Source organism: Hemitrygon akajei, chromosome 2, assembly GCF_048418815.1.
Source record: "Hemitrygon akajei chromosome 2, sHemAka1.3, whole genome shotgun sequence".
In the NCBI taxonomy this organism is placed as follows: Eukaryota; Metazoa; Chordata; class Chondrichthyes; order Myliobatiformes; family Dasyatidae; genus Hemitrygon; species Hemitrygon akajei.
The window spans coordinates 166,635,074-166,899,547 of NC_133125.1; the positions used below are offsets into that span (position 1 = coordinate 166,635,074).

The window sequence follows — 264,474 nt, forward strand, 5'->3', positions numbered from 1 at the left end:
TGTTCCAATTGTGCTCTTTCTTGCAAAAATTGGATATAATTTATATTTTTCATGTGAATGCTATTTATGTGTGCTGTGTGCCTGCAAATATGTTTCATTCCAAAACAACACACAGAGCAGGCCGGGCAGCACCTCTGGAAAAGAAGCGACATTTGACATTTCGGGCCGAGACTTTTCATCAGAAAGGAAAGAGACAAACAAGAGCAAGAAGGTGGGGCCATGGAGGAAGAAGTACAAAGTGGTGGGAGAGAGGTGAGACTGGGAGAGGGGGAAGAGGTGGGAAGTTGGTTGGAGAAAGAGATAAAAGACTGGAGAAGAGGGAATCTGCTAGGAGACGATGGAAGACCATGGAAGAAAGGGAAGAGGAGGTGATGGGCAGGAAGGAAGGGAATATGTGAGATGGAAACAAGAACGGGAATGGTGAAGGTGCGGGGGCAATTACCAGATGTTCAAGAAATCGACTTTCATGCCATAAGGTTGGAGGTTACCCAAATGGAATATGAGATAATGCTCCTTCAACCTGAGTGTGGCCACATAGTGGCAGCAGAGGCTGCCACGGACTGACATGTCGGAATGGGAATGGGATGTAGAATTGCAACAGGTGGCCAGCAAGCGATCTCACTTTTTTTCTGGTAGATGCTTGGCAAAGCGGTCTCCCAATCTACATTGGGTCTCACCGACAGGCCACACCGGGAGAACCAGACACAGTAGATGACCCCAACCGACTCACAGGTGCAGTGTTGCCTCACCTGGAAGGACAGTTTGGGTCCTGAATGGTAGAGAGGGAGGAGGTGTAGGGGCAGGTGTGGCACTTGTTTTTGTCGCGAGGATAATTACCAGGAAGGAGATCAGTGGGGGGTGGGTCAAATGGACAAGCGAGTCATGAAGGAAGTGATCCGTGCGGAAAGCAGAAAGTGGGGAAGAGGGAAAGATGTGCTTGGTAGTAGGATCCTGTTGAATTTGCGGAGGTTATGGAGAATTACGTGTTGGATGTGGAGGCTACTGGGGTGGTCGGTGGTCGGTACGTTGTCATTCCACCCGTGAAGCCATGGACCGATGCACAGGACAATAAACTCGACTTTGACCACGGTTCCCTCTGAGCTGCAGAAGTGCGTGATTGTTCAGTATCGGAAATGCTCCCACGCACATAGTCTTTGTTACAAAGCAGCTGGCATTGGACGCGGCTAGAAAAAGTTTACAAAAAGTGAAGAGATTTACTTTGTTGGACTGTATTGCGATATGCCCTTCAATAAATAAATAAACAAAATTATCTAATTGTTCAATTTTCATTCTAAATATTCATAGTATGCATATTATAAAAAAAGACATTTAAACTGCCACATAGTTTCAGGCTGCGTAGAAATTTCCTTCTCAGAGCAAAGGTTGGTTCACGCAGCTGTGAAAAAGTGTTAGAGGGGATGTTGACTTTGAGTTTCTCTTTATCTACTTATCAAGATGATGCCAGGACGTGAGGATTTGAGTTATAGGGAAAGGTTGCATAGGTTAGAAACATAGAAAACCTACAGCACAATACAGGTCCTTCGGCCCACAAAGTTGTGCCAAAATGTCCCCAATTTAGAAATTACTTGGGTTACCCATAGCCCTCTATTTTTCTAAGCTCCATGTACCTATCCAAAAGTCTCTTAAAAGACCCTATGGTATCCGCCTCCACCACCGTTGCTAGTAGCCCATTCCACGCACTCACCATTCTTTGTGTAAAAAACTTACCCCTAACATCTCCTCTGTACCTACTCCCCAGCACTTTAAACCTGTGTCCTCTTGTGGCAACTACTTCAACCCTGTGAAAAAAGCCTCTGACAATCCACACGACCATCTTATACACCTCTATCAGGTCACCTCTCATCCTCCTTCGTTCCAAGGAGAAAACCTATTCTCATAAGACATGCTCCGTAATCCAGAACTTCATTCCCTGGAGTCCAGGACAACGAGGGGAGATTTGATAGAAATATTTTAAATTATGAGAGATTGAGATAAGGTGAAAGCAAGTAGGCTTTTCCCACAGGTTGGGAGAGATTAGAACTCTATGTCATGAGTTAAAGTTGAAAGGTGAAATCATTAAGGCTAACCTGAGCAGGAACTTCTTCACTTGAAGCATGGTTTGAGTGAGTAACAAACTGCGAGCGGAAGTAGTGGATGGGGATTCGACTGGGCCTGTTTCTCGATCGTACGCGGGTCCAATAAAAGGAAATCACCTTGGAGATTAAATGTTGGTACTGGTAAACCCACGCAATACTGATGTACTTGCTACTTTCAGCAACCCAAGTAGTCTGGTGTCCTAGAGCACCACAGCACAGAAGCAGGCCGTTCAGCCCATCTTATCAGTGCGAACTGTTACTCTGCCCAGACCTACTGACCTTCATCTGGATCTCAGCCCTTCCATCTGTGTAACTAAAATCTCTTAAATGTTGAAATCACGTCTACCACTTCCCCTGGCAGCTCGTCCCACATTCTCACGACGCTCTGAGTGAAGAAGTTCCCCCTCAGTGTCCCCTCAAATATTTTGCTTTTCACTCTTAACCTATGGCTTTTAGTTGTAGACTAATTTTTTTCCTTTACACTATATATAACAATCAATCACAGCACGGAAACAGGCCATTCCCGCCCTCCTAGTCCGTGCCGAACTCTTAATCTCACCTAGTCGCACCTAGCCGCACTCAGCCCATAACCCTCCACTCCTTTCCTGTCCATATACCTATCCAATTTTACCTTAAATGACACAACTGAACTGGCCTCTACTACTTCTACAGGAAGCTCATTCCACACAGCTATCACTCTCTGAGTAAAGAAATACTCCCTCGTGTTTCCCTTAAACTTTTGCCCCCTAACTCTCAAATCATGTCCTCTCGTTTGAATCTCCCCTACTCTCAATGGAAACAGCCTATGTACTGGAATGGCATTAAACAGTCTTGAATCTTGAAGACAGACACACAATGTTTCAGAAAGAGCTTCTTTCCCTCCACCTTCAGATTCCTGAGTGGACCATGAACCTGTGAACCTCACTTTTTTGTTCTCTTTTTGCATTATTTATTTAATTTGCTTTACATTTCTTATTTTAACTTATAGTGGCACTTTAACTTATGGGCAAGTGAACTGGCAGTATAGGAGTTGAATTCTGACTAAACTGCTGGGATATTTGAATTTAAATATCATTTCGCTTGAAGCTGGCATCCCCTGTGGTCACTATGAAGCTGCTGAATTGTGCACAAATACCTCGCTCGCTAATATTCTCAGTGAAAGTAAATATCTCTTCCTCGTTTAATCCGGCCTAATCGTGACTTCAAATGCACGGCTCCCTAATCGCCTGGTGCAGAATATAAGACAAATAACTCCATGGATACGGATTCTGTTTATTGTATTGATACGTGGAGGAATATCGTGAAAGAATGAATCTTGCGCTGCATATCTGGACGTTGATACCTCTCTTAAGTTATCCTTTTCTTTTCTTTCAATACTTTACTGTAGTATAGTTCGTCCAAATTATTGCATACAAACACACACAGAAATATCGGAGCAGGAGTAGTTTACTTGGCGTCTCATTTCGATGTCATCAAAGCTCATTTGCCCTGGGCCTCAGTTCGCTTCTGAAGCAGTGTCCCATTCTGCTCAATTGCGTCCAATGTTAGAGCTCTCTAAATACGTCCAATGTTAGAGCTCCCCGATCATCCCAGGTAGCCAAGACCAGAAGCTCATTATCCACGCATGTCAATTCCTCAGTTTTGAACGACCACTCCATCCCGACACCCCTCTACCCCTAACAATCTTGTAACTAATTCCCATCTTTCGAGAATCGACAGCAAGCGGTTATTTACACTCAATATTTACACTTTAATGCTCACTTAGGATATGAAATGTGGCAATCCATTTACACTTTCACTTAAGCACCAAGAATACAGGTCTAGCTCTTCTAGCCGTTCTTGGGAGGTCAACCCCTGTTCCTGGGAATTACACTCGTTATGTCTCCGATGCTAACAGATCTTCGAACAAAGTAAGAGGACTAAAACTACACAATCACCTCAGATACGATTCTCACCAGAACCCTGTATAAACTTGAAGCAATACTCTGTTTTGAAATCTAACCTTATTGCAGTGGAGGTAAATACACTATTTATAATTTATACACTCAGTGACTACTTTATTAGGGACAGGAATGTACACTGGGTGTATGTTCTTAGTCTTCTGCTGCTGTAGTCCATAGAGTTCAAGGTTCAACGATTATGCGTTCAGAGATGTTTTCTGCACACCAGTACTGAGTTATTGTCGCTTTCCTGTCAGCTTGAACCATTCTGGCCATTCCCATCTGAACGCTCTCATTACCAATCCAATCACAAACGAGAGAAAATCTGGAAAACCAAGCAATACACACAACATGCTGGAGAAAGTAGTTCTTCCATCTCTCCCCCTCCACCACTTTCTTACTCTGACTCCTCAACTTACTTCCAGTCCTGATGAAGGGTCTCGGCCCGAAACGTCGACTGTATTCATTTCCATAGATGCTGTCTGGTTGATGAGTTCCTCCAGCACTTAGTGTATGTTGCCCTCATTAACAAGATATTTCCACACACAGAATTGCAGGTCACTGGATTTGTTCTGTAAACTGTTGCGCGTGAAAAACCCAGACTTTTCTGAGACTGTTAAGTCAACCCGTCTGGCGCCAACAATCATTCGACGGTCAAAGTCACTGAGATCAAATTTATTCCATAGTTTGATGGTTGGTCTGAACAACTGAACCTCTTGATGACATCTGCACAGAGTTGCTGTCGCACGATTAGATATTTGCTTTGACGAGCAGATGTACATAATAAAGTGGATACTTATATTTATAAGTTAGTGACAATTGCCAGAAAAGTAGACGTATTTCAATCACCACCTTCCATTGAGACTGTCGAGGGAGAGACAGTCAATCATCTCTGCACGTATAACACAACGTATAATGGCATTGGGGCGTTTATTTGGTACAAAGCTGCAATGACTGGTATTGAAGATGACAAAGTAACAAACACATCCACAAGATACTTGGGTAGAATATTGAAAGTGGATAGAGCTTCTTTTTTGTCGGACCGGAACGCTTCTATCGTGATGACAAACGTTAGACGTGATGACTCAGAGACGTATATCTGCCAGGTGGAAATAGTGCTCGAGGAGAAAGTCAGAGGACCAGGAACAATACTAACAGTTAAATGTAAGTCCGTGTGAAAATGTGAATAGACCATAAGACCCTAAGTAGACCATCAGGCACAGGAACAAAATTAAGCCACTCGGCCCATCGCATCTGCTTCTCATTTCATTATGGCTTTCTATTATCCCTCTCAACTCCATTCCTCTACCTTCTCTTCATAACTTGTGACGTCCTGGCTAAGCAAGAACCTGCCTAGGCCTTTGAATATTTGATAGATTACAAATATATCCACCCTCTCAATCGCCCAATTGCAGGTACAGGCTCAGAGCCATCAAACGTTCGTCACAAGTTAACTGTTTTCATTCCTTCTCAAAATCCATCACATATTTTCTTAAATAAGGGGCGCCAAACTGCTTACAATACTCCTAAAGTGCAGTTTGGCCAATGCTTATAAAGCCTCAGCAGTACAACCTCGTTTTTTTATATTCTAGTCCTTTTGAAATGAATGCCAACATTGCACTTGCCTTCCTTATCATTGATTCAACTTGCAAGATAACTTTTATGGAAATCCCAATACCTTTTGCATCTCTGATTTTTCACTTTTATCCATGTTTAGAAAAAAGTCTACGCCTTTATTCCTTCTATCAAAGTGCTTGACCGCATCCCTACATGATATTCCGTCGGCAATATCTTTGTTCATTCTCCAAATCTGTTCAAGTCCTTCTGTAGACTCCCTGCTCCCTCAGCATTACCTTCCCCTCCACCTGTGTGTGCATCGTCTTCAAACTTGGCCGGAAAACCATTATTTATGTCATACAAATAATTGAACTATAACGTGTAAAGAGGCGGCCCCAAGACCATCTACAATAGGCCACCATTGTTCTGATTCTTTCCCTACTACCAGATGGTTAGATGACTACTCATGCTAGAATCTTTCTTGCACTGGCCTGCGCTGTTATATTGTCAAGTTAGCCTCATGTGTGGCCTTGTCAATGCCGAAATCTGTTAATTCCTCAAACAATTCCAATGGATTGGTCAACAACTTAACTACCTTCGTACATTTCAGCTTCTCAAGCACCTTCTCCTTAGTAATAAGAGCTACACTCACTTCTGCCCCCCTGACACTCTTGAATTTCTAGCATACTGCTACTGTCTCCCGTAGTTATGAATGCTGCAAAATATTTATTAAGATCGTCCGTCATTCCTTTGTTCCCCATTCTTTCTTCTCCAGACTCAATTTCCAACGGTCCAATATTCACTCTTTCCTCTCGTTTACACTTTATATATCTGAAAAAAATAACTTTTGGCATCCTCTTTGATATTGTTAGCTAGCTTACCTTCATAATCCCCTTGAGATTTTTTATAGTTGGATTTAAAAACATCATTTTTTTTATAGCAGAAGCAGGCAGTATCTATGGAAAATGCACAGTCGACGTTTCGGGCCGAAACCCTTCGGCAAGACTGGAAAAAATAGCCATTTTAATTCCACTCCCCATTCCCATTCGGATGCGTTCATCCATGGCCTCCTGCACTGTCGTGATAAGGCCACACTTAGGTTGGAGGAACACCACCTTATATTCCCTTTGAGTAGCATCCAACCTGATGGCATGAACATCTATTTCTCAAACTTCTGGTAAAGCCTCCTCACCCCCCTTTTCCATTTCCCATCCTCCTTCTCCGTTTCTCATGTCCATCCTTGTCATGTCATGTCCTTGCCCCGCCCATCACCTTCCTCTGTACTCCGCCTCCGCCCCGCCCACTTTTTTCTTTCTTCCATGACTTTCACCAATCAATTTCTTAGCTGTTTGCTTCATTCCTCCCCCCGCCTTTCAAATTTACTCCTCAGCTTTTTTTTAAATCGAATCCTGAAGACAGGTTTCGGCCCGAAACGTCCGACTGTGTGTTTTATTTTTCCATAGGTGCTGCCTGGCCTGCTGAGTTCCTCCTTCATTTTGTCTATGTTGCTCGGAGTTTCAGCATCTGCAGATTTTCTCTTGTTTATTATAGCAGAAGCGTTTATTTTTAAAAGTTTCTCAATCTTCTAACTTGCTACTAGAAATTTTCTGTATTATGTACTTTCTCTTTTGCTATGGCTTCCCTTGTAACCAAAGTAGTTGTCCCATTCTCCATTTAGAATACTTCATCTTTGGAATGTATATATCCTGTGCTTTTCGGATTGCTCCCAGAAACTCCAGCCATCGTTTGTTCAGCTGTCATCCTTGCTAGTGTTCCTTTCCAATCCTCTTTGGCCAGCTCCTTTATCAAGCGTGTGTAATTCCCTTTATCTACTGTAACCCTGACTCACCTGACTTTATCTTCTCCCTCTCGAACTGCATGGTGAATTTTAACCCTTCAGCTCTTACTCATAAGGCTTCCTTTACTTTAATCTCTAATCAACTCTCGTTCATTACGGTATATCCAATCCAGAATTGCCTTTACCTTCGTGCGCTCAACCACAAGCTGCTATAAAAAAGCCATCTCGTAGGCATTCTACAAATTCTCTCTCATAGGGTCCAGTATCAACTTGATATTCCTAAGCTACCTGCATTTTGAAATCCCTCTTGACTTTCGAAGCATTGACCTTATTACATGCCTGTTCTATTTCCCGTTGAAATGCATATCCCACATCTGGCTATTGTTCAGGGACCTGTATATAACTGCTATCGAGGTGCTTTTACCTTTGCAGTTTCTTAACTCTACCCACAAGAATTCTACATCTTCCTCGATCCTATCTCATCTCTTTCTAAGGATTTGATTTCATTTATTACTAACAGAGCCATTCAACCCCTTTGTCTACCTACTTGTCCTTTTGATACAATTTGTATCTTTGGATGTTAAGCTCCCAACTATGATCTCGTTCAGTCATGGCTCAGAAATGCCCAATACCTACCAATCTCTAACCGTGCTACAAGATCATCGACCTTATTTCGCATACTGTGTGCATTCAAATATGACACTTTCAGTCCTGCGTTCATCACCATTTTCAATGATGCCCCCATATTAGACCACCTCACCTGCAGGTCCTCCTATCATATACGCAGTGTCCATACTCACAGTGTCACTACATATTGCATCCTGCCAACTTACCTTCACCTTAGAATAATTGAATAAGTGTGAGATAGATACATGTGTAGATGTACAACTAGATGGATCGGTACGTATGTATGTAGGTCGGTAGGTGGATAAACAGTCAGATAGACAGCTAGATAGAATGTTAAACATATTCACAGATGGGTAGGTAAATAGATAGATAGACAGATAGATAGATAGATAGATAGATAGATAGATAGATAGATAGATAGATAGATAGATAGATAGATAGATAGATAGATAGATAGATAGATAGATAGATAGATACAGACGCATAGACCGACAGACTGAGAAACTGACTGACAGACAAATAGAGGAATGGGTTAGAAAGATATACACAGAGACAGAGGGAATGAAGTATGCAAAAGCGAGAGAAAATAAAGACAGGCAGACAGACGGAGATGGAAATAGGAAAACTGGCATATAATATTTCCTTAGAATTATAAGACAATAGAATTGTTTAGAATGTTTGATACGGAGTAACAGGCTACTTAAGTTTATGCTGGAAGAATAACTAACTCTCTAGGTCACTCCTCCTGCTCTAGGTTGGTAGCCCTGCATGATACAGCTCTTCAAGCACACAGCCGCATTATTTTAAATGCAACTAGGGTTTCAGATTATGCCACACGTCTAGAAAGCAGGTTCCATGCCCCTACCAAATGTCTTATTTCCTCCTTAAAACTTCATATTGGAAGGCCGCTGCACAAATTGAACGGATCAAATTAATCTATGTGAATGTATTGTTATGAGTGCTGAACAGACCTGATGGAAATGGGGTGCAGAGTTAACCATCCCCCCACGGTACGACGGAATCAGAATACAACAGAAGGTTTGCTGGCTGCAGCTGCTCAATCTCTCTCTCTCTCTCTCTCTCTCTCTCTCTCTCTCTCTCTCTCTCTCTCTCTCTCTCTCTCTCTCTCTCTCTCTCTCTCTCTCTCTCTCTCTCTCTCTCTCTCTCTCTCTCTCTCTCTCTCTCTCTCTCCAACAAATTACAATACAACAACCGCAACTACCTCAGCACACATGAACTGAACTCAACTCAACTCTATATTCTCTTATGACAATTCATTTACCCCTAGATATTGATAGAGCTTGTTTATTATTGTTGATTATTATTCTACACTTTCAGGTTTATTGTTGCTAACCCGTTTTATATCTATATCTGCATTTTTGGTACTGTATTGTGTAGTTTACTAATAAACACCTTTAGTTTTCGGTACCACCAGACTCCAACGAATTCTTCCATTTCTGCTGGCCTTAAACCCAATTACAGGGTATGTAACAGTATGTTACAAATTATCGTGAATTTGAGAAAGGATTTGTGACAGGTTACCATGGATTAACTCAGTGAATCTAATGCAAGACGCAAGTATATATTTGGACAATAAACCAGCCAGGATGTGAAATAATCAATACAGCAAGTGCTCTCCAATTGTTACACAGGCGTTGGATGGAAATCCACCCTTTGTTTCTGTATTCAATATTGTAATATGTTGATTGTAATATGCAGATAAAATGAAGAAAAACCTAGCATTGATTCTTTAAAGTTCAAATTTCAAAGTAAAATTATTATCGAAGTATACATGTATGTTCACCATATGATACCCCGACGTTCATTTTCTTGCGGGTATTCACATCATATAAAAATAAACGCAATGGAATGAATGAAAAACTGCACACAACAAAGCCGAACACACAACCTATGTGCAAAAAACAAAACAAAGAAACAAATGAATGAATACATTTATAAATTAATGTAACTATTGAGAACATGAGTTGTAGAGTCCTTGAAAGTGAGTGCATAGGCTGTGGAATCAGTTTAGGTCGAGATGAGTAAACTTAACAAGTCTGGTTCTAGAGCCTGATGGTTGAAGGTTATAACTGTTTCTGAACCTGGCGGTGTGGGACCCAAGGATCCTGTGCCTCCTTCCTGATGGCAGCAGTGACAAGAGAGCATGACTTGGATAGCGGACGTCCTTGATGGTAGATGCTGCTTTACTGCGACAGCGTCCTTGTAGATGTGCTCAATGGTGGCGACGTTTTAATTGTGATGAACTTCATTCTGAACATTGAGGCAGAAGTCATCATCCTTTCATGCTTAAAAACAGACGATGGGAGGCTTTTGTAAACCCAAGAGATTCTGCGAAATGCTGAAATCCGAGTCGCACATGCAAAATGCTGGAGGAACTCGGCAGGTGAGGCAGCATCAATGGAAAAGAATTAGCATTCGACTTTTAGTGTGGAGACTTCATCAGGATGAAGATCTTTAGATGAAGGGTCTCCGTCCGAAATGTCGACTGTTTATTCCCCTCCATTGATGTTGCCTGACTAGCTGAGATCCTCCAGCATTTTGTATGTTGAAATAGATGATGTTTAAATTGGGGAAAAGCAACAATGATAATTGTTGAAGTATGTCTGATAAAATAATACAAATATCCTGCTTTGTAGATCAATACTGAAGTGAAATCTTCAGCAACGTCAATTATTAGGTTATATGTGCCCGTATAGGGAATAATGGGGAGTAATCCAACCCACAAGATTAATTGAAAATAAATCGAAGCCAGGAAAGTAATTGTGAAATCTATTGCTTCGTTTTCAACAGATGTGACCCCGCTAGAAAGCAGCAGGATTCGGCGATCGCAGTTGATTGTAATTGGAGTGAAGCTTGCAGCGTTTATCGTGACCAACATTTTAACCATTGTCCTTATGCACATTTAGGGAACTTAAGACCATATAAGAGAAGAATGCGCTATCAGGAAAACATTCAACTTAAAACTATAGAAATTCTTTGTGGCGTCAATTATCCAGCCATTCGATAAAGAGATGATATAAACGAAATTTTGTAAAAGTGTAAAAGTTAAGACAACTAGAAGTGCAGTGTAATATCATATGTAGGGTGTTCCAAATTTTGTTCTTTATTGAATAGAAAACTTGCACAGCTTTAGTAAAATGCTGTATAGTTAACAAATTTATAGAATTGATATTAAGTATGAGTGTTTTAAAGGTAATGGTTGAATGTTGTGTTACTAATTAATTAGGATGTTTCCTGATTTAATGAATTTCAGAAGTCTGGTTTCCTTGTTTTTGAATTATTCCCGGAAATGATAAATGCTGCATTGAAGTATTGGAACCAACATCATCCAGTTCTCGGGCAAGTCATGATTCGCTGGTCGCTGGCAAACATTGAAACACACTAAGCATCGGTAATCATTTATTGGTTTACACACTTCATACCTGATGAAAGCGCAGTTTGCAAATTTTATAAACGTTTATGCACCAGTCTGCAGTTCAAGTACGGTAACATATATTCCTCATATACCCCTATTTGTTGCAGATTCTAGTTACATCTTACAGCAAATATTTTTATGAAACAGGTGTTGATTATTCGCTTAAAATGGCAGGGTGGAAAAGGAGCTTGTTTTGCTGTTCACACACAACGTCCCACAGACCTCAACCGGTCAGTTAAAATCTAGTAAATATTCCATCAATGCTGCCGATCAGTTCCAAATGCATTTTGTGTATGTCCTTCAAGAGTGTTTCTGTTTTGCTGTTGTTATTGCCACTGCTGGTGTTGTACTTCTATACATTGTAGGAATGCTATGCTGGAGCCGGAAGATGTTGAAGTACTTGAGGTCTGTCCCCTGCACACTATTGGGTGTCTTGTTAACACAAACGACGAATATCACTGTATGTTTTGATATACATGTGATAAAATATATGAATCTGAATCTCACGACACAGATTTCACGACATTTACCGGTGATAATAAACCTGATTCTGATCTGATTCGGATTCATTGTATATGATATCTTGCCAGTTTTTTGTCAGTTGCATGTCCCCTGTCCAAATTGGAAAGCATCAAGTTGGATAAGTCTCCGGGACCGGAAGACATGTACCACGGGCTCCTGTGGGAGGCGAGAAAGGAGATTGCTGAGCCTCTGGCAATGATCTTTGCATCATCAATAGGGACGGGAGAGGTTGCAGAGGATTTGAGGGTTGTAGATGTGTTCCCTTATTCAAAAAAGGAAGTAGAGATAACCCAGGAAATTATAGACCACTGAGTCTTACTTCAGTGCTTGGTAAGTTGATGGAAAAGATTGTGAGAGGCAGGATTTATGAACATTTGGAGAGGTATAATATGAATAAAAGTAGTCAGCATAGCTTTGTCAAAGGCAGGTCGTGCCTTAGAAGCCTGACTGAATTTTTTGAGGCTGTAACTAAACACATTCATGAAGGTAGAGCCTAGATGTAGTATTTATGGATTTCAGCAAGTCATTTGATAAGGTACCCCATGCAAGGCTTAATGGGAGAGTAAGGAAGCATGGGATACAAGGGGAAACAGAATTATGAAGGACCCCATGCACCCCTCATACAATCTCTTCTCCCTCCTGCCGTCTTTGAAAAGGCTCCGAAGCATTCGGGGGTCTCAAGACCAGACTATGTAATAGTTTCTTCCCCCAAGCTATCAGACTCCTCAATACACGAAGCCTGGACTGACACCTTTCCCTACTGTCCTGTTTATTATTTACTGTGATGTCTGCACTGTTTTGTGCACTTTATGCAGTCCAGTGTAGGTCTGTAGTCTAGTGTAGCTTTCTCTGTTTTATTTTTTATTACGTAGTTCAGTCTAGTTTTTTGTACTGTGTCATGTAAACCATGGTCCTGTAAAACGTTGTCTCATTTTTACTATGCACTGTACCAGCAGTTATGATCGAAATGACAATAAAAGTAGACTTGACTTGACTTGACTTGACATTGCTTTGTGGATCCTGAACTGGCTTGCTCACAGAAGGCAAACAGTGGTTGTAGACGGGTCATATTCTGATTGGAGATCGGTGACCAGTGGAGTGTCTCAGTCATCTGTACTGGGATCCCTTTTCGTGATTTTTATAAATGACCTGAATTGGGAAGTGGAGGGATGGGTTAGTACATTTGCTGATGACACAAAGGTTGCCAATGTTCTGGATAGTGTGGAGGGCTTTCAGATGTTACAGCGAGATACCGATAGGTTGCAAAACTGAGATGAGAAGTGGAAGATGGAGTTAAACCCAGATAAGTTGAGGGTGGTACATTTTGGTAGGTCAAATATGATGGCAAAATATAGTATTAATGGTAAGGCTCTTGGCAGTGTGGAGGATTAGAGGGATCTTGGGGTCTGAGCTGCTGCGCAGATTGACTCTGTTGTTAAGATGGTATACGCTGCTTTGGCCTTCCTCAATCGTAAGATTGAGTTTGAGAGCCGAGAGGTAGTGTTACAGCTGTATAGGACCCTGGTCAGGCCCCACTTGGAGTACTGTGCTCATTTCTGGTCACCTCACTACAGGAAGGGTGTAGAAACTATAGAAAGTTTGCAGAGAAGATTTACAAGGATGTTGCCTGGATTGGGGGGCATGTCTTATGAGAATAGTTTGAGTGAAATCGGCCTTTTCTCCTTGGAACAACGGCGGCTGAGATGTTTCCTGATAGAGATGTATACGTTGAGGAGAGGCATTGACCTTGTGGATAGTCAGAGGCTTTTCCCAGGGGCTGACATGGCTAACGTGAGAGGGCACAGTTTTAAGGTACTTGGTAGTAGGTACAGAGGAGCTGCCAGGGGAAAGTTTTTTACGGAGCGAGTGGTGAGTGCATGGATAGGGCTGCCGGCGGCAGCGATGGAGGCGGATACGATAGGGTCTTTTAAAAGACTGCTGGATAGGAACATAGAGGTTAGAAAAATTGAGGGCTATGGGTAACCTTAAGTAAGCATTTCTAAGTAAGTACTTGTTCGGCACAGCTTTGTGGGCCGAAGGACCTGTATTGTGCTGTAGGTTTTCTATGATTCTATGTTTCCATTTGTTGCTGGCTTGACGCTCAACACAGTGCGCATGGGAAGATTTGTCTCGAAATCCGGTGCTGATGTCACTACACCACAGGCCAGAAAAAGCAGCCTCTATAGTGGGAAATAAACAGTCCACGTTTCGGCCCGAAACCCTTCAACAGTATAGGAAGAGATAGGTGCAGAAAGTAGAAGAAGAAGGCAGGGGAGCGCCGCTGAAACAGTCTGGCAGTGATCGGTGAATTCAGCTGCGGGTAGAATTTGTGGGTAGGGAATGATGTAAGAAGCGGGGAGGGTTGAAATGTGGAAGAGTTAAAGGTCTGAAGCTGTAGAGAAGAGTGAACCATGGAATGAAAGGAAGGAGGGGATCCAGAGAGAGGTGATGACGATTTTCGGAAGTAAACACGTTCTATCAAGTACTTATTAATCATTCGACAGCATATTCATTTTTTTCCACTCGACTAAATCTTTGGTCCACTGACCCTGGTTAAGAGATAAACTGCGATCCAGAATTAAGATAAAGCTGAGAATTCGGCCGTTTGGTACATAGTGTCGTTTGTTGAAAGCATACTGTTGACACTAATTCCACAATGAAGTGTATAATCTACTGTGTTACACCATGTCAAATGTTCTTCAGATATTTCCTAATTATTCTGAGCGTCTCTAGCTCTACCCCTCTTACAGACCGCCCCATCCTCCCGCTTAACTTCCCACTAAGATATCGATTAGTTTCTATTTATTAAACCTAGTTTCATTCTTAATGTTTACACCAACAGTCTCTAGTGAGTTCCTATTTAAGAAACCCCACCAGGTAGAAAAAAAAAGTTGATGCTTACTTAACCAGCCATAATTCTGTCAACTAGGCAAGTAGTATTTTAACATGGGTAACATGGATAGCTCTGCTCAAAAACATAGAGCAGTATAGCACAGGAAAATGACCTTCACCCATAATATTGTATTGAACGAACTGAACTGGTAACCAAGCAAATTATAACATATAGCTCATAACAAACTTCTCTTGGACTGATGTGTTCCTGTGGCTGGGTGATCCACCGGCCTGGACATTGTGGGGGTCCAAGCATTTAAAGGACATTTCAGGTCTCTAGAGTGTGCTGGAATCTGAGCATTTCTGGCCCCTGGGTGATCATGCAACAGAGGCAGGCATGGCCCATGGCTTTATGTGGAAACCACAACTAATGTCATTGGTGTTAAGAACTGCAGGCAGTATACTGATGCAATGGCCCAGTAACCACAGAAGTTTTCACATATAAAAAAAATCAGTTTCAGTCTTAATGTTTACAACAACAGTCTCTAGTGAGTTCCTATTTAAGAATCCACACCAGGTAGAAAAAATATTGACCCTTACGTAACTAGCCATAATTCTGTCAGCTAGACAAGTAGGATTTTAACATGGGCAACAGTAATTAGACCAGCGGCGTGCTAACTTTGTGGAGAGCATTAGGTGTTCGTTAGGACTCTTTTGCTTTTAATCCAAGTTCGCGAAGCTACAGCGTCACTTCAAATGCCGCCACGGATTGCATGACTTTTCAGAGGGAAGTGAAGCTAAAACTGAGGAACTTTTGATCAGAACGAAATAAATTATCTTGAGCTGAACCTGGTTCCTCTCCTTTCAACCCTGCTCCTCTATCTGGCTACTAGAAAATTAGACAAGTACAGACCTCTCAGGGAGCTTTATAGTCATTAAATAAAGAGAAAACACACTCAAAATGTTGGAGGAACTCAGCAGGCCAGGCAGTATCTATGGAAAGGAGTACAGTCGACGTTTCGGGCCGAAACCCTTCATTAGGACTGGAGAAAAAATATGAGAAGTCAAAATGAGAAAGTGGTTCTTCCTTCCCTCTACTCACTTTCCTTCTCTAACTCCTCATCTTTTTTTTTTCCAGCCCTGATGAAGGGCCTTGGCCTTCAACGTCAACCGTACTCTTTTCCATAAATGCTACCTGGCCTGCCAAGTTTCTTCAGCGTTTTGTGTGTGTTGTTTGGATTCCCAGCACCAGTTTATTCATTGAAAAGGGTTGCGTTTGATGAAGTTTGTTCAGATGTGGAAAAAAATTAAAATAAATACTTTAGTGCAAAGAAACCTTATTTAACCCATCTGGTCCATTCCGGCGTTTGTGCGTCACAATTAGCGCCTCCTACTCCGCTGAATTTGCCATATTAGCATTCACGTTTAGCACATTGGCCTTTTTTTAAGAGATACAAAGTGGATCACATGCCGCACCGCCCCAACAACCCAACTATGCTTAACTATAGCCTAATCACAGGGGATTAACGGTACGTTTTTGAACTGTGAGAGGAAACCGGAGCACGCTTAGGAATCCTTCGGGATAACGAGAAGGAACTACATACATTCTTACAGAAATGCCGAATTGAATTCCGAACTCCGACGGCCCGAGCTGCAATAGCGTCGAACTAACAGCTACGCTACCGTGGTTTCTATGCTAGCTGACCCAACCACACTACGTGCTCACTGAATCATATCATATTGTTTTTTTCCTTCTGGCAAGAAAAGTCCTGCTCAATTCTGCACGCATTTGGTAGGTGAATATTTATGACCTCTATTTTGAGCTCTTCAATAGCTATATTATTTTGCTTACGCATACTTAGTATTAATCTCTCTTGTCATCATGTACAGACTCTTAACATCCTCTCCTCTGCAGCAAAGCCCCACCGTCTGCTCACTCTAGTTCGACAATTCTTAAAATAAGACGAGCCCTCTCCCACATGACCACAGTGAATACGTAAATTCGAACACAGAGTTTGAACGCCACACAGCACATAAATAGAACCTTCGGACACTGAATCCGCACAAACCATCAAACACCATTTGCGCTAATCATTTTAAAAAACATTCTAACATTCTAATAAGCCTCCTTCACGTACCCGCACATTAGGTGTAATTTAGAGCAGCCAATTAACCTATCAACTTACCAGGCCCTTTGTGATGGAGAAGGAAAGCGGAGCAACCGGGGAAAACTGGTATGGCCACACGGAAATGAAATGTTGAAGGGGGACATGAGGGGAAACCTTTTTCACCCAGAGGGTCGTAAGACCGTGGAACAAGCTGCCGGCACAAGTGGTGCATGCGAGCTCGGTTTCAATGTTTGAGAGAAGTGTGGATAGGTACATGGACGGAAAAGGTGTGGTAGGCTATGGTCCAACTGCAGGCCGATGTGACGAGGCAGTTGAAATACTTTGTGGTGTACGTATGGCTCTATAGAAAAACTCAGAGAGCACTAGATGTGAGAATTGAACCCGGTTTATTGTGATGTTGCAGCTCATCTAACTGCAGCCGTGTACTACTATTTTAAAGGAGGATGCCCCCTGTGATACTTGAACATGAGCCTACAATGTCTAATGCCGGAAATTTGTCCCTGATGCAGGCAATTAATAGCTACGCCTCCACTAGCTGATTTTTTTTTGTTGTTTAGAGTTGCAAGAGTTAACAGAGGTCATTACATACGTACAAATCTCTCAGTTACTTCAAACAAACGGGTTATCTTTCAATTTGACCAATCCAATGATTGAGTCTGTAGTCCACGACGCATTTCATTTCGCTAAATTTGAACTTATTAGCATTAACTTCCCACCGCAGCTTGCTGCTATGCTAATTGTCACGTAGTAACGAAGTGGATATCTAAGTTGCTATCGGTAGATTAAGAGCACTCTTAACTAATCGCAATAAGGATGGGAGGAAGAAGCATCAGAAGACTTGAAGTTGCAGACGACCTGAAGTAAATGCGAAGTAGATACGAAGACGACAAGTAATATTGTTCCACATTCCATACCAAAGGCAGGAATGTCATTTTCAAACCCTCCCCTTGGTTTCAACAAGAAACTGCTGCTGTGCTATGCTTATGATTGGACTTCTACCTTCTACGTCTAGAAGTAATTTTACCCTTCTATCCCAAAGAGGGTGCAGCGAAGATTGCTAAAGTATGTCTCCTGAAGTAAGTAGGGGGGGGGGGGAGGGGGGGAGTGCACTGCTTGATTTAACTGCAATATGATCAATATCGCTAAACTACCTTTGTAGCTGCAAGTCTTGTTGACTCATAGTGAAAACATTGTAGAGAAGTGGAAGCCAGTTCCTTTTATCGTTAAGAAGGAGGAATTGTGAACTAAACAATTGTAGTCTGAAAGTGGACAGACGTGCATGAATCAGTTAGAACTAAAGTTATAATGATGGGACAAATCTCTACAGGGTCAGCCAGCATGCAATTCCTCATCCAAGGACTTGACGGACTAGCCTGATTATACTGTTTCCATTTGGAAGTAACAAGAAGGATCGATAGCCAATGTATTTGACGTTTTCTACGTGGTTTTAATCAAGGTTCTTGGGGAAGTCCCGAAAGAAGTTTGCTGATGAAGGAAGAAAAGCCACATCTAAGGGAGCTTTGGAAATTTGGGCTGGATTGTTAGGAAGCAAAGAGTACGAGTTGTCGGGTGTATTTGTGACTGGTCGCCTGTTGTCAGTGAGTTGCCATAGGAATCAACACCCGTTTTCTTTTGTAGTGGTTTAGATCCTAGCGTAGAGAACTGGTCACTTTGTAGACCGTTTTCCTACAAACTTGGATGCTTAGTAGAAGAATAAAGTAAAGTCTCTGGATCCAGGAGGAAATTGATGGTTTCAGAAGGAAATGGCAAATGGAATAAACACCAGAGAGGTAGATTGGCGCCGTGTGACAAGGGAATACATAACTCAGTTATATGTAACCACAACTCGTTAAGTGTACCAGAACAGGCCAAGCAATGGTTTAAAAGGAATACAGGGTCGTTTTCTTGATAAGATGAGGTATGGCATACAAAGGCGAAGTATTTAGGCCAAAACTGTCTTCAATATAATTCATGCACTCAAATTGCTGGAGGAACTCAGCAGACCAGGCAGCATCTATGGAAAAGGGCAGAGTCAATGTTTCAGTTTGAGACGCTATATCAGGACTGGAGAAGCGTCTCGGTCCAAAACCTCGACTGCCTGGTTTGCTTGGATTTCCAGCATCTGCAGATTTTCGCCTCTTTGTGATTCGATACAATGTAGACTGGTCGGCTGTCCTGAATGAAGATTGCTGATGAAGGAAGTAAAACCTCATCTAAGGGAGAGATTGAACTACAGGAGCACTCACTTCAACACAGCACGGGAAAAGATATGATAAAACTGAGAATAATGAGAAGCGCTTAATAACTTTTCTGCCCAATTGGAAATAGACAGCTATGAGGAAACATTGCCCCCCTCTCCTATTAACAGAAGATACTTAAAGGCTATTTACATTAGCCATATAAATTACAAGGACATTAAATGGAGTAAATGCAAAGGGATCAAGGAAGGTATCAGAGCCGTAGAGTTAGACTAATTGATAAAATCTCTTATGGAGAGGTAATTACTCTCCTCAAACTGGTGGTACAGTGAAAGCCCTTCCCACTATTGAGCACATCAACAAGGAGCACTTCAGAAGAAAGAAGCATTTGTCATTAAGGGGCCCCATCATCCAGGTAATGCTCTCTTATCCCTGTTGCAATCAGAAAGGATGTACCGGAGCCTTAGGTCCAACAGCACATAAAGCTCCTAAGGAACAGCTATTACCCTTCAAACATCAGGCTCCTAAACCAACGTGAACAACTTCAATGATCTGAATCTGAACTGATTGCAGAACCTCTGCCACTCACCAGCCTGCCAGAGAAAAGATCTCCTCGTCTGTACAAGTTGGCGCAGTTACATGAGTGGCGTGGGGCTATTCTGATATTATGTTGGTGAAGTGAAGTGAGGTGTAAGTTTATTTTCTTTGTTAATTCAAATCCAAACAATCTAAAATTTGGCGAATGAAAATAAAAATTAGCATTTAGAAAGTACTGTTATCTTATATACTTGTTTGAGTATCATCAAGGGTCCAGTGCTTTCCTCTTAGTGTGACCACATCCTGGCAGCATTGTGGTTAACTAGTAATTTCTTCTGCAGTGATGTATTGAACTCAATGTGCAATTAGGGATGAACAATAAATGATTCTGTCCAAAGATCTGAATTTCCCATTCACCTATACTTCCCTGGGCTATTTTATGGAATTCGCACACTTCCAGAAGATTTCTAAAAATACTATATCTTTTTGACCAGCCTCAAGTGTATCTATATTATTGGGTTAGCTTTGTTTTTTTTTTTTCTCTCTGCCTTCAATCCACTGCGTTTAACTCACGAGTCCAGATGTCAGTGGCTAGGTGGCAGATTTGTATATGCACCTTATGTACTGCATATTGTGGATGGTACATGGACCTACTTGGGGCTGATTTATTGTGTCCCCCCTATTGTGTCAGCCCCAAGAGGGGGGACTTGGCGGAATAAGTTCGGATTTTACGGTAACGACGAGATTTTTCATGAAATAGGGAATCAATAAATTGTAATTTTGTCGTTACAGATTTAATGGGACGGAGGGACTTTTAACAACTATCATTAGCATCATTATGTGCTGTGTCCAATGACGTGGGTGATCATGGTCTATGGCCATAATTGTTGTTAGCAAATTCTACAGAGGAGGTTTGCCACTGCCTTCTTCTGTGCAGTGTCTTTTCAAGACGAGGGACCCCAACCATTATCAATACTTTTCAGGGCTTGTGGCATAAACTAGCTGCTCATACGACCACCCACCGCTTATAAAATTCTATGTAATAAGATAAAGTGCTTTAATGTGAGTGGAGTTACGTAGAAGATTGGTAATCTTCACCAACAAAATCATATTATCGAATAAACTACATTAACGTGTGGCCAAGTGATGATCTTCCGTCTTGATTTACAGGTGGCTGCAAACCATGCTGTGGAATACGATAGTTTTGTCAGTGCTGTTGTTCAACGGTAAGTAATGCAGTCACCGAGACTCTTCCAACATTCCAAACATATATCGGTTAGTAGGTTAGATGGTCATTGTAAATCGACTTGTGACTAGGCCAGAGTTGAATAGGTAAGCTGCTGAGCGTCGCGGCTAGTTGGGCCAGAACGGCCTGTTCCGCCATGAATCTCCAAGTAAACAAGCGAATATCAAAATAGGAATATGTATACAAGATTATACACACACACACACACACACACACACACACACACACACACACACACACACACACACACACACGTATCGAACAGTGACGTTACATGTTAAAAAATGATACCTATTTTAACAGTGGCATCAAGCCTCTGCACATTCTCTTTAGTAATATTTACATGCTCAAGCTTTTCAGTCCGCTGTAAGTCCCCAGGCAACTGTGGGAGGCCAGGAGGGAGATTGCTGAACCCCTGGCAATGATCTGTGCATCATCAATGGGGACGGGAGAGGTTTCGGAGGATTGAAGGGTTACAGATGTTGTTCCCTTATTCAACAAAGGGAGAAAAGATAGCCGAGGAAATTATATACCAGCGAGTCTTACTTCAGCGGTTGGTAGGTTGATGGAAAAGATCCTGAGAGACAGGATTTATGAACATTTGGAGAAGCATAATATGATTAAGAATAGTCAGCATGGCTTTGTCAAAGCCAGTTGGTGCCTTACGAGCCTGATTGAATATTTGAGGATGTGACTAAACACATTGATGATGGTAGAGCCATAGATATAGAGAATATGGATTTGAGCAAAGCATTTGATAGAATACACCATGCAAGGATTATTAAAAAAAGTAAGGAAGCATGGGATCCAAGGGGATATTGCTTTGTGTATTCAGAATTGGCTTGCTCACAGAAGGCAAACAGTGGTTGTAGACGAGTCATATTTAGCATGAAGGTCGGTGACCAGTGGGGTGCCTCAGGGATCTGTTCTGGGACCCCTTCTTTTCGTGATTTTTATGAATGACCTAGATGGGGAAGTGTGGGGATGGGTTAGTAAATTTGTTGATTACACAAAGGTTGGGGATGTTGTTGATAGTGTGGAGGGCTTTCAGAAGTTACAGCGGGACATCGATAAGTTGCAAAACTGGGCTGAAAAGTGGCAGTTCGAGCTCAGCCCAGATAAGTTGAGATGGTTGATTTTGGTAGGTCAAATACGATGGCAGAATATTAATGATAACACTCTAGCGGTGTGAAGGACCAGCTTTACACTGTGGTTAAGAAGGCATACGGTGAATTTGCCCTCATCAACCGTGGGATTGAGTTTAAGAGCCGAGCGATAATGTTACCGCTATATAGAACCCTGGTCAGGCCCCACTTGGAGTACTGTGCTCATTTCTGGTCACTTCACTGCAGGAAAGACGTGAAAACCATAGAAAGGATACAGAGGAGAGTTTCAAGGATGTTGACTGGATCGGGGAGCATGCCTTACAAGAATAGGTTGAGTGAACTTGGCCTTTTCTCCTTGGAAAGATGAAAGATGAAATGTGACCTGATAGAGGTGTAGAAGATGTTGAGAAGCATTTATCGTGTGGCTAGTCAGAGGCTTTTTCCCAGGGCTGAAGTGGCTAACACGAAAGGGCACAGTTTTAAGCTGCTTGGAAATAGGTGCAGAGGAGTTGTCAGGAGTATGTTTTGTACGCAGAGAGTGGTGAGTGCGTGGAATGGGCAGCCGGCGACGGTGGTGGAGGCGGATACTATATGGTCCTTTAAGACACTCCTGGACAGCTAAATGGAACTTAGAAAAGTAGAGGGCTATGAGTAACCTTAAGTAAAAAATTCTGAGTAAGTACTTGTTCGGCACAGCTTTGTAGGCCGAAGGGCCTGTATTGTGCTGTAGGTTTTCTACCTTTCTATGTTACTAAAAAAAGGATATGCACATACTCCTTCTCCCGAGTCAGTTCAGAAGCGACTGGCTAGTAATAAATTCAGTAACTTGATTTCGGAATTTAACTCTTTCTACTAAAACGGTCGGATGCGATGGGGCGGGGTTGTGGGGTGGGCAGAGACAATGCAAGGATACGGGACTTAGAATTAACTTCACCAACCTTCAGATAATTCATGTTGCTGGGATATAAGATGGTGTTTGGATTGGCCAATCTGCCCCTTCTTTTACTTGCAGGTTTGTTTCGAAAGTTACCAATAAGAAATAAATATGTTCACAGCAAAGCACATCAGATTCACGCGGCTATAGATTCTCCCTGATGTACAGACAGCAAGCATGGTGTGATTTGACTAAGAAACACAGAAGCTAAATAGGTGTAGCTTCCTTAGCACCAAATAGTAACAGGGTAATAGTGAAATTACAAACTTTTAGTCCGTTTTTGTTTCGCACCGTATGTTAACAAGCCAGCATTGTCCTTTACATGTTGGAACATGTGCTTGCGAGGATATGCCATGAAAAATCGCCCGGTGTTGCTTTACATTAGACAGATCAAAGGAATATGTTGACTTGAGAAATCGAATCCCGAGGCTGCGAATCCAGGAGTCCACAGGAGACTGCAGTCCTGGGGTTAAGGCATGTGAGTGGTTGGAAGAAGGGAGGGAGGAATGTGGCTTGTATTGCTGCTGTCGCTTTATCGCTTGTCATATTCTATTTGTTCTGTTTTGTGTTGTTCGCCTCAGCATGGTGCACATGCCTTTGGTGCTGTAATGTGTAGCGACACTTATGGGCTATCCCCAGTACGTCCTGGTATGTGTTAGCTGTTAACTCGAATGACGTAGTTCTCTGTATGTTTCAATGTACGTATGATGATTATACCTAAATCACAAACAGGACGTATCAACTGGCCGCTTTACAATAACCACCCCAAGGAAAGTTTTGTTACTGTTGATTCCTGGAGAACAAGTTGAAATCCAGTGTAAAAGCCTTAAGATGTTCTATGCACGGTTCAGTAGTAGTCTAGACAATTCGGTGAAAAGTTACGAAGATGGGGGTTTAGCTAATTGTGTTATTGCAACCGCTACTGCCCAATTAAAGAAAATCTTGTAATTAATCCTAAATAAATTAAGCATCTTGGAGTTTTTATATCGCGTAGTATGTCCTTCCCACAGGTCAGATAGATGCACCAGTTGAAAGAGTAACGCCTATGCTGGGAGAGTCCAGTACCAGAGGGCATGGTTTGAGAATAAGGGGTAGGTCATTTAGGACAGAGTTAAGGAAAAACTTCTTCTCCCAGAGAGTTGTGGGGGTCTGGAATGCACTGCCTCGGAAGGTAGTGGAGGTCAATTCTCTGGATGCTTTCAAGAAGGAGCTAGATAGGTATCTTATGGATAGGGGAATCAAGGGATATGGGGACAAGGCAGGAACCGGGTATTGATAGTAATTGATCAGCCATGATCTCAAAATGGCGGTGCAGGCTCGAAGGGCCGAATGGTCTACTTCTGCACCTATTGTCTATTGTCTATTGTCTATTGTCTATTTCTTTTGTACTGTCACAGTAACCCGGCTTGGAAAACGCAGTCTTTTATCCCCATTCGTACTTAGCTAGGTGCAGTGTATTATGGCGTTGAAATTGTGACTATTAGCGACAGGCGAGGTACCGGACGATTGGAGGGTACCTTTGTTGTTCCGCTGCCTAAGTAAGGCTTTAACAATGAATCAAGAAATAAAGTAGGGCTTTGAGCCTGACATCAGTAATAAACGTTATTGGAAAGTATTCTAGAGGAACGGATATTTGTGTTTGGATAGAGAGAGGGACTGATTAGTGATGGTCAGCATGGCGTTGTCTGTGGTAAGTCGTGCATAACCAAACTTATAGTTTTTCCCGAGGACGTAACCAGAAAAGTTAATGAAGGCAAGACAAGTCGACGATGCCGACATGGACTTCCGCAAGGCACTTGGAAAGATTCTACATGGGAGTTTGGAAAGGCTCAGGCGCTTGGAGTTGGTAAATTGAATTAGACCTTGTCTTTCTGGGAGAAGCCAGAGAGTGGTAGTAAATGATTGCTTCTCTGACTGGAGGCCTGTCACTAGGGGAGTCACAGGGATCGGTATTTGGTCCACTGTTGTTTGTCATCTATATCAATGATCTGGATGATAATGTGGTTAACTGGATCAGCAAGTTTACGGGTGACACCAAGATTGGGGGTGTCGTGGACAGCTCAGAAGACTTTCAATGCTTGCAATAGGATTCGAACCATCTGGAAGTATGGGCTTAAAAATGGCAGATGGAATTTAATGGAGACAAGTGTGAGGCGTTGTACTTCGGTAGGGTCAACCTGTGCAAGTCTTAAACTGTGAAAGCGTTCGGTAGAACAAAGGGATCAGGGAATACGGGTCTATAAAGTCATGACATTGGCATCACAGAAAGATAGGGTCGTAAAGAAAGCTTTTGTCACGTTTGCCTTCATAAATCAAAGTACATGAGATGGGATGTTATATTGAAATTGTACTAGATGTTGATGAGGCCTAATTAGGAGTATTGTGTGCACTTAGGAGAGGTGTAAATAAGATAGAAAGAGTACAGGGAAAAATTCATAGGATATTGCCGGGACTGGAGGACCTGAATTATAAGGAAAGATTGAATAGGTTAGGAATTTATTTTTCGGAACCTAGAAGATTGGAGGGATTAGATAGCTCTGTACAAGATAATGAGGGATATGGATAGGGTAAATGCAAGTAGGCGTTTTCCACTGAGGGTGAGTGGGACTACAATAAGAGGTCGTTGGTTAAGGGTTAAGTGGTACACGAGGGGAAACTTCTTCACGCAGATGTCGTGAGAGTCTGAAACGTGTTGCCAATGTAGGTGGTGCATGCGAGCTTGATTTCAACGTTTAAGAGCACTTTGGATAGGTACGTGGATAGTAGAGGTATTGATGGCAATGGTCCGGATGCAGGTCGATGGGACTAGGCGGTTTAAATGGTTCTGCACGGACTAGATAGGCCGAAGGGCGTGCTTTCTGTTGTAATATTCTATGATCCCATGACACTATGACTCTGTATTTAGTTTTAGGAACGGCCAGCATCCCAGTAACAATCAGCCAGACGCCACAGCGTATTACCGTTGCCGAAGGAGAGACGGTGGAACTAAATTGTACTTACATCCAAAATACAACCCACATAGGCGCAAATGTGACTGGCATATTGAGTTGGTACAAAGACGTGGAAGACCGTTCCGTTTGCTGCACATGCAGAGGGTATAAAGGTCGCGTTCAGCAAGACAATTTTCCGGATTTTCAAAGTTCGTCCATCACGATCACCCATCTCAGAATGAACGATACAGGAATGTATTACTGCCAACTGATTGTTTCCCTGGTTGGAGCATATCTTGGAAACGGGTCAGAAGTCACAGTCGTACAGTCTACAGTAAGACTGTCATACAGTAAGTTTACGCGATGTTACCTTCGGGTTCCACGGTCTACCAACCATCATCAGAATTCGCCCGGTTGGATTCATGGCGTGGTAGAAACCACAACCACAAAATAAATGCTCCTAATATATTTTCAACCATCCTCGCTTTGGGTCCCACTTCCGTAAGTTGTAACACCAATATTACTCTGGCAGGCACTATTGTTAATTCCTGGACAGCAAATTGAAATTCAGAGTGAAAGATAATTATCCTGAAACTCTTTCTTGCATAGTTCAGTAATAGTCCAGGCACCTCACCTCGGCGAAAAGAAAATACGAAGAGGTTTTAGATAATTGTCTTATTTCAACCGCTGATGCTCTCTTGGCGCTTCTGCCTTGAACTACTTTTGAAATAACGTTCAATTAACGTTAAATGTCCTATCAATTAACTTTATATTCATGTTCTCCAAGGTTATGACCTTTCTGCTAAAGGAAATATACTCAGTGGATCTTTTACACCTGTACACCTGCTACTTAATGCAAATATCTAATCAGTCAATCAAGTGGCAGCAACTCACTGGTTCACTTAACCGTGGGGAGGAAATGTGATACAAGTGATTTTGACTGTAAAATTACTGTTACTGCCAGACGGGGTTGTTTGATATCTCAGAAAATATGGATTAGCTGAAAATTTTCCTCACGATAGCTACTAGAGTTTACAGAGAATGTCGAAGAAATTAAAATAAAAAGGTGAGCGGCACTTCTCTGGATCTAAGCGCGTTGTTAATGAGAGGGAAGATAGGAGAATGGCCAGAATGGTTCCAGCCGACAGGAAAACAACAGTAACTCAAATAATCAGGCGTTTACAATATTTCCAAAGGGCAGTTCTGAACGTACAGCACCTAGAAAAGTGGTCGCTGAGTGTATATTTTCAGTCACCCTCCCTGCTGGACCCATATCTGCAGGTTACAACAGCAAAATTGTTCGACCGGGCACTTTTTAGGTGTGGTTAGTGCTGTTGCCTCGAGTATTTTTTGAAGAAGCCTGCTGTTACAGACACAATTATCGTCAATAAATGCCATTTCTATTTCTTTTACCCTCACGTTCACGATGAACACAGTCAAACAGCTTTGACATTGAAATTGACATTATGTCGGGATTCAGGAACTGATGCTATCCAAGGAACTATCAGGCAATCACCTCAGTGGGTTACTGTAGGCGGGGATGGGTGGGTGGGCGATGCAGCTGACATGCGCTTTCAGTTGGACTACAAGACCTTCAGGAAGGGTGTCGGGGTGTGGGGGGAAAAACAATGATAACTGTCAGCCTGTAAAACGAAGTGGAAAGCCATTCCTTTTGCAACACATGCAGCGGTTATAATGGTTGCGTTTTGTAAAATAGTCCATTAGTTATTATAAGGGCATCTGTCGAAAATATTATTGCCAATTTTTTTTATATTCTGGACGTAAGCGGAAATGGAACTGCAACCTTGCCGTCAGGTACAATGTTGTACACACCAGCATCAGAAGTTGTCCTATCAGATTCAGACCGGTCTGAATTTCGACCACTACTGTCCACGTATCACTTCGCAGCTTTACAATTCAACCTCCTTTTCCCCAACTCACCTGCCTTCCCCCTCACTTGGTCTGACCTATTATCTCTCAGCTTGTACTCCTTCCCCTCCCCATCGTATTCTAGCTTCCTCCCTTCCTTTCCAGTCCTGATGAAGGGTCTCCACCTGAAACATCTACTCTTTATTCATCTCCATTGATGCTGCCTGCCCTTCAGAATTTTGTGTGTGTGAGACACTGTCCCTTGTCCAACTATACTTTGTCTCTGTTCCATCACCGCAGATAACCACGCATGAAATGTCCAACGAGGTATTTTGTAGCAAGACACATAAAATGCTGGTGGAACGTCTGTCCTGACGAAGGGTCTCGTCCCGAAACGTCGACAGTGCTTCTTCCTATAGACGCTGCCTGGCCTGCTGTGTTCCACCAGCATTTTGTGTGTGTTGTTGTTTGAATTTCCAGCATCTGCAGGTTTCCAGGTATTTTGTAGATAGGGTTCATAATTCAGCCTCCAAAGTGTTAATTTAATAGAGTGTTGACACCGACACAATTAACATGAAAAAAGTCCCAGTAATTGCCTTTATACTCCTGTTTTCCCAAATTATAAACCTTTCCACTAATTGTAATAAGGTCTTCCTTCAGTCCTTATGTCGCTCCTGACAACAGTATGCACCTAAATAAACTGTAAAACCGAGTTACCAGCTGAGCTTGTTTTATCTGTGGATATAAGTGCATAAATTATTATCCCTTATGATTTAAACCTGAATTAAAACCAAATGGCATTGAATTCATTCAGAAAGGAGGATAATGATTATGGTAGAATGAAAGGGTTAACGTATAAGGAGCGTTCGACGGCTCTGGCCTGTACGCCCAGGGGTTTAGAAGAACGGTGGGGGGAGAGGAGGGTCTCACTGAAACCTATCGAATATTGAAGTGACTAGATAGACTGGATGTGGAAAAGATAGTTTTGGCCTCTAGGACCAAAGGGTACAGCCTCAGGATAGAAGAATATCCCATATGTCCCATTAGGACAGAGATGCAAGTTCTTGCTTCTCCCTTCCTTTTTCTCCTGGCTATGTCTTCTGTATCTTGCAGTCCACTTGGAGGGTCTTGATCGAAACACTGATGAAATGGGTGTAATCGGGCGACTCGGGATTGTTGATCAGAAAGGGCTAGTTTCTGTGCTGTCCAAAAGTACATTCATTACCACAAACTATGGACCATTTTCCCATGGAAACAGGTTCGTCTCATTCGCTCCGTCTGATCACTATTAGTTTCATACACCTAAATAAACAATAAAGTCGACGTAACAGCTATGCTTGTTTAATCTGTAGATATGAGCGCATAAATTGAACTAGAGCAGAGTTATTATTTATAAATAGGACTGAATCTAATCCGACGGCCAGGCAATGTTTATGACAAATGAGATTATATAGAGTTACTGCTTGCTGTTTACTCCACTTCTATGGAAGGTCATTGCAGGAACCCGGCGCGGGAAACGCAGCTATTAATCTACGTTCATGTTTAACTCATTTGAGAACATTATAGTGCAATATTCTGATAATTTAAGACGAAGACAGCCACCTAACACTAGGATTCAAATTGCGGTTGTTTTTAATTTCAGGAAACGTCGGAGTCCCAATAAAAGTCAGGCAGTGGCCTCTGTGGGTCACCGTTACTGAAGGAGAGACGGCTAAATTGAATTGTACCTTCATTCAGAATACAGTCCATTCTGGACGCAAATTAATCGGAGCCATCAGTTGGTACAAAGACGTAGACAGCCGACCCGTTTGCAACAAGTGCAGTGAGTATAGTGGTCGCGTTCTGCAAAGCAGTTCATTTGGCATTCCAAGCGAAACTATCGAAATAATCGACCTCAAAGTCACAGATACAGGAAGATATTACTGCCAAGTGGATATATTATTGGAAGGAAAACATTTTGGAAATGGGACGGAAGTCACAGTCATAGGTAAGTTTGCAATAATTTGTCTTCATTTCCATAGTTCTACCCATCAACATCGCTCTCCCACAAGATGCAAAAAGCTGCATTAATTTAAAAATAATCGACAGATATTTGGAATATAATTACTATTTAAAGGTGATTACTACTGTCCACAAAATGAGCTAGATATTCATTTGGACGAGACTATAGTGCTACTGATAATGACAAATTGAATAGAGACTGGCATCACCACGTTTTTAAAATTATTTATTAATTTACAGGATGGGGCATCGCCACCTAAATTAACATTAATTGCTCATCCCCAGTTGATCTTGAGAAGGTGGTGATGAGCTGCCTTCTTAAACTGCTGCAGTCCATGCGGTGTGGGTACACCCACAGTCCTCTTAGGGAGGGAATTCCACGATTTTGACCCAGTGGCAATGAAGGAATGGCGATATATTTCCAAGTCAGGATGGTGAGTGACTTGAGGGGAATTTCCAAGTGCTGGTGTTCCCAAGTATCTGTTGTTCTTGGTCTTCTAGAAGGTAGTAGTCGTTGATCTGGAAGGTGCTGTCGTAGGAACTTTGGTGTGTTGTTGCAATGCATTGGACAATTTGTCAGTGGGGAATGTTTTACCCGACCTTTCTAACTAGGCAACAGACGGAATCACACAACACACGACACGACTTTACTCTCAATAAAGGTAAAGGCTATAATGTTGATAGAGACGAAATATTCTGATCCCGTAAGTTTTTCCGATTGTCTTTAGGTTAGAATGAGAAAGGCACAAATATGTTGGTTCATAAAATAAGATAGTGAACAATATTCTGCTTGATCTAGGAGCTTGATAACACCTTAAGCCATTATTAAGATCTGATCGTCATTTCAAACATCGGAAGCTATTTATTCTGGTTATTGGAGCATGTGCCTGCAGAAATTGCAGTAATCCTTACCAAAGGCATGGTTTCTTTCTGAAGCTATAATCTCCTGTTAGGAATTTAAAACAGAGTCGCAAGAACAAACATAAGGAGATAATCGTAAAGATACCGTGCAAAAAATAACATGTGTCTCTCGGAGCATTAAAACCGGCATGACAGCCGTTTATTGTGGGCGAGTTTTTCAGGGCAATTGAGACAGGGTAAATGGCAGAATATGGCATCTGTGGAAGTTACGTCCAGGTAGTTAAATGCATCTGGATGAAATGACTATAGTCAGCTGTTGCGTACTACAATATACGTCTCCCTTCATTAGAGGTTTCTATGATACTCTAACTACCCGTCTAGCACCGACAATCATTCCACCGTCATATTTTCCTCCACTCTGATATTTGGTCTGACAACAAGTAAACCTCTTGATCATGCCTCCATGTATATGCACCGAATTGCTTTCACACGATTGGCTGATGAGAATCTTGTATTGACGACCAGTGTCCACCGAGTGTATGTTTAGCGGTGCACATTAGGTTGAATTTGCTCTTTTTGTGTCTCCCTGTTGAGCACACAACCAAATTCCGCGAATAGACAATTGTGAAAATAGCGAATAAAACGTTTCTATAAAGCGGTTAGCGCTCGCTGAAAATATTTTTAATGACTCGACGCGGATAAAATATTTTTGGAATGCAATGTGACAAGCGCTTCTTTAGTTAGTATGCAACATCACGCATCCACCTGCGGTCAATCTGACTGCAAAATAAAGCAATATGCCGGTGATCAGAGATAAGGCTGATTTACCTTTCTAAGATAGACATGTCATCTTTAGTTTCAAACAATCAAATTAACAGTCCTGAATTAAATGGGGAATAATAATGGTTCGAAATGTTTAGTGAGAGTCTGTCGTAAAAGCAGAGTACTGGACAAAGAGCTCAAAAGCAAGAGCAGAGAGAAATGTAGGGAACAGGCAGACAGACATCTACAGAGTGCAAGAGAGATAGGGTTAGACAGAAGCAGAGAGGAAGAGAGGGAGCGAGATAGAGAGAGAGAGAGAAGGAAAGAAAATGGATAGATAAGACAGGGGTCGGGCACTGTATCTTACGTCATTAGCTGTCAAATGCGCCGTAGGACGATAAATGACCATAAGATTAAATAATCAGTACACCAAGAAATCAATCACCACTTTCGATAGGGAGTGTCTTAATTGTATTCAATATTCAGTCGATAAACTCACTAGAAACTTAAAACAGGACATTTCAAAATTTTGTCTTAACACATAGAATGAACATTTGTCAAATCGGAAGTTATAACCATTCAGTATTGCTGCACAAAACACTGATGCTTTTGGAAAATAATAAAAAACGTGAACATGAAAGTGCCATTAATCAGGGGATAGAAACATGTTGCAAAACCTGGGTAGACTTACACCAACCCAAATATGGCAAAGTCACATGTTCCAATGTAACATAGAAGAAAGCCACTTGGCTTATATGTTCTATGATGGCCCACAGACTATACCATTTCTCACTAAATCTTCCTGAAACCGACTTTTCTACGTTCCCATAAATTATGCCTCACACTATGGGTAATATGCAGTTGTGAGCTAACTTACAAAGGCGCGTCTTCGGGATGAAAGATGAAATTGGCACAGCTGGGAAGAAACCCATGCTGTAACAGGGATCTTGGTCTGTACGAAAAATGGGATGGAGGTGGATAATAAATTTGTATGGTGAAATGGAGGATAGACGGGAAGGGCCGAATGGTCTGTTTATGCCGGCGGCCCGGGATAGCAGCTGTGCTAGATACGCTGCTTCCCACGCTGTTGGTTTTTTTTTTCGTTTATGTGGAAAGATGTAGGCCTCAGAAACGTAATTGGTGATTTTGATTGCTTTGTTACCACCAGGCATGAACGCAACAAAAAGCGGCGGGAGGAGCTTGCGTTGGCAGCTACTTGAAATTGGAGTGAAACTTGTAATATTTCTAGCGATCAACATTTTAACAGTTCTCTTCATCCGTTCCCAGAGGTCTCGTGGAATTGTCAACAGGAACGAATTAATCTAACAAAGAATATCCAAATGGAATAGTAGACTGCTTTGGTGTTGTGTTTTTTTGGTAATGAGTGAGAATACTGTATATCTAATTATTAAATGCAGAAATACGCCGTGCATTTTATTGCCTTTCAGAATATTGCTCTGTAACACGGCACTTGGGTATTTTTCAGAATAATATGTTATATCGAACGATTGCATCAAGAAATCATGTCAATCTATAGTAATCCCATATGCTGCTTTAGGCTCATATCACTCCACGCATTTCCTATCGACTGCCGAAACTACGTTTAAATATCGTAATTATATCTGCCTCTATCGTCTCCTCCGGAAGGTCATGCCAGATATTAACCACATATGACATGCTTATATGATATCTTACTGGAAGTTTTATTTTAGTAAATATGATTAGCCAGTTTATTCTGACTGACCACGATGGTTAATGGCAGTCGTACTGAATAAAAACCAAAACCTTCCATCTTGCAGGAAGACAACGACTTGTTGTGCAGCAACAGGAAAGAAAATAAGCACAAAAATAATAAACTGAAGAAATAAAAAGAAACAATCGACAGCTATTTGTTGGTTTCTAGACTTGGTAATTAATAAAACTCTAATCTAACGTGTAATTTTCAATTATTGTGTGTGTATCACTGACAAGAGACGTCGGGCAATTTTTGATTCAATAAAATGCTAATATCCACCGAAATTACAATACATATACATTCAGTGGCCTCTTTATAAGGTGCCTCCTGTATGTGTACAACCATGATTACTGTAGCACATCCACTTCAAAGCTCGACTGTCCCCTTCCTGTTAGCTTCGACCAGCCAAGCCATTCTCCTTTCACCCCTCTCATTACCAAGGCGATAACGCCCACAGAACTGCCGCTCACTGGATGCACCATCCTCTAAACTCTAGAGACTATTTGTCTATCTATCTATCTATTTATTTTTCTGCCTATCTGTCCACTATTTATTTATCTATCTCTTATTCATTCATTCATTTATTAATTATTGAGGGATACAGCGTGGAACTGTCCCACTGAGCCGCACCACTTAGCGACCCACCTATTTAACCCTAGACTAATCACAGGACAGTTTACAACGACTAATTAACCTACTAGTCTGTATGTCTTTCAACGGCGGGAGGAAACCGGAACACTCAGAGGAAACTCATGCATTAAAGGGGAGGAACGAACATACTCCTGACCGACTACGTTGGCATTGCACTCCGAACACAGACGCCTGCAAGCTGTAATAGCGTCTCGCTGACCGCTACGCTACCTTGGTGTCCTTGGCTGGTAAGGTATTTACAGCAATAAGCAGGTCTACATGTGTACCCTAATAAAGTGTCACTGGATGCAGTTTCACTGTGTACTTTTTCTAAATTAACATGTATTATATCTGGGAACCAGAGTGCCAGAGTAGATAGTGGAACGGAGGTAAAAATAAATGATGTTAGTAGTTCATGCTAAGTCACAAATAGCAAGGTTGTGTGTGGTGGTAATAATCTTCTGAGGTGTGTATATTTCAATGCGAGGAATATTGGGGGAAAGCCAGAAGAGCTGAGGGCCTGGATTGACACATGGAATTATGACATCATAGCCATTACTGAAACTTGGCTACAGGAGGGGCAGGACTAGCAGCTCAATGTTCCAGGGTTCCGATGTTTCAGACATGATAGAGGCAGAGGGATGAAGGGTGTGGTGGGGGGGGGGGGGTTGCTAGTCAGGGAAAATATTACAGCAGTGCGTCGGCAGGACAGATTAGAGGGCTTGTCTACTGAGGCCTTATAGGTGGAGATGCGAAACAGAAAAGATATGACCACATTAATAGGGTTGTACTATAGACCACCCAATAGTCAGCGAGAAATGGAGGAGCCAATCTGCAGAGAGATAACAGACAACTTCAGGAGACAGAAAGTTGTGATTGCAGGGGATTTTAATTTTCCACATATTGATTGGGAATCCCATACTGTTAAAGGTCTAGATGGGTTAGAGTTTGTAAAATGTGTTCAGGAAATTTTTCTATATCAATATATAGATGTACTGATTAGGGAGGATGCAATATTTGATCTCCTATTTGCAAATGAGTTAGGGCAGATGACGGAAGTGTGTGTAGGGGAACACTTTGGTTCCAGTCATCATAACGTCATTAGTTTCAACTTGATCATGGATAAAGATAGATCTGGTCCTCGGGTTGAAGTTCTAAACTGGAAAAAGACCAAATTTGAAGAAACGAGAAAGGATCTATAAAGCGTAGATTGGGACAGGTTGTTTTCTGGCAAGGGTGTGATTGGTAAGTAGGAGGCCTTCAAAGGAGAGATTTTGAGAGTGCAAAGTTTGTATGTTCCTGTCAGGGTTAAAAGCAAAATGAATAAGAATAAGGAACCTTGGTTCTCGAGGGATATTGGAACTCTGATAAAGAAGAGAGAGATGTATAACATGTATAGGCAACATGGAGGAAATAAGATGCTTGAGAAGTATAAAACGAGTAAGAAAATACTTAAGAAAGAAATCAGGAGGACTAAAAGAAAACATGAGGTCGCTTTGGCAGTCAGGGTGAAGGATAATCCTAAGAGCTTCTACAGGTATGTTAAGAGCAAAAGGATAGTAAGGGATAAAATTGGTCCTCTTGAAGATCAGAGTGGTCGGCTATGTATGGGACCAAAAGAAATGGGAGAGATCTTAAATGGTTTTTTTGCATCTGTATTTACTAAGGAAACTGGAATGGAGACTACAGAAACAAAGCAAACAAGTAGGGAGGTCATGGAACTTATACAGATTAAAGAGGAGGAGGTGCTTGCTGTCTTGAGGCAAATCAGAGCAGATAAATCCCCAGGACCTGACAGGGTATTCCCTCGGACCTTGAGGGAGACTAGTGTTGAAATTGCAGGGGCCCTGGCAGAAATATTTAAAATGTCGATATCCGCGGGTCAGGTACCAGAGGATTGGAGGATAGCTCATGTAGATCCGTTGTTCAAAAAAGGCTCAAAGAGTAAGCCGGGAAATTATAGGCCGGTAAGTTTGACATCGGTAGTAGGTAATTTATTGGAAGGAATACTAAGAGATAGGATCTACAAGTATTTGGATAGACAGAGAATTAATACAAAAAGTCATCATGGCATTGTGCGTGGTAGGTCATGTTTAACCAATGTATTAGAGTTTTTCGAGGAAGTTACCAAGAAAGTGGATGAAGGGAAAGCAGTGGATGTTGTATACATGGACTTCAGTAAGGCCTTTGACAAGGTCCTGCATGGGAGGTTAGTTAGGAAGATTCAGTCGCTAGGTATACAGGGAGAGGTAGTAAATTGGATTAGACATTGGCTCAATGGAAGAAGTCAGAGAGTGGTAGTGGAGGATTGCTATTCTGAGTGGAGGCCTGTGACTAATGTTGTGAACAGAGATCAGTGCTGGTTCCATTGTTATTTGTTATCTATATCAATGATCTGGAAAATAATGTGGCAAATTGGATCAGCAAATTTTCTGATGATACAAAGATTGAAGATGTAGTGGACAGTGAGGAAGGTTTTCAAAGCTTGCAGAGGGATTTGGACCAGTTGGAGTAATGGGCTGAAAAATGGCAGATGGAGTTTAATGCGGGCAAGTGTGAGGTATTGCACTTCGGAAGGTCAAACCAAGGTAGAACATACAAGGTAAGTGGTAGAACACTGAGGATTGCAGTAGAACAGAGGGATCTGGGAGTACACATACATAATTCCCTAAAAGTGGCCTCACAAGTAGATAGGGTCGTAAAGAGAGCTTTTGGTCCATTGGCCTTTATAAATCAAGGTATTGAGTAGAAAAGTTGGAATGTAATGGTGAGGTTGTATAAGACATTGGTGAGAGCGAATTTGGAGTATTATGTGCAGTTTTGGTCACTTAATTACAGGAAGGATATTAATAAGGTTGAAAGAGTGCAGAGAAGATTTACAAGGATGTTGCCAGGACTTGAGAAACTGAGTTACAGAGAAAGGTTGAATAGGTTAGGACTTTATTCCCTGGAGCGTAGGAGAATGACGGGTGATTTGATAGAGGTGTATAACATTATGATGGGTATAGATAGAGTGAATGCAAGCAGGCTTTTTCCACTGAGGCTAGGGGAGAAAAAAAAACCTGAGGTCATGTGGTAAGGGTGAAGGGGGAAAATTTTAAAGGGAACATGGGGGGTGCTTATTCACACAGAGAGTGGTGGGAGTGTGGAATGAGCTGCCAGATGAAGTGGTAAATGAGGGCTCACTTTTGACATTTAAGAAAAACTTGGACAGCTATATGGATGAGAGGGGTTAGGAGGGATATAGACCAGGTGCAGGTCAATGGGACTAGGCAGAAAAATGGTTCGGCACAACCAAGAAGGGCCAAAAGGCCTGTTTCTGTGCTGTAATGTTCTATGTTTCTATGGTTCTATTAATGGAGTCAAACGCGATTGAGCCAAGTGACGGCACAGCAATTCATTTCTGCACGGATGTGTCACGCTGTGCCGCCTCTAGGTGGTGCCAGATCTCACCAACAGTCCACAACAGAAATAGAGCAATACAAAATCTAGAATACACTTAAATCAGCCACAAGTTCTGCAGTTAAAAAAAGGCAAATTAGATAAAATGCTGGAAACACTTAACACATCAGGAGCATTTGGAGACAAGGAAACAAAGTTGGGTTTCTAGATCTTTTTCAGAACTTAATTCATACATTTTCGGCACATTCAATTTGATGCAGTCACTGGTGCTTCTTGAGTGAGATACATCTGGTCATTAGTCCTGGTGTTTCATTGCATTTCTAGATCATCCCCCATTCTGTGCTGTAGTGAGCTATGTTCTAATCTGGCAGAAAAGGATTTAGTCAAACAAATCCCACAATGTGTCCTTAGCCTGAAAGGGTACTCCTCTCCAAGTGCTCATCAAATAGTTTGAAAATATGATGCCATCCACTCTCACTACGTTCCCAGGAAACGTGCCTCAGAATTGCAGTTGAAAAAATTCTCCCTCACGGTAATCCATAAATATTATTCTTTCATATCAATGTCTGGCAGTATTTTTCGCTTTGTGAAAGACTTATTTCCTTCATATGACATCGAGTTATCTCTTACGTTTCCACATCTCATTGAAGAATTTTATTAAAGTACATACCAGCTAACCTCTTCTTACAGAAGCATAGAAATATAGAACACAAAAAACCTACAACACAATGCAGGCCCTTCGAGCTACAATCCTGTGCCGAACATTTACTGACTTTAGAAAAAACCCTACGGTTCCCCATAGCTCTCATGATTTTTAGTTTGTAAGCGTTGACATCACACTTGAACTCGGTTACTATACTGCATCCAAACTTGCTAATTCCGTGTCGTGGTATCATGCTAAGCCTCGGCGCAGCAGGGTTCTCAAGAGGTAAACGGGCAACCAGATATTGAGAAATAATTTATTACAAGCTTAAATCTGACACACCCGACCATGGCACTTGACATTGAGAGAGCACACCGCGCGCTCGTCCCGAGGCCTTCTGAAGACAGGGAAGATAACCCACGGTCAATAGTGATTAGATTCATTCGGTACAAAACCAAAGCAGAGATTCTGCGCAAGGCCTGGGAAAAGAAGAGGGTATTTTCGAACAGGAAATTGATATATTTTGATCAAGATTACCCCCCAGTGATCCTGCAGGAACATAAGGAATATTCTGACGCGAAGCGAGTATTAAAGCAAAGAAAGATTAGCTTCCGGACTCCGTACCCTGCTAAATTGCGAGTGTTTTATGAAGACGGGACGCAACTGTATCAGACAGTGGAAGAGGCGACTGCAGACATGAAGGCCAGAGGGTTGCCCGTCAGTGTGATCAAACCGAGGGAAAGCCTGGCTGAGCAGCTATCCCACTCTGCTTGGGAAACAGTGAGAGAATCGAGAAAGCACGGGACAGGAGGAGGGCGAGAGGAGAATATCAGGAAGAGACTGTAAGTTTTCAGAAGACAGCCCTCACCTCCTCCAGAAGAGCTATAAGGTCTGGCTAATTTCAAAAGTGTTGATAAGCTAAACAGAAGCAAAAATAGACGGTGCTATACTTATCTCAAGAAATACATATTACAATGTAGATTTTATATTACTCAATTATTTTATTTTTTTATTCATTCATTCATTCACTCCTATTTCCCCACTTAAGTGAGAATACATACATGGGAGGAATGCACAGGAAATCTTTTCTGTGTAATGGACATAGATTTTTTCACTTACTTTTATGGGTACTGCAGTGGGGGTCTTCAGCTCACAGGTAGGAGAAGCTATCCCCCACGGCTAGACGTTTCCTCTAGCTCAACCCACGGTCATCTACTAGAGACCTCACCCTTGGCATCACACCTTCCTTACCTTTCTTTTTATTCGCGTTTCTTGGTTCTTATTTGTTCCGGGAGTAGATCGATTAAGTTTTATTCTGCTAATTTCAATGAGATACTGACAGATAAATACACTTGGCTAAGGACAAAGTAAAACTAATTTCTTTTAATATCAATGGGCTGTTAAATCCAATCAAACGCACTAGCATTCCATCAAAAATGAAGACAGAGCAAGCCCATGTACTATATTTACAGGAAACTCACTTAAGTGTTAATGAACATGGAAAACTAAACAGAATGGGCTTCAGAATTCTTATCTCAGGCAAGCTATATTTTGAAAAAGTATTCAAATTGGAGATGATAGAGAATAGATATATTCTGGTAAGGGGGAATACAGACGGAAATTCAGCTACTCTATTCAATATATACGCACCCCCAGTAAGTGATATTAGTTTCTTCCAGAAAAGTACTAATATTATGGTAACGGAAACAGAAGTTTTCTTGATATGTGAGGAAGACTTAAATTTACAATTACAACGGAAGTTAAACTTTCCCAACAGAAAAACCTATGAAACAAATTCCTTACATAAGAAAGTTAGCACACTTTTTGAAGGAAATTGATATTGGAGGGAACTTTTCCCCGACTCATTATTCTTCCCCCCATTCTGTATATACATGAATAGACTATTTCATAACATTTGGAAAAGATAAAGACAAAATAAACAGCTGTGGGCTTGGGACAATAGATGTAAGTGACCATGCACATTTATATATTTATCTATTGATTTTGACCTACAACCAAAAAATACTATTTGGAAACTAAATTCAATTCTACTCAATGATCCCTATTTTAAGGAACAAATTAAAAACGAAATAGGTCTTTACTTAGAATTCAATGATAATGGAGAATTTTCACCTCCCATTCCATGGGATACTCTGAAGGCTGTCTTAAGAGGGAAAATTATAGCGATATCATCATATAAAAAACATAAGAAATAAAACATTAGAGGAATTACAAAATCAGCTAAAGGAACTAGAAAAAACACAAATTGAGCTTGGCACAAGATACTTCAGAGGAATTTTTTAAAAAATAGTTATGAAGTTAATAGTTTGGCTACACAAGAAATCCAGACAAATTAAATGTTTCTGAAAGAGAGGTAAATGAAAGTGAATCTAAATCTATGAAAATACTGGCGTGGAAACTAAAAAAAATATAGCAGAAAATACAATTCATAGAATTAGGGATCCAAGAACAAAAGTGATTAAAAAATAAGCTAAATGAAATTCAAAAGCTTTTGAAGTGTTTTGCAAAACTCTATATTCCAAAGTTCCAGGGAGAAGCATAACCCAGATTGACACCTTCCTGAATTCTCTACAGTTACCGACTTTAAGTGAAGAACTAAATGGAACGATGACTGCTGACATAACTGAGGCTGAACTAAAAACTGCAATTAGTAGGCTTATATTAAACAAGTCACCAGGATCAGATGAGTATACGGCAGAGTGGTACAAAGAATTTTAAAATGAGTTAATTCCTGTTTTACTCCCAATACTGAACTGGGCTCTAAAAAAGGCGCAAATGACACCCAGCTGTAAGGAAGCGATAATCTCAGCTATACTGAAAGAAGGCAAGGATAAAATGGAATGTGGGTCATTTAGACCAATATCTGTTCTTAATGTGGATAATAGATTTTTTACCTCCATCATGGCCAAACGATTAGAAGAGTTCCTACCCACACCTATACATAATAATCAGACAGGTTTTATACAACAACGCCAAAGACAAGACAATATACTAAGGACACTTCACTTATGGATCATATGCAAAATATAAAATTGAAGCAATAGTGATAAGCGTGGATGCTGAAAAGGCATTTGATTCGGTTAATTGGAATTTTCTTTACAGAGTTTTACATAGATTTGGTTTAAATGACACAATTATTAAAACTATACAGACACTATACGACAACCCTACTGCTAGGATTAAAATCAATGGATATTTATCAAATAGTCTTACCCTAGAAAGGGGCACGAGACTGGGCTGTGCATGGTCACCGCTACTCTTCGCATTGTATATGGAACCATTAACTCAATATATCAGACAAATGAAGAGATCAGGGGAATTACTATTAAAGGTACAGAGCATAAAGTGGCCTGTTAAGCGGATAACATTTTGATCTGTCTAGGGCAACCAACATACTCTTTACCTAAATTGATGGAATCCTTTGAATAATATGGTCAATTATCAGGATACAAGATCAACATAGACAAAACCCAATTAGTTTCATATAACTATAGCCCACCAAGAGAAATTGAAAGTAGATATGGGCATGGCAAACAGAGTCTTTCAAATATTTGGGCATCATTATACCAAAGATTTGGCAAAATTATTACAATGCAATTAATTCGCCTTATACATAAAAAATTAAGGAAGATATAACAAGATGGAACCTAATTCCTAATTTTAACCTCCGTTCAAGGATTGGATCCTCTAAAATGAATATATACTACCCAGACTATTATATCTCTTTCAGACCCTACCAATAGAGATTAACCAAGATCAATTTAATGAAAGGAAGATAATGTTGTCAGGATATATGTGGCAAGGTAAAAGGGCCTAGAGTTTCGTCTCAAAACTTTGCAATTAGCCGAGGAGGGGAAAGGGGGGATGGGGCCTACCTTCTCTTAGAGATTATTATTTTGCAACACAGTTGAGAGCTGGTGATGTGCTGGTTGCAAACCTGTCATTTGACGCTCAATGGAAAAAAACAATTGAGGAGAGGATACTTTCCATCCCCATACAGGCAATTTTTGGCTGATAACAACATACAAAGTTACTTAAATACTATTGATAACATATGGGTGAAATGGACTCTTAAAGAAACCAATTATAAAAGAATATAAACTAGAGTGACATATTGCAATTCATAAATGGTGTGCATATGACTCGGATTTTACGCCGAATAATTTGGATGCTAGATTTAAGGACCTGGGACAGCTAAAGGAATAACAGTTCTTTGTAATATAATGAAAGAAGGAACACTGTTCAGTTTTGAAATGCTTAAAGAGAAAACACTTATTAGAAAAACCAAGACTTTTATAGGTATTTACAGATGCGACAGTATGGAAATCGGACGGTTAAATGTAATCAAGGCAAGTACATGTTTGATAGAGGTATTTAGAAAAGCATATAATTCAGATAACGGTAGTAGAATCATTTCAAGCGTGTTGTAAGGGTTTGTCAAATCTTAAAAAACCATTGCTACTTCATAAACTAAAGCAAAATGGGAGAAGGAAGGAGGGATAATTATATCTGAGGAAGAATGGACAATAATATGAAGGTTGTCAATGGAAGTGTACCAGTTCACAGAATGAGGAGTTAGATGGAGGGAGTTAGGATGGGAAATTTTGATAAGATATTTTATTACACCCTCTCAGAAATCCTATTATGATAATGACCTCCATGTTTGCTGGGAGAAATTCTGGAATTGAAAATGCAAACCATTATCATATTTTCTGGAAAATAGCCTGTTATCAAAGACTATTGAAGTGGGGATACATAATGCCTTACAAGACATCTTTAAATATGAAATACCCTTAGATAGTAAGACCATATATTTTGGGGTATATACCTCAAGGAATGGTTTGAAAAGAGATGATAAATATATAATGAATATACTGTTGATGGCTGGTAAAAAAGACTCTTACCAGGAAATGGCTATCATAGGAAAGCCCAAATTTAAACGCATGGATGGAAAGTACAATGGACAATGGACATTTATAAAATTGAGAAAATAACAGCATTTGTTAATCATAAGTTGGAAACAATTTGATTCATACTGGGAAAAAATGGTTTAATTACATAATACCTCATAGGCCTGATATTATTCTCACAAATCAATGAATATGTTTGTAAAAATTATTACTCCCTACTTGTTTTCTACTTTTGTTTGTTCTTTCTTTCCTCTCTGTTTCTATAAGTGTATACCTCAGATGAATGATGAGTGGAGATTTGTGGCAAATACAACTATATGATATACTGTATATGTATAGTATCTGAAATACATCTTGTGGAAATGTTTGCTTGATGGTGAACTTCAATTTAAAAAATTACAAAAAAGGCTTAAATCGTTTGGAGCAATAAATTGTTGAAATAGAGCTCACATGCATCACTTGCGCTAGTGGCTCGTTCAACACTCTTAAGACACCCGGAGTGAAGAGGTGTTCCCTTACCTTCCCCTTAAACTTTTCACGGTTCACGCTTAACCCATGATCGCTAGTTGTAGTCCCACTCAAACTCAGTACAACAAGCCTGCTGCAGTTGCATTACCTATCTATATCTCTCTTAATTTTGTACACCTCTATCAAATCTCCCCTCACATTTACGTTGAGAGGAATAAAGTCCTTACTGACTCATTCTTTCCTTATAATTCAGGTCCTCCAGTCACGAAACATCTTAGTAAATTGTCTCTACACTCTTTCAACCATATCTACATCTTTCCCCTTGGTTCGTGATCAAGACTGCACACAATGCTCCAAATTAGGCCTCACCAACGTCTTATATATCTTCAATGTTACATCTCATCTCCTCTGCTCACTATTTAGATTTATGAAAGCCAATGTGCCAACAGCTTTATTCACCATCTTCAATGAATTACGGGCATAATTCCCAGTTCCTGTCGTTCTACCCTACTCCTCAAAGCATTGTTTAAGTCCTACCCTTCTTGATCCAACCGAAGTTCAATACTTCGTGCTAAGCGGTATTAAATTCCGTCTGCTGTTTTCAGCCCAATTTTCCAGCAGATCCTCTGAAAGCTCTATTAGTTCTTCATCGCTATCCACTATACCCCAAATTTTGGTAGATTCTACCAACTTGCTGGTCCAGTTAACCACGTTATCAGCCAGATTGATATAGATGGCAATCAAAACAAGCCCAGCACTGATCTATGCGACACTGCACTAGCTACAGGCCTCCAGTCAGAAATGCAACAATCTACTACCACTCTGTGGTGTCTCTAACAAAGGTAATATCAATTCCAAGTTACTACCTCATCTTGAATGTCGAGCGACTGTACCTTCTTGATCAATCACCCATCGGGATCCTTGTCAAATGCCTAGACAACATCTACTGCCTTGCCTTCATTAACTTTGCTGGCAAATTCCTTGACAAACTCCTTGTCATTGACACGGTAGACACGACCTACTGCGCACAAAGCCATACAGACTATCTTTAATCAATCGATGTCCAGCCAAATGCATACATATATTTGTCCCTTAGAATATCTTCCAACAGCTTTACCACTACTAATGTCAACTTCACCAGCCTATAATTTCCTGCTTTATTTTTAGAGCCTTTCTTAAGCAGCGGGCCAATTCCCTGGTACCTCAGTTGTCACTAAGGATGTTTAGAATATTTCATTAGGGCCCCAGCAATTTCTGCACTTGCCTCCCAGTGGATTCGAGGGAACACATTGACAGCCTTGGAGAATTATTCACCCTAATATGCCTCAAGTCAGCAAGCTCCTCCTCTTCTGTAATCTTTATAGGAGTATATGGTCTCACTGTGTTTTGTCTCACTTCTATAGACTCTGTGTTCGTCTCCTCAGTAAATGCAGATGCAAATATAAAATCTCCATTTAAAATCTCGCCATCTCTTTTGACTCCATACATGTATTACCATTCTGATCTTCCATAGGACCAATATTCCCCCATGCAATCCTTTTGCTCTTAGCATGTCAGTAGGATATGTTAAGGATTCTTTTAGGATTTGCCTTTACTTTGTCTGATAGGGCAGCCTTATGCCTTATGTTAGCTATTCTAATTTGTTTATTGTGTTCACCTCATAGAAGTAGAAAACACGTGGGTAACTCATACAGCCCAACCACAACCTCTCCAGTACTGTTCTTTATCATATAATAAGAATTACATTCTATCTGTGGCCTAGCTGGAGGACAGAGTTTGGACATGACATATGTAGCCGCAATTTTATGGGAATTGTAGTGGGCATTTTGCAATCTTAAATTTAATTTCAGCATTTTTCAACACGCATATTCGAAATTTCAAACTATGCATAGAAATGAACTGTTCAAAACTTCCAAGTTTTTATACATCATTAAGTTATCCCGGCTCCTGCGGTTCTTAGAGCCAATCAATAAAGCATGCCATAAGCACAAGAGATTCTGTAATGCTGGAAATCCAGTTGTGTGTGTTGCTTTTAATAAAAATTGCAATTGGTTTATACGCTAAATCAATTGTGGTTTCATATATTTCAGTCAACTTGTGGCTCTTTTACCTTTTTTCTTAAAACTGAGAACTTTTTCTGAGGTGTACAAGATAATGAGAGGCATTGTTCGTGTGGATAGTCAGAGGCTTTTCCCCAGGACTGAAATAGCTAGCATGAGAGGGCATAGTTTTAAGGTGTTTGGAAGTAGGTATAGAGGACATGTCAGGGGTCCGTTTCTTACACAGAGTGGTGACTGAGTGGAATGGGCTGCCGGCGGTGGTAGTGGAGGCGGAAACAATCGGGACTTCTAAGAGACTCTTGGAGCTTAGAAAAATAGAGGGCTATGGTTAAAGCCTAGGTAGTTCTAAGGTAGGGTCAGGTTCGGCACAGCTTTGTGGGCTAAAGGGCCTGTATTGGGCTCTTGGTTTTCTATGTTTCTATATATTTCTAACTGCTACTCTGTCACCCAATTCACACTTTAATCGATTGATTGGCCTTTCAGAAACTTCAAATAGTATTTCAGCCCAACTGACCCAGGCCAACCATTGGGCGTCCATTAGCCTTGTTCTCATTGTCCAGCATCCGGCCAGAGCCTTCAAAACTCTTTAAAGCACTCGTCTAAGTACCTCTTAATGCTTTAGGCTACTATTCTTCTAGCAGTGATACCGCCGTTGAAATACAAGTACCTGCCACACTCGGGTGAAAAAGGTTCTCCACGAATCTCTTACTCCTTACCCAAAATCTATGTCCTGTATTTTTATTAAGGAGAATTCTTGGCTTTCCAGTCTATCTGATCTGGCGTTTCAATTGTCCAAATACCGGACAGGGCCTCGCTTTAGGACCCAGACCCCGGCGTAGCAACACAGTTGGGCCGTCCAGCTCAAAGCCGTTCTCGATCGGCTTGGCACTTGGAACGATCCAACCTTTCACCTGTGTTAGGTGGACGAACAATGAAACTTTTCAGCATCGAATCCGCTCCAAATCAGAGACAAGGTTGGAGATTATGGCTAAGAAGGAAAACAGATCAGCCATGATAAAATGGCGGAGTAGGTTTCGTGGGCCAATAGCTTATTTCTTTTGGTCTTTTAAGTTAAGCATACCTTTACAAGAAGGAACACAATTCGATTAAAACATTTTATGTCTATCAAAACATAGAAACATAGAAAACCTAGAGCCCAATGCAGACCCTTCGGCGCACAAAGCTAAGCCAAACGTGTCCTTACCTTAGAAGTACCTAGGCTTAAGCATAGCCCTGTATTTTTCTAAACTCATGTATCCATCCAGGAGCATAGAACCATAGAACGCTATAGCACAGCACAGGCCGTTCAGCCCTCCATGTTGTGCCGACCCAGATAATCCTTAAAAAGAGTACTAAATCCACACTACCCCATAACACTCTATTTTTCTTTCATTCATGTGCCTGTCCAAGAAGTTCTTAAATACCCCTAGTGTTGTAGCCTCTACCACCATCACTGGCATGTCGTTCCAGGCACTCACAACCTTCTGTGTAAAAAATATTACCCCTGATGTCTCCCCTAAACTTCCCTCCCTTAATTTTGTACATGTGCCCTCTGGTGTTTGCTATTGGTGCCCTGGGAAACAGGTACTGACTATCCACCCTATCTATGCCTCTCATAATCTTGTAGACTTCTATCAAGTCCCCTCTCATTCTTCTACGCTCCAAAGAGAAAAGTCCCAGCTCTGCTAACCTTGCTTCATATGACTTGCTCTCCAAACCAGGCAACATCCTGGTAAATCGTCTCTGCACCTTCCCCATAGCTTCCACATCCTTCCTATAACGAGGTGACCAGAATTGAACACAATACTCTAAGTATCTAGCATGTTAAAAGACCCTATCGTTTCCGCCTCCACCATCGCCACCGGCAGCCTATTCCACACACACACCACTCTCTGCATAAAAAGCTTACCCCTGATATCTTCTCCGTACCTACTTCCAAGCACCTTAAAAATATGCCCTCTCGTGCTAGCCATTTTAGCCCTGAGAAAAAGCCTCTGACTATCCACAAGATCAATGCCTCTCACTATCCTATACAACTCTATCAGGTCACCTCTCATTTTCCGTTGCTCCAAGGAGAAAAGGCCGAGTTCACTCAACCTATTCTCATAATGCATGTTTCCCAATCCAGGCAAAATCCTTGTAAATCTGATCTGCACCCTTTCTATAGTTTCCACGTCCTTCCTGTAGTGAGGTGACCAGAACTGAGCACAGTACTCCACGTGGGATCTGACCAGAGTCCTATATAGCTGCAACATTACCTCTCGGCTTCTAAACTCAATCCCACGATTGATGAAGGCCAATGCGCCGTATGCCTTCTTAACGACAGAGTCAACCTGCGTAGCAGATTTGAGTGTCCTATGAAGTCGGACCCCAAGATCCCTCTGAACCTCCACATTGCCAAGAATCTTACCATTGATGCTATATTCTGTCATCATATTTGACCTACCAAAATAAACCACCTCACACTTATCTGGATTGAACTCCATATGCCACCTCTCAGCCCAGTTTTGCAACCTATTGATGTCTCGCAGTAACCTCTGAGATCCTTCCACACTTTACCCAACACCCCCAATCTTCGTACCATCATCAAATTTCCTCATCCCTCCATTTCATCATCCAGTTTATTTATGAAGATCACAAAGAGCAGGGGGTACCAGAACAGATTCCTGTGGCACACCATTGGGCCTCCATGCAGAATATGACCCATCTGCAACCACTCTTTACCCTCTGTGGACAAGGCAGTTCTAGATCCACAAAACAATGTGTCCTTAGATCCCATGCCTCCTTACTTTCTTATAAGCCCTGCATGGGGTACCTTGTCAAATGCCTTACTGAAATCCATAGACACTACCTGTACTGCTCTTCTTCCATCCACGTGTTTAGTCATATCCTCAAGAAATTCAATCAGGCTTGTAAGGCACGGCCTGCCTTTGACAATGCCAAATCACATTATGTCTCTTCAAATGTTCATAAATCCTGCCTCTCAGGATCTTCTCCATCAACTTACCAATCACTGAAGTAAGACTCAGTGGTCTATAATTCCTTGAGCTATTTCTATTCATTTTCTTGAATGTGAACAACATCCAATCCACTGGAACCTCTCCTGTCCTCAGTGAGGATGCAAAGATCATTGACAAAAGCTCAGCAATCTCCTTCCTCCCCTCCCACAGTAGCCTGGGGTGCATCCCTTCCGGTCTCGGTGAACTATCCAACTTAATGCTTTCCAAAAGCTCCCAGCATATCCTTTCCCTTAAAATCTACATGCTCAAGCTTTTCAGTCCAGAACAGGTCATCCGTACAACCTCGAAGGTCCTTTTCCGTAGTGAATACTAAACAAAGTATCCATTAAGTACCTGTGCCTCCTCCGGTTCCATGCACACTTTTCCACTGTCACACTTGATTGGTCCTATTCTCTCACGTCTTACCCTCTTGCTCTTCATATACTTGTATATGAAGAGGTAGGGGCGTGGCACTGTTGATCAGGGATAGTGTCACGGCTGCGGAAAAGGAGAAGGTCGTGGAGAGGTTGTCTACGCGGTATCTGTGGGTGGAAGTTAGGAATAGGAAGAGGGCAATAACTGGCGGGAAGCATCTAATTTCATCTAATGTCAACTAATCTTGGACTTCCTCATTTAGCTAACCAATGAATATCTCAGCAGAGTTTATCGTCAGACAAGATGTTGATTTTTGCTGGTATGTACAGGTCTGTTTTCGCTTCCCGTTCTCCGTTACACGAGAAACTTTATGAGTCCGTTTGATAATTTTGGGAAGGTAATTCTGGTTCGAAGTTAAATTTCCTACATTGTGAAACGTTTTGTGGTTTCTCCTGCTGACGACAACATCAGCAGAAGTGCTTAATCGCGGTTGTTTCTCAAGAAACCCACTAAGATCCACAGTGCTTCTCATCAACAAAATATTCTTTGCATTTCACCCAGTCGTAATCTTAACCTAAAGTTATGAGAACAAATCAAAATCAGGATCAAGTTTATTGTCACTGACATATGTAGTAAAATTTATTGTTTTACAGCACCAGTATGGTACAATGCATGAAATATACTATAAATTACATAACAAAAGAGAGAGAGAGAGAGAGAGAGAGAGAGAGGAGAGAGAGAGAGAGAGAGGAGAGAGAGAGAGAGAGAGAGAGAGAGAGAGAGAGAGAGAGAGAGAGAGAGAGAGAGAGAGAGAGAGAGAGCGAGGAGCGTCAAAAGAGTGCCAAACTGGTGAGGCAGTGTTCATGGGTTAATTCATAGTCATTTCCGAAATCTGCTGGCTGAGGGACGGAAGCTGTTGCTAAGCTGTTTTGAAAACATCGACTGTGTTTCTACAGTTTCTTGTACCTCCAATCGTAATAATAAGAACAGGGCGTGACCTGGTTGCTAGGCGTCCTTAATGATGGAAGCCGCCATTTTGTTGCATAGCCATTTGAAAATGTTCTCAATGGTGGGAAGGTTAGTCCATGATGGAGCTAGCTGAACTTACAACCTTCTGTAGATTTTTTGAGATCATATGCAGAAAAATACCAAGCAGCGATGCAAACAGTTATAATACTCTCCAAAGTACAACTGCTGAAATTTGGAGAGCATTGAGTATAGGAGTTGGGATGTACTGTTAAAATTGTACAAGGCATTGATTGGTAATGCCAAATTTGTAGTATTGTGTACAGTTCTGGTCACCGAATTATAGGAAAGATGTCAACAAAATAGAGAGAGTACAGAGGAGATTTACTAGAATGTTACCTGGGTTTCAGCACCTAAGTTACAGGGAAAGGTTGAACAAGTTAGGCCTTTATTCTTTGGAGCGTAGAAGGTTAAGGGGGGAACTTGATAGAGGTATTTAAAATTATGAGGGGGATAGATAGAGATGACGTTGATAGGCTTTTTCCATTAAGAGTAGGGAAGATTCAAACAAGAGGACATGAGTTGAGAGTTAGGGGGCAAAAGTTTAGGGGGTAACACAGGGGGGGATTTCTTTTACTCAGAGAGTGGTACTGCGTCGAACAAGCTTCCAGTAGAAGTGGTAGAGGCTGGTTCAATATTGTCATTTAAAGTAAAATGGGATAGGTATATGGACAGGAAAGGAATGGAGGGTTATGGGCTGAGTGCGGCTCAATGGGACTGGGTGAGAATAAGCGTTCGGCACGGACTAGGAGGGCCGAGCTTGTCTGTTTCCATGCTGTAATTGTTATATGGTTATATGTTATAAATGGTTCGGTGACATATCAAATTTCATTAAACTCTCAATGAAATATAGCTATAGGCATGCTCTCTTCGTAATGTTATTAATATGTTGGGTCCACATATGTCGATCTTCAGAAATGTTTACACCGAGGAATTTGAAACTGCTCGACCTTTCCACTGCCGACACCTCGAGATGCAGATATGCACTGGTTTTTATTCCCTCGATTTTTCCTTCCCAAAGTCCACAATTAATTTATTGGTCTTAACGTTAATTACAAGGTTGTTGTTGTGACACCACTGAATCAGCCGATGTATCTCACTTCTGTTCACCTCATCGTCACTGTCAAAGATTCCACCAATAGCTGCGTCATTGCGAATTTATAGATGGTGTTTGTGCTGTGTCTAGTCACACAGTCATGAGTGCAGAGAGAATAGAGTAGCGGGCTACGTACGCATCGTTGAGGTATTGATTGTCAGTAAGAAAGAGATGTTATTTCTGGTTTGTATTAACTGTGAACTTCAGATTAGGAAGTTGAACATCCAGTTGAAGAGGGAGGTACCCAGGCTTTGAAGCTTATTGATTAATACTGAAGTGATGATGCTTACTTCAGTAATGACCCACAGAAGTAATTGCAACGTTTTAACGACCGTTCCCAATTCTCTGAGAGATAGTCATTGACGCCCTTCTTGTCATAAAATGTGGGTAGAGAACTTCTTATGCGGAGACTGAAAATCCGCCCAGATGACGTAGCTACTTCATGGGAAGGATGTAATAGAGAAATTGAGGTCATTTAAAGGTGAAATTTTGAGGATACAGAATCTTTATGTTCCTGTTAAGTTGAAAGGAAAGGTTAAAAGTTTGAAAGAGCCATGGTTTTCAAGGGATATTGGAAACTTGGTTCGGAAAAAGAGGGAAATCTACAATAAATATAGGCAGCATGGAGTAAATGAGGTGCTCGAGGAATATAAACAATGTAAAAAGAATCTTAAGAAAGAAATTAGAAAAGCTGAAAGATATGAGGTTGCTTTGGCAAGTAAGGTGAAAATAAATCCAAAGGGTTTCTACAGTTATATTAATAGCAAAAGGATAGTGAGGGATAAAATTGGTCCCTTAGAGAATCAGAGTGGACAGCTACGTGCGGAGCCAAAAGAGATGGGAGAGATTTTGAAAAATTTATTTTCTTTGGTATTCACTGAGGAGAAGGATATTGAATAGTGTAAGGTAAGGGAAACAAGTAGGGTAGTTATGGAAACTATGATGATCAAAGAAGAGGAAGTACTGGCGATTTTAAAGAATATAAAAGTGGATAAATCTCCAGGTCCTGACAGGATATTCCCTGGGACCTTGAGGAAAGTTAGTGTAGAAATAGCAAAGGCTCTGACAGAAATATTTCAAATGTCATTAGAGACGGGGATGGTGCCGGAGGCTTGGTGTATTGATCATGTTGTTCCATTGTTTTAAAAGGGTTCTAAGAGTAAACCTAACAATTATGGGACCGTAAGTTTGAAATCAGTGATGTGTAAATTAATGGAAAGTATTCTTGAAGATGGGTATATATAATTATCTGGATAGACAGGGTCTTATTAGGAACAGTCAACATGGATTTGTGCGTAGAAGGTCATGTTTGACAAATCTTATTGAATTTTTTTAAGAGATTACTAGGAAGGTTGACGAGGGTAAAGTAGTGGATGTTGTCTATATGAACTTCAGTAAGGCCTTTGACAAGGTTCCAGACGAACGGTTAGTTAGGAAGGTTCAACTGTTAGGCATCAATATTGAAGTAGTAAAATTGATTCAACAGTGGCTGGATGGGAGATACCAGAGAGTAGTTGTGGATAACTGTTTGTCAGTTTGGAGGCCGGTGACTAGAGGTGTGCCTCAGGGATCTGTACTGAGTCCAATGCTGTTTATCATATACATTAATGATCTGGATGATGGGATGGTAAATTAGATTAGTAAGTATGCAGATGATACTAAGATAGGTGACGTTGTAGATAATGAAGTAGGTTTTCAAAGCTTGCAGAGAGATTTAGGCCAGTTAAAAGAGTGGGCTGAAAGATAGCAGATGGAGTTTAATGCTGATAAGTATGAGGTGCTATATTTTGGTAGGACTAATCAAAATAGGACATAAAGTGATCTAGGAATAATGGTGCATAGTTCCCTGAAGGTGGAATCTCATGTGGATAGGGTGGTGAAGAAAGCTTTTGGTATGCTGGCCTTTATAAATCAGAGTATTGAGTATAGGAGTTGGGAAGTTATGTTAAAATTGTACAAGGCATTGGTGAAGCCAAATTTGGAGCATTGTTTACAGTTCTGGTCACCGAATTATAGGAAAGATGTCAACAAAATAGAGAGAGTACAGCGGAGATTTACTAGAATGTTACCCGGGTTTCCAGCACCTAAGTTACAGAGAAAGCTTGAACAAGTTAGGTCTTTATTCTTCGGAGCGTAGAAGGTTGAGGGGGGACCTGATAGAGGTACTTAAAATTATGAGGGAGTAGATAGAGTTGAAGTGGATAGGCTTTTTTCCATTGAGAGCTGGAAAGTTTCAAACAGAGGACATGAGTTGAGAGTGAATGGGCAAAAGTTTAGGGGTAACCACGAGGGGGAATTTCTTTACTCACAGAGTGTTAGCTGTATGGAACGAGCTCCCAGTAGAAGTGGTAGTGGCAACTTCGATTTTGTCATTTTAAGTAAAATTGGATAGGTATATGGACAGAAAAGGAGCGGAGGGTTATGGACTGAGTGCAGGTCAGTGGGACTAAGTGAGAGTAAGCGTTCGGCACGGACTAGAAGAACTGAGATGGCCTGTTTCCGTGCTTTAATTGTTATATGGTTACATGGTTATACGCACTATACTACTAATTCGGAGTGGTGCATAACAGTGTCGTTTCTTCCACGTTGGACAAAACAGATACATTTGAGTGATTGATTGGTAAAGCACTTCTGTATAGCTCTCAGAGCGACCCTGAAATTTTTGTGTCTCACATTATAATTCGCCACCCACTGCTAATCTGAGCTCTCTTCTTTTGGCCACTGATACTGTCCCAATAATGCTTCTTGAGTGAGTTGCACAACTTCTGTCCGGGTTCATTGCATTATTCAGGACTCAAAAGAAAATTCAATAATTCAAGCCAAAAGGAAATTTCGTCTATATTTGAATCGCAGCTTTTGCTGAGAATTCATCGGTTTATAAGATAAACTTTGCTTTCCCCTCCCATACTCCCTGATGCTGTCTGATCCTTTATGCACGTGTCTGTGCGGGCAGTGTTTTACTGAAGTCTCGTTTGTTTTAGGTTAACAAAGGTGCAATTTTATTTCCTAGTGTTTTATTTTTATTCTCTTCTACTCATATCTGTTGTCTACTTTCATTTCCTCCACATAAAGCAATTTCAGCTAGATTGGCTGTCCTGATGAAGGGGTCTCGGCCCGAAAGTCGACTCCTCTCCACAGATGCTGCAGGACCTGATGAGTTCCTCCGCTTTGGAAATCTCTCTACCGGGGGTGTAAGGTTGCTTCACTGATATGGTTAGCTGGAAAACCCGCTATAGGTGTTCTCCATCCTGTCAAAGTGATATTTTTTAATCCCTTCCTGCTTCTTTGCAAAGTTATGCTTCTGTTTTTAACTGCTGCGAATTCTCTCAAGAGGGAATATACTCTCTTCAACTTTCGATATTTATTATAATGAGAATGACATCGATTACTCTGCATCCTGAACTGCAGATCCTGTTCCTCAGTTGCCGATAACGTTTAGAGAGGGAGAGAGGGTGAAGGGGAAGGGGGAGAGAGGGGGAGATATGGAAAGCGGGAGGGAGAGATATGGAGAGGGGGAGAGGGGGGAGAGAGAGAGAGAGAGAGAGAGAGAGAGAGAGAGAGAGAGAGAGAGAGAGAGAGAGAGAGAGAGAGAGAGAGAGAGAGAGAGATGAGAGAGAGGAGAGAGAGAGGAGAGGAGAGAGAGAGAGAGAGGAGAGAGAAGGAGAGAGAGAGAGAGAGAGAGAGAGAGAGAGAGGGGTTATTTATATAACGTCTACCCGAAACCTTCCATGTTTTCACATAGGTGTCATTGAGCCGATGGACATTTTCCAACATTTTTCCTTTTTATTTTACAGCTCTTTAAACTCATAGATGCTTTATGTAACCAAAGGATTCGGAAACGAGAAGTGTGTTTTGTGCGGTAACCAACGGTTATGCACGATATGCACATTATTATAGAAGGAAACCGGAAGTGTTGCAAGTAAAACTAAGATTCGATTGCGTACATAACGTCTGTGCTTTGTGGGTACAAAGCTTGGGCTTAAGACGTCCAGGGAAGATTTAGATTCGGCAGCGATTTTAAGAACGGTAAGTGCTTCTTCACGGAGCATTGGGGAAATCTAACGGCGTTAGGCAGGGTCTTAAGAGATCGTTTGTCTTTGAATCGGGCTTTGAAGAGGATGAATATCTCTGAGCCTGGTGTCCATGAGGCGGACCTTTCTTGACGCGGGCTTTGAGGACTTTGAGGCGGATAAATTTCACTAGCCAAATTTTGTGAAAGAGTTCCAAATCCGGGATTCGGGAAGAGTGGGTTTCCGGCTGCTGGAGAGTCCTTGAATCTGATTTTAGGAAGATTGAGTGGCTCTGAGTCTGATGTTGAGTAGGATCTGTGTGTCTGGCCGAGCTTTGGTGAAGCTGCGTGGGGTTGAGCGGTGGCTTGGGGAAGACACAAGAGACGACAGATGCTACATTCTGATGGGAAACAAACTGCGGGAAGTACTCAGCGGGTCGAGTAACCTCTGTACGGGGGACGGGGGACGGGGGGTGGTTCGGGTTGTTGATGTTTCGAGTCGAGATCTCGTATCGAGTCTGGCCACGGTGAAGTAAGAGCCGGAATAAAGAGGAGAAGGAGCGTGGTAAAGACAAGAGATGGCAATTGATAGGCAAGGAGATGCGAAGGATAAGGGGCAGATAGAGCCAGTTTGCAATGGAGCAATGTAGGTGGGAGACAGAGGCAGGTGAGTGATGGGTAGAAACAGGCAAAAAGATGAGATTGCCCCTCCCCCGAGGAGAGGGTGAAAGTGGAGACAGTTGCTGGATGGTGACTGGCTGCAACTTTGACGGCGGGAGGGGGCAGTTAGAGGCAGAAGGAATGATATGAGAAGGGACTCTGGCGCATTAAATATTTGGTTAAAATGTGGAATTAACCAGGAGGACGAAAGAGACAAAAATGAGCCATCATTCCTTTCGCATGTACCTTCATCCACTCCCTTAATGGTTCCCAGCATGGCCGTATTTAGTAGATTCCAGCATTGCTAGGAATCATTAGCTCGCTCATCGCCCCCGACCCCAGCACCGGTCTCCACCTTCAGCCTCTCTTCCCCCACACGTCCTCGTCTGCCTTTATTATTTTCCCTTTTGTCAACTTGCTTCTATTATCTATCTGCTACCATTTCCCAACTCCAGCAATGCCCCTCCTCAAATTGCTAAATCTGCCCCTGATCTTCCATCCCTCTTTGGTCCCTATCACATTCTGGCCCTTGTCTCACTTCCCCTTTCCTATTTAGACTGGCTATCTTACCACTCCAGTCTCAGTCCTGATGTGTGCTTTCGTTCCAAAATGTCAGAAATCCTCTCTTCCAGGTGGTTGTTACTCAACCCGCCGACTTCCACCCGCAGATGACTTTCTTTGTGCTTCCAAGAGGATGACTATTCCTGTGTCGAGCAGAAAGTTTCTATTTCCTACCGCAACACAACCCATTACCCCGCCCCTACCTAAATCAGTCCCATCCTTTGTACCATTTCGCCTTCGGTGGTCCACAGTTCAATGAGTAACGACAATATATGTTAACTGTTCGTTCGCCTCAATGAGTGAAGGAAAATCAAATTCAGTGTAATTCTTCAGTGGTCCTGCAGCCTGGCTGTTTTCAGGGCACGGCTTCGCGACTGAAATTCCTGTGAATGAGGCCCGTGAAGCACAATGCAATCTTTATCTAGAGTGGACATGGAGAGCATGTTGTCTATTGAGGGTGAGTCTTGACCAGAGGGTACAGCCTCAGAATAGAAGGACGTCCTTTTAGAATAGAGATGGGGGGGAGGGGATTACTCAGGGACAATAAAACAATAAGATATTGGAGCAGAATTAGGCCGTTTGGCCCATCGAGAATACATTGCCATTTCATTATAACTAATCCATTCCCATCTCAGCCCACCTTTTCCCTATATCCTTTCATGCCCTGATTAATCAGGAATCTATCAACCTCTGCCTTAAACATACCCAGCTATTTCAAAAGTTCAAAGGTTCTTTATTACCGAAGAACACAACTCTGAAATTCTTCTGCTCCAAATAGCCAGGAAACCAAGAAAGAAAAGTAAAGCAATTCGCTCATCAACCCCCAAAATTTCTCCTCCCCGCAATGAAAAATCAAACAAAAATGGAACAGGTACATCGACCCCAAGTCCCGCACCCCAGGACACAAAAATCGAGAAAGGAAACACATAATAGAAAACACTATAAGACTGAAATATGAACGTCTGTAGTTCAAGTCCATATCCAAAAATGCTGAAAATCTCCACAGTTGCATGTGGTAACGAATCCCATGCACTCACTACTCTTTGGATACAAAAATTCCACCTCAACTCTGTTCTAAATGGACGGCCCTCTGTCTATCTTTGTACCAGACAGACAGGCAGACATATTTTATTGATCCCGAGGGAAATTGGGTTTTGTTACAGTGGCACCAACCAAGAATAGTAATATAGCAATATAAAACCATAAATAATTAAATAATAGGTAAATTATACCAAGTGGAAATAAGTCCAGGACCAGCCTATTGGCTCAGGGTGTCTGACACTCCGAGGGAGGAGTTGTAAAGTTTGATGGCCACAGGCAGGAATGACTTCCTATGACGCTCAGTGTTGCATCTCGGTGGAATGAGTCTCTGGCTGAATGTACTCCTGTGCCTAACCAGTACATTATGGAGTGGATGGGAGACATTGTCCAAGATGGCATGCAACTTGGACAGCATCTTCTTTTCAGACACCACCGTCAGAGAGTCCAGTTCCACCCCCACAACATCACTGGCCTTACGAATGAGTTTGTTGATTCTGTTGGTGTCTGCTACCCTCAGCCTGCTGCCCCAGCACACAACAGCAAACATGATAGCACTGGCCACCACAGACTCATAGAACATCCTCAACATCGTCCTGCAGATGTTAAAGGACCTCAGTCTCCTCAGGAAGTATCATCCACAAACATAGCCTCAAAGCCACAAATTTTGTCATCCAAGCACTGAAGTATAGCATAAAAAAGAAGCGGCCACAGAACACACCTGTAAAACACCACTACACACAAGTAGCCAAGCGAAAAAAGGCTCCCGTTGTTCCCATTCGTTGCTTCCTGGCAATCAACCAATCCTCTGTCCATTATAGTATCTTCCCTGTAATATCATGGGCTCCTTTTCCCTTAAGGAAACCAGAGGCTATGAACTATTCAATCGTGTGCCTCTAAGTAGCCTGAAAAAACATCCTTAGGAATTCTACTCCAACAATCTTCAAAGCACTGAAGTCCCACTAACGGGCCTGTAACTTGTTCTGCCTCTCTCACTTCTTGAAGTGTGAAGTGACTTCCAGACCAGTCCCAGAATCCACTGCGTCTTGAAAGAACATTACCAATGCCTTCACAAACTCCTCAGTCACTTCTTTCAGAACCCTGAAGTTTAGACAATCTAGATCAGGTGACCTCTCTGCCTGCAGACCTTCCATTTTCCCAAGAACGTTGTCCCTAGTAATAGCACAATTCACACAATTCTACCGTTGTTAACCCCCTCGAACAACTGCATACTGCTAATGGCTTCCACAGTGACGAATGATGCAAAATACGTATTCAGTTTGTCCACTATTTCGTTGTCTCCATTATTACCTCTCCAGCATCATTTCCAACATTTCGATATCTACCCTCGCTTTCTTTTCGGTTACATGCAGTATATGAAGAAACATTTTTCTCTCGTTAATACTATTGGCTGTCTTACCTCGTGTTCTATGTTTGCCTCCTTTATGACATTTTAATTGCCTTCTGTTGATTTTTAAAATGTTCCCAATCTTCTAACTTCCCGTGACAGTGTGGTTTTTAGCACAAAGTTTTACAGTGCAGACAACTCGGGTTTACTTCCCACCGTTGTCCTGCCTGCGGATTGTACGTAGCGTGTGAGTTTGCTCCGGATGCTCCAGTATCCTCCCACAGTCCAAAGACTGTTTACTTGCTCTTTGGAAATTGCCCCATGATTAGACTCCGATTAAATCGGGGAAATTGCTGGGCTGGAAGGCCTATTTGGCGCTGTATCTCAATAACTAAATTTTGCTCTGATGTATGCCCTCCTTTTGGATTTTATGCTAGCTTTCACTTCTCTTGTCTGAGTCATCCTGCCTTCAGAATGCTTCTTCTTAGACCATAAGCTATTGGTGCAGCATTAGGCCATTTGCCCCTCGAGACTGCTCCGCCATTCAGTCATGGTGATCCTTATTTTTCCCCCTCTCAAGTGTAATCCCCGGCCTTCTCCACAAAACCTTTGATGCCGTGGCCAATCAAGAACCTAGCAATCTCCGCCTTAAATACACCCAAAGAGCTTGCCTCCACAGCTGCCTGCGGTAACAAATTCCACAAATTAACCACCCTCTGGCTAAAGCAGTTTCTCCGTGTATCTGCTTTAAATGGTCGCCCAACTACTTTGAGGCTGTGCCCGCTTGTCCTAGACTACCCCACCATGGGATACATCCTTTTCAAATCTACTCTTTCTCCCACCTTCGAAAGATTTCAATGCGATCCCTCTTATCCTTTTAAATTCCAATGAGTGCGGTACCAGAGCCATCAAACGTTACTCGTATGATAACATTTTCATTCCCGGAATCATCATTGTAAACTTCCTGTGAATCCTCTCCAATGTTAGCACATCTTTTCGTAGATGAGGAGCCCAAAATTGTGCACAATACTCAAGGTGATATCTCACCCGTGTCTTATAAACCTCAGCATCGTATCACTTTTCTTATATTCTAGACCTCTTGAAATGAATGCTAACTTTGCATTTACCTTCCTCACGAGAGACTCAACCTGCAAGCTATCTTTTAGGGTGTTCTACACAAGGACTCCCAAACCTTAGATGAAGGCATTGAGAATAACATCAGCAAGTTTGCTGATGATACTAAACTGGGTGGCAGTGTGACATGTGATGAGGTTGTTAGGAGAATTCAGGGTGACTTGGATAGGCTGGATGAGTGGGCAGATACTTGGCAGATGACGTTTAATGTGAATAAGTGTGAGGTTATCCACTTTGGGAGTAAGAACAGGAAGGCAGATTATTATCTGAACGGTGTAGAGTTGGGTAAGGGAGAAATACAAAGAGATCTAGGAGTCCTTGTTCATCAGTCACTGAAGGTGAATGAGCAAGTGCAGCAGGCAGTGAAGAAGGCTAATGAAATGTTGGCCTTTATTACAAAGGGAATTGAGGGCAAGAGCAAGGAAATCCTCTTGCATTTGTACAGGGCCCTGGTGAGACCACACCTGGAGTATTGTGTACAGTTTTGGTCTCCAGGGTTAAAGAAGGACATCCTGGCTGTAGAGGAAGTGCAGCGTAGATTCACAAGGTTAATTCCTGGGATGTCAGGACTGTCTTACGCAGAGAGGTTAGAGAGACTGGGCTTGTACACGCTGGAATTAAGGAGATTGAGAGGGGATCTGATTGCAACATATAAGATTATTAAGGGATTGGACAAGATAGAGGCAGGAAATATGTTCCAGATGCTGGGAGAGGCCCGTACCAGAGGGCATCGTTTGAGAATAAGGCGTAGGTCATTTAGGACAGAGTTAAGGAAAACCTTCTTCTCCCAGAGAGTTGTGGGGTCTGGAATGCACTGCCTCGGAAGGCAGTGGAGGCCAATTCTCTGGATGCTTTCAAGAAGGAGCTAAATAGGTATCTTATAGATAGAGGAATCAAGGGATATGGGGACAAGGCAGGAACCGGGTATTGATAGTAGATGATCAGCCATGATCTCAGAATGGCGGTGCAGGCTCGAAGGGCCGAATGGTCTACCTCTGCACCTATTGTCTATTGTCTATCTATTTGCATCTCAGATTTTTAGTTTTTCTCCCGGTTTAAAAAACAGCCTGCACATTTATTTCTACTCCCAAAGTGCATGATCATGCATTTTCCAACACTGTATTTCCTTTCCATTCTTCTAATCTAATTCCTTCTGAAGCTTTATGAAATGCCTGTCCCTCCACATGTCTTGATATCGTCTTCAAATAGCAATCAAGCCATCTATTCCATCATCTAAATTATTGATATACAGCACAAAAAGAAGCGGCCGCAACACGAGTTATTAGCAGCCAACCAGAAAAGGAGCCTTTCATTCCCACTCTCTGCCTCCAATCAATGGTTTCTTAACTTGGTAAGCAGCTTCATGTGTGGCACCTTGTGAACGGCCTTTTGAAAATCCAAATATACAACATCCACTACGTTCCCTATATCTATCCTACTTGTAATTTACTCAAAGAATTCTAACAGGTTCATCATGCAGTATTTTCCCATAAGTAGGTGAGTGTGATTCTAAAAATGTGGAAGTAGAAGGAAAATAAAAGTGTTCTACTTCAACACCTTAACGGCAATTATAATGTAACTTAAGAATCTCAAAATAGAAGGCAGCTAAATCGTGGTAACTCTTCAAATTTTATGATCACAATTTAACGAAGTTTAACTTTCAATTTGACTTTGGCCTTACCTCCATGACTGCTTATTCAGAAGTGAAAACAGCCAAGGAAGTGTCATGTTCAGAAGTAAAAATATTCATAATGTTGTAGCCATAGATTAGTATAAATTTAACTTTCTTTCTCGCATGGCTGATTAACTGTCTCAATGTGGTGATGTGGCACTAATGCTGGAACCGGGGATCTGGTTCGGTGCTGATCTTGGATGCTTCCTGCCTGGAGCTTGTCCACGTGGCACTGTTATTTGTCCCTGTGCCTTCCCATGCCTGATTGTTAATTGGTTAGCATAATTTTGGATTTATTGTACTCGGGTTGAGAGTGATGGGGATGTGGTAATGGGTGAAGTTGACGGGTATGTAGCAGAGAAGAAGATACAAAGGTGACCGCATGGCAAAACACCTCTATTTAGTTCATAAGAGCGACAAGGAGGATTCTATTGGTTGGAGGGATGGGTGGGGATTAATCTGACGGCTAGGTGAGACACTATGGCTGAACGGAATCTGAACTCCCACACCACCACATTCACGAACAGATAGTATCTTTCAACCATCAGGCTTTTAAACTAGCAAGGATACCTTCATTCACGTCAATTTTGAAATGATTCCACAAGCTATGGACTCACTTTCAAGAACTATGATATGTTATCTGTATTAATTATTTACTTATTTAATTGTAATTTTGTTATTGTATTTGCATAGTTTTGTTTCTTTTCCATATAAGCTGTACACCTGACATTAATTTTCTGCATTCTGGCATCTGCCCCCTTCTTTTCCAGTCTTAATAAACCGTCTCGATCCGAAATATCGACTCCCGTAATCCACTCCAAGAATGCTCTCTGAGTTCCTCCAGCATTTTGTGCGCGTTTCTCTGGATTTCCGACATCTGCAGAATCTATGGACCAGAGTACATTCGACGTTTCGGGTCGAGACACTTCAATCAGACCTGATGAAGGGTACTCTTTTGCATAGATGCCGCCTCACCTGCTGAGTTACTCCATCATTTTGTGTCCGTTGCTTGGATTTGCAGCATCTTGTTTGTGATCTGCAGAATTTCTTGTGTTTCTAAGCACAAGAGATGCTCAATGGTAGCATCTATACAGGAAGTTCCCGGCAGTATTTTTAAAACATTGCCTGTGCAAAAAGGGAAATGGATAACAAACTTCAGTTGCTAAATGATGATAGTTAAAAAGCCCCAAGGACTCAAATTTCTTTAAGTTTTGCTGACGAAACAAAAAAATGTGGAAATGAGTTGCGATGATTAAAAACAGGAACCTTTTTTTTCATTTTTGCCATCAAAGGGAGAACATCTTCTGTCCTAGATCAGCTACCATACGAAGAACCACCCACTACCTCGTTAAATGACATAGAATAGCATTCAGTTATTGTGACTTGCTTTTGCCCACTGTGTAAAATTCTGTACGAGATTCTATTCATCTTAGCTCAGGTGCAACTCACAGGGGTGCACGATATTTTAATCAGATTATTTATGTTTTAACATGCAGTATACATCCGTTAAGTCTAACCCACAGCTGCAAGATCAAGCACAACAATCTGCAAAACCTGACAAGGAAGACTACGTTTCAGGTCATAGAGATTCAGAAAAGCTGGGAAAAAAAGGAAAACTGCTAGCTTTAAGTTGCGGAGAAAGCACGGAAGGATTGAATAGGAAAAAGCGAAAATCTCTAAGAGGGTCACAGCAACGATAAGTTATTAATGAAACTATTTGCTGGAGATGAAACAAGGAAACTGATGGAAAAGTTGCAAAATGCAGGTCAAAGCTGTAGGACGTGCCAATCAGATTAGGCAGTGTTGGTGGGGGAAAAAGCTTCAATAAATAGAATAAAAACGAAAGCGGTTTGTATGAAATTACTGAAGATGACACTAAGTCCAGAAGTTCCTTGGTCAAAGATTTTTTTTGGACATTCTTTGCTATTTCTATTTCAGACTTTTGGCATACGCAGTTTAGATTTTGTTTCTATTTTTACAATATTTACAATATTTGTGTTCATTTGCTTCTCTTTTTCTAAAGGCATCCGCCGAACCATGACGTGGAATGTGTTCGTATGTTCTTTGTTCTTGTTCTCTGGTAAGTGCTGAAAACGGGGACGTTCATACAGAGGCATACAGCAGAGCAAAGTGAGAAACAGAGAATGAGAGAGGGGATAAAATATCGGGAACATTAAAGGGTTAGTTATCTCCTCAAGGTTATTTTGACAATCACTTAGATTATCACTAATCTAAGGCATAATTGCTCATGCTCACACATTCTTCCTTAGTAAAACAATTCAGCCCTTTATTGAGGGAATGGCAAATTCAAAGTAAAATTTATTATCTGAGTACATATATATCACTATATACTAATCTGAGATTCATTGCCTTGCGGGCAGGAAAAGAAAACCAACGTTTTGTGCTTTAATGTTCCAGTCGGTACAGAAAGGGGTGCAAAAGAGTAGATGGAACCGCATTATTAATTGCGTATTACTAAGCATAAGCCAGAATACCATAAGATATAGGAGCAGAAGTAGGCCATTCGGGCCATCGATTCTGCTCCGCCATTCAGTCGTGGGCTGATCCACTTCATCCAGTCATCCCCACTCCCCTGCTTTCATCCCATACCCTTTAATGCCCTGACTAATCAAGAACCTATCTATCTCTGCCTTAAATACACCCAATGACTTGGCCTCCACAGCCACTCGTGGCAACAAATTTCACAGATTTACCACCCTCTGTCTAAAGTAATTTTTCCGCATCTCAGTTCTAAATGGACGTCCTTCAATCCTGAAGTCGGGCCCTGTTGGTCCTAGAATCCCCTACCATGGGAAATAACTTTGCCATATCAAATCTGTTCAGGCTTTTTAACATTTGGAATGTTTGTATGAAATCCCCCCTCATGGTCCTGAACTCCACGAATACAGCCCAAGAGCTCCCAGACGTTCCTCATATGGTAACTCTTTCATTCCTGGAATCATTCTTGTGAATTTTCTCTGAACCCTCTCCATTGTCAGTGTATCCTTTTTAAAAGAAGGAGCCCAAAACTGCACACAATGCTTCAAGTGTGGTCTCAAGAATGTCTTATATAGCCTCAACTTTCACAACCGACTCAACGTACAGGTTAACCTTTAGGGTATCTTGCACAAGGACTCCCAAGTCTGTTTACATCTCTGCATTTTGAATTCTTTCCCCATCTAAATAATAGTCTGCCCGTTTATTTCTTCCACCAAAGTGCATGACCATGCACTTTCCAACATTATATTTCATTTGACACTTCCTTGCCCATTCCCCTAAATTATCTAAGTCTCTCTGCAAGTTAAACAACACACACAAAATGCTGGTGGAACACAGCAGGCCAGGCAGCATCTATAGGGAGAAGCACTGTCGACGTTTCGGGCCGAGACCCTTCGTCAGGACCAACTGAAAGGAAAGATTGTAAGAGATTTGAAAGTAGTGGGGGGGGGGGGAGGGGGAAATGCGAAATGATAGGAGAAGACCGGAGGGGGTGGGATGAAGCTAAGAGCTGGAAAAGTGATTGGTGAAAGTGATACCGAGCTGGAGAAGGGAACGGATCATGGGACAGGAGGCCTCGGGAGAAAGAAAGGGGGGGAACAGCAGAGGGAGATGGAGAACGGGCAGAGTGATGGGCAGAGAGAGAAAAAAAACAAATAACTAAATATTGTCAGGGATGGGGTAAGAAGGGGAGGAGGGGTATTAACGGAAGTTAGAGAAGTCAATGTTTATGCCATCAGGTTGGAGGCTACCCAGCCCTTATATAAGATGCTGTTCCTCTAACCCGAGTGTGGCTTCATCTTGACAGTAGAGGAGGCCATGGACAGATATATCAGAATGGGAATGGGACGTGGAATTAAAACGTGTGGCCACTGGGAGATCCTGCTTTCTCTGGCGGACCGAGCGTAGGTGTTCAGCGAAACGGTCTCCCAGTCTGTGCCGGGTCTCACCAATATATAAAAGGCCACACCGGGAGCACCGGACGCAGTATACCACACCAGCCGACTCACAGGTGAAATGTCGCCTCACCTGTAAGGACTGTCTGGGGCCCTAAATGGTGGTGTGGGAGGAAGTGTAAGGGCAGGTGTAGCACATGTTCCGCTTACAACGATAAGGGGCAGGAGGAGATCGGTGGGAAGGGATGGGGGGGACGAGTAGACAAGGAAGTCGCGTAGGGAGCGATCCCTGTGGAAAGCAGAAAGAGGGAGGGAGGGAAAGATGTGCTTGGTAGTGGGATCCCGTTGGAGGTGGCGGAAGTTATGGAGAGTTATACGTTGGACCTGGAGGCTGGTGGGGTGGTAGGTGAGGACAAGGAAAACTGTATCCCGAGTGGGGTGGAGTGGGGAGGCCGAAGCCTCCTGTGCAATGATCCTTTCCCTTATCCAGCTCTGTATCACTTTCGCCAATCACCTTTCCAGCTCTTAGCTTCATCCCACCCCCTCCGGTCTTCTTCTATCATTTCGCATAACCCCCTCCCCCCACTACTTTCAAATCTCTTACTATCTTTTCTTTCAGTCAGTCCTGACGAAGGGTCTCGACCCGAAACGTCGACAGTGCTTCTCCCTATAGATGCTGCCTGGCCTGCTGTGTTCCACCAGCATTTTGTGAGTGTTATTTGAATTTCCAGCATCTGCAGATTTCCTCGTGTTTGCTCTCTCTGCAGATTGCCTGTTTCCTCAGCACTAACCGCTCCTCCACCTATCTTTGTATCATCGTCAAATTTAGCCACAAATCGATTAGTACCGTAGTCCAAATCATTGACATACATCGTAAAATGTAACGGTCGCAACACCGACCCCCGTGGAACTCCAGTGGTAACCAGCAGCCAGTCAGAATAGGATCCCTTTATTCCCATTCACTCTTGTCTACCCTGCTTGTAATTTCCTCAAAGTATTGCAGTAGGTTTGTCAGGCAGGATTGTCCTTTCAGGAAACCATGCTGGCTTTGGCCTATCTTGTCATTTGCCTCCAGGTACTCCGTACTCTCATCCCTAACAGTCGATTCCAACAACTTTCCAACCACTGATGTCAGGCTAACAGATCTATAATTTCCTTTCAGCTGCTTCCGACACTTCTTAAATAGCGAAGCAACATATGCAATTTTCCGGTCATCTGATACAATGCCAGAATCTATCGATGCTTGAAAGATAATCGTTGATGTCTCCACAATTTCTTCAGATGCTTCCTTCAGAATCCGATGGTGCATTCTATCCGGTCATTAATCCATCCTCAGATCATTAAGCTTCCTGAGCACCTTCTCAGTCATAATTTTCACTGCACAAACTTCACTTCCCTGACACTCTTGAATGTCCGGTATACTGCGGACGTCTTCCACTGTAGAGACTGATGCAAAATACGCATTGAGTTCCTTTGCCATCTCTGCATCTCTCATTACAATATCTCCAGCGTCATTTTGTATTGGTCCTATATTTGCTCTCGACTCATATTTACCCTTTATATACTTAAAAAATCTTTTAGAATCTTTTTGATATGTCGCCAGCTCTTACTCATGATTCATCTTTTCCTTCCGAATGACTTTCTTAGTTTCCTTCTGCAAGTTTTTAAAAGCTCCCCAATCCTCTATCTTCCCACTAGCTCTGGCTTCCTTGTATGCCCTCTTTTTTGCTTTTACTTTGGCTCTGACTTCACTTTTCAGCCACGGTAATGTCCTTCTTCCCGTTGAAAATGTCTTCTCCTTTGGAATATATCTGCCTTGAACTTCCCTCATTTTTCGCAGACACTCCAGCCATTGCTGCTCTGCTGTCCTTCCTGCAAATATCCCTTTCCAGTCAATTTCGGCCAGTTCCCCTCTCATGCCATTGTAATTTCCTTTATTCCACTGAAATACCGGCACATGAGATTTTATTTTTTTCTCTCTCTCAAATTTCAATGTGAACTCGATCATATTCTTTTGGTTATGTCGTTGCGTTTTCATTCTAGGCTGTCCTAATTAAATACATAACAGCCATGCCACCGTGACCCAGCCCTAACTTTTGCTCATGTCGCCTCACTGGATGCCCCTACCAAGATGTTCTCTCTAATTGTAGATGTTGTCGTACTGGACCTCAATAGAGATAATTTGTAGAATGTATAAGGAATGTATAAGGGCTGGCTTATTCCTTAACCTTAAGCTCTCATATCACCTCCGAAGTATTGCACAACACCCAATCCAGCGCATCCCATGAACAAGCTTTTCTAAAAAGCCATCCCTTATACATACTCTATTGAGGTCCAGTACTACAACATCTACAATTAGAGAGAACATCTTGGTAGGGGCATCCAGTGAAGCGACATGGGCAAAAGTTAGGGCTGGGTCACGGTGGCATGGCTGTTATGTATTTAATAAGGACACCCGAGAATGAAAACGCAACGACATTACAAAAAGAATCAGCCCATTCGTTCCATCGCGGCAATTAGATCGTATTTTGGCAGAAGTGCGCATTTGGCATTTTGTGATGTTGGAGGCTTTCCCCAGCATAAAAGGCATTGCCTCAGTACCACCTCTGTGCACTGAATCAGTAAATTGTCTTAATATCTAAACATGTATCGTTGTCTTCGATAAATATGTTCAGTAATTGAAGCTCCTTGAACACCTCGGCTAGAGAATTTCAGAGATTTTCCAGCCAGGGGAGATGATACTCCTTCCTATTTCTCCCCCGAACGAGTAGTAGTCTCTTTTAAGACCGCGAAACTTCGTTCTCTACTTCTAAGCAGGGAATATTAATCTACCATTTAGCTTGCTAAGCGTCGCATTATCTTCGTGTGTATCATTTAAATCACCGGTCATTTGTTCAAACAGTAGAGAGAATAACATTCTGTTTAATCTTTCCTCATTCTGCTATGTTTAGGAGCCGAGACTTTCAAAAGTTCTGTTCCAGTGCTCTACCTAATACAAAGAAAGTGCGGTACCGAGTGTCCAAGCTAATACAGAAGCGAAACAATGCCCCGAGCCTTCTCTGTGATATAAGACCATAAGACCATTAGACATGGGCGCAGAATTAGGCCATTTGGCCTTGTAAGTTCGGTTCGCTTTAATCATGGCTAATCCATTTCTCTCTCAAATCTATTCTTCTAACCTTTTCCCAATTACCTTTCACATCCTGACTAATCAAGAACTTATTAAACTCCACGGTCGCCTGTGACAACGAATTTCATATGTTCAACACACTGTGGTTGAAGAAATTCCTCCTCATCTTCTTTCTAAACGGATGTCCCTTTATAATATAATCAGGTCACGACTAATGTGAATCTAGGGATGGATCGGTGGATTTTGAACTTTGTATTTCCCTGAAAGAAGGTTCATATTCCTACGCAAGCATCAATTATATAAAAGTTCTGGGATAACTTTAGTGACTTAACAAAATATTATAGAGGTTATTTAGATTGTAAATACGCATCTCTCACTTGCAGGATACAGATTTTAAAAATAATCTTCTACATTTGATTCAATGAAAATGTAACGTATCAATTTTCTGATGTTCAGTGACGAGGGAAAGATTACAAGAGTAGAACACAAAGCAAACAAGAGTAGAACACATACACAATATATAGGAGGACTCTGCTGAGCATCGGTGAGCTGAGATGCTATGGTATAAGTCCATAAAATAGTCAGAGTGACAGCACCGGTGGATAAGGTGGATATTTGAGTGTTTGCCTTCATGGCCCTGTCATTATTTATAACAAGTGGGACGTTAGGCTCTAGCTTCATCAAACATTGGGTAGGCCTCATTTGGGTTATCATCAGCGGTTTTAGCCCCTACACTATGGGAATGATGTGATTGATCTGACAGGATACAGATGCAGCTGATTACGTTAGAAGGCGAAGATTGGTAGATGGCGACAATCTTTATTCCATTACAGGTGTGTATGAGAAACAATGACATAATTTTACTGTGAGATATGGAAAGTTCGAGAATCTATAGGGATTCCTTTCAGACAGAAGATGGTTAGAAACTGAAATGTACTGCCTGACGAGGTGGTGAAAACAGGTACACTCGTGGTATTTAGAAAGCATCAAATATTTGAATCGCCACGGTAGAGAAGTCTATAGATAAAATGCGGGTAAATGAGATCAGCGTAGCTATGTACAGCTGGTGGCTTTGACATGTTGGGCCGAAAGGAAGATACGAGGTAATGAAATTATTTCCGGTTACAGGTATGAGATTATTTCCAGCTACAACAACAAACGGAACAATCGAACAATCGCCAGTGCAGATCACGGTTACTGAAGGGGGGACAGTGCAGCTGAATTGTACTTACATCAGTAAAAGAAACAATACAACGAAGAGCATCGGAGCCATTATTTGGTACAAAGACAGGGAAAACCATACCGTTTGCAACAAGTCCGGCGAGTTTCAGGGTCGCGTAAGACTTGACAGTTCAAGGGGAATTCTAAGCCAACATTTACAGATCTTCAACGTCAGAACGAATGATGCAGGGAAGTATTACTGCAGAGTAGAAATTTTCGGTGATGTAACTTATTTTGGCAAAGGGACAGAAGTTCAAGTCACAAGTAAGTTGGTATTATTTTGATCTTATATTCGACGTTCGATGCACATTTCTCAGCTTCTGCAATAAAGTGTACCTCGGTACAAATTTAGACACAGAAATCCGGAATGTCTTTGACATATTGATGGTGAAGTACACGCTGAAAAAATAATGAAAAATAAATTAAAATTGCAATTGCTATAATCAAGTGAACATTTACGGGTGAGTTAATCCAATCTGTCCCTAAGACCGTAAGAAATGGAAGCAAATTTGGCTCATCGAGAATTCTCCGCCATTCGAATTTCCAACATTGCCTTTAACTTGCCATTTTCGCCCGTTCCCCGAATTCATCTAAGCCCTTCTGCATGTTTTTTCAGCACTACTTGCCCCTCCACGAATCATCAGCAATCATCTGCAAATTTGGCAACAAAGCCAACAATTCCATCATCTAAATCATTGATATACAGCATGAAGAGAAGCGGTCCCAGTAGTGACCCGTGAGAAATACCATAGTCACTGGCAGCCAACCAGAAAAGGATCATTTTATTCTTACTCGCTGCGTCTTACCAATCAGCCAATGTTTTGACCATGCCAGTAACTTTCCTCTAAAACCAAGGGCTCCTAACTTGATAAGCAACTCCATGTATGGCAACTTCTCAAAGACCTACTGAAATGCCAAATATACAAATCAACTGCATCCCCTTTATATATCCTAGGTGTAATCTACTCAAACAATTCCAAATGTTCTTCAGGCAAGATCTTACCTTAAGAAAACCATGCTGTCATATCTTGTCCTGTGTCACCAAGTATTCCATAATGTCATCCTTAACAAAATAAAATCTTCTGGCGTTACGGGAAAGATACTGGCATGGACAGCGGAATGGTTGAGAGGTTGCAGGCAGCGAGTGGGGCCTTCTCTGCTTGGCTGCAGTGACTGGTGGTGTTCCTCAGAGTTCAGTATTGGGACCGCTGCTTTTCACATTGTTTGTCAATTATTTACGTTTTGGAATTGCTGGCTTTGTGGCAAAGTTTGTGGATGATACAAATATAGGTGGTGCTGAGGAAGCAATGCGATTGCAGCTGAACTTAGACAGTTTGGAAGAATGGGAAAAACTCGCAAATGAAATACACTGTTGGGAAATGTATGATAATCCATTTTGGTAAAACGAATAGTGGTGCGGACTATTATTGAAATGGGGAAAATGTTCAAACAGCAGAGGTGCAAAGGGACTTAGGATTCCGCGTGCAAGGCTCTCAAAACATTAATTTACAGGCCGAGCCTGTGGTAAGATTGCAAATGCAAAATTGGCATTTATATCAAGGAGAGTAGAACATAAAAGCAAGACGGTAATGTTGGCCCTTTATAAGACACTAGTCAGGCCGTACTTTGAGTATTGCCAACGCTTCTGGGCACCATATCTCAGAGAGGATGTGTTGTCATTGGAGAGAGTTCAGAGGAGGTCGTCAGGATGATTCCGCAAATGAAGGGGTTAACATATGGTGAGCAATTGGCAGCTTTGGGCCTGTTCTCACTGCAATTTCGAAGAATGCCACGGTATCTCATTGAAGCCTTCCCAATAGAACACAGTACATAGAAAACCAACAGCACAATACAGGCCCTTCATCCCACAAAGCTGTGCCGAACATGTCCTTACCTTAGAACTTCCTAGGTGTACCCACAGCCTTCTATTTTACTAAGCTCCAGGTACTTATCCAGAATGCACCTTTATAGACTCTATCGTTTCCTCCTCCACCGCCGCTCGGCAGCCCATTCAACGCACTCACTGTGTAAAGTTCACTTAACCTATTTTCGTAAAGCATGCTTCCCAATCCAGGCAACATCCTTGTAAATCAGCTCTGTACCTTTCTATAGTTTCCACATCCTTTCTGTAGTGAGATGACCAGAACTGAACACAGTACTCTAAGTGGGGTCTGACCAGCGTCCTATATGGCTGTAACATTACCTCTCGGCTCTTAAACTCAATCCCACAGTTGATGAAGGCCAAGGCACTGTATACCTTCCTAACCACAGAGTGAACCCGCGTAGCAGCTTTGAATGTCCTATGGACTCGGACCCCAAGATCTCTCTGATCCTCCACACTGCCAAGAGTTTTACCATTAATACTATATTCTGCCTACTATTTGACCTGTCACAATGAACCACTTCACATTTATATGGGTGGAACTCCATCTGCCACTTCTCAACCCAGTTTTTACATCCTATCAATGTTTCGCTATAACCACTGACAGCCCTCCATACAATCCACAACATCCCCAACCTTTGTGTCATCAGCAAATTTACTAACCCATCCCTCCACTTCCTAATTCAGGACGTTTATAAAAATCACAATGAGTAAGGGTCCCAGAACAAATCCCTGAGGTACACCACTGGCCACCGACCTCCATGCAGAATATGACCCGTCAACAACCACTCTTTACCTTCTGTGGGCAAGCCAGCTCCGGATCCACAAAGCAATGTCCCCTTGGATCCCATTCCTCCTTACCTTCTCAATAAGCCTTGCATGGGGTACTTTATCAAATGCCTTGCTGAAATCCATATACATTACATCTACAGCTCTCTTTTCAACAGCGTCAAAACTGAGGAGAGACCTTTAAAACAGAGATAAGGAGGAATTTCTTTCAGCCAGGGAGAAGTAAACCTGTGGAATTCTCTGCCACAGACAGTGGTGGAAGCCAAGTCGTGCATAAATCTAAGGTGACGAAATTCGATCGTTTCCTGGATGGTCAGTGAATCAATGGATATGGCATGAAGGCAGGTATATGTGGTGACTGGGATCCGGGATCTGATATGAAAGAATGGTGGAACAGGCTCAATAGGCTGAATGGCCTCATTCTGCTCCTATGTCTTCGGGTCTTCTAGTTTGATGGTCTTAACAATTGACTCTAATGTCTTCCTAACCGTTGAGGTCAGGCTAACTGCTCTAGACCATAAGACCGTAAGATCATATGACATGGAAGTAGAAATATGCTATTTAGCTCTTCGAGACTACTCCGCCATTCAATCATCGCTGGTCTTTTTTCAGTCCTGAGTCCCACTCACCGGTCTTCTCCCCATAACATTTGACGCTGTGTCTATCAAGAACCTATCAAGCTCTGCCTTAAGTGCACCTAACGACTTGGCCTCCACAGCTGCCCCGGTAATAAATTGCACAAATTACCATGCTCTGCATCTGTTTTAAATAGACGTCCCTCTATCCTGAGAATGCCCCCTCTTGTCCTAGTCTCTCCCACCATGTGAAACATTCTTGACACATCTCCTCTGTCTAAGCATATCATAATCGAATGGTTTCAATGATATGACCCTCATTCATCTAAATTCCAAGGAGTACGGACCCAGAACTATCAAACATTCCTCCTATAACCCTTCTATTTCCGGAAATATCCTTGTGAACTTGTCTGAACCCAGTCCAATGCGAACACCTCTCTTCTTAGATGAGAAGACCAGAACTGTTCACAGCACTCAAGGTGAGGCTTCACAAATGCCTTCTAAAGCCTCAGCATCACATCCCTGCTCTTGTATTCTAGACTTCTTGAAATGAATGATAACATTTCATTTGCCTTCCTCACCACCGACTCCACCCGCAAGTTAGCATTCAGGGTGTTGTGCTAAAGGACTCCCAAGTCTCTTTGCATCTCATATTTTTCGATCGTCCCCCATCTGGAAAATAGTCTGCATATTTATTATATTCTTCCAAAGTGTAACACAATACATTTTCCAACATTGCATTTCATTTCACATTTTCTTTCCCATTCTCTTAATCTGTCTAAGACCCTCTACACCCTACCTGTTTCCTCAACACTACCTGCCCCTATACCAATATTCGAATCATCTGCAAACTTAGCAACAACGCCACCAATTTCATCATTTAAATCATTGATGTACAGCATAAAATGGAGTGGTCCCAGAACTGACGACTGTGGTACACCACAAAATACTGGCAGTCCACCAGAAAAGATCCTTTTATACCCACTCGCTGCCTCCTACCAATCGGCTAACTCTCTAACCATGCCAGTAACCTTCCAGTAATACCAGGGGCTCTTAACTTTGTAAACAGCCACATATGTAGCACCTTGGCAAATGCCTCCTGAGCCCAAATATACAATATCCATGGCATCCCCTTTATCTATCCTACTTGTAATCTCCTCAAAAACTTCGAACAGGTTCATAAGGCATTAATTTCCTATAAGGAAACTACGCTGACTTTATCCTATGTTGTGCTGTATCACCAGGTGCTCCGCAACCTCGTCCTTAACAATTGACTTTATCACCTTCCCAACCACTGAGGTCAGCTTAACTGAACTATAAATTCCTTTCTGCCGACTTCCTCTTTTCCTAAAGAGTGGAGTGACATTTGTAGATTTCCAGTCATCCGGAATCATGCCAGAGTCCAATGATTCCAGAAAAATTATACTAATGCCTCCACAACCTTTACCTTTATCTTTTTCAGAAGCCTTGGGTGCAGTTCAACAGGTCCGGGTTATTTATGCACGCTTGGATCTTTCAGCTTTTTGACCACCTTCTCTCATTCCATAATAACTGCACTCACTAGTCTTTACTCGAAACCTACCGCATCTGGCACACTGCTAATGTCTTCCCCAATAAATACTGATGCGAAATACACATTTTTAACCATATGACAATTACAGCACGGAAACAGGCCATCTCGGCCCTTCTAGTCCGTACCGAACTTTCACTCTCACCTAGTCCCACCTACCTGCACTCAGCCCATAACTCTCCATTGCTTTCCTATACATATACCTATACATTTTTTTAAAATAACAATATAGAACGTGCCTCTGCCACTTCTACTGGAAGCCCGTTCCTCATACCTACCACTCTCTGAGTAAAGAAGTTCCCCCTCGTGTTACCCTTAAACTTTTGCCCCTTAACTCTCAACTTATGTCCTCTTGTTTGAATCTCTCCTACTCTCAATGGAAAAAGCCTATCCACGTCAACTCTATCTATCCCCCTCATAATTTTAAATACCTCTATCAAGTCCCCCAGTCCCCCAGCTCAACCTTCCACGCTCCAAAGAATAACGATCTAACTTGTTCAACCTTTCTCTGTAACTTAGTTGCTGAAACCCAGGTAACATTCTAGTAAATCTCCTCTGTACTCTCCGTATTTTGTTGATATCTTTCATATAATTCGGTGACCAGAACTGTACACAATACTCCAAATTTGGCCTCACCAATGCCTTGTGCAATTTTAACATTGCACCCCAACTCCTATACTCAATGCTCTGATTTATAAAGGCCAGCATACCAAAAGCTTTCTTCACCACCCTATCCACATGAGATTTCACCTTTAGGGAACTATGCCCCATTATTCCTAGATCACTCTGTTGTACTGCATTCCTCAATGCTCTACCATTTACCATGTATGTCCTATTTTGATTAGTCCTACCAAAATGTAGCACCTCATACTTACCAGCATTAAACTACATCTGCCATCTTTCAGCCCATTCTTCTAACTGGCCTAAATTTCTCTGCAAGGTTTGAAGACCTACTTCATCATCCACAACTCCACCTATCTTAGTATCATCTGCATACTTACTAATCCAATTTACCACCCAGACCATTAATGTTCATGACAAACAACAATGGACCCAGTACAGTTCCCTAAGGCACACCACTAGTCACCGGCCTCCAAACTGACAAACAGTTATCCACCACTACTCTCTGGCATCTCCCATCCAGCCACTGTTGAATCCATTTTACTACTTCAAAATTAAAACCTAACGATTGAACCTTCCTAACTAACTTTCCGTGAGGAACCTTGTCAAAGTCCTTACTGAGGTCTATATAGACAATATCCACTGCTTTACCCTCGTCAAATTTCCTCGTAACCTCTTCAAAATATTCAATCAGATTTGTCAAACATGATCTTCCACCCACAAATCCATGTTGACTGTTCCAAATCAGGGTCAGATAATTATATATACCATCTTTAAGAATACTTTCCATTAATTTACCAACCACTGACGTCAAATTTACAGGCCAATAATTGCTAGGTTTACTCTTAGAACCCTTTTTAAACAATGCAACCACATGAGCAATGCACCTCTGGCACCATCCCAGTCTCCAATGGCATTTGAAATATTTCTGTCAGAGCCCCTGCTATTTCTACACCAACTTCCCTCAAGGTCCTAGGGATATCCTGTCAGGACCCGGAGACTTTTCCACTTTTATGTTCTTTAAAAGCGCCAGTACTTCCTCTTTTTTAATCATCATCGTTTCCATAACTACCCTACTTGCTTCCCTTACCCTACACAATTCAATATCCTTCTCCTCAGTGAATACCGAAGAAAAGAAATTGTTCAAAATCTCCCACATCTTTTTTGGTTCCATACATAGCTGTCCACTCTGATTCTCTAAGGGACCAATTTTATCCCTCACGATCCTTTTGCTATTAATATAACTTTAGAAACCCTCTGATATATTTTCATCTTACTTGCCAAAGCAACCTCATATCTTCTTTTAGCTTTTCAAATTTCTTTCTTAAGATTCTTTTTGCAATCTTTATATTCCTCGAGCACCGCATTTACTCCATGCTGCCTATATTTATTGCAGATTTCTCTCTTTTTCCGAACCAAGTTTCCAATATCCCTTGAAATACATGGCTCTCTAAATCTTTTAACCTTTCCTTTCAACCTAACAGGAACATAAAGATTCTGTACCCTCAAAATTTCACCTTTAAATGACCTCCATTTCTCGATTACATCCTTCCCATAAAACAATTTGTCACAATCCACTCCTTCTATAACCTTTCGCATCTCCTCAAAATTAGCCTTTCTCCAATCAAAAATCTCAACCCTGAGTCCAGATCTATCCTTCTCCATAATTATATTGAAACTAATGGCATTGTGATCACTGGACCAGAGGTGCTCCCCAACACATACCTCGGTCACCTGACCTATCTCATTCCCTAACGGGAGATCCAATACTACCCCTTCTCGAGTAGGTACCTCTATGTATTGCAGCAAAAAACTATCCTGCACACATTTTACAAACTCCAAACCAACCAGCCCTTTTACAGCATGGGATTCCCAGTCTATGTGTGGAAAATTAAAATCTCCCACAATCACAACCTTGTGCTTACTACAAATATCTGCTATCTCCTTACAAATTTGCTCCATGAATTTACTTCACATGTCATTTCCTTGTCCCTCATTATTATATCTCCGGGCTCATTTTCTAGCGGTAAATTCCATTCTCATCTCTCTTTTATTTTATACATTCTTCAAAGAGCATTCAATATCCACTTTAATATTGTTTGCTCTCTTGCTTTCATATTTCATCTTTTTTCCTCCTAATGATTTTTGTAGTTGCTCTCCGTAGATTTTTTAAAGCGTCCTAATCTTCTGTTTTACAACTAATTTTTGCGTCGTTGTATGCCCTGTTGTTTCTTTTTACATTAGCTTTGACTTCGCTTGTCAGCCATGGTTGTACTATTTTGTCTTTTGAGTACTTCTTTGTTTTCGGAATACATCCATCCCGCAACTTCTTCATTTTTCCCAGAAGCTCACATAATTGCTGTTCTGCTGAATACCCTATCAGCAGCTCCTTACAAGTTACTTTGCCCAGCTCCTTTCTCATACCACTGTAAATTCCTTTACTCCACTGAAATACTGCGACCTCAAACTTTCTCCTTATCAAAGTTCAAGTTGAACTCAATCATTCCGTGATCACTACCTCCAAAGGGTTATTTTACCTTCAGCTCCCTAGTCACATCCGCTTCATTGCATACTGCCCAATCCAATACATCTTATCCGCTAGCAGGCTCAGTGACAAACAGCTCTCAAAAGCCATCTCGTAGGCTTTCAACAAATTCACTCTCTTGAAGTCCATTAACAACCTAATTTTCCCAATTGAGCTGCTTGTTGAAATTTTCCATAACTATCATAATATTTCCTTTCTGATACGGCTTTTCTACAGCCCGTTGAAATCTGTGGTCCACATCCTGTACAGTTGGGAGGCTGGTATATATATACATACATATATGTATATCTATATGTATATATGTATATATGTATATGTGTATATATATAGATATACACACACACATACACTATCAAAGACCTTTTACCCTGGGTGTCTTCAACCCAAAAGGATTCAACATCTTCGATCTTATGTCACTTATTCCTATTTCTTTACCAGCAGAGCCACGCCACCCCTTCTGCCTACCTTCCTATTCCTCCAATAAGGCGCCTAACCTTAGGCATTCAGCTCCCAAATACAACCATCCTTCAGCCACAATTCAATGATGGCCACAACATCGTACCTGCCAATCTGTAATATTGCAACAAGATCATCCTCTTATTTCCTATACTCCGTGCATTGAGATATAACACCTTGAGTACTGAAGTTGCTACCCTTTTAAACTCTGCATCCCTAAAGCAATGATAATCACCCTGCTGGCTACAATTTTGTTCTATCATTTTCTGACTTCCTGCCAGTCTGACTGTACACTATTTTTGCTTTTCTTTTACTATCAGTATTACACAGAGTCCCTTAACTCCGTTTCCCACCCCTGCCAAATTAGTACATACCCTCCCCAACAGCTCTAAAAAACCTGCCCGCGATAATATTGGATCCTTTCTGGTTCAGGTGCAGCCCGTCTCTTTTTAATAGGCCATACCTCCCCCAAAACAGATCCCAATGCCCTGTCCCCTGCGCCTGCTTCTTAGCCACGCATTAATCTGCCAAATCGTCCTGTTTTTATCCGCATGGCACAGACAACAATCCAGATATTACTACCTCTAGTTCTTTACGAATTTTGAGCACATTCGCCCTTGTAATAGTAACTGGACTCACTTCTCTTCCCTCACCCTCTTCAACATCTGACACTCTGCTAGTGTCTTCCACAGTAAGGACCAGAGCAAGATACTTATTTAGTTTATCTGCTATCTCCATGTCCCCCATTATTATTTCTCATTTTCTAGCACTACAATCCACTCTCAGCTCTCTTTTACTTTTTACGTTCTTGAAAGAGCTTTTACCAGCCACTTTGTTATTGTTTTAAGCTTCGATTCATATTTCATCTTTTCCCTCCGAATGATTCTTTTAGTTGTTCTCAGTAGGTTTTTTTAAACCTTCCTAATCCTCTATCTTGCCACTAATTCTTGTTTTGTTCTATGTCCTCTCTTTTGCTTTTACATTACCTTTGTCAGCCACGGCTGTACTATTTAGCTATTTGTGTATGTCTTTGGGAATATATTTATCCTGCACTTTCCTTTTTTCCCCAGAAACTGAAGCCATTGCTGCTCCACTGTCATCCCTGCAAGCATCTCCTTACAATTTACTTTTGTCGACTCCTTTCTCATACCACTGTAATATCCTTTACTCCACTGAAATACTGCTACTTCAGTATTTGTCAAGGGCATACATCGTTCTCCCGATCAAATTTCAAATAGAACTCAATCATATTTTCATCGCTACCTTCTAAGAATTCTTTTACCTTAACCTCCTTAATCACCTCTGGTTCATTACATAATGCCAATCCAATATAGCTGATTCCCCTAATCGCCTCACTAAACTGCACTAAAAAGCCATATCGTAGCAGCTGTGAAATAAGAGAAAATCTGCAGATGCTGGAATTTCGAGCAAAAAAACAAAATGCTGGAGAACTCAGCAGGCCAGGCAGTATATAGGAAAAGAGTACAGTCGACCTTTCGGGCGAGGAGTAGATTTAAAAGTTGGGGAGAGGAGTGTGAAACACAAGGTGATAGGTGAAATCTAAAGGAGGAAGGATGAAGTAACGAGCTGGGAAGCAAATTAGTGAAAGAGACAGAAGTCCATTGAAGAAATAAAAAGGGGGAGGAGGAGCACCAGAGGGAGTCGATGGGCAGATAAGGAGATAAGGAGGGAGAAGGAAAAGAGATAGAAAATGGTGAAGCAGCGTGGGTGTAGGGACATTCAAAAAACTCACGCACTTGAGATCCATTACCAGCTTGATTTTCCCAATCGACCTGCCTGATGACATTTTCCCATGACTATCATAGCATTGCCCTTTTGACACGCCTTTTCTATTTCCCGTTGTAATCTGTGGCCACTTCCCAGGAATCCTGTATATAACTATCATTAGGTCCTTGTACCCTTGAAGATTCTTTCCACAACCCAGAGGGATTTAATATCTTCCAATCTCCTGTCACATATTTTGACTGATTTAATGCCATGCCCGAATGCCCGAGAAGGTCTTGTTTTTAAACAATCTGGCCCCAGGAAACTGGCGGAACCAGACACATACAACCAGAAACAAATTAAAGAATAAGATGGTTGAAAATGCTGGAATTACTCAGACAACAAGCAGATAAAGTTTTGATACAGCATTAGGACAAGTATGGTACAAAAAAGGCATCCTAGACGGTGGGTAAAAGAAATTTGTACAACCGAATCCCCAATCGGTAGCAGATCGGCAAACTCTCAGTTCACATAGGTTAACATGCACACCTCGACGAGTTTTAAATTTTAAATTTCGCAAGGAATGCTACCTCCAGTATTTACTCAGCTAATGAGGTCCGGGTCCCTACTACGTCATATGTGAAATACATAGAAAAATAGAAACATAGGAAATAGGTGCAGGTGTAGGCTATTCGGCCCTTCGAGCCTGCACCGCCATTCAGTATGATCATGGTTGATCATCCAACTCAGATCCCTGTACCTGCTTTCTCTCCAAACCCCCTGAACCCTTTAGCCACAAGGGCCATATCTAATTCCCTCTCAAATATAGCCAATGAAATGGCCTCAACTGTTTCCTGTGGCAGAGAATTCCACAGATTCACCACTACCTGTGTGAAGAGGTTTTTCCTCATCTCGGTCCTAAAAGGCTTCCCCTTTATCCTTAAACTGTGACCCCTCGTTCTGGACTCCTCCAACATCGGAAACAATCTTCCTGCATCTAGCCTATCCAATCCCTTTACAATTTTATACATTTCAATAAGATCCCCCCTCAATCTTCTAAATTCCAGCGAGTATAAGCCTAGTCTTGTGTCTGCCTACCTGGACTCCATTTTATCCTCCATAGTTCAGTCACTCCCCAGATACATCCAGGATGCATCCCATGCTCTTCACCCCTTCAATAACTTCCAATTCCCCGGCCCCGACCGCTTCATTTTTACCATGGATGTTCAATCCTTATACACCTCCATCCCTATCAAGAAGGCCTCAAAGCCCTCTGCTACTTTTTGGATAACAGACTCCAGCAGTTCCCCAGCACCACCACACTCCTCCGGTTGGCGGAGCTTGTTCTAACTCTCAATAACTTCTCCTTTAGTTCTTCCCACCCAGATCAAGGGCGTAGCCATAGGCACTTGCATGGGCCCCAGCTATGTCTGCCTCTTTGTGGGTTATGTGGAATAGTTATATGCTCCAAATCTATACTGGCACCACTCCCCAACTTTTCCTCCGCTACATGGACGACTACATTGGTGCGGCTTCCTGCACCCATGCTGAGCTCGTCAATCTCATCAACTTTGCCTCTAACTTTCACCCAGCCCTTAAATTCACTTGGTCCATCTCGGACACTTCTCTCCCCTTTCTTGATCTCTCGGTCTCAATCTCTGGAGACAGACTATCCACTGACATCTTCTACAAACCCACTGACTCCCATAACTATCTTGACTATACCTCTTCCCACCCGGCCCAATACGAAAATGCCATTTACTATTCTCAGTTCCTCCGTCTCCGCCGCATCTGCTCGCAGGATGAGGCTTTCCGTTCCAGGACTTCTCAAATGTCCTCTTTCTTTCAGGATCGCGGTTTCCCTTCTGGCGTCATCAATGATGCCCTCACCCGCATCTCCTCCACGTCCCGCACTTCAGCACTTAACCGATCCTCCCGTCACCACAACAGGGACAGGATTCCCCTTGTTTTCACCTACCGGCCTGCCAGCCTCCGGATCCAGCATATTATCCTCCGCAACCTCCGCCACCTTCAACAGGACCCCACCACCAAGCACAACTTTCCCTCCCTACCCCTCTCAGCTTTTCGCAGGGATCGTTCCCTCCGCAACTACCTGGTCCACACGTCCCTCCCCACGGAACTCCCACCTGGCACTTATCCCTGCAAGCACAAATGCTACACCTGTCCCCTCACCTCCCCCTTTACCACCATTCCGGGCCCCAGACAGTCCTTCTAGGTGAGGCAACATTTCACCTGCGAGTGAGACCCGGCGCAGATTGAGGGACCGCTTCGTCAAGCATCTTCGCTCCGTCCGTCACAATCGACAGGACCTCCCAGTTGCCACCCACTTCAACTCTGCCTCTCATTCCCATCTAGATATGTCCATTCATGGCCTCCATGAATGAGGCCAAACTCAGGTTGGAGGAGCAACACCTCATCTACCGTCTGGGTAGTCTCCAGCCTGGTGATATGAACATTGAATTCTCCAATTTCCGGTAATTCCATCCCCCACCTTCACCTTCCTCTGTCCTAGGTCCCTCTCTGCCTCTCTCCCCTTTCAACTTTCTGCTTCTTTATCTCTACAGTTCTTTCATGCTTATCCCCTCCCCCTCCCGCTTTTTCTTTCCTCTGATTGGTTTTCCACCTGGCACCTCTAGGCCCTACCCCCTCCCCTATCTCTATTACTGGGCTTCGGCCCTCTCTTCCTCCCTTCCCCATTCCTGATGAAGGGTCTCGGCCCGAAACGTTGGCTACTCTTTTCTCACGGATGCTGCCTGACCTGCTGGGTTCTTCCAGCGTTGTGTACGTATTCTTTGATTCACAGCATCTGCTGATGTATTTTTGTGTTTTGATAAGCCTAGTCTATCCAGTCTTTCTTCCTATGAAAGTCCTGCCATCCCAGGAATCAATCTGGTGAACCTTCTTTGTACTCCCTCTGTGGCAAGAATGTCTTTCCTCAGATTAGGGGACCAAAACTGCACACAATACTCTAGGTGCGGTCTCACCAAGTCCTTGTATAACTGCAGTAGAATCTCCCTGCTCCTGTACTCAAATCCTGTTGCTATGAATGCCAACATACCATTTGCCTTTTTCACCACCTGCTGTACCTGCATGCCCACCTTCAATGACTGGTGTACAATGACACTCAGATCTCGTTGCACCTCCCCTTTTCCTAATTGTCCACCATTCAGATAATAATCTGACATATTAAAGATACGTTCTATCTGAACTATGTACTCGCTTGATAATTATCAATATTACTCTCAATACTGAAGTTTTCAAACTTTTTTTACATTCTTACATTCATAACATTTAATTATTTGAAAAAGTTCTATAGGTGTGTAGTGGAGAGTATATCACTGTCTGATATGGAAACACCAATGCCCTTCAACGCCCTTAAAAATCCTAGAATAATTTGTGCTTTGTCGCAGGAAAGCAGCATCCACCATCAAGGAGCCCCGCTGTCCAGGTTATGCTTTCTTCTCCCTGCTGCCATCAGGAAGGAGGTACGTGAGCCTCAGGACTCACAACACCATGCTCTCCAACCCATTATCCTTCCGGCTCTTGAACCAAAGTGGATAACTTCACTCAACTTTACTTGCCCCATCATTGAAAACTTCTCACACTCTATCTACTCACTTCTAGGGTCTCTTCATCTTATGTTCTCGATATTTATTGCTTATTTATTATTATTTTAATTGTTATTATCATTATTATCATTATTATTATATTTTCCCCCCTATTATTTTGCATTTGCACCATTTGTTGTCTTTTTTACACTGGTTGAAAGCCCAATTTGGTGGAGCCTTTCGCTAATTCTATTACAGTTATTATTCATCATGTTATTTATTAAGTATGCACACAAGAAAATTAATCTCATGGTTATATATGGCTACACTTTCAATCACACTACAACACGTTCTCCATATTATTGACTTACTTATTATTATTAGTTTTTTTTGTATTTGCACAGTTGTCTTCTGTTGCACTTTCATTGCTTGACAGACTTTGTGCATAGCTATTAGAACATAGAACATAGAATAGTACAGCACAGTACAGGCCCTTCGGCCCACAATGTTATGCTGACCCTTAAACCCTGCCACACATATATCCCCCACCTTAAATTCCTCCATATACCTGTCTAGGTGTCTCTTAAATATCACTCGTCTTTCTGCTTCCACACTGACTCAGGCAGTGCATTCCAAGCACCAACTACCCTCTGAGTACAACAATTTCCTCTAACATCCCCCTTGAACTTCCCACCCCTTACCTTAAAGCCATGCCCTCTTGTATTGAGCAGTGGTGCCCTGGGGAAGAGGCGTTGGATGTCCACTCTATTTATTTCTCTTAATATCTTGTATATCTCTATCATGTTTCCTCTCATCCTCCTTCTCTCCAAAGAGTAAAGCCCAAGCACCCTTAATCTCTGATCATAATGCATACCAGGAAGCATCCTGATAAATCTCCTCTATACCCTTTCCAATGTTTCCACATCCTTCCTATAGTGAGGCGACCTGAATTGGACACAATACTCCAAGTGTGGCCTAACCAGAGTTTTACAGAGCTCCATCATTACCTCGCGACTCTTAAACTGTATCCCTCGACTTATGAAATCTAACACTCCATAAGCTTTCTTAACTACCCTATCTACTTCTGAGGCAACTTTCAGGGATCTGAGGACATGTACCCCCAGATCCCTCTGCTCCTCCCCACTACCAAGTATCCTGCCACTTACTTTGTACTCTGCCTTGGAGTTTGTCCTTCCAAAGTGCACCACATCACACTTCTCCAGTTTAAACTTCATCTTCCACTTCTCAGCCCACTCCTGCATCATATCAATGTCTCTCTGCAATCTTCGACAATCCTCTACACTATCTACAACACCACCAACCTTTACTAAAATCCATGTAGATCACATTCACTGCACGTTCATCTATACGTGAAGGTATGTGAAGAGAAAGAAGATAGTTAAGAATAATGTTGGGCCCTTGAAGAAAGAATAGGGTGAAATTGTTATGGGAAACAGAGAAATGGTAGAAGAATTTAATAAGTACTTTAGATCTGTCTTCACTAAGGAAGACACAAGCAATCTCCCTGATGTATGGATGGGCCAAGGACATAGGGTAACAGAGGAAATGAAACAGATTGACATTAGGAAGGAAACGGTGATGAGTAGGCTGATGGGACTGAAGGCTGACAAATCCCCAGGTCCAGATGGTCTGCATCCTAGGGTACTAAAGGAGGTGGCCCTGGAAATTGCGGATGTATTGGTAATCATTTTCCAATGTTCCTTAGATTCAGGATAAGTTCCTGAGGATTGGAGAATGGCTAATGTTATCCCACTTATTAAGAAAGGAGGGAGGGAGAAAACAGAGAACTATCGACCTGTCAGCCTAACATCAGTAGTGGGGAAGATGCTAGAGTCCATTATTAAAGATGAAATAGTGGCATATCTAGATAGCAGTGATAGGATTGGGCCGAGCCAGCATGGATTTACCAAGGGTAAACCATGCTTGATTAATCTATTGGAGTTTTTCGAGGATTTAACCAGGAAGTTAGACAAGGGAGATCCAGTGGATGTAGTGTACCTCGATTTTCAGAAGGCATTTGATAAGGTCCCACATATGAGATTGGTGGGTAAAATCAAAGCTCATGGCATTGGGGGGAAGACATTGACATGGATAGAAAACTGGTTAGCAGATAGAAAGTAAAGGGTAGCGGTGAATGGGTGTTTCTCGGAGTGGCAGGTGCTGACTAGTGGGGTGCCGTGGGCTTGGTATTAGGACCACAGCTGTTTACGATTTATGTCAACGATTTAGATGAAGGCATTGAGAATAACATCAGCAAATTTGCTGATGATATTAAGCTGGGTGGCAATGTGACATGTGATGAGGATGTTAGGAGAATTCAGGGTGACTTGGATAGGCTGGGTGAGTGGGCAGATACTTGGCAGATGACGTTTAATGTGAATAAGTGTGAGGTTATCCACTTTGGGAGTAAGAACAGGAAGGCAGATTATTATCTGAACTGTGTAAAGTTAGGTAAGGGAGAAATACAAAGAGATCTAGGAGTCCTTGTTCATCAGTCACTAAAGGTGAATGAGCAAGTGCAGCAGGCAGTGAAGAAGGCTAATGGAATGTTGGCCTTTATTACAAAGGGAATTGAGGGCAAGAGCAAGGAAATCCTCTTGCATTTGTACAGGGCCCTGGTGAGACCACACCTGGAGTATTGTGTACAGTTTTGGTCTCCAGGGTTAAGGAAGGACATCCTGGCTGTAGAGGAAGTGCAGCGTAGATTCACAAGGTTAATTCCTGGGATGTCAGGACTGTCTTACGCAGAGAGGTTAGAGAGACTGGGCTTGTACACGCTGGAATTAAGGAGATTGAGAGGGGATCTGATTGCAACATATAAGATTATTAAGGGATTGGACAAGATAGAGGCAGGAAATATGTTCCAGATGCTGGGAGAGTCCCGTACCAGAGGGCATCGTTTGAGAATAAGGGGTAGGTCATTTAAGATAGAGTTAAGGAAAAACTTCTTCTCCCAGAGAGTTGTGGGGGTCTGGAATGCACTGCCTCGGAAGGCAGTGGAGGCCAATTCTCTGGATGCTTTCAAGAAGGAGCTAGATAGGTATCTTATGGATAGGGGAATCAAGGGATATGGGTACAAGGCAGGAACCGGGTATTGATAGTAGATGATCAGCCATGATCTCAAAATGGCGGTGCAGGCTTGAAGGGCCGAATGGTCTACTTCTACACCTATTGTCTATTGTCTATATGCCTGGTCACCTCCTCAATGAACTCTAACAGGCTTGTAAGACACGATCCACCCTTCACAAAGCCATGCTGACTGCCCCTGATCAGACCATGATTCTCTAAATTCCCATAGATCCCATCTCTAAGAATCTTTTCCAACAGCTTTCCCACCACAGACGTAAGGCTCACTGGTCTATAATTACCCGGACTAACCCTACTACCTTTTATTGAACAAGGAGACTACATTCGCCTCCCTCCAAACTTCCAGTACCATTCCCGTGGACAACGAGGACATAAAGATCCTAGCCAGAGGCTCAGCAATCTCTTCCCTCTTCTCGTGGAGCAGCCTGGGGAATATCCCGTCAGGCTCCGGGACTTATCGGTCCTAATGTATTTTAATAACTCCAACACCTCCTCTCCCTTAATATCAACATGTTCCAGAACTTCAACCTCACTCGTATTGTCCTCACTGTCATCAAGTTCCCTCTCATTGGTGAATACCGAAGAGAAGTATTAATGAACCTCGCTCGCTTTCACAGCCTCCAGGCACATCTTCCCACCTTTATCTGTAATCGGTCCTACCTTCACTCCTGTCATCCTTTTGTCCTTCACATAATTGAAGAATGCCTTGGGGTTTTCCTTTACCCTACCCGCCAAGGCCTTCTCATGCCCCTTTTTGCTCTCCTCAGCCCCTTCTTAAGCTCCTTTCTTGCTACCCTATTTTCCTCAATAGACCCATCTGATTCTTGCTTCCTAAACCTCATGTATGCTGCCTTCTTCCACTTGACTAGATTTTCCACCACACTTGTCAACCATGCTTCCTTCAGCCTACCATTCTTTATCTTCCTCACCGGGACAAATTTATCCCTAACATCCTGCAAGAGATCCCTAAACATCGACTATATGCCATAGTAATTTGCCTACAAAAACATCATCCCAATTCACAGAATTCTAGCCTTATAGCCTCATAATTTGCCCTTCCTCAATTAAAAATTTTCCTGTCCTTTCTGATTCTATCCTTCTCCATGATAATGCTAAAGGCCAAGGAGCTGTGGTGACTGTCCCTCAGATGCTCAACCACTGAGAGTTCTATGACCTGGCCCGGTTCGTTACCTAATACTGGATCTAGCGTGGCATTCCCCCTAGTCGGCCTGTCAACATTCTATGACAGGAATCCATCCTGGACACACTCGACAAACTCTGCTCCATCTAAACCACTGGAACTAATCAGGTGCCAATCAATATTAGGGAAGTTAAAGTCAACCGTGATAACAACCCTGTTATTTTTGCACCTTTCCAAAAATTTGCCTCCCAATCTGCTCCTCGGTATCTCTGCTGATAGCAGGGGGCCTAATAGGGTAACTGTTCCCTTTCTGTTCCTGACGTCCACTCATACGGACTCAAAAGAGGATCCTGCTACATTATCCACTCTTTCTGTAGCTGTAATAGTATCCCTGACCAGTAAGGTCAACCCTCCTTCCCTCCCCCCCCCCCCCCCACTCTATCCGTTTTTAAACACTGAAGTCCAGGAATATTGAGAATCCATTCCTGCCCTGGTGCCAGTCAAGTCTCTGCAGTGGCAACTACATCATAATTCCATGTTTTGTATCCAAGTTCTCAGTTCATCACCTTTGTTCATGATGCTTCTTGCATTGCAGTAAACGCACTTTAGCCCTTCTACCTTACTAACTTTACACCCTTCATTCTGCTTCTCTTTCCTCAAATCCTCTTTATACGTTAGATCTGGCTTTACTCCATACACTATACTTGCAGTTCTCGCGTGACCTTTATCCTCCTCCACCTCACTATCTGTTCCAACACTCTGGTTCCTCTCCCCCTGAAAATCTAGTTTAAACCCCCCGGAGAAGCACTAGAAAACCTTCCAGCAAGGATATTATTCCCCACCAGTTTAGGTGCAACTCGTCCTGTCGGAACAGGTCCTACCTTCCCTGGAGCAAGGCCCAATTGTCCAGAAACATGAAGGCCTCCTTCCTACAACAACTCCTTAGCCACGTATTTAGCTGCATTATCTTCCTATTTCTAGCCTCACTATCAGGTGGCACGGGTAGCAACCCTGGATGTCCTGTCCTTCAACTTTGCACCTAACTCCCTAAACTCTTCTTTGCAGGATCTCCTCCTTCTTCCTATCCACGTCATTGGTCCCTACATGGACCATGACATATTATATTATATTACTTCAAGGTAGATTATATTATACCTATTCATTTATTATATTGTATGACTTTGTTCTACTATAAATGCCTGCAAGAAAATGCAACTCAGCGTAGAATATGGTGACACAGTGTTTGCTTTTAGAAATCAATGCCAAATACAGTAAGCTCTTGTGTTTTTATCTGTTCAACATTTTGATGTGTGGAAGAGGTTCACACCCAGCCAAATTATAACTAAAGCTATCAGGCCGAAAAATATAGATATACTCAAATGTTACCTCCAGTCTACCTATTCATCATTATGTAGCAACGCAGAAGAGTTAGTTTGCCAATTTTGGGGTTTCAGCTAAACCTCAGGTCAAACCTATCAAGCAATGTAAACATGGTAAACGAGAAGGGAAGTTAACCGATATAACTCTGTTCATCAGCAGCTGTTGGTCATGACAATGGATTGTTTACGAACGAAAGGAACGTCGTTTTGTATGTGTCTACACTCCTGGTTATTGTGCTCCTCGTCCTGACGCTGCTCATCAGCATCATTTATAGGAAACGCTGTGTCCGATCTACAGGTAATTACAGATTAACTCTTAGTTTGCATAACAGAAATAAAAGCTGACCTCTTGGGCCCTCAGGTAATCACCATCCTTCGATATGATTACGGCTGATCCACCCTTTGCCATTCAGAAAGATCAAGCAGACCTTCCTACTCGGTGTCAGGTCTTCATTTCCTCTTTTTAAAAATTTCAGAACTCTTTCAAAACTTTATCTGCCATTACAATAAAATGCTTTCAGCCAGTTAGGCTCCAGAACTCCATGGACTAATGAATTCCGGAGTCTCACGTCAAATGAATAATATTATGGAATACTTCGTGACACAAGACAAGGTAGGGCAGAGTTAGCATTATTTCTTTAAGGGAAAATCTGATGAACCTATTGGAATTTTTTGAGATTACACGTAGGATAGATAAAGAGGATTCAGTGGATGTTGTATATTTGGACTTTCAGAATGCCTTTGCCAAGGTACCACACATGGGGCTGCTTACCAAGTTAAGAGCCTACAGTATTACGGGTAATTTACTAGCAGGGTTAAAGTATTGGCTGATTGGAAGGAGGCAGCGAGTGGGAATGAAAGCATAATTTTCTGGTTGGCTGCCAGTGAATTACTGGTATTCTGCAGAGGTCGGTATGGGGGCCGCTTCTTTTTAAAATTGTATATCAATTATTTTGATGGTGGAATAGATGGTTTTGTTGCCAAGTTTGCAAAGGACACGAAGGTTAGTGGAGCGGCAGATAGTTTTGAGGAAACAGGTAAGCTGCAGAAGGACTTCAACAGATTAGGGGAATGATCAAAAGAGAGGCAACTGAAATACCGGTACAATGTTGGAAAATGCATGGTCATGCACTTTGGTAGTAGAAATAAATGTGCAGATTATTTTCTAAACGGGTAAAAATCCAAAAATCTGAGATATAAACGGGCTTGAGGTTAATTTGCAAGTTATGTTGGTGATGAGAAAGGCAAATCCAATGTTAGCATTCATTTCAAGAGATCTATAATAAATAAGCAAGGATGTGATGCTCAGGCTTAAGGCACTGGTGAGGCTTCACCTTCAGTATCATGAGCAGATTTTGGCTCCTCGTATAAGAAAGATGTGCTGGCGTTGGAAAGGGTTCAGACGAGGTTTTCAAGGATGATTTCGGGAATGAAAGGTATACTTGTTAGCTCTACGTCTGCAGGCCATAAGAACATAAAAAGTAGGAGCAGGAGTAACCCATCCGGCCCATCAAGCTTGCCCCGCCATTCAATCAGATCCTGTCTGATCTGTCCGTAAACTCAGCTCCATTAAACTGCCTTTTCCCCATAACCCTTAATACCCTTACTATGTAAAGATCTATCTAACTGTATCTTAAATATATTTAGTGAAAAAGCCTCAACTGCTTTCCAGGGCAGAGAATTCCACGGATTCACCACTCTCTGGGTGTTGCATGGGGGCGTTGGAAGCGGACCCAAGAGCGGGACACAGACACAGAAGTAGCATTAACAGAAGTCTGTTTAGTAATAGCTGCCAGGAAGGCTGCAGATCGAGGAATAGATGCTTACATGAACGTAAATGTTGGACAACAAACCGGAGGAACCTGGACTTGGACTCAGACGCAGAACACGAACTTGGACTCAGATGCGGAACCTAGACTTGGATGTGGACTTGAACGCGGAGCCTGGACACGAACTTGGACTCAGACACGAAGCCTGGACTTGGACATGGAGCCTGGACTCGAACTTAGACACAGAGCCTGGACTTGGACCTGACTTGGACTTGGATGTGGACTTGGACACGGAGCGTGGACTCGAACATAAACTCAGACACGAAGCCTGGACTTGGACACGCAGCCTTGACTTGGACTTGGACTCGGATGCTGAGAGACAGAATTCCCAATTCGGAGCACCGGCAAACGACCGGGCCCACTCAGCTGGAACAGAGACGACTAAACCAAACAACGACAAACAACCAGCATCCTGACTCGAAGCAGCGGCAACTGGCCAGAAATACTCAGCCGGACAGGAAAATGACAGAATTCGCATCTTGACTCAGAGTAGCGACAAATTCAGATTCAGATTCAGATTCAGTTTATTGTCATTTAGAAACCACAAATGCAATGCAGTTAAAAAAATGAGACAACGTTCCTCCAGAATGATATCACAAAAGCATATGACAAAACAGAATACACCAGAAAATCCACATAACGTTTGGCAATCCCCAATCCAGAGACCGGAGAGGCTGCTGCATATTAATATCGCGCTATTATCTTAGCGCGTTCCCCGGAAAGGAGCTCCAAATCCACCAGACAAACAAGACCAAAATCTGAAGCTACAAGACCTGCACAAAACCACATAGTTACAACAGTGCAAACAATAGCATAATTGATAAAAAAAAAAAGACTATGGGCACAGTAAAAATAGTCCAAAGATGTTAAATGACTATGTTCAAAGGAAATCACCCACACAGTTTCTACAAGTCCCCAGGGTCCCGACAGACTCGCAATCCCACGCCGGCGGCAGAAGGGAATTCCCCCGCTATGGACTTCCAAGGCGCCGCCCGACTCAGCCTCGCAGACGCAGCACACAATGAAAGCTGCGTTGAAACCAGCCTCGCAGACGCAGCATACACCGAAAGCGACCTGACCGCAGCGGACTCCGAGTCCGTTGAACCTCCGAGCCGACGACCATGCCCTCTGGCACAGCTTCTCCGAGCACCAGCCTCTGCCGAGCGTATTAAGACGGCCCTGCCAACAGCCATTGGCAACGCGACCCCGAGGGCTGGGGGCCTGTTCTTCCCAGCAGAGACCCAGAGTTACAGTGAGTTCACGCCCAAAGCTGCCAAACGTTCTTCATATTTTAACCCCTTCATTCCCGCAATCATCCTCGAGAACTTACTTTGGACTCTCTCCAATGATATCACATACTTTCGGAGATATGGTTCCCAAAACTGTTGGCAATACGTTGTTCAGCTTGACTAGTGCCTTATAAAGGCTTGGTGTTATCTCCTTGCTATTATCCTCTATTCCCCTTGAAATAAATGCCAACATTGTATTTGCCTTCATTACCACAGACTCAACGTGCAAGTTAACATTCTGGGAGTCTTGCACGAGGATTTCTAAGTCCTTCTGCAGTCTGTATTCCCTCCGTACTCGCTGGAATTTAATAGGATGGGGAGGGGGGGATCTCATTGAAACCTTTCGAATGTTGAAAGGCCTAGACAGTGTAGATGTGGAATATATGTTTCCCATGGTGGGGTGAGTCGAGAACAAGAGGGCGCAGGTTCTGTACAGAGTAGCATCCATTTAAATCAATGATGCGGATAAATTTCTTTAACCAGAGCGTAGTGAATTTGTGGAAGCTATTACCACAGACAGCTGTGGAGGCCAGGTCATTGAGTGTATTTAAAGCAGAGCTTGATTGGTTCTTGATTGGTTATGGCATCAAAAGTTATGGGTAGAAGTCGGGGTGTGGGGCTCAGGAACAGGGAAAAATGATCAGCCATGATTGAATGGAGGAGCAGATCTACAGTATTTCATTCTACTTTTTTTTTCGGTCGGTTAACAAGTCTATTCCAGTATATTACACCAAGTTCTGTTTTTCTGTCAGCTGCCTGTATGGGATTTCATGGGAACCCTTTTGAAAATCTAAAGTCATCACATTAATTGGCTCTCCAGATTATTCCCTCAGATTCTAGCAGATTAGTTGAATGAGATCTTCTTTACAACAACCTGCGCTGTCTATTCTGAATCTTCTTATCCTTTCCTTTGCGGTCCATTGCTGTATTCTGTGTTTTACCTAATGCCGACAGATCAGTCATGTCCTTACTCTGTCTCTCATTAAAATCAGAGGAGATCACAATTGCTGTCCTCCAGTCCACAGGAACGAAGGGAGTTTACCGTACCATGACAGATATAACTCATTATTCAGTACGTGGAATAATATTAATATAATCGAAAACCAGCAGTACAGTTGTCATTGCTAAATGTCTGTCAGTTTGGTCAATAACATAAAGATGGCCCGTACTTGATGCACAGTTTATTCAAGAAAATGAAATGTATTACACGAATTCTGTATATTGCACGAATCTGAAGCTGAAAAAACATGGATTTTGTTTATAAAATATTTGCACACTTTTCGCCTATTTGTTTACCCCTAATAAAAATGACTATAGATTTTGAGAAGCTTCTTAAAGGGGAGTAAGAAGAGTATTGGTTCTGATTGTGGAGGAAGAGAAAGAAATACAGGAGGTAGACAATGCGTAAACCCCGTCACATTAATTATCTTAATGTCAAATTTAATTAATCGTAGGATATTCAATTATCAAATTCAAGAGTCGATTTCAATGCTTTATTAGTTAATGCGGATACTTTCCACAAAGCATTATATTGACACTGGAAAATAGTTTAATTTTATAAAAGTTCAGATATGTTAATAAAGAAATATATTTTGCTCTCATAGTTACGGAACTAGGATTTAATTTTTTTCCTCATTTTATTTGTGGATTTGATAAAAACTATATCATTTGTTTGAAATGTTTTATAGATAAAGGATCCGCAACCCAAGTTGTGCCTAAGGTACGTATCTTACTAAAATTAAAGCTTTTGATCAAGTTTTTACTGTGATTACTTGCAATTGTATGTGAGAATTATTGAGGTATAAACAGCAATAGTTGTTGTTTAGAATGACTCCTGACACTTCAAATTAAGACGGGGTACCTGTTAGCTTGGTGTTTTTAAGGATAAAAACATTTACTGTTCTAGATCATTATAGTTTGTGTCTGAAGCCACAATACAACGTTGTTCTTCTGTGGCCCAGCAGGCAGGTTATATGAAGCAGCTCATGATAAAATCTCAACAATTCTTAATAGCTCGTTATGCCAAACTTGTGTGAGACAGAGCACTAATACAGTGACAGAAAAAAGGTTATTCTGAGCTGGCTTGTTGTCGTCGTGACAGATTGAAATGTTTCGAAGCTGGCGCGAATCCTCTAAGTAATTGTGTAAACACACATATATCACCTTGCCGATTTTTCCCAGGATACCGCCAATGGCAGAGACAAATTAAAACAATGCTACCCACTTAGAACAGCTAAATAGAAAGCGTCACTGTGGGAGAGTTGATTTGCACTTTTATTACGTTACAAAAGGAGACCATACGGCCTGTGGTATAGACTTCAACACCCAACAGAGCAAACATATCAAACGAGCATCTCTTACCCTCCCCATTTGCCTACCGCCCTTCAATCAGTAAAATTCCCCTTCTTCTCAGAGTCACCTATCAACAGGTTCTTGCGATGTGGGAGGAAAACCGAAGAAACGTTTGTTTATTTATTTCATACAGTACGTTAACACGTCCTTCCAGCCCAGCAAGAACTCGCTGCCCAATTACACCCACGTGACCAATTAACCATTAATCCATAGAATATGGGAGGAAACTGGTCCACTCTTAAGAATCCCACGCGGTGATGGGGAGAATGTAAAGCCTCTAACAGAGAGTGGCGTGAATTGAACCTGCGTCGCGGCGCTGGAATAGCGTTCCGCTAACCGCTATGCTGCCGTATCGCCCGCGGATTATCCGAGCAGTATTCAAGCTCCACACAGGCAGCTCCTAACTTCAGAATTGAACCACTTTCACGAAGCTGTGAGCTAGCAGCTTGATTGCTGTGGTACACTTATTAATTGAAATTGGAAACCAGATGAGTCATAAAGCACATCCTTCTAAATTCCAGCCAGCACAGACACAGAACTATCAGACAATTCCTCGTATGATGACCATTTTGTTCCCGGAATTATCCTTGTGAACCGCCTCTGGACCCTCTCCAATGCCAGCACATCTTTTCATAGATAGGGAGCCCAAAACTGTTTACAATACCATAGGCGAGGCCTCAGCAGTGCTTTGTAAAGCCAGCCATCACACCCATACTCTTATAATCAATGCCTTTTGAAATGAATGCTAACATTCCAGTTGCCTTCCTCAGCATCGACTCAACCTGCAAGCTAACCTTTAGGGCATTCTGCACAAGGACACCCAAGTCCCCTTGTATCTCATGTTGTTGGATTTTCTCCCCATATAGAAAATAGTCTGCACATTTATTTCTACTACCAAAGTTCATGGCTATGCATTTCCAACATTGAATTTCAATTGCCACTTTCTTGCCCATTCCGTTACACGACCTGCCCCTGAACCAATCTTCGTATCATCTACAAACCTGGCAACAAAGTCATCTATTCCATCATCTAAATCATTGATATACTGCACAAAAAGAAGCGGTCCCAACACCAACCCCTGCAGAACACTGCTAATCGCTGGCAGCCAACCTGACAAAAATCCTTTTATTTCCACCCGCTGCCCCAATCAGCCAGTGCTATAAGCATGTAAGTAACTTCCCTCTAATACCATAGGCTCCAAACTTAGTAAGCGGCTTTGTGTGTGCCACCTTGTCAAAGGCCTTCTGAAAGTCGAAATATACAACATCCACTGCATCCCCTTTGACTATCTTATTTGTTCTCGCCTCAAAGAATTCCAACAGCTTCGTGAGGCAGGATTTTCCCTTAAGGAAGCTATACTGTCTTTGTACTGTCTTGTCCTGTGTCACAAATTACTCCATAACCCTATCCTTAACAATTGACTCCAACATTTTCCCAACCACTGAGGTCAGGCTAACTGGTCTATATTTTTTCTTTCTGCTGCCCTTTTCATTTCTTAAAGAGTGAAGTGACACTTGCAATTTTCCAGTCCTCTGGCACCATGCCAATGATTTTTGAAAGATCTTTGCTGATGCTGCCGCGATCTCTAACGCTAACTCTTTCAGAACCTTAGGGTGCCGTTCATTTTTGTCCATGTGACTTATATACCTTTAGGTCTTTCAGCTTTTTGAGCACCTTCTCCCTTGTAATAGCAACTACGCTCACTTTTCTTCCTTCACACATTACATCCTCTTGTTCCAGCACAAGACCTCATCTAGGCAGAATCCTGGTAAACCTCTGTGAAGTCTCGACAACCTTCCTAAAATTGGGTGACCAGAACTGTATGCAATACTCTAGATGCTGCCTAACTAAAGTTTTAAACTCAGCTGGGTTTATAGCTCAATTCCTCGACTACTTAAGGCAAGCATGCCATATTCCTTCCTAACCACCTATCTGCCGCTTTCAGGGAGCTAAGAACATTAGCCACCAAGATGCCTCTGCTTTACATTTGCCTTTCCACGTGCAACACTTCACAATTGGCCAGGTTAAAACACATCTGCCATTATCTCTGCCCATGTTTGCAACTAATGTAGATACCGTTGTGTTTATTGATAGCCTACTACGCTACCACATCAGTACCAATCTCCCTGCCATCTTCAAACTCGCTAAACCATTCATCTACAGTATATTTTTATCCAGGTCAGTTATATACGCCATAAACAACAAAGATCCCTGTACACAACCGTGCAGAACACCATAAATGACAGAGCTCAGCTAGCATAAGTCCCTTCACCCAATACCCTTTGTCTTCAATGTGCAAGCCAGTTATGAATCCAAGCAACTAATTCACCATCTTAAACTTCTGAATGAGCCTCCCATAAGGAAACTTGTCAAGCCCCTTACTAATAACCATTGTAAACAACATTCATATATCTACCTCCGACAGTCACCCTTGTCACCTTGTCAAAATATTCAATCAAGTTAGTAAGACACTTCTCGCCCCTCACAAAGAAATGCTAGCTCTCCTTAATTGAACAAGAGTTTTCCAAATCCTCATAAATGTTATCCCAGAAGGTCTCTCAAAGGATTCAAAGTTTTCATTTGCATTTAATATCAGAGAAATGTACACAATATACATCCTGAAATGCATTTTCTTCGCAAACATCCACGAAAACAATGGTGCCCCAAAGAATGAATGACAGTTAAATGTTAGAACCCCAAAGCCCCCCCCCCAGCTCCCCTCCCTCCCGTGTAAGCGGCAGTAGCCACGATTTCCCCCTTCCCTCCCCTCACCGGCAAAACAAAAGCATCGGCACCCTGTACCGAGCACTCAAGCGTAAGCAAAGCTACTGCAAAGACACAGACTTGCAGTTACCCAAAAGACTGCATTGTTCACCCGGTATTCGACATACCACAGGCTCTCTCTCACTCTAATAAGGGAGAAAGAGATGGCTCGGTTTCGCAGCGAGTCACAACAAACAACAAACAATTCGCTGGTTTACGACATTAAAAGGCAGTTACGTCGCTTTTTTCGAGCTCTGTGCCCAAAGGTCTCGAGTCTCTGGGCACACAGCCGTAGATCTTCCCGCTCCCCCGACGCACGTGTCTCCTGCCGTGACTCCGACCTTCGATCCTCCCGTCTCCAGAGCCCGAGATCCTAGCCTCCAAAGTCGAGCCGAACTTTTGGGCCGAGACCTTGGCGTGCCGAACAACGGCTTGTTGTGAAACTCCGAGAGTGGGTCGCATTCCCCCAAAGAACCGTAGACAGTGTGTAACTCCAAGTCAGCGGTCTTCAAAAGATCCCTGAAAGGGAAAAATACGAATACTAAAGATGGAACTTCCATTTCAAGTAACTACCTACTGCTGACGCGAAATGCCCTTGGCGGTCGTTCACAGGATTGTCCCTGGTTCCAATATAGTGTAATGGAAGAACATTTGCTACCCGCCCCACCCTACCTAATCCTGTGGGACTCGCTTTTGGATAGAGCGGACAGGAAGATATTGATAAAGGCCCCAGAAATCTCTTAACTTGCTTCCCTCAAAACCCTGGCGTATGTCCCATCAGGCCATGGGGACTTATCCACCTTAATGCTCTTTAAGTGTCCCGACACTACTTTTCCCCTTACGTCAAAATGTATCATTACGCTCAGCACTGATCTTCCTCTCTTCCACATCCCTCTCCTTTGTAAATACTGATGTAAAGTATTCATTAAGGACCTCAACCACATCCTCAGCATTCAAGAAAATGTGCCAACACGGCTTTTATTCTTGAGTGCTCCTACATTCTCCATAGTTATCATCTTTCTCTTGAAGTATGCTTAGAATGCTTTAGGATTCTTTTTAATCCTACTTCCTTAGGACTTTTCATGACCCCGTCTGACTTTCGTCCCTAGTTCTTGCATAATGCACTCCCCTCCCCCACGTTTAATTATCCTGTTTCAATATAAGACTCTCCCGTGAGGTCCATAGTGGCATCAAAACTTAAGGAGTTGTGGTCACTGCTCGCTAACTTTGCACCCACTGTCGGTCATGTGATGGGAACCAGTATGATAGAGCCAAGGATGACCCAGAAGGTTAACAAGTAGGTGATGGATGTAAACGTGAATGGAAAGAAGGACAAACCGATGATTGGGTAAGACAGAGCTACGACTTAAATTGCATCACCGAGGCAAAATTGAGAAGGGCGATGAATGCAGGAATTAAGGTGCACACAGCATTCAGACTAAGGTGGACAAATTTGTGGCGTAATTAAAGCCTGGTCGGTATGACGTTGTGGGCATCACTGAGTCGTGTCTAAAAGAAAGTCAGAGTGGGGCGTTTAACATCATGTTTGCTTATATCAAAAGGCGGTGGTGTGGCTCTTTTTGGTCAGACATGGAATTACATCTTTAGAAACTGGTGCCCTGGGGTCATAGAATGTGAAATTTTGTGGATGGAGTTAAGAAACTGCAAGGATAAAAAACATTATGCGAATCATATATAGGCCTCCAAATAGTAGTCAGGATGTGCGGCTGATGTTGCAAAGGGAACTGGAAAAGACATGGACTAAGGGTAATGACACAATTGTAATGGGAGAGGTCAATATGGAAGGGCTTTGGGAAAATCAAGTTGGTGTCGGACATCAAGAGAGAGAATTTTTTGAATGCCTATGAGATGTCTTTTTAGAGTAGCTTGTGCAGCCTATAGGGGGAAAGGTTATCTTACGTTGGGTGTTGTGTAATAACCTAGATCTTATTGGGGAGCTTAATGTTAAGGTACCCTTAAGAGCAGTGATCATAATATGATTGAATTCATACTGAAATTTGAGAGGCAGAAGCGTAAGTCACATGTATCAGTATCTCAACGAAATGAAGGGAATTACAGAGGCGTGAGAGAGGAGGTTGTCCAGGTGTATTGGAGAAGGATACTGGCGTGGATGACGGTAGACCATAGACAGACAAAGGAGACAGTGAATTTCATTTACTTGGATTTTCAGAAGGCGTTTGGTAAGGCGCATCACATGAAGATAAAACCCTACAGCGTTACAGGAAAGATACTGTCATGGATAGCGGGATGGCTGACAGGCAGGAGGCAGTGAATGGGAATAAACAGGGCCTTTTCTGGTTGGTTGCCGGTGACTAGTGGTGTTCCTCAGGGGTCACTATTGGGACCGCTGCTTTTCACATTAGCTGGAAGGGTAGGTAGTGCTGAAAAAGCAATACGATCGCAGCAAGGCTTGGAAAAATTGAAAGAATGGGCAAAAACCTGGCAGATGGAATACAGTGTTGGGAAATAGATAATGCATTTTGGTAAAAGGAACAATAGTGAGGACTATTATCTAAGTGGGAGGAAATTCAAACATCAGAGGTGCAGAGAGCCTTTGGAGTCCTCATTGAAGACTCCCCGAAGGGTAATTTAAAGGCTGAGTCTGTGGTAAAAAAAAAGACAAACACAATGTTGGCAAGGAATATATCATATAAAACAAGGAGATAATGTTGAGCCTTAAAAAGACACTGGTCAGGCCATACTTGGAGTATTCTTAACAGCTCTTGGCCTCATATCTCAGAACGGATGTGTTGTCATTGAAAAGAGTACAGAGGAGTTCACGAGGATGATTCTGATAAGGAAGGGGTTAACATATGAGGGGCGATTGGCACCTTTGGGCCTGTACTTACTGGAATTTAGGAAAATGCTTGGGGATCTCATTGAAATCTATCGAATGTTGAAAGGGCTAGAGTGGGAGAATGTGGAAAGGATGTTTTCTCTGGTGGGGGTATCCAGAACTAGAGGGCAGAGCCTCAAAATTGAGGACGACCCTTTAGGACAGAGGTAAGGAAGAACTTTTTTGTAGCCAGCGAGTAGACTGCGGTGGAGATTAGGTCCGTGCGTATATTTAAGCCAGAACTCGATAATTTCCTGATCGGTTAGGGCATCAAAGGATTTTGCGAGAAGGCGGGAGTATGGGGTAGAGTGGGATCCGGGAACAGCCATAATGGAATGGAGGATTAGACTCTCTGTGCTGAATGGCCTAATTCTGCTTCTATGTCTTAAAGTATTATGGTCTTATTTTACCCAAATGTGGCATTGTCCATGACCAATAGTGTAATTGCCCCTCTTCATCTACCTTCATTTCTATCTTCCCTAAAAATGTAAAACCATTCCTGTCCCTCTCTCAGCCTTCTCTGTAGTACTTCCATGGTTCGATGAATTGATCCACACTCTAAGCTAATCACCTTTTTCCACAATACTCCTTGCATTAAAATAATGCACACTTCAAACCATCGATCCCATTGTATCTGTTATTTTTTCCTACTTGTTTACACTAACTCTGACATTTACTCCTCAGTCTATCCTTCCATTGTCTGCTCTGGTGCACTGACTCCCACCGCCCTGTCAAAAACGTTTAAACCCTCCCAAGTAGCACGAGCAAACTTTCCGGCCACGATATTGGTTCCCCTCCAGTTAAAGTGAACGGTTCCCTCTTATAAGGGTCGCCAGTTCTCTAGAAAAGTTTCCAATTATCTGAGAACCTGAAATCCAGCCCCCTTCGCCAGTTTCTCAGCCACTCATTCATCTGTACTATAATCCTATTTTTGACCTTTCGATCACGTGGCCCTAGGAGTGATCGAGAAATAACTACATTACGGGTCTTGCTCTTCAGCCTCTTTCCTAAGACACTATATTCACTGGGAAGGAATTCTTCTCTATTTTTGTCTATGTCTTCTGTTCCAATGTGCATCATGACCTTCAGCTACACACTCTCCCTAACACCAAGGAGCCAGCGCACATTTATGACGTCTCATTCGCGGCCACCGAATCTCCTGCCCGTCCCCCTATTAATTTCCATATGACTATCACTCTGTCTGACTTTACCCTTGCCTGCTGAGTCTAAGAACCGGCCACAGTGCCACTGACCTGGCTTCTGCTGCTGTGCCCTGTTAGGTCATCCCCCAAGGATATATAAAGGGAAATATTTGCTGCAGTGGGGAAGGGACAGAGGGGAACCCTGAACTGTCTGCGGCCATAGACATAACATTTGAGTAGACGTCGAAGGAAAAACGTTGGGGTGAATGGAGTGTCTTAACAATTGGGAAAGGGGCAGCAAGGCGGAAAACATTATTAACATTTCCTGCTTTCAGGGATGTGGTGGAAAATCCAAAACGTTGTTTTTGGCCAATGTGACATTAGTGGGGAATTCTGATTGGCAATGTCGGCAGCGGAACAGAAAACTATTCATTCAGGTCATAAGTCCAGGGTAAGCATTGTAAATTAAGTGGCCATTTAATCTGCAAGCTAATAGAACATAGTAGGTTCTTTATTTATAATATTGCAAACATTTCCTCAACCGAGGCCATTCTGTTGAAAGCAGTGGACAGCGAAACGTAAGGCATTTGAACCAAGGAAAGTGCTATCTCCCCGTGGTTAGTTTTGCAGTGGCTCGGTTATTAATGTTGGAATAGTGAGCTATAAAACAGAAGATAGAAAGAGTTACACCTAAAATTGATGCCGCACTTTACAGCACGTGCCTTTTTGAAAACACATACGATAAGAGGCATTTGGTATTGAACCTCTTCAAAAAATTTTATATATTTAATATCTTGCAATAAATAGTCTGTTCCATTCCAGAAAGAGGAATCTGTATACTATACTGAAATGAATATCAGGAAAGCGCCACGGAATCGACCATCGGATTACGCTGCATGCGAGTCAGGCCAGACTGGACCGAGTTCACAGGCGGAAACAGGTGAAGATCCGATTCTGTACGCCGATGTGACGGCTATTTCTTGGGCGTCAACGAAGCCCAAGAAGTCTCCCAGAAGAGAAAATGAGCAGTTCGTGTATGCGGCTGTGAATGTGCAGCGTATGTGAGGCAGCCTTCTCTGAGCATTGTTTAAGAAGACTGGGTGTCAGCGTTGTCTGTTTATTTGATACTTGGACACTTGATTTCCAAAAAATCAACATAAATTTTCTCCATGTTTCTGTTGTTACCACTTTTATTCTACTCAAGTGCTTAATTTATGTAATGAAATCATTTTCTTCACTATTCCCCTTCCCCCGTCTCAGCACTCATGAAATATTTCCATTAAAATGCTTTCCTTTTGACCACAATTATTAGAACTGTTTATTTCAGTGTACAGAAAGCAGATATTTAACAGTGGTTTCAACTGCTCTGCCAACAGTCTACTAATTGCTACCTTGCATCAAAGATCTGACACCATTTCCATACTTCCGTTCTGCAACGTAAATTTCTCGAAGAGACATCAGCTGGAGTACGCCAATTAACTCTCCAAGCAGAGAAACTAGCGGAGTAACTAGCCATATTGCCGCAACGGAGGAAAGACAGATAAAGAGGTAGAGTTGTATTTGCTTTGATGGCAATAGATCCTACAGGCCCAACGAGCCGGCAGAAACCAATCATACCCACTTCACCAATTAACCTATTAAGCGGTACACCATAGTAGGAATGTGGGAAGAAACCAGAGCAGCAGGAGGGAACGCATTTCGCCACGGGGATGTCTACAAACTCCTTATTGAATACTGCGGGTGTTACATGGTGGGCAAAAATTGAGTCAGGTTATATAAACAAACATAAACATTTATTAAACTCTGCTCAACAAAAGTGGAAAGTAAACCTAACCGTAAGTTAACTGCTCTGCAGCAATTTAACAAACAGCCAAACTCTGGAATAGTTCTTAAAGTGGTAAATTCGAACACAATCTTAAAGTGGTAAATTCTAAAGTCCAAGTGATTTACACTATCAGTAAGGAGAGACTTCCCTGAAAATTGATTTCTTCGAAGACCTGACGTTACTGCTGATCCTAGCCGAGAGATGACTTGTCCAAAGGATTCACACCGTAGGAAATCAAACGGCTTAAAGGAACTGACCTTTTTTGCTGGAGGGTGAACACTACACACATCTTTTTGATCTTGCAGTGATTATCTCAGATGCAAGCCACTATTCCTGAACGAAGATTCAATAAGGTCGATCCTTTATGAAACCGCCGAATGACACCAACTTTACTCAATCCATTGGGTTTCCGTACTTTGGTAAGGTCTTCACTCTCCAATACTAGACGGGAGAGGTAAAACAAAGGTCCAACAAACTAAAACTGGCAGCGACGGTTTTGCACCTTACAATAATAGAAAGTAAAACTCCACTTTAAAACGAAACTGCGTCATGAGACGAATACGCAGCAAAACTAACTAACAAACTAACTACCTAACTAACCTTGTGATAACAGTGGTTTCCCCTTATATACCTGTTCGAAAATGCCATGACGTGTCCTCACACCGGTGGGGAAATTACATCATGTGACCTCACACTGGCCGGAAAATTACATCACCCCACCATCACAAGACAATTACATCATGCACACAAAATATTCAATTACATCATGGTCATAAGACAGTCACAAGATACCCATGGGGTATGTAACACTGGAATCACATCCGTGTCGCAGGTGCTGCAATAGCATCTTGCTAACCGCTATACTACCATGCCGCCCATAAGTTTGTTGAACCGGCAACGATATGAACATTTGGGAAACCCATAGGAAACGAACGTTGTGGGAGGATTCCTGTAGTTGGGCGAACTCATTGAGCCCTAAGCGCCTATTGCCGTATTGTATCTCTAAGTAAAATATAACACGTAAAATATATCGTATTTACCACTCTAAGCGGCATATCTGATATCCACGACCCCTGGTTCCATACTTTCCAGCTCTCAGTTACTTTGCTGTATAAAACTACATTTAAGCTGTTATCATTTTATCTCCAGTCTCATATCATAGTCATGAGTAACAACAAATGTATCTCCAAATGATTCAAGTCGCAAATATGATTCTCAATCCGGGAAATAAGATTATATTAAGGGATGTTGGTGCAGGTATTTGTTCTTTAGGGTTTGCCTGGTCATCTGGCGGTTTTATAAGGCTATCGCAGGTAGCGTTGTCTAGGGTGCTGATTCATGATGCTTGAGTTATGAACCAGCTAGAATTTTATAGGTTTCGCTTATATTTCCATGGTGTCGTTTTTCAAGTTCAAATTCAAATTTATTGTTAACCAATTTTGCACATGTATACTTCTGAACAAAGCAACGTTCCTCTGGGACCACGGTAAAAAACACAGTACACAGATCACATACAACGCATAAATGGTATTAGCACAACAATATTAAGAGTTAAAAAGTATTCTGTAGATGCACAAGTTTGGGTAGGAGCGCTGCGCTCCTACTTTACAGTTCCAAACCCACTTTCGGAGATTTTAACAGTGTGAGATTTAATAAAAAAAAACTTTTCAAGCTCAATGTGTGAAACACTTTGATGAAGGTAGAGCAGTAGCTGTAGTGTATATGACTTTCAGCAAGGTATTTGATAAGGTAATTCATGCAATGCTTATTGAGAAAGTCAGGAAGCATGGGATCCAAGTGGTCCTTTCTTTGTGGATCTAGAATTGTCTTGCCGACAGAAGGAAAAGAGTGCCTGTAGACGGGTCATATTATGCATTGAGGTCGGTGACCAGTGATGTGCCTCAGAGATCTGTTCTGGGAACCCTACACTTCGTGATTTTCATAAATGACCTGGAGTAGGAAGCAGCAGGATAGGTTAGCAGACCGGGAGACCGTTTCGCTGAACACCTACGCTCTGTCCGCCAGAGAAAGTAAGATCTCCCAGTGGCCACACATTTTAATTCCACGTCCCATTCCCATTCTGATATGTCTATCCATGGCCTCCTCTATTGTCCAGAAGAAGCCACACTCAGGTTGGAGGAACAACACCTTATAAACCGGCTGGGCAGCTTCAAAACCTGTTGGCATGAACATTGACTTCTCTAACTTCCGTTAATGCACCTCCTCCCCTTCTTACCCCATCCCTGACATATTTAGGTGTTTGTTTTGTTCTCTCTCTCTCTCTGCCCATCACTCTGTCTGTTCTCCATCTCCCTCTGGTGCTCCCCTCCCCCTTTCTTTCTCCCTAGGCCTCCCGTCCTATGATCCTTTCCCTTCTCCAGCTCTGCATCACTTTTGACAATCACCTTTCCAGCTCTTAGCTTCATTCCACCCCCTCCGGTCTTCTCCTATCATTTCGCATTTCCCCATCCCCCCACTACTTTCAAATCTCTTAATATCTTTCCTTTCAGTTAGTCCTGACGAAGGGTCTCGGCCCGAAACATCGACAGTGTTTCTCCCTATAGATGCTGCCTGGCCTGCTGTGTTCCACCAGCATTTTGTGTGTGTGTGTTGTTTAACCTGCAGAGAGACTTAGATTATTTAGGGGAATGGGCAAGAAAGTGGCAAATGAAATATAATGTTGGAAAGTGCATGGTCTTGCACTTCGGTGGAAGAAATAAACGGGCAGACTATTATTTAGATGGGGAAAGAATTCAAAATGCAGAGATGTAAACAGACTTGGGAGTCCTTGTGCAAGATACCCTAAAGGTTAACCTGTACGTTGAGTCGGTTGTGAAAGTTGAGGCTATATAAGACACTCTTGAGACCACACTTGGAGTACTTTCCCCCCACTACTTTCAAATCTCTCACTATCTTTCCTTTCAGTTAGTCCTCACGAAGGGACTCGGCCCGAAACATCGACAGTGCTTTCCTTATAGATGCTGTCTGGCCTGCTGTGTTCCACCAGAATTTGTGTATGTAGTTTGAATTTCCAGCATTTGCAGATTTCCTCGTGTATGCGGGTAGATTCTGTTGTTAAGAAGGCATTCGGTGCATTGGCCTTCATCAACCGTGGGATTGAGTTTAAGAGCCGAGTGGTAATGTTGCAGCTATATAGGACCCTGGTCAGACCCCACTTGGAGTACGGTGCTCAGTTCTGGTTGCCTCACTATAGGAAGGATGTTGAAACCACAGAAAGGTTGCAGAGGAGATTTATAAGGATGTTGCCTGGATTGGCAGGCAAGCCTTACGAGAATAAGTTAAGTGAACTCGGCCTTTTCTCCTTGGAGCAACGGAGGATGTGCGGTGACCTGATAGAGGTGTATAAGATGATGAGAGGCGTTGATCATGTGGATAGTCAGAATTTTTATTCCCAGGTCTGAAATGGCTAGCAGGAAAGGGTACAGGTTTAAGGTACAGAGGAGATGTCGGTGGTAAGTTTTTTTATGCAGAGAGTAGCGAGTGTTTGGATGGGCTGCCGGCGACGGTGGTGGAGGCGGATACGATAGGCTCCTGGTTAGCTACATGGAGCTCAGAAAAATAGAAGGCTATGAGTAACTGAAGGTAATTTCTAAAGGAAGTACATGTTTGGCACAGCATTGTGGGCCGAAGGGCCTGTATTCTGCTGTAGGTTTTCTATGATTCTCTGCTTCCATGTGCTGAGCGGTATGGATCTCATATAACACCTTCATCAGGCTCGCTGCAAAACGTGTTCTGAATTTACTGAAGTGTCGAAGATAAACTAAATCTTGTATGCCACCCATAAAAACTAAAATGCTATGAAGGAGAAATGAAATATAATGTCTCTTCTGATGTCGTAACATTGATGGTGTGACTAATGCGCACTTTAAATGACTGATGGTCCTTTATCTGATTCAAGTAATAAATGTGGATAATTGTCAATCGGAGTTCGTTTCACTAGAAGATAAGAGATTCTGCCGCTGCTGGAAATCCAGAGTAACACATAGAAAATGCTGGAGGAAGTCAGCATGCAGGCATCATCTATGGAGAGGAATAAAGAGGACTTCCCGATGAAGAATATCGGACCGAACGATGTCATTCTATTCTTCGCCATTGATGCTGCTTGACCTGATAAGTTCCTCCAGCATTTTGTGGGCGCTAATTTTGTATAGAAGTTATATTTCTTATAAACCTTTACTTCAATCAAGAATGAACAATGTTTCACTTAATACCATTACTAGCAACATAAAAGCCCGGTGCATGTAATGGAAATATTTAATGTGTTCACCTTTAAGCTAAGCCCCATAATCTACAGTTCTAATATTTCAGAGATCACAGTAATAGCCCACAATATGCTATGTAATTTAAAGAAAACAGCGTAACTCCTTCATGGATGGTCCAAGCCCAGCAGCGAAAGGGGAAGTGTCGGGAATGTGGCCAAAACTCAGTTCTATACCAACAGAAACTCCAAAGACCTCATCCGAGGAGAAGAAGGATCTTTGATGGTGGGCTAAACATGAGGACAATTTGAAAGAATTGTCAGAACAGAGGACTCTGGTGAGCTGCTGTCAGAGCCTATGCTTCAGTTGGAGTGATGTGCCTCAGAAGAAGAAAGCCACAAATGCTCCAATGACCCAGATGGTCAGTCAGCATCAGTAGAGGGCGAGTTCACATTTCCAGAACAAAACTAAAATAAATGCAGGTGTTGCAAATGTCGATAACAACAGCAAATTGTGAGTTAAACTGTAAATTTAAAAAATACCAGAAACTGCTTAAGTGGGTCTCCGAAGCCTTCTGGAGACCAAAGATTGACTTTTTCTCAGATCATTGATTCTGTCTGGTGTTTCCAACATGTTATGCATTTATTTACCAGTTTAAGCTTTTCAGCAGTGTTACGATACTTCTCCAGCAACAATGAATATATAATTGAGACAGGATTTTTAAACAAATAAACATTTATTAAACACTGCTCAATAAAAATGAAACGTAAACAAACGACTAACTTAACTAGAAATTAACTGCTATATGGCAACTCGAATAGTTCTTAAAGCGAAAAATGCGAACACAGTTCTTAAAAGTGTTAAATGCGAAAATTCAAATGATTTATACAGTCAAGTATCTCCAATACTTAGACTTTAAAATTAAATCGAAGATATATCAAATATAACTGGCAGTGATTTTAAAAACTGCCGGTACAACTTACTGTAGAAAGTAAAACTCCATTTTAAAACAAAACTGCGTCATGAGACGAATACGCAGCATAACGGAGTAACAGAGGAATTAAACGACGAACTAACCTGCGTCACAGCAAGGCTTTCCCGTCTTATACCTGTGGAACAGGTCATCACATGTCCTCTCACTAGTGGGAAAATTACATCATGTGATCTCACACTGGCGGGAAATTACATCACCCCACCATCACTAGACCATTACATCATGCTCACCAGATACTCAATTCCATCATGGTCATAAGAGAGATACAAGATACCCACGGGGTGTGTAACAGCAGTATGTGGAAACAGCTTGAGACGAAAGTAATAATAACTATTCCAATCAAAGTCACTTTCAAGGCTACAGAAACTTAGATAATATAACTACAATCTGATGAGACCAGGAATTGCCAAACCCTGAACACGGTGTTGATTTTAATTATTTCACCATTTAACGAACTGCTCTATGATCAACAGGCATCGTGAATAGATTTTGTAAGCAAATGCGGCTACATATTGATGTCTTGCTAATACAGCTTCAGCAAAGCATTTGTTCTTCTTGGTTTCCAATTGTTAGATGTGTTTTTTCAAACACACAGGGAAGTTTCAATATTATAAGCTGAGAAAATAAAATACATAAATTTATTCAGCAACAAATGGAAGTAGCATTGCACAAAATTGATTACAATTACAATTCCTCGCCTGCCTAGCATCTCCTTCTTGTGCCCCTCTTCATTCCCATCCTTCCACAGCCCACTCAACTGCCCTAACATACTCCACTACCCCTCTGGTGCACCTCCCTATTCCCATTTTTCGATGGTCAACCAACCTCCTCTGAGATGTTACGTGTGCACTGGACTTCACCGTTTCCACCTTTCACCTTCCACTTCTCACTTCAGGACCCCACTCCCCCACCCACTTACCATCCCTCTCACCTGCGTCTCAATATCACCAAGACCAAGGAGATGGCGGTGGACTTTAGGAGATCTAGGCCTCATATGGAGCCAGTGATCATTAATGGAGAATGTGTGGAGCAGGTTAAGACCTACAAGTATCTGGGAGTACAGTTAGACGAGAAGCTAGACTGGACTGCCAACACAGATGCCTTGTGCAGGAAGGCACAGAGTCGACTGTACTTCCTTAGAAGGTTGGCGTCATTCAATGTCTGTAGTGAGATGCTGAAGATGTTCTATAGGTCAGTTGTGGAGAGCGCCCTCTTTCTGGTGGCGTGTTGGGGAGGAAGCATTAAGAAGAGGGACGCCTCACGTCTTAATAAGCTGGTAAGGAAGGCAGGCTCTGTCGTGGGCAAAGTACTGGAGTGTTTAACATCGGTAGCTGAGCGAAGGGCGCTGAGTAGGCTACGGTCAATTATGGATAACTCTGAACATCCTCTACATAGCACCATCCAGAGACAGAGAAGCAGTTTCAGCGACAGGTTACTATCGATGCAATGCTCCTCAGACAGGATGAAGAGGTCAATACTCCCCAATGCCATTAGGCTTTACAATTCTACCGCCAGGACTTAAGAACTTTTTAAAAGCTATTATTAATGCTTTTTGAGATACTGATTTAGAAGCATATCATATTTTTTACTGAGTTAAGTATTGTATGTAATTAGTTTTGCTAAAACAAGTGCATGGGACATTGGAAAAAAAGTTGAATTTCCCCATGGGGATGAATAAAGTATCTATCTATCTATCTATCTACCTATCAACTTCTAGCTTGTACTCCTCCCCCTTACATACCTTATTATTCTGATCCTTCCCACTTCCTTCCATCCGAATCAAGGGTCTCTTGGCTCAACACGTTGCCACTTTATTACATTCCATATTTGCTGCCTACAAGACATGGTTTCAACGTTGTCACGTGATAATTTTGAGGAAAAAGTTCTAGCTGGCCAGTGCATGTTTTCATTTTAGGTACAGCTGAGAAATTTAACTGATATATATGCAATTATGAGATGGCTGAAAGAGATAGACTGGAAGACTATATTTACTATGCAATTGGATAACTAATTGCCAGAATTGAACTGGGTCATGGGCACAGAAACTACAGTGAGGTTGCTGATATTATTAAGCCAAATACTCGGGGGTGTGCTGATGGAGAATTCGCTGACAGAAAGGATAGTAGAATCAAATACCACCATTCTATTTATGAAGCAGTTAGTGATCACTTGCACAGGAGTAAACTCTCAGTATTCAGACTAGATTGCAATACTCATCTCAAAATTACTTTTCCTCCCAGCATTTTTATAACGAGTGAAATTACGTTATCCTGCACTGAATGTTTTATTAGATTCTGTGAGCTGGAATCGGACCTCAACATAAAGAATAATGATAGACAGGTATGGCTGATGAATGAACATAGTGACAATGTATGAAAAATAATCTGTCACATAATGTATTAAAGAATTTCAGAGGCAGCTTTAAGGTGTAGTCTCATCCTACTACAAATATGAGCAATATGCTATTTTTCACAATTAAGTTGCATTTTCCTTCTGCAATTTTGTTATTCTCCACCACGCTTACAGAATGCCTATATATTATTCATGAAAATTGAGCAATGACGACATTTAATTTCATATCAGGACAATTTAAGCCAGACGACCAGATGTTTTCAACATCTCCAATTCAGGTTTAAATACAATCAAAGCATATCCCTCGCTATTAAATGCAATACTGTGTTCTAAGCACTGACGCTGCCTGCCCTACTGAATGTGGTCAGCATGCCTCTTTCTTTATTATTTCATTTCCAGCATCTGTGTAATTTTATACAAACTGGCTGATATCAAAGTGTCACGAGGTGGAGACAAGGGTGCTGGGAGAGGACCCACACGCAGGACACAAACACGGCTTTCTTAGGTACAATACAATAGCATTTATTACTCGCTACACAGAAGTTCGGGAAATCAAGGAGGACAAAGAGGAACACGAACCTCGGATTAGGGGACTAGAGACTTGGATCGCCGCGGACCTGGGACTTGGAAACAGGGAACTGGGATCGCCGCGGCCATGACTTGGACAGTGGGAACATGGACAGCCGCGGATTTTGGACTTGGACAGTGGGAACTTGGATCGTCGCAGCCATGACTGGGACCCTGGGGACTGGGACCGCCACGGCCCTTGGACTTGGAGACTGGGATCCATGGATCGCTGCAGCCAGGAACGTGGAACCTGGATCGTCGCGGACCCTGAACTAGGAGACTAGGATCTTGCTTCACCGCAGCCAGAAACATGGACACCAAAACACAGTACAGGAACATTGAGCCAGGATTCCGCCTTCAGATCAGGCATCGAGCCGGGACTCTTCTTCAATGGGACAGACGCGGACAGGACTCTTCTTCAAGGGGACAGACGCGGACACAGGGCATGAACGTTGAGCCAGGACTCCGCCTTCCACTCAGGCACCGAGCCGGGACTCTTCGAGGGATAGACACGGACACTGGGCATGAACATCGAGCCGGGACTCTTCGAGGGGTAGACACGGACAATGGGCATGAACGTCGTCAGGACTCCGCCTTCAACTCACCCCTGGCAGTTTGACCTTGCCCGGACCCACTCTGGCGAAGGAAGGCGAATTGCTGGCACTCCGATGCGGGCTGGATCACTCTGGCTTGTCGTAGCAACGGCGACTTGCTAAGGCTTCTAAACACTCTCGTCCCGAACGCCTAAAGCCTGGGGCTTATAAGCTGCCGGTTCGGGTCGAGGGTAGATTACCTTAATTACCAAGCTCACGGGACACGTGAAACAGAATTAGAAGGGAACAGAGTCAATGGTCCGGATCATAACGCAACCTAGTTAAATTTAATCCGGACCATGACAAAAAGGCGTGCTTCATCTCCGTGGTTTTGTAATTCCAGATGGAGCAAAGTAATGCACAGTGAACTCCATCTTCCTATTTCTGCGAATACCGATATCTAAACAAGTGGAATATTTCCCTCAATCCTCCTGAAAAACCCAAGCGCATATGATATTAATGTAACAATAGGTCATAAGGCCCTTCGTACTTATTCCATCATAGTTGTCCAGTTACCATTTTCATAGACATCATTTGTTTGTTAAATTAACTAATGTGTTCAGAGATTACATTAGATTGGAATACAGGAGAATATTTCTCTTTAAATCGAATTTTGTTAAGTTAACAGGCATCCTCAAAACGTTTATATTTTGAATGACCATTTAAATTTTAGTGTTGCATGCTAATTCATGCGAACTGTGTAGATTGAATTAGAGTTTTAGGGGGAAAGCTAATCAATGCTTTTTCTGTTTGTTTTCCGATTATCTGTCATGGATTTTGTTCGTCACCGTCCATGGAAACATTGCTTCCACAAGAAAAAGGATGAGTTTGATTTGACTATATTGGTTGAACAACTACCAATAGCCATAATGGATAAGACAGGCAAAGCAGCATTTTCAAATTTATTATCTGTTCAAATTTCAATAAAGTGTCTTAAATAATTATTACCAAGACACAAACACATTAACTGCAAAGCACTCCTAAGATATGTTTTGCCAAAATTGTCTGTGACACACGAAAATGCAGAGCAGAGTAGATCTTACCATCTTTAGCCAGAACCGGAGAATCACTGGAGTTTATTGGCACAGACGCTTGTGGCGGCCCATTCATTGAGTTTATTTAAAACAGAGGTTGACAGGAATTTGATTAGCAAGAGCGTCAAAGTATACGGGGAGAAAACAGGAGTATGGTGTTGAGAGGGATAATAAATCAGCCATGTTCGAATGGCGGAGCAGACTCCATGGGCCGATTGATCTAATTTTACTGTTATGCATTTTGGCTTTATTGTATTAATTGACCAGAATTGACTTCTGTATTGAACCATTAAATGTTGTGTACCGCTATAACTTCTAAATTCTGCGCCAAAAGCGTTCCTCTGTTCATGTCGTTAATTTTTTTAATGTCTTCCCATGAATACTTGCCTGTTGGCTCGATTTGTTACAATGAGAGCTCTATACGTCTCCCAGGTGCCGATGCCGAAAACTGTTACACTGTTGATCAAAGCAAACACTGCAAGTTTTACTCCCATTTCAGTCATCTGCCAACGCAAGCTCCTTCCAAATCCCGTTGGGTTCCTAGCTGTTGAGAATAAAAATAAATCACATTCACCAACAAATCACATCCAATTCCTATCGACTTCAGTTCGGTTTTGTGCAGGGAAAAGGTGCTTCTTTCGTTTTAAATATACATGTACGGTCATTGCTGACTATCATGGCGGCCTAGCGGTGCAGCTAGAGGAGATGCTGTATCAGAGTTCCAAACCGTGTGTTCAATCCTGGTTTTGGTGACGTCAGTGCGGAGTTTGCACGTTCTCTTTGTGACTGCCTGGGTTTGCTCCGGGTGCTTCATTTTCCACCCTGACCTTGACAAATGATATCTATGAATCACTCCTTCTCTGTAGTGGAGTTGATGGAAATGTAAAGAAAGTAGGTTACAGAGAGAAATTGGCATGGATTGCTCTTTTAAAAGGTTTAGACTTGCATCAAATTTCTCGGTTCTCTGTGTAAAAGTATGATTTTAACTTGTTTTCCTTTACAATCTGCTAACCCCATGCAAAGCGGCATGAGTTATTTCCACAATTTGATACGATTTCATACGATTCTCCAATATTAAAGACGTTGAATGGAGGTTAACGAGGTATTGCATACCCCTGTGGCAATCCCCCGCAACAACAGGCATATTATTTCGGATATTTTGGTGGGCGGTGTGGGGCAGGTGTTGGCCTAACAGACGAAAGTCGCAGAGGTGGGATCGGAGTCCGGTTCTGTGATTCAGAAGGGAAGACGGGAGATAAGGGTTCGTTACTAGAGTAACTAGAGATGGTTTTGTTGACGAAAACGGGATTGCCGGATATTCTTATCTGGGAGGGTGAACAGCCAGAGGTGTTGGTCCATGAAGGTATCAATGATATGGTAGGACGAGTGACGAGGGTCTGCATAGGGAGTTCAGGGAGTAGTGTGATAAATTGGGCAGCACCTTAGGATTGCGATCGTAGGATTACTACCTGTGCCACCTGCTAATGAGGCCAGAAGTAGGAAGCTTATACATTTTAATAGCTGGGTCAGGATTTGGTGTAGTAGGGAGGGCATAAAATCTTTTCATATTGATATACCTAGTTTGTTTTTTTTTATCTTGTTCATATTACATTTGTATCATGTATGATTTTGGTTCACTTAACTTTATTGTGCTTTTTATTTATGTACTCTTTTATGTTCATTTTAATTTTGTAATCCCAATAATTATGTATCATTTTTTCTTATCTCAAGATGTTGATATTAGTAAAAAATTGGAAAAGAAAAGAAAAGTGTCATAAAGTCGGAAGATATTGAATCATTGTTTTTACAGCTAAGAAACTGCAAGGGTAAGAGGTCCCTGATGGGAGTTGTATACCGACTCTCAAACAGTAGTAAGGATGTGGTCTACAAATTACAATGGAAGATAGAAAATACATACTAAAAGCGCAGTTTTACACAGTGATAGGGAACTTCAATATGCAAGTAGATTGGGAAAATCAGGTTGGTGCTGATATCCAAGAGGAGGAATGTCTAGAATGCCTACGAGATGGCTTTTTAGAGCAGCTCGTGGTTGAACGCAGTAGGGGATCAGATTTTCTGGATTGGGTGATGGGCAATGAGCCAGAATTGATTAGGGAGCTTAATGTAAAAGAACCCTTAGGGGAAAGTGATCATAATATGATGCAATTAATCCTGAAATTTGAGACGGTGAAGATAATGTCAGATGTATCGGTATTACAGTGGAAGAGGGGGCATAAGAGAGGTGTTAGTCAGAATTGATTAGAAAAGAAAATAGGCAGGGATGACGGCAAAGCAGCGATCCCTGGAATGTCTGGAAGCAATTCAAAAGGCACAGGATATATACATCTCAAAGAGGAAAACGTATTCTAAAGGCGAGATAACACAACAAGAGAAGTCAAAACCAGCATATAATCCAAAGGAGGTACAAAAATCAGTGGGAAGTTAGAGGATTGGAAAGATTTTAAAAGACACCTGAGGGCAACGAATATAGTCACTAAGAAGGTAAACATGGAATACGAAAGTAAGCTAGCCCATAAAATTAAAGAGGATGCTAAAAGTTTCTTCAGATACATAAAGTGTAAAGGAGAGTTCCGAGTGGATTTCCGACCACTGGAACACAATGCGGAGAGGTGGTAATGGGCGACAAGGAAATAGAGGACGAAATGAATAAGTATTTTGCATCAGTCTTCACTGTGGAAGACACCAGCAGTATCGTAGACGTCCCAAGTGTCAGCGGTCATGATGTGTATGAAGTTATTAATACTAGAGAAAAGGTTCTTGAGAAATTGATAGGGCCGTAGGTAGAAAGGTTACCTGGACCAGAGGTTACTTGTACACACTAGGATTCATAAAGGGGTGGCTGACGAGATTGTGGAGGCATTAGTAATGATCATTCATAGATCATTAGATTCTGGCATGATTCCACAGGAATAGAAATTGCAAATATCACTCCACTGTGAGACAGGAGAAAGGAAATTAAAGCCAGTTAATCTGACCTCAGTAGTTAGGAAGATGTTGGTGTCGAATATAAGGATGAGCAGGGTACTTGGAGGCACGCGATAAGAAAAGCTTGCCTGACAAATCCGTTTGAATTATTTGAAGACATAACAAGCAGGATAGACAAAGGTTAATGTTGTACAGTTGGATTCTCAGAAGGACTTCTACAAGGTGCCACAAATGAGGATGCTTTAGAAGTTTCGAGCCCAAGGAAGAAAAGGGAAATACTCTAGCATGGATAGACCAGTGGCTGATTGGTTGGAGGCAATGAACTGGAATAAGGGGCCTTTTCTGGTTGGCTGCCGGTAACCAGTGGTGTTCCACAGGGGTCTGTGGTGGGACCGACTCTTGTAACATTATAGGTCAATGATTTTGATGAAGGGATTGCAAAGTTTGCGGAGATATGAGACAAATGGAGGGGCAAGTAGGATTGAGGATGTAGAGAGGCAGCAAAAGAGCAGAGCGATTAGAAGAATGAGCAAAGGAGTAGTAGATGGAATCCAAGGTGGGGAAGTGCATGGTCATGCACTTTGGTAGAAGAAATGAAAGGGTTGACTATTTTCAAAATAAATAGAATATACAAAAAAAAAACGAGGGGCAAGGGGACTTGTCACTTATTGTGCAGGATGCCCCAGCGGTTAATTTGTGGTGAGCGAAGCAAAGATAATGTTAGTATTCATTTGAAAAGGACGAGAATATAAAAGCAAGGATGGTGGTAATGTTGAAACTTTACAAAGCACTTGTCCGGCCTCACTTGGCGTATTGTGATCAGCTTTGGGCCCTTTATCTTAGAAAGTATGTGCAGATAGTAGAGATTATAGACCGGTAAGTTTGACGTCGGTAGTGGGTCAATTATTGGAAGGAGTACTAAGAGATAGGATCTACAAGTATTTGGATAGACAGGGATTTATTAGGGAGAGTCAACATGGCTTTGTGCGTGGTAGGTCATGTTTAACAAATCTATTAGAGTTTTTCGAGGAGGTTACCAAGAAAGTGGATGAAGGGAAGGCAGTGGATGTTGTCTACATGGACTTCAGTAAGGCCTATAACAAGGTCCCGCGTGGGAGGTTAGTTACGAAGATTCAGTCGCTAGATATACATGGTGAGGTAGTAAATTGGATTAGACATTGGCTGAATGGTAGAAGCCAGAGTGTGGTCGTGGAGGATTGCTATTCTGAGTGGAGGACTGTGACTAGCGGTGTTCCACAGGGATCGGTGCTGTGTCCATTGTTATTTGTCATCCATATCAATGATCTGGATGATAATGTGATAAACTGGATCAGCAAATTTGCTGATGATACAAAGATTGGAGGTGTAGTGGACAGTGAGCAAGGTGTTCAAACCTTGCAGAGGGATTTGGACCAGCTGGAAAAATGGGCTGAAAAATGGCAGATGGATTTTAATACAGACAAGTGTGAGGCATTGCACTTTGGAAGGACAAACCAAGGTAAAACATACAAGGTAAATGGTAGGGTACTGAAGAGTGCAGTAGAACAGAGGGATTTGGGAATACAGATGCAAAATTCCCTAAATGTGGCGTCACGAGTAGATAGGCTCCTAAAGAGATCATTTGGTACATTGGCCTTTATAAATCAAAGTATTGAGTATCAGAGTTGGAATGTAATGGTGAAGTTGTATAAGACATTGGTGAAGCCGAATCTGGGGTATTGTGTTCAGCTTTGCTCACCAAATTACAGAAAGGATATTAATAAAGTTGAAAGAGTGTAGAGAAGGTTTAAACGGATTTTTCCGGGACTTGAGAAACTGAGTTACAGAGAAAGGTTGAATAGGTTAGGATTTTATTCCCTGGAGCCTAGAAGAATGAGCAAAGGTTGATAGAGGTATAAAAAATTATGATGGGTATATACACAGTGAATGCAAGCAGGATTTTTCCACTGAAGCTAGGGGAGAAAATAAAACAGAGGACATGAGTTAAGGGTGATGGGGGTAATGTTTAAAGGGAACATTGGGGGGGGGGCTTCTTCACACCGAGAGTGGCGGGAGTGTGGATTGAGCTGACAGATGAAGTGGTAAATACGGGCTCACTTTTAACATTTAAGAAAAACTTGGACAGGTACATGGGTGAGAGGTGTATGGAGGGATATGGGCCAGGTGCAGGTCTGTGGGACTAGACAGCAAAATGGTTCGGCACAGCCAAGAATGGCCAAAGGGCCTGTTTCTATGCTGTAATGCGCTATGGTTCTATGGTTCTATGGTTCAAAGGAGGAAGATGGAAATGAATGCAGGATTGAATGGCTTAACGTATGAAGACCGTTTGTTGGCTTTGAGCCTGTATTTACTAGAACTCAGAAGAATGAGGGGTGACCTAATTGAAACCTATCGAATGATGAAAAGCCTCGATAGAGAGAATGTGAAGAAGATATGTGCTCTGGTGGGAGTGCACAGAGGATGCGCTCCCAGAATAGAGGGTCGTCTTTTTAAAACACTGATGAGGGGGAAGTTCTTTAGCCACAGAGTAGAGCATCTGTGGAATTATGTGTAGGCCAAGCCTTTATATATATTTAAGGCGGAAGTTCCTAGGTTCTCGATTAATCAGGGCATGGAGGAATAAGGGAAAAGGCAGGAGATTGGGGCTGAGAGGAATACTGAATCAGCCAGATGGCCTAATTCTGTTCCTACATTTGGTGGTCCTATAGTCATATATTCCAAAGCTCTGACGCTTAAATACGAATTCATTTTTTTTTCCTTTGCTTATGTTGATGAGGGTGGTAAAACACTGCACGTGAAGGTAAGACAACGTAAGCCTACTTATGACTGACTACTGATGTTTCCGAGATGATGCTGAGCAATCCCAGCATTTTCACCCGTCTGCTTATTTGATTTCTTTGGGCGGGTGTGTGACTGATTTTGGGTGTTTTCCTGCAAACAGATTGCATTAACACTTCCAGATAAAAATTAACTTGATTATGTCGATTGCAATGTTAATTTACCTTTCATTATTTTGTCAACATTTAATTCACCATCAGTATGTCAAAGACATTCCGAATTTCTTTGTCTAAATATGCATTGAGATACACTTTATTGCAGAAGTTGAGAAATGTGCATCGAACGTCGAATATAAAAGCAATATAAGACGAACTTACGTGTGACTGTAACTTGTGCCCCTTTTCCAAGCTGAACTCCCTTCCCGAGAAGGTGTGCTCGACAGTAATACTTCCCTGTATCGTTCATTCTGACGTTGATGATTTGTACAGATTGGCTTAGAACGCCCTGTAGACTGTTAGTCCTTACGCGACCGTGAAACCCGGTGCAGCTGTTGCAAACTGTACGGTTTTCCTCGTCTTTGTACCAGATAATGGCTCCGACCGGCTTCTTTATATCGTTTATTTTACTGATGTAAGTACAATTCATCTGCGCTGTGCCTCCTTCAGCAAGCATGATTTGCTCTGGCGATTGTTTGATTATTCCGATAGCTGTTGTAGTTCCTGTAACCAGAAATAATACCATTGTTTCATATTTTCCTTCCGGCCTAACATGTTAAAGCCACCAGTTGCACATAGCTACGCTGATCTCATTTACCCACATTTGGTCCAAAGGCTTCTCTGCTGTGGGATTTAAAGTATTGGATGCTTCTTAAAGTACCTGTCTCCACCACCTCTTCAGGCAGTACTCTCCAGTTTCTAACCGTCCTCTGCTGAAAAACAACTCTTTCGATACTGAAAAAAAAATCCCTTTAGATACTGAAAACTTCCTAAATCTTACCATAAAGGTATATCATCGTTTCTCTTACTGAGCAGTTGCATCTCCATCTCGTATAGGATCGGCCGAGCATCGGACCAGAAATCTCCATAAACGACTGTGGGAACTGCTGAGAGGATCATAGGGGTCTCCCTACCATCCAAAGAGAAAATGTATCAGGAGCGCTGCGTACGCAGAGTCCTTAGTGTTAGGAGCCTGCGTACACAGAGCTCCTTATTATTAAGTATTCCATCCATTCATCCAGCATCCTCTATGACTTTCTACCATTAGGCAGGAGACTCGGATGCATAAAAAAAGACAGATCAGGATCGGATACATTTTCTTCCCTCGGGCCATTAGGCTTCTGAACTCTCTGCCGCATGGGATTCAAAATGTCACTAGTTAATCTGCTCTGCACTTTACAGTATTTAATTTCTGCACTTTAGTTTGATTTTTTATGTGTATTCCACCTGTAGATGCCGTCTGTGCTTTCATAAGATACTATCTGTATGTGTGTGATGTATACTGCAGTGCTTTCAACCCTGGTTCGGTGAAAAGTTGTCTCGTTTGACAGTATACGTGCACATAGTAACTGACTTGACTTAACACAGACGCATCATCCATGTAATAAAGATTGTCGCTATATACCATTCTTTCCCTCCTAATTTAATCAGCTTTGGATCTCATCCAACTCAATCGTATTCTTCCTATAATGTGGGGACTAAAACCGCTAGCAATGTTTTAAGCAGCTGTAACCTGACAACACAACTGTTATAACGAACGACACAATAATGAGGGCAAGCATCCCTAAAATCCACCCTATAATCTGACGCGGCCATTTTCAGGATTCTAACTACTTATGCCATAAGGACCCTCAGCTCTGCAGCACTCCGTATGGTCCTACCAAATATGGAGCACGTCCTTCTTGTGTTTGCTTCCCGCTGTGCAATTTGCCATTGCCAGTGGTAGTGGGAGGAAATGAAATGGTTATCTCCTACGAGTCGGAGGACTGGACCGTTTTGAATGAGTCATCTGAGATCTGAATGACTATAGCTTGTTTGTAGAAGAGATGTCCCCTCAAAGTCCTTCAGTGTCTTCCCTAACCAGAAGCCCTGGGTGAAACATAAAATCTACAATCTGCCGAGAGCCAGATCAGTGGCATTCAGGCCCGGCGGCCAAGTAAGACACAAGAGATCCAGGTACGAACTTGGAAAGACATCGTACGTGCGACGTGCACATTCCTGACTGCATTTGACTCGTTGAAGTTTCCTCGACAGCTGGGACTTAAATCACGTCTTCTCCTACAAAGTGAAGACAGGTGACATAGGTGACAACACGGCTTCGCTGCCAGATGGGCGCAATTCCTTCTATGCTCCCTTTCACCGTCAAAGCATGGATGTACCCTCATGAGTTTCCAGCACTCTCGGTGACCCTGTGAATTCAGTCTCTGGGGCCGACCTCAAAGCATTCTTCCGGACGGTGAACCCACGGGAAAGCATCGGGCGTAGGTGGATACCTAGATGTGTACTGAGGAACTGTGCTGATCATCTGCCTGGAATAGTTCCTCAGATCCTCAACTCCTCAATTCTGCGGTCTGATTTACTCATCTGCTTCGAGCAGCATACAATTATACCGATGACTAAGAAGAGCATTGCAGCCTGCCTCCACAACTGTCATCCAGTTCCACTTACATGAGAGGATAGTGAGGAAATACATCATTCCGGACCTCAGAAGCGACTAGGAACTGCCTTGTTTTGCCTACCTGCACAACAGTTGCACAGCAGGCGTCTTTTGATTCTCTGTTCGCTCAGCCCTGGAACATATGCACAGCAAAATGCATACAGCAAGAATCCTCTTTCTCGACTACACCTCGCTTTCAACCCTGGTTCGGAGAAATGTTGTCTTGCTTGACGGTAATACGTGCACATAGATAAATGACTTGACTTAACTCACACACCTTCTATGCTCACTTTCACCGTCAAAGCATGGATGAACCCTTATGAGTTTCCAGCACTACCGATGACCCTGTGATTTCAGTCTCTGGGACAGACCTGAAAGCATTCTTCAGGACTGTGAACACACGGGAAAGCATCGGGCGTAGGTGGATACCTGGCTGAGTAATGAAGACCTGTGCTGATCAACTGGCTGGAATATTTACTCAGATCTTCAATCCCTCACTTCTGCAGTCTGAGTTACTCATCTGCTTCGAGCAGCATACAGTTATACTGATGACTAAGAAGAGCTTTGTAGCCTGCCTCCATAACTATTGTCTAGTAGCACATACATGAGAGTCTGGTGAGGAAACATATCAACTGCGACCTCGGGAGCGACTAGTAACCGTTGCATTCTGTCTACCTGCACAAGAATTCCACAGCAGATGCCATTTCATTATCTCTTCGCTCAACCAGGAACATATGGAAATCAGAATGCATACAGCAAGAGTGATCTTTCTCGACTGCACCTCGCCATTCAATACTAACCTCCCTTCAAAACTAATGAAACTTCTTCAAGACATTGGCCTCATTACCTCCTTGGTGCAATTGGGTCCTCGATTTCCTCACTTGCAGAACCCAGTCATTTCGGATTGGCAACAGCATTTCCACAATCTCTATCGCCACAGGTGTACCACAAGTCTGTGTGCTTAGCTCCTACACTAATGACTTTAGATTCATGACTATAAGGCAGAGCACAGCATCAATATCATACTCAACTTTGCTAGCACAACCTCGCACTCAATGACCACAAGAACGATGAGCTGATTATTGATTTCAGGAGGTGGAAACCTGAAGTCCATGACCCTGTCCTCATCAGAGGATCAGTAGCAGTTTGGGTTAGCAGCTTTAAATTTCTTGATGTTATTAGTTCAGGGGTTCTGTCCTAGGCCCAGTAGATGTCCCATTACAAAGAAAGCATGGTAGAGCCTCTACTGCCTTAGTAGTTTGCCAGGATTCAGCAAAGCATCTAAACCTTTGACAAACCTGTGAAGTTATGTGGTGGAAAGTACGTTGACTGGCTGAATCACAGCCTGGGATGGAACTACCAATGCGCTTGAATGGAAATTCCTACAAATAATAGTCAATATGGCCCAGTGAATCACGGGTAAAACACTCCCGACGATTGAGCACATGTACACGATTCGCTGTCGCAGGAAAGCAGCATCCATCGTCATCAACATCCTCCACCGCGCTGCCAGCGGGAAGAAGGTAAATGATCCTCAGTACCCACATCACCAGTTTCATGACCAGTTCTTACCCCTCAACCATCTGGCTCTTCAACCATTCAACTACACTTGTCCCGTCATTGAAATGTTCCCACTACATGTGTACTCACGTTCAAAGCCTTCACCCCATATTCTCGTTAAAGCTCTGACGCGTAAATACGATTTCATTTTTTTCCTTTGCAGATGTTGATGAGGGTGGTAAAACATTGAACGTGAAGGTAAGATAATGAAAGCTCACTTATGACTGACTTCTACCCATTTCCGAGATAATGCTGAGCAATCCCAGATTTTCACCCGTCTGCTTACTTGATATCTTTCTGGTGTTGTGTGACTGATTCTGGGAGTTTTCCTGCAAACAGATTGCATTAACACTCCCCGATAAAAAATTAACTTGATTATGTCGATTGCAATGTTAATTTACCTTTCATTATTTTGTCAACATGTACTTCACCATCAGTACGTCAATGATATTCCCAATTTCTTTGTCTAAATTTGCACTGAGGTAATGTACACTTTATTGCAGAAGTTGAGTGGTGCGCAACGAACGTCGAATGTAAATGCAATATAAGACGAACTTACGTGTGACTGTAACTTGTGTCCCTTTTCCAAGATAAACTCCCTTCCCGAGAAGGTGTGCTGTGCAGTAATACTTCCCTGTATCGTTCATACTGACGTTGACAATTTGTATAGATTGGCTTAGAATGCGCGCTGAACTGCTGGTCCTCACGCGACCATGAAACCCGCTGGACCTGTTGGAAACAATACCGTGTTCGTCGTCTTTGTACCAGGTAAAGGCTCCGACCGGTTTCTTTGTATCGTTCATTTTATTCATGTAAGTACAATTCAGCTGCGCCGTGCCCCCTTCAGTAATCGTGATTTGCTCTGGCGATTGTTTGATAATTCCGTTAGTTGTTATGTTTCCTGTAACCAGAAATAATTTCATTATCTCATATTTTCCTTTCGGCCCAACATTCAAAGCCACCAGTCGCACATAGCTACGCTGCTCTCATTTACCCACATTTGGTCCAAAAGCTTCTATGTTCTATGGCTTCTATGGCTTCTATAAGCTTTTACCATTGAGAGTAGGGGAGGTTCAAACAAGAGGACATGAGTTGAGAGTTAAGGGAAAAAAAGTTTAGGGGTAACACGAGGGGGAGCTTCTTTACACAGAGAGTGGTAGCTGTGTGGAACGAGCTTCCAGTAGAAGGGGTAGAGGCAGGTTCAATTTTGTCATTTAAAAACAAATTGGATAGGTGTATGGAGAGGAAAGGAATGGAGGTTTGTAGGCTGAGTGCAGGTAGGTGGGACTAGGTGAGAGTAAGCGTTCGGCACGGACTAGAAGGGCCAAGATGGCCTGTTTCCGTGCTGTAATTGTTATATGGTTATATGGTTATGCTGTGGTGATTAAAGTATTGGATGCTTCTTAAAGTACCTGTCTCCACCACCTCTGCAGGCAGTACCCTCCAGTTTCTAACCGTCCTCTGTCTGAAAAACATCCCTTTAGATACTGAAAACTTCCTAAATCTTGCCATAAACGTACATCATCGTTTCCCTTACTGACTAGTTGCATCTCTATCTCGTATGGGAGCGGCCGAGCATCGGACCAGAAATCTCCATAAACGACTGTGGGAACTGCTGAGAGGATCATCGGGGTCTCCCTACCATACAAAAAGGAAATGTATCAGGAGCGCTGCGTACGCAGAGTCCTTAGTATTAGGAGCCTGCGTACACAGATCTCATTATTACGTATTCCATCCATCCATCCAGCATCCTCTATGACTTTCTACCATCAGGCAGGAGACTCCGATGCATAAAAAAAGACTGGTAAGGATCGGAAACATTATCTTCCCTCGGGCCATTAGGCTTCTGAACTCTCTGCCATATCGCATTCAAAATGTCATTGGTTTATCTGCTCTGTGCTTTACAATAATTAACTTCTGCACTTTCGTTTGTTTATTTATGTGTAATCCACCTGTAATCCACATTGTGTAATCCACCTATTTTCTTTATTTGATTCACCTATATTCTTTATTGCATTATTTGATATCTTTCTGGTGTTGTGTGACTGGTTCTGGGAGTTTTCCTGCAAACAGATTGCATTTAAATTCCCTGATAAATATTAACTTGATTATGTCGATTGCAATGTTAATTTTTCTTTCATTATTTTGTCAACATGTACTTCACCATCCGTACGTCAATGATATTCCCAATTTCTTTGTTTAAATTTGCACTGAGGTACTATACACTTTATTGCAGAAGTTGATAAATGCGCAACGAACGTCGAATGTAAATGCAATATAAGACGAACTTACGTGTGACTGTAACTTGTGTCCCTTTTCCAAGATAAACTCCCTTCCCGAGAAGGTGTGCTGTGCAGTAATACTTCCCTGTATCGTTCATACTGACGTTGACAATTTGTATAGATTGGCTTAGAATGCGCGCTGAACTGCTGGTCCTCACCCGACCATGAAACCCGCTGGACTTGTTGGAAACAATACGGTGTTCCTCGTCTTTGTACCAGGTAAAGGCTCCGACCGGCTTCTTTGTATCGTTTATTTTACTGATGTAAGTACACTTCAGCTGCGCTGTGCCCCCTTCGGTAATCGTGATCTGCTCTGGCAATTGTTTGATTATTCCGTTAGTCCTTGTAGTTCCTGTAACCAGAATTAATCTCATTATCTCATATCTTCCTTTCAGCCCAACATGTCAAAGCCACCAGTTGCAATTAGCTACCCCGATCTCATTTACCTACATTTGTTCCAAAGACTTCTATAATGTGGCGATTAATGTATTGGATGCTTGTTAAAGTACCTGTCCCCACCACCTCTTCAGGCAGTACTCCCCAGTTTCTAACCGTCCTATGTCTGAAAAAGATCCCTTTCGATACTGAAAACTTCCTAAATCTTACCATAAAGGTATATAATCGTTTCCCTTACTGACTAGTTGTATCTCCATCTCGAATGGGAGCGGCCCAGCATCGGACCGGAAATCTCCAGAATGGACTGTGGGAACTGCTGAGAGGATCATCGGAGTCTTCCGACCATCCAACGAGAAAATGTATCAAGAGCGCTGCGTACGCAGACTCCTTAGAGTTAGGACATCCAGCATCCTCTATGACTTTCTACAATTAGGCAAGAGACTCCAATGCATAAAAAAAAGACCGGTCAAGATCGGAAACATTTTCTTCCCTCGGGCCATTAAGCTTCTGAAGCCTCTGCCAAACCGTATTCAAAATGTCACTAGTTTATCTGCTCCGTGTCTTACAATAATCAATTTCTGTACTTTAGCTTGTTTATTTCTGTATAATCTACCTGTAGATGCTATCTGTACTTTCATAAGATATTACGTGTATGTGTGTTATGTATACTGCGGTGCTTTCAACCCTGGTTCAGAGAAATGTTGTCTCCTTTGACGGTCTACGTGCGCATAGGTAAATGGACTTGACTTAACTCAAACACACCATCCATGTAAGAAAGATTGTTGCCATATACCATTCTTTCCCTCCTAACTGAATCAGCTTTGTCTGCATTTTATCAACTGTTATGCCATCGGCCCCCTCCTTTGTGAGAATCTCAAGAACCCGAGTCAAGAGGGGGGGTCAGCTGACCCAAAAGAGAGAGAGACCACGTTCTCTCAAGAAGCAGAATAAATGTGACCTTGACTATTGTCTCATGGAGACCGCGTGAAAAGCCCTCGGGCAAAGTGGGCTGGTTGAGAGAGAGATCGTATCACCTGCAACCTGATTGACACCTGCGATCCCGTGAAGAAGTATAAAGGAGGGTCTGAGGGGGGGAACCCTCAGACGCACCCAGGAGACGAAGGAAGCACAATGTCGATTCCCGTGGGAGCGGGAAGCCATTCTGAAGGAAGCCACGTGCGTTAGATTCCAACTTTTGAATCTGTGGCTAGAACCAACGAAAGACTGCTTTTAGCTAACAACGGGGAAGTCTGCTCCCCTGATTCCAAGGATTTGCTCTGCCAAGACGACGGGCAAGTGTTTATCTTTTCCAAATCATCTCTTTCTCTCTCCAACGTGAAAACCCCAGCGGTTCCCAAAAGGGAAAAGCCTGCAAACTTCTGAGTGACTCTTTATATTTCAATTGGACTCTGTATTAACCCCTAGACAACTGTAGAACTTATTTCTGATTGATTATGGTTACACCGGTGTTTTAGATTGAGTTTGACGATGTATATGATCTGAATGTTTTGTATTAACCATACGTTTGTGCCCTTTTCGAATAAAACGTTTGAAAATAGTAGCATCTGACTCAGCTGATCCATCTATCTTTGCTGGTAAGTTACCTGGTTACGGGGTTACGTAACACAACTCAATGACATTCTTCCTTTAATTGGGGACTAAAACCGCTAACAATGTTTTAAATAACTGTAACCTGACAACACAACTGTTACAACGAACGACACAGTAATGAGGGCAGGCATCCCAAAATCCACCCTATAATCTGACGCGGCCATTTTCAGGATCCTACCACTTACGTCATAAGGACCCTCAGTTCTGCAACACTCCGTAGATTCCTATCAAATATGGCGTACGTCCTGCATTTGTTTGCTTCACGCAGTGCAATTTGCCATTGCCAGTGGAGGTAGGAGGCAATGAAATGGTTATCTGCTACAAGTCGGAGGACTGGACCTCGTTTAATGAGTCATCTGTGATCTGAATGAATGTAATATGTTTGTAGAAGAGATGTCCCCTCAAAGTCCTTCAGTGTCTTCCCTAACCAGAAGCCCTGGATGAAACATAAAATCCACAATCTGCCGACAGCCAGATCAGTGGCATTCAGGTCCGGCGGCCAAGTAAGACACGAGAGATCCAGGTACGATCTTGGAAAAGCATCTTACGGTCGAAGTGGACATTCCTGACTGCACTTGACTCATTGAAGTTTACTCGACAGCTTGGACTTGAATCCCAACTTCTACAAAGTGAAACCAGGTGACATAGGTGACAACAGGGCTTCGCTGCCAGATGGGCGCAATGCCTTCTATGCTCACTTTCACCGTCAAAGCATGGATGAACCCTCATGAATTTCCAGCGCTCCCGATGATCCTGTGATTTCAGTTTCTGTGGCCGACCTCAAAGCATTCTTCAGGACGGTGAACACACGGGAAAGCATCGGGCGTAGGTGGATACCTGGCTGAGTAATGAAGACCTGTGCTGATCAACTGGCTGGAATATTTACTCAAATCTTCAACCCCTCACTTCTGCAGTCTGAGGTACTCATTTGCTTCGAGCAGCATACAGTTATACTGATGACCAAGAAGAGCTTTGAAGCCTGCCTCCATAACTGTCGTCCAATAGCACCTACATGAGAGGCTGCTGAGGAAACATATCAACTCTAACCCCAGGAGCGACTAGGAACTGCTCCATTTTGCCTATCTGCACAACAGGCAACAGTAGATGCCATTTCATCGTCTCTTTGCTCGACCCTGGAACATATGGACATCAAAATGCATACAGCAAGAATAGTCTTTCTCGACTGCATCTCGCCATTCAATACTAACCTCCCTTCAAAGGGAGGTTAGAAACTAATAAATAATCTTCAAGACATTGGCCTCATTGCTTCCTTGGTGCAATTGGGACTTCGATTTCCTCACTTGCAAAACCCAGTCCTTTCGAATTGGCAACAATCGGATTGGTGGTGTGTGATTGATTCTGGGAGTTTTCCTGCAAACAGATTGCGTTAACACTCCCCGATGAAAAATTAACTTGATTATGTCGATTGCAATGTTAATTTACCTTTCATTATTTTGTCAACATGCACTTCAACATCAGTTCGTCAATGATATTCCCAATTTCTTTGCCTAAATTTGCACTGAGGTAATGTACACTTTATTGCAGAAGTTGAGTGGTGCGCAACGAACGTCGAATATGAATGCAATATAAGACGAACTTACCTGTGACTGTAACTTGTCTCCCTTTTCCAAGATAAACTCCCTTCCCGAGAAGGTGTGCTCTGCAGTAATACTTCCCTGTATCGTTCATACTGACGTTGACAATTTGTATAGATTGGCTTAGAATGCGCGCTGAACTGCTGGTCCTCACGCGACCATGAAACCCGCTGGACCTGTTGGAAACAATACCGTGTTCGTCGTCTTTGTACCAGGTAAAGGCTCCAACCGGCTTCTTTGTAACGTTCACTTTACTGATGTAAGCACAGTTCAGCTGCGCCGTGCCCTCTTCAGTAACCGGGATTTGCTCTGGCGATTGTCTGATAATTCCGTTAGTTGTTATAGTTCCTGTAAACCATGTATGTCAAACTCAAGGCCCGCGGTGGAATTATCTTTGGCCCACGAGATAATATCTAATTACTATTAAAGCTGGCCCCAGTAATCGAAGCGCCTATGGCGTATGATATGGCTAATGATGAGTTTATTCAGGTACCAGGTTTTCAGGGTTTTTAGTGTTTATTCGGCAGTCTTGCTCGGCAGTCTTCTTCATAAGAAACGGAATTTGTAAAGTGAAACACTTTGTAGTTATAGCAGAGACTGAGGCACATGAGAACAGGCTGAAAAAACGGAGGCAACGAAAGCTGCGTTCGCACGCGTCCGACTGATCCGGCCCGCATGAAGCTGCATTTTGCTCAATCCGGCCCGTGACCTAAAATGAGTTTGACACCCCTGCTTAAACAGAAATAATCTCATTGTCTCATTGTTTTTGGCCCAACACTCAAAGCCACCTGTTGCGCAATTACAGCACGGAAATAGGCCATCACGGCCCTTCTAGTCCGTGCCGAAAGCTTACTCTCACCTAGTCCCACCTACCTGCATCAGCCCATAACCCTCCATTCCTTTCCTGTCCATATACCTATCTAATTTTTTTAAATGACAAAATCGAACCTGTCTCACTTCTACTGGAAGCTCGTTCCACACAGCTGCTACTCTCTGAGTAAAGATGTCCCCCCTCGTGTTACCACTAAATTTTTGCCTCTTAACTCTCAGCTCATGTCCTCTGGTTTGGATCTCCCCTACTGTTAATGGAAAAAGCATATAGAAGCAATAAAAGCCATGGAACATAGAAGCCTTTGGACCGAACGTGGGTAAATGAGATGTGGGAACTGCTGAGTGGATCATCATAGTTTCCCTACCATCCAACGAGGAAATGTATCAGGAGCGCTGCGTACGCAGAGTACTTAGTGTTAGGAGCCTGCATACACAACGCTCCTTATTATTAAGTATTCCATCCATCCATCCAGCATCCTCTTTGACTTTCTCCCATTAGGCAGGAGACGCCAATGCATAAAAAAAGACCGTTCAGAATCGGAAACATTTTCTTCCCATGGGCCATTAGGCTTCAGAACTCTCGGCCGCATCGCATTCAAAATGTCACTGCTTTATCTGCTCTGTGCCTTACAATAATGAACTTCTACAGTTTAGTCTGTTTATTTATGTGTAATCCACCTGTAGATGCCATCTGTGCTTCCGTAAGATATTATGTGCGTGTGTGTTATGTATACTGCTGTGCTTTCAACCCTGGTTCGGAGAAAAGTTGTCTCGTTTGACGGTCTACGTGCACATAGATAAATGACTTGACTTAACTCAAACACACCATCCATGTAATAATAATTGTTGCCATATACCATTCTTTCCCTCCTAATTGAATCAGCTTTGTCTGGATCATATCCAACTCAATCGCATTCTTCCTATAATTGGGGACTAAAACCGCTGACAATGTTTTAAATAGCTGTAACCTGACAACACAACAGTTATAACGAACGACACAATAATGAGGGAAAGCATCCCAAAATCCACCCTCTAATCTGATGCTGTCACATTCAGGATTCTAACGACTTATGCCATAAGGATCCTCAGCTCTGCAACACTCCGTATGTTCCTACCAAATATGGCGCACGTCCTACCTTTGCTTGCTTCCCGCAGTGCAATTTGCCATTGGCAGTGGTCGTGCGAGGCTATCAAATGGTTATCTGCCACGAGTCGGAGAACTGGACATAGGTGATAGCAGGGTGACATGGGTGATAACAGGGCTTCGCTGCCAGATGGGCGCAATTCCTTCTTCGCTCACTTTCACCGTCAAAGCATGGATCAACACTCATGAGTTTCCAGCACTCCTGATGACCCTGTGATTTCAGTCTCTGGGGCCGACGTCAAAGCATTCTGCAGGACGGTGAACCCACGGGAAAGCATCGGGCGTAGGTGGATACCTGGCTGAGTAATGAGGACCTGTGCTGACCATCTGCCTGGAATATTTACTCTGTTCCTCAACCCCCCACTTCTGCAGTCTGAGGCACTCATCTTCTTCGAACAGCATACATTTATGTTGATGACTAAGAAAACCTTTGTAACCTGACTCCATAACTGTCGTCCAGTAGCACACATATGAGAGGCTGGTGAGGAAACATATCAACTCCGACTTCAAAAGTGACTAGGAACTGCTGCATTCTGCCTACCTGCACAACAGGTCCACAGCAGATGCCATTTCATTCTCTCATCGCTCAACCCTGGAACATATGGACAGCAAAATACAGCAAGAATGTTCTTTCTCGACTGCACCTTGCCATTCAAAACTAAACTCCTTAGAAAAGTATTGAAAAATCTTCACGACATTGGCCTCTATACCTCCTTGGTGCAATTGGGTCCTCGATTTCCTCACTTGCAGAACCCAGTCATTTCGGATTGGCAACAGCATTTCCACAATCTCTATCGACACAGGTGTACCACAAGTCTGTGTGATTAGCAACTGCACTAATGACTTTAGATTGATGACTATACGGCGAAGCACAGCACCAATATCATATTCAACTTTGCTAACAACAATCTCGCACTCAATGACGGCAAGAACAATGAGCTAATTATTGATTTCATGAGGAGGTAACCGGAAGCCCATGACCCTGTACTCATTGGAGGATCAGTGGCAGTGAGGGTTAGCAACTTTAAATTTCTCGGTGTTATAAGTTCAGGGGTTATGTCCTAGGTCCGGTATGTAAGTCCCATTACTAAGAAATCATAATAGCGCCTCTACTGCCTTAGAAGTCTGCCAAGATTCGGCAAAGCATCTAAACCTTTGACAAACCTGTGAAGTTATGTGGTGGAAAGTACGTTGACTGGCTGAATCACAGCCTGGGATGGAACTACCAATGCGCTTGAATGGAAATTCCTACAAATAATAGTCAATATGGCCCAGTCTATCACGGGTAAAACACTCCCGACGATTGAGCACATGTACACGATTCGCTGTCGCAGGAAAGCAGCATCCATCGTCATCAACACCCTCCACCGCGCTGCCAGCGGGAAGAAGGTAAATGAGCCTCAGTACCCACATCACCAGTTTCGTGACCAGTTCTTACCCCTCAACCATCTGGCTCATCAACCATTCAACTACACTTGTCCCGTCATTGAAATGTTCCCACTACATGTGTACTCACTTTCAAGGCCTTCACCCCATGTTCTCGGTAAAACATTCTTTTGTGTGTGTGTGTGTGTGTGTGTGTGTGTGTGTGTGTGTGTGTGTGTGTGTGTGTGTGTGTGTGTGTGTGTGTGTGTGTGTGTGTGTGTGTGTGTGTGTGTGTGTTCTTATGCCGGTATATGAATCTCTAAGTTTGCATTGCTTACCGAGGAACACTGCTGACCAAACGACCATATTCCACATCATTTTTTGGAGATTGCCTGTAAGTGAAGACAGAAAACAATAGCTTGCTAGTACAAATTCATCGATTCCGTTTTTGGGACAAGCCAGCTCAGATCATTTCTCTGGAAATGTTGTCATAACATAGTGTCTATGATACTGCTTACGGTTTGTGCTAGGGAACTATTTATAGTGTCTCTCGCTGTTCACAAACTGCTCAGCTTTTCATACAAATGCGTTTGCTTAACACTATCATTGCACAATGAGTACTGACTTTTGGTTGTTGTGCTCTACCGTGGCTAATTGCACTGGGGACATTCAACTGACAAAAACAAACTGACAAAATACCATATACAATGAGATTCAGATTCATATTTATTCATTACATGTATATCAAAACAAACGGCGATATTCGTCGTTTGTGTTAACAACACACACAGTGGCGTGCTGAAGACAGCCCGCAAGTACTGCCATGCATTCCGGTGCCAACTTTGCATTCCCACAATGTGTGGCCCGATTAAGATAATCGTGTCTGAATTTACGCATCTGATACGAAATAAATAGGAAAGTCCTAATTTGTTTATCAGAAACGTTATCATCCATGCATTCATTATGAAGACTCAAATTGAACTCTGTAGCAGTTGATATCTATAAAAGCAGCCATTCAAACAAAAGGCCTTGAATTTGCTTTCACTGCTTTCTTCTAAATATATTTGCGATAGACACACTAGTTCACTTATTAAGAAAAGGTGGAGACGGACTGTCCATGACTTACGGACCACCCCGAATACCATGGGCGACACAGCACTAACCACTGTGCTCTTACAGTACGGGTCTCGGAGCTCGGTGTTCAATTCCGAACTCCCCGATAAGGCGTCTGTACGTCCTCCCCGTGGAATGTGTTGCAATTCTCCGTGTGTTCCCGTTTCCTCCCACAGTCCATACAGTACCGATTGGAGGGTTAATTTGTCTTTGTAAATTTCCCGTCATTAGGCTAAGTTTAATCGGGGGTTGATGGGCTACGATGCTTGAAAGTCTAAAAGGGTTTACTCTGTGCTATATGCCTAAATTTTAAAATTGCATTCTATGTCACTTCATATGTCTATTAAAAGTTACCAAAACTTTCTTCGAACTATATTCTCGCCAACAGCGCAAACCTTTTCCCCTCTATAGTAACAAAGAACAATACAGCACAGTACAAACCCTTCGACCCACGACTATGTGCCAACCTGTTAACGTATTCCAAGAACAATATAATAATCTTCTCCCACATAATCATTAATTTCCTTTTAATCATAGAACTGTCCAAGAGTCCCTAATATACCTGCTCCTACAACCAATTCTGGCAGCGCGCTCCACACACCTAATGCTCACCGTGTACCAACATATCACCAACATGAACACCAGCAATAATCTTCAACTCCTCCCTCGCACAAAATGCAACATATCATCCACCCACCAATCGTCGACAAGAAAGGAAACAGAGAAAACCGAAGGAGACCGATATAAACTACTGCCAATAATCACGTGTCTCAGAATTTCAAAAACAACCTCCACGCCGCTGACCCGGCTATTGACCGCCATCGACCCAGCAGCCTCCTTGGTGAGTGACCGCTGATTCTTCCACATCTTCCTCGTCGCTTCAAAATGGAGTCGTTCATGACCCCACGCACCGTCTCTGGTCTTCGGCATGAGGCAGTACGTACTCCGGCACAGCACTGTGCTATATCATTTGACAGAGTTCTGAACTGCACGTCACAGGTACCAGCAGTTTCCGATCAAGGCACAATCAAAGAACAAGCAGAAGATGTAGAGAACGTGAAATAATTGAAGAGATTGGCTGGGTTCTGCAAAATGTCGCCCGAGGAATCCCTGTTCGCTAGCGGCATCTTGACCGGATTGAAAAATTGCCTGAGTGGTGCCATAACAAATATCTCTGACCTAATGAGAGGAAGACCAAGGAACTGATTACTGACTTCAGAAGGAGAAAACCAGAGGTCAATGATCCATCCGTCATTGGAAGATGAGAGGTGGAGACGGTCAGCAACTTTAAATTCCTCGGTGTTATTATTTCAGGGGACCTGTCCTGTGCCCAGCATTTAAGTGCAATTACGAAGAACGCATGCTAGCAGCTCTACTTCCTGATGAGTTTTCAACGATTCGGCATGCCATCTAAAATCTGGACGGGCATCAATAGATGCGTATTGGGGAGAATACTGACTGGTTGTACCACAACCTGGTTTGAAACACCAATCCCCTTCCACGGGTAAAGACCTCCCCAGCATTGAGCATAACTATATGAAGCATTGCCGCAGGAAAACATACATCATCAAGGATACCTCCTCAGAACATCCCCGCCAATACAAACACACACACACACACACACACACACACACACACACACACACACACACACACACACACACACACACACACACACACACACACACACACACACACACACACACACACACACACACACACACACACACACACACACACACACACACACACACACACACCCCAGGACATGCGCTTTTATCGTTGCTGCCATCGGGAAGAAGATAGGGAGCTTTAGGACCCACGCCACCAGTTTCAGGAACAGTTATTACACTTTTAACCATCAAGCTCTATAACCAAGAAGGATAACTTCACTTTACTTGCCCCATCACTTAAATATTCCCATAACTTATGAACTCACTTTCAAGAACTCGTCATTAAATGTTCTCCATATTTATTGCTTACTTATGCGTTATTATTACTTCTTCCTTTTTGTATTTGTTTTGACAACAGCTTGTTGCCTTTTGCTCACTGGTTAAACGACCATGTCTTTCACTGATTCTATTATGATTATTATTCTATTGTGGATTTATTGAATATGTCCCCAAGCAAATGAATCGTAATGTTGTATATGGTGATATATATGCGCATTAATATGAAAGTATTTTGCACTTTGAAATTTTAGCTTTGATCTTTATTTGCCAATGGCCTTCATTGGGAAGTTTATTAAGAGTTTTGTTAAAATCGTATGTGCGACATCAAATATACTGCACTTCAAATCTATTCTTACGTCGTAACCAAAAAAAAAAACTATCTTTAACAATTAATATCTTGGCTCAACAAGTACCTTCTGCCCCTACCTAAGTACGTTAATCCTTTCTAGCTATGGTTTGGAGCTGAGTCCAACAACATAACTGGCTGCAATAATTTCGTTATTATTTTCTCCTTTTTATGTTTTAGTGAATTTGATCTCTGCTTTTCAAAAGTGTTTCCTTCAATACATTTTCAGCTCAGTTTTGCAGCTGCACACACAGAATGCCAGAGGAATTCATCAGGTCAGGACCTTTCGGGTCATGACCTTTCATCAGGACTGGAAAGGACGAGGGTAGAAGCCAAGTATATAATAAAGAAAAATAATAACGTATGGGTATAGTATATTACAGGGAATTCGCTCGCTGCTACGCTTCAAGTAAATGTGGAAAACAGAAGACCACTTACTTTAACAATCAGATGTTTGTGACCTCTCGTCGACGGTGCAATCACACACACACAAAGACATTCCAAACGTAAAAGAAAGAAATCCAGGATAAAATCTATCACGTCAGCACTGTCTTGTCAGAACCAAAAGGGGGATTTGAAACTGAAATTCCCGCTTGTGGCATGTAGCATGTAACATTACTTTTCTTCGCATCCTGCGTGCCACTTAAGGTCTCCACTTTTCTCGTTTTCTGAGTCCCATCATAATCCTAATTGTTTAGTAGGGATCTTAGTAAGCAAACATCTCCCCGGGAAATCAGTACATGTCCCAGTTCTCAGTAACTAGAGAGTAAAGCAATTTTGTAAAAGGAAAATCGCCTCAACGTGATTCATTTTATTCCATGAAAAGTTCCTCCTATTCAGCGTTACTTCCCTGCAGTCGTGCGATCTTTGGAGGCAGTCCAATTGACGCTGCAGTTTGAAAGGAAAAAAAGCTAGAATTGAGCAATACTGATGATTTAAAGAAGTATGTTTGCGAAACTAGCAGGCACTTGTCTAGTTAGCGTTGCAGATGCTGAATTCTCACTTCCCTGCTTTTTGTTCAGAAGTGAGACCATTTATATATTAATTTTTATCTCTCGCTCTTTTGGGTTTCCTTAAATATATACTCACTAGAGGCATTATAGAGATAAGTATGTATTCTGAAACCGTTGTTATTTTACATTTAACATCCTACCGTTGGGGAGCAGGTGCAGCAGAGTCCTATCAGCAGAGCCTGACACCACAATCGCCGAATCAATGATCAGTTGTGTTTTGACACCGGGTAAAGGCCTGGGTCTGTGTAGAATATCATGAGAAAAAGAAGCAGAATTTGACCATAACGCACCGTATTGTGTGATGACTAATACATTGTTCCTCACAACCTCTTTCTCCTGTTTGTTTTTCTCAAAACCTTACCAGACCTTACTAATCAAGAAACTAGCCACATCCGCTTTAAGCATACGAAATGACATGGCCTCCACAGACATCTTTGCTAATGAATTTTGCAGATTCGCCATCTTCTGGCTAAAGAAATTCTCCCATATTTGTTCAAAAGGGAAGTTCTTCTATTCTGAGACTGTACTGTCTGGTCCTAGACTCAGCTATTATAAGAAACATCCTCTCCACGGCCATTTTATCTGGGCAGTTCAATGTTCGATAGGTTTCCATGAGAAGGTTTCCTTCATATTTCTAAATACCAGCGAGTACAGTCCCAGAACAATCAAGCGTTCCTGGCCAATGCCAGCACGTCCTTTCGTGGAGAAGAGGCTCAATACAGTAAGGGAATGTCACTCCACTGTTCAGGAAAGGAGGGAGGCAGACAAAAAGAGACAATAGGCCAGTTGGCCTGACCATAGTGATTCAGAAGATGTTAGAGTCGGCTTTTAAGGACGAGGTTTCGAGGTACTTGAAAGCGCATGGCAAAACAGGTGAAGTCAGCATGGTTTCGCTAAAGGGAAATATTGCCGGATTCTTTGAGGAACTAGCAAGCAAGATAAACTAACGAGAAATGGTGGGGACTGTGCACTTGGATTTGCAGAACACCCTTGACAAGGTGCCGCACATGAAACTGCTTAGCAATGTAAGGGGCCATGGTATTACAGGAAAGATGCTAGCATGGACAGAGCAATGGCTCATTGGCAGGGGGTAAGATTTGGTAATAAAAAGAACCTTCTGTGATTGTCTGCCAGTGCTCCACGGGGGTCGGTGCTCCGACAGCTTGTTTTTTTACGCTGTCAATAATTTGTATCATGGAATTGATGCCGTTGTGGCCGCATTACCTCACGATACGATGATAGGTAGAGGGGAAGATAGTGGTGACTAAGCAGGGATCTGCAGAATGGCTTAGACACAGTAAGAGAATGGGCAAAGAAGTGGCTATAGAATGTCTCCGGAAGTGTGCGGTCATTATTTTTGGTAGAAAGAATAAAGGCATACAGTACTTTCCAAACGGTAAGAAACTTCAAAAATCCAAGCTGCAAAGGGACTTGGGAGTCCTCGAATAGGATTTCCTGAAGGCTAAATTGCAAGTTGAGTCCATAAGAACGTAACCATAAGATATGGGAGCAAAAACAGGCCATTCGGCCCATCAAGTCTGCTTGGCCATTCAATCATGGGCTGATCGACTTCAATCAGTCATCTCCACTCCCCTTTTTCATGCCATACCTTTTGATTCCCTGGCTAATCAAGGGCCTATCTATCTCTGCCTAAAATACAGCTAATGACTTGGCCTCCACAGTCGCACGTGGCAACAAATTCCACAGCTTTACCACCTTCTGTCTAAAATAATTTTTCCACATCTCAGTTCTAAAAGGACGTCCTTCAATCCTAAAGTCGTGCCCTCTTGTCCTAGAATCCCCTATCATGGGAAATATCCTTGCCATATCTAACCTGTTCGGCCTTTTAACATTTGGAATGTTTCTATGAGAATCCCCCCCCCCCCCCCCCATTCTCCTGAACTCCAGGGAATACAGCCCAAGAGCTGCCAGACGTTCCTCATACGGTAACCCCCTCATTCCTGGAATGATTCTCGTGAATCTTCTCCGCACCCTCTCCAATATCAGTATATCCCTTCTAAAAAAGGAGCCCAGAACTGCACACAATACTCCAAGTGTGGTCTCACGAGTGACTTATAGAGCCTCAACATCACATCCTTTTTCCTTTATTCTATACCTCTAGAAATGAATGCCAACATAGCATTCGCCTTCTTCACCACCGACTCAAACTGCAGGTTAACCTTTAGGGTATCTTGCAGAAGGACTGCCAAGTCTCTTTGCATCTTTGCATTTTGAATTCTCTCCTCATCTAAATAATAGTCTTCCCGTTTATTACTTCCACCAAAGTGCATGACCATACACTTTCCAACGCTGTCGGTGGTGAGGAAGGCAAATGTAATTTTAGCTTTCATTTGAGAGGACCAGAATATGAAAACAAGGATGTAATGTTGAGGATTTTTAAGGCACTGATGGGGCCTTACGAGGAACCGTGAACAGTTTTGGGCCCCTTGTCTCCAACAGGATGTGTTGATGTTGCCGAGGGTTCAAGGGAGGTTCCTGAAAATGATTTCAGGATTGAAAGGCTTATTATATGAGGAGTTTCGATGGCTCTAGGAATTTACGCGCCGGAATTTAGAAGAATGATTGGGAAGCTCATTGAAACCTATCGAATGTAGGATGTCCAAGATAGAGTAGATGTGGGGAGAATCTACGGAAGTGGGACCACAGCGCAGAATATCAGAATAGATGGACGTACAGTTCCAAGGGAAATTACAAGGGATTTTTTTTTTAGCCAGAGGGCAGTGAATTGGTGTAATTCGTTGCCACAGTGGGCTTTGGAGGCCAAGTCACTGAGTGTATTTAAGTCGGAGTTTGATAGATTCTCGATACGTTCGGGCGTGAATGGTTATGGGGAATATAGAAGAATGTAGTTGACAGGGACATTGATCAACCAGGATCAAATGGCGAAGAAGTCTCCTTGGGCCATATGGCCTAATTCTGCTCCTATTCCTTGTGGTGTTATGCTCCATCGCAGACACTAGTCTCCATAGTATCCAGGACATCGTCAAGAAGCGATGACTCAAAAAGGCAGTATCCACCATTAAGGAACCCCATAACTCCGGTCATGCCTGATCTCATTGCCCCTATCAGGAAGGAGGTACAGAAGCCTAAAGGACACACTCAACGATTCAGGGGCAACTTCTTCCCCTTTGCTATCCGATTTCTGAATGGGCATTGGACCCATGAACACTACCCCACTACGTTTTAATTTCTAATTTTGCCCTACTTATCTTTTTTAACTATTTATTTATTGTAAATCGCGTATGTCTATTATTATGAATTACGATGTACTGCTGCTAAAAAGACAACAAATTTCACGGCATATGCTGGTGGTATTAAACCTGCTTCCCTGATTCTGATTATGGTCTAAAACGGCTAACAATTCCTCTAGTGCTCCCCGAAATTGTCTGATAATATGTCAGCAATATCTCTCGGGGGTCGCGGGGGGTGGGGGGGGGTGGGCCGGCGAGAGTGCTCAAGCTGCTAGACCCTCCAATGTTCCGTTTCGCAAACGTCCTTAAAACACTTGGGTCCCGGTACTGCCAGGCCCCAGGATCACCCTGTCACAGGAACACCCGGACCCAGGACCCCATGAAGTTAGCCATCAGCTGCGATTCGCTAGGATGCTGATGTTTCATTTATCAGGACCGGAGACATTCAGGGGAGATTCAATCAGGTTATAAAAATAGATCAATAAAACAACAGCAATGTTCTGGAACAAAAGTGTTCAACATCCCCGTGTCGACAACTGAAATGACGGGTCTCATTTTCAATCATATCTTAATTTCGTCTCCTAACCCATGTTATAACTAAGGACTGATAGCCTAACAAACGTTATTACAAAATGCACACCAATTTGACCATAGTGTGGACTTATTCCCGAGTATGGGCTGTTAAAGTCCATTGTTCAGTAGGTATACATAGTGCCTATTGTTTTTCATTGGCTACGCATCAATCACACAGGAGCAGCTGGTTTACATTCCAGATATGGAATGAGAGTTGATTTTAAGCAGTACTCTGGCTGATTATACTAGGGACGTTTAACGAACATTAAAAAAATATGAACAAAGAATATGCAATTGAATATTCATCTTGCATTTTGCAGCGAATATGGAGCCTTGTTAAAGTAAAATATATCAGGTGGAAAATAATTAGAATCCTTAATTAATTGAAATATGCGATGAAGAGATTTCATTAAATTGATATCTCAATCAAGCCATCTACATTAACAGCAATTTGAACTGCAGAATTGTGCATAAACATCCATAAATATTTGCAGCTTGAGCTTTCATGAATTATAAATCATACAAATAATGCAATGACTACCCATTCTGGAGTGTTTTCAATGGATATCAAGTGTCAAAAGCTGATGACTTAAAAAACATAGAAACAGAGAAAACCTAGAGCACAATACAGGCCCTTTGGCCTACAAAGTTGTGCCGAATATGTCCCTACTTTAGAAATTACTAGGGTTACCCATAGCCCTCTATACTTCTAAGCTCCATGCACCTATGTAAAATTCTCTCAAAAGACCCTATCGTATCCGCCTCCACCACAGTTGCCAGCAGCCCTTTCCAAGCACTCACCAATCTCTGCGTAAAAAATTTACCCCTGACATCTCCTCTATACCTGCTCTCCAGCACCGTAAACATGTGCCCTCTTGTGTCAGCCATTTCAGCCCTGGGAAAAAGCCTGCGACTTTCCATACACCTCCGGCTTGCCCAAAAAGTGAATGACATTGGTTCAACTATTTCAGTGCGGCACCGATCATTTCCAAAAATAATTCTAGTCGTGGAACAAGGCTTCTCAAAATTATTAAAACTGCAAATTTTCATAAAATTTCTTAATAAGTGGTAGTCTGTTAATGTCACTTTAACTATCCTTTCCATTCACACACCGACCTTTCTACCCCCGCCTTATCTATTGCTTGTACATTCCAAAGAGGAATTGGAAGTAAAGTATTTTATCTGCCATCTGGTTGATAGTTTGCACTATATGAACACAGACATTTATAATTTTATTTAACCCATACCCCGTTGCTCTCCTACCCTGTCTACGTCTTTTCTCTCTCAGTTTACCGCCCCGGCTCCCCCATCCCTTTGAATCTCGTGCTGGTAATCGTCCCTGTTTCCACTTGGAGCGACCCTTCAATAGGATCTACTTTCGGTCCATTTCTCCCACTGGTTACGATTCCCCTTTAATCTATGATAATGTTGTTTATTATCAACAACACCGCTTAATTTAGTATCGTCCCCAAGCTTTTAAAACAAATATGCTAAGTCTGCAAAATAAAAGAATGTCAGGGTTTATGTGATGACATGTACAGTACGTACTCTGGTAATAAACTTTACTTTGAAATTTGAAGCATTCGCATCCAAACGATTTATACAATCCACCAATAGCTAAAGTCCCAATACCGACTCCTGTAGCAGACATCTAATTATCAGTCTCCATTCTGACAAATGCCTTCTGATTTCTATCTCCAAGCCAATTCTGAACCCACCCAACCAGGTCTTCCTCGATTCCATGGGACCCAAACTTCCAGAATTGACTGCCCAGCAGGACCTTATTGAAAGATTTGAACTTCAAATAGATAGCATCCACTGCCCTACCCTTATCTACCTTCTTTTAACAGGTTTACCATTTATTTATCCTAACAAGACATACTGTTTTGTTATTACACTCTTAAAAGCCTCCCACGTGCCATTCGTTTCAAATAGGCTCACCCAATCGACCTACAATTAGACGTACTCCAGTTTAAGACTAACAGAGTGTTGGTCCTAGAACCAATTTGCTCATAGACTGCCACTTCAGTTATTTAGTTCCCGAGGAGGATGTCCAGTTTTCAATCTACCGAATAATACATTGACTTGGGAAACGTTCCTGGACACATATCGCAAGTTCCACTGTGTCTGTGTCAATATCGCAAAATTTAAGATCTCTCATTAACACAGCCCTGCTATTTTTATATCTGAATGTTTTTTAACCTTTGACGAAAAAGTTGAGAAGGATCCATTCAGAAATTTGCACACCAACGTCGACGTGTTCAAAAACAAACACAATTTAAGTCTCCATTACTCCATGGTCTCAATCCTTTGAATCCTTTGATGCCGAGTATTCCCGATTACAAATTGGGAATGACAGGTTCTGAAACAACACACAGAAAACGCTGGAGGAAATCACCTGGTCAGGCACCATCCATGCCAGCATCCATCGACGTTTCGCACCGACACCCTTCTTCAGAATTGTAAAGGGGAGGGGGGTAAAGCCAGAATAAAAAGAAGGGGCTGGGATGGAGGACATCTGGAAGTGACAGGTGACGCTAGGTGGGCTGGAAAGGTGATGAGCTGGGGAGGAAGGAATCTGATAGGAGAGGAGTGTGGACCATAGGAGAAAAAGAAGGAGGAGAGGACCCAGCGAGGTGACAGGCAGCTGATGAGAAGTAAGAGGCCAGAACAGCGAAAAGAAGAAGAGGGAAAAGGAAGGATTTTTTTATACTGGAAGGAGAAATCGATATTCATGCCATCAACTGGAGGCTACCGAGAATGAATGTGATGTATTGCTCCTCCACCTAGAGGAGGCCATCGTCCAATATTTGGGAACGGGAATGGGAATCAGAATTAAAATGTTTGCCCTGCGGGAAGTTCCATTTTTGGCAGATGGAACAAAGGTGCACAATGAAGTGCTCTCCCAATTTACCACGAGTCTCATCAATGTAGAAGAGGTCACATTGGGAGCACCGGACACAATAAACGACCCCAGCAGATTTGCGGAATAAGTGTTGCCTCTTCTGGAAGGACTGCTTTGGGTGCCGAATGAATGTGAATGGAGATCTGAATGGACACATGTAGCATTTTGCCCGCTTTCAGGGATAAACTCAAGCAGGCAGACTAGTAGGGAAGGGTGAATAGAAAAGGGAATATCGGGAATGTGATGCTGAGGTTTTATGAGGCACTGGTAAGGCCTCCCGTTGACTGTTCTGAAAGACTTTGGTCTCCCCTTTTAAGAAAAGATGTGCTGACATTGGAGAGGAGCAGAGGTGGTTCACAAGAATGATTCCGGGGATGAAAGGGTTATCATACGAGGAACGTTTGACGGCTCTGGGTCTGTACTCCCTGGAAGGATGAAGACCGATTCCATTGGAACCTTTCGAATGTTGAAAGGCCTGGACAGCGTAGATGTGGAAATTATGTTTCCCATGGTGGAGGAGTCTAAGACAAGAGAGCAGAGCCTCAGGATAGAGGGGCGTCCTTTTAAAAAAGGGATGCGTAGACACTTCTTTAGAAAGAGGGTAGAGAATATGTGGAATTTATTACTACAGGCTGCTGTTTATATAAGGCAGAGATTGATAGTTTGTTCATTGGACACGGCATAAAGGTTTCTAGCAGAAGGTCGGGGAGTGGGGTTGAGATGGTGGGGGGGGGAATGGATCAGCCATGATTGAGTGGCGGAGCAGACTTGATGGGCCAAATGGCCTGATTCTGCTCATATGTCTTATGGTCTTACTTGGTCTTGCATCTCCTTCAGTGGAGCTGGAGAAAAAGTCCACATGCTTCACTGAAACCAAACGCGTAGAAGGGCATTAGAACGACGGGAGTGATCCATTCTCTCAGTACACCCACTCCGTGATCATTGCTGCTCCCCTACTCTTCGTTAGCTTGTTTACCTTCACCACTCTACCTTCTTGTGGTAGTTTTTACCTCCTCCCCATTCATTTCCAGTCCAAATGAAGGGCTTCGACCCGAACCGTCTGCGGTTTATTCATTTCCATGAATGCTGACTGACCTGCCTAGTTCCTCCAGCACTGTGTGCGTGAGTGTGCGTGTTACATAGAACACACGTAATCGGGGTACTTAACACAAGAGCTGACAGAGGATCGACATGTTTAGAATCGGATTGGGTAGAGCTAATAAAATGCAAGGGTTAAAAGATTAAGATAGAAATTATATAGAGACAGCCAGACAGCAGTAAACGTGTGGTCTACAAATTACAATGGGAGATAGAAAATCCATGTCAGTATGGCAATGTTACGATAGTCATGGGAGACTTCAATATGCAGTTTCATGGGAAAATGTTTGGTGCCGCATCCTAAGCGGTGTAGCTTGAAGAAATGCCTATGAGATGGCTATTTAGGACATCTTGTGGTTAATCCCACTAGAGGATTCGTTATTCTGGATTGGTGTTTATGCAGTGAATCCGAAATGATTAGAGAGCTGAACATAAAGGAAACCTTTGGTGCCAGTGGTCATAAAAAGATAGTTTTCACCCTGAAGTTCGAGAAGGAGAAGCGAACGTCAGCTGTTTCACTATTACGGTTGTTGAAAGCATTTACCGAGGCACAAAAGAGGAGCTGGCCGAAATTGATTGGAAGGAAACACCAGCAGGGATGACGGCAGGGCAGCAATGGCTGGAATTTTTGGGCGCATCTTGGAAGGTGTAGGAAGGAAGTTTAATCTAATTTGGCGGGGGTGGCGTGGTGGCAGCACGGGTGAAAGGACTCGGGATGGTAAAACAGCAAAGACAGCATGCAGTCAGATTGTCAGGAAGTGTAGGCAGGTGATAGGACACAATTGCAATCACCAGGATAAGTATCGGTGCATTAGGGATGCAGAATCAAAAAGGGTAGCAAGTACAGTATTCAAAGTGTTGTATCTGGATGCACTGATTATAAGACACAAGGTGGATAATCTTGTTGCACTATTACAGATTGTCAGATATGATGTTGTGGCCATCACAGAATCGTGGCTGAAGGATGGGTGTAATTGGGAGCTGAATGTCCAACGTGACACGTTGTATCAGACAGATAGGAAGGTAGACGGAGGGGTGGCATAGCTCTGCTCGTAAGAAATTGCATCCAATCAGTAGAAAGATGTGACATAGGATTGGAAGATATTGAATCCTTGTGGGCAGAGTTAAGAAAACGCAAGGACCCTGATGCCAATCATATACAGACCTGCAAACAGTAGCTGGATGTGCACTGCAGATTTGCAAAGGGAAATACAACAGTCGTGTCACAAGGGAAATGTTATAATAGTCATGGGAGATTTTAACATGCAAGTCGATTGGGAAAATTAGGTTGGTAATAGATCTCAAGGGAGTCGACTTGTTAAATGCCTAATAGATAGATGTTTAGAGCAAATTGTCCTGTAGTCTGCTAGTGGATCAGGTATAATGGATTGGGTGTTATGTAATGAACAGGATGCCATTAGGGAGGTTAACATAAAGCAACCTTTAGGAGGCTGGGATTACAATATGATTGAGTGCAACTTAAAATTTCATAGGGAGAAAGTAAAGTCTGACATAGCAGTGTAGTATTTCAGTGGAGTAAAGTACATTACAGTGGTATGAGAGAGGATTTGGCCAAAGTAAATAGGATGGAGATGCTGGCAGAGAAGACGCAGAACATCGATGGCTTGAGTTTCTGGGAAGAATTAGGAAGTTGTGAACTAGATGTGTTCCATAAACAAAGAAGTATTAAAATAGCAAAATAGTACAACCGTGGCTCACGAGGGAAGTCAATGCTAATGTAAAAGCAAAAGAGAGAGCATACAACAAATCAACAATTCAAAATTAACGGGAAGATATAATTTTGTGAAGGGTTTACAGAAAGCAACTAAAAGAATCATTAGGAGGGGAACGATGATACACGAAAGCAAGCTAGCAAATAGTATCAAGGTGGATAGAAAAAGCTTTCTCAAGTATATAAAAATAGAAGAGAAATGAGAGTGGATATGGAACTTATAGAAAATGAGGCCGGAGAAATTATAATGGCGGAAAAGGAGATGGCTGATGAACTAAATGTTTGTTTTCCATCGGTCTTCATTGTGGAAGGTACAAGCAGTGTGCCAGAAGTTGAAAGGTCTGGGGGAAGAGAATTGACTGCAGTCACTATTACAAGGGAGAAGGTGCTCAAAATGCTGAAAGACCTAAACGTAAGCAAGTCACCCGGACCAGGTGAATTGCACCGTAACTTTCTGAAACAGGTACTAGTAGAGATTGTGTAGGCATTAGTAATGATATTTCAAAAAACATTGGCATAAGTGTGAGGTGGTTCATTTTGATACGTCAAACATTATGTCAGAATATAATACTAGTGGCAAGACTCTTGGCAGTGTGGAGGATCAGAGGGATCATGGGTTCCAAGTCCATAGAATACTCAAAGCTGTTGTGCAGGTTGACTCTGTGGTTGAGAAGGAATATGGTGTAATGGCCTTCATCAATCGTGGAATTGAGTTTAGGAGCCGAGAGGTAATGTTGCAGATACATAGGACCCTGGTCAGGCCCCACTTGGAGTTCAGTGCACACTTCTGGTCGCCTAACTACAAGAAGGATATGGAAACCATAGAAAGGATGCAGAGGAGATTTACAAGGATGTTGCCTGGATGGGGGACATGCCTATGAGAATAGGTTGAGTGAACTCGGCCATTTATCTTTGGAGCGACGGAGGATGTCAGGTGACCTGACAGAAGTGTATAAATTGATGAGAGACATTAATCGTGTGGATAGTCAGAGGCTTTTCCCAGGAATGAAATGACTAGCACGAGAGGGCACAGTTTTAAGGTGCTTGGAAGTGGGTACAGAGGAGATGTCGGGGTAAGTTTTTTACGCAGAGAGTGGTGAGTGCGTGGAATGGGCTACCGCCGACGGTGGTGGAGGCAGACACGATAGGATCTTTTAAGAGACTCCTGGATAGGTACATGGAGCTTAGAAAAGTAGAGGACTATGGTAACACTAGCTATATTCTAAGGTAAGGACTTGTTCGGCACAGCTTTGTGCGCCGAAGGGCCTGTATAGTGCAGTAGGTATTTTATATTTCTATGAAAAGATGTGCTAGCATTGGGGAGGGTTCAGAGGAGGCTCACAAGAATGATTCTGGATTGAAAGGGTTATCATACGAGGAACGTTTGATGCTTCTGGTTCTGTACTCGCAGGAATTTAGAAGGAAACGGTCTTATCCTGCTCCTAAGTCTTATGGTCTTATAAGAACCATTCTAAAGGAAGAATGAAGCGGGTAAGAGAAGTGAAAGCTAATATAAGATCCAAAGAGAGGGCATATGTCAGATCAAAATTTATTTATTGAGATACCGCGCCAAATAGGCCCTTCCGCCCTTCGAGCCACTGAATTCCCCTGAATTAATTCGAGACTAATCACTGGGAAATGTACAATGACCAAGTAAACTGCCAACAGGTACGTCTTCGAAATGCAGGAGGAAACCGGAGCACCAGGAGCAAACCCACGCGGCCACGGCGCGAACATACAAATCCGATACAAGACAACGGGGAGAACTGAACCCGAGTCGCATGCATTGTGCAAACCACCACACTCTCGAGTGAAGTTAGAGGATTTGCAATATTTTAAAAACCAACAGAAGGCAATGAAAATGTTATAAAGAAGGGAAAGATGGAAGATGCAGGTAGGTGAGACAATAGTATTAAGGAGATGCAAAAAAAAATGTTGCTTCACTTACCGTACGTGACGTAAAAGAAAGCGAGGTAGGTAGCGGGATATTGGAAAATGATATTGGACAGATATCAATGGAGTCAAGGAAATGGTGGACAAAGTGAATAAATATTTTGCATCATTCGTCACTGTGGAAGACACTAGCAGCATGCAGAATTTCAACACTGTTAGGTGGTAGAGGCATGTGAAGCTGCTATGACTGGGAGACTGGAAGGTCTGTAGGTGGAGAGTTCACCTGGACAAATGGTCTGCACCCCACGGTTCTGAAATTGGTGACTGGAGATATTGTGAAGGCAATCGTAATGATCCTTCAAGAATCAATGGATTGTGGCGTTGTTCCAGAGGACTGGAAAATTGCAAATGTCACTTCTTTCTTCAAGAAAGGAGAGACGCAGAAGAAGTGAAACTATAGACTAGTTTGTGTGACCTCAGTTGTTGGGGAGATGTTGGAGTCGATTGTAAAGGATGTGGTTTCGGGCTGCATGGAGGCACACGATAGAATAAGCCGTAAACGAGATGGTTTCCTTAAAGGGAAATCTTCCCAAAGGGAAAAGAAGCCCATGTAATCACAGGGAAGATACTAGAGTGATTAGAGGATTGGTTAATGGACAGGAAGCAAAGAGTGGGAACAAAGGTACCCTTTTTTGCGTGGTTACCTGTGCGCAAGGGTGTTCCACAGGGGTTTGTGCTATGACCGTTTCTTTTTACATTATACTTGCATGGTTGGATGACGGATTTTGTGGCTTTGTGGCCAGGTTTGAGAATGATACGAAGGTAAGTGGCGGTGCCGTCCATTTAGAACGAAGATGAGGAGGAATTCATTTATCTAAAGCGTGACGAATGCGTGGAATTCGATTCCACAGGCGGCTGTGGAGACCAGGTGCCCAAAGAATGTTACCCAGGTTTTCTACATTTTGGATATGGACTTGAACTACAGACATTTATTTTTCAGTTTTATAGTGTTTTTTTCTATTCTGGCTTTACCTTCTCGTTTTATTTGTGTGCCGGGAGAGGGATTTATGGGGTCGATGGTGCCTATTCCGTTTTTGTTTGAATTTTCAGTGCGGGGTGGAGGGATTTGGGGTTGATGATTGTGCTGCCATTTTTCTCTCTCTTGGTTTCGTGGCTATCTGGAGGTGAAGGATTTCGGAGTTGTATACTTTGGTAATGAATGAACCTTCGAGCCTTTGAAGTCTTTGAGTGTGTTCAAGGAAGAGATTGATGGATGTTTGATTAGTCAGGGCATGGAGGGATATGGGGAGAAGGTAGAAGATTGGGCTGAGAGGGAAATCGTTCAGTTGTGGTGAAATGGCAGAGCAGTCTCGATCGGCCAAATAGCCTAATGCTGCTCCTATATCTTAGGGTCCTATAGTCCCAAAGAAATCCCTCCTCATTTTTGTTCTAAAATGACGGCCTTCTATTGAGGTTGTGCACTCTTGTCGGGACTTACCCAAAATAGAAAATGTCCTCTCCACGTACACTCTAGATAAAGATTAGGTTAGAACATAGAACATAGGTCATAGAAAACCTACAGCACCATGCAGGCCCTTCGGCCCACAAAGCTGTGCTGAACATGTCCTTCCCTTAGAAACTTACCTAGGCTTACCTATAGCCCTCTATTTTTCTATGCTCCATGTACCTTGTGTTTCACAGAGCACTTTCACGGGAATTTCAGTCTCCAAGCCACGCTCTAAAAAGACCATGCTGCAGGACCACCGAAGAGTTACACTTAATTTCATTTTCCTTAGCGAACGGACAATTAACATTATTCGTCCATGAACTGTGCAACACTGAAGGCGAATTGGGAGCAGAGGATGGGATTGGTTTAGATAGGATCAGGGTAATGGTTGTGTTGCGGTAGGGAATAGTAACTCTGTGCTTCGCTCAGGAATAGTCATCCTCCCGGAAGCCATCTGTGACGAGTAACAGCCACCAGGAAGAGAGGATTTCTGACGTTCTGGATCGAAAACCCACATCAGGACTGAGACTGGAGTAGTAAAATAGTCAGCGTAAATAGGAAAGGGAAAGTAGTGAGAGAGGGGCCAGAATGTGATAGGGACCAAAGAGGGATGAAAGATCAGAGGCAGAGTTAAAGATCTGGCAGGAGCATTGCTGGAGCTGGAAAAGAGCAGCAGATAAATGATAGGTGTAAGTGGTCAAAGGGGAAAATAATAAAAGCAGACAAGTATATGTTGTGGAAGGAAGGCTGAAGGTAGACAGGTGCCGGGGGGGGGCGGTCGAGGGATCGATGGGCGGGAAAACCAATGCTTGAATCTGATAATTACGGTGATGCAGGTAACCATTAAGGGAGCAGTGGAAGGCGTGTAGAGAAGGAAATCCGGTGGCAGAGATATATGAGTCACTCATTTTTATCCCCTTAGCCCTCCTGGCTATTACCACATATTTTGGTAGGTCAAATGTGATGGCAGAATATAGTATTAATGGTAAGACTCTTGGCAGTGTGGGGGATCAGAGGGATCTTGGGGTCCGAGTCCATAGGACGCTCAAAGTAGCTGCGCAGGTTGACTCTGTGGTTAAGAAGGCGTATGGCGTATTGCCCTTCATTAATCGTGGAATTGAATTTAGGAGACGAGAGGTAATGTTGTAGTTATATAGGACCCTGGTCAGACCCCACTTTGAGTACTGTACTCAGTTCTGGTCGCCTCACTACAGGAAGGATTTGGAAACCATAGAAAGAGTGCAGAGGAGATTTACAAGGATGTTGCCCGGATTGGGGAGAATGCCTTATGAAAATAGGTTAAGTAAACTCGGCCGTTTCTCCTTGGAGCGAAGGAGGATGAGAGGTGATCTGAAAGAGGTGTTAAAGATGATGAGAGGCATTGATCGTGTGGATAGTCAGAGGCTTTTTTCCCAGGGCTGAAATGGTTGCCACAAGAGGACACAGGTTTAAGGTGCTGGGGAGTAGGTACAGAGGAGATGTCGGGTACGTTTTTTACTCAGAGTGTGGTGAGTACGTGGAATGGGCTGCCGGCAATGGTGGTGGAGGCGGATACGATAGGGTCTTTTAAGAGGGTTTTAGATAGGTACATAGAGCTTAGTAAAATGAGGACTATAGGGAAGCCTAGTAATTTCTAGGGCAGAGACGTGTTCAGCACAACTTTGTGGGCCGAAGGACTTGTATTATGCTATAGGTTTTCTATGTTTCCATATTAACCACATAATTCATGCACCGGAGACCCTCCTCCACATGATTCCGTTTGCTCCAACTGCCACCCACACTCCCCCACCCCGCCCCCGCCCATTCCCATCCATCCCCACAGTCAATGGTTCGCATAATCGCTTTGATTACATTAAATTCAAGCACTGGTAGGCTTTGTGTTCCTGCTAACCACCCTCCAGCAGTTCTCTCTGTTTTCACCCTTTCCTCTTTCACCCTCCCCCCATCTCTTCTCTTTCCTTGTTTCCACCATCGCCCATCTGCCTCTGTCTCCTATCCACATTTGCTCGTTCTGGCTCTATCTGCCCCTGATCCTTCGCCTCTCCTCGCCTATAAACTGCAATTTCTTGTCTTTACCACGCCCCCTCTCACTTTATTCTGGTTCTTACTTCACCGTGGCCAGTCCTAATACAATATCACGTCTCCAAACATCACATCAACAATCCATGCCCCCCACCCCCAACAACCCCCCCCCCCCCCCCGGACAGAAATGCTCGACCTGCTGAGTACTTCCAGCAGTTTGTTTTTAATTCAGAATGCAGCATCTGCCCTCTCTTGTGTCACCCCCAAGCCACCGCTCACGCCCCACACAGCTTCACTAAAGTCCGGCCAGATACACTCGCCCTACTCATTGCCAGACTCAGAGCCACTCACTCTTCTTAAAATCGGATTCATGAACTCTTCAGAAGTCGAAATCCCACTTTTTCTGAATCCTAGGTTTGGAACTTCCTCCCAAAATTTGGATTGGGAAATTTATCCTCCCGAAAATCCTCAAAGCCCGCTTCATGGAAGCTCAGCTTCAAGGACACCAGGCTCAGAGATATCTACCCTCTTCAAAGCCTGATTCAACGTTAAACGATCTCTTAAGACCCTGCCCTAACGCCATTAGATTTCCCCAATGCATTTACCGTTCTCAAAATCGCTGCCGAATCTAAGTCCTTCCCCGGATGTCTTAAGCCCAAGCTTTGAACCACAAAGCACAGAAGTTATGTACACAACTGAATCTTAGTTTTGCTTCTAAAATTCCCAATTTCTCAGAATGCGCTAGTTACAGCATGAAGCACACTATCCGTTTCCGAACTCTTTGGTTAGAGGAAGCACCTGTGAGGTTAATGAGCTGTAAAATAAAACGGAAAAATGATGAAAAATGTCCAGCGACTCGTCGAAATCTGTGTGAAAACATGGAAGTTTTCGGGTAGACCGTGTGTGAGAGAGAGGACCTATGCCCATTGTGATTTTATAGCAACTTTATAGCAGATGGTATTCAATCCAGTGAGGTATGAAGTGATACACTTTAGAAAGTCGAACTTGAAGGCGAGTACAAGGCTAATCAGTGGATCTTTAACAGAGCAGAGATACAGAGAGATCTTACCGACCCTGTGCATAGATCGCTCAAAGCTGCCACGCAATTTGATAGAGGAGTTAAGAACATGTAGGTGTGTATGTGCCTTCATTAGTTGGGAGTTAGCGTTCAAGAGCTGCAAGTTAACGTTGCATATCCATAAAACTCTGGTTCGAACACACTTGGAGAATTGTGTTCAATTTTGATCAATTCATTATAGGGAGGATGTGGAAGCACAGAGACAGTGCAGATGAGATCTGCCAGGATGCTGCCTGAATTACAGAGCATGACATATGAGAAACAGTTGAGCGACATAGGGTACTTGTCTTTGGAGGGAAGGAGGGAAAAGGTGACTTGAAAGAGGTTATAAGAGGGATAAATAGATTGGACAAGAGAAAATCTGTAGATGAACACAGCAGACCAGGCAGCATCTATGGAAAATTGTGAACAGTCGCCGTTTTGGGCCGAGAGCCTTCATCAGCACTAGAGGAAAAAGTCAGAGTAAAACGGTAGGGGGAGGTGAAGAATCAATACAATGTAGTAGATGATTGAAGAAACCGGGAAAAGGGAACAGGTGAGGTAAAGAGCTGAGAATTCGGTTGGTGAAAGAGATAAGTGCTGGAGAAGTTGGGGATCTGATAGAAGAGGGTAGAAGACCATGGATGAAAGGGAAGGACGACGAGCACCAGAGGAAGGTGATGGGCAGGTCACCCCTCATTCTCTCCCGTTTTCTCCTATCACCTACTGTAATGTATTTAATCCACCTCTCCTTCCACCTCCTTACTCTGACTTCCAGATAAAGGGTCTCGGCCTAAAACATCGACTCTTTACTGTTTTCCATTGATGCTGTCTGGCCTGCTCAGTTCCTCCAGCATTTGTTTTGTGCTAAATAAAGTAGACACCTAGTGCCTCTTTTTCGGTATGGAAGCTGTTAATACATAGAAAAACATAAAAACATAGAAAACTTACAGCGCAATACAAGCTTTTCGGCCCACAAATTTGTCCCGAACATGTCCCTACCTTAGAAATTATTAGACTTCCCCGTAGCCCTCTATTTTTGTAAGCTCCATATACCTATCCAAAAGTCTCTTAACAGACCCTATCGTATCCGCCTCCACCGCGTATTGAAACGATATTTTTGAGGCTATGTTTTCTTCTTAGTTTGTAATAGTGGTTCAGTACTTTTGGTCAGTCGTACTTTTCTTCGTTTTTCAAACTCAAAATTGGTTGCATTTGCAATAGCAATAAGGTCAACAGCTTGCCATTCTCTTAACTGATCTTCAGGAAATCTATTATTCAAGTTGTTAGGTACACGTTGAATGAATAGATTAATAGCCTCAATATCGACGTCAGAACTTGAAAGTGCAAGCAGATCTTCCACTTTGTCATTCCAATAATATGATATCGTCAAGATACTCTGACCGTAACTTAAAGACATCATAGTTTATTAACAATGACCAATTGACTTGCACTCTGTTCTTATTGTTACAATTTGTAACAGTGTTGTAACTTGAAACACGGACAATGTAAATACGTTGAAACTCGAAAATATTTCAAAGTACTGTAAAGGTTCTTGTACATTTATTATTCACAAAATTTATGGATTATATTCATTACCACATAATTAATAACAGTGTATTTCACAATTAAATAGACAGATTTCAAAATTATGTTAATGCTACATAACAGAAATTTCCAGCTGTGGGTCCACAAAGGTCATGTGCGCGGGAGCATTTCAGTTACTGCACGGCCCTGCACCCGCGTAGCTTAGAGGGAACAGTACCTTCTGCAGACCTTCCGACCCAGCGCGAACCAATCTAAGCTGATAACTTCTTTAAATGTTCTCTACATTTTCAATAACCGACCTCTCACTAACTCCATTCCAAAACAACCTCCCCCCCCCCCCCACCACCAACCCACCACTTCAATTCTTCACCGTCACGGTGTGAAAATCCCGGGAAAACGCCCTCGGAAACAGCATAGTGATTGTACCCACTACTCCAGGACCGCAGCTGTTTAAGAAGGAAGCTCACCAGCAATTAAATGTTAGATCAGCATGTGAAGCCCACGTTCCTTCAATGTATCTTCTAAAATTCTTCAGCTGACTTACACGCCAAAGTCCCGCATACTGGAGATATTAAACCCGATTCTAATATAAACGATGGCTAGTAAATGGCTAAGTAGAACTACCGCATTATCATATAAAATTGTAAAGCTGACTGTCCAGTAAGCTTTTTCCAATATTGTCAAGAGTAATAATACTAAAATTATCGCGCTTTGTGACTATGTTCCAATCCGCAACTAGTCCGATTCCTGATTCCATTGACAAATGAAACTCAAAGGCAGATAATGCTCATTCACGTGACTTCTGGTAGGACAGGAGTGCAGGGAGATGAATCACTGTACTGTTGGACAAGAATGGAAAGGGAGGCGGGGAACATTGAGTAAAGGTGTAATTGAGTAAAGGCAGAAAAGAGAATAGGACTGAAGTGTCATCGATTAGATTTGCTTCATTTAAAAATCATAGTTGCATTTACAATAGTATTTTGAACAGTAGTGCTGAAAGTCTGGTTAGTCTGAATGTTTCACTGCTCTTCAGTTTAAAAACTTTCTCCCAATAATTCTTAATTATCTCCTTTTTAATGTGTTTCTATGTCTGATATGCAGCTCCGCTATAGATGGCACAGGTATATTCGTGGTGTTTTGCTGCTGTAGCCCTTCTTCTTCAATAGTCTGGCTATTCTCGTCTGCCCGCTCTCATTATCAAGGTGTCTTTGCCCGCAAAATCATCGCTAACTGGAGAGAGAGAGAGAGAGAGAGAGAGAGAGGAGAGAGAGAGAGAGAGAGAGAGAGAGGAGAGAGAGAGAGAGAGAGAGAGAGAGAGAGAGAGAGAGAGAGAGAGAGAGAGAGAGAGAGAGAGAGAGAGAGAGAGAGAGAGAGAGAGAGAGAGAGAGAGAGAGAGAGAGAGCATGTGTGTGTGTGGACTCTGTCTGTAAACTCGACATACTGTTGTGGGTAAAAGTGCCACGAAGTCCCAGGAGATCACCAATGGCTGAGATACTCAAATCACCAATTCTGACAACATCAATCATTCCAAGGTCAAAGTCGCTTATGCCTCCATTACAAACTGGCGAAACATCTGGGTAGAAGCTATGCAACTTTTCTATAGAATAATGGAGACTATGTAATGTTTAAACTGTATGAGTCTGTGTCTAACGTTGAGCCGAACAATCACGTATACATTTCAAACATTCATCCCAGACCCCTTCTGTCAGTTCTATGCCCAATTCACCCACCCATGCCTGTTTAAGACCTGCAGTATTCACCCGAGCTCACTTATGTAGGATCTGAGAAAAACAGGATACCACACTACGAGTAACAGTATCAAGTTTATTTATTGCCTTCAGGGACTCGTGTTTGTCTAAAACCTCAAAGTTAAGTATGTATTTCCTAAAATAATCTCGAATTCGTAAATATCTAAAACAACTAAATGCAGGGATATTGTAAACTGCTTGCAACTGTGCAAATGAGGCAAAGTTTCCATTACTATGTAGGTCAACTATACTGTTTACTATATGTTACACCTATAGTATATGTAGGTCGCCTCTCTGTTTCCAGGTGGAATAAACAGTATCATTCAGGCCAGGCAAAAAGGAATGATTGTCACAGATTGGAGTGTCAATATAAGTTTTTGGGGCCTTAATGTGTAGTTGAATCTGCTTCCAAGTTCTTATAGTGCTGCTGACCACGAAGGTGTTACTAAAATGTGACTTATTAACTGCAGTGGGGCTATTAAGGAGAGCTGTTAAGGAAGTCTTCTTACAAAGCATTCGCTCTATGAGAAATCATGCTGGGCACGAGTCTGTGGTAGAGAGTGGGCCTTTTTCCGCCACACAAGAATGGATACGTGGCCGGCCCAATAATACATTTTAACGTTCGGTTTAGCAAAACCACCTGCTTGCTCAGGCTTTGACAAGTGCTTTTTTTTTAGTAATTCTAATAGCTTTATAAATCCAAATGAAGGGTATAATAATTGAATCTAATTGCTTAAAATATGACTGAGGAATAAAACTGTCCTGGTCCCTTCTGGCAATCCCCCACTTGGCTACTTACCACTGCAATTGGGCCTCGTTCAGTTCCAATCGTTCCCAGGTTCCACTAACTACAATGACCTGTTTTCCATCAGCAAATGCAGTATAGAAATCCTGTGAGCACAACAAGGAGCTGCCAGTTCGTTGGTCGACTCCGGTGTGAGTAACCTTGTTTCATGGTTCTTAGGACTGCCAGTTCTAAGTCTAGCATCGCTGCTGGATACCGATTCCACGCTCGCTACGTCAAGAACGCCTCCCGACTGTACCTCCGCGCCCGTGTTCTGCACTTGAGTTCATCCTCAGCCTTGTCCTTACGACAGAACGAACTGGCCTAAATGAACCTAGCAGGCATGGATCCCGTACAACAGGTCCTCGTCAGTCAGGGCTAACTACTGGGCTCCCACGACCAACTACTTAGCGAAGTCACGGAAAACTTTCGGTCGCTGTCCATGAATGTACGGAAGGTCAGTGAGCAGGCGGATAGAGTTTCGGCTTCCCTTCCTCTGTCTTCTCCAAGAATCCCGACTACCCAAACAGCACCGCTCGGGATGGCGACGCCCCCGGAATCAGCAACACAGTCCCCTCGAGAGCCATACGTCCCCGAGCCCGAACACTACGCTGGGGACCTATACGTGCCGGGCCTTCCCGTTACAATGTTCTCTGGTCTTTGAGCTACAGCCACGTACCTACACTTCAGATAAATCGATAATTGCGTACATCATGGGGCTCTTATGAGGGGAAGCCTTGGCTTGGGCAACCGCAATATGCGATAACCGACCAGAGGTTTGTTCCTCTTTCCCCGCCTTTGTTGCTGAAATGAGGAAGGTCTTAGAACAACCCATTCGCGGTAAGGAGGTGCCAAATGCTTGTTGACTCTTTGTCAGGGTTCGTGAAACGTAGCAAGGTATTCCATTGAGTTCTGAACCTTAGCCACAGACTCAGAGTGGAATGATGAGGCCCTGCAGGAGGTGTTTCGACAGGGCCTCGCTGACAAGATATAGGATGAACTGGCAGCGAGGGACAACATGGACTGTCTGGACTCTCTGATCTCGCTAGCCACTAGATTATATAATCGACTTCAAGAGCGACTGAGAGCAAGAACCAGTCGCCCAGTGCCTCGGGGAAGCCCACTGTCCACCTTATCAGTCCCAGCCAGCCTTCCGTCCCCAGCCGCTCCAAGTGTAGCTCCTGTCCGACCGTCCCCTGCACCCTAGGGGAGGAACCGATGTAGCTGGGACGGAAAGAGCTCTCCCCGGCCGAACGACTTTAGAGGTGGAGAGCTGGAGATTATTTCTATTGTGGCAGAAAGGACATTTCCAGGATACCTGCCCTCAGCCGCCAAAAGGGAGGGCATAGTGAAAAAAGGAGGGCACCTGGTGAGTCGGACAATATCCCTTCTACACCCCAGACTTGGATGCAGATCCCGGCTACTGTGAATTACCAACGACAGTCTCTGTCCCGATCCGCTCTGGTGTATTTCGGTGCCGAGGGCTATCTGCTGGATGAGGACATAGCCTCCCAGGCTGGAATACCTCGCGAGCCGCTAACTACACCCCTGGAGGCCCGGGCCCTGGACGGAAAACTGCTGGCTCGGCTAACCCACTGTACACCTCTCCTGACCTTAATCCTCTCCGGCAACCATCGGGAGGAGGTACAGTTCAGTCTCATTCGTTCACCTCAAGCCCCGGTAGTTCTAGCGTACCCATGGCTGACCCAACACAATCCCCACATCGACTGGTCTACCGGGAGGATAGCCAATTGGAGCCAGTCTTGCCTTACAATGCCTCTGTCGTTTTCCAAACCCTGATCAATGACATACTGAGGGACTTTATCAATCGGACTTTATCAATCGGTTCGTATTTGTTTACCTTGACGATATCCTGATATTTTCTAGCAGCCCCCAAGAACACGTACACCATGTCCGTCGTCCTCCCGAGATTATGGGGAAAACCAGTTATTTGCAAAGGCGGACAAATGCCAGTTCCACGTCCCTTCGGTCAACTTCCTAGGCTATATCATTGAAAGCGGGCAGGTAAAGCAGACCCCGAAAAGATCTGGGCAGTGGAGGAATGGCCTAGACCCACGACACGCAAACAACTTCAACGATTCCTGGGGTTTGCAAACTTCTACCACAGATTCATCAGAGACTACAGTCGAGTGGCAGCCCCCCCTTACCCGGCTTACTTCGCCTACCACACAGTTTTGCTGGGACTCCGAAGCGGACTCAGCATTCACCAACCTGAAGAGGCGTTTCACCACCGCTCCCATCCTTGTCCATCTGGACCCATCCCGTCAATTCATCGTTGAGGTGGACGCTTCTCACTCCGGGGCAGGACGAGAGGCTTGGAAAAGCTTCACCCTTGCGCCTTCATTGGTCGACTCCGGAGTGAGTAACCTTGTTTTATGGTTCTTAGGGCTGCCAGTTCTAAGTCTAGCATCGCTCCTGGATACCGATTCCACGCTCGCTACGTCAAGAACGCCTCCCGACTCTGCCTCCGCACCCGTGATCTGCACTTGGGTTCATCCTCAGCCTTGTAATTGCAACGAAAACATGGAATTGACTGGAAAAGATGAAGAAATCCTGGCAGTACCATCATCTTGATTGCGTTAACCCTCCCACCAAAGAAATTGGAAGGGTTTTCCAAAAGTCAATATTGCGTTTAACCTGCTCAACCTTGTTTCTCCCAATCACTTGCAAAAGATCATCTGGGTTTTTTTTCCGCCAGTTTGTAAAAGATGTAAATCTGTGAACAGTAACTTGTCGCATTCGTTCTGGTCATATTGTAAGCTTTATGCATACTGGAAAAGTAGTTTTCACTGTTTCGCTGAGGCTTTTGGGAAGCGGTGGGAACCAGACCCGCTGATAGCCATCCTTGGATCAACAAGCTCCTTATCCTCAGCCAATATGTATGAAAAAGTGGCTGGATTGTTTGGGATAGTGATTGCTAAGAAGTTAATCCTGCAAATGTGGAAAATGGACTCAGTGCCTAGGTATGATCTGTGGCTGAGAGAACTGGCAAACACTTTACATTTGGAGAGACTGAGACTATGTAATGGGGACAGAGGGGACATCTTTGAAAGGATATGGAGCCCTGTATTGGACTTTCTTACGGGGTAAGGTCCGAGGTTTATTTCTGTGGTGCACCTCTGCTGTGTATGTTTACTTTTTACCTTAATATTTTTCTCTCTTTTGCTGCTCAATATTTAATTTGATTGTCCTATGGTTGTGGTTTTTGTGGTTGTGCTGCATGTTTTTTCGTTAGACATTAGAATTAAACAAAAGTCGCTTATACCACATTTAGTCCCCATTCTGATGTCAGGCCTGAACAACAACTGAAACATTTGGTCACGTCCGCATTCTTTTCGGCATTAATGTGCTGCCTCAGGATTAGATATTTCCAATAACGATTTGTAAGTGTGTTCCTGGAAACAGTAGACACTGAGTGTATATTTTTTTACTTTTGATACATCAGCTTATGGTAGCTTATGAAGTACCGAGTAAATCCAATCATAAAGTATTTCCAGCTTCATCGTGTATTTTCTGACGAATAATTGTATAGTACATAGAAAACCTCAGCATAGTATAGGTCTGTCAGCACACGAGGTGTGCCAAATTTAACCTACTCTAAGATCAATCTAATGATTCCCTCCCACTCAACCCTCCAATTTGCCATCATCAGTGTGTCTAGGAGTCTTTTAAATTCCCCTAATGTTTCTGCCTCTACAACCGCACCAGGAAGTGCGTTTCACTCACGAATCACTCTGTGTAGAAAAGTTAATTCGAATATTTCCCCTCAACGATACTCCAATCATCTTAAATATATCCCCCTCGTATTCGCCATTTCCCCCTGGGGCGAAGTCTCTGACTGTCCTCTCAATCGAGGTTTCCTATCATCTTGTATACCTGTCTTGTTATCTGGCTGAAACTCTCAATCAGGTCTTCCACGATATCATTTTGTAGCTCCTTTTAGTCTCAGGTCAATTCGCGGAACAACGGCAACTGAATCAAAACATGTAGGTTCATGTTATATTAATTTTGAATTTGTTTAATTATTTTAATTTTTAAAATATTAATTTTTAGTTATTCCCATATGTTGCTTCTGAGCACAACACTTCTGGAACAATTCAAGTACTTAGAAAGGACACAGGGGCTGATAAGAAGACCTAAATTGTTTCATTTACTTGGAGCAGACAGTTATTGTCAGAACAGCTGCCTGGGGATATTGTAAGTGACAAGAGCCTATTAAAAATGACAAAACCAACAGTACATTACAGAGAGAAAAACAGTTGAGCTAAAATTAATAGAAATTCAATTAATCCCAATCATCTATACTTGTCCCGCAGATCAACTAATTTGCCAAATGCACAAGCAAATCTAATGCTACCATTCCATGTATGAGTAGTGCTTTATTAGCTTCAACTTCCTTAATATCTGGAACTGAACTGAACTGAAGTTAAAAAGGGAGCGACTGGGGAAGGGAGGCTGGCGAGAAGGTGGACTGTGGGCTTCCCCGAGGAGTGCGGTGACTGGTTCTCTCTCTCTGATGCTCCTGAAGTCGATAATCTAATCGAACGGCTAGGTCCGGAACTCAGTGGAATACTTTGCCACACTTCGCAAAGACTGGCAAAGAGTAAGCAGCCGTCTTGCGGCGTCCTTACCGCGAATGGATTGTTCGAAGATCTTCCTCATTTCAGCGACAAAGGAGGTGTAGGAGGAACAAACCTCTGGTCAGTTATCCCATATCGCAGTTGCCCAAGCCAAGGCATTCCCCTCGTAGCAGCCCCATGATGCACGCAATCTTTGATTTATTGGAAGTGTAGGTACATGGCTGCAGCTCAAAGACTAGGGAGCATTGTAAAAGGAAGGCCCGCACCTACCTAGGTCCCCGGCCCGGGTTCCGGCTCGGGTACATACGGCTGTCGAGGGGATGGTGTTGCTGATTCCGGTGGCGAAGCCATCCCGAGCGGTGCAGTTTGGGTAACTGGGGTTCTTGGAGGGGACGGAGAAAAGGAAGTGGAGACCCGGTCCGCTTGTTCACTGACGTTGTGCACATCCGTGGTTCGTGTCCGGAGGTTTCCGTGATCTCCCGAAGTAGTTGGCGCCCAATAGATGACCCTGGTTAGGCAGGATCCGTTGTACGGGATCCGTGTCGGCTGGGTTCATCGTGGCCAGTTCGTTCTGTTACAAGGACGTGGCGGTGGAACGAACCCAAGTGTTGAACACGGGCGCGGAGGCCGAATCGGGAGGCGTTACGGTCGTAGCGAGCGTGGAATGGGTGCCAAGGGAGCCTTTACCCAGAGTCTTGGTTTTAGTAGAGAATTCAAGAACGATGCTAGACTTAGAACTGATCGTCCGAAGAACCATGGAACAAGGTTACTCGTACACGAGTCGACCAACGAACTGGCGGCTCCTTGTTGTGGTCACGGGATTTTATACTGTATTTGCTGATGGAAAGCAGGAGTTTGTAGTTAGTGGAACCTGGGAATGATTGGGAACTAAACGAGGTCATTGAGGCAATTGCCGAGGAAGATAGCCAGGTGCCAGAAGGGACCATGACAATTGTGGTTATTTTAGGAACGTCTGGAAATAAATCCCTATATTTGAAAAGTAACTGTTACATCTGCTGCCTCTGCTCTGGCTGTAAATGGCTAATTTCTTATCAATATTTTCCAGAATTCTTGAGTTTGGTAATCTGGCAGAAATAATGTTGGGTTTAAAATGAGTTTCAGATGAATCATCCATTAAGCTCCCAGTGGGACCAGACTCATTATTATTAACCACAACAGTCATAGTAGCGGACTGTTTCTCATAATATAGTTTTTTTTATCATATTTATATGACAAAGCTGTGTTGACCTTCTTCAATCTGGTATTTTTATCACATAATCCACATCATTAACTTTAGATATAATCTCATAAGGACCATGAAATTTAGCTTGTAAAGGGTTCGTTTGCACCGGGAAAAGAAACAACATCTTATTTCCAGGCTTAAATGACCTCATTCTAGCTTCCTTACCATGCCAAGTTTTTATTTTCTCCTGAGCCGATTTTAATTTTTCCCTGGCTAAACTTCAAGCTTTATGCAATCTTTCCTTAAATTTCAAAACCTAATCCAGCAAATAAGTATGTACTTCTTTATTAATCCACTGTTCATTTAATAAGACCAAAGGTCCTCTAACTCTATGCCCAAACACAAGTGCAAAAGGGCTAAAACCTAAGGAATCCTGTACTGACTCCCGTATTGCAAATAAAAGTAAATATACATTCTCATCCCAATCCTGTTCATTTTCCGCACAATTCCTCCTAATCATGGTTTTGAGGGTAGAATGGAACCTCCCCAAGGCACCTTGCGATTCTGAATGGTATGCAGATGAGGTGATCTGTTTGGCTCGCAGTTTATAAACTATCTGCTGGAACAATCCAAACATTAAATTACTACCTTGATCAGATTGCATTTCCTTAGGCAACCCAAAATAAGTGAAGAATTTGATCAGAGCCTTTATTACAGTTTTATGTGTTATATTCCTGAGTGGTATTGCCTCTGGAAACCTAGACGCTGTGCACATGATGGTCAACAAACATTGATGGCCAGTTTTAATTTCTGGCAATGGGTCCATACAATCTACAATAATTTTGGAAAAAGGTTCACCAAATGCATGAATAGGTTGCAATGGGGCCACTGGAGTAACTTGATTAGGTTTACCCACAATATGACAAGTATGACAATTTCGGCAAAATGTCGCCACATCTTTTCTTAAACCAGGCCTGTAAAAATGTTTAAAAACCTTGTTCACAGTTTTCTTCACACACTGATGTCCATCCAAGGGCATACTATGAGCCAAAGGTAAAATCTTTTTCCGATAAACTTTAGGAACTACCACCTGGTGTACAGCTTCCCATTCCTCACTTGCAGGAATTGTAGGTGATCTCCACGTCCTCATTAACACTCCGCTCTTAAAATAATATCCTACTGGCACCTTCTCAATTTCACTATCTGTAAGAGCTTGTTCTTTTAATTTAATAATCTCTACTCTGCTCTGCTATCATCTCCTTCGGAGACAGAGACAAATCTTCATGGTCAGGCTTATTACAAGAGTTTTGATCAAACATTGAAGGTAAGAAAGTTTCTGGCACATCCTCAAAATTCGCATTCCGAGTTGAACGGTTATAGGTAGCAGCCTCATCCTGCACAGACCCATTCACCGCAGCAATCTTTTTGGCCATAGCTCAGGTTACAACACAAGAGGAATACATGTTAGAACCTATCTTTGGTTCATCAGAGATGGGCTTAATCGTCAAATGCACTTCAGGAAAAACTTGTTCATCTGCTAAGTCATTCCCTAACAATAGATAAACATCATTCACGGGTAAACTGGGTTGTAGTCCTACTTTTCCAAGTTCTGTAACTAACCCTGAACTTACATTTACTCTCTGCAAATATACAAGCATAAGGGCACTCCCAACACCTCGTATATAGTTTACCTCACTAGTGTCAGACTCATCACTAAACTTTAGAACAATGCCTAATATAAGTGACTGAGAAGCTCCAGTATCCCTAAGTATTTTTATTGGCACCAGAGCGGATCCCTCTTTCAAGGATACAAATCCATCGGTTATAAAATTATCATATCCTCTCTTAACTTGGTCAGACTCTGACAAAGTTTCATTTGTATTTCTCGAACTCTGTGGATTTACAGGTTTCTCAATATGTTACACACAAGCATCTGGGACTGTCTCCTTCTTCTTCTTCCTCAGACGGAAACAGTTAGCTATTACGTGACCAGGTTTCTTACAATAATTACAAATAAGACCTAAGTGTCTTTCCTTCACTTGTTTCCCTTCATACTTACCTTTCTCACAAACTTCTGATTTAATTTCTGGTTTACCTTGACTGTCTGTGCAATTTTTCCTTTTAGAGGTTCTACCCGGAGGAAATTTCCTCTTATGGATTAAAGCATACTCATCTGCTAATTTAGCAGACTCCTTCAATGTAGCAGTTTCCCTCTCATTTAAACATTTTCTTACATCAACAGGGATGCACCTTTTAAATTCCTCCATTATAATCAAGTCTTTTAAGTTATCACACTCCCCATTCACATTTTTAGAGGAAACACATCGCTCAAAACACACAGATTTATCGAAGGCAAATTCCACGTAAGTTTTGTCCACGGATTTCTTCAAATTTCTGTATCTTTCTCTATAAGCTTCCGGAACCAGTTCATACGGTTTCAGTATCTGCTGCTTCACAATATCATAATCAAGTGCTTGCTCAGCAGTTAAAGTTGTATAAACTGGTTGTGCTTTATCTTTAATCACACTTTATAACAGCGCTCGCCACTCTGAAATCAGAGCAATGTTTCAGAATTCTGAAAATATTTATCTACTTCTGCCTCATTAAATTGAGGAACCAATTTAATTTACTGACTAACAACAAACGGTTTCCTAGAACCAGGCGCCCTATTCTCGGACTTTAATTTCTACATCTCTAGCTCAAACTCCCTCTGTTTAGTTGCGTCTCTTGCCGCCACCTCCGCTTTAAATTGCTCTAACTTTATTTGTTGTATTTGAAACTGCATCCCCAGTTTACTTATTTGAAACGTATCTAACGCTTCTTCATCAAAATCACCCGATTATATAATGTGCCGCGATTTTTCTCTGAATTACTGGCTATGTTGTAAGCTTCGAAATTCCATTAAGGTCCAACCTTCCAGCAATCTCGGATACATCACCCTTTCTCGCCTTCACTAATACCTCCAGGTCTGGCGAAGCCAGAAAGTCGTCAATATTCATTGCTGCCGAATACCACTCACAGACCAATAAAACCAAAGAATCGGGTATTTCCCTTTTCCAAATCAGATTGATAATAAAACATGCACTTAAGCTCAAATTCAGAACATATCGCAGACGAGCCCCCAATTTCTGTTACATGGTGGGCAAAAATGAATATAGAATTGAGTCAGATTTTATAATCAAACATAATCATTTATTAAACTCTGCTCAACAAAAATGAAAAGTAAACAAACGACTAACTTAACCGGAACTTAACTGCTATACAGCAATTTAACAAACAGCCAAACTCTGGAATAGTTCTTAAAATGGTAAATTCGAACATAGTCTTAAAGTGGTAAATTCTAAAGTCCAAGTAATTTATACAGTCACTATATCACTGTTAGAACATGTCATTCCGTGACCTCACACCGGCGGGAAAATTACATTATCTGACCTCACACTGGCTGGAAAATTACATCACCCCACCATCACAAGACTATTACATCATTCACACAAGATACTCAATTACATCATGGTCATAAGACAGTTACAAGATACCCACGGGGTATGTAACACCTCCCGCGAAAAAGGAAAAATTTTGGTATGTTATGAGCAAAATTTTAACTACTATTTACAAAAAAAGATACAAAATGGATAAAATCTACAACATACATAATATACACAGTATTATCATACAGCACCTTACAAACTAATAGAGAGTAGGAGTGTTACAAATGTTAAAATACTACTCCGATGGAAAAAAAATTACATTGTCCATTAAACATCTAGATAGACAGTCATCAATCACATTACCTTTGCCTTTAATATGAGTTATCGAATTATTATACTCCTGTAACATCAAACTCCAATTCATTAATCTTCTATTTTTGTTTTTCATCTTACTCAAAAACACAAACGGATTATGATCGGTGTAAACTACGAGTGGTTTCTGAGTTGTACCAACATACACATCAAAATGTTGTAAAGCCAAGACAAGGGATAATAATTCCTTTTCTATAGTTGAATAGTTTATTTGAAGCCCATAAAATTTCTTATAAAAGTAAGCTACTGGATGAACAACCTCATCACCCTCATCCCTTAGAACCAGCAACCTCATCATTAGCATCTAAAGCTAATGAAAATGGTTTTTCAAAGTCAGGTGACCTGAGCGCAGGTTGAGGATATAGCATAGTTTTCAATTTATCAAATGCCTCCCAACAAAGCACTGTCCACATAAACTTTTCGCCCTTCTTCGAGCGGTTATTTAATGGAAGGGCAATGTCAGCAAAGTTCTTACAACATTTTTGATAATATCCTACCATTCCCAAGAATCTTCTGAGAGTCTTTTTACCAGTTGGAATGGGTACCTCTAAAATTTCCTGAACCTTTGCCTGAACAGGAGCTAATTTACTTTGACCCACTACATAACCAAGGTAGGTCAGAGTGGCATGACCAAATTCACTTTTAGCCAAGTTAATAGTTAAGTTAGCTTTTGAAAGCCTTTCAAATAGTTTCTCCACCACTGTAATATGTGATTCCACAGTATCATTTCCTGTAACTAAATCAAGAATATAGGCATCTGTATCTTTTAACACATGAATCACAGAATTAATCATCCACCAGATAGTACCGGTGCATTTTATCCCAAAGGGAAGAACATTGTATTTATATAACCAAGGTAGGGTTACAAATGCAGAAATCTCTCTACCTCTGTCCGTCAATACCCTTTTACCGAATCAATTTTTGGAAGGAACTTTGCTTTTACAACTTTGTCCACACAATCATCCACGCTAGTGATTGGATACACATCTGTTCTTGTTACAGCATTCAACTTCCCGTAATCAGTACAAAACCGAATACTACCGTCTGGCTTAGGTATCATAATGCGAATTAGAAGGTCTATTAATATTATTGTCTAATATATATTTAATTTCTTATTCAGCACATTCACATTTTTCCATGGTCATCCGATATGGATGTTGCTTTATTGGTTTCGCATCTCTAACATCTACATCATCTGAAGCAACTGTGGTTCTTTTAGGAACGTCTGGAAATAAATGCCTATATTTGAAAAGTAACTACTTCATCTGCTGCCTCTGCTCTGGCTGTAAATGAGCTAATTTCTCATCGATATTTTCCAGAATTGTTGAGTTTGGTAACCTGGCAGAAAAAATGTTGGGTTTAAAATGAGTTTCAGATGAATCATCTTAAAGTGGTAAATTCGAACACAGTCTTAAAGTGATAAGTTCTAAATTCCAAGCAATTATACAGTCAGTAAGGAGAGCTTCCTTGAAAACTAATTTCTTTGAAAACGTGACGTTACTGCTGATCCCAGCCGAGAGATGCCTTGTCCAAAGGATTCACGACAAAGGAAATAAAATGGCTTAAAGGAACTGACCTTTTTTGCTGGAGGGTGAACGCTGCACAAGCCTTCCTGATCTTGAAGTGATTATCTCAGATGCAGGCCACTATTCCTCAACGAAGATTCAATAAGGTCGATCCTTTATGAAACCGCCGAACGACACCAACTTCACTCAATCCTTCGGATTTGAGTACTTTGGTAAGATCTTCACTCTCCGATACTAGACGGTAGAGATAAAACAAAGGTCCAACAAACTAAAACTGGCAGCGACGGTTTTGCACCTTACAATAGAAAGTAAAACTCCACTTTAAAACGAAACTGCGTCATGAGGTGAATACACTGCAAAACTAACAAACTAACTACCGAATTAACCGCGTGACTACAGGGTTTCCCCTTATATACCTGTTGGAACATGCCATCACGTGACCTCACACTGGCCGGAAAATTACATCACCCCACCATTACAAGACAATTACACCATGCTCACAACATAGTCAATTACATCATGGTCATAAGACAATCACAAGATACCCACGGGGAATGAAACACGGGAATCACATCCGTGTCGCTGATGCTGCAATAGCATTATGCTAACCGCTATGCAAACATGCCGCCCATAAGTTTGTTGAACCGGCAGGATATGAACATTGGGGAACCTGGAAGGAAACGAACGTTGTGGAAGGATTCCTGTAGTTGGGCGAACTCATTGAGACCTAAGGGCCTAATACCATATTGTATCTCTAAGTAAAAATATGTCGTATTTACCATTCTAAACGGCGTATCTGAACCCCTGGGTCCATACTTTCCAGCTCTCAGTTACTTTGCTGTATAAAACTACATTTAAGCTGTTATCATTTTATCTCCAGTCTCATATCATAGTCATCAGTTACAGCAAATGTATCTCTGAGATGATTCCAGTCGCAAATATGATTCTCAATTCGGGAAACAAGATTATATTAAAGGTTGTTGGTGCAGGTATTTGTTCTTTAGGGTTTGCCTGGTCATCTGGTGGTTTTGTAAGCTGTTGCATGTAGCGTTGTCTTGGGTGCTGATACATAATTTTCGAGTCATGAACCAACTAGTATTTTATAGGTCTCGCTTATACTTCCATGGTGCCGTTTTTCAAGTTCAAATTCAAATTTATTGTTAACCAATTTTGCACATGTATACTTCTAAACAAAGCAACGTTCCTCTGGAACCTCGGTAAAAAAAAAAACAGTACATATATCATATAACGCATAAATGGTATTAGCTGAACAATATTAAGAGTTAAAAAGTATTCTGCAGATGCACAAGTTGCGACGGAACTCTGCACTCTGCAGTTCCAAACCCACTTTCGGAGATTTTAACAGTGTGAGATTTAATTTTAAAAACTTTTCAAGCTCTTTGTGTGAAACACTTTGATGAAGATAGAGAAGTAGATGTACTGTATATGGATTTCAGCTAGGCATTTGATAAGGTAATTCATGCAATGCTTATTGAGAAAGAAAGGAAGCTTGGGATCCAAGGGGACATTGCTTTGTGGATCCAGAGCTGGCTTGCCCACAAAAGGAAAAGAGTGGCTGTAGACGGGTCATATTATGCATTGAGGTCGGTGATCAGTGGTGTGCCTCAGAGATCTGTTCTGGGACCCCTACACTTCGTGATTTTTATAAATGACCTGGAGGAGGAAGTGGCGGGATAGGTTAGCAAATTTGTTGATGACACAAAAGTTAGGGGTGTTGTGGATAGTGTGGAGGACTGTCAGAGTTTACAGCGGGACATCGATAGAATGCAATACTGGGCTGAGAAGTGGCAGATGGAGTTCAACCCAGGTACGTCTGAGGTGGTTCATTTTGCTTGGCCAAATATAATGGCATAATATGGCATTAATGGTAAGACGTTTGGCAGTGTGGTGGATCAGACGGATCTTGGGGTCCGAGTCCATAGGACACTCAAAGCTGCTACGCAGGTGGATTCTGTCGTTAAGAAGGCATACGGTGTACATGCCTTCATCAACTGTGCAATTGAGTTTAAGAGCCGAGAGGTAATATTGCAGCTATATGGGACCCTGGTCACGCCCCACTTGGAGTACTGTGTTCCGTTCTGGTCGCCTCAACTACAGGAAGAATGTGGAAACCATAGAAAGGGTGCAGAGGAGATTTACAAGGATGTTACCTGGATTGGGGAGCAAGCCTTATGAGAATAAGTTGAGTGAATTCGGTCTTTTCTCCTTGGAGCGACGGAGGACGAGACGTGACCTGGATTGAGGTGTATAAGATGATGAGAGGCATTGATCGTGTGGATAGTGAGAGGCTTTTCCCAGGTCTGAAATGGCTAGCACGAAAAGGCAGAGTTTGAAGGTACAGAGGAGATGTCAGAGGTGCGTTTTTTATGCAGAAAAAGGTGAGTGTGTGGAATGAGCTGCCGGCGACAGTGGTGGATAAGGATACGATAAGGTCTTTTAAGAATAACCAGAAGTAATTTCTAAAGTAAGCACATGTTTGGCACAGCATTGTGGACCGAAAGGCCTGTATTCTGCTGTAGGTTTTCTGTGCTTCTATGTATTGTGCGGTATGGATATCATATAACACTTTAATCAGGGTCGCCGCAAAACGTGTTCTGAATTTACTGAAGTGTCGAAGATAAACTAAATCTTGTATGCCACCCACAAAAACTAAAATGCTATGAAGGAACTATGAAATATAATGTCTCTTCTGATGTCGTAACATTGATGTTGTGACTAACGCGCACTTCAAATGTCTAATGGTCCATTATCTAATCCAAGTAATAAATGGGGATAATTGTCAATCGGAGTTCGTTTTACTAGACGATGAGAATTTCTGCAGCTGCTGGAAATCCAGAGTAACACAAAGAAGATGCTGGAGGAAGTCAGCAGTGCAGGCATCATCTATGGAGAGGAATAAAGAGGACTGCCCGATGAAGAATATCGGACCAAAAGACGTCATTTTATTCTTCTCCATTGATGCTGCTTGACTTGATAAGCTCCTCCAGCATATGGTGGGCGTCAGTTTTACATAGAAGTTGTATTTCTTATAAACCTTTACTTCAATCAAGAATGAACAATATTTCACTTAATGCCATTGCTAGCAACTTAAAAGCCCGGTGCATGTAATGGAAATATTAAATGTGATCATTTATATGCTCTGCTCCATAACCTACAGTTGTAATATTTCAGAGATCACAGTAATAGCCCACAATATGCTATGTAATTTTAAAAAAAAAGCGGAACTCCTTCATGGACGGGCCCAAGCCCTGCAGCGAAAGGGGAAATGTTAAGAATGTTGCCAAAACGCAGTTCTATGCCAACAGAAACTCCAAAGACCTCATCCCAGGAGAGCAAAGATCTTCGAAGGTGGGCTAAACCTGAGGACAAATTTGAAAGAATTGTCAGAACAGGACTCTGGTGAGCTGCTGTCAGAGGCCTATGCTTCAGTTGGAGTGATGTGCCTCAGAAGCAGAAAAAAATAATGGCTCCAAAGACCCAGCAGGTCAGGCAGCATCAGTAGAGGGAGAGTTCACATTTCCAGAACAAAAGTAAAATGAATGCAGGTGTTGCAAATGTCGATAACAACAGCAAAGTGTGAGTTAAACTGCATATTAAAAAAAAACCTAGAAATTGTTTAAGTGGGAGATGCTCGGAAGCCTTCCGGAGACCAAAGATTGAAATTTTCTCAGATCATTGATTCTGTCTGGTGTTTCCAGTATGTTCTGCTTTTATTTGCCAGTTTAAGCCTTTCAGCAGTATGTGGAAACAGCTCGAGACGAAAGTAATAATAACTATTCCAATCAAAGTCACTTTCAAGGCTACTGAAACTTATATAATACAAGTACATTCTGATGAGACCAGGAATTACCAAACTCTAAACACGGTGTTGATTTTTAATTATTTCACCCTTTAACGAATTCCTCTATTGTCAACAGGCATCGCGAATCGATTTTGTAAGCATATGCGACGTATTGATGTCCTGCTAATACAGCTTCAGCAAAGTATTAGTTCTTCCTGGTTTCCAGTTGTTGGATGTGTTTGTTCAAACACACAGGGAAGTTTCAGTATTATTAGCTGAGAAAATAAAATACGTAAATTAATTCAGCAACAAATGGAAGAAGCATGGAACAAAATTGATTACAATTACAATTCCTCGCCTGCCTAGCATCTCCCTCTTGTGCCCGTCTTCATTCCCATCCTTCCATAGCCCACTCAACTGCCCTAACATACTCTGCCCCCCTCTGGCGCACCTCCTGATTCCCATTCTTCGATGGTCCACCAACCTCCTCTGAGAGGTTCCGTGTCCTTCGGACTTCACCGCCTCCACCTTTCACCTTCCACTTCTCACTTCAGGTCCCCACTCCCCCACCCACTTATCATCCCTCTCACCTGGCTTCACCTATCAACTTGTAGCTTGTACTCCATCTCCTTACATACCTTATTATTCTGATCTTTCCTCTTCCTTCCAGTCCTAATCAAGGGTCTCGGCTCAAAATGTCGACACTTTCTTTCATTCCATATCTGCTGCCTACCAAATATGGTGGCAACGCTGTCAAGTGATAATTATGAGGGAAAATTCCAGTTTGCCAGTGTATGCTCTCATTTTAGGTACAGCTGAGAAATTTAACTGATATGTATGCAACTATGAGATGGCCGAAAGAGATAGACTGAAAGCCTGTATTTCCTAAGCAACTGGATAAGTAACTGCCAGAATTGAATAGTGTCATGGGTACGAAAAGTACAGTGAGGTTGCTGATATTATTAAGCCAAATACTCGGGGGTGTTGGGAGGGTGTGCTGATGAAGACTTCGCTGACAGAAAGGATAATAGAATCAAATATCACAATTCTATTTATGAAGCAGTTAGTTGGCACTTGCAAAGGAGTAACCTCTTAGTATGTAGACTAGATTGCAATACTCATCTCAATATCACCTTTCCTCCCAGACTTTTTATAACGAGTGAAATGACATTACCCTACACTGAATGTTTTACTAGATTCTGTGAGCTGGAATCGGAACTCAGCATAAGGAATAATGATAGGCAGGTATGGCTAATGAATGAACATAGTGACAATGTATGAAAAATCATCTGTCACATAATATATTAATTTCTGATGTTGCCTTAAGTTTCAGTCTCATATCCTATTACAAATATGAGTAATATGCTACTTTTCACAATTAAGTTGTATTTTACTTCTGCAATTTTGTTATTCTCGGCCGCACTTACAGAATGCCTATATTTTATTCATGCAAGTTGAGCAATTATGACATTTGATTTCATAACAGGACAATATGAGCCAGAAGACCAGACCTTTTCAACACCTCCGATTCCGGTTTAAATACAATCAAAGCATATCTGTCGCTATGAGGGATATGTGTTCTAAGCACTGACGCTGCCTGCCCTACTGAATGTGGTCAGCATTTCTTTTTCTTTATTATTTCATTTCCAGCATCTGTGCTATTTTCATTCAAATTGGCTGATCTAAAAGAAGTGCTAAATTTCCCTGGTTTTGTAATTCCAGATGGAGCAAAGTAATGCACAGTAAACTCCATCTTCTCATTTCTGCGAATACTGATATCTTTACAAGTAGAATATTTCCCTCAATCCTCCTGAAAAACCCAAGCGCATAAGATATTAACGTAGCAATAGGTCATATAGTACTTCATACTTAGTCCGTCATAGTTGACCAGTTACCACCTTCATAGACATCATTTGATTGTTAAAATAACTGTTATATGATCAGCGATTACATTAGATTGGAATTTAGGAGAATATTTCTCTTTAAAGCGAAATTTGTTAAGTAAGCAGGCATCCTCAATACGTTTATATCTTGAATATCCATTTAAGTTTCAGTTTTACATACTAATTCATGCGAAGTCTGTAGATTGAATTAGAGTTTTCGGGGAAAGGCTCATCAATGCTTTTTCTGGTTGTTTTCCGATTATCTGTAATGGATTTTGTTTGTCACCGTCTGTGGAAGCATTGCTTCCACAAGAAAAGGAAGAGTTTGATTTGACTATATTGGCTGAACAACTACTAATAGCCATAATAGATAAAACAGGCAAAGCAGGATTTTCAAATTTCAAGAAAATGGTTAAATTATTACCAAGACATAAACCCATTAACTGCAAAGCACTCCAAAGCAGGAGGATCCTCAGGGGGTTCATGGCGAGGCAGGGTCCTCCGGGCGGATCGCATAACTCCTTGGCAGGTCCGCCTCCCAGGCATGGACACAGAGGCCTGGGCAAGACGCGGGAAACTTAGGCAGGTGTGGGGTACCACCCGTCAGAAGCGAGGGATAGGAAAAGGCAATCTGGCCTGACCTGCCCGACGGGGGCGAGGTGTAGGAAAAGGGATTAGGTCCAGGGTGACTCCGAGAATGACTCACAGAATTCGTTGATTAGAGGCGGGTACTCCAAGCCGGGGCGAACGGAAACGAAGACCGGGCGAACGGCGCCAGCAGGACAAATATGACGCACGGGTCATAACAGGGAAGACAGGGCGACCAGCGCAACACAGAACTACGAGGTCAGAACGGGATAGACAGTCGGACAGCGCGAGCAAGGCAAACCGGACGGAACCGCGGGACCAGCGCCTACCAGGAAAACAAGACAAAACAGATTCAAAGCAGGACGACCCCCCCTCCCAACTAGACTCTGTCTGTCTCTCTCCGTCTTGTTTTACGGCGGTTGGCACCCAGCTTAATGGTGCATTACCGGCTCCTTCTGTTCCAGAGTATGCGATGGACTCACATTCCAAATCCCTTCACCCAATCACACACATACACATACCCTAACCTACACTTTATCCTCCCCATCCTAGTACCCTATTTCTGTTTATCCATCATATCCTATAAAAAAACCCTGTACCCCTTAAGAAAGCTAAAAATACCCTGACCTGTGTTCTCTCACCCATGCCCAGCAACCCTTTTAATGTGAATTCCTGCACCCCCAATTCCCTTAGATTAATTCTCATCATCTCTCTCTGTATCCCATACTTCCTGCAACTCAGAACTGCATGTTCTACTGACTCCTCTTCCTGACATTCCGCACATAATCCTGACTGGTGTTTCCCTATCAATTTCAATGTTTGGTTTAGTGCACAGTGCCCCAGCCTTAACCTAGTCCACACAATTTCGTCTCTTCTGTATCTACTTCCTACCCTAGTACCTGCAACACTTTTTTGTATTTGATATAAATGCCTCCCTTTCCCCTCCCTGTCCCATCTTTCTTGCCACATTTGGTTAATTTTTTCCCAGATTACAAACTTAACCTCTGCTTTACTGATACTAATGTGCATTTCTAGATTTTCTTTCTTTATTGCCCTCTTTGCCAACTCATCCACCCTTTCATTGCCCTTCACCCCTACATGAGCTGGAACCCATAGGAATTTAACCTGACCTCCCTGATTTGCAACTCTTGTGACTGACTGAAGGACTTCATAAAGTACATTTTGCCGGCTGTTTGAGTGAGAGGACCTTAAACTTGCTAGTACTGAAGATGAATCTGAGCATATCAATGCTTTGACTAGTTTAGTTTTCTCCACCCAACGCAACCAAAACTGCCATCATCTCCACTGTATAGACCGCTAACTTATCAGATGTTCTTCTGCTGATTGCAATTGCTTTTGCTGGTTATAGCCACCCCAAACCCTGTCACTCCTGTCTCAGGTTCCTTAGCACCATCTGTATAGACCTGAGTATAATCACTATACTCTTCCATCACATGACAGTTAAATGCACTTACCAAATCAGTTTTATACTTTCCTTTCCTTTTTACCTCCAACAAATGCCAGTCTATGTCAGGCCATACCTGCTTCCATGGAGCTACAACCGGATAAACTACTGAAGGACTTATCCTTAGATCAAACACTCCACATGATCTAGCAATATCATTCCCTACCCAACTAAAGTTTTCCCTCTGAAACCTCCCATTTTCCCAGGACTCCTGCAACACTCCTTTAGCAGGGTGAGAATCATTGTGTCCCTGCAAATTAACCCAGTAGTTTGCCATCAATTGCATCCTTCTTAATTCCAAAGGCATTGTTCCCATTTCTACCTGCAGGGCTGATACTGGTGATGTTTTAAAAGCCCCACTGCACACTCTCAAAACCTGAGCCTGAATCACATCCAGTTTCCTTATAAGAGACCTAGCTGCTGATCCATATGCTACACTTCCATAATCCAACACAGATCTTACTAAAGCCACATACAATCTCTTTAATGTTGAACAACTTGCTCCCCATTCCCTACCAGTCAAACATCTCATCACGTTTATTACTTTTTTGACATTTCTCCTCAACTGTCCTGATATGGTCTGCCCATGTTAATCGATAATCAAATATAACTCCCAGAAATTTAAATGATCCAACCCTTTCTAATTCCATCCCATACATCCTTAACTTCTTCCCTACTTCAATTCTTTTCCTAGTGAAAAATACAGTTTGAGTTTTTTTCCACTGAAAATCTACATCCCCAATCATAACTCCACTCTACCACTTCATCAATTGCTCCTTGTAGTTTCCTGATTATATGCTCCGTGTTCCTGCCTCTTTTCCACAAGGTCCCATCATCCGCAAACAGTGATCTACCTATATCCACTGGTACCTTTGTGAAGACATCATTGATCATAATGATGAAAAGTAACGGACTAATCACACTACCCTGAGGTGTGCCATTTCCCACTATGTACTGTTCTGATAATTCTGATCCAAACCGAACTTGGATTTTTCTACCAAACAAAAAATCTTTAATCCAATTAAAAATTGTCCCCCCAACCCCCATCTTGTGCAGTTTAATTAATAATCCTTCCTTCCACATCATATCATAGGCTTTTTCAATGTCAAAAAACACTGCAGCAACTGATTCTTTATTTGCCTGGGCCTTTCTTATTTCAGTCTCTAACCTTATCACTGAGTCCATGGAATTCCTTCCCTTCCTAAAACCACTCTGATAACTTGCCAGCATTCCTCTCTTCTCAAGATCATATGATAACCTTTCAGTTATCATCCTTTCCATTACATTACATATATTTGATGTTAGTGCTATTGGCCTGTAGCTAGTGGGTTTTGACGGATCCTTGCCAGGTTTCCTTATTGGCATTACTACTGCTTCTTTCCATGCATTTGGTAATCTTCCCTCCTCCCACACTCTGTAATAAAAAAGCAGTAACTTCAAGAGCGCACCTTCTCCTAGATTTTTTAGCATAACATAGCATATTAGATCTTTCCCTGGGGAGGTTGCTCTCGATCTCTTTATTGCTCTCACCATTTCTGCCAAAGTAAATGGATCATCAATTATATCATCTGTTTCTTTCCTCCTGGTTAACACACCTGGGTATTGACTCATTGTTCTTTCCCTTCTCCTTCTCCCTTCTTCAGACAATTTTTCTGAACTATATATCTTTACAAATGACTTGGCCATGATCTCAGCCTTATCCCTGCTGGAGACTGCTGTTTCCTCCTCAGAGATCATCACTGGACACTCCCATTCCCTTCTATCTCCCCCCCCCCCCATCCTCTTAATCATTCCCCATACCTCTCCCACAGGCGTTGTTCTTCCTATTTTGTTGCAAAAACTCCTCCAACTTGCCGTTTTAGCTTAACGTATAGTTCTTCTCACCACTGCCTGTGCCTTCTTATATGGAATCAAATGCTGCGTATTATGGGTTCTTTTAACTAGCCTGTATGCTCTATTTCTGTTTTTTTACAGCCTGACAACATTCCTCTGTCCACCATGGCACTAGTTTTCTATTCATCCTAATTTTACTGCTGGGTAAAAATCCTTCTGCTGCCATAATAATTGCTGAAGTCACCTGTTTAATTCATCTATATCTCCAGAAATGTCAATCTTTGTCAATGCTTCTTCACTTAACTTCTGGAACTTACCCCAATCTGCTTTTCCAAATACCCACTTTGGGACTCCCCCACCTGGTCTTATTTCAACTCTTTCACCCACTGAACATAAAACTGGGTAGTGATCACTGCCTACTGTTGAAGCAGTCCAAAATCCCCAGTTACTAGTGCCAGCCAAGACATGAGACACTAACGTAATATCTAATACCGACTCAGTTCCTGTTGTTATGTTTATCCTTGTTCCTCTATCATCATTCATACATACCAAATCCCTTTCTTCCATCAAATCTTCAATTACCGTTCCATCTGGATCTGTAATCGGATCCCCCCATATTGTGCTGTGAACATTGAAATCTGCACACCACACTACTTTATGTCTATTTTGTCCATGTATCCTTAGTAGGCTGTCCAAATCCAACCTTTTACATGGATTGTAGTAGTTAATTATAACCACTCCCTCCCCTCTCTCCCATATTTCCACCACGATGTATTCCTGATCGTCTCCTTTTTCCAGTACTCTATACGGTATACCTTGCTTGATTAACATAGTACAACCTCCTCCTCCCCCTAGATTTCTATCTTTCCTTATCATTGTATACCCATGTACCACAAAGTCTAAAGTTGGTTTCAACCAAGTTTCCTGAATACACACTAAATCCGGTTTTACAACCATTTCCTTAATAAAGTCCTTAAATTCCTGGCCATTGGCCAGTAAACTCCTTGCATTCCATTGCAAAAGAATCACCATAATGAGTACTAACCAACCTATGACACTTCCTGGCTTGACTGATTAGTGAGGTTCTCCCTTACTTCTTCCCATGTCAGTCCTACTAACCCTAAATGGTTTTCTGCTGCTTTGACCACCAGCTGAATTGTGTCACTTTTTGACTTTATCTCTGCCGTACTATTAATGAATCCTGCAATGAATCTTACTAGAGCTTTTTTTCCACATAAATCCAGTCATTTACTCTTCGCTGCATCTCTTGCATCCCTATTGCTCTCTGGTCATTAGGAGCATTATTCTGTTCTCTTGACATTCTTACAGCTTCTGCATAAGTGATCGTTCTTTTCACTCTTATTTCTTCAATTTTATTCTCCCATCTCATAACCTCACACCCACTATACGCCACATTATGAGCTCCTCCACAATTACAGCATTTTGGTTGCACTCCTGTTCCGCACTTTCCATATTCATGATCATCCCCACATCTAGCACATCTCCTCTGCCTTTTATAGTTTTTAGCTATGTGTCCAAACCTTTGACAATTATAGCACCTCAATGGCTTTGGCACATATACCCTTACTGGGTAACTCATGAAACCCAGGAACACTTTCCTTGGCACTCTTTCTTCTTCAAATTCAGTCAATACTGTTTCACTTTCTTTTTTCATCCCCTCTTTTGTTGTTTTCAGTCTTAGAACATTAATTACTTTCCCCCCTTTGATATTCCTTTTCAACTCCTCCATGTTTATACTCATTGGTACACCCGTGATCACTCCTTTACAACCACCATTTCGTGCTCCCACCCTCCCTGTATATTCCACCTTGCATTTTCCTATCTCTTTTAGCTTGAGTGCTTTCTCAAGTTGTTCCTCATTCGCACATCTTACCAATAGATTGCCATCATTAAGGACTTTTGCAAATACTATTTCCCCTATCTTATTTGCCAGAGTTGGTGTTAGCACAAACGGGTTAATTTTCTTCATGTGTCCTTGCGCCTTCTCATTAAACCTAATTATGACAACACCTCCTCTCTGAACTTGTTCATCTTCCTCACTTTCAGAACTCTCTCCATTGTCATTTCTTATTCTTTTATTCCCTTTGTCTCGGTTTTCATTCATCCATCCCCTCACTATCTCCTTATTCCCTTTATTTCTCCCTTCACAATAATCCATTTCTCCCCAGCTGCCTACCTCTGATCACAAATCCCTATCCCGCTCCTTCTCCACTCTCTTTCCCTCAGCCCCTCCTCTCGCCTTGTCTGCCATTACCAGACCCAGGCAACCCCTCCCAGCAATTCCCACTCCTTCCCCACTCTCTTTCCCTCAACAAGTTCCAAACCACTTTCACACATGCACCAACTGAGCACTCCCTCCCAGGCCTTCACACAGTCACAACCGCTGTCATGGTTCCGGTTGGCTGTTCCCCTTTAATGCTCGGAAGCCCCCAACTAGACTCAGCCCCAGAGCCCCTTATATCCACCTACCAGCCAATGGGCATCAGGTGTGCCTCCTTGAGTCCAAACAAGCCACAATGATCCACAGGTGTGACTAATTGGCTCAAGGGTGAAAGGAGGGACCGCTACAAGACCCGGAGTCCGGAGTCCGCGGAACAGATCATGACCCGGAATGTGGGCTCCAGACCGGACCATAACAGATATGCATTTTGGTGTTATTGTGTTAATTGACCAGAATTGACGTCTGTATTGAACCATTAAATGTTGTGTACCAATATAACTTTTAAATTCTGCGCCAAAAGCGCTCCTCTGTTCATGTCGTTATTTTTTTTTTTTACTGTGTTCCCATGAATACTTGCCTGTTAGCTCGATTTGTTGCAATGAGAGCTCTATATGACCCCCAGGTGCAGATGCCGAAAACAGTTACAATGTTGATCAAAGCAAACACTGCAAGTTTCACTCCCATTTCAGTCAACTGCCAACGCAAGCTCCTTCCAAATCCCGTTGGGTTCCTAGCTGTTGAGAATAAAAGTAAATCACATTCACCAACAAATCACATCTAAGTCCTATCAATTTCATCACGGTTTTGTGCATGGAAATGTTGCTTGTTTCGGGTTCAATAGACAGGTACGACCATCGCTAACTATTATGGCGGCCGAGCGGTGCATCTAGAGAAGATGCTGTATCAGAGTTCCAGCACCGTGTGTTCAATCCTGGCTTTGGTGACGTCAGTGCGGAGTTCGCACGTTCTCTTTGTTACTGCCTGGGTTTGCTCCGGGTGCTTAATTTTCCACCCTGACCTTGACAAATGACATCTATGAATCACTCCTCCTCTGTAGTGGAGTTGATGGAAATGTAAAGAAAGTAGGTTGCAAAGAGAAATTGGCATAGAAATGGGTTGCTCTTTTAAAAGGCTTAGACTTACATCAAATTTCTTCGTTTTCTGTTTTTAAAGTATGATTTTGCCTTGTTTTCCTTTACAATCTGCTAATGCCTTGCAAAGCAGAATGGGTTATTTCCCCAATTTGATAAGATTTGACTTCTACAATTGTATTGTAACTGTATTCTTGAATATCGAGTCCTTCTGATATTTAATTGAATAAGTGGACGATTAAGCATGATGATTGAATGTTACTTTCAGTCAATTTACCATTCCAGTGTTCAACATAGTGGAGGCAACTTGCACACAGTGAAATAAAGACAATAGTCATGAAGGCCTTCGCTGATTTGGTTCTATTGCCACGTGGTCGCGTGCCATCAAATATCGTGAGGGAACCACATTCCGCCATTGATTTGCCCATTTCTTATCAAGCTACCTTCCATTTTTCGATTTGTGCCTCTTTCTGGTCTGTGAGGATTAACTGTTAATAATTTTCCTGATTTACAGATATCTCAGCAAAAGGTCAATCGACAACTGCATCCCCGAATTCTGCTAGATCGTTTGGTCGAATTTGTAGGCGACGTGTCTTTCACAGATAGGAGTTATGGCTGGTGGAGAGTGCCATGAATTATTGTAGGATGTATCTATACCAAATATAGAAACGTTTAGAGTCCTAAAACACGGTCTCAATCAATCCATCCACTATCTCTATGTCCACACAAATGCTGCCTATTGCTGTAACTTCCTCCTGTCTCTGGGTGAAATAGTTTTTCATCAACTCAGTTCTAAATGGCCTACCACTTATTCTTAAAGTACATTGTTTTTGTTAAAGTATACTTTTCGCACATTACCACCTTAACGAATTGGAACTATTAAGATATTAGATACACACTTGCACATTAAGTGAATGTAACACTTTATTGTAACGTTTTCTTTGCAATTTTGTTCCATTTGGGCAGCAGCTATTCACTCCGGATCATAAGAAGGGTTTGTCTTTCCGCAGGAGAATGGGTTTGAGAGGGATAATCAATCAGCTATAATGCAATGGTGAAGCATTGATTCTCTTTCTATGCCTTATTGACTTACAGGTTCAATTCTGTTTTCTGCACAGCAAGCTTGAAAACAACAATAAAGCAAAGTTAACCTGACATGAACATCTCAAATTTTGCGTCATGTAGCAATTTAATTCCTGGCACATTTAAATGTCCGAAAGTAAAATGTTCAACTACCTGGGTGAAATTCAATCCACTGAATCTACTTTAATCGCCTTGAAAATCTAGCCCACAAATAACAACTATCATGATGGTTTTATGATTCCCTGGTGCCCTTCCTCTTTAGTCAGCATCTTCGCCACCAATTCATTGTCTCATGTTTGTGATTTTGATCGGTTGCTTTCAAATGCTTTCCAAATAGTGGTTGAGAAGGCATTGTCTTTACTAGTCGAGGCACTGAGGTCAAAAGTCAGTAAGTTGTGCTGTAACTTCGCAAAACTCTAGTTAGTCCGCATCTGGAGTATTCCAAGCAGGTCTGTTTGCCCGATTATAGCAAGGACGTTGAGGCTTTGGAAATGCTGTAGGAGAGGTGTCCCGGAATTCCGGTAGGAAGTCATAGAAAACTACAGCACAGAAACAGGCCATTTGGTCTGTGTCGAAATATTTAATATTTAATATTTAATATTTCCCTCCATAATCCTACATCCGAACTTCACCTAAACGTTGAAATCGAGCTTACAAGCACCACTTGTGCTGGTAACTCGTTCCACACTTTCCTGGTCCTCATGTTTCCCCTCATATTCCCCTTAAATATTTCAACTTCCATCATGCTTGCGTTTACGCTATTTACCCTGTTTACACTATTTGCGACGCCACTTTAAACTAAATATGGATGTTGCTTGGCTTAGAGGACATCTGGAATAACGAGAGGCTGTAGAATCTGTACTGTGTTTTCTGGAGCGGTGAAGGCTTAAGCGAGATCTGATACAGCTTTATAAAAGGCTTGATTATCATAGTGGATGCTGGCAACGACTGAACCCAGGTACGGCGGAACGACAGTCTCCCAGCTCGAGTCAGAAACATCAGTTGTTATGAACCGACCTGATGGAAATGGGGTGCAGAGTTAACCATTCCCCCCCCCCCCGAGAACTATGAACTATTGCTGTTGCTATACAGCTAATGAGTGATGTGAGAGATGAAGAACAAAGGCCAGTCCATCTGCTACCGATAAGAGAGAGAGGGGATTGTTGATTTATTATATTTTGACTCTTTCTGGATTATTTGCCTTCCACTACAAGGACATTATTTTTGCTCGTTAACATTCCTCAGGAGACAGCAGGAGTGGCCTGCTATGATGGACACAGTCATTTAAAGTTGATGGATGGCTGAGACCCCGTCTATAGGGATAAAAGACATGTCTGGAAAGACACCCCTCAGACACACCAGTGGACACTGACTGAGTTTTGAGAAGGTGACACGAAAAGGTGGGGGCATCGAGGACCGAATCAGGAGATCGGTCAGTAAAGCTCACAAGTGTGACGGCAGGGCCGGTGGGGACTTGTGTGTGGGTCTACTCATGCCAGAGTGACGAGACCACCACAGAAGAACGGTCTAGCTGCAGAACGGGGGGGGTCATATCCGAATGACCACAACGGAACAACGGAATCAGAAAGCACCAGGAAGGTTTGCTGACTGCAGCTGTTCAATCTCTTGCTCTCTCTTTCTCTCTCTCCCCAACGATTTCAACACCACAACCATAACTACCTCAGCACGCATGAACTGAACTGATGACAATTTTTTCACCCCTAGACATCGATAGAGCTTGTTTATTATTGCTTATTATTATTCCCACACTTTTAGGTTTATTACTGCTAACTTGTTTTATATGTATATTTGCCTTATTGGTACTGTTTTGCTTATTTTACTAATAAACACCTTTGAATATAGTACCACCATACTCCAACGGATTCTTCTCTCTCTGCTGGTCTCACACCCAGTTACGGAGTATGTAACACAGTTTATTTAGAAAAAATGCAACAGAACATCGATGGCTCAACCGTGTGACACTGCGAGGCAAAATATTCTCAAAACTAGGACCACGTAAGAAGGCTAGTCGGGAGTCTGTTATAAATAATCACTGTATGCACAAAACTGAACCACTCAAATTAAACTTGACAAGATTTCATGGGGATCACAAGGACTCAACGAGTCTTGTTATGATGACAATTAACAAGTACTCTATAGAGCCCTCGGAGCCCAACACTCTATAACTCGTCACAAAGGCCTGCAGGGCTCATGACATAAGTAGAACAGACAGATAGTATCATTTCCCCAAGGCTGAAATGCCGAATACCAGAGGGGTCACATTTAAGGTGAGAGAAGTAATGTCACATGAGATGTGAGGAGCAGATATATTTTACACAGAGAGCAGTGAGTGCCTGGAAGCACTACCTGTGGTGGTGGTAGAGGCAGATACACTAGAGACTTTTAAGAGACGTTTAGATGAGCATATGAATGTGAGGGAAATGGAAGGATGAAGTTATTTTGTCGGCAGAAGAGAGTAGTTTGGTGGGATATTTGATTACTAATTCTATAGTCTCGGCACAATCTTCTGGGCTGATGGACCTGTTCCTGAGCTGTACTATGCTCTATGTTCTATGTTCTAACATTCTGGAAAGGGGGCTATAACATTCAGAAACCAGAATCAATTTAACATGGAGCTGTACAGGCATTTCTATTTTGATAGCCCGTACCAATGGCCACCTATGTTTACAGTAGCACTTAGATATGTAATAATGGCTACAATGAGGTTGTGGTCTCCCTAGCAAGCAGTGACTTGTTCATATTCTTCAAACGGAACCTAGGAGATTGAGGGGTGATTTCATAGAGGGATGCAAACTATGTAGGGTACAGAGAGAGTAAATGCAAATCGGTTTTTACCACTGAGGCTGGGTGGGACTACAACTCCAGGTCATGGGTTAAGGGTGATATATGATTCGTTTAAGGGGAACATGATGGGAAACTTCTTCCCTCAGAGACGTCAGAGTGGGGAACGAGCTGCAGGGCAAGTGGAGCATGCGAGCTCAATTTCAACATTTAGGAGAAGTTTCGACAGATACATGGGATAGAGAGCTCCGGTCCTGGTGCAGATCGATGGGAGTAGACCGTTTAAATCGTTTGGCACGAACCAGAACTAACACAGAGAAAATGCTGCATGAACTCTGCAGGCCAGGCAGTATCTAAGGAAAAGAGTACAGTCGACGTTTCGGGCCGAGACCCTTCATCAGGACTGGATCTCCGTTGCCGTACTATTATGTGTGTACTGTATTGATGTAAAGCCTGGCAGAAAACCAACTGACCCGGAGTTGATTGACATTCCGTCCAATATTACCGATCATTAGTTCTCACAGAGAATAAAATTGTGTCGCGTGCTAGGTGGTTTCGTCAGTTACCTGTAGCAGCCACATAAGAAATCGCTCGTAAGAAATCGTCCTGTTAAGGAAATAATAATCTCTATCTCGGTTTCTTGTCGTTGGCAAAATTATAAGCTCCACCCATTCGTCAGCTCGCCCGCTTTCATGTTTTAAGCAACAAAAATTACTTCCAATATTAAAGATGTGGAAAGGGGTTCAACGAGCTAGTGCATACCCCTGTGGCAATCTCCCTCAACAACATGCATATCACTTCCGATATTTTGGTGGGCGGTGGGGGGGCAGGTGTTGGCCTAACGGAGGAAAGTCACAGAGGTGGGATATGAGTCCGGTTCTGTGATTCAGAAGGGAAGACGGGAGAAAAGGATTCGTTACTAGAGGAACGGACAGGAGGTTCTGTTAACGAGAAAGGGATTGCCGGATGGCATTTTGCCTCCCGGGTGCCGGGGACATAGAACTATACAACACTACGGCACAGTACAGGCCCTTCAGCCCTCCATGCTGTGCCACCCATATAATCCTTTAAAAAAGTACTAAACCCACACTACCCCATAACCCTCCATTTTTCTTTCATCCATGTGCCTGTGCAATAGGTTCTTAAATACCCCTAATGTTTTAGCCTCGAAGTCCCTGGCAAGTCATTACAGGCACTCACAACCCTCTGTGTAAAAACCTTACCCCTGATGTCTCCCCTAAACTTCCCTCCCTTAATTTTGTATCTATGCCCTCTGGTGTTTGCTATTGGTGCCCTGGGAAACAGGTACTGACTATCCACCCTATCTATGCCTCTCGTAATCTTGTAGACCTCTATCAAGTCCCCTCTCATTGTTCTACGCTCTAAAGAGAAAAGTCCCAGCTCTGCTAACTTTGCTTCATATGAGTTGTTCTCCAATCCAGGCAACATCCTAGTAAATCTCCTCTGCACCCTCCCCACAGCTTCCACATCCTTCCTATAATGAGGTGACCAGAATTGAACACAATACTCTAAGTGCAGTCTCACCAGAGATTTGTAGAGTTGCAACATGACCGCTCTACTCTTGAACTCAATCCCCCCGTTAATGAAGCCTATCATCCCATAGGCCTTCTTAACTACCCTATCAACCTCTGCAATGACCTTGAGGGATGTATGGATTTGAACCCCAAGGTCCCTTTGTTCATCCCCACTCTTAAGTAACTGACAATTAATCCTGTACTCAGTCTACTGGTTTGTCCTTCCAAAATGCATCACTTGTCCGGATTGAACTCCATCTGCCATTTTTCTGACCAACTCTGCAGCCTGTCTATATCCTCTTGTAACCCTGGACCACCTACAGCTCCATCCACAGCTCCACCAATCTTCGTGTCATCCACAAACTTACTCACCCATCCTTCCACCTCTACATCCAGGTCATTTATAAAAATCACAAAAGCAGGGGTCAAGACAGACCCCTGCGGCACTCCACTAGTCACCGACCTCCAGGCAGAATGCTTTCCTTCCACGACTACCCTCTGCTTTCTTCCTTTAAGCCATTTTTTTAACCAAACAGCCAAAGATCCACTTATCCCATGTCTCATGAATTTCTGGATGAGTCTTTCATGAGGGACCTTGTCAAATGCTTTGCTAAGATCCATGTAGACCACATCCACTGCCCTACTCTCATCAATTTCTTTTGTTACCTCGGATCGAGTCCTCGATCGTCTTATCTGGGAGATGAACAGTCAGAGGTGTTGGTCCATGAAGGTATGAATGATATGGTAGGAGGAGTGACGAGGGTCTGCATAGGGAGAGTTGGGTGCTAAGTAAAAGGGCAGGACCTTAGGACTGCGATCGTAGGATTACTACCCGTGCCACCTGCGAATGAGGCCAGAAATAGGAATAATATACATTTTAATAGTTGGGTAAGGATTTGGTATAGGAGGGAGGGCATAAGATTTTTGGATCCAGGGAAGGTGGGACCTGTACAGAAGGGCTGGTTTACACCTGAACTGGTGGAAGACTATTATTGTATTGGGAAGGTTTATTAATGCTGATCGATGGGGATTAAATCGGCTGTGATGTGAATTGGAGAGCCAGAGCAGTCAGTATAAAGGTTGGTGAGGCGGATATTGGTAATGCCTCAGACAAAGTTAGGAAACAAAAGGTTGAGTATGATGTCACTAGTGTCCTGATCTGCGTGTATTTGAATGCAAGAAGCGGACGAAGATGATGTAACTGGTTGACAAACAGAGCCAATGTGCTGTCAGGAGAGACTTTTGATAGGGCAAAATTGCAGCCAACTAAATTAGTTCCAATGTAAAAGGTAGATAAAATCAAGAAGGGTGAATACAGAACTGAAGGTGTAATATTCAATTGCGTGCGGTATACAGACTAAGATATATAAACTTGTAGCACAGTTGAAGATTGGCATGTATGATACTGTGGGCATCACTGCATCATGGCTGAGAGAAGATTGTAGCTGGGAGCTTAATGTTCAGGATAGACATTGTATCGAATGGACAGGCTGAAAGGTAGAGGAGCTACATTGCTCTGTTGGTAAAAATGAAATAAAATCATTAGAAAGAAGTGACATGAAGTCGGAAGGTTTTGAATCCTTCTTTTTACAGCTAAGAAACTGCAATGGTAAGAGGTCTTTGATGGGAGTCGTATACAGACTCCCAAACAGTAGTAAGAATGTGGTCTACAAATTACAACGGAAGATAGAAAATACATAATAAAAGCGCAGTTTTACACAGTGAAATATGCAGGTAGATTGGGAAAATCAGGTTGGTGCTGATATCCAAGAGGAGGAATGTGTAGAATGCTTACGAGATGGCTTTTTAGAGCAGCTCATGGTTGAGCGCAGTAGGGGATCAGATTTTCTGGATTGGGTGATGGGCAATGAACCAGAATTGATTAGGGAGCTTAATGTTAAAGAACTATTAGGAGAAAATGATTATAATATGATAGAATTAATCCTGAAATATGAGACGGTGAAGCTAATGTCAGGTGTATCGGTATTACAGTGGAACTACGAGGCATAAGAGAGGTTTTAGACTGAATTGATTAGAAAGGAAAACAGGCAGGGATGACGGCAAAGCAGCGATCCCTGGAATGTCTGGAAGCAATTCAAAAAGCACAAGATATATACATCTCAAAAAGGAAAGCGTATTCTAAAGGCGAGGTGACACAACCAGAATAGTCAAAGCCAGCATATAATCCAAAGGAGGTACAAAAATCACTGGGAAGTTAGAGGATTGGAAAGCTTTTAAAAACCAGCAGAAGGCAATGAATATAGTCACTAAGAAGGTAAACATGCAATACGAAAGTAAGCTAGCCCATGAAATTGGAGAGGATATCAAAAGTTTCCTCCGATACATAAAGTGTTAAAGAGAGTTGAGGGTGAATTTCAGACCGCTGGAACACAATGCTGGAGAGGTGGTAATGGGGCACAAGGAAATCGTGGACGAACTCAATAAGTATTTTGCACCAGTCTTCACAATGGAACCACATGAGCAATACGCCAATCCTCTGGCACCATCCCCGTTTCTAATGACATTTGAAATATTTCTCTCAGAGCCCCTGCTATTTCTACACTAACCTTCCTCAAGGACCTAGGGAATATCCTGTCAGGATCCGGAGATTTATCCACTTTTATATTCCTTAAAAGCGCCAGTACTTCCTCCTCTTTAATCGTCATAGTTTCCATCACTTTCCTACTTGTTTCCCTTGCCTTACACAATTCGATATCCTTCTCCTTAGTGAATACCGAAGAAAAGAAATTGTTCAAAATCTCCCCCATCTCTTTCGGCTCCACACACGTAGGAGGCAGGGCATAATTTTTCTGGATCCTGGGAAGGTGGAAAGCTGTACAGAAAGGGTAGTTTACACCTGAACTGGTGGAGGACTATTATTGTAGCGGGAAGGTTTGTTAATGCTGCACGATGGGGGTTAAATTGGCTGGGATGGGAATCAAAGTGCCAGAGGCAGGTATTGGTAACGCCTCAGACAAAGATAGGATTCAAAATGTTGAGCATGTGTTCACTAGTATCCTGAGCTGAATATATTTCAATGCAAGAAGCATCATAGGAAAGGCAGACGAAGATGATGTAGCTGGTTTACAAACGCAGCCAATGTGCAGTCAGGAGAGTCAGCATTTAACAGAATGCGGGAGAGGTGGTAATGGGGAACCAGGAAATAGTGTACGAACTGAATAAGTACTTTGCATCACTTTTCACTGTGGAAGACACCAGCACTATCGTGGACGTTCCAAGTGTCAGGGGTCATAATGTATATGAAGTTATTAATACTAGTGAAAAGGTTCCTGGGAAATTGAAAGGTCCGTAGGTAGAAAGGTTACCTGGACCAAATGGAGTACACACCAGGGTTCTGAAAGAGGTGGTTGATGAGATTCTGGAGGCATTAGTAATGATCATTCATAGATCATTAGATGGTTCCACAGGAATCGAAATTGCAAATATCACTCCACTGTTCAAGAAGGGAGGGAGACAGGAGAAAGGAAATTATAAGCCAGTTAGTCTGACCTCAGTGGTTAGGAAGATGCTTGTGTCAAATATAAGGATGAGCTCTCAGGGTACTTGGAGCCACGCAATAAGAAAATCTAGCCTGACAAATCGGTTTGAATTCTTTGAAGACATAACGAGCAGGATAGACAAAGAAGAATCGGTTAATGTTGTACGGTTGGATTCTCAGAAGGCCTTTTACAAAGTGCCACAAATGAGGATGCTTAAGAAGCTACGAGCCCAAGGTAGTAAAGGGAACAAATGGATAGAGCAGTGGCTGATTGGCTGGAGGCAATGAACTGGAATAAGGTGCCTTTTCTGGTTAGCTGCTGGTGATCACTGGTGTTCCACAGGGGTCTGTGATGGGAACGACTCTTGTTATGTTGTCGGTCAATGATTTTAATGATGTGATTGCAAAGTTTGGGAGATATGAGACAAATGGAGGGGCAAGTAGTATGGAAGATGTAGAGAGGCCCCAAAAGAACAGAGAGATTAGGAGAATGAGCAAAGGAGCGGTAGATGGAATCCAAGGTCGGGAAGTACGTGGTCATGCACTTTGGTAGAAGAAATAAAAGGGTTGACTATTTTCAAAATGGATAGAATATACAAAAAAAGTGAGGGGCAAAGGGACTTGTTAGTTATTGTGCAGGTTACCCTTGCGGTTAATTTGTGGTGAACAAGGCAAAGACAATGTTAGTTTTCATTTGAAAAGGACGACAATATAAAAGCAAGGCTGTCGGGAATGCTGAAACTTTACAAACCATAGGTCCGGCCTCACTTGGCGTATTGTGATCAGCTTTGGGCCCTTTATCTGAGAAAGTATGTGCTGATAACAGAGATGGTTTAAAGGCGGGAGACGGAAATGATTCCAGGATTGGGTGGCTTGACACGTGAAGACTGTTTGTTGCCTTTGAGCCTGCATTTACTAGAACTCAGAAGACTGAGAGTGAAACCTAATTGAAACCTATCGAATGATGAAAACCCTCAATGGTGTGAAGAAGATAAGTGCTAGGGTGGGAGTGCACAAGACCAGAGGACACGCTCTCAGAATAGAGGATCGTCCTTTTAAAACGCAGATGAGGAGGAATTTCTTTAGCCACGGAGTAGAGCATCTGTGGAATTATGTGTAGGCCAAGCCTTTATGTATATTTAAAGCAGACGTTCATAGTTCTCGATTGATCGGGGCATAGAGGAATAAGGGAAAAGGCAGGAGATTGGGACAGAGAGGAATAATGGATCAGCCAGATGGCCTAATTCTGTTCTTTCATCCTATGGTCTTAAAGTCATATATTCCAAAGCTCTGACACTTAAATACGAATTCATTTTTTTCCCTTTGCGGATATTGATGAGGGTGGTAAAACACTGAACGTGCAAGTAAAATAATGTAGGCTCACTTAGGACTGACTACTGCCGTTTCCGAGATGATGCTGAACAATCCCAGCATTTTTACCCGTCTGCTTATTTGATTTCTTTCTGCTGGTGCAGTTGTCCTGCGAACAGATTGGATTAACACTCCCCGATAAAAATTAACTTGATTAAGTCGATTGCAATGTTAATTTACCTTTCATTATTTTGTTATCATTTAATTCACTTTCAGTATGTCAATGATATTCTGAATTTATTTGTCTAAATTTGCACTGAGGTACACTATATTGCAGAAGTGGAGAAATGCGAATCAAACGTCGAATATAAATGTAATATAAGACGAACTTACGTGTGACTGTAACTTGTGCCCCTTTTCCAAAATGATCTCCCTGCCCGAAAATTTCTACTCTGCAGTAATACTTTCCTGTATCGTTCATTCTGACGTTGAAAATTTGTACAGTTTGGTGTAGAATGTTGAATACACTGCTAGTCCTTACGCGACCATGAAACCCGCTGGACTTGTTGGAAACAACACGGTGTTCCTCGTCTTTGTACCAGGTAATGGCTCCGACCGGCTTCTTTGCATCGTTTATTTTACTGATGTAACTACAATTCAGCTGCGCCGTGCCCCCTTCGGTAAGCGTGAGTTGCTCTGGCGATTGTTTGATTATTCCGTTAGTTCCTGCAGTTCCTGCAACAAGAAATAATCTCATTGTCTCGCATTTCCCTTTCGGTCCAACATGCCAGAGCCTCCAGTTGCACATAACTACGCTGATCTCATTTACCCACATTTGGTCCAAAGGCTTCTATGCTGTGGGGATTAAAGTATTGGATGCTTCTTAAAGTACCTGTCTCCACCACCTCTTCAGGCAGTACTCTCCAGTTTCTAACCGTCCTCTGCTGAAAAAAAATCCCTTTCGATACTGCCTAAATCTTAACATAAAGGTATATCGTTTCCCTTACTGATTAGTTGCATCTCCATCTCGTATTGGAGCGGCCGATCATCGGACAGGAAATCTCCATAAAGGACTGTGGGAACTGCTGAGTGGATCATCAGGGTCTCCCTACCATCCAAAGAGGAAATGTATCAAGAGCACTGTGTACACAGAGTCCTTAGAGATAGGAGCCCGCGTAGACAGCTCTCCTTATTATTAAGTATTCCATCCATCCATCCAGCATCCTCTTTGACTTTCTGCCATTAGGTAGGAGACTCCGATGCATAAAAAAAGGACAGGCCAGGATCAGAAACATTTTCTTCCCTCGGGTCATTAGGCTTCAGAACTCTCGGCCGCATCGCATTCGAAATGTCACTGGTTAATCTACTCTGTGCCTTACAATAATTAACTTCTTCACTTTAATTTGTTTATTTATGTGTGATCCACCTGTAGATGCCGTCTGTGCTTCCATAAGATATTGTGTGTATGTGTGTTAAGTATACTGCAGTGCTTTCAACCCTGGTTCGGAGAAAAGTTGTCTCGTTTGACGGTCTACGTGCACATAGGTAAACGACTTGACTTGACTTCACTCAGACACACCATCCATGTAATAAAGATTGTCGCCATGTACCATTCTTTCCCTCCTAATTGAATCAGCTTTGTCTGCATTTTATCAACTCAATCACATTCTTCCTATAATTGGGGACTAAAACCGCTACAATGTTTTAAATAGCTGTAACCTGACGACACAACTGTTACAATGAACGACACAATAATGAGGGCAGGCATCCCAAAATCCACCCTATAATCGGACGCTGCCATTTTCAGGATACTAACCACTTATGTCATAAGGACCCTCAGCTCTGCAACACTCCGTATGTTCCTACCAAATATGGGCACATCCTACCTTTGTTTGCTTCCCGCAGTGCAATTTGCCATTGCCAGTGGTCGTGGGAGGCTATCAAATGGTTATCTGCTACGAGTCGAAGGACTGGACCGTTTTGAATGAGTCATCTGAGATCTGAATGACTATAGCTTGTTTGTAGAAGAGATGTCCCCTCAAAGTCCTTCAGTGTCTTCCCTAACCAGAAGCCCTGGGTGAAACATAAAATCTACAATCTGCCGAGAGCCAGATCAGTGGCATTCAGGTCCGGCGGCCAAGTGAGTCACAAGAGATCCAGGTACGATCTTGGAAAGCCATCGCACGGTCGAAGTGGACATTCCAGACTACACTTGACTCGTTGCAGTTTCCTCGACAGCTGTGGCTTGAATTCGAACTTCTCCTACCAAGTGAAACCAAGTGACATAGGTGACTACAGGGCTTCGCTGCCAGATGGGCGCAATGCCTTCTATGCTCACTTTCACCGTCAAAGAATGGAGGAACCCTCATGAATTTCCAACACTCCCGATGACCCTGTGATTTCAGTCTCTGGGACAGACCTGAAAGCATTCTTCAGGACCGTGAACCCACGGGAAAGCATCGGGCGTAGGTGGATACCTGGCTGAGTAATGAAGACCTGTGCTGATCAACTGGCTGGAATATTTACTCAGATCTTCAACCCCTCACTTCTGCAGTCCGAGGTACTCGTCTGCTTCGAGCAGCATACAGTTATACTGATGACTAAGAAGAGTTTTGTAGCCTGCCTCCATAAGTGTCGTCCAGTAGCACCTACATGAGAGGCTGGTGAGGAAACATATCAACTCCGACCTCGGGAGCGACTAGGAACCGTTGCATTCTGCCTTCCTGCATAACAGATCCACAGCAGATGCCATTTCATTCTCTCTTCGCTCAACCCTGGAAAATATGGACGGCAAAATGCATGCAGCAAAAATGCTCTTTATCGACTGCAGTTCGGCACTCAATACTAAGCTCCCTTCAAAACTAAAGAATAATCTTCAAGAAATTGGCCTCAATACCTCATTGGTGCAATTGGGACTTCAATTTCCTCACTTGCAGAACCCAGCCATTTCGGATTGGCAACAGCATTTCCACAATCTCTATCGACACAGGTGTACCACAAGTCTGTGTGATTAGCTCCTGCACTAATGACTTTAGATTGATGACTATAAGGCGAAGCACAGCACTATTGTCATATTCAACTTTGCTGACAACAATCTCGCACTCAATGACAGCAAGAACAATGACCTTGTTATTGATTTCAGTAGAAGGAATCTAGATGTCCATGTGCTTGTCCTCATCGGAGGATCAGTGGCAGTGAGGATTAGCAACTTTAACTTCTCCGGTGTTATAACTTTAGGAGTTCTGTCCTAGGGCCAGTATGTAAGTGCCATTACAAAGAAAGCATGGCAGAGCCTCTGCTTCCCTAAGAGTTTGCTAAGATTTGGCAAAACATCTTAACCTTTGACAAACCTGTGTAGTAATGTGGTGGAACGTACGTTGACTGGGTTAATCATTGGTTCCAAACTGGAACCACCAATGCCCTTGAATGGACAGTCCTACAAAAAGTAGTCAATACGGCCCAGTCTATCACGGGTAAAACACTCCCGACGATTGAGCACATGTACACGATTCGCTGTCGCAGGAAAGCAGCATCCATCGTCATCAACACCCTCCAACACGCTGCCAGCGGGAAGAAGATAAATGAGCCTCAGTACACACATCACCAGTTTCGTGACCAGTTCTTACCCCTCAACCATCTGGCTCATCAACCATTCAACTACACTTGTGCCGTCATTGAAATGTTCCCACAACCTATGTACTCACTTTCAAGGCGTTCACCCCATATTCTCGGTAAAGTATCCTTTACTGGCTGTGCGTGTGTGTGCTTGCATGTTCTTATGCTGGTATATGAGTCTCTAAGTGTGCATTGCTTACCGAGGAACACTGCTGACCAAACGACCATATTCCACACCATGTTTCGGAGACTGCCTGCAAGTGAAACAAGAAAATAATACTTTGCTAATACAGATTAATTGATTCCGTTTTTGGGACAAGCCAGCTCAGATCATTTCTCTGGAAATGTTGTCAAACGCCATTGCCTCCAGTGCAATCAAGGGCCACTTCGTCATCATTCGTAAAAATACGTAATGGCGAATGTCATCTATGCCAAAATAATAAATGTTCTATCGATTCATTATTTTCGATGGTTCACTTAGTAATGCATGCTGTTATTGTGTTGGTAAATAATGTTTTCAATCACTTGAACTTGGGCTAATGTCCTTTTGTCTCAGTCCGACAAGCCCCTTTCCAAAAAAGAGACATAATCCAGAAAAGCCTCATTTATCTGAGGCTTTCGCGGATTCCATGCCCTCGGCGCGCGCTGAGGCAGATCATTCGTTTGACCATTCAGGCCCAGTGAAGGGATAGACTGCAGTCACAAGGTGTGTGTGTGTGTGTGTGTGTGTGTGTGTGTGTGTGTGTGTGTGTGTGTGTGTGTGTGTGTGTGTGTGTGTGTGTGTGTGTGTGTGTGTGTGTGTGTGTGTGTGTGTGTGTGTGTGTGTGTGTGTTGTTCAATATTTCCAGAATCTGCAGTCTCCCTAGTGTCTATGTTAGTGCTTACGGTCTATGCTGGGGAACTATTTATAGTGTCTATCGCTGTTCACAAACTGCTCAGCTTTTCATACAAATCCGTTTGCTTAACACTATCATTGCACAATGAGTACTGACTTTTGGTTGTTGTGCTCTACCGTGGCTAATTGCACTGGGAACATTCAACTGACAAAAGCAAACTGACAAGATATCATATACAATGAGATTCAGATTCATATTTATTCATTACATGTATATCAAAACAAACGGCGATATTCGTCGTTTGTGTTAACAACACACACAGTGGCGTGCTGGAGACAGCCCGCAAGGACTGCCGTACATTCCGGCGCCAACTTTGCATTCCCACAATGTGTGGCCCGAGGGCGTGCATTAAGACAATCGTGTCTGAATTTACGCATCGGATACGATATAAATAGGAAAGTCCTACTTTGTTTATCAGAAACGTTATCATCCATGCATTCAATATGAAGACTCAAATTCAACTCTCTAGCAGTTGATATCTATAAAAGCAGCCAACCAAACAAAAGGACATGAATTTGCTTGAATTTGCCAGTCCATATATACCTCCATCCCCCACCGAGACGGCCTATCTACTGATATCTACTATAAGCCTACAGACTCTCACAGCTACCTGGACTATTCCTCTTCCCACCCTGTCTCTTGAAAAAATGCTATCCCCTTCTCACAATTCCTCCCTCTTCGCCGCATCAGCTCTCAGGATGAGGCATTTCATTCCAGGACGAAGGAGATGTCTTCCTTTTTTAAACAAAGGGGCTTCCCTTCTTCCACCATCAACTCTGTTCTCAAACGCATCTCTCCCATTTCCCGCACATCTGCCCTCAACCTATCCATCCGCCGCCCCACTCGGGATAGGGTTCCCCTTGTCCTCACCGTCCTCCAGGTCCAACGTATAATTCTCCGTAGCTTCCGTTACCTCCAACGGGAACCCACTACCAAGCACATCTTTCCGTCCCCACCTCTTTCTGCTTTCCACAGGGATCGCTCCCTACGTGACTCCCTTGTCAACTCGTTCCCCCCCCCCCCCCCCCCACCATCCCTTCCCACCGATCTCCCTTCTGGCACTTATCCTTTTAGGCGGAACAGATGCTACACCTGCCCTTACACTTCCTCCCTCACCACCATTCAGGGCCCCAGACAGTCCTTCCAGGTGAGGCGACACTTCACCTGTGAGTCGACTGGTGTGGTATACTGTGTCCGGTGCTCGTGGTGTGGCCCTGTATATATTAGTGAGACCCGACGTAGACCGGGAGACGGTTTCACTGAACACCTACGCTCGGTCCGCCAGAGAAAGCAGGATCTCCCAGTGGCCGCACATTTTAATTCCACGTCCCATTCCCATTCTGATATGTCTATCCATGGCCTCCTCTACTGTCAAAATGAATCCAAACTCAGGTTGGAGGAACAACACCTTATATACTGGCTGGGTAGCCTCCAACCTGATGGCATGAACATTGACTTCTCTAACTTCCGTTAATGCCCCTCCTCCCCTTCTTACCCCATCCCTGACATATTTAGTTGTTTGCCTGTTCTCCATCTCCCTCTGGTGCTTCCCCCCCACCTTTCGTTCTCTCGCGTCCTCCCGTCCCATGATCCTTTCCCTTCTCCAGCTCGGTATCACTTTCACCAATCACTTTTCCAGCTCTTAGCTTCATCCCACCCCCTCCGGTCTTCTCCTGTCATTTTGCATTTCCCCCTCACCCCACTACTTTCAAATCTCTTACTATCTTTCCTTTCGGTTAGTCCTGACGAAGGGTCTCGGCCCGAAACGTCGACAGCGCTTCTCCCTATAGATGCTGCCTGGCCTGCTGCGTTCCACCAGTATTTTGTGTGTGTTGTTATTTGAATTTCCAGCATCTGCAGATTTCCTTGTGTTTGAATTTGCTTTCACTGCTTTCTTCCAAATATATTTGCGATAGACACACTATTTGACTTATTAGGAAAATGTGGCGATGGCCTATCCATGACTTACGGACAACCCCGAATACCATGGGCGACAGAACTTAGCACTAACCACTGTGCTATTACAGTTCGGGGTTCGGAGTTCCGAGTTCAATTCCGAAGTCCCCTATAAGGAGTCTGTACGTCCTCCCCGTGGAATGTGTTGCATTTCTCCGTGTGTTCCCGTTTCCTCCCACAATCCATACAGTACCGATTGGAGGGTTAATTTGCCTTTGTAAATTGTCCCGTGATTAAGTTAAGTTTAATCGGGGGTTGATGGGCTACGATGCTTGAAAGACTGAAAGGGTTTACTCTGCGCTATATGCCTAAATTTTAAAATTGCATTCTATGTCACTGCAGATGTCTATTAGAAGTTACCAAAACTTCTTTCGAGCTATATTCTCGCCAACAGCGCAAACCTTTTTCCCTTTATAGTAACAAAGAACAATACAGCACAGTACAAAACCTTCGACCCACGATTATGTGCCAACCTGTTAATGTACTGTCACCAACTCCAACACCATCACACTGAGCACGAGGGCTCCCCAGGGCTGCGTGCTGAGTCCACTGCTGTTCACTCTGCAAACCCATGACTGAGCTGCAACACACAGCTCGAACCATATCATCAAGTTCGCCGATATCACGACCGTGGTGCGTCTCATCAGCAAGAACGACGAGTCAGCTTACAGAGAGGAGGTGCAGCCGCTAACAGACTGGTGCAGAGACAACAACCTGTCTCTTAATGTGAACAAACAAAAGAGATGGTTGGTGACTTCAGGAGTGCACAGAGTGACCACTCCCCGCTGAACATCAACGGCTCCTCGGTAGAAATCGTAAAGAGCATCAAATTTCTTGGAGTTCACCTGACGGAGAATTTCACCTGGTCCTTCAACACCAGCTCCATAGCAAAGAAAACCCAGCAGCATCTCTACTTTCTCCGAAGGCTGAGGAAAGTCCATTTCCACCCTCCATCCTCATCACATTCTACAAGGGTTGTATTGAGAGCGTCCTGAGCAGCTGCATCATTGCCTGGTTCGGAAATTGCACCATCTCGGATCGCAAGACCCTGCAGCGGATGGTGAGGTCAGCTGAGAAGATCATCGGGTCTCTCTTCCCGCCATCACGGACATTTACACTACACGCTGCATCCGCAAAGGAAACAGCATTATGAAGGACCCCGTTCACCCCTCATACAATCTCTTCTCCCTCCTGCCGGCTGGAAAAAGGCTCCGAAGCATTCGGGCTCTCACGACCAGACTATGTAACAGTTTCTTCTTCCAAACTATCAGACTCCTCAATACCCGAAGCCTGAACTGACACCTTGACCTATTGCCCTGTTTATTATTTATTGTAATGCTTGCACTGTTTTGTGCACTTTATGCAGTCCTGTGTAGGTTTGTAGTCTAGTATAGCTTTCTCTGTGTTTTTTTACGTAGTTCAGTCTAGTTTTTGTACTGTGTCATGTAGCACCATGGTCCTGAAAAATGTTGTCTCATTTTTACTATGTACTGTACCAGCAGTTATGGTCGAAATGACAATAAAAGTGACTAGACTTGACTTGACTTGACTTGATGGTCCGGTCCATGAAGTCCGCATTCTGATTCACGGTCCGCTACAACGTTCCTTATTCCAGGTTTTCCGATTTTCCCATGTTCTGTTGGGTACACTATTTGAGGCACCTGATTCTCATTTTGGGCTGGCTACATAAGTAGCTCCTGGGTTCAGCTTCATTGGCTGGGAGGGGAAAGGGAGGCATTTATATCAAATACAAAAAAGGTGTTGCATGTACTAGGGTAGAAAGTAGATACAGAAGAGAGGAAATTGTGTGGACTAGGTTAAGGCTGGGGAACTGTGCACTAAACCAAACATTGAAATTGATAGGGAAACACCAGACAGGATTGTGTGAGGAATGTCAGGAAGAGGATTCAGTAGAGCATGTAGTTCTGAGTTGCAGGAAGTATGGGATACAGAGAGAGATGATGAGAATTAATCTAAGGGAATTAGGGGTGCAGGAATTCACATTAAAAGGGTTGCTGGGCATGGGTGAGAGAACACAGGTCAGGGTATTTTTAGCTTTCTTAAGGGGTACAGGGTTTTTTTATAGGATATGATGGATAAACAGAAATAGGGTACTAGGATGGGGAGGATAAAGTGTAGGTTAGGGTATGTGTATGTGTGCGATTAGGTGAAGGGATTTAGAATATGAGTCCATCGCATACTCTGGAACAGAAGGAGGCGGTAATGCACCATTAAGCTGGGTGCCAACCGCCGTAAAACAAGAGAGAGAGAGAGAGAGAGAGAGAGAGAGAGAGAGAGAGAGAGAGAGAGAGCTTCATTGGCTGGACTGTTCCCTACCCTACCCTTCCTTTCACCTTCCTCCTGAAGCCTTTGCCTGAAACCTCACCTGTATCGCTGTCAAGTTCTACCACCGGTGTAAGACCGGAGCCTTGCTGTGTCTAGATAATGAACCGTCTATCGTTGTTTGGAACTGTCTCTGTTTCCAAGCCTTCACTATGTCTGCCGCTGCCTTGTGTTCGGAACCATCCCTCTGTGTTCTGTGTACGACTCCCAGCGCCCACCCTATGACAGACCAGTCCAGCCAAGTATAGAACCAGCGACACAGACACTGTCGTGTTACTCTCGCCATCCTGGGTTCTCTCCTGTTGAATGATCCCCCCCCCCCCCCCACACGTCTCTCTGTGTTCTGTGTACGAGTCCCGGCCCTACATCCTGCTTCCTAGGAGGGGTCCTGACTGTGTACAACCCCGGCCCCTAGTCCTGTTCCTAAGGACGGATCCCGGCTCTGTGCTCCATATCCCTGTGTTCCTGTCTCTCTCAAGACCAAGGCCCTGTGTTCCTGTTCTCCCAAGACCAAGTCAAGGCTTCGGGGTCTCGTCCTGTCCTTCTGCCTCGCCCAGCCCAGGATTACCTCGTCCTGTCCAAGAAAGCCTCGAAGAATCCAAGCCTCGTCCAGTTCTGTAGCCCCGGTCATGTCTTTCGTGATTCCGGGATCCAAGCCCGAGTCATAACCCAGGTTTTGGGTCCTTGTCCAGTCTCTGGCTCGGAGTCCAAGCCCAGGCTCCTCGTTCCCAGTTCCTTGTCCTGGTCCCTTTTGTCTAGCCAAGGTTCTAGCCCAAGTCTGTGTTCCTGTCCCAGCTCCTAGTCTGTGTCCTGTCCCGTCCCTAACTCTAGTCCAGTCCAGTTCCTAGTAATTCAGTGTCTGTGGCTTGCATTTGGGTCCGCTCCCAGCGCCCACCGTATGACACGTACTCCAAGAACAATATAAAAATCTTCTACCACATAACCATTAATTTTCTCTTAATCATGGAACTATCCAAGAATCCCTAGTATATCTGTTTCTACCACCAATTCTGGCAGCGCGTTCCACACACCTAATGCTCTTCGTGTACAAAATCATGCTTCTGACATCTCCCATTATACTTTGCTCCTAACATCTTAATAATATGTCCCATTATATTAGCCATTTGCGCCCTGGCAATCTGCAAATTGTTCCAAGGTGTCCTCGCCATCAATGTCTAAATCAATAACGCATACCTTTCAAAAAGAGATAATACGTGTAGTCACTCCTATAACCACGATGATAATAGCCAACAATTCACAAGTATCTCGTCAACATTTACCCTTTGCTTACTGATATTTATTCGCCAATTTAACCACTTTGTGAACCTTCCTTTGATGAGTCAGTTCGATTGGCAACATCTCCTCCACGATCTCCATCAGACCAGATGCACCACAAGTTTGTCTGCTTAGACTCCAGCTCTACCCACCTTACATTTATGACTGTGTAGCTAAGCACAGCTCTAATGCCGTAGTCAAGTTTGCTGACATCATTGTCGTAGGCCTAAGCATAGGCGGTGAAGAATGAGCATAAAGGAAGGAGACGGAAAAGCGGTTCAAAGGTTGAAAGTTCAGTTTATTGTCAAACTATGCCTGTACACTACAACCCTGACATTCGCCTTCTCTACATAGCTATGAAATATAGAAAACCCATAGGGTTGTTCAATTAAAAGACATAACACCCGCCTCCCGCATGAAAACAAAAAAAAGAAAACTACTCGCAAATCCCTAACCCCACCCCCTCCTTCGCACTAAATAACTAACAGATCACCAACATGAACACCAACAATAATCTCCAACACCTCCCTCGCGCAAAAAGGAACATATCATCCACCCAGCAATCGTCGACAAGAAAGAAACCACAGAAAACCGAAGGAGACCGATATAAACTACTGCCCAATAATCACGTCTCAGAATTTCGAAAACAACCCCCTTTCAGCCTCGAGGACAGTGCCCGCATGTACTCAGTCCTTTCAAACGCCGCTGACCCGTCTACCGACCGCCATGGACGCCTTCGTGGTGAGTGACCGCCGACTCCGCCACATCATCCTCGTCGCTTCAAAATGGAATCGTTCATGACGCCAGCAAACGTCTCTGGTCTTCGGCACGAGGCAGCGCGAACTCACCGTGTTCTCCGAGCCAGCACTCTGTAAGATCATTCGACAGGGTTCTGAACTGCACGTCTCAGGTACCAGCAGTTTCGAAACACATTCAAGGCACAAAGAACAAGCAGAAGATGTAAAGAACCCGAAATAATTGAAGAGATTGACTGGGTTCTGCAAGATGTCGCCCGAAGAATCCCGTTCGCTGGCGTCATCTTGACCGGATTGAAAAGTTGCTTGACAAATTGCCTTAAAAATATCTCTTACCTACTGACAGGAAGACCAAAGAACTGATTACTGACTTCCGAAGGAGAAAAACAGAGGTCAATGATCAATTCCTCATTGGAGGATGAGAGGTGGAGACGGTCAGCAACTTTAAATTCCTCGGTTTTATTATTTCAGGGGAGCTGTCCTGCGCCCATCACTTAAATGCAATTACGAAGAGCACCTTTACTTCCTGATGAGTTTTCAACGATTCGGCATACCATCTAAAATTTTGACGGGCATCAATAGATGTGTATTGGAGAGAATATTGACTGTCTGTAACACAACCTGGCTTGAAACACCAATGCCCTTGAACAGAAAATCCTGCAAGAAGTGGAGGACACGACCCTGTCCACCATGGGTAAAGACCTCCCCAGAATTGAACATAACTATATGAAGCATTGCCGCAGGAAAGCATGCATCATCAAGGAAACCTCCTCATTCCCCCCCCCCCCCCAAACACACACACTACGAATAACTTCACTTCACTTTACTTTACTTGCCCCATCACTGAAATATTCCCATAATTTATGGACTCAGTTTCAAGGACCCTTCATAAAATTTTATTACTTCTTCCTTTTTGCGTTTGTTTTGACAACAGCTTGTTGCCTTTTGCCCACTGGTTAAACGACCAAGTCTTTCATTGATTCTATTTTTATTACTATTCTATTGCGGATTTATTGAATACGTCCCCAAGCAAATGAATCGTAATGTTGTATATGGTGACATATATGCGCATTAATAAGAACAAAATTTGCACTTTGAACTTTGATCTTTATTTGTCAATGGCCTTCATTAGGAAGCTCGTGAACAGCCTTGTTAAAATCGTGTGTACGACATCAAATATACTGCACTTCAAATCTATTCTTGCATCATCACAAAAAAAAAAACAACTTTAGCAATTAAGATCTTGGCTCAACAAGTACCTTCTGCCCCTACCTAATGTGACGGGGTTCCTGAATTACCCCTATGAACTGTGTTTTTGAAAAGAGAGAGGGAGTTGTTTTTCGACCCCGGAAACTTTGTTATTGAGAGAGAGAGAGAGAGAGAGAGAGAGACAAAGACTGTTCGGAGATGGTATTATGGTTTCTCTGCAAGCTAGTTTCGAATATACAAGGACACTGCCTGCTTGTGAGTTTTTGCGGAGAAGGAGCAGCTCACGGGCCGCCATGGTGACCGAGGGCGGCGTTATTTGATGGACGGCTGGTGTTCAGCATGCTGAGATAAATAGTGGGTCAGCTGATAGACCTACAGACACATAGTTTCGGACACTGAATGAGCTTTGTTGTGCCCACAGCAAAGGTGGGTGTTGAAGGATCGATCAGGAGCATCGATCAGTGGCTCTCGCAATGTGAAAAGGGTGTGACCGGTGGAGAGTTATTCGTGTGTCCAACCCTCGCCATGGTTAGTAATTCCACCACAGAAGAACGGTTGCCTTAGTTATGGTCACAGTCGGTGACTTCCAAAGAATTTCGGAGGACAACGGGACGACCGACGGCATCAGCCTATCTGAACACTCAAAACTCTCTCTCTCTCTCTCTCTCTCTCTCTCTCTCTCTCTCTCTCTCTCTCTCTCTCTCTCTCTCTCTCTCTCTCTCTCTCTCTCTCTCTCTCTCTCTCTCTCTCTCTCTCTCTCTCTCTCTCTCTCCATCACTACTCGACTCAATACCACGAACTGAACTGAACTTCACTCATCATCGTAAGACTGTATCCATTTACCCCTAGGCTTGAAGAAGCTTGGTTTTCCTATTGCCACACACACACACTCACACACACACATAAAATCATTGCTAACCTGTTTGATATATCTGCATTTATATTACTGTATTGCGTAGTTACTAATAAAGAGCATTACTTTATAGCAATACCAGACTCCACGGTGTTTTCTATTTCTGCTGGTTCTTTAATCCCGTCATGGGGCACGTGACACTAAGTACGTTAATCCTTTCTAGCTATGGTTCGAAGCTGAATCCAACAACATAACTGGCTGCAATAATTTCGTTTATATTTTCCTCTTTTTATGTTTTAATGAATTTGATCTCTGCTTTTCAAAAATGTTTCCTTCAATACTTTTTCGACTAAGTTTTGCAGCTGCGCACACAAAATGCTAGAGGAATTCAGCAGGTCAGGATCTTTCGGGCCAAGACCCTTCATCAGGACTGGAAAGGACGATGGTAGAAGCCAAGTATATAATAGAGGAAAATAATAACGTATAGGTATAGTATATTACAAAGAATTCGGTCGCTGCTATGCCTTAAGTAAATGTGGAAAACAGAAGAACACTTACTTTAACAATCAGATGTTTGTGACCTCTCTTCGACGGTACAATCACGCACACAAAGAGAAATTCCAAACGTAAATGAAGGAAATCCAGAAACAAATCTAACACGTCAGTTATTGTCTTGTCGGAACCAAAAGGGGGAATTGAAACTGAAATTCCCGCTTGTGAAATGTAGCATGGAACATTATTTTCTTCGCATCTTCCATGCAACTTAAGGTCTCCACTTTTCTCGTTTCCTTAGTCCCATCATAATCCCAATTGTTTAGTAGTAATCTTAGTAAGCAAACATCTCCCTAAGAAATCAGTACATGTCCCAGTTTTCAGTAACTAGAGAGTAAAGCAATTTTGTGAAGGAAAATCAGCTCAACATGATTCATTTTATTCTATGAAAAGTTCCTCTTGTCCAGCTTTACTTCCCTGTAAGCAGTCGTGCGATCTCAGGAGGCAGTCCTATTGACGCTGCAGTTTGATATTTAAAAAAAGCTAGAATTGTGCAATACTGTTGATTTATAGAAGTATATTTGCGAAATTAGTATTTTGCTCAGAAGTGAGACCATTTATATATTAATTTCTATCTCTCGCTCTGTTTGGGGTTCCTTAAATATAAACTCACTAGAAGGGAAGTGAGAGTTCAGCATCTGCAACGCTGCCTGCTGATTTCGCAAACATACTCCTGTAAATCATCAGTATTGCGCAATTCTAGCTTATTATATATATAACCATATAACAATTACAGCAAGGAAACAGGCCATCTCAGCCCTTCTAGTCCGTGCCGACGCTTACTCTCACCTAGTCCCACTGACCCGCACTCAGCCTATAAACCTCCATTCCTTTCCTGTCCATATACCTATCCAATTTTACTTTAAATGACAATACCGAACCTGCCTCTACCACATTTACTGGAAGCTCGTTCCACACAGCTACCAATCTCTGAGCAAAGTTCCCGCTCGTGTTACCCTTAAACTTTTGCCCCTTAACTCTCAACTCATGTCCTCTTGTTTGAATCTCCCCTACTCTCAATGGAAAAATCCTGTCCACGTCAACTCTATCCATCCCCTTCATAATTTTAGATACCTCTATCAGGTCCCCCCTCAACCTGCTACGCTCCAAAGAATAAAGACCTAACTTGTTCAACCTTTCCCTGTAACTAAGGTGCTGAAACCCAGGTGACATTATAGTAAATCATCTCTGTACTCTCTCTATTTTGTTGACATCTTTCCTATAATTCGGTGACCAGAACTGTACATAATATCCCAAATTCGGCCTTACCAATGCCTTGTACAAGTTTTACATTACATGCCAACTCCTATACTCAATGCTCTGATTTATAAAGGACAGCAACCCAAAAGCTTTCTTCACCACCCTATCCACATGAGATTCCACCTTCAGGGAACTATGCACCATTATTCCTAGATCACTCTGTTCTACTGCATTCTTCAATGCCCTACCATTTACCATGTATGTCCTATTTGGATTATTCCTACCAAAATGTAGCACCTCATACTTATCAGCATTAAACTCCATCTGACATCCTTCAGCCCACTCTTCTAACTGGCCTAAATCTCTCTGCAAGCTTTGAAAACCTACTTCATTATCCACACTGCCTCCTATCTTAGTATCATCTGCATACTTACTAATCCAATTTACCAACCCATCATCCAGATCATTAATGTATATGACAAACAACATTGGACCCAGTACAGATCCCTGAGGCACACCACTAGTCACCCGCCTCCAACCTGACAAACACTTATCCACCACTACTCTCTGGCATCTTCCATCCAGACACTGTTGAATCCATTTTACTACTTCAATATTAATACCTAACGATTGAACCTTCCTATCTAACGTGCGGAACCTTGTCAAAGGCCTTACTGAAATGAATATAGACAACATCCACTGCTTTACCCTCGTCAACTTTCCTCGTAAGCACTTCAAAAAATTCAATATGATTTGTCAAACATGACCTTCCACGCTAAATCCATGCTGACTATTCCTAATCAGACACTGTCTATCCAGATAATTACATATACCATCTCTAAGAATACTTTCCATTAATTTACCCACCACTGACGTCAAACTTACAGGCCTATAATTGCTAGGTTTACTCTTAGAACCCTTTTTAAACAATGGAACCACATGAGCAATACGTCAATCTTCCGGCACCATCCCCGTTTCTAATGACATTTCAAATATTTCTGTCAGAGCCCCTGCTATTTCTACACTAACTTCCCTCAAGATCTTAGGGAATATCTTGTCAGGACCCGGAGATTTATCCACTTTTATATTCCTTAAAAGCGCCAGTACTTCCTCCTCTTTAATAGTCATAGTTTCCATAACTTCCCTACTTGTTTCCCTTACCTTACACGATTCAATACCCTTCTCCTTAGTGAATACTGAAGAAAATAAATTGTTCAAAATCTAACCCCTTCTCTTTCGGCTCCACACATAGCTGTCCACTTCTGATTCTCTAAGGCTCCAATTTTATCCCTCACTATCCTTTTGCTATTAATATAACTGTAGAAACCCTTCGGATTTATTTTCAACTTACTTGCCAAAGCAACCTTGTATCTTCTTTTAGCTTTTCTAATTTCTTTCTTAAGATTCTTCTTACATTCTTTATATTCCTCGAGCACCTCATTTACTCCATGCTGCCTATATTTATTATAGATATCTCTCTTTTTCCTAACCAAGTTTCCAATATCCCTTGAAAACCATGGCTCTCTCAAACGTTTAACCTTTCCTTTCAACCTAACAGGAACATAAAGATTCTGTATGCTCAAAATTACACCTTTAAATGACCTACATTTCTCTATTACATCCTTCTCATAAAACAAATTGTCCCAATCCACTCCTTCTAAATCCTTTCACATCTCCTCAAAGTTAGCCTTTCTCCAATCAAAAATCTCAACCCTGGGTCCAGTCCTATCCTTCTCCATAAATATATTGTGCCTCACAACCTCCTTCTCCTGTTTTTTTTTTCTCAAACCCTTTCCAGTCCTTACTAATCAAGACACTAGCAACATCCGCTTTAAGTATACGATATGACATGGCCTCCACAGACATCTTTGCTAATGAATTTTACAGATTCGCCATCTACTGGCTAAAGAAATTCTCCCATATCTGTTTAGAAAGGAAGTCCTTCTATTCTGAGACAGTATCGTCTAGTCCTAGACTCATCTATTATAAGAAACATCCTCTCCACTGCCATTTTATCTAAGCCATTCAATGTTTGATAGGTTTCTCTGAGATCCTCCTTCATATTTCTAAACACAAGCGAGTACAGTCCCAGAACAATCAAACGTTCCTGGCCAAGGCCAGCACGTCCTTTCGTAGAGAAGAGGCTCAATACAGTAAGGGAATGTCACTCCACTGTTCAGAAAAGGAGGGAGGCAGACAAAAAGAGACAATAGGCCAGTTGGCCTGACCGTAGTGATTCAGAAGATGTTAGAGTCGGCTTTTAAGGATGAGGTTTCGAGGTACTTGAAAGCGCATGGCAAAACAGGTGAAGTCAGCATGGTTTTGCTAAAGGGAAATATTGCCGGATTCTTTGAGGAACTAGCAAGCAAGATAAACTAACGAGAAATGGTGGGGACTGTGCACTTGGATTTGCAGAACACCCTTGACAAGGTGCAACACATGAAACTGCTTAGCAATATAAGGGGCCATGGTATTACAGGAAAGATGCTAGCATGGACAGAGCAATGGCTCATTGGCAGGGGGTAAGATTTGGTCATAAATAGAGCCTTCTGTGATTGCCTGCCAGTGCTCCACGGGGGTCGGTGCTCCGACAGCTTGTTTTTTACGCTGTCAATAATTTGGATCATGGAATTGATGCCGTTGTGGCCGCATTACCTCACAATACGATGATAGGTAGAGGGGAAGATAGTGGTGACTAAGCAGGGATCTGCAGAAGGGCTTAGACAGAGTAAGGGAATGGGCAAAGAAGTGGCTATAGAATGTCTCCGGAATTGTGCGGTCATTATTTTTGGTAGAAAGAATAAAGGCATACAGTACTTTCCAAACGGTAAGAAACTTCAAAAATCCAAGCTGCAAAGGGACTTGGGAGTCCTCGAATAGGATTTCCTGAAGGCTAAATTGCAAGTTGAGTCCATAAGAACGTAACCATAAGATATGGGAGCAAAAACAGGCCATTCGGCCCATCGAGTCTGCTTCGCCATTCAATCATGGGTTGATCCACTTCAACCTGTCATCTCCGCTCCTCTGTTTTCACGCCATACCCTTTGATTCCTTGGCTAATCAAGGGCCTATCTATCTCTGCCTAAAATACAGCTAATGACTTGGCCTCCACAGCCGCACGTGGCAACAAATTCCACAGATTTACAACCCTCTGTCTAAAATAGTTTTTCTGCATGTCAGTTCTAAATGGACATCCTTCAATCCTGAAGTCGTGCCCTCTTGTCCTAGAATCCCGTACCGTGGGAAATATCTTTGCCATATCTAACCTGTTCAGGACTTTTAACATTTGGAATGTTTCTATGAGATCCCCCCCCCCCACCCCCATTCTCCTGAACTCCAGGAATACAGCCCAAGAGCTGCCAGACGTTCCTCATACGGTAACCCCCTCATTCCTGGAATCATTCTCGTGAATCTTCTCTGAACCCTCTCCAATATCAGTATATCCTTTCTAAAATTTGGAGCCCAAAACTGCACATAATACTCCAAGTGTGGTCTCAGGAGTGCCTTACAGAGCCTCAAAATCACATCCCTTCTCTTATATTCTATACCTCTAGATATAAATGCCAACATTATATTCGCCTTCTTCACCACCGACTCAACCTGCAGGTTAAGGGAAATGTAATGTTAACTTTCATTTGAGAGGACCAGAATATAAAAGCAAGGACGTAATACTAAGGATTTATAAGGCACTGATGGGGCCTTACGGGGTACCGTGTGCAGTTTTTGGCCCCTTATCTGCAACAGGATGTCTTGAAGTTGCAGAGGGTTCAAGGGAGGTTCCTGAAAATGATTTCGTGATTGAAAGGCTTATTATATGAGGAGTTTCGATGGCTCTAGGAATGTAGGCGCTGGAATTTACAAGAATGATTGAGGAACTCATTGAAACTTATTGAATGTTGGAAGTCCAAGATAGAATGGATGTGGGGAGATTGTAGGGGAGTGTGGGACCACAGAGCACAATATCAGAATAGATGGACGTACAGTTCCAATGGAAATTACGAGGGATTTTTTTTAGCCAGAGGACAGTGAATCGGTGCAATTCGTTGCCACAGTGGGCTATGGAGGCCAGGTCACTGAGTGAACTTAAGTTGGATAGATTCTTGATACGTTAGGCCGTGAATTGTTATGGAGAAGACAGAAGAATGTGGTTGACAGAGACATTGATCAACCAGGATCAAATGGCGAAGAAGACTCGATGGGCCATATGGCTCCTATACCTCGTGGTTTTATGCTCCATCAAGGACACTAGACTCCATAGTATCCAGGACATCTTCAAGGAGCGATGACTCAAAAAGGCAGCATCCGTCATTAAGAAACCCCATAACTCCGGGCATGCCTGATCTCATTGCTCCCATCAAGAAGGAGGTACAGAAGCCTAAAGGATACACTCAACGATTCAGGAACAACTTCTTCCCCTTTACTATCCGATTCCTGAATGGACATTGGACTCATCAACATTACCTCACTACGTTTCAATTTCTAATTTTGCACTACTTAACATTTAACTTTATTTATTGTAATCGCATATGTCTATTATTATGAATTACGATGTACTGCTGCTAAAAAGACAGCCAATCTCACGGCATATGCTGGTGGTATTAAACCTGATTCTGATTATGGTCTAAAACGGCTAACAATTCCTCTAGTGCTCTCCGAAATTTTCTGATAATATGTCAGCAATATCTCTCGGGGGTCGCGGGGGGTGGGGGGGGCGGGCGGGTGAGATTGCTCAAACTGCTAGACCCTCCAGTATTCTGTATCGCAAACGTCCTTAAAACACTTGGGTCCCGGTGTCAGAAACACCCAGATCCAGGACCCCACGATGTTAGCCATCAGCTGCGATTCGCTAGGATGCTGATGTTTCATTTATCAGGACCGGAGACATTCAGGGGAGATTCAATCAGGTTATATAAAAAAAAACAATAAAACAACAGCAATGTTCTGGAACAAAAGTGTTCAACATCCCCATGTCGACAACTGAAATGACGGGTCTCATTCTCAATCATATTTTAATTTCGTCTCCTAGCCCATGTTATAACTAAGGACTGATAGCCTAACAAACGTTATTACAAAATGCACACCAATTTGACTATAGTGTGGACTTATTCCCGAGTGTGGGAGTATGGGCTGTTAAAGTCCATTGTTCAGTACGTATACATAGTGCCGATTGTTTTTCATTGGCTACGCATCAATCACACAGGAGCAACAGATTTACACCCTAAATATGGAATGAGAGTTGATTTTAAGCAGTACTCTGGCTAATTATCCTGGGGACGTTTAACGAACATTAAAAAATATGAACAAAGAATATGCAGTTGAATATTCATCTTGCATTTTGCAGCGAATATCGAGCCCTGTTAAAGTAAAATATATCAGGTGGAAAATAATTAGAATTATTAATTAATTGGAATATGCGAGAAAGAGATTTCATTAAATTGATATCTCAATCAAACCAATGTTAATGAATCTCTTCCTCGCATATTCCAATTAATTAAGGATTCTAATTATTTTCCACCTGATATATTTTACTTTAACAGGGCTCGATATTCGCTGCAAAATGCAAGATGATAATTCAATTGCATATTCTTTGTTCATATTTTTACTGGAATTGCTGTCTTTTGAATTTTTTAATATTTTTAAATGTTTTAATTCTGCAGTTCAAATTGATTACATTAACAGCAATTTGAACTGCAGAATTGTGCGTAAACATCTATAAATATTTGCAGCTTGAGCTTTCATCAATTATAACTCATACAAATAATGCAATGACTACCCATTCTGGAGTGTTTTCAATGGACATCAAGTGACAAAAGCTGATGATTTGAAAAGCATTGAAACATAGAAAACCTAAAGCACAATACAGGCCCTTTAGCCTACAAAGTTGTGCCGAACATGTCATACTTTAGAAATTTCTAGGGTTACCCATAGCCCTCTATATTTCTAAGCTCCATGTACCTATGTAAAATTCTCTCAAAAGACCCTATCGTATCCGCCTCCACCACAGTTGTCGGCAGCCCTTTCCACGCACTCACCAATCTCTGCGTAAAAAATTTACCCCTGACATCTCCTCTGTACCTACTCCCCAGCACCGTAAACATGTGTCCTCTTGTGTTAGCCATTTCAGCCCATGGGAAAAAGCCTGCGACTTTCCACACACCTCTAGCTTGCCCGAAAAGTGGATGACATTGGTTCAACTATTTCAGTGCGGCAACGATCATTTCCAAAAATAATTCTAGACGAGGAACAAAATTATTAAAACTGCATATTTTCATAAAATTTCCTAATTAGTGGCAGTCTGTTAATGTCACTTTAACTCTCCTTTTCACTCACACACCGACCTTTCTACCCCCGCCTTATCCATTGCTTGTACATTCCAAAGAGGAATTGGAAGTAAAGTATTTTATCTGCCAACTGGTTGATAGTTTGCACTATATGAACACTGACATCTATAATTTTATTTGACCAATACCCTGTTGCTCTCCTCCCCTGTCTACTTCTTTTCTCCCTACGTTTAGGGAAGTTGATGTGTACGCAGGTGTTCCTATTATAAATTTATGATTTATTATTTATGCACAGGTTGATAGCGTAGTTAAGAAGGCCTAAGGGATGCTAGGCTTTATTAACAGGGGGATTGAGTTCAAGAGTAGAGAGGTCATGTTGCAACTCTACAAATCTCTGGTGAGACCGCACGTAGAGTATTGTGTTCAATTCTGGTCACCTCATTATAGGAAGGATGTGGAAGCTGTGGAGAGGGTGCAGATTACCAGGATGTTGCCTGGAGAGAACAAGTCATATGAAGCAAGGTTAGCAGAGCTGTGACTTTTCTCTTTGGAGCGTAGAAGAATGAGAGGGGACTTGATAGCGGTCTACAAGATTATGAGAGGCATAGATAGGGTGGATAGTCAATACCTGTTTCCAAGGGCACCAACAGCAAACACCAGAGGGCATATGTACAAAATTAAGGGAGGGAAGTTTTTTACACAGAGGGTTGTGAGTGCCTGGAATGACTTGCCAGGGATGGTAGTAGAGGCTAAAACATTAGGGGTATTTAAGAGCCTCTTGGACAGGCAGATGGATGAAAGGAAAATGAAGGGTTATGGGGTAGTGAGGATTTAATACTTTTTTAAAGGATTATATGGGTCAGCACAACATGGAGGGCCGAAGGGCCTGTACAGTGCTGTAGTATTCTATGGTTCTATGGTTTATCACCCCGGCTCCCCCATTACTACCAGTTTGAATCTTTCGGCCCATGATTCCATCCCAACTTGTCATACCTATCATCTGCCTAGCAATGTTCCACACTCTCTTCCACCTGGTTCCATTTGCCGAGTGCAACTTTCCGTTCTTGCTCGTATACTGCTTCCCACGTCATGCTGGTAATCGTCCCTGTTTCCACTTGGAGCGACCCTTCAATGGGATTCACTTTCGGTCTATTTCTCCCACTGATTACGATTCCCGTTTAATCTATGATAATGTTGTTTATTATCAACAACACCACTTAATTTAGTATCATCCCCAAGCTTATAAAACAAATATGCTAAGTCTGCAAAATAAAAGAATGCCAGGGTTTATGTGATGACATATACAGTATATACTATGGTAATACATTTTACTTTGGATTTTGAAGTATTGTGCATTCGCATCCAAATGATTTATATAAACCACCAATAGCTAGAGTCCCAATACCAACTCCTGTGACAGAAAAACTAATTATTGGATGAGGGCTGATTTCATTGAAACCTTTCGAATGCTGAATAGCCTGGACAGCGTAGATGTGGAAATTATGTTTCCCATGGTGGGGGAGTCTAAGACAAGAGGGCAGAGCCTCAGGATAGAGGGGCGTCCTTTTAAAAAAGGGATGCGTGGACACTTCTTTAAAAAGAGGGTGGGGAATTTGTGGAATTTATTACTACAGGCTGCTGTTTATATAAGGCAGAGATTGATAGTTTGTTCATTGGACACGGCATAAAGATTTCGGGCAGAAGGCCGGCGAGCGGGGTTATGAAGGTGGGAGGTGGGGATGGATCAGCCATGATTGAGTGGCGGAGCAGAATCGATGGGCTAAATGGCCTGATTCTGCTTATATGTCTTATGGTCTTACTTGGTCTTGCATCTCCTTCAGTGGAGCTGGGGAAAAAGTCCACATGCTTCACTGAAACCAGACGCGTAGAAGGCCAGTAGAACGACGGGAGTGATCCATTCTCTCAGTACACCCACTCCGTGATCACTGCTGCTCCCCTACTCTTCGTTACCTTGTTTACCTTCACCACTCTACCTTCTTGTGGTAGTTTTTACCTCCTCACCATTCATTTCCAGTCCAAAAGAAGGGCTTCGACCCGAACTGTCTGCGGTTTATTCATTTCCATGAATGCTGACTGACCTGCCTAGTTCCTCCAGCACTGTGTGCGTGAGTGTGTGTTTTACATAGAACACACGTAATCAGGGTACTTAACACAAGAGCTGACAGAGGATCGAAATGTTTAGAATCGTATTGGGTAGAGCTAATAAAATGCAAGGGTTAAAAGATTAAGATAGAAATTATATAGAGACAGCCAGACAGCAGTAAACGTGTGGTCTACAAATTACAATGGGAGATAGAAAATCCATGTCAATATGGCAATGTTACGATAGTCATGGGAGACTTCAATATGCAGTTTCATGGGAAAATGTTTGGTGCCGCATCCTAAGCGGTGTAACTTGTATAATGCCTATGAGATGGCTATTTAGGACATTTTGTGGTTAATCCCACGACAGGATTCGTTATTCTGGATTGGGGTTTATGCAGTGAATCCGAAATGATTAGAGAGCTGAACATAAAGGAAACCTTTGGTGCCAGTGGTCATAAAAAGATATTTTTCACCCTGAAGTTCGAGAAGGAGAAGCGAACGTCAGATGTTTCACTACTACGGTGGATGAAAGCATTTACCGAGGCACGAAAGAGGAGCTGGCCGAAATTGATTGGAAAGAAACACCAGCAGGGATGACGGCAGGGCAGCAATGGCTGGAATTTTTGGGAGCATCTTGGAAGGTGTAGGAAAGAAGTTTAATCTAATTTGGCGGGGGTGGGGTGGTGGCAGCACGAGTGAAAGGACTCGGGATGGTAAAACAGCAAAGACAGCATGCAGTCAGATTGTCAGGAAGTGCAGGCAGATGATAGGACACAATTGCAATCACCAGGATAAGTATCGGTGCATTAGGGATGCAGAATCAAAAAGGGTATCAAGTACAGTATTCAAAGTGTTTTATCTGGATGCACTGATTATAAGACACAAGGTGGATAATCTTGTTGCACTATTACAGATTGTCAGGTATGATGTTGTGGCCATCACAGAATCGTGGCTGAAGGATGGGTGTAATTGGGAGCTGAATGTCCAAGGTGGCACGTTGTATCAGACAGATAGGAAGGTAGACGGAGGAGTAGCGTAGCTCTGCTCGTAAGAAATTGCATCCAATCAGTAGAAAGATGTGACATAGGATTGCAAGATATTGAATCCTTGTGGGCAGAGTTAAGAAAATGCAAGGACCCTGATGCCAATCATATACAGACCTGCAAACAGTAGCTGGATGTGGACTGCAGATTTGCAAAGGGATATACAAAAGGCATGTCGAAAGGGAAATGTTAAATTAGTCATGGGAGATTTTAACATGCAAGTAGATTGGGAAAATCAGGCTGGTAATAGATCTCAAGGGAGTCGACTTGTTGAATGTTTAGAGCAAATTGTCCTGGAGTCTACTAGGGGATCAGGTATAATGGATTGGGTGTTATGTAATGAACAGGATGCCATTAATGAGTTTAATATAAAGCATAGAAACATAGAAAATAGGTGCAGGAGTAGGCCATTCGGCCCTTCGAGCCTGCGCGATCATTCAGTATGATCATCGCTGATCATCCTACTCAGAACCCTGTACCTGCTTTCTCTCCATACCCCCTGATCCCTTTAGCCACAAGGTCCATATCTAACTTCCTCTTAAATATAGCCAATGAACCGGCCTCAACTGTTTCCTATGGCAGAGAATTCCACAGATTCACCACTCTCTGTGTGAAGAAGTTTTTCCTCATCTCGGTCCTAAACGGCTTCCCATTTATCCTTAAACTGCGACTCCTCGTTTTGGACTTACCCGACATCGGAAACAATCTTCCTGCATCTAGCCTGTCCAATCCCTTTAGAATTTTATACGTTTCAATAAGATCCCCCCTCAATCTTCTAAATTCCAGCGAGAATAAGCCTAGTCGATCCAGTCTTTCTCCATATGAAAGTCCTGCCATCCCGGGAATCAATCTGGCGAACCTTCTTTGTACTCCCTCTATGGCAAGAATGTCTTTCCTCAGATTAGGGGACCAAAACTGCACACAATACTCTAGGTGCGGTCTCACCAAGGCCTTGTACAATTGCAGTAGAACCTCCCTCCTCCTGTATTCAAATCCTTTTGCTATGAATGCCAACATACCATTTGCCTTTTTCACCGCCTGCTGTACCTGCCCGCCCACCTTCAATGACTGGTGTACAATGACACCCAGGTCTCGTTGCACCTCCTCTTTTCCTAATCGGACACGGTTCAGATAGTCACCCTGCATCCTTTTAGCATCCTCCTCACAGATAACACCGCCGCCCAGCTTCGTATCATCCGCAAACTTGGAGATGCTGCATTTAATTCCCTCGTCTAAATCATTAATATATATTGTAAACAACTGGGGTCCCAGCACTGAGCATTACGGTACCCCACTAGTCACTGCCTGCCATTCTGAAAAGGTCCCGTTTACTCCCACTCTTTGCTTCCTGTCTCCCAACCAATTCTCTATCCACATCAATACCATACCCCCAATACCGGGTGCTTTACGTTTGCACACTAATCACCAGTGTGGGACCTTGTCAAAAGCCTTTTGAAAATCTAAATATATCACATCCACTGGTTCTCCCCTATCCACCCTACTAGTTACATCTACAAAGAATTCTATAAGATTCGTCAGACATGATTTTCCTTTCACAAATCCATGCTGACTTTGTCCTATGATTTCACCTCTTTCCAAATGTGCTGTTATCACATCTTTGATAACCGACTCTAGCATTTTCCCCACCACCGATGTCAGACTAACCGTCTATAATTCCCCGCTTTCTCTCTACCTCCATTTTTAAAAAGTGGGGTTACATTAGCCACCCTCCAATCCTCAGGAACTAATCCAGAATCTAATGAGTTTTGAAAAATTATCACTAATGCATCCACTATTTCTTGGGCTACTTCCTTAAACACACTGGGATGCAGACCATCTGGCCCTGGGGATTTATCTGCCTTTACCACTTCCCTACTAACATGTATTTCCCTCAGTTCCTCCATCTCACTAGACCCTCGGTCCCTTACCATTTCCAGAAGATTATTTATGTCCTCCTTAGTGAAGACAGAACCAAAGTAGTTATTCAATTGGTCTGCCATGTCTTTGTTCCCTATGATCAATTCACCTGTTTCTGACTGTAAAGGACCTACATTTGTCTTGACCAATCTTTTTCTTTTCACGTATGTATAAAAGCTTTTACAGTCAGTTTTTATGTTCCCTGCCAGCTTTCTCTCATAATCTTTTTTCCCTTTCCTAATTAAGCCCTTTGTCCTCCTCTGCTGGTCTCTGAATTTCTCCCAGTCCTCAGGTGTGCCGCTTTTTTTTTTGCTAATTTATACGTTTCTTCTTTGGACTTGATACTATCCCTAATTTCCCTTGTCTGCCACGGGTGCACTACCTTCCCTGGTTTAGTCTTTTGCCAAACTGGGATGAACAATTGTTGTAGTTCATCCATGCGATCTTTACATGCTTGCCATTGCATATCTACCATCAACCCTTTAAGTATCATTTGCCAGTCTATCTTACCTAATTCACGTCTCATACCTTCAAAGCTACCCTTCCTTAAGGTCAGAACCTTTGTTTCTGAATTAACTATGTCACTCTCCATCTTAATGAAGAATTCCACTATATTATGGTCACTCTTACCCAAGGGGACTCGCACGACAAGATTGCTAACTAACCCTTCCTCATTGCTCAATACCCAATCTAGAATGGCCTGCTCTCTAGTTGGTTCCTCGACATGTTGGTTCAGAAAACCATCCCACATACATTCCAAGAAATCCTCTTCCTCAGCACCCTTACCAATTTGGTTCACCCAATCTATATGTAGATTGAAGTCACCCATTATAACTACTGTTCCTTTATTGCACGCATTTCTAATTTCCTGTTTAGTGCCATCCCCAACCTCACTACTACTGTTAGGTGGCCTGTACACAACTCCCACCAGCGTTTTCTGCCCCTTAGTGTTATGCAGCTCTACCCATATCGATTCCACATCTTCCAGGCTAATGTCCTTCCTTTCTATTGCGTTAATCTCCTCTCTAACCAGCAATGCTACCCCACCTCCTTTTCTTTCCTGTTTATCCCTCCTGAATATTGAATATCCCTGTATGTTGAGCTCCCATCCTTGGTCACCCTGGAGCCATGTCTCTGTGATCCCAACTATATCATATTCATTAATAACTATCTGCACATTCAATTCATCCACCTTGTTACGAATGCTCCTCGCATTGACACACAAAGCCTTCAGGCTTGTTTTTACAACACTCTTAGCCCTTATACAACTATATTGAAAAGTGGCTCTTTTTACTTTTTGCCCTGGATTTGCCTGCCTGCCACTTTTACTTTTCACCTTACTACTTTTTGCTTCTACCCTCATTTTACACCCCTCTGTCTCTCTGCGCTTGTTCCCATCCCCCTGCCACATTAGTTTAAAGCCTCCTGAACAGCAGTAGCAAACGCTCCCGTCCCACCTCCCCCAGAACTGGTTCCAATGCCCCAGAAATTTGAATCCCTTCCCCTTGCACCATTTTTCAAGCCACGTATTCATCTGAAATATCTTCCTATTTCTACTCTGACTAGCACGTGGCACTGGTAGTAATCCAGAGATTATTACCTTTGTGGTCTTACTTTTTAGTTTATCTCCTAACTCCTTAAATTCACCTTGTAGGACCTCATCCCGTTTTTTGCCTATATCGTTGGTACCTGTGTGCACCACGACCACTGGCTGTTCACCCTCCCATTCCAGAATGTCCTGCAGCCGCTCAGAGACATCCTTGACCCTTGCACCAGGGAGGCAACATACCATCCTGGAGTATCGTTTGTGGCAGCAGAAACGCCTATCTATTCCCCTTACAATCGAATCCCCTATCACTATAGCTCTCCCACTCCTTTTCCTTCCCTCCTGTGCCGCAGAGCCACCCATGGTGTAATGAACTCGGCTGCTGCTGCCTTCCCCTGATGAGACATCTCCCCAACAGTATCCAAAACAGTATATCTGTTTAGGAGGGAGATGACCTCAGGGGACTCCTGCACTACCTGCCCACTGCTACGCTGTCTGGTGGCCAACCCTTCCCTTTCTGCCTGTGTAGCCTTTACCTGCGTTGTGGCAAACTCACTGAACGTGCTATTCACGACTTTCTCAGCATCGCGGATGCTCCAGTATGAATCCAGTCACAGCTCCAGACGCTGAATACGGTCTGCCAGAAGCTGCAGTTCGACACACTTCCTGCACACATAGTTGTCAGGGACACTGGAAGTATCCCTGATTTCCCACATGCTGCAGGATGAACAAACCACGGGGCTGATCTCAGCTGCCATGACCTACCTAATACTTGCTTCACTTTTGAAACTTTTTCTTTTGAAAGGAACTTACCCGGCCTTACCTCACTTGGAGTGAAGCTCGTCCTCAGCCTCTTCCCTTCGGAGCCTCTCGAGTCAAAGCCTCAAATCTCCACTCCTTCACTGGCCCACTCACTCACTGGCCGCTTTCCACAGGCTTAGGAGCAACCCTTAGGAGGCTGGGATCACATTATGATTGACTGCAACTTTAAGTTTCATAGGGAGAAAGTAAAGTCTGACATAGCAGTACAGTATTTCAGTGAAGTAAAGTAAATTACAGTGGTATGAGAGAGGATTTGGCCAAAGTAAATAGGATGGAGATGCTGGCAGATAAGACGCAGAACATCGATGGCTTGAGTTTCTGGGAAGAATTACAAAGTTGTGAACTATATGTATTCCAAAAACAAAGAAATATTGAAATAGCAAAATAGTACAACCGTGGCTCACGAGGGAAGTCAAAGCTAATGTAAAAGCAAAAGAGAGAGCATACAACAAATCAACAATTCAAAATTAACGGGAAGATATAATTTTGGGAAGCGTTTACATAAAGCAACTAAAAGAATCATTAGGAGAGAAACGACGAAACACGAAAGCAAGCTAGCAAATAGTTTCAAGGTAGATAGAAAAAGTTTTCTCAAGTATATAAAAATAGAAGAGCAATGAGAGTGGATATGGGACTTACAGAAAATGAGGCCGCAGAAATTATAACGGTGGAACAGGAGATGGCTGATGAACTAAATGTTTATTTTCCATCAGTCTTCATTGTGGAAGGTACAAGCTGTGTGCCAGATGTTGAAAGGTCTGGGGGAAGAGAATTGACTGCAGTCACTATTACAAGGGAGAAGGTGCTCAAAATGCTGAAAGACCTAAACGTACGTAAGTCACCCGGACCAGGTGAATTGCACAGTAACTTTCTGAAAAAGGTACTAGTAGAGATTGTGTAGGCATTAATAATGATATTTCAAAAAAACATTAGCATAAGTGTGAGATGGTTCATTCTGATAGGTCAAATATGATGTCAGAATATAGTACTAATGGCAAGATTCCCCTTAGCCCTTTAGTCCTCCTGGATAGTACCACATATTTTGGTAGGTCAAATGTGATGGCAGAATACAATATTAATGGTAAGACTCTTGGCAGTGTGGAGGATTAGAAGGATCTTGGGGTCCGAGTCCATAGGACGCTCAAAGTAGCTGCGCAGGTTGACTCTGTGGTTAAGAAGTCGTATGGCGTATTGGTCTTCATCAATTGTGAAATTGAATTTAGGAGGAGAGAGGTAATGTTGTAGTTATATAGGACCCTGGTCAGACCCCACTTGGTGCTGTGTTCAGTTCTGGTCGCTTCACTACAGGAAGGATGGGGAAGCCATAGAAAGGGTGCAGAGGATATTCACAATTATGTTGCCTGGATTGGGGACATGCCTTATGAGAATAGGTTGAGTGAACTCGGCCTTTTCTCCTTCAGCGAAGGAGGATGAGAGGTGACCTGATAGAGGTGTACAAGATGATGAAAGGCATTGATCGTGTGGATAGTCAGAGGCTTTTTCTCAGGGCTGAAATGGTTGCCACAAGAGGACACAGGTTTAAGGTGCTGGGGAGTAGGTACAGAGGAAATCTCAGGGGTAAGTTTTTTACTCAGAGAATGTTGAGTGCGTGGAATGGACTGCCGGCAAAGGTGGTGGGATACGATAGGGTCTATTAACAGGCTTTTAGATAGGTACATGGAGCTTAGTAAAATGAGTACTATAGGTAAGACTAGTAATTTCTAAGGTAGGGACGTGTTCGGCACAACTTTTTGGGCCGAATGGCCTGTACTGTGCTGTAGGTTTTCTATGTTTCTATATTAACCACATAGTTCACGCACCGGAGACCCTCCTCCGTATGATTCCATTTGCTACAACTGCCACCCACGCTCCTCCCCGCCCATTCCCACCCATCCCCACAGACAATGGTTCACACAATAGTTTCACTTAAATTCAAGCACTGGTAGCCTTTGTGTACCTGCCAGCCATCTTCCAGCAGCTCTCTTTGCTTTCACCCTTTCCTCTTTCACACTTCCCCATCTCTTCCCTTGTTTCCACCCATCGCCCATCTGCCTCTGTCTCCCATCCACATCTGCCTCTCCTCGCCTATCAACTGCAATTCCCTGTCTTTACCACCCCCGCCCCCCACTTTATTCCGGTTCTTACTTCACCGTGGCCAGTCCTAATACAATAACTCGTCTCCAAACATCACATCAACAATCCGCGCCCCCCACCCCAACACCCCCCGCACAGAAATGCTCGACCTGCTGAGAACTTCCAGCAGTTTGTTTTTAATTCAGAATGCAGCATCTGCCCTTTCTTGTGTCACCCCCAAGCCACCGCTCAAGCCCCACGCAGCTTCACTAAAATCCGGCCAAATACACTCGCCCTACTCATTGCCAGGCTCAGAGCCACTCACTCTTCTTAAAATCAGATTCATGAACCCTTCAGAAGTCGAACCCCACTTTTTTTGGATCTCGGGTTTGGAACTCCCTCCCAAAATTTGGCTCGGGAAATTTATCCTCCCCAAAATCCTCAAAGACCTCTTCATGGAAGCTCAGCTTCATGGACACCAGGCTCAGACATATTTACCCTCTTCAAAGCCTGATTCAACGTTAAACGATCTCTTAAGACTCTGCCTAACTCCATTAGATTTCCCCAATGCACTTCCCGTTCTCAAAATCGCTGCCGAATCTAAGTCCTTCCCCGGATGTCTTAAGCCCAAGCTTTGTACCACAAAGCACAGAAGTTATGTACACAACCGAACCTTAGTTTTGCTCCTTAGTTCGCTGATGACACGGCCATAGTGGGGTGTGTCAGGAATGGACAGGAGGAGGAGTATAGGAAACTGATACAGGACTTTGTGATATGGTGCAACTCAAACTACCTGCGTCTCAATATCACCAAGACCAAGGAGATGGTGGTGGACTTTAGGAGATCTAGGCCTCATATGGAGCCAGTGATCATTAATGGAGAATGTGTGGAGCAGGTTAAGACCTACAAGTATCTGGGAGTACAGTTAGACGAGAAGCTAGACTGGACTGCCAACACAGATGCCTTGTGCAGGAAGGCACAGAGTCGACTGTACTTCCTAAGAAGGTTGGCGTCATTCAATGTCTGTAGTGAGATGCTGAAGATGTTCTATAGGTCAGTTGTGGAGAGCGCCCTCTTCTTTGTGGTGGCGTGTTGGGGAGGAAGCATTAAGAAGAGGGACGCCACACGTCTTAATAAGCTGGTAAGGAAGGCGGGCTCTGTCGTGGGCAAAGTACTGGAGGGTTTAACATCGGTAGCTGAGCGAAGGGCGCTGAGTAGGCTACGGTCAATTATGGATAACTCTGAACATCCTCTACATAGCACCATCCAGAGACAGAGAAGCAGTTTCAGCGACAGGTTACTATCGATGCAATGCTCCTCAGACAGGATGAAGAGGTCAATACTCCCCAATGCCATTAGGCTTTACAATTCTACCGCCAGGACTTAAGAACTTTTTAAAAGCTATTATTAATGCTTTTTGACATAGTGATTTAGATGCATATCATATTTTTTACTGAGTTAAGTATTGTATGTAATTAGTTTTGCTACAACAAGTGTATGGGACATTGGAAAAAAAAGTTGAATTTCCCCATGGGGATGAATAAAGTATCTATCTATCTATCTATCTATCTATCTATCTATCTAGCATTCCCAGTTTCCGTATACCATAATGAGCATATTGTGCATAATACGTCTCAGAATCATCTGGTTACAGCACGAAGCACGCTATCCGTTTCCGAACCCTTTGGTTAGAGGAAGCACCTGTAAGTTTAATGAGCTGTAAAATAAAACGGGAAAATGTTGGAAAATGTCCAGCGACTCATCGAAATCTGTGTGAAAACATGGAAGCTTTCGGGAAGACCATGTGTGTGAGAGAGAGGACTTCTGCCCATTGTGATTTTTATAGTAACTTTGTAGCTAATGTTGTTCAATCCAGTGAGGTATGAAGTGATACACTTTAGAAAAAGGAACTTGAAGGCGAGTACAAGGCTAATCAGAGGATCAGCAGAGCGGAGATACAGAGAGGTCTTTCCGACCCTGTGCATATATCGCTCAAAGCTACGCAACTTGATAGAGTAGTTAAGAACATGTAGGTGTGTGTGTGTGTGTCTTCATTAGATGGGAGTTAGCGTTCAGGAGGTGCAACGTAACGTTGCATCTCAATAAAACTCTGGTTCGATCACACTTGGAGAATTGTGTTCAATTTTGATCAATTCATTATAGGGAGGATGTGGAAGTATAGAGACAGTGCAGATGAGATCTGCCAGGATGCTGCCTGCATTGCAAAGCATGATATATGAGAAACAGTTAAGCGAGATAAGGTACTTGGCTTTGGAGGGAAAGAGGGAAAAGGTGACCTGAAAGAAGTTATAAAACAATAAGAGGGATAAATAGATTGGACAAGAGAAAATCTATAGATGAACACTGCAGACCAGGTAGCATCTATGGAAAATTGTGAACAGTCGCCGTTTTGGGCTGAGACCCTTCATCAGCACTAGAGAAAAAGTCAGAGTAAAACGGTAGGGGGAGGTGAAGAATCAATACAATGTAGTAGATGATTGAAGAAACCGGGAAAAGGGAACAGGTGAGGTAAAGATCTGAGAATTCGGTTGGTGAAAGAGATAAGTGCTGGAGAAGTTGGGGATCTGATAGGAGAGGGTAGAAGACCATGGATGAAAGGGAAGGACGACGAGCACCAGAGGAAGGTGATGGGCAGGTCACCCCTCCTTCTCTCCCGGTTTCTCCTATCACCTACTGTAATGTTTTTAATCCTACCCTCCTCCCACCTCCTTACTCTGACTTCCGGATAAAGGGTCTCGGCCCAAAACATCGACTCTTTACTGGTTTCCATAGATGCTGCCTGGCCTGCTCAGTTCCTCCAGCATTTTTGTGTGTTAAATAGAGTAGACACCTGGTGCCTTTTTTTCGGTATGGAAATGGATAATACATAGAAAAACATAGAAACATAGGAAACCTACAGCTCAATACAGGCCCTTCAGCCCACAAAGTTGTCTCGAACATGTCCCTACCTTAGAAATTACTAGACTTCCCCATAGCCCTCTATTTTTCCAAGCTCCATATACCTATCCAGAAGTCTCTTAAAAGACCTTATCATATCCGCCTCTCCCACCGTTGCCGGTAGCCAATTCTACGCACTAACCACTCTCTGAGTAAAAGACTTACCCCTGACATCTCTTCTGTACCTACTCCCCAGCGCCTTAAGCCTGTGTCCTCTTGTGGCAACCATTTCAGCCCTGGCAAAAAGCCTCTGTCTATCCATACAACCAATGCCTGTCATCATCTTATACACCTCTATCAGGTCACCTCTCATCTTCCGTCGTTCCAAGGAGAAAAGGACGAGTTCACTCAACCTGTATTCATAAGGCATGCTCCCCAATCCAGGCAACATCCCTGTAAATCTTCGCTGCACCCTTTTTATAGTTTCCACATCCTTCCTGTAGTGAGGCGACCAGGACTGAGCACAGTTCTAACATTTATAACATTTATTCTGAGAACTCGGATATGCTACCTGGTTAATGTCAAGATGGTGACTCCTATAATTTCACTTCACTTATGCTTTGATATTCCCCAGAAATGTGTCTTCCTACTTGATGCTCTGTCTGTTTCAATGGATCTGGGTATCGAAAGTATGAACTGTCCCATGCAATTAGCTGCTGAACAGCATTAGAATACCAGCAGTCAGGGGCGTTGTGCATGGCGTTTCTGCAGTGGGTGAGCAGAAGCAGTCGTCAGTAAAAGGTAGGTTACGCCTCATCGGCATTTACTGGATATTTTAGCTTCAAAACGACGTTCAAGGATTGCCTGGACGTCAGTAAATTCCAGGCCGCTGGACCTCTGAGGAGATAAACTAAACCTGAATTTCATTCAGTCCGAAAAAGATATTAGGCTGCATCTTAAGGCTTTAATCATTGAACAGTGGCCTAGAGAATGAGAACTGTGAACGAAGAGAGTGCCAGGGAACCGGTGGGTGACGTTGCAGTGGGAAGTGGCAAAGCAAAGCCGATCTCACAGGGATATTCATTCTCCCCGAAGCACGATGGAGCCACATTCATCTGCATCAAAGCCGGAATCATAATTGGATTTAGGGACATTTAATTACGGATTATAACAATTCCTTTCTAGAAATTTCAAAGGTAGCTTGAAAGAAACACGTTTTCCCCAGATTTTTGTTCAGAATCATTCACTATCCACAAAGTCCTATTCGAAAAATTTCCCATTGAAATTCCAATCTCCCCAAAATCTGGTTCATGGAAACTTGCTATCGCCAAGCCCGCTTCTTGGAAGCTTATCCTCCCTATATCCAGGTTTAGAGTGATTCGCCCTCCCTAAACCCAATCCAGGGTTACGCCATATTTTCAAAGGCCTTTGTGGGCCACCGGACATTCTTAAGGCGCATATTAAGATGTACTTACCATTCTCAAACTTGCTGTTACGTTCAGAGTCACTGATCGTATGCATGAAGTCTAATATTGCCTTTGGATTCACGGTCAGAAGAAAATAAACACAAAGCAGAAAAAGATGAGTCAAAGTTTAACTGCAGTGACTGCATTTCTAGCTTCCGTATACCAGATTAGGGATTCTGTACCTAATTCTGGGATCTGCATCTCTTGGTTATAGTACAATAGGAACAGAGTACACGCTCCAAGGTCTCAGGTTCTCTTGGTTAGCTTAAGCATCTGCAAGGTATATAAGAATACGAAAAATCGAGAGTAAAACGGAAAGATGCTAGAAACTCCCAACGGTTCGTTGAACACCTTTGGAGAGAGACATATAAGTGGAGAGAGAAAGCTATATAACCAACACGTTTTTGATCCTTTCCAATCAATTTTGACCGACTCCCCCCTCACGCCTCTAATTCCCTTCACTCCACTGCAATACTGTTACATCTAACTTTAGCTCTCCTTCTCAAAGTTCAGGGCGATTTCGATCTTTATTATGATCATCTCCCCTAAGGGTTCTTTTACCTTAAGCTCTCTAATCAATTCCCGTTCATTGCACAGCACCCAATTCACAATTGTTGGTTCCCTAGTGGCCTCAACCACGAGCTGCTCTAAGAAGCCATCTTGTAGGCACTCTGGAAATTGCCCTCCTGGAATCCAGCACCAACCTGATTTTCCCAATCTACCTGCTAATTGAAATTCTCTATGACTGTTGCAACATTGCACTTTTGGCATGTATTTTCTATTCCCCGTTTTAATTTGTAAACTACATCCTTACTACTGTTTGGTGGTCTGCATACATATCCTATCAGGGTCATTTTATCCTTGCAGTTCCTTAGTTCTATCCACAATATTTCAACACCTTCCTTGCAAAAGTTACCTCTGTCTAATGATGTCATTTAATTTTTACCAACAGAGAAACGCCGCCCTCTCTGCCTCCCTACTTGCCCTTTCGATATAATGTGTATCGTTTGACATCAAGCTCCAAGCCATAATCTTTTAGCCATGCTTCAGTGTATAGTATGCGCATTCAAATATTACACCTGTCCTGTATTCACTCTTTTCGATTTTATCCGCTTTTCACGTTGCAACTCATCCTGTTAACTGCAGTTCTGCCCTATCAACAGCCTCTCTTCACTACACATTGCTTCTGCTTGTAACCCAGCTACCTCATCGTCAGCTTTATCATCAATCTTTCCTCCAATGTTATGATAACATATACTAATTTGAAAATAAATTTGAACTTCTAATGGCACTCTTGTTTGTCCATTGCATTTCCACCGTTTGTAAGACAGAAATCAATTTAATGTAAGAATCTTTATAAAACACTGGTGCAGTTATAACTACAATATTGAATCCACTCTTTATTAAAGGCTTCATAGAAGTTAGATAATGATCTTCCAAATATGTTTCCTGGGATGAGAAGCATCCGGCCTTCTCCCCGTGTGCCTTCAAACACAGACCAATCCGGAATCTATCAAACTCTGCCTTACATATTCATCAAGAATTGGCCTCCACAACTACCTGTGGCAAAGAATTCTACAGGTTCACAACTCTCTGGCTCAAGAACTTTTGTTTATCATGACAATTAACATGATGTCGAGGACCATTGTCGGTCAGAGTTGACCATGGATATTGCATCCTAGCTGTCTAGATACGCAAGCCTGGGCAGTACGATATGGAGAGCAAGCTTTTGCCCATGTAGCAAGCTCCCGCTCTCCACACATCTGATGATGGAACGGCAGAAACCAATACAGGTTGGTAACAGCAGTGTCGCAGGAGTTGCCAGTCAGCATCGAACTCAGTATAGGACTGCCTCGGATTTGTTTTCCCTTGGGGTTTACTCCCGAAGCCATCCTCATGAGTGGGTATAGCCACAAGGCAGCGGAGCTTTGAGATCATAGTTTTCCTTCTACTAGATGACCTGCCAGCCACGGCTGACGAGTCCCATCTGCCCGAAGCGACTGGTTTTAAGGCGTCAGTAACCCGCCTTTGCCCCTTCTCCTGTCAGTAGAAACGGTTTCGTAGTGCTTAGTTGCTAAGCCGCATGTGAAGACGAGGAGTTGGATTTCGTTGTCAGAGGCAATTTGAAGCACACGCCATTTGGGATCATTTAATAGTTAGTCGGAGTTTGTCTCTATTACGGGCCCGAGCTATAACAACCTTAAGGAACCATAATATGCTGTACAATTGTAAAATAGCACTATATACTATTTAACAGTTTTGTTTCCTGGCGTTAATCTCAAGATAACCGAAAGGTAATTTGCCAGAAAGAGGCGGAACCGACGTAATCGATGTTTATATTTCAGAATGCGGTGTCATTTCATGTGGTGTTTCTCTATCTCGCATCTTCACTGTTGCCCATCACCTAGTGAGGGCGCTGCAGGCCAGAGCAGCCTGCCACGGTGCACTATCGCTGATCAGGCTTGTTTTCTATTAGCTTAAACAACACACACAAAATGCTGGTGGAACACAGCAGGCCAGGCAGCATCTATAAGTGAAGCACTGTCGACGTTTCGGGCCGAGACCCTTCGTCAGGACCAGTCCTTATCGATGCTGCCTGGCCTGCTGTGTTCCACCAGCATTTTGTGTGTGCGGTTTGAATTTCCAGCATCTGCAGATTTCCTCGTGTTTTTTTCTATTAGCTTGTTGTTTTCCATGGTTCATCCTCCACCCCCCCCCCCCCCAAACCTAACAACATGCGTCCGATCTTATCCGCCAAAAAGAGAAAAGGCGACAAGCTTTGAAAACAACTCCTAATGCCACGCACCGCCAGTCCTTCAGCGCGGCCATATCTGAATCCTCTAACAATGCCCACCAGAAGGGCTGCAGTGGTTCAAAAGGGCGGCAGGCAAGCACTAATTGAAGATGAAAAATAAATTATGTTATTGCAGCTACGCCTAGATGTCGAGAAATCAAGTAATAAAAACCCTCACTAAATATTAAAGTGTGCCAAAGATCATCATCCGGAGAGAAAACAAAATTTATCTCTACAGCCTGCTTGGCATGTGAGGTCCCATGAAATGCCGTGTAGTTTACAGTGATGTCTTCCTGTCTTCCAATTACTATTTCTTTATCATTGCCAGAACTGGAACCGTGCTGGCTTATTGTAACTTTAGCATTCACTTGATAGTATACTTGCCACTACCTGCATATTTGACGGAGTCCATTCACTTTAAGGGGCAGGGAAATGGAGCTGTGCAAACCTGAGCATGACAACAGTTCTAAAAGATGACCAAAGCTCCCAAAATTCCAGTTAGGCGCACTACTTAATTTTCTAAGCGAAGCAGATGTCACTTCATCAAGAGCAACACACAAAAATCTAGAAGAACTCAGCCGATCAGATAGCATTTGTGGAGGGGAATAAGCAGTTCTGGCTTCCTCCCCACTTGCTTTCCATTCCCGATAAAAGGTCTCTGCCCGAAACGTCGACTGCTTTCCCCTCAATAGAATAAAACTGACCTTCTGAGTTCCAACCGCATTTTGTGTGTTGATCTGGATTTTCAGAATCTTCTGAAGCTCTTGTACTTTATCATGAGTACGTTTCATGCAGCAGGCTTCTTTAAACAGCCTCCCAAGGATGTACAATCATTGGGATTTTAAATTGTCAGCCAGCCGTTGATAGCAGAATTTCTACTGATCTTCTGCTAACATTGCCTCTAATTTTTTTTTTAATTTTATTTATTTATTTATTTATTTATTTATTTTTAAACAGCTGCACCGACAAATCATTTCTCCGAGCAGAAACTTTTTGCTCAACCTGAAAACATCAGGGCACTTTTTTGTAATATGCTGTCGTGGAAATTTGAGCTTAGCCAAGTGAAAAGAATGCTCGAATCTGGAGCCTCTTTTCGGAACCTTTATTTTACTTGGTACAGGGAGGGAGAGAGCTGGTCTCCACCAGCTCCCGACTTTGCTCTCCTGTTGCAAAAGTGTCCTTTTATATAGTTCAGCATAGTAACAGCAGACTTATTATAAAATATCGAATCATTGTATAGAAATATTACGACACGCTAGAAATACGTTAACGTTCACTACATAAAACTTAGAATGAAAGGAGCAGTTACAAGATAAATTATCTTGCAGAGCTCAGCACATTAGTTTCTGTTTCTGTGGCCGCAGCAGATTATATTCATGCCTTATCTCCCAAGAGTTAGCACATAACGTTCTTCTTTTGATTTGCTGTCTCCTTGACCCTAGTCACTTAGCTTATTGACCCTTTCCCTCCACATATGCATACTATGAATATTTAGAACGAAAAGGCTCAAAGGTCGAATTTAATGTCAGAGAAATGTCTGCAATATATATCCGGAAATGCTTTTTGTTCACAAACATCCACGAAAACAGAGAAGTGCCCCAAAGAATGAACGACAGTTAAACATGAGAACCACAAAGACCCACAGTTCCCCCTCCCACGCGTAAGCGGCAGGAAACAACGATCCCGCTCCCCACAACAGCAAAAAAAAAAGCGCATCGGTACCGTCACCGAGACCAAGCGTATGCTAAGCAATAGCAAAGACACAGACTAAAGTTACCCCATTTCACCCGACATTCGACAAACCACAGGTTCTCTCTCTCCCATTTTCACAGCGAGCGGGAGACAGAACAACCCGCTGGTTCAGGATGTTAAAGGTCCGTTTCGCAGCTTTTCGAGCTTGGTGTCCGAAGATTGCAAAGACCTCGGGCTTTCGGCTCTACAGCGAAAGATTTTCTGGCCTCCCCGACGACATACGAGTCTCATGCCGTGATATCGACCCTCGATACTCCCGTCTCCAGAGCCCAGAGATCTTAGGCTTGCGAACACGATCGAGACTCTCAGGCCAAACCGTCAGTCGTTGAACCCCGAGAATGGGTCCCATTCCCGCAAAGAACCGAAGACTGCGTGTAACTCCAAGTTAGGGTCTTCAAAAGAACCCTGAAAAAGAAAAAGAAAATATTAAAGGTAGAAATGGAGCTGCTTCCGAAGATGCAAGCAAAGGAGTCGCAATTAGACTACAGGGAGATAGGAAGGAAGTTGAGAAGCAGGACCGCAATGGTAGTAATCTCGGAATTACTGCCTGTGCCACGCGACAGTGTGAATAGGAATAGGATGAGGTGGAGGATTAATGCGTGGCTGAGGGATTGGAGCAGGGGGCAGGGATTCTGATTTCTGGATCACTGGGACCTCTTCTGGTGCAGGTGGCACCTGTACAAAAAGGACTGGTGCCCTTGAATCCCAGGGGGACCAATATCCTGGTGCGGAATGTTACTAAGGCTACTGAGGAGAGTTTAAACTAGAATTGTTGGGGGTGGGAACTGAACTGGAGAGACTGGAGAAGAGGAGGTTAGCTCACAAATAGAGGAAGCTTGTAGATAGTGCGACAGTGAGGATAGGCAGGTGATAGAGAAGGGACGCGTTCAGACCGAAGGTTTGAGATGTGTCTATTTTAATGCAAGGAGTGTTGTGAACAAAGCGAATAAGCTTAGACCGTGCATCAGTACTTGGAGATATGACGTGGTGGCCATTACAGAGACTTGGATGGCTCAGGGACAGGATTGGTTACTCAAGTGCCAGGTTTTAGATGTTTCAGAAAGGACAGGGAGGGAGGCACAAGAGGTGAGGGCATGGTACTGTTGATCAGAGATAGGGTCACGGCTGCAGAAAAGCAGGACGCCTTGGAGGGATTGTCTATGGAGTCTCTGTGATTGGAACAGGAAGGAGTCAATAACATTACTGGGTGTTTTTATAGGCCGCCTAATAGTAACACGGATATCGAGAGCAGACAGGGAAACACATCCCGGAAAGTTGTAATAATAACAGAGTTGTCGTGGTGGGAGATTTTAATTTCCCAAATATCGATTGGCAAGGGGTTTAGATGGGTTGGAGTTTGTAGGTGTCTTCAGGAAGGGTTCTTGACACAGTATGTAGATACGTCTACAAGAGGAGAGGTTGTACGTGATTTGGTATTGGAAATGAACCTGGTCAGCTGTTAGTTATCTCAGTGGGAGAGCACTTTGGAGATAGTGATCATAATTCTATCTCCTTGACAATAGCACTGGACAGAGATAAGAACAGACAAGTTAGAAAAGCGTTTAACTGTAGTAAGGGGAATTATCAGGCAGGAAATTGGAGGCTTACATTGGAAACTGTCAAGAGGTGGGGACAAGGGTGCTGGGAGAGGACCCACACGCAGGACTCAAACACGTCTTTCTTAGGTTCAATAAAATCGCGATTATTACTCGCTACACAAAAAATCGGGAAATCAAGGAGGACAAAGTGGAACACGAACCTCGGACTAGTGGACTAGGGACTTGGATTGCCGCGGACCTGGGACTTGGAAACAGGGAACTGGGATCGCCGCGGCCATGACTTGGACAGTGGGAACATGGACAGCCGCGGACCTTGGACTTGGACAGTGGGAACATGGACAGCCGCGGACGTTGGGCTTGGACAGTGGGAACATGGACAGCCGCGGACCTTGGACTTGGAGACTGGGATCCATGGTTTGCCGCAGCCAGGAACGTGGAACCTGGATCGTCGCGGACCCTGGACTAGGAGACTAGGACCTTGACTCACCGCAGCCAGAAACATGGACACCATGGATCGCCGCAGCCAGAAACGTGGACATCAAAACAGGACAAGGAACCTTGAGCCAGGACTCCTCCTTCAGATCAGGCATCGAGCCAGGACTCTTCTTCAAGGGGTCAGACGCGGACACAGGGCATGAACATCGAGCCGGAACTCCGCCTTCCACTCAGGCACCGAGCCAGGACTCTTTGAGGGGTAGACACAGACACTGGGCATGAACATCGAGCCAGAACTCCGCCTTCCACTCAGGCACCGAGCCAGGACTCTTCGAGGGGTAGACACGGACAATGGGCATGAACGTCGAGCCAGGACACCGCTTTCCACTCAGGCACCGAACCGGGACTCTTCTTCGAGGGGTAGACACGGACAATGGGCATGAACGTCATGTCATGACTTCGCCTTCAACTCACCCCTGGCAGATTGACCTTGCCCGGACCCACTCTGGCGAAGGAAGGCGAATTACTGGTGCTCCAATGCGGGGTGCATAACGCAGGCTTTTCGTAGCGACGGCGACTTGCTAAGGCTTCTTAACACTCTCGTCGGACCCACTCTGGCGAAGGAAGGCGCATTGCAGGCACTCCGATGCGGGCTAGATAACTCTGGCTTGTGGTGCCGACGGCAACTTGCTGAGGCTTCCTAACACTCTAGCCCCGAACGGCTAAAGCCAGAGGCTTATAAACTGCGGGTTCGGGTCTAGAGTGCCAAGCTTAATGCCAAGCTCAAGGGACACGTGAAACAGGATTAGAAGGGAACAAGGCGTCAATGGTCCGGATCATAACACAACCTAACTAAATTTAAAGGGGAACCGATCCGGACCATGACAGAAACAGATGTTCTCAGGGAAAAGTACGGAAGAAATGCAGCAAATATTCAGATAATATTTGTGTAAATCTCTGTACAGGTACGTTCCAATGAGACAGGGAAATTATGGTAGGGTACAGGAACCGTGTAAGGCTGTAATAAATCTAGTCAATAAGGAAAGAAAAGCTTAGAAAAGGTTCAGAGAGCAAGGTAATGAGATCTAGAAGATCTAGAAGATTATAAGGCTACTAGAAAGGGGCTTAAGAAGGAAATTAAGTGAGCCAGAAGTGGCCATGAGAAGGCCTTGGCAGGCAGAATTAAGGAAACCCCACGGTATTCTACAAGTATGTGAAGAGCAAGAGGATAAGACGTGAAAGAATAGGACCTATCAAATATGACAAGTGGTAAAGTGTGTATGGGACTGGAGGAAAGAGCAGAGTTACTTAATGAATATTTTATTTCAGTATTCACTGTGGAATAGGATCTTAGTGATTGTAGTGATGACTTGTAGCAGACTGAAAAGCTTGAGCATGTAGATATTAAGAAAGAGGATGTGCTAGAGCTTTTGGAAAGCATCAAGTTGGCTATGTTGCAGGGGCTGGACGAAATATACACCAGGTTACCGCGGGAGGGGAGGGAGGAGATTGCGGAGCCTCTTGCGATGATCTTTGCATCATTAATGGGTACGGGAAAGGTTCCCGAGGATTGAAGGGTTGCGGATGTTGTTCCTTTATTCAAAAAAGGGAGTAGAGATAGCCCAGGAAATTATAGACCAGTGAGTCTTACTTCAGTGGTTGGTAAGTTGATGGAGAACATCCTGGAAGGCGGGATTTATGAACATTTGGAGCGGTCTAATATGATTAGGAGTAGTCAGGATGGCTTTGTAGAGGGCAGGTAGTGTCTTACGAGCCTGATTGAATTTTTTGAGAATGTGACAAAGCACATTGCTGAAGGAAGAGCAGTAGCTGTAGTGTATATGGATTTCAGCAAGGCATTTGATAAGGTACCCCATGCAAGGCAATTCAGAAAGTAAGGAGGCATGGGATCCAAGGGGATATTGCTTTGTGGATCCAGAACTGGCTTGCCCACAGAAGGCAAGGAGTGGTTGTCGACGGGTCATATTCTGCATGGAGGTCGCTGTCCAGTGGTGTGCCTCAGGGATCTGTTCTGGGACCCTTGCTCTTCGTGATTTTTATAAATAACCTGGTTGAGGAAGTGGACGGATGGGTTAATAAGTTTGCTGATGACGGAAAGGTTGGAGGTGTTGTGGATAGTATGGAGGGCTGTCAGAGAATACAGCGGGATATTAATAGGCTGCAAACGTGGGCTGAGAAAAGGCAGATGGAGTTCAACACGGATGTGTGAGGTGGTTCATTTCGGTAGGTCAAATATGATGGCAGGACATATTGTTAACGGTAAGACTCTAGGCAGTGTGGAGGATCAGAGGGATCTTGGAGTCTGAGTCCATAGGACACTCAAAGCAGCTCCGCAAGTTGACTCTGTGGTTAAGAAGGCATATAGTGTATTGGCCTTCATCAATCGTGGAATTAAAGTTAGGAGCCAAGAGGTAATGTTGCAGCTATATAGGACACTGGTCAGACCACACCTGGAGTACTGTGCTCTGTTCCGGTCGCCTCACTACAGAAAGTATGTGGAAACCACAGAAAGGGTGCAGAGGAAATTTACAAGGATGTTGCCTGGATTGGGAAGCATGCCTTATGAAAACAGATTGAGTAAACACGGCCTTTCCTCCTTGGAGCGAAGGAGGATGAGAGGTGACCTGATAGAGGTGTACAAGATGATGAGAGGCATTGATCGTGTGGATAGTCAGAGGCTTTTTCCCAGGGCTGAAGTGGTTGCCAAATGAGGACACGGGTTTAAGGTGCTGGGGAGTAGGTACAGAGGAGATGTCAGGGGTATGTATTTTACTCAAAGAGTGGTGAGTGCATGGAATGGGCTGCCGGAAAGAGTGGTGGAAGCGGGCACCATAGCGTCTTTTAAGAGGCTTTTAGATAGGTACATGGAGCATAGTAAAATAGAGGGCTATAGGTAAGCCTAGTAATTTCTAAGGTAGGGACGTGTTCGGCACGACTTTGTGGGCCGAAGGGCTGTATTGTGCTGTAAGTTTTCTATGTTCTATGTTTCTATACTCTATTAGGCGCCATTATCCCTCCTAAGCTCCTGTTAAATCTTGTGCTTTTTTGAAAACTGAATAATCTTGTGCTTTTGGTTGCATTAATTAATTGTAGGGTATCATAATGTACAGTACGTCAAAGAAACTTTCTTTCCATTTCATAACTGTTTCTCGCCTGTCTTTATTACAAATCCGTTGTCTGTAAACACTCTTCAGATTAATTTCGCTTCTAGATGAAATAATGGTCCTTATCGTCGTTAAATCATCCAAATGTTGATTTAAAATGTTCTAAAATGTTTCTTGATACTGGTTGAATTAAATTCACAAGACTGAATCCACGTTCGCTGTCAGCCCGAGCTTCAAATTCTCCTGCGATGTCAACACGATCTGACATTTCTTCACATCGTTCGTTTCTAAATATGTAGTTTAATATATCAGTGAATCTCTTAATTGAACCAAACTTAACTTTCTCAGTAAAATCAAATTTGAAATCACAGTATCGCTGCGATATTTTCGAGGCAATGCTTCCGTCTTAGTTTGTAATAGTAGTTCAGTACGTTTTTTCGTTTTCCAAATTCAAAATTGGTTACCTTTGCAATAGCAATAAGGTCAACAGCTTGCCATTCTCTTAACTGATCGTCAGGAAATCTATTATCCAAGTCGTTACGCACTCGTTGAATGAATAGAATAATAGGCTTAGTGTCGACATCAGGACATGAAAATGCAAGCAGATTTTCCACTTTTTTCAATCCAATTTTACGATATCGTCAAGATACTCTGACCGTAACTTAATGGCATCATAGTTTATTAACAATGCCCAACTGACTTGCACTCTGTGCTTATTGTTACAATTTGTAACAGTGGTGTAACTTGAAACACGGACAAGGTAAATACGTTGAAGCTCGAAAATATTTCAAAGTACTGTAAAAGTTCTTGTACATTTATTATTAACACAATTTATGGATTATATTCATTAACACATAATTAATAAAAATGTATTTCACAATTGTATAGATAGATTTCAAAATTATGTTAATACTACATAACAGAAAATTCCAGCTGCGGGTCCACAAAGGTCACGTGCGCGGGAGCATTTCAGTTACTGCACGGTCGTGTACCCGCGTAGCTTAGAGGGAACAGTGCCTTCTGCAGACCTTCCGACCCAGCGCGAACCAATCTAAGCTGATAACTTAGAACCATACAACCACAGAACGTTACAGCACAGAAACAGGCCTTTTGGCCCTTCTTGGCTGTACCGAACCATTTTTTTCCCTAGTCCCACTGACCTGCACCTGGGCCATATCCCTCCAAACCACTCTCATCCATATACCTGTCCAAGTTTTTCTTAAATGTCAAAAGTGAGCCCGTATTCACCACTTCATCTGGCAGCACATTCCACACTCCCACCACTCTGCGTGAAGAAGCCCCCCCAATGTTCCCTTTAAACTTTTCCCCCTTCACCCTTAACCCATGACCTCTGGTTTTATTCTCTCCTGGCCTCAGTAGAAAAAGCCTGCTTGCATTTACACTATCTATACCCATCATAGTTTTATACGCCTTTATCAAATCACCCCTCATTCTCCTACGCTCCAGGGAAAAAAGTCCTAACCTATTCAACCTTTCTCTGTAACTCAGTTTCTCAAGTCCTGGCAACATCCTTGTAAACCTTCTCTGCACTCTCTCAACCTTATTAATATCCTTCCTGTAATTAGGTAACAAAACCTGCACACAATACTCCAAATTCAGCCTCACCAAAGATAGATAGATAGATAGATAGATAGATACTTTATTCATCCCCATGGGTAAATTCAACTTTTTTTCCAATGTCCCATACACTTGTTGTAGCAAAACTAATAACATACAATACTTAACTCAGTAAAAAAAATATGATATGCATCTAAATCGCTATCTCAAACAGCATTACTAATAGCTTTTAAAAAGTTCTTAAGTCCTGGCGGTTGAATTGTAAAGCCTAATGGCATTGGGGAGTATTGACCTCTTCATCCTGTCAGAGGAGCATTGCATCGATAGTAACCTGTCGCTGAAACTGCTTCTCTGTCTCTGGATGGTGCGATGTAGAGGATGTTCAGAGTTTTCCATAATTGACCGTAGCCTACTCAGCGCCCTTCGCTCAGCTACCGATGTTAAACTCTCCAGTACTTTGCCCACGACAGAGCCCGCCTTCCTTACCAGCTTATTAAGACGTGAGGCGTCCCTCTTCTTAATGCTTCCTTCCCCAACACGCCACCACAAAGAAGAGGGCGCTCTCCACAACTGACCTATAGAACATCTTCAGCATCTCACTACAGACATTGAATGACGCCAACCTTCTAAGGAAGTACAGTCGACTCTGTGCCTTCCTGCACAAGGCATCTGTGTTGGCAGTCCAGTCTAGCTTCTCGTCTAACTGTACTCCCAGATACTTGTAGGTCTTAACCTGCTCCACACATTCTCCATTAATGATCACTGGCTCCATATGAGGCCTAGATCTCCTAAAGTCCACCACCATCTCCTTGGTCTTATAATGTCTTATACAACCTCACCATTGCATTCCAACTCTTATACTCAATACTTTGATTTATAAAAGCCAATTTACCAAAAGGTCTCTTTACAACCCTATCTACTGGTGACACCACTTTTAGGGAATTATGTATCTGTACTCCCAGATCCCTCTGTTCTACTGCACTCCTCGGTGTCCTACCATTTACCTTGTATGTTCTACCCTGGTTTCACCTTCCGAAGTGCAATACCTCACACTTGTCCGCATTAAACTCCATCTCTCATTTTTTTGCCCATTCCTCCAACTGGTCCAAATCACTCTGCAAGCTTTGAAAACGTTCCTCACTGACCACTTCTTTAAACGTTTTCTACATTCTCGATAACCGACCTCTCACCAACTCCATTCCACTACCACCTCAACCCCCAACCCACCACTCCAATTCTTCACCATCGCTTTGTGATAATCCTGGGAAAACGCCCTCGGAAACAGCAAAGTGATTGGACGCATTACTCCAGGACCGCAGCTGTTTAAGAAGGAAGCTCACCAGCTCACGTTCCTTCAATACACCTTTTGAAATTCTTCAGCTGACTTATACACCAAGGTCCCGCATACTGGTGATATTGAACCCGATTCTAATATAAACGATGGGTAGAAAATGGGTAAATGGAACTATCGCATTATCATATTAAATTGTAAAGCTGGCTGTCCAGTAACCTTTTTCCAATTTTGTCAAGAGTAATAATAGTAAAATTATCCCGGTTTGTGACTATGTTCCAATTCGCAAATGGTCAGATTCCCGGTTTCATTGACAAATGAACTGAATGGCACATAATGCTCATTCACGTGACTTCTGGTAGCAGAGGAGTGCGGGGAGACGAATCACTGTACTGTTTGACAAGAATGGAAAGGGGGGCAGGGAACATTGAGTAAAGGTGTATTGTCCGGCAGTTAAGAGAATAGGAATGAAGTGTCATCGATTACTTTTGCTTCTTTTAAACATCATAGTTGCATTTGCAATAGTATTTTGAACAGTAGTGCGAAATTCTGGTTAACTTGAATGTCTCACAGCTCTTCAGTTTAAAACTTTCTCCCAATAATTCTTAATTTATCTCCTTCTTAATATGTTCTAATGTCTGATATGCAGCTCCGCCATAGATGGCACAGGTGTATTCGTTTTGCTGCTGTAGCCCTTCTTCTTCAATAGTCTAGCTATTCTCGACTGCCCTCTCTCATTATCAAGGTGTCTTTGCCCACAAAATCATCACTTACTGGAGTGTGTGTGTGTGTGTGTGTGTGTGTGTGTGTGTGTGTGTGTGTGTGTGTGTGTGTGTGTGTGTGTGTGTGTGTGTGTGTGTGTGTGTGTGTGTGTGTGTGTGTGTGTGTGTGTGTGTGTGTGTGTGTGTGTGTGTGTGTGTACTCGTAAACTCGACAAACTGTTGTGAGTTAAAGTCCCACAAAGTCCCAGGAGATCACCAATGGCTAAGAGATCACCCGCTCATAGCCATCCTTGGAGCAACAAGCTACTTATCTTCAGCCAATATGTATGAAGAAGTGACTGTATTGTTTGGAATGGTGATTGCTAAGAAGTTAATCCTGTAAATATGGAAAATGGACTCAGTGTCTGCGGACAATCTGTGGCTGAGAGAACTGGCAAACACTTTACATTTGGAGAGATTGAGACTATGTAATGGGGACAGAGGGGACATCTTTGAAAGGATATGGGGCCCTGTATTGGACTTTCTTACGGAGTGAGGACTGAGGTTTATTTGTGTGGTGCACCTCTGCTGTGTATGTTTACTTTTTACCTTAATATTTTTTTCTCCCTTTTGCTGCTCAATATTTAATTTGATTGTCCTATGGTTGTGGTTTTTGTGGTTGTACTGCATGTTTTTTCGTTAGTCATTAGAATTAAACAAATGTCACTTATACCACATTTAGTCCCCATTCTGATGTTCGGCCTGAACAACAACTGAACCATTTGGTCACGTCCGCATTCTTTTCGGCATTAATATGCTGCCTCAGGATTACATATTTCCAATAACGATGTGTAAGTGTGTTCCTGATAACAGTAGACACTGAGTGTATATTTTTTTACTTTTGATACGTCAGCTTATGGTAGCTTATGAAGTACCGAGCAATCCAATCATAAAGTATTTCCAGCTTCATTATGTATTTTCTGACGAATAATTGCATAGTACATAGAAAACCTCAGCATAGTATAGGTCTGTCAGCGCACGAGGTGTGCCAAATTTAACCTACTCTAAGATCAATCTAATGATTCCCTCCCACTCAACCCTCCAATTTGCTATCATCAGTGGGTCTAGGAGTCTTTTAAATTCTCCTAATGTTTCTGCCTCTACAACCGCACCAGGAAGTGCGTTTCACTCACGAATCACTCTGTGTAAAGAAGTTAATTCGAACATCTCTCATCTACGTTACTCCAATCATCTTAAATATATCCCCCTCGTATTCGCCATTTCCCTCTGGGGCAAAGTCTCTGACTGTCCTCTCAATCGATCTTCCTATCATCTTGTATACCTGTCTTGTTATCTGGCAGAAACTCTCAATCTGGTCTTCCACGATATCATTTCGTAGCTCCTTTTAGTCTCAGGTCAATTCACGGTACTACGGCAAATGAATCAAAACATGTAGATTCAAGTTATGTTAATTTTTAGTCATTCCCCATATGTGGCTTCTGAGCACAACACTTCTGGAACAATTCAAGTACTTAGAAAGGACACGGGCTGATAAGAAGGCCTGAATTGTTTCATTTACTTGGAGCAGTCAGTTATGGTCAGAGCAGCGGCCTGGGGATATTGTAAGTGACGAGAGCCTATTAAAAATAACAAAACCACGTGAGCGTTACAGAGAGAAAAACAGTGGAGCTAAAATTAACAGAAATTCGATTCTTTTCCCGCAGATCAACTAATTTGCCAAATGCCAAGCAAATCTAATGCGACCATTCCATGTATGAGTAGCGTTGTATTTGCTTCAACTTCCTTAATATCTGGAACTGAGCTGAACGTGCCTGGACTCTTTCGATTTTGTATTTCCGCCCGTTTTTTGCCGTCTACCCGAATATTTGCGCTTTGTTGGGGGTGGTTGATGGTTTCCTTTGAACTGGTTCCGTGGTTTTCTTCGTTTCCTGCATGCCTGTAAAAAGACAAATCTCAAGGTTCAAAATCGCATACATACTTTCATAACAAATATCCTTTAAATCTTGAATCTTTAAATGCTCACTCAGAGCGCTTCTCCAATGTATAACACAAATATAGGGAATCTCCCGTTGGTCACCCGATTGATTCTTCTTCTCCCAGCCCCTAGCATGGGAGTCTTCCTTCCTATACTTAGTCGTCGAATTTCTCGCCCCCTTGCATTCTTGTACTCTTTCCTTATCAGTTCAAACGTTACGTTTCAATTCATTGGCTCGAGGTCATCTGACCAAACTGTGTCAGATTCCTATTGGATGTAGCCAGTGTCTACAACTCTTCGTGTCGTAGGTGACTTATTTTGTTCTATTCGACTCTGCTTCAAACCAGTCAAACCGGGTCACGCAGACACTAAGCGGAGACAACGAAATTAATTCTGCAAACCTGACATTGCACATAATAAGCCCCTAGTCTGAAAATAGTCTCCGATTTAACAGACTACGAGCAGAATTTTCTTGTGTCCACGTCTATTGCCCTGGTAACGTTATCCCAGAGCAAGAATCTGTTCATCAAATCGTTCATAAGATATAAGTTTATAGAGCAGCTTCACAAACTGGCAGCCTCCATCCCTCCATGCACATAGCAAGGACAACTTCCAGCTCTCGTTGATCCATTCGAGTTCGGTGTTTTCTTCCATATTTTATAAAGTCAGATAAATCACCAAAAAGAGATTTGGAATATATCTACCATGTAAACATTTAAACTTGCTATCCAAAAACTTAGGCAAATACATTGACTAGTCACTAGAACAACAATAACAAAACCACGTAACAAAAGAGATAACATAAGACGAATCCAAGTTTGTACTTTAACATTCATACTCCAGTTTAGAACTTTATTCCAAAAAGGTGTATTCTGGAAAACATCGTTACCTAAGTCAGCATGATCTCTAATAATCTTCGATAAGACGTTCCTTTGTTTAATAAGAGCTCCATTATGGTTAATAACTTTATTCCACTGTGCAGTAAAATGAGAGATAGGTGGAACAGCAGCAGGTAAATGTCTTAGTAAGCGTTCCACCGTATCATTGATACTAACAAAATGGAGAAGGGTGAGCGGACGAAGTCTGAAAAGGTGGATAAATGACTGAAGGTGTTGTATTTGAATGTGTACGTATATGGTATAAGGTAGGTGAATATGCAGCACAGTGGCAGATTGGCAGGCATGATGGTGTAGGCATCACCGATGAAAATTAAATCAAATATTCAGAAAGAGGTAACATAGGGTCGGAAGGTGTTGAATCATTATGGATAAAGCTACGGAACTGCCAGGGGGAAAAACTCTGATGCGAGTGGTATACAGACCCACAAACAGTGGTAAGGAGGTGGCCTACAAATTACAACCAGAGGCAGAACAAAGTTGCAATATTCATGGGAAACTTCAATGCGCAGTTAGATTGGGAAAATGAGGTTGGTGCTGGATTCCAAGAGGGTGAATTTCTGGAATGCCTACAAGGTGCATCTTTAGAGCAGCTCGTGGATAAACCCACCAGATGATCAGCTATTCTGCACTAGGAGTTGTGCAATGAACCAGAATTAATTAGAGATCTTAAAGGTAGAAGAGCCCTGAGAGGAAAGTAATCATAATATGATCGCATTCACCTTGAGATCTAGGAAAGAGAAGCTAAAGTCAAGATGTATCAGAATTACATGGGAATAAAGGGAATTACAGAGGCAGGAGAGAGGAGTTGGCCAGAGTTGATAGGAAAAGAACACTGGTGGAGATGACGGCAGAGCAGCATTGGCTGAAATTTCTGGAAGCAATTCGGAAGGTAAAGAGTACGTACATCCCAAAGAGGAAGAAATACTCCAAAGGAAAGATGCCACAACCATGGCTAACAAGAAAATTCAAAGCCAACATATAAACCAAAGAGAGGTCTTATAATAAAGCAAACATTAGTGAGAAGTTAGAATGGGAAGCTTTTATAAACCAACTGACAGCAACTAAAAAAGTAATTACGAAGATAAAAGTGGAATAGAAAAGTCAGCTAGTTAATAATATTACAGAAGAGCTGAACGTTTCTTCAGAGACACAAAATGTAAATGAGAGGGGAACGTGGATATCCGAACGCTGGAATGCGATGCTAGAGAGGTAGTAATGGGAACAAACGAAATGGGGGAAGACCTGAATAAGTAATTTCTGGCAGTCTTCCCTGTGGAAGACAATAGCTGCATTGTAGAAGTCCCAGAAATCATGGGGCAGGATGCGTGTGAAGTTGCCATAACTAGAAAGAAGGTTCTTGGGTAACTGAAAGGTCTGAAGGTGTCGTGGTCCCGTCTGGCTATTCCCCATCTCGGTCCTATCTCCTTGATTGGGCATTAATTCCCGTCGTCTGATTCCCAATTGCTGCTAGTTCAATTAATTACAGCACGCCTGGTTCCCATCAAAGAATATAGGATAAGAACTTTGGCTTCACAGCCATGGGTCGCCAGTTCGTTGGTTGATTCCAGTGAGTGTTAACCTCGTTTCCTGGTCCCTGAGGACTGTTAGTTCTAAGCTCCGTTCCATCCTCTAGGTATTTTACGAAAACCTTGTCTTCGAGTCAAGACTCCCCTAGTTAGCTGTTCCACGTTCGCAACTATACTAGCACCTCTCGACACTGTCTCCGTGCCTGTGTCCTGCACTTGGGTTCGTCCTCAGCCACTCCCTTGCAACAGAAGGTAGTTAGGACACCCGGAGCAGATGGTGTACAGCCTAGAGTTCCGATAGAGGTTGTGAAGTGATTGTGAAGGTGTTAGTAATGACCTTTCCAGAATCATTAGATTCTTTAATGGTTCGGAAAGACAGGAAGATTACAACTGTCACTTCACTCTTCAAAAAGGGGAAAAGGCAAAAGAATGGAAACAATAGGACAGTTAGTCTGACCTCCGTGGTTGGCTAGGTGTTGGAGTCGATTCCTAAGAATTGGGTCTCAGGGTACTTTGACCTCATCGGAAAATCATGCTTACCAGATCTGTTGAAAGTCTTTGAAGAAATAATAAGTAGAAGAGATAAAAGAGAATCGATTAATGTTGTGTACTTGACACAACAATAGGTCTTTCACAGGGTGCACATATGGGGCTGCTTAAAAAGCTACGAGCCCATGGTATTATAGGAAAGATTTTAGCATGGATAAAGAAGTAGCTGATTGGCATGAGGCAAACAGTGAGAATCGGGGTGTCTTTTCAGGCTGTCTGCCGTTGACTAGTGATTTTCCACAAGAGTCTGTGTTCCGACCCATTCTTTTTACATTATATGCCAAGGATTTGAAGGCTGGAATCATGGCTGTGTTGTTAGGTTTTCAGACAATATCTAGCTAGGTGGATGGGCAGGTAGTTTTGTGGAAGAAGATCGCCTCAGAAAGACTTAGATTAGGAGAATGGGCAAAGAAATGCCAGATAAAATAGAGTGTCGGGAGATGTATGGTCATACACTTTGGTAGAAGAAACGAAAGGGTGGATTATTTTCTCTATTTCAAAATGGAGAAAAGAATACAAAACTCTGAGGTGCAAAGGGACTTGGGAGCCCTTATGCAGGGTTCCCTAAAGGTTAATTCGCAGGTTGACTCCGTGCTGAGGAAGGCAAATACAATGTTAACATTTATTTCAAGAGGATTAGAATACAAAAGCAAGGATGTAACATTGAAACTTTATAAAGCACTGCTGAGGCCTCTCTTGGAGTATTGTAAGCAGTTTTGGACTCCTTATCTTAGAAAATATATGCTGAATCTGGAGAGGGTTCAAAGGAGGTTCACCAAAATTATTCCAGGATTGGAATCATATGAATAGCTTCTGATGGCTCTACGCCTGTATTCAATGGATTTCGGAAGAATGAGGGGTGACCTCATTAAAGGCTATCAAATGTTGAAAAGCCTTGATCGAGTGGATGTGGAGAGGCTGTTTCCAATGGTGTAAGAGCCTAAGACGAGAGGACAGTGCCTTAGAGTAGATTGGCGCCCTTTTAGAACGGACACGAGGAGGAATTTCTTAATGTATTTTAAGTCTAAGTGTGTATTTAAGGCAGCGAATGATAGATTCTTAATTAGTTAGGGCTTGAAACGATGCGAGGAGAAGGCAGTAGATTGGGGTTGAGGGGAAAATTGGATCAGCCATGATGAAATGGCGGAGCGGAGTCTCTGGCTCCGCTCCTATGTCTTCGGTCTTATGGTCTTATCTATGTTTAGTTTAATAAATGGTCTTATAACTCGATTTGGTAACAGCCCAGCTAAAGATAAGTCCCTCGAAATACTGGAAACCACAATATTAGAGTGATTCTTATTGCAAATGAAAGAGCTATTCCATTAATGTGTGCTTGAAATAGCAATGTAAGAAGCAAATAGCAAATTCACCAAAGCAAATTTTAGGAATGTGCTCTACTGACAGGAGACATAGATAGAGAAAAACTATTAAAAGAAACAAAGCCACAATTTGTTAACCCCTTCATAGCTACGTCCTCAGACGGAACAACATTCTGCTTTTTCAATGACAGGAAGTCACATTTACTGCCTTTGTAGATTATTAACATTTAATAGCATGAGCTAAATATCAAAAAAGCTTACAAATGCTTCAGAGAGCTAGGTAATGTTAGAGATCTAGAAGATTATAAGGCTAACAGGAAAGAACTTAAAAAGGAAATTTGGAGAGCCAGAAGTGGCCATGAGAAGGCCTTGGTGGGCAGAATTAAGGAGAACACCAAGGCATTCTACAAGTATGTGAAGAGCAGGAGGATAAGACGTGAAAGAATATGACCTATCAAATGTGACAGTGGGAAAGTGTGTATGGAACCGGAGGAAAGAACAGAGGTACTTAATGAATACCTTACTTCTGTATTTCACTATTGAAAAGGCTCTTGGTGATAATAGTGACGACTTGCAGCAGATTAAGAAGCCTGAACATGTAGATAATAAGCGAGAGGATGTGCTGGAGCTTTTGGAAACCATCTTTGAATAAGTCGCCGGACCCGGATGAGATGTACCCCAGGCTATTGTGGGAGGCGAGGGAGGAGATTGCTGAGCCTCTGGCGATGACCGTTGCATCATCAATAGGGATGGGAGAGATCCAGAGGATTGGAGGGTTGTGAATAGACAATAGACAATAGACAGTAGGTGCAGGAGTAGGCCATTCGGCCCTTCTAGCCAGCACCACCATTCACTGTGATCATGGCTGATCATACACCATCAGTACCCCGTTCCTGCCCTCTCTCCATACCCCTTGACCCCGCTATCTACAAGAGCTCTATCTAACTCTCTCGAAAGCATCCAGACACTTGGCCTCCATTGCCTTCTGGGGCAGAGCATTCCACATATCCACCACTCTCTGGGTGAAAAAAATTTTCCGCATCTCTGTTCTAAATGGCCTACCCCTTATTCTTAAACTGTGGCCTCTAGTTCTGGACTCACCCATCAGCGGGAACATGCTTCCTGCCTCCAGTGTGTCCAATCCCTTAATAATCTTATATGTTTCAATCAGATCCCCTCTCATCCTTCTAAATTCCAGTGTATACAAGCCCAGTCGCTCCAATATTTCAACATATGACAGTCCCGCCATTTCGGGAATTAACCTTGTGAACCTACGCTGCACTCCGTCAATAGCAAGAATGTCCTTCCTCAAATCTGGAGACCAAAACTGCACACAATACTCCAGGTGGGGTCTCACCAGGGCCTTGTACAGCAGCAGAAGGACTTCTTTACTCCCATACTCAATTCCTCTTGTTATAATGTTGTTCCTTTATTCAACAAAGGGAGTAGAGATAGACCAGGAAATTATAGACCAGTGAGTCTTACTTCAGTGGTTGGTAAGTTGATGGAGAAGATCCTGAGAGACAGGATTTATGAACATTTGGAGAGGAATAATATGATTAGGAATAGTCATCATGGCTTTGTCAAGGGCAGGTCATGCCTTATGAGCCTGGTTGAACTTTTTGAGGATGTGTCTAAACATATTGATGAAGGCAGAGGAATAGATGTAGTTTACATGGATTTCAGCAAAGCATTTGATAAGGTACCCCATGCAAGGCTTATTGAGAAAGTAAGGTGGCATGGGATTCAAGGGGACATTGCTTTGTGGATCCAGTACTGGATTGCCCACTGAAGGCAAACAGTGGTTGTAGACAGGTCATATTCAGCATGGAGGTCAGTCATCAGTGGATTGCCTCAGGGATCTGTTCTGGGACTGGCCTGTTTTGAGGAAGTGGAGGGATAGATTAGTAAGTTTTCTGATGACACTAAGATTAGAGGTGTTGTGGATAGTGTGGAGGGCTGTCAGAGCTTACAGCAGGACATTGGTAGGCTGAGAAGTGGCAGATGAAGTTCAATACAGATAAGTGTGAAACGGTTCATTTTGGTAGGACAAATATGATGGCAAAATATAGTATTAATGCTAAGACTTGGTAGTGTGGAGGATCGGAGGGTTCTTGGGGTCCAAGTCCATAGGAAGCTCAAAGCAGCTGTGCAGGTTGACTCAGTGGTTAAGAAGGCTTACGGTGGCCTTCATCAATCGTGGAATTGAATTTAGGAGCTAAGACGTAATGTTGCAGCTATATAGGACCCTGGTCAGACCCCCACTTAGTGTACTGTGCTCAGTTCTGGTCGCTTCACTACAAGAAGGATGTGGAAGCCGTAGAAATGGTGCTGAGGCGATTTACAAGAATGTTGCCTGGATTGGGGAGCATGTCTTATGAGAACAGTTTGAGTAAACACGGCCTTTTCTCCTTGGAGCGTAGGAGGATGAGAGGTGACCTGATAGAAGTGTATAAGATGTTGAGAGGCGTTGATCGTGTAGATAGTCAGAGGCTTTTTCCCAGGGCTGAAATGGTTGCCACAAGAGGACACAGGTTTAAGGTGCTTGGGAGTAGGTACAGAGGAGGTGTCAGGGGTAGGTTTTTCATTCAGAGAGTTTTGAGTGCGTGGAGTGGGCTGCCGGCAAAGGTGATGGGGGCGGATACGATGGGGTCTTTTAAGAGAGTTTTGAATAGGTACATGGAGCTTAGAAAAATAGAGAGCTATGGGTAAGCCTAGTAATTTCTAGGGTAGGCACAACCTTTTGGGCCGAAGGGCCTGTATTGTGCTGTAGGTTTTCTATGTTTCTAAGTAGGTGAAATGGTAAGTGACATCCAAACTCCTTCTTGATAATTTCCAACACTGTACAGTCGGTATGTTCGGTTGCCAATATGGTAAGGAATATGAAGCAATGCTCTAACATACAATGCTCCATACCCCATTCTTACAATTTCGAAGCAGATGATTTGTCAAGACGAATTCTCTAGTGTGACATCCTGGGGTGTTAGCAGCAACCAATTCTTTCAGTTGTTCATCCAAAATTCAATCAGGAAACCTTCGGTTCTTAAATTGTACCGCATCTTTAAAGGGTTGGATAGTTTCATTATTAACTCTGTCAATACAGTAATTCGATTTGTCATACCTCTCAAAGTTTCCATTTCCATGGAGCAGGAGCATTTCCTAAACTATATTTGCTTGTTTCTTACCTAAAGTGCTAACTCCTCCCGTATCCAGCTAATACTAATTTACAATTTCTTTCATCTTTTGTGCCAGAGAATACAACTGAGAGTTTCCCTCTACAATATCTACAGTACTTACTGTTGAAACACCAGTTGCGTAACCCAAACACATAATTTCAGTAAACACTCTCCTTCGATTCTCTCCTGTTTCATATTCTAAATGGGTAAACTGTTCAATTAATATATGTTGTAAAAGCTTTTGGAGGCTTATTCCACTCCATCTAGGAATTTGGAATGCTGTCAAATTTATCACACCTGCACATGTCGATATACTAGATGAGGTATGTACAACCCCCAATACTTTTAGGTTACTTTCTGTAATAAAGTTAACATGCAAATAGAGTAATCTGTTTTTCTATTTCTTCTAATACAAATCCTCCTCCCTTTGTATCTGTCCGAAACTCATCACACAACAAAGGATTAGTAACAGTTGGCACTTCAGTTGTCATATCATTTGTTAAATATACCATGGGATAAGGTGTATGCCCGATGACCAACTGGAATTGGTTTGCCTGGGGGACAGGCTAACTGATTATCCCTTTTGTGATTTCTGTCCACGTCAACACTACCATTACATTCACAATATTGTGCTTGAGTTATAAGCTTTTATTCCTGAACCACGACCTAAACCACATACTTCCACTGTTATACTGGTACTCCCATCATTTCCCCATATTACAGTTACTTGACCACGAGTATCACAAATATCGGTCTCATTTTCTTTACAATATTTTGTCTTAGTCCTTCATGAATTCGTACTAATGCCTGACCTTTCCCATCCACACAGTCTACTACTACTATAGCAGCTGATGTAATTCAAGTAGACTTCGCCATGAATGTTATGAATAGACTTCCCGCAGCCAACCTAAACTTTGTGTCCAGATGAATATAAAACTGGCCAGTAAACCACTTCGTTGTAGAACAGGTAACCTTCAATAAAGCCTTCGACCATTATGAGACCAATCGTTAGTAGCATTCCAGTACCAATCATGTCTGAATACTTAGAAAGAAAAACAAGAGAAGTCGTTGTCCTTATCTGATTATCTCATACTGTCTCTAAATTCAGCTCTTCTATTACCCGTTTTATTTCCAGAACTAGTAATGAACGCAGTTTCTTATCTGCTTCTGTCTTCCATTTGTCTGCTTTGTCTTGCCTTAGGCGATTGCAACAATGGCCTCGGCTTAACCATCCACCACCCCCACCTTCTTGATGCTGAGTGTGAAGTGAACTACTCTTAAACTCCTGGTGCAAAATGGAAGTTGTTGCCCTCTTGTTGAAGGGTCAATTGGCAGGGATGGCAACGGTGGCTGACAAGGGAAGTTAGTGGACTGCATAAAAGCCAAGAAAGGGAAACTGTTCTGTTACAAAGGTGACTGGGGAGTTGGATAATTGGGATTTTGTTTTTAATTCCAACAAAAGGCAACTTAAAAAAGACAAAGGAAGGAAAGATGAAATATGAGGGCAAACTACTCAATAATATAAAGTCGGATTCTGAAAGTTTTTTTCAGTTATATAAAGAGTGAAAGGGAGGTGAGAATTGACATCGGACCTCTGGAAAATGATGCTGGTGAGGGAGTCATGGAGGCGACAAAGAAATGGGGGGTGAACTTAATAAGTACTTCGCAGCAATCTTCGCTGTGGAAGACACCAGTAGTGTTCCAGAGTTCCATGAGTGTCAGGGAGCAGGAGAAAGTGACATGGTTATTGCAAAGGAAAGGTTTTGGTAGATAGGTCACCTGGACCAGATGAACTACATCCCAAACTTCTGAAAGACTTTGCTAAAAAAAAGTACCAGATGCATTGGTTATGATCTTTTAAGAATTGCTTGATTCTGGATTGGTTCCGGTGAACTGGAAAATTGCAAATGTCACTCCACTCTTTAAGAAAGCAGGAAGGCACAAGAAAGGAAATTATAGGCCAGTTAACCTAAACTCAGTGGTTGGGGAAGTGTTGCAGTCTATTATTAAGGATGAGGTTTCGGGATACTTGGAGACAAATGATAAAATAAGTCAAACTAAGCATTGTTCCTGTAAAGGGGAATTTTGGCCGACATATCCCGTCGAGGAAGTAACAAGCAGTGGGGGACAGAGGAGAGGCCGTGGACGTCATTCACTTGGAATTTCAAAAGCGATTTGATAAGGTACCACACATGAGGCTGTTTAGCAAGATAAAATCGTATGGCATTACAGGATAGATGCTGACATGGAACGGCTGACAGGCAGGAGGCAGCGAGTAGGAATACAACGGGGATTTTCTGGTTGCTGCCAGTGAATAGTGATATCCCTCAGGGGTCATTACTGGGGCCGCTACTTTTCTCATCGTTTGTCAATGATTTGAATAATGAAATTGATGGCTTTGTGGCAAAACTTGCAGATGACACCAAGATAGGTGGAGGGGTACGTAGTGCTAAGGAAACAATGCGATCACAGAAGGACCTGGACAAATTGGAAGAATGGGCAAAACGTTGCAGATGGAAAACAGCCCTGGGAAATGCATTTTGGTAAAAGGAACAAAAGTGTAGGGAATTGTCTAAATGGGGAGCAAATGACGAATCCGAGGTGCAAAGAGACTTAGGAGTCCTCGTGCAAGACTTCCAGAAGGTTAGTTTACAGGTTGAGTCTGTCGTGAAGCAGGCAAATGCAATGATGACATTCATTTCAAAAGGAATAGAATATAAAAACAATCTGTTTCCTCATTGGTCAGGGCATCAACGATTATGGCGAGAAGCCAGGTGCAGGCGGTTGAGTTGGATCCAGGATCAGACATAATGGAATAGTGGAGCAGACTCAATACGGTGAATAGTAATTCTGTTCCTATGTCTTATGGTCTTATAATGTTAAAAATAAGGGTGGGGAGCACCGGAAGGAGGCGACAGGCAAGTAAGGAGATAAGGTCATAGAGGGAAATGGGAATGGGGAATGGTGAAAGGGCTGCATTGACGGAAGTTCGAGAAATCGATGTTCATGCCATTAGGTTGGAGGTTATCCCGATGAAATATAATGTATTGCTCCTCAAACCAGAGTGTGACCTTATTACAACCAATGAGGAGGCCATGGACTGACATGTCAGGAAGGTAATGCTAAATAGAATTAAAATGGGGGACCACTTGGAGATCCCGCTTTTTGATGGAACATAGGTGTTCGGCGAAGCGGTCTCCCCTTCTACGTCGGGTCTCACTGATATACTAGTCACCAGATCAGGAGCACCAGACACAATCCATGACCCCAACAGACGCACATGTGACGTGCCGCCTCATCAGGAAGCAATCCTGCCTGGCCTGCTGAGTTCCTCCTGCATGTTGCATATTGTCCTTCTTTTCAATGCAACAGACCAAAATCCATTGCTTATATCCAGTACTGTGAGCCACTTTGCTACAGTATTCTTACAGTGGAGGCAGTTAAAGGGGTAACTTTTTCAATTTGTAATCTATGGTGGATTTCCAACATCATCGGATTTTTGAACGGGCAATATGGGTGAGTTATTTGTAGATGCTATTTCTCGCAAAACTCTCAGTGTTAATAAACTCTAAATAACTTACTCTACACCAGCCTCTATTTGATTTGTAAGTTTATATTCCGTCTGGGGTTTTGGATCAACGCGTTGTATACATACTTCTCACTGCATACTGCCGTAGTTGAGTGTATGTTTAGCAAATTCTGCCTGGCAATCTAAAAACATTGTCTGCCCTTTGAGTTTTTGTCATAAATTCTTTCTTCAGCCTCATCTCCCCAACCGTATATATCCTGAGATTATTTCTGCAAGCCTGTAATTGTGCACAATAAGCAGTTCATTTGAGAATGGCCTCAGGGTTTCAAAGATCATTAGCAGAAACTAACTGTGCCCACATTCATTTGTTCTGATTAAGTTATCGCAGAGCAAGAATCACTTCATCAAACATTCCACAAAATGGAGGTTACAGGGCAGCTTCTTAAAATGGCAACCTCCATTCCTTCAAGAGCATGGCAAAAGCAAAGACATCTAATTTGTTTACCTCACCTGCCCCAGCCCATTCGAATTCAATGTTTTCTTCCATGTTTAATTGTTTCGTGGCCAACAATAGAACAGAGGATGTTAAGCGTTAGTTATAACCGAAGCATTCTTACCCTCCTCTCTGATTCTATCCACCACCCACTAATTTCGATTTTATTCCAGAGTATTGTGATATGCTACATCTTAAGTCTGAGTCAGGGGCTTGATCTGAAATTTTGATTCACGCAGTTTACAGCCACAGAAGCTGCTTGACAGGTTCAGTTTTTTTTCATTTTTTTCTGCTTTTTGTGCAGGCTGCACGACTGACAGTCTCACTTGTCTGCATATCGAGTAATGTTTTTCCGCGATGAGCTCATCTTTATTACTTCAAAAGGCTAAAGTTCCACTCCTCTCGATTATCGTTTATGCCATTACAGGTAGTATATTTCTAATTTAGTGATGTAGATGGAATGAATGTGTCAGTACCTCCAGCTGAACGCTGTCTTTTTGTATGTTTACCCCTAGCTGTCAGTCTGTGGTTTTATATTGCCATGTGCTCCTGTCCCCGCTCCTGCTCTTCTCTGGCCCCTATATTACTGAGTACTCCGTCTCTCATCTATTTCTCATTATTTCCTGTTTGCTGCCACTTCTGTCTCATTGTGCTCCACCTAATAGCTGCCTCTCTGTTTATTGTTCAGTGTATTTCAGTCTTGTGTTTTCACCTGTTTGTTGTCAGATTGTGCCAGTGACCTTACCTGAGCCTTACCAGCATTCGTGTCTGTACTCTGTCCGCCTGAATATCGACTCTGCCTGTTTCTCGATTCTTGTTTTTGGATTTCCCTGGATGTTTTGATCACTGCCTGAACTCTGACGCCGACTTTGTTTTCACCTCGGGATTTGTTTTGTGCATAGTACTGGGTCTATGATCTATCGTCCTGACAGTACAATCTGGCCAGAATTGATCCACCAGACCCCGATCATCTGAGAGCTGCCCTGGAACAACAGGGAGTGATGCTGGAAAGACACCAGAACCAGCTGGACTCTGTGTTCAGGGCAGTGGAGTCGCCTTCTGCCGATGTAGCCGATCTTGTGGCCCAGACTCAGTCACTCCAGCTGTCCCAGAACGTCCATCAACATTCTGCGACTGCATATTCCGCCCTGCCCTCCGCGTCCTCGCATGCTCCTTCCGTCCAAAATTCCCGTCTGCCTCCTCCAGAAAAGTACTCAGTTGAGCCCGGTACCTGGCGCTCTTTTCTTTCCCACCCAACAACAAGATTAATGTCTGATCGAGCCAAGGTATCCTACGTCACCCAACTGTCCGTTCGGGCGAGAGAATGGGTAACAGCCCTGGGAGGCAGGCTTTATGTTCTGCAGTAGTTTTCAGTTATTTTCTGAGAAAAGTGTTTGACAGCTCCAAACATGGGGGAGCTGCTGCCCGTGAAATACTGCACATACACCAGGGGCGCAGATCTGTGTCAGATTATCCCATGGAGTTCCGGACCCTAGCCACCTTCAGCAGCTGGAACTCGGAGGCACAGTACAACGCCTTCCTGAACGGCCTCTCCAAAGACATCAAAGGTGAGCTGGTCACCCAGGACCTTCCTGCCACCTTTGAAGCCCTGGCGGATTTGGCCATCCGTATTGATGTTCGCCCTCAGCAGCGCCACGGGGGGGCGGGGTGTTCCAGGGGGTCCCTGGGGGCACAGGGCGAGTTCCAAGCTCCGCGTCAGTCTACATTACTGTGCCGTTTGCCTTCATCTACAATTCCCGTTCCAGAGCCCGAGGCTATGCATGTTGACCCTACATGCCTGATGCCGACTGAAAGACAAATGAGAATATGCACCCGCTCCTGTCTGTACTGTGGCCAACCAGACCACTTCATCTGCACCTGCCCAGTAAAAGCCAAGCGCTCAGCAGTAGTACGAGGTGAATTGGTGAGCGTGACCCCTGTCCGGATCCTCCTCGACACCACTCACTCTCATACCTGCTTCTCTGTAGTGGGGCGTCCGATGCCGAGCAGTCTACACCTTGATTGATTCTGGTGCGAAAGGGTGTTTTATCGATTCCGGCATGGCTGCACATTGGGGACTACCCACGTCTGCTCTCCAGTCACCATTAATGGCCAACCCCTTGAACGGTCAGAGACTCTCTAATATCACCCATGTCACGGCCCCGGTAAGTCAGTTTATCAGGCAACCATCATGAACAGTTAACCCTTTATGTCATTGACTCTCCTCAAGTTCCCATTGTCCTGGGCCATCCCTGGTTAGTCAGACACAACACCCACATTGACTGACTCAGTCGCAAGAATGGAGGCTGGAGCCAATTCCGTCAATCCCACTGCCACCGCCATGCTCAGATTCCCTTGTCTCCAAGCCCAGATCCCCCCAAGGAATATCCGGACTTTAGTACCATCCCTCCTGAATACATAGACCTCAAGGCTGTATTCAGCAAGTCCCGCCGCCTCGCCGTCCATATGATTGCGCCATTGACCTCTTGCCTGGCACATCTCCCTCAAGGGGTCGCCTGTATTCCATGACCGTACCTGAAACAGAAGCCATGAATAAATACATTCAAGAGGACTGGCATCATCCGCCCCTCCCCACCCCCGCCCCTCGCTGCGTTGCCGTTTTTTCTTTGTTGAAAAGAAGGATCGTTCCTTGCGCCCATGCATTGATTACCGGGGACTGAATGAAGTCACTGTTAGGAACTGTTACCCTCTTCCACTCATGACCTCGGCATTTGAACTACTCCAAGGAGCCTCAGTTTTCACCAAGCTTTATCTCCGTAACGCCTACCATCTTGTCCGCATTTGCGAAGAGGACGAGTTGAAGATGACCTTCAACACCACCTCGGGCCATTACAAGTATTTGGTCTTGCCATTCGGTCTCACCAATGCCCCCGCCGTCTTCCAAACCCTGGTAAATGACGTTCTCAGGAACAAGCTGAACCAATTTGTTTTTGTGTATCTCAACGACATTTTGAGTTTTTTCTAAGTCCCTCGCTGAACACACAGGTCACGTCCACAGAGTTCTCCAGCACCCTCTGGAGAAGCAGCCATTTGTGAATGCTGAGAAATGTGAGTTTCATCGCAATAAAATCTCCTTCCTGGGGTATGTAATTTCAGGCTGCTCTATTCAGATGGAGCAACAGAAGATCAAGGCGGTGGTCCAATGGCCCCAATTCTCGACTCGTCGGGAGTTGCAACGCTTCTTGGGCTTCGATAATTTCTATCGCCGCTTCATCAGAAATCACAGTACACTGGCTGCTCCACTCACTGCTCTTACCTCATCCGCTGTCAGATTCTCTTGGTCCCCTGCTGCTGAAAAAGCATTCTCTGACCTGAAGGAACGTTTCACCTCTGCCCCCATCCTGATTCAAACCGACACCGACAGTCAGTTCATTGTGGAGGTGGATGCGTCTGACTTTGGTATAGGAGCTGTTCTCTTTCAGCGCTCGGCCAAGGATGAGTAGGTACACCGTTGCACCTTCTTCTCTCACCGCCTCACTCCCACGGAGCGGAATTACAATGTCGGAAACCGGGAGCTGTTGGCTCTGGAGGAGTGCAGGCATTGTCTGAATGGAGCAAAGGTGCTATTGTTAGTCTAGACTGAGCACAAGAATCTAGAATATATCCATACTGCCAAGCGTCTCAACTCCCGTCAAGCTCGTTGATCCCTGTTTTTCTCAATATTCAATTTTACTCTGTCCTTCCGCCCCAGTTCCAAGAATGTAAAACCTAATGCCCTCTCCCGAAAATTCCCCCGCTCTGAGACCCTGTGGTACCCGATGTCATCCTCCCTGCTCACTGTGTCGTGGCTGCAGTGCAATGGGACATTGAAACCATGGTGCAGCTGCTCAACAAAGCGAGGTAGCCCCCTAGTCAATGTCCCACTAACCGTGCTTATGTTCCCAGCTCTGTCCGCTCACAGGTATTGCAGTGGGGTCATTCTTCCCGGTTATCCTGTCACCCTGGAACCAAGCGCACCCAGGCCTTCATCATTCGGCGGTTCTGGTGGCCCTCCATGGGAGATTACATCTGCAACTTTGTCACAGCCTGCTTGGTCTGTGCTCAAGGCAAGAACTCGCCGGTCGTCCCCCATCAGGTGGTAATACCACCATTATCGCAGTAGTTGATCGTTTCTCCAAGTCCGTACACTTCATTCCTTTACCTGAACTCCCCCCGGCCAAAGAAACAGCCAAATTACTAGTACTGCATGTTTTAAATTACATGGTTTACCTGTAAATGTTGTGTCAGACAGGTGTTCTCAATTCACATCCAGCTTCTGGAGGCCATTCTGTATAATCTTCTGGGTGCCTCCGTGAGTCTGTCGTCAGGATTCCACCCACAGACCAATGGCCAGACCGAGCGGGCCAACCAACAGCCGGAGACTGTATTACGGTGTCTGGTCTTCCAGAACCCCTCCCCATTCAATCAGCAGCTACCCTGGGCCGAGTACACCATAAACTCTCATCCACCCTCATCCACTGGTCGGTCCCCTTTCGAGTGCTGCCTCGGCTACCAACCTGCACTGTTTCCTGCCCAGGAGGAGGATATTGGCGTTCCATCTGCCGAGGCGTTCATCCGCCGTTGTCAGCGGACGCAGAGACGCACTCGCTCTGCCCTTCTCCGTGCCTCTGCTAGGGTCGAGCGTCAATCTGACCGCCATCGCTCCAAGGCCCCACATTACCGCCGGGGACAGTGTGTGTGGCATTCAACCCGAGACCTGCCACTCAAGGTGGATCCCTGCAAGCTCGCCCCTCGCTTCATCAGTCCCTTTCCCATTGCTAAAGTAATCAGCTCTGCTGCCGTCCGTCTCGGGCCCACCTCCACTCTCCGTCGCTTTCAACCCACCTTCCATGTGTCCCGCATCAAGCCTTTCATGTATCCTTGAAAGGCTACATGAACCTCCCCAACCCCTCCCCCTCCCCCACGGCTCATCGATGGGTCAGAGGCCTTCACAGTGCGTCGACAGATGGGCGTTAGTCGGCGGGGCCGTAGACTCCAGTACCTTGCGGAATGGGAGGGCTACGGTCCTGATAAGAGGTGTTGGGTCCTCTCCCGTAACATCCTGGACCCTTCTCTCATCAAGGACTTCCATCGCCAGCACCCAGCTCTACCTGCCGTGACGCAAGGAGGTGTCGGTAGAGGTGGGGGGGGGGGGTCTGTCCCCGCTCCTGCTCTACTCCGGCCCCTGTATTACTGATTACTCCGTCTCTCATCTATTTCTCATTATTACCTGTTTTGCTGCCACATCTGTCTCATTGTGCTCCACCTAATATCTGCCTCTCTGTTTATTGCTCAGTGTATTTCAGTCCTGTGTTTTCACCTGTCTGTTACCAGATTGTCCCAGTGAGTTTTCCTGAGCCTTTCCATCATTCGTATCTGTACTCTGTCCGTCTGAATATCCACTCTGCCTGTTTCTCAATTCTGTTTTTTTTTTAATTTTCCTGGATGTTTTGATCTCTGCCTGAACTCTGACGCCGACTTTGTTTGCGCCTCAGGATTTGTTACTCAATTAATATCACTGTGTGCACTGTACTGGGTCTGAGATTGGATCCCAGCTCCAGCGTCCTGACAGAACGCAAGCCACCTCTGAACACCTGCTCTGGGTTAAGAACGGAGCCTGGAAACATAGAAAACCTACAACACAATACAGGCGTTAGAAATTACCTACGGTTACCCCACAGCCCTCTATATTCTAAGCTCCATGTATCTATCGAGGAGTCTCTTAAAAGACCCTATTGTATCTTTTCTCCACCACTGTCGCTGTCAGCCTATTCCACGCACTCACCACTCTCTGCCTAAAATACTTACCCCTGACATCTCCTCTGTATCTACTTCCCATCACCTTAAAACTGTGCCCTCTCGTGTCAGCCATTTCAGCCCTGGGGAAAGAGCCTCTGACTATCCACACGATCAATGCCTCTCATCAACTTATGCATCTCCATCAGGTCACATTTCATCCTCTGCCGCTCCGAGAAGAAAAGGCCGAGTTCACTCAACCTATTCTTATAAGGCTGCTCCCTAATCCAGGTAATTTCTCAGTCCAGTTTTGCATCCTATCAATGTCCCCCTATAATCTCTGACAGCCCTCCAGGCTATCCACAACACCCCAACCTTTGTGTCATCACCAAATTTACTAACCCATCCCTCCACTTCCTCATCCAGGTCATTTATAAAAATCACGAAGAGTAGGGGGTCCCAGAACAGATCCCTAAGGCACACCACAGGTCACCGACCTCCATGTAGAATATGATCCGTCTACAACCACTCTTTACCTTCTGTGGGCAAGCCAGTTCTGGATCCACAAAACAATGTCCCCTTGGATCCCATGCCTCCTTACTTTCTCAATAAGCCTTGCTTGGGGTATCTTGTCAAATGCCTTCTAGATCTCTATCATTACCTAGTTTTTTTGAACCTTTCTTAAGCTCTTCTTTTCTTCTTAGTTAGATTTACAACAGCCTTTGTACACCACGGTCCCTGTACCCTACCATCCTTTCCCTGTCTCATTGAAACGTACCTAAGCAGATCTCCACGCAAATATCCCCTGAACATTTGCCACATTTCTTCCGCACATTTCCCTGAGAACATCTGTTCCCAATTTATGCTTCCAAATTCCTGCCTGATAGCCCCTTTCTCCATTTAAACGCTTTCCTAACCTGTTTGTTCCTATCCCTCTGTAATGATATGGTAAAGGAGATAGAATTATGATCATTATCTCCAAAATGCTCTCCCACTGAGAGATCTGACACCTGATCAGCTTCATTTCCCAATACCTGGTTAAGTACATCCTTTCCTCTTGTAGGCTTATCTAAATATTGTGTCAAGAAACCTTCCTGAACACACCTAAGAGACTACACCCCATCTAAACCCTTCGCTATAGAGAGACGCCAATCGATATTTGGGAAATTAAAATCTCCCACCACGACAACCCTGCTATTATTACAGGTTTGCAGAATCTGTCTCCCTGCTTGCTCCTCGATGTCGCTGTTACTACTGGGTGGTCTATAAAAAAATACCGAGTAGAGTTATTGACCCCCTCCTGTTCCTAACTTCCACCCACAGAGACTCCGTAGGCAATCCCTCCATGACTTCCTCCTTTTCTGCAGCCATGACACTATCTCTGATCAACAGTGCCATGCACCTACCTCTTTTGCCTCCCCCCCACCCCCGTCCTTTCTGAAACATCTAAAGCCTGGCACTAGAAGTAACCATTCCTGCCCTTAAGCCATCCAAGTCTCAGGAATGGCCACAACATCATAGTTCCAAATACTGATTCACGCTCTAAGCTCATCCGCTTTGTTCATAATAATCCTTGCATTTAAAATAGACACATCTTAAACCATCGATCTGAGCGTGTCCCTTCTCTACCACCTGCCCATACCACACCACCACCCCGCCCCGCACTGTCTCCAAGCTTTCTCTATTTGTGAGCCAACCGCTTCTTCCTCGGTCTCTTCAGTTCGGTTCCCACCCCTCAGCAATTCTAGTTTCAACTCTCCCCAATAGCGTTAGCAAACCTCCCCGCCAGGATATTAGTCCTGCTGGGATTCAAGTGCAACCTATCCTTTTTGTACAGGTCGTAGGGTTTGTAGATAGACACGTATATACATTCAGGACTAAAGAGAACTAAATAAATCATTTTCTCCCCATAGTGCCATTGATTCTTTCACGAATTCTAAACGGGTCCTGCCTTCAATTCTTTGAAATTTGCACGATATATGGTTAAAAAAAATGTAGAATTTAAGCTGAGTAGTCCGCCCGCAGTCTCCTGTGCCATGGCATTTGTTGCATTATAATAAAACACAATTGAAAATATCCATGTCTCTTGTCCATGGCAAGTTATACTGGATAGCACTACATAGACAGTCAACAAATTACTTTATTGTGTCTTCAATTCCGTTTTAAAGAACTTTTCCCTTTCCTGACTCCGCTACGAACAGTCCCATCCCGGCTGTTGGGCATGGGGCTAAAACCCGCATCTTGTAAAAAAAAACCTACAGCGACAGGAGCACCAACAGAAGCTCCAGAGACCTTATCCGTGGAAGAAGAAATATCGTCGAAGGTGGGCTGCAGCTGGGACAATTTGAAAGACTGGTCCAGGACAGCAGACTCTAGCAAGCTGTTGTCGGCGGCCAATGCCCCAGTGGGGGTGATGGGCTTAAGTAAGTATTTTCCCTGTAATCTGACTCAGATCTGTTTGTCTGTTCTATTCACCAAATGAACAAAGTGATCATTCCATTTCATGCATTCCGCTTTTCGTGCGGTTTTCTTCTTTAAAGCGCAGAGAAACCGCGGTGTATCTGCAAGTGCCGCCTTCGCAACTGCAGCGGTTCGATGCACCGCTGTAGCTCAGTAAGCTAATGGCATACTTGCAAATTAATATCAAGTAGACACGTATCTTATTGAAATGTATTTCGCAAGAAAGAAAACGCATCGACCACTGCAACATTCAGAGTGAACTTACCCGAAGCACAAGGAATGCTCGAAGAGCGTGTCAAAGGCTTGCAATATACTTTAACCACAAGTTAACATCTGATAAGAACCGGCTATGCCTGATATTGAAGACATGGCTTGAACTGCTGATTGGCAGGAAATGTTTGCAATGTGTTCAAGTGAATGCTGTTTAACAAATTTTGAAACAATATATTGCGAAATAAAATGCTTGTTGAGTCAAGCCAATTTTGGATTACAATAAAGTTATGATTTTGCGCCATATAATTTTGAAATTTAATGTTTAAACATATGAAATTTGTTTTACCAAATGGATAAAGAGATGTAGCAAACCAATTGCACATGTCCCACAGATATCTTAGATATTTTAAGAAATGCAATTAAACCGATTTAGATCAATGTTAAACCCCATATTTACACTATTAGATTGATACGTCAGTGATACACAGGACAGATTCAGAAATTCTAATCAGATTACCCTGTCTTTCCTTTCATAAGCCACTACACTACACACTATTAAGTGCAAGATCCTCAACAGTGTTGATCAGCAGAGAGACATTGGGGTCCAAATTCATTGCTCCCTGACAGGCGCTTCACAGATTGTTAGGGTGTTTAAGAAGGCATACGACATGATTCCCTTTAGTAGTCGAGGCGTGAGTTCAAAAGTGGGGAAGTTGTGTTACAGTTTTTTAAAACTCTAGTTAGGCGGCTTCAGGAGTATTGCATACAGTTCTGGTCACCCATTACAGGTAGAATGTCGAAACTTTGGAGAAGGGGGCAGAAGAGGTTTACCAGGATGTTGCCTGGATTACAGAGGTTGTGCTATAACGAGGGGCTGGATAAATTTGGGTTGCTTTCTGAGGAGCAGCGGAGGCTCAAGAGTGATCTGATAAGGATTTGTAACATTATGAGAGGCATAGATTGAGGAGAAAGATAATGTATTTTCCTGGAGTTGAAATATCTAATAGGAAAGGGAGTGCACTTAAGTTGAGGGGGCTGTCAAAGGAGATGTGAGGGAAAGGTTTCTTACACAGAGAGTGGTGTGTACCTGGAATGCTCTGCCTGGGGTGGTGGGAGAGGCAGAAACATTGGGCACTTTTAAAAGACGTTTACATGGACACGTGAATCTGAAGAATATGGAGGGATATGTATATTATATAAGCAGTGGGAATTAGATCGGGCATATGATGGCTAATTTAATTGGTTCAGTATAACATACTGGGGCAAATTACCATTTCTGTGCTGTACTATACAATGTTTTATGTGCTATGGCATCGTTTGAGCCATTCGTTTACAAGGAGTAATCAACGACAAATTTAATTGAGATAGCATACCTCATGAAACTGAAATAGTCTTCCATATAAATGTTTTAGTTCACCAATGTAATATATCAATCGACTTTCAAATGGTGCCTCAGATTATGCCAACATCTATAAACTTGACGGTATTGTTTAGAGTTCCCTGGTATTGTTGCGGATGTTGAAATTCATTTGATTATTCAAACATTTTATATTAACTTTATTTATTTGCCAAAAACATGCTTTGCTGCATTGTAGATTGTTCTCAACCTGAAACTTTCAGCAACAGCCACAACTCATTGAAAACCCCTAGTTCCCGGAACCTATTTCATTCTATTCCATGTCATTCTCCATAAAACTATTATGTAAGTGTGCAATCATGTAGAAAGGCACACGTAGATGCCCATCCTCCCTACTTGTACTGTATGTGAGCTTTAGCAGTGATGGATTTCTTTTGAGTCACCACACACAAAATGCTGTAGGACCTCAGCTGGTCAGCCTATTCCTTATGATGGGGATCTGGTCCATTGGTTCACCATATAAAATGCTGGAGAATCTCAGCAGATCAGCAGGATTCCCATAATGGGAATTGGTCTATTTGGTCAGCACGGCTAAAATGCTGGAGTACTCAACATGTCATCAACTTCACCAATGCTGGGGAAGTTTCCCATTGCGTTACAATATACGAAATGCTGAAGAAATTCAGCAGATCAGCAGGTTTCCCATGATGGGAATTGTTCCCTTGGGTCAGCACACACAACATGCTGGAGGAACTCAGCAGGTCAGCAAATTCACCATGGTGGTGAATTAGTCCATTGCGTTACCACATACAAAATACTGGAGGAATTCAGCAGGTCGGTAGATTTCCTACGATTGGAAACTGTTATTTTGCTGAAAGGCCTAAGCAGAGTAGATGTGGAAAGGATGTTTCCTACGGTGGGAGAGTCTAGGACAAGAGGGCCCAGCCTCGGGATTGAGGGCGCCCTTTCAAAAAAGAGATGCAGAGAAATTTCTTTAGCCAATGGGTGGTGAATTTGATTGAATGGTGGAACAGACTCGATGGGCCAGATGGCCTAATTCTGTTCAGGTGTCTTATGGTCTTATGCTCTAACACACATCAACTGCTGGAGGCACTCAGCAGGTCAGCAGACAGACTATGATGGGGAACAGTTCCACTGGGTCAGCACGCAAAAACTGTTAGAGGAACTCAGCAGGTCAGCAGTTTCTCCTTCGTGGGGAACTGATCCTTAGGTCACCACACGCAAAATGTCCTATGCTCTCAGAAGATCAGCAGATTCCCCTGATGGGGAAGAGTTCCACTGGGTCAGTACACGCAATAAGAGGAAGCAACTCAGCAGGTCAGCAGTTTTCTCAAGATAAGAAACTGTTCTTTTGGTTCACCACAAGTGATGCTGGTGGAACACAGTAGTTCATCAGGATTACTTGCAATGGGGAACTGTTCCTCTGGGTCACCACACACAAAATCTGTAGGAACTCGGCAGGTCAGTACTTTCCCCTTGGCAGGGTACAGACCCATTGGGATACCACATTCAAAATGCTGGAGGGACTCAGTAGACCAACTGTTTTCCCTCCCATGAGGGAATATTGCTGGTTAAGTGTGCTGAGCCTAAACGTCGACCACCCTTTGTTTCTGGGGGTGCTCCTAACCCTCTACAGAATTTTGATTTTGCTATGGAAGAATATGTGCTCCGTAGATTATGTTTGATATTGAGATTAATACATTCAGTTCTACTCCATGAACTACAATGAATTGTAGCAACATTTATGAATGGAAAACTGTTTGGGTTAATATGTTGTTTATTGAAACATTTGAAAATATAACATCGATTAAAGTAAGAACTTTTAAAGTAGATATTCAAAATATGCAGACGGATATTTGGTTTGGATTTCATCTGCGAATTCTAGCAGCAGGATCTTACCTTGATTAGAGAAAATGCCCTATGGGGATAGTTGAGCAAGGTAAGGCTTTTATCTTCGGAGAGAAGAAGTGTGTCATCTTGATAGAGTTGTACAAGATGATAAGACGCATAGATAGAGTGGACAGTCATAGACTTTTTCTCAGGACGGAAATGGCTGATAAAATATTGGCACAATTTTAAGATGATTGGAAAAGTTATACAGGAGGAATGTGAGATGTAGATTTTCTTTCATACAGAAAGTGGTAAGTGCGTGGAATGTGCAGTCAGGGATGGTAGTAGGGGAACTTACATTAGGAACATTTCAAAGACTCATTGATAGGAGCATGATGAAACTGAAGTGGGGAACAATATGGGAGAGAAGGGTTAGATTACTCAGAGTAGGTTAAAGGGTAAGCACAACATCGTGGGCCGAATGTCATGTGCTGTGTCGCTCTATGTTCTAAAGGGGAAAGTTTTTTATCTGATGTTCAGGTATGTAATTAAACAGATGTCTACTGTGATTTTCAGAATGGAGCGTTGATTAATGGGGAGACAACATACATTTGAACTGATTAGGTAGTAGTTACGAGAACTAATGTTAAAATAAATAGGAAAGTAACGCAGTGACGGTATGGGTTACTTCTCGTAATTCTAATCATCTCTATTTTACTTCCAGCTGCTCTCATCACGCATTGTGTAAATTTTCCTATTTGATATGTGAGCGTCTACAGATTACCTTCAAATTTCCAGGCTGCTGTGCTTTATTTTTGTCATTTTTTTTACTC

At 42.9% G+C, this 264,474-nt stretch overlaps 4 protein-coding genes across 7 annotated transcripts; 2 read left to right on the forward strand and 2 right to left on the reverse strand.

Moving 5' to 3' along the window:
• The first annotated feature begins 16,271 nt into the window (after positions 1-16,271).
• Positions 16,272-33,280, forward strand: LOC140737915 (natural cytotoxicity triggering receptor 3-like). Its single transcript, XM_073064717.1, has 4 exons — positions 16,272-16,600; positions 20,843-20,898; positions 29,400-29,744; positions 32,550-33,280. The coding sequence occupies exons 2-4, from the start codon at positions 20,856-20,858 to the stop codon at positions 32,705-32,707; spliced, it is 546 nt and encodes a 181-aa protein (XP_072920818.1). The 5' UTR covers positions 16,272-16,600; positions 20,843-20,855; the 3' UTR covers positions 32,708-33,280.
• A 21,405-nt stretch (positions 33,281-54,685) lies between these two features.
• Positions 54,686-102,309, forward strand: LOC140737923 (uncharacterized). 4 transcript variants are annotated; one of them, XM_073064731.1, is made up of 7 exons: positions 54,686-54,772; positions 63,192-63,248; positions 69,320-69,676; positions 83,007-83,081; positions 88,930-89,070; positions 93,579-93,610; positions 101,827-102,309. In XM_073064731.1, the coding sequence occupies exons 2-7, from the start codon at positions 63,206-63,208 to the stop codon at positions 102,067-102,069; spliced, it is 891 nt and encodes a 296-aa protein (XP_072920832.1). In that variant the 5' UTR covers positions 54,686-54,772; positions 63,192-63,205; the 3' UTR covers positions 102,070-102,309. The 4 variants fall into 4 exon arrangements, with proteins under 4 accessions (XP_072920832.1, XP_072920839.1, XP_072920849.1 ...); XM_073064738.1 differs by having other exon boundaries at positions 88,933-89,070; XM_073064748.1 differs by lacking the exon at positions 83,007-83,081.
• Positions 102,310-108,030: 5,721 nt separating this feature from the next.
• On the reverse strand, positions 108,031-135,659 carry LOC140737935 (polymeric immunoglobulin receptor-like). The gene is made up of 8 exons (XM_073064773.1): positions 135,599-135,659; positions 132,088-132,141; positions 124,818-125,159; positions 123,085-123,426; positions 118,691-119,032; positions 112,973-113,133; positions 109,785-109,873; positions 108,031-108,658 (listed from the first exon to the last, which is right to left on the reverse strand). Exons 2-7 carry the CDS (start codon positions 132,125-132,127, stop codon positions 109,823-109,825), a joined length of 1,278 nt encoding a protein of 425 aa, XP_072920874.1. The 5' UTR covers positions 132,128-132,141; positions 135,599-135,659; the 3' UTR covers positions 108,031-108,658; positions 109,785-109,822.
• A 25,464-nt stretch (positions 135,660-161,123) lies between these two features.
• LOC140721350 (natural cytotoxicity triggering receptor 3-like) lies at positions 161,124-204,011 on the reverse strand. Its single transcript, XM_073036193.1, has 5 exons — positions 203,957-204,011; positions 194,312-194,365; positions 190,890-191,231; positions 179,753-179,909; positions 161,124-161,361 (listed from the first exon to the last, which is right to left on the reverse strand). Exons 2-5 carry the CDS (start codon positions 194,349-194,351, stop codon positions 161,124-161,126), a joined length of 777 nt encoding a protein of 258 aa, XP_072892294.1. The 5' UTR covers positions 194,352-194,365; positions 203,957-204,011.
• Positions 204,012-264,474: the final 60,463 nt, after the last annotated feature.

Bases quoted from the DNA above. Each gene is read 5' to 3' on its own strand.
- LOC140737915 (XM_073064717.1), top strand. From the start codon at position 20,856: ATGCTGTGGAATACGATAGTTTTGTCAGTGCTGTTGTTCAACG. The intron at 20,899-29,399 runs GTAAGTAATGCA...TTTTAATTTCAG, and splicing joins GTCAGTGCTGTTGTTCAACG to GAAACGTCGGAGTCCCAATA. The intron at 29,745-32,549 runs GTAAGTTTGCAA...TGTTACCACCAG, and splicing joins GACGGAAGTCACAGTCATAG to GCATGAACGCAACAAAAAGC.
- LOC140737923 (XM_073064731.1), top strand. From the start codon at position 63,206: ATGACGTGGAATGTGTTCGTATGTTCTTTGTTCTTGTTCTCTG. The intron at 69,677-83,006 runs GTAAGTTGGTAT...GCTTTGTCGCAG, and splicing joins GACAGAAGTTCAAGTCACAA to GAAAGCAGCATCCACCATCA. The intron at 93,611-101,826 runs GTACGTATCTTA...GTTCCATTCCAG, and splicing joins CAACCCAAGTTGTGCCTAAG to AAAGAGGAATCTGTATACTA.
- LOC140737935 (XM_073064773.1), bottom strand. From the start codon at position 132,127: ATGATGTGGAATATGGTCGTTTGGTCAGCAGTGTTCCTCG. The intron at 119,033-123,084 runs GTAAGTTCGTCT...TTCTGGTTACAG, and splicing joins GACACAAGTTACAGTCACAC to GAACTACAACAGCTATCGGA. The intron at 113,134-118,690 runs GTAAGTTCGTCT...TATTCTCAACAG, and splicing joins GGCACAAGTTACAGTCACAC to CTAGGAACCCAACGGGATTT.
- LOC140721350 (XM_073036193.1), bottom strand. From the start codon at position 194,351: ATGGTGTGGAATATGGTCGTTTGGTCAGCAGTGTTCCTCG. The intron at 179,910-190,889 runs GTAAGTTCGTCT...TATTCTCAACAG, and splicing joins GGCACAAGTTACAGTCACAC to CTAGGAACCCAACGGGATTT. The intron at 161,362-179,752 runs GCAAGTATTCAT...CTGCCTAACCAG, and splicing joins GCAACAAATCGAGCTAACAG to GGTCATCTATTGGGCGCCAA.